Here is a 288,358-nt window from a genome sequence, read left to right on the forward strand (position 1 = left end):
AAATGAAGTAGTCTCTGTTCCTCTGCAGGGGCAGGAAGGGCACCATGTGGTACTCACTGTTATGCCCTATGGGTGCATTTGACTCTGGATACTGGGATGGTGTAGGCCTATACCTCCTGAGCCACTGCTCATAAATGCTTACGTGGAAAGACAGATACAGCTGTTTAGTGAGAAGTGAGTCAATGAACCAGCATTAAGTGTCTGTGTGTCTGTCCATGCCTTTTCTTACCAATCTACGAATGCGTGATGGAGCAGAAATATAGGGTCGTTTGCAGAGCCTTGGACAGAGGACATGGATCCGTTCATGTAGACATGGATAGCGGCGTGCATACCCATACGAGAACTGTTTCCCAACCCAGTACGAGGGTCCCCAAAACCTACAAGATAACAAGCGTCTCATCAGCACCGGAATAATAAGCACGTCAGTGAAAATGAAAGCAGACAGCAGAGGCAGCCAGCGAGTGTCTTTGTGGTTAATTTCATCTGACCTTCCAGAGTGTTCCTGAAGCTCATGTTGGCTGTGCGGTCCATGGCTCCCGTGTCATAGTTGGTTAAACCGAGGGTGAACTCCACCTCTGCGGTTGTTGGTAGTCGCTCAACCACATTGCGGTTATGGTTGCCAGGGTTACGACGCAATGGGCCTTCTTCCCTGGCATCACATAGCACTCCTCTGTTGTTGTAGTCCTCTGCTTGGGAGCACAGTACCTGACACATCATATACACAGCAATGAATACACTGCAACAACAAGCCACAGAGAGTGAAAAACAGCCATTTTTAGGAAAACGATGCAAATTCAACTGTTCTTACTTGGGTCTACTTTGTCAGAAAAAGTCAAGGGATGCACTTTACATGGTCATTGTGAAGTAAAATTGTCCCTGTCAGTGTTTTACTATCATATATGATGTTTTTGGATTAACCGTGGCAGTAATGTGTATGTTACATTTTACTGCTCTATTAAGGTTGAGCTCATTTTAACTGCTTTACACACCGTTGAATAGTTCAATCCTAAGCAATGAATCCCACTTTATTAGAGGTCCATTTATTTTAAGCATCATTGTCCTTTAAGGACATATCCCTAAAAAGTCAAGTTTCACGAGTTTAGAAATACAGCAGTGTTTTCAGCTTTATGACGATGGGTTTTCCAGCTAATCCAAGAGGGCTTTGGAGAGTTGATTTAATTTAAGAAAGAGGGATTTTATTTTTCAACTCATTAAGGATAACTTCATCCTTCAGTTTATCATACAAACATTCAAAGTAAACACATTTAGAGGTAAATTGGTGGATGTGAATAACCATAATCTGGAGTAAAAAGTACAGCATTGCATTTAAAACATAGAGTGAAAATAACTTCTCACAAATAAGGGGGATTTAGGCAGCAGAGGCAAACATGGACATAATCTAAGGATGATTGGTGTGATGTATGCACCAAGGCAGATCTTGTTACAAATTCTAATACATGGAGGGAATTCAAATGGAAAATAATTACTAGATATTTCAGAACACTAGAAATAATGTCCAAAATGGGTCCTCAACATTCCAGTTCATGCTGTAGGAACTGTGGAGCCCATATAGCTGATCACACCCACATATTTTGGCTATGTTCTAAGTTAAGTGTGTTTTGAAGGGAGGTTTTCAATGCCTTGACAGAGGTTTTTAAAATGAACATCCCACAAAACTTCACAGTGGCAATACTGGGAGTAACACCCAAAGGTCTGGATAGAAGGGCAAATAAATACCTCTTGAATATATTATTCACTGCCGCTTTAAATCCTAAAACCATCAGCTGGACAAAACCAGAACCTCCCTCATATAATACATGGATTCAAAAACTTTGGGATATTTATCAAATAAAGCACACCACATTCTCACTATAAAGCTTCAGAAAGCCACCTTTTCTAAAAGATAGGAACCTATGTTACCTTTATTGTTACAATAATATTTATTAGTGATGCAAAACCCTATGTTGTATATCAAAATATTGTCATCCTGCTTCTGATGAGGATTTATACCTATAACCTTATTTTTGGAGTGGACATTATCTATTTATTTGCTGTGATTGTTATTATTTTCTTTAATTTCCATCCTATATTGCCTGTGGAGGTTTGTAAAAATACACATACAGCTGAGAAAAAGGAAAAGAAACTTACTGAACTGTATTTAAATGTATACATTGTATTATACTGATAAAAAAAATTGAATCTGATAAAAACTAAGTAAAAAAAAAAAAAAAACATAGAGTAGTGGATGCATAAAGCTGCATAAAATGGAAAAAATAGGGGATTAGGTATTGTAGTAACACAGGGAGAGTTGCAATGCCAACAATTCCAGACAAGAGTCATATGATCACGTTTGCTCACTTCCTCCTGATCCCACATGGTGAACATCCAAGCTGTAAACAGGCACATGCAATTTCCTGACGGACTACAGAGGCCCTGAACGCTAGATTCCCATTCATAGGAGAATATGACCCCAGCACAATCCCATCATTAATCTTTAATCTTTATTGCATCATGAATCACACTACAAACCACAATACCTGTCAAAGTAATTACAATGTGATTTTTTTTTTTTTTTTTTTTTTTTTTGCACAGCAGCCTACCTATGCTAGAACATGAATCCAATGCTGAAATATCTTACCATTGTAGTACCTCTGACAGGAGACTTATATTGGACTTCTCTAAAAATAAAATAGTCTAAAATAGTCTGTATTTCTTTCTCTGGACTCATTCCTGTCTCATTATTTTATTTGGAACCTCTAATAAGTGATCTAGTTGCTCATCTTCACATTTCCCTCTGCTAATCAGATCTCAGGTCAGATAGAAGGTTTAGATGTCATATCAGCTGTGATTGACAGGTCTGTATAACAGCTCACTCACCTGCTGAGTCGGACTTTCAGCCTGTCTTTATATAATAATAATAATAATAATAATAATAATAATAATAATAATAATAGATGATATTTATATTGCACTTTTCTGTTTACGCATACTCAAAGCGTGTACATTGGACCCATCATTCTTTCACACACTGGTGGTGAACACTTTTCAAATTTCAAATGTCTGTAGCAGCAAAACTATTGGTTGAATTCATACCAAATTTGGTTTATAGATTGCTAGTGACCCAGAATGAATGGCATTACATTTTGGGAACAGTAGGTCAAAGTTCAAAATTTTTATGATTTTTTTTAAAATCTTCCCATTTACTTATAATGGGCAAAATATGTGTGAGGGGTGGGGTTTGTTGTGCCTGGCACCACTTGTTGATATCTCTGATGAAAAAGCCACTTTTTGTTCTGTTTCATCTGTTTTGATATAAAAATACAGAATTTACTCTGAGATTTCATGAATATCTAAATAAAATATAGGAAATTAAATATAAGAACATACATGATTTATAGTGAAAAATGCAAAATACAGAGGATAATATTATAATAAATGGTGATAGATAGATAGATAGATAGATAGATAGATAGATAGATAGATAGATAGATAGATAGATAGATAGATAGATAGATAGATAGATAGATAGATAGATAGATAGATAGATAGATAGATAGATAGATAGATAGATAGATAGATAGATGTGCTTTATCTATTCCAAACTGGGAAATTACAGAAATCACTTATGAGAAAGATTGACCCTTTCATGCTTAAATTATGAGAACCTTAATCAAGTTTTTTTTTTCCCCTGAGTGTTTGTGTTTCTTTTTAGGCATGAAAAAACAATGTGATTGATATTTTTTTATGAACCTATTTTTCATGGTTACAAAAACGTCCACACAGCTGGACACCATACGTTTCATTTTTGAAGCAAAGAAACATGCATTTACTGACAAACTGTGTAAAAACTATGAAATATATATATTTTTTAATGCTGCTAATCTGATTTTTTCTCACATTTTTAACATACTATAATACTAGTTATTACACACTAAGATAATAGGCAAAAAAAAAACCTTTTTGTTTAAAAAAAAACCCGGTTAATCACAGTCTAATAACAATTAGCAACTGATTTATACTCAAACATGTTACTGCAGATCAGATTTATCAAGAACAGGAAAGTTACAGTAATGGTATGAATGTCAGTGTATGGGATGATGCATAAGCGTCCACTGTGTTGGCTGATATGGAACTAAAACAACAAAGCCCATGAATGTATAGGAGAACAGTTTTTGGAGTAATTTATTCATCAACATGTAGTGTTAAGTAGGTTTAACACTGGAAAAGTTATTTCTTAACACTTAACTCTTCAGTGTTGAATGTGAATAACACTGTGGGTGCTACTTCTCACATAGTGTGAAATTTGATTGACACTAATTTGTGTAGTGTAGTGTAAAATATTAACTCTTACTAGAGTGTTGATTTCTAACTGCCTCCTACCGGTGTTACATGTGATGTACTATTGTCCCAGTGTCTGCAGGGGTGAAAAAAAGATACCATTATTTCTGTATCCAATTCATGCTAAGTAAAAATGAAAAATTGCAATTAAAAGTAAACATAAAATGACATGTAAAATGAAAGCCGCCGACCCAATATCACGTTTGAAATTTGAAATTCGGTATTTGAAAACACATACCCAACACTGACGACGACGACGTAACTATATTCTTGCACACAGAATCTGCTTGGATGAAATAACAAAAGCAATAGTTTATTTACACAAACTTACAAACGCAATTTTTCGAAGCGAGGAAGATGGCCATGCCAGAGTCCAACTTCTCACTCAGTTTGAGCACGGAGGTAGGTGGGCGGGGCTTTTCAGAGTCATTTTTTAACACTGAAAGGTATCTTGCTCTTATCAGTGTTGAATTAACTTTGAGAGAGTCAATTTACTTTAACACTGAATATATGACACTGACAGTGTAAAACCTCTATAAACTCCAATTATTTTCACCGACACTGGAAGTTATCATGTTAATTTTACTCTGTCCATTGTTGGAATAACTCTGAAAGAATTAAAATGCTTTGACACTGCATTTTTTACACTGGCAAATTTACTGTGTAGTGACCACTATGCATGAAAGGGTTAAATAGAGAGAAAAATTCATTTGTGAACTAACTCAAAAGCAGCTCTGGGTCTTTATGGGTTCAAATATGTCTTTTTCTTCATGTGTTTCATCATACCTTCCAAGAAGAGAAGACGGAGCCTGGGCTGAGGAGGCTGGGGTCCTGGGGGCTCCTGTCCCCCATCAGCTCATCCGTGCACACGTCACACCCCCGGGCATCCCTCCAGTCCCAGTATGGGATGGTGAAGCTCATGTCTCCGGTCAGTTTCCTGATCTCGTGTTCCCAGTGCAGCAGGTACAGTCGGTGCCACGGGAGAAAAGCCGGGGCCCAGTGGGCGAAGTCCACGTCGGTCCACACATTCCCGGGCCCCCCCAGGAGCGCGTTCCGGGACACGTAGTAATGAATCCACACAAACACATCATACACGGACGCGTCGGCGAACATGGGGTTGGATCCGTTCTGCATCTCCCGGTAGGTCCCGGTGGCCACTACATAGTCCTGACTGACGGTGTGTTTGGCCAGGTTCAGGTAGGACACCAGGCGGATCTTCTGCGCCCTGGACAGATGGAGGATGTTCCTGCGCACAGACTCCCTCCTCTCATTACAGTTCAGCCCAAAGTACCCAAACTTACAATCTGCACAGTTAAAGCCCATGAAGTTCCCCACGCACTCACAGGTCCGGTTGTAGAAAACCAGGGGCCACCTCTCCCTGTCATCCAAACCGGAGAAGGGGTACTGGGGCCCGTCAGGTAGATCCGACACTTCCACGTCCCTGCAGAACCCCCGGCCGGAGCTGGCACCGCAGGCCGAGCCGTCCCCATCCCAAGGCGGGCAGCACTCTTTCCTGAGCAGGGCCTCCCTGGTGGCACAGAGCCGGGGAAACTGCCCCTGTGAGGGCCGCAAACGCAACATTAAACTAATTACTACAAATAACCGCATCCCAGAGAAGTTAAACTGTCACTAAACGGCGTGAAATTAACCTCATAAGAAAAGTTTGGACACCCCATGTGATGTTTAGCCTTAAATTCCTTGGGTTTTTTTCAACGCCCCCCATCCACCCCCCTCCTCCTTTGTATGAGTCAGTCACATGCCGCGCATAACCTCGGGATAAGCTTCATGAAGGGGCAGTCAGCTTTAATACACATCTTATTACACAGAGCCAGGTCTGGGGGGGGTATGGAACCAACCCCACGTTATGAATCTCATTGTCGATCGTTTTAAAGTGATGAACCAGATAAGACCAGTCAAAACACACACATTACATCTGAAATAACCACTTAATTTAGACCGTAAATACTCAAACTGTAAAAAATTACAGCATGCAAAACGTGTGGTTTAAAGACTTGTTGTGGAATATCTTGTTTTATTTGACAAAATCTCTGTTTATTTAAATGTTCTTTCAGAAAATCCTTTTGGTCACACAATCCCACAAAATGCTCAGGGCTTCAGTTTTGCAATGTGAAACTATTACATATTTATTTCTTACAGACACAGTGGATGAGTTATGAAAATGTATACAGTTCTGATCAGAATTTTACCACCAGCAGAAAAATTGCAAAAATTTACATTTTGCACTATTGGATCTTAAGAGGGTTCTAAGTAGAGTTTCAAAATGCAAAAAGAAGAAATGGGAGAGAGACCAAAAAAAAAATGTGAGTAAGCAATTTACTGAAAACAATAATTAAACTGAAATAGGCTGTTCATCAAAAGTTTAAGGCCACAGCCTTTAAAAGCCAAAATCTGTGCAAAAATGTGGATTCAGTGTTATTTTCTGTCAGGTATTCTCACACTGTCATGACCATCTGATGGCAAAGACAAAAATATGGCATCAGCATGAGGCCAGATAACATTGTAAACATTTGGGAAGTATCATAAGTGCAAGTGAAGTTTTGTAAACCAAAAATATATATTTGTTTTTAAAAATGCACCTACAAATCTTGTTTTGCTTTTACAAAACCCTTTCTGCGTTTACAAAACTTTGTCTGCATTTACAAAATTTTGGGGGCGTGGTTAGATGAGAGGCGTGTCCAGACCTGATCTAGACAGGAAGTAATATTAGTGGTGATGGACAGACATCACTTCATTCTCTACAATGGAGCGATTGCGAAGTACCATCGTAATGTGTCTATTTCACCTTCAGGAACACAGCTGGCCACAGCCCCAGCTGTGCACCAAATGCAGAGCCTGGCTGTGCTCACAGCGGTGCCCGTTTGACTTAAACAGAACTCAGATCCAGTTCTGAGTAAGGCACTCCATCACATGCATGGTGCTGCTGGCTCACAGCCCCAGTCCCAGTTACATTAAATGTAACTGGAAGCTGATGGAGAGCCATACTCGGAACCGGCTGTGAGCTGGGGCTTGGAGCTTGGTGCCCGGCTTGGTTTCAAGTTCTGGAAATGAAACTGGTTCCATTAACTGATCTTAGAACTGGTTTCGAGAACAGAACCAGTTTCACTCTGCCAGATAATAATAAGTGGTGTTATTGAAGGTCAAATAGACATATTATGGTGGTATTTGGCAATCGCTCCATTGTAGTGAATGAGGCGATGTCTGTCCATCACCACTAATATTACCTCCTGTCTGAACCAGGTCTGGACACGCCTCTCATCTAACCACGCCCCCACATCAAAAAGAGGCCACAATGTTTTGTAACTGCATAAAAGTGTTTTGTTAATGCAGACCAAGCTTTGTAAACACAGAAAGCATTATTTAAAAGCAAAAAAACAAGTTTGTAGGAGCAAAATAAGTTGTGCGGGTGCGTTTTTAAAGAGAAATATATATTTTTGGTTTACAAAACTTCAGTTGCGCTTACAATACTTCAAGTGTATGTACAATGTTATCTGGCCTGATCTTGACACCATACAAAAGCTTTCTCTCTTTGAACGTGGTCGTTGAACTGTTTAAGCAAGGCCTCTTGCAAATTTCTTAAAAGATCCAGAAGTTTATGGATCAAAAAAGTCAAGTGGTAGTCCCAAAAAAATTTCACCGGCTCTAAGCTGGAAGATCCAATTGGCTATCTGTCAAGACACGGGACGATACTCAACCCAAATTAAGGCAGTTACTGGTGCCGACTGCAGCCCAGTAACCATCAGGGCTTTAAGAACAAAAACCGTCTTCAAAGGCCTCGTCTCCTTCGATGCCACAAAATTCCCCATTTGGACTTTACAAGAGACAGAGCACCACATATGGGACACTGAAGGTGGAAGAAAATTTTATTCTCTGATGAGAAAAAATGTAACCTTGACAGTCCTGATGGCTTCTAACATTACTGGTATGACAAGGAGATCCCACTGGAGATGGAGACTGGGTTTAAAAACAGGACAATGCTACAGTTCACAATACCCGCCTAACAGAGGACTGAGAACAGAGGAATAACTTCACTGTTTTGGACCGTCCTGCGTGCTCCCCTCTAAATCCAATTGAGAGCATTTGGGGATGGATGGCAAGGAAAGTTTACAAAATTAGACATCAGTTCAAGACAGTGCATTCAAAACAACCGTCTTACAGCGTCCAAGCTTGGTAGTGATGGCACGTTGCCAGAGGCCTTGCTCATGCAGCTCAACAAACCGACCACGGTCAAAGAGAGAAAGCTTTTGTGCCTTTACCATCAGGAGGTCACGATAGTGTGAATACCTGACAGAAAGTGACATTGAATCCACATTTTTGCACAGATTTTGGTTTTTAAAGGCTGTGATCTTAAACTTTTGATCAGCTGATGAACAGCCTATTTCACTTTAATTGTACTTTTCAATAAATTGCTTACTCATTTTTTTCCCTCACTCTCATTTCTTCTTTTTGCATTTTGAAACTCTACTTAGAACCTTCTTAAGATCTAACAGTGCAAAATATAAATTCTTGCAAATTTTCAACAGGTCTTAAGAAAGAAAGAAAGAAAGAAAGAAAGAAAGAAAGGAAGAAAGGAAGAAAGAAAGAAAGAAATGCTTGAGACTAATTGCATGGTTTCACCTGGACTTTGTTAATGGGTGTGTGCACTTTTTGCATGTGATATTCACGAGGCAACACTATTTAGTTTAAAATTGTCCCTAGGAGAAGGTGCCAAAAAATAGAAGAGCAGCTAAATGTTGGAACAGCTAAATGCAAATCAACGGAGTCCAATCAAAAATAAGAAGAATAACACATTATAAGGGAAACAGCATATAAAGACTCAAATCAGAAAACTTTTTCCAAACAGCTCAGTAAATTTTCAAGTCCAATAGCATAATTACTTCATTAATATTACATATTCATAACACAACCCCACTTGAAGCTCCAGACTACCACCTATTCTGTAAAATGACCTTTGAACAATCATTTACTCATTTACTGAATGTGAAAGTGTTTGTGCTTTGTGCTACAGTCACTGCCTGGAGAAAGAAGACGTGTTCGTACGCACAGATGGTACAATGTACGGATGATACAATGGCTTTTCAAAGAAACCTTCTGAAGGACTGTCTTGAGGTTTCTTAGTACTACTGCGTCACATGGCTCTTTATATCTGAGATTTTGGTTGTAATCTTTGCAGTGAAGGATGCTGATGGTGCACACTATCTGCATGTGACGCTCACACGGTTGGAGCATGAAGTTGGTTACAGAGGCTGTTTGTGTCCAGCAGAGGGCGCCAATAGCTCACTGTGACACTGTCTCCAACAGTCATCACACTTTCTTTTTCTTTTTTTTTTTCAGTTTTCTTTTCTTCTGTACCCCTAGGTAATTAACAAACCACCTTTTTTCAGTAATATATAGCCTTTTATGCAAGTTAGATTCCTAAAAATTAATAGTAATCTTTGATCCTGATGTGATTAGACTTAACAAAACACTCTGTGAAAGTGTTTTTATAAGTAGAATGTCCATTTCATAGTTTAACTTAAAGTGAAATATCAATCTGCAAAATTGCCTTATTGGTTAGGTAAATGAACTGAGACATTTTCTGTTCCAATTCGAGTGCAGTTTAACAGCTTGTAGAAAAAAATGGGTTCACCTACAAACTATGGAATTGTGGAAGTGTTTACAGAGAGGTATGGCTGCGTAACATTTCCTATTGCTCTCTCTGTAACAAATGGATGCCTCGTATTCCTCAGAGTCACTGCTTTTGTTCTGTTAGAGGTTAGTTTGGAACCTCTCTTTGTTGTGTTGTGTCTCCTATTCTGAAATCCCCCGATGAGACACTGTATCATATTTGGGACCATAATGAGGAGTCATTCTGACCTCAGCCAAGATGATGGGAAAGCGGCAGTCGAAATGAACGGATAATCATATCTCATTTCTGTCCTGGACTCTTTCTATTCATTGAAACCCAAGTGCTTTTCTTTGAACACAGAAAGACTGCAGTGACAAAATTAACAAAGCTTGAGATGAGTATTTTTGAAGTATTTTCAGAATTATGCTGTGAACTGGGTCTTGTTGACCCACAGCGACAGAAGGTCAACAAGAAAGCAGAACTCAACCAGTTTATGACAAGATGTTAGAGCTTAACAGAACCCATTTTGAAAATTTGGTTTCGTGTCCTCAAGTGATTATATTTGGTTGCATTCATCTATATTATAAAAGCCAAGTGCCCTCTGTGTGCACGTGTGTACGTGTGTCTTGGGATTCACACAAAATCCAGAAAGAGCTGACTGCTGCAGTTTGACATACTTATGTATTTTTGGTCAAGGAACAGTCTAGTGAAAATGGCAAGTTAATAGGACCAATATTTTGGGACATAGTAGTAATTTTGGAATACAATAGCCTTACAATCATGTTGCTATACCCAGAATGCTTTGGCGGTGACTGCTGGACAAATGTGGTACAGCATGCATGAATACACAACAGCATAAAAACTACCACATCTAGAACCCATGGATTCCATGCGCTAGTCACCCCACCCCTGAAAGGGGAGGTAAAAGGTGTTGTTTTTGGTTTGGTTTGTTTGTCTGTTTCTTTGTTTGTTAACACTCTAGCAGCAAAGCTATTTGTTAAATTCATACCAAATTGTCTTTATAGATTACCAGTGACCCAGAACAGATCTGATTACATTTTGGGAAAAGTAGCTCAAAGTTCCAATTTTTCTTTTATACATTTTTAAAATCTTTTTTTCCCCATTTACTTATAATTGGCAAAATTTTAAATGTCTGTAGCAGCAAAACCATTGGGTGAATTCATACCAACTTGGGTGTATAGATTGCCAGTGACCCAGAATAGATGTCATTACACTTTGGGAAAAGTAGGTCAAATCTTTTATGAATTTTTAACATCTTTTTCCTTCTCCTATTTACTTATAATGGGCAAGATTTCACATGTCTATAAAAACATCAATTTTGTTTCAATTTACTTCAAACTTGAGACATATATAGAGGCAACTGATATGCTGACATCAGCGATCCAGCTGATGTCATCATGACATCAGCTGGATCAATGCCAAAATAAGCTACAATATGTGTGAGGGTTAGGGTTTGTTGTGCCTGGCACCACTTGTTTTCATATTACATTCAGACTATATTGAGCTGTTAGAGCTATATCACAGATCTTGAAATTTATACCGTTTCAGATGAATAACTCTCTGTCAGTATCTGTCAGTTCACTGAAAAATCGTTCCTGTATGATGACTTTTTATAACCTTAATTTATCCTTATATATCTTTAGTAATACTGTCTGGGCTGATATTTGTCCCACTTATCTCAGTAAGAATGTGATTCATCTGCTCCACTTTTCAGAAAATGCCACCTTCCATGAGTTTTTAATGTGAGTGTTTACCAGACTTATGTTTTCATGTATAAATACATTCATTTACCTCACAACCTTCTTGCCACTTTTGAGAAATTTTTAAGTTTTTTCAGACACAGTTATCCCATAAGACACTTTCAATACTGCTTGAATTCTGTTCATCAATATTCACTAAAATATCAAGAGCCATTTCTTTGGAGTAATGCATGTCCTACACTTCAATCAACATCTACATTATCCTCATTTAAAACTAAATTATAAAAAGGACTCTTATTACTAAAAATGCATAGTGTCTTGACTATTTTTTCTTGTATTGTACTTAAACTATTGTACCATTATATAACTGTATACAAAAGTATAATTCTGTGATTTTGGGATTTGTGGAAAAAATGCAATATTACCAGCAACATTAGTGCACTGTTAGTTTTACCCCTCAGCCTAGGGGTGTTGTAATCATTTTGTCATCTGTCTGTCCATCCATATGTCCATCTGTCTGTCCATTCAACAACTTAATCGCATTATCTGAAGAATGCATTGACATATCTGCACCAAATTTATACTGTGGATGCATCTTGTCATGGAGCAGAAGCCTATTGAAAATAAGCGACCTTGACCTACTTTTTCAAGGTCCAATGGCCTTGTGCAGTTATAATATCTGAGTACTTTCAAATATAAATATGTATGTAATAAGTTTTACACAAAGACAATCTAATCTAAATTATAGGGCAGTAACTTTCAACAGAATCTTACACTGTATTTGACCTAGGGGTATTAAAAGTGTGCAGCCCGTTATGTTTACTTCATACACTGAATAGCCTATATAAGCTGCATACAAGCTGCAGTTTTCGTATGCCATGTTGATGCCTCCATAATATTCAAACTTTTTAAAAATGTGTTGTTGTTTGTGATATACAAATAAGTTCAACTATTTTTTTCTATAACTCACAAATTTATATTTGTTGTTGTTTGTTGTTGTAAGGTATCCTCATTTGTATTATACTTTAGACTGTATATATATATTTGTATGTATTTTTATTGTTTTCACAGTTCTGTGTATGTAGAATAAATGGTTTTATTTTTGCCCCTTTTCTATGTTGCTATCTTATCTTATCTTATCTTATCTTATCTTATCTTATCTTATCTTATCTTATCTTATCTTATCTTATCTTACCTTATCAGCCACAAAGTAGACATCTGACAAACACCACACAGACACAGGCTCAGTTATTACCTGCCTACACAAAAAAGAAGAAGAAGAAGAAGTTAAGAGACAATGAATTGGGGTCAGTTCCCTACATTTTGACAGCAGGTGAAAAAACATCTTTATTATCATTTTACCGTTAAACGAGGCATCCGCATGGACTAACTTCCAATCTATTCATCGATCATAATAAAGACTATCTTTTCATGATCATTCATTCACTTCTTTCTTTTATTATGTGTCTGGTTAGCTCGTCTCCCAGACTTTACCAAAGTGGTGCCCGTTTAGCCGCTCTTGCTGTTTGCTCTCTCCACTGTTTTGAAGGAGGAGGAGGAGGAGGAGGAGGTGGAGAAAGAGGGGGCCGCCATGTGCGTCAGTAAGTCAAACATGTTCCAATAACGGACCGACTATATTATCTGCTGCTATTTGCAGTTTGCCGTAACCGGGCGTCTGACTGAGCATGAGCAAAACCTTCAGCGCTTTTCGTGCTGCTGTTCTTCTGTGCTCGAAACCTTCTGAAAAGAAATGGCATCTTCATGGCAGTTGACTCAAAAGAGGTAGGCTGAAGTTATTTATTCAGTTTGGTATGCAGAGAGTGAAGTGATTTCTTGACAGAGTAATTGTAACTGTTAATACTCCAGTACCCGAGCTGTCAGGTTTGGATGACTAACATTCTTTCAGCACCATGGACAGCAACATGGTGTAATTTTTGGGGAGCCGGAGGCAAAAAAGAATCAATCACCTGTTATTTATTACCGGGATGTTTTTTTTTTCTTTTTTCATTAATTAAATAACGACTTGTAACGGACAGACTGAAATGGCATGCAACAAATGTCACTCAGACCGGGAATCGAACCAGATTCTCCTCGGAATAATAACCACATTATGAAAATAAATACTTACAACAGAATATTCCCCCCAGTTTAAACAACATTTTCTACAATAAATGTTTTGCTAATTTTGTCAATAAAATCTGAGCTCGTCTAACTGTTGAGTTAAACAGTTTCCATCTGTTCTATGTGTGAGAGCATTGTTTCTGCAGTGATTATTCCTTCGTATTGAAATGAACATGTCTTACTGAATTGTCAAACATGCAAACAAGAATTTACAAATATGCAATAATTTCACTTTCTTTCTACCTTATTTTTTCTGACTTTGTAAATTTTTGATACATTTACTCCCTAATCTGCAAAAAAAAAAAAAGCACTGTAAAAAAAAAATAAAATCTTGTTTGTACGAAAAAAACTGGCAGCTGTGGTTTCCAGAACAATACTGTAAAAAACACATCCAACTGGAGACATATTTACAGAGTAACATGTAGATTTAACATTTTAAACATGTAGATTTAACACTGGATTTAAATGGTAAATGGACTGCACTTATTTAGCACATTTTCTACACCTTCATGGTGTCCAAAGTGCTTTCCACATCCACCAGGTCATACTGGGACCAGTTTAGGATTCAGTGTCTTCCATGGACACTTTGATTTATGGACAGTTGGAGCCAGGATTTGAACCACCAACCCTTTGGTTATTGGATGAACCACTCTACCAACTCTACCAACCCATTAATTTACAAATTTAAAATGTTAAATTGTTAAATTGTTTACTTTTTTATAACTTTATATATATATATATATATATATATATATATATATATATATATATATATATATATATATATATATATATATATATATATATATATATATATATATACACACACACACACACACACACACACACACACATATATATATATAAATCAAATAGGCCATTATTTCAACATTATGGTCTTGCAATTTAAATGGCACCATATTGTTTTTCAATTTACAGTTTTATTTTCTAAAAACAATAGAAATACATCATTTCTACATACAAATCTGGTTTTGTTCACATACCCTTCCTGTAAGAACTACAGCTATGATTCAATTGTTAACACAAAAATCTTTTCAAATAAACAACTTTGCCTTGTATTGTCACTTAGTTTTTTTTATGTTGGAATTTTACAACTTTTTGGTATTAATTCTACAGTCATTTTTTTACAGTGTGGATGAATTCATTGACTTCCTATCTTGGTTGTTCTCTTCAGGATTCTTACTCTAAACCCTGGCACTAACCTGACCATGGCAAACACAACATATTCATCAGAAGGTCAGGTCTAAAGGAGAGAGGATGGCAGCAGGTGTATGGAGGAATACAGGGAATGGGAACAGACTGGGAGCATACTTGTGGCTCTTGGCAGTTAATGTATTACTGGGAGCTGGTGTGAACTGGCTGGGCCTAAAGGGCCAGATTGCGGTCAAAGCCCAGAACAATGAGAGGAGGGTATTGGCCCATATCCCTGGAGACATCATCATAGGGGCGTTGTTCTCTGTCCATCACCAACCACCTGCAGACAAGGTACATGCTTTGTGTGTGTGCACATGGAATGTATTTATATTTACTCAAGTATTACATTGAGAAGAAATTCAAGGTACTTGTACTTTAGTTGAGTATTTATACTTTACACACTACATACTTCTACTGCAGTACATCTCTGAGGCATATATGGTAGTTTCTTGCAATTACTTTAGTTGCTACTTTTCAGATTCCAATTTTTTTTATCTTCCTCCTGTCCAGTAAAGTAATAAATCATCGTCTTAAATGTGTTGATTATGACTATTTCTCATAAACTGAAGAATTTTGTTTCTGTACAAATTTGAGGTGCTAATTATATAGCTTTACTTTACAACATTTTAGAGTCAAGACTGAAACCTACTTTATACCCCCCTTAGAGTTTTTCAGATTACAGTTTCTCATACCTTTCCTGTTAAGTGAAAACCATGTATCTCCGGAGGTGCTGACTTTAGATATTTCATATAAACTGAAGAATTTAGGGATCATTTAAGACTGTGAGGAAATGTTTGGAATTCTTAAGTTGAATAAACTCTTCTTGAATGAAAATGCATCATCACAAGGCTGCTTTTCTGTCTCACAGGACAGCAATGTAACAAACATATAATAATCTTGATATGAAACTATGTGACACGATACAAATGAATGAGTTCAATCTAAATATATCCAACAATAAAATGCAATGTTATTAATATATATACATATATATATACATATATATATATATATATATATATATATATATATATATATATATATATATACACACACACACACACACACACACACACACACACACACACACACACATTTTTTTGCCCATTACAAACAGCAAAACACAGGCAGGGACTTTAATGTTTCATATTTTAAGTCCATTTTGTTGATAAGACTTGCATTCCTTTACCTAGGTATGTTTTTAATGCAGAACTCTTGAATCACATTAAGTATTCTAACAGTACATCAGTGTATTAGTTCTTCAGTACTTCAGTCCTGTATAATATTCTGTGTAGATTATGTGTATTTTCATTCATTCATTCATTTATTGATTTATTTCAAGCATTCACACAATGCATGCAAGTTCAAAATTTCAAAATCATTCATTTAGACTCAAAAAGGAGTGGGAAGAAGAAAAACTTATGCAATCCCACCCCCATTTCTCATTATCAAATAACTGAACATAATAGCATTTATATACTCACTCCTGTCTTTAGACGTCAAGCCAGAACAATGAACAAAATAGGCCCATCCCAAATTAGAATAAACCCATTCGACAGTGTTTACATTATTTAACCAAAATGTGTGTGAAAAACAGAAACAAAGTACAATCATAGTGGTGTTACCATGGGTAGCAGTTAATCGTTAACTTACATTATAATAATTACATACCAACAATGGTAAGAAAACTATAATACCACGAATGATAAAGGACAACATAAACCAACTAAATGAGGAACAACAAGCACACATTAACATTGTAAGATAGAATATTGTTGTAACATAAGTATTAGGACCCTCTATCGTTATGCTGGAACCAGACTATATGTTTAAATAACAGTTTAAATCGGTGGATATTTTGGAATTGCATGTGTTGGATATTTGTATGATATTAACTTCATTTTTGCTTTACATTCATGTTTTGTTCCACATAGGTTCATGAGCGTAAGTGTGGTGCAGTGCGTGAGCAATATGGGATCCAGAGAGTGGAGGCCATGATGCATACCCTGGATCGGATCAACGCAGACCCCACTATCCTCCCAAATATCAGCCTGGGCTGTGAGATCAGGTCAGAGAGCTGCAACAAAACGGTTTTGTTTTGTTTATACTTGTCAGTCAGGCTGTTCTTTCAAAAGTACAAGGCAAAAACTGAGTGCATCATGTAAAAGAAATCCAACTGGCTTCTCCTAGCTATCCTCAACTCTCAGCCAATGCATATTCCCATCTTTCTTGCCAAAACAATGTGAACTCAATCTTTCTACACCAGGGACTCATGCTGGCACTCTGCAGTGGCACTGGAGCAGAGTATTGAGTTCATTCGTGACACACTGGTGTCCAACGAAGAAGAGGACAACCAGGGACGATGCACTACAGAGGCAGGGAGCTTGCTGCTGCAGGGGAAGAAGCCCATTGTGGGACTTATCGGACCAGGGTCCAGCTCTGTAGCCATCCAGGTCCAAAATCTCCTCCAGCTTTTCAACATCCCACAAATTGCCTACTCGGCCACAAGTATGGATCTCAGTGACAAGGTACGACCAGAAGAGTCACAAAGAAGGTTACATCAAATGGCAAAGTAGTAAGAAATGCACATTTAACAGAAAAGCACTCAGATGTAAAGTGTTTGGTGATTATAGTGAAGTGAATATGCAACAGATTTTCATGTGCAATCATGCCAAATATACTGCAAAACTTTTGAGGGCATTTATTCTCTCCCGCAGAGCTTGTATAAATATTTCATGAGGGTAGTGCCATCAGATATGCAACAGGCTAGAGCGATGGTGGATATTGTGAAACGATACAACTGGAGCTATGTGTCTGCAATACACACAGAAGGTAAGACTGAATACTTACATTTTGTCATTTTGACATTTTGTCTGCCTTTTTTTTTCTCATCTCAGTCTGTCTTTTCACTCCATAATACACAAAATACACCATTTTTAGGACTTTATATTTTCATCAGTGATCCATTAATTTTTAGTTACACCTTAACATTATATCATATGTATATGTAAGGGTAGAGACTGCGATCTGGTAGGATCGGCGATTCTACCAGTAGAGACTCCGATTGTAGTCTCTACCAGTAGAAACTCCGATCAGAGTCTCTACTGGTAGAAACTCCGATCCTGCCAGTAGAAGGGTTAGGGTTAGGGTTAGGGTTAGGGTTCGGATCGGAGTTTCTACCAGTAGAGACTCTGATCGGAGTTTCTACTGGTAGAGACTACGATCGGAGTCTCTACTGGTAGAATCGCCGATCCTACCAGATCGCAGTCTCTACCCTGACATATACAAGGTATGCCACAGAAGGTAGATTTACTCTAACTAAGGTGAAGACAAATAAAATGAAAAGTACTGTGACGTATAGAGCCATGGTGCCGGGATGAGTTATTCGAAAAAATAACAAATACAGATTTAAAGAATCACTGAAAGAGTATTTCTTTGCAAAACAATGCTCAGTGTCTGCTATTTGACATTACATTGATATATAACTGAAATTTTTCTGACCATTTACAAATAATGCTAAAAACAACATTTTTGGGAGATACTGTTAATTGAACTAGGTCCTATATTATATGTATGTAGTTTTTGTTTTGTAATTGTGATGAATGGTTTTTAGTTGTTGTTTGTGTTGTTTTGTTTTGTGTGCATGTGTTTTTGGTAATTTGTGTACTGCAGTGTAAAGACAGTTGTGTTGGGTGTGGACTCCAGGATGAATAGTGATGGACTAAGCCAAAGCTAATGGAGATCCAAATAAATGAAATTAAATATCATAATAAAACAGCAGTATGTAATGATCATTTCTTGTGTTACTTGAAAACAGAGAGTAAAAGATGAACAGAACTATTTCACTGTTGTTTTCTGATATTTAACGTGCCATCAAAAACTTGAAGTTCATTGCTTTGTGAGCCATTATTCTGGTTTGGAGGATTAAGAAGATATAGCAATCATACTGGAGCCAAGGTATGAAGATATATGTGCATTCATTTTCATCCTTTTGCTCTGTGGCTTCTATTTTAACATGTCATAAGAGTCATCAACATGCAAATGTCACTGCCGCAAATGTAGTAGCTTCCATAAAAAATTCTTACCACGTAAAAAATAAAAAAAAATTACCACTGGCATACCAAATACATTTTACAACATAATGGGAATCTCATATTATAGAAAAGAGTATTATTTTTGAAGGCAAGTGGAAAGTGGGAGGTTATTATGACAGTATAATTATTGGGATGTAATTATTGCAAAATTTTGTAGTCTATTTCCTGTGTATGTGTGAAATATATATACACATATTTGATTAGATTTGTTTTATTTGCCTATTATTAACAGTACATGAGACAGTTTGCTAGTCTGTGTTTGGTTTCTAGCCCTTATTAGTTTAAAATATAACAAGTTTCTTGTAGCATTGCACAACATTCATAATATCCCATCAAATGTCAGTGATTCTAGCTTGCTCTTTTAAATTGTGTTTGCCTTAAATAATATCAGTAAAAATATCATGCATGAACAGAGATAACATATCACAATTATTTAGAAAATGATCAGTGTTGTGAGAACTGTACTTCTTCAAAAAACAAAAAAAAGATGCAAACTAGAAAAGCACTCGGAGAGCGCAGACCTCCGCCAAGCGCAAAAATTCCCCACATAATCGGTGATACAAATCCTACATTTATTTTTTAAAATAAAATCCGCCTTCTGGATCAGATCCGGATCAGCCTTTGAAATGTGATAGAGGACCCCATTGTCAATTCCTGAGTTAAATTTCATGAGTTTTGGTCAATAATTAAGCGAGATATTGGGAAACGAAAATTTTGGCCCCATTTACCACAATGTTAACGAAAATTTCAAAGTGATCCAGAATCCAGGATTTCTTCCGGATCTCCCCCAAAAGTTAATCATTTCTTCCTTATCCCATTTCCAACAAACCCTGAAAATTTCATCAAAATCTGTCCATAACTTTTTGAGTTATGTTACACACTAACGGACAGACAAACAAACAGACAGACAAACAAACCCTGGCAAAAACATAACCTCCTTGGCGGAGGTAATTAAGAAGTATTGTACAAAGGTTAATTTTAACAACATGACCTGTTTCTATTCATGCATGATATTATTACTGATATCAGTTAACCCATAAAGACCCAAATATCCACCAGTGACCAAAACCATCCACTGATGTAAAATGTTTAATGACTTTAGACCCGCTAATCCTATCAATCCATGTAAATATTTGGTGTAAAATACAGTTATTCATCTTTTCATGGTCATCAGATATGACCCATTTGGACGTTCAGAGGCTCCATAGTTAACATGGAAACACCGTCATCTTCTACAACATTGATTCACCAGTAAAACCCATGGAGTTGGATCAATGACAGTGGATGGACACACTGGGTTTATGTTCAGTTAATGAGAGATTGGATTGAAAAAGTTACTTTTTCTTCAGTGGTATCGGTTTCTGATTTAATAACCCTCAGCTTTAATCTGAACTTTTATGAACATCTACATGATCTGTAAATTAAATATAGGAAAATACCTGATTTATACTGATCAAATACAAAATACAGAGGAAAATATGATGAATAAATCATGATAAATCACTTAAATCAGGTTAGATATAGAGGCAATTTCATTTGGAAACTGGCACAAAAGTAATGCTGGGTCTTTATAGGTTAAAATAGGTCCGTGAATACAAACATTATCCTAATCTTATAGAATATTATGCATTATGGTACATTAAGCCACCTACAGTATATAAAGTAACTCAACTTTAAACATCAGTACAGCAGTAAAATGCAACATGTACACATTAGTGCAGGAGTAAGACAGGAGTCAACATTATCTGTATACTTTGCATTTTACTTTAGTTTTCTCTGTTTTCGGTGTAATAATCCTCAAATGTAGTTTCAGCATGATGATAAAAGTACATGATCAGTAAATTAAATACAGGAAAATACCTGATTTTCACTGAAATAATGCAAAATAGAGACTATAACATTATGATAAATAGCAATATATCACTTAAGAAAGGTTAAAGAAAGAGAAAAATTCATTTGGGAACTGCCATGAAAGCAGCACTGGGTCTTTATGGATTAAGGCAAATACAATGTAACAGAGCAAGGTTAGGTTTTTTTTTTTAGAAGGTTAGGCTTTCATAAAAGATGTGGGAGGTGAAAAAAAATACACAAATAAAATAGAAGCGGTGACAAAGAAAGTCAAGAAAAATGCTCTTTGAAATTTAAAAGACCATATACTCCATGAAACAAAGACCCACAGAAGATCATGGCTCCCTCACGTCGTAATGAAAAGGATGCCCTTTTATAATTTTAATCCAAATGCTCAGTGTGACGTCAAAAGTATTTTTACTGTAAAAGAAACCAGGTGACCTAATTTGGAGGGAAAATAGAGAAATCCAACTGCTGAAATTCCACGATCAAGGCATTTTCTAACTTCTAAAGTGTTACGTTGGCTTTGCAACACTTCATTTTAGTGAGTGTTCATTTGAGTGTATCAGCACATGTGAAATGTTTGTGCCAGAAAACTCCAAGTGTGAATAGCACTCACATTATAATTTGCATAAATGTATACAGCGTGTAGCTCTGTGAATCTACTGAAACAGCAGTTGAATACAGAATATGTAAATCTGTAAAACAAAGTGATATAAGGTCCTGCTGAGTCACATGAATTATACACGCTGTGTCTTTGTGATGCTGTCCTCAGGTAACTATGGTGAGAGCGGTATGGAGGCTTTCAAGGACATGGCAGCAAAAGAGGGAATCTGCATCGCACATTCAGATAAGATATACAGCAATGCTGGAGAACAGAACTTTGACAAGCTTTTGCAAAAACTACGAGGACACCTGCCAAAAGCTAGGGTTGTAGCCTGCTTCTGTGAGGGGATGACAGTCAGAGGAATACTGATGGCGATGAGACGACAGCGTCTGGTCGGAGAGTTTCTGCTGGTGGGGAGGTGAGTAGTAAAGAGTGAAATCATGTATGAATAGCTGCTCACACACTGTATGTAAACAGGTGTCCTCATCTTGTGTTTTGTATATTACTTGATCTTAAACTTTACTGAACAAAAGATAAAAAGTTAAGAAGTTTGAAGTGCACTGCAGTTTGTTTGTTTTTTTTTTTAATTTCAGTGTAGCCCATGATGGATGATACATGTTTCTACACTAATTGGAGCAATAAAGACATTACAACAGCTTCTGAATGTCAACAAATACAGACTAATTTAAGATTTTTTATTGTCTTAGAAGTTGTTGCTTTGGTTTCTCATATTTGTTTGCCAGTTATTTACATATTTGTGTATCCATTTTTTTGTTTTTCATTTTAATTCAGGCTTTTTTCAGGCTTCCAGCGCCATCCAAAGACGTGTTTGTTGCTACTAAGGCTGTCTTTGTCCTCTCATCATCTTCCTCATTATCATCTTCATCTCATTCAACTTTATGGTGCTATAGGTAAAGCAAACTTTTTTTTTTTTTTTTTTTGCAGGTTGGTTTAGGTTACATGGGGCCATAGACATAGAAATCTAAATGAAAATGTTGGGTGGTGGGCATATTAGTCATTGCCTTATCTACGGGCGCATTTAGACAAAGTATTAACAAACTATGCATAAGGTGCAGGAGAGAAACTAAGCAATTAAAACATGAAAATAAAATAAGCAGGAAAGCGGGGGATGATTTAGCAGGAGGATTCAGTCTCTAAGAATAACATGTTTTATTTTAAGGTTTTGCTCTCTGGCTCGCTCTCGTCCCTGGTGTTCTATAAAAGCCTTTCCTCATTAGGAGCTACATATGTAGGCTGTCGTTCAAATCTGACAGCAGGAAACACAAAATAACCTTGAACTACATATTATCAAAAAAGCCACTCTATAATCCATATTACCCTGCAAAGTAGTTTGCCCGCTCATCATTACAGGCTATATTTAATCTGTGTGATTAGAGTAATAACATTTAAAATGTATCATTATAGTGGGGCGTTTCTTCGTTCATTGTCTCTTCTGTATAAATCTTATCGTACATGATCATATACTGGAATATAGAATGTTTCTTGAGAGGTTTACATTATCCCTTCATGTTAGTTATGTACAGCTTCCTGTCTGTTTGTGACCTGGATAGTAATCTGCATAATAGTAGAGCTGAAATTCAATCTGAGGAACTGTCTGATCAGATTTGTACATTTTGTATACATGTGATGCATGTTGGCTGTAAGTATGCAGGAATTTTTGTAAGTTCTGCCTAAGCTTTAAGTCAGTGCAATTACTGTTACCCTCTAGATCGTTTCTTTACATTATCACTGAAGAATACAGTTTTATTGTTTGATTTTGTTTAGTCTTAGAAGCACCTCAGCATAAATAAACTAGAAGCACTTGGAGAGCACAGACCTCCACCAAGGCAGATCAGTGCCCCAGATTTGGATGAAAATTTCAGGAAATGTTGATACTGGCACAAGGAACAAATGATTAAACTTTGGTGGTGATCGGGGGTGAGGGGGCCACTGATCAGCCATGGCGGAGGTCTGTGCTGTCTTTTCTAGAAAAGCACTCGTAGAGCGCAGACCTCCACCAAGGCAGATCAGTGGCCCCCCTACCCCCGAACACCACCAAAATTTGATCATTTGTTCCTTGTGCCAGTATCAACATTTCCTGAAATTTTCATCCAAATCTGTCCATAACTTTTTGAGTTATCTTGCACACAGACAAACACGCAGACAAACAGACAAACCAACACCAACAAAAACATAACCTCCTTGGCGGAGGTAATGACTTTACCAAGTCTTCCATATCCCAATTTCCCCCAAGTTCAGTTCTTTTGTTGCATGGTTTGTCTGCTCTGCTACCACCCCACACAATGTCCCCCAATCCTGAAATCACATACAGTCACGGATAAAATTATCAGACCACCCTTGTTTTCTTCAGTTTCTTGTTCATTTTAATGCCTGGTACAACTAAAGGTACATTCGTTTGGACAAATATAATGATAACAACAAAAATAGCTCATAAGAGTTTAATTTCAGAGCTGAAATCTAGCCATTTTCCATGTTTTCTTGAGAATAACCAAAATCACTTAAATTCTTACACCAATATCTATGGCATTGTACGACCAAAAACAGTGCTTTTAGGCATTCCATGTTTTTTCTGCCTGTTTTAGTCACATGATACACAGAAGAATTAGTACTTGGTTGCATAAGCATTGTTTTTGATGACTTTTGATGGTCTAATAATTTTTTCCGTGACTGTATTTTGTACTTTCTCATCATTAACTTCGGTCACTGAGGTGCTGAGCAAGATATTCTTCTATTCCATCCCACAAAGTCTTTCATCATATTTGTTAGCTTCTTGTCTTTTTCATTTCAGGTCTGTCTTTGTTTTATTTTCTGATCTGCTAATCGTTGCAGACTTACATTTATACCTCTACAGTGTTGTGAAATGTCCACTCAGAAAAAGCCTAGCTGGAAAGTTGACCGGCATTGATCTGTGTAAGGTTAAATAAGTGCATATTGTGTGAGTTTGTGTGTATATGAATGTATTTAAGTGCCTGCATGTGCACACTTGTGTGTGTCTTCAGGCTTGTAGGTGGTGCAGCAACACTGTGCATGCAAAATATTGCCCTTTCAGGTCAGTGAGTGGGTTTCCAAACTACCGTTCAAGAGTGATTCAAACTATACGGAGTCAAAACCCTGCATGCTTTTCATATCCATCAGTGCTTTTTTATGCCAGCGCACCATATCTGTGCTTGCTTCTCTAAGGATGTGTTATGAAATGATCTCCTACCTCACCCAGAGAAAGAGGAATCATAAAAACACACCCACACAAACGTTGTGTAACTCCAGCTCAGTTAGCTAAGTTTTCAGAAATGACTTTTTTTTTTTTTTTTGTTGGTCAGTTAGAAAGACAAGAATTCATTTGTATGTGCGAGTGAGGTGTGTGTCTACATGAAGGCACATGTGTGGAGGTGTAATCAACCTTCTTTCTTTGTAGATTGCAGACAAACATCCAGCGGGAGACATAATAATAGATGAAGTGGAAACCTTTCACATTTCACTGACGATATGTTGAATCCAACTCCACTGTGTTTTTGATACAATACTGATGCTGCAGTCTAGTGGTGTGTGTTGAGTGTTTATTAATCATCCGCTGGTACTATGATTATTTTCATTACTCACTAAGGTCTACGGTCAAAATCTATTTTAACATCAAACAATCAATGAACAAAGACAGAAAATACATTGTCTGACACTGTCTGAACTAAAACATACATGCAGTCACTCCGGACCCTCCATCCAGCTGGTTCTGAGCAGTCAAAGTCCATCAGGGGAAGTCTCCAGAGGGCCTCCTTATCAGGTACCCACATCAACTCAACTGGCCTTTCTCAGTGTAGTCGAGCAGGGACTGGCTCTGAAAAAAAAAAAAAACCAAAAAAAACTCAATCACATTCTGTTTCTGGAATTACCCATATTCATGACCATAATGAGGTTCTGAATGTAAATTCACTGGTAAACTGTGAACACTGTCTTATGGCTGAGCTCCCTCTTCACCACTAAGGTACAGAGCACATCAAGACACAAATCCCAAAGATACTTGAACTCCTTCGCCTGGGATAAATTGTCCAAGTAGCATGCCATCCTTTTCTGGTAGAGGACCATGGTCTCAGATTAAAAAGTGCTGATCCGCATTCCAGCTGCATCACGCTCAGCCACAAACCATCCCAGTGATGGCCTGAGGCTCCACTGCGATGAAGGACATTATCAGTCACCTGGCACTGCTCCTACTACAAATCAAGGTTGCACTAGCAACAATTTCCTTAGTTCCCTTATCTACAGTGGTCCTCTGGATTGTGTTTGTCTGGATCTTCACTCCAGATCTGTTTGCCTCGGGAGACCTTGCCAGAAGCATTTAGCCTCAGACTAAAAAGGCCAAAGGATCAGTGTACCACACAGCCTGTATTTGGCCTGGATTCTACATTTCTTCACAAACACTGATAAAATGAGATTTTGAGATAGTTGTTCAATTTTCTATCATGTGTTTTAAAGGGATTTGATAATGAGCGTGATTAATTCATCACACATACTTTTTTCAAAGTTTGTGATGCAGATAATCTATAAAGCATAAAATTCATAAACACACTGGAGCCAGGGAAATAACAGTAGAAGAACAATAGAAGCTGTTTTTTTTTTTAGCATGATCAGGTATTGACAGAGGATTCTCTCTGGAGGTTTTATTTTAACATATTTCCTGTGCATATTTTTATGATTTAAATGTTAAAGACAAGGCTTCAGTTTGGACATGCATGCAAATACCTTCACTGTTTTAACCAAGTGAGTCTGAACCATATCGTAATAAATATTTAATTCTCTGCAGAGCAGTCATTTGGTTCAATTTGGGAGGCAACCTGTCGACTTCAATCTGTGCAGCACTGAGCCAAAATGTAGTACACCACCACAAGAAGTACAGGAAGACACATTAAAATTCACTGCCATGTTCTGCCTTGTGTTATTTTTCTTGATATAATCATAATTATGTAGAAATTATATAACCAGTTGCAGTGTAAACATGTATTTATGGATACATTTACTGCAAGTAAGACAAGTCTAAAGCTTAATTTTCTGAATATTACATGCATCACTTCTGAGTGTTAGTTGTATTTTTCTTCCAGGGCTGCTGAGCTGAGCAAATCACCACCTTGTTACCTATTGTTGTTCCAACCAGTTTTTGTGTACCAGTGTGGGTGTAATTGGATATGTGAACCAGGTCCAAGGCTTGAACACTCCGTTGATTAGTATTGAGTTGGGTGCTGTTCCTTGTTGCTGAACTGTCATGTTCCACTGATGTTTCCACCTATTCCGACAGACATCTACTTTATTGCCAGGTTTGCTTGTGGGTTCTAGAAAGAAAACATTGGGTCATTGCATACAAGATTCTGTAAAACTGTCTAATTACCCCGTTTATGTAACAGCTATTAAGCAAACACTGCCAAGAATTCTGAAGCAATATTTCACAAGCAAGTGCCTCACAATACCTTGGTGCGCTGTAATACTAAGAGCCGAATTCAGTTGTTTTATAAAGTACAGTGATTTATAATAATTTCTTCAACTGGCATGAAGTCATGTTACAAAGCTGTTCCTCACTGATAACAGAAGCTTATCTAATGGAGGGAGCATTGTAACTAAATCCTATTGTACAATACTGGAACATTATAAAAAGGCTGCACTGTGACTGTACAATTTCACATATTTTGTTATATGACACCATATAAGTGATAATTTGCATTTTTATAATCTCATACTGATTTACTTCCACTTCTCTCTCCTTCTGTCTTGTTTAGTGATGGTTGGGCCGACAGATATGATGTGACTGATGGCTATGAGAGGGAGGCAGCTGGTGGAATCACTATAAAGCTGAAGTCAGCATATGTGACCTGGTTTGATGATTATTACCTGAACCTGAAGCCTGATGCAAACCTGAGAAACCCCTGGTTCCCTGAATTTTGGCAGCACCGCTTCCAGTGCAGGTTGAGGGGGCACCCACAGGAGAGCAGCCTATACAACCGCACCTGTACTTGTCAGTGCAACACAAATTCTGCTCCCTATATTCTCTTTATTAGTTATTTCATGTGTAGTCACGTTGAAAATGTTCACCTTTAGTTGATAACACTGTGGTTGTTTTTAGAGTGACACTTGAAATATCTCTTTTCTCATAAGGGAGAGAATCTTTGCGTCATCAGTATGCCCAAGACACCAAGATGGGTTTTGTCATAAATGCGATCTACTCTATGGCTTATGGCCTAGATGCCATGCAAAGATCCCTCTGTCCAGGATTTAAGGTACAGTAAGATTCAGTGTGCGCGTCTATGTGGTGTTAGACTGTGCACTAAAGCACTAACAGTGTTTATCTTTTCTCTGGAGGGTTTGTGTGACGACATGCGACCTATAGACGGCCGCAAACTGCTAGATTTCCTCATGAGAACAAACTTCATCGGAGTATCTGGGGAGACCATCCACTTTGACCAGAATGGAGATTCACCTGGCAGGTAAGAAAAATCAAAAGAAAGTTAAGAAAGGAGGAGCTCAAACGGAATGAAGGAAGTAGAAAAAACAGAAGAAAGTATTAAATATAAGCATATGCGTACAGCTTTATGCATACATTATGTGTGTCTCAGGTATGAAATCATGAACTTCAAGCACATAGGAGAAGATGACTACTCCTACATCCATGTGGGAAGCTGGGATCAAGGTGGCTTAAAGATGAATGATGAGGAAATTTGGAGTAACAACAGTGATTTCATTCAGTCTGTCTGCTCGGAGCCCTGCCAGAAGGCACAGATCAAGGTAAGCATGGACAAAGCTTGTTTAGAAAGAAAAATAGGAAGCTGTATTGTTCCTCTTAGACATATATTATATCATTTATGTAAATTGTGCCTATTTTTTTTTATTCATTTATTTTATACGCAATTAAATTAAAACAGAATGTCCATTTTTACAGACTGTGGATAAGTAGAGGTAATACTGTAGTTCATGTCATGCAAAATTTACAGAAGTAGTTTTTTCAAGACTTTTTTCCCCCCATAGTTTTAATGTGAAGGCAGTCGTACATAGCAGCCCACCTTCAATCTGATCTAACAGATTTACATTCTATAAAATCCATCCAGTAAAATCTATGCGTATCCCTTCAGAGACTCACCAAAGCTCTTTGTTCTAGCTTTAATCACCTCCCATCTGGACTCAGGCATCTTCCTCCAGTCTCTCAAATTCAGGAACAACAGTACATTTAAACCATGTCACACACTAATGAGTAACTCTAATGTAGAAGATTGCAGAGATTTAAACTTGAGTCCTGCATGTAAAGTTTTAAATAAAATTTTTATCTTAGCCAAGGCCGTTCAATGAATGAACCTCTTCACTTTCCCTGTTTGTTTCACTTTGTAATGATTATTCACAGTCTAGATTGCCTTTAGCTTTGATTATAGGGTGCATTCACTGTGGCAATGTATTTACTATACGATGCTTATGCAGTGTCACAATAAAGGTCAGAACATTTATTTCCATTCAGACTTATTTAGCAAAGATCTTGGAGTGATGTTGGGAGAGACGGACCGCTGTGTTTAGTCTTCTCCAGCACATCCCATAGATTCTCAGTAGGGTTCAGGTCTAGACCAGTGGTGTAGTGGTCCCTGGAGAAGTGGGTATACTCTCATTTTTTTTTTTTTTTTTTTTAAGTCCAGAAAAACGCTGTTTGAGAAACAGTGACATGTAAGACTACTACTCTATTTAGTTTACCCAAAAATCCATCATTAGTATTTGCATACTATTATAAAATTATCATGACTTGATCAGGAGCAGTTTGTAGGTTTTACTGGTCACACAAGCAGCTGCATAAATGTAAATGTATTCAACGCGAGGCAAACATATGGTAATGTTAACCTTTCATAACATTAGCCTTTCACAATGTTAGCCTGCTCATACAGTTTAACTATTGGCGACAAAATCTCTTCTCCTCTAAATGGGCAGTCATATGGCCAGTAGTTTAAAAGAGTGACTCATTCTGAAACCACCTTAAAACTTTCCTCAGAATTATGTATCTATGAAAGTAGGTTCTCTCAATATGTGTCATTCAGTTGAAAGACGTTTATTCTGCTATTCTCATTTGCGTTTCCAATAATCAAGCATCTTTTAACGAGACACGTAGTGACCTGTCAATCAGCTGTGGTGGAACTGGCACCTGAGGTGTCCAGTCAAGTTCCAAAGGTGGCCAGCGTTAGTTACCTTCACCAAGGAGGTTATGTTTTTGCCAGCGTTGGTTTGTCTGTCTGTCTGTCCGTGTGCAAGATAACTCAAAAAGTTATGGACGGATTTGGATGAAAATTTCAGGAAATGTTGATACTGGCACAAGGATGATGATGAATGATTAAATTTTGGTGATGATCGGGGGGGCGGGGAACTGATCTGCCTTGGCGGAGGTCTGCGCTCTCTGAGTGCTTTTCTAGTTAGCAATATTTTGGCATAACCCGCCCTACTCTGCCTCTGATTGGCTCATCAGTCCTCATGCCTAAAGTTAACCAATGTAACCAGTGAAGGTACCAAGTACTAGCCAGTTAGAAGTAGAGTAGGGTGGGTCATGACTTCACCATCCTACGGGAAAAAAATGGGCAATTTAGCTCAGATACTGCTGAATGGTGCGCATCAGGGGGATTTAGAAATGGGAAATACGCAATGCTGACTGAAAAATAAATGGGTATACTCCGTATACCCCCGTATACCCTGGACCACACCTCTGGTTTGGACACTATGGTGGCCAATCTACATGTAAAAATTCCATCTCTTGCTCCCAGAAGCACTCTTTCACAAGCCTGATGACCCCATTGAATCCTAGAATACCCAAACTCCATGCTCCCTTAGCAAAGTGATGGTTATTGGAGAAATGAGAAGCTTGTCACAGCATCAGTTTGGGTTAAAGAACTTATTAGAAATATTAATTATCATCCAATGGAAGGCTCTTACTTATTTGCTTGGTTAAATTGGGACTGCTTTATAGCCAGGCAGTGTATTTCTATGCTCACTTGCTGCCATGACAGAAAACCCTGTTCATAATGAGTCTCCGTTTAAGATTCCATAAGTCTTTCCTTTTCTTTCCCTTGACGAAATACTAATTTGCCTCCTCAACAGACCCTACAGTCAGAGTGTAAGATTAGCTACAGCAAACTGCCATTAGAGCTTTGAGACTTTTCGGCACTTTACAACATATCGCTGTGTGTGTGTAGGTGATCCGTAAAGGAGAGGTGAGCTGCTGTTGGACCTGTACTCCCTGCAAGGAGAACGAGTTTGTGTTTGATGAGTACACATGTCGAGCGTGTACTCTCGGCTCCTGGCCTACAGATGACCTCACTGGTAAAAAAAAAAAAAAAAAACACTGTTTTTGATTCATTTCTATTTCTGTGTTACTTGCAGACACATATATAAGATATCCAAACAGGCCAGGAAAGCCTTGAATCTGGGTCACACACTTTTGGTGCACCCACAAATCCCCTTACACACCAGACCTACCACAAACTGGCAAACACACTGAACCACCACTGACACAAATACTTTGTTACTGAGCTCATAAGAGACTTGAGATCCTTGGAAGAATAAAGGATTTAGCTGAGGAGAAGATTTCTAAACTTCAAGTCTAACAAAAACTGTTTGAAATATTTCTGTCCTCTGCTCTTTTAAAACCCTTTATTAATCCTGTTCCTCTCTAGTTGTGTGCATGTAAAAGAGCATATCCAAGAGTACATATGCTAATGGAGCACCACACATTTTTTCACTGATAACAATGTGTGGAAACTGGCTTTGATATGGCTTTTTTTTTTTCTTCAAAAGTCTGTGATCTCTTTGCATCCTTCAGGTTGTGAGCCAATCCCTGTGCAGTATGTGCGCTGGGGGGATCCGGAGCCAATCGCTGCGGTGGTCTTCGCCTGCCTGGGTCTCATGGCCACACTTTTTGTCACTTCTGTCTTCATAAAGTAATTATTTTTTATAAGTTAGTTATTATAATGCGGATATCAACTCCTTATTTGGCAATATCAGTGTTCTGTAAATCTGAAATATTACGATTGTGAGCTGGCCTCATTGAAGGTACTGAGTTTGTTACCACTCGAGTGGTTCCGATGCCCCAGTTGTATTTTCTCACCAGGGTTTTTATGATTCTGCAGATTCTGGGACACCCCTGTGGTCAAGTCATCCAGTCGTGAATTGTGCTACATCATTCTGGCTGGGATATGCCTGGGCTACCTGTGCACCTTCAGCCTTATTGCCAAGCCCCACATAATCTACTGCTACCTCCAAAGGTTGGGAATAGGTCTGTCCCCTGCCATGAGCTACTCTGCTCTGGTCACCAAGGTACCTGCTCTTTGTTTGGTTGCCAGGCAGTAGAGAGAAAGACACTGACATTGCAGGCTGTTTAAATTAGAACAGGTACTTTTCAAATTACCAAGTAACTTTTATATTTATATATAAACCTGTGTATAATTGTTCTATTGTGTTGTGACTGAGACTTTGAATTCCTACTAAGGGGATGAATAAGTTCTATTCTATTCTATTCTATTCTATTCTATTCTATTCTATTCTATTCTATTCTATTCTATTCTAAGCCAAGTGTGTTCATCATCCTTTTTCCAACTGATTTGATGCTTGTACTGTAGGCACTAGGCATGACGAGTAATCACTTAACTCGCCTGTTTTCTCACCCTGACTCTGAAACAGGGTCAGTCTGGACTTATCAGTCCACCTGACCTTTTTCCACTGAAATAAGGTCCAATAGTTATTAGTGATGTGCGGATCGATACTGAAATATCAATATCTCTAATACTAGACCTTTAAACTCTAGAATTGATTCACAAATCAAAATAATTATACTTTTGATACTTTGGTCATTTGAGGTAATGTACATCAGGAACACAGAGGAAAGTAACTAAACTATTAGGATTATGTCCAAATGATACTTGATTGGTGGGAACTACTTCTTCCGCCGGGGTAAATGTATACTGCGTCACGCTTCTCAGTTCGTCAACACTGACTCACTCAGCCTGTACTGAGCAAAAAATGGAACAGACTAAAGGGGAAAACAGTAAATATGCTATTGTTCCTTAACAAAAACTTATGAATGAGGGAAAGTGTCAAACCTGGATGCTTTTGTTGAAGTGTTACATGTTCAGTATTTTCATGTTCCATGTTAACACGTGAATTAATATGCAAGTTTTAATTTTTATAATAATTCTTAATAATTAAATAACAATTACTCTCATGTCTTGTATTCTTTATGAAGTTATAATTTGAAATACACTATTTATTTTTATTTTTAGATTTGTCAGACATTAAGCGTATTTGTACAAAATATCAATATCACATCGATATCGGATCGGTATTGCTGATACCAGCCTGACTTTTAGTCGGTATTGAATTGGAAAGGAAGTCCGTGGTATCGAACATCACTAATAATTATGCACTCTTGCAAACTGATGCTTGTTTAAGGAATAAGAAGCTACTTACAGCATCAGTTAGGGTTAAATAAGTTGTTGCAGAAGAAACATATTAATCACTATAGCAGTGCTCCAATGGAAGGATCTGAACTATTTGCAGAGTTAAGTCCAAGTGGGGACTGTTTTATTTTTTACCAGGCTGTATGTCTGTGAGTAAGCTCACAATAATACCTTTGCAGTTTCACTTTTTGACAACCATATTCAATTCAGATCATCCCATACTTTGAAGTAGTACAGCTTAAACATAAAGTCATCCAAGGATATGGCCAGGAGTGAGAAATCTACTCGCAAAGATTGGCTGCAGGCCATTTGTAAGGAGGTATTGTACCAGCTGAGGTTTTTCCATGTGGGCTGGGGTTGATGTTTAAGATCTGGGACCTGAAAAGGGGATTATTGGTATGAATCAGTGTCAGCAGTATTATCCATAGTAGATGTAAGCAAGGCCTCCATCACCATTTGATCTATTTTTGATTCAGACCAACCGTATAGCACGGATCCTGGCAGGCAGCAAGAAGAAGATCTGCACCAAGAAACCACGCTTTATGTCCGCCTGCGCACAACTGATCATTGCCTTCCTACTCATACTGCTGCAGCTGGGGATTATTGTGGCACTCCTCATCATAGAGCCACCACAGGTATCTGAATCTTTACAGCGTGGAGGAAGATCAATTAGTCTTATTTATACATATACCTGTACAGCAACATCATCTTTTTCCTTCTCTTCTCCCAGGTGATTCATGACTACCCCAGCATCCGCGAGGTACACTTAATCTGCAACCTGACCACTCTGGGGGTGGTGGCGCCACTGGGCTACAACGGCCTGCTTATCCTCAGCTGCACCTTCTATGCCTTCAAGGTATTTCTGTAGAGCAGCAGTTAATATCTCACAACTTGTCCCACTGAACATTCCCCATGACGCTTCCTTTTTTTTTCTCACAGACTCGTAATGTTCCTGCCAACTTTAACGAGGCCAAGTATATTGCCTTTACCATGTACACGACCTGTATCATCTGGTTGGCCTTTGTTCCCATTTACTTTGGCTCCAACTATAAGATCATAACCATGTGTTTTAGTGTCAGCCTCAGCGCCACAGTGGCACTCTGCTGCATGTTTGTTCCAAAGGTAAGTAACAAATACTAATTGCATTTTCTTAATAAGTACTGATTTGACTTCTACTATTTTCAGATCTTTATGCTAATAGAAATGTGTTGTTCCTCTGTGATGCTAGGTTTACATTATGCTTGCCAAACCTGAGAAGAATGTACGCAGTGCTTTCACAACATCTACAGTGGTACGCATGCATGTTGGGGATGCTAAAAAAGCTGCCAAATCTGGTAAACCCTCCAGCAGCATGGCCAACTTGTTCCGACGTCGTGGCTCTGGACAAGAGAACATCAGGTATTTATAAAACATAATGGACAAAAATATGTAAATTACTAGATAGTGTCCAGGTAGAGTTGGGTACCAAAATTTGCTGTGATCATGGCAAGGGTAAGAAAAAAAAGGCAAACATGTGCCACTCCAAAGGGACATGCAACAATAATAATGGAAATGATGATGATGATGGGTAATTTGAGTTAATTTAGCATAAAAGTTTCCAGAGTAAAGGGGCTGAATTGGGAGAAATGGTATTCTGTTGGCAGCAACAGATAAAGCAGCAGCAGCATGGACTTTATATTTGCAAAAAATCTATGCGCTGCAATTTTAATAGGTATCTGGGGCAACTTTCTTAAGAAGCTGTTTCTGTCTGTAAGTCAACGTATATGAAAGCATTTTTTAGCTCCATCCAGGAATATAGAAGTCTCTTTGATAAATTAGAGCTGAATACACTTGATATGAAGCCAAAAAAAACTCTTTCTTGAGCTGATAAAAGATTACCTCATTTGGGTTAAATGCTCCCAGAGGAGATTTGTTGCCTTTGAGGATTTCTCTTTCCAGGGAAGACAAAAGGAAATGGAGGGAGATATAAAATTACATAGAAAGCAACAGATATTATGGGGGATGGTGCAGACATTGACAGCAAGAAACAGTGTGTTCTTTTCTTAGTACTAGTGTCTGTTACTATACAGTGTAAATGTATGCACTTTTTTTTTTAATAGTTACAATATGATTGTGTTCCTTTATGTTGCAGTTCCAATGGAAAATCTGTGACATGGGCCCAGAATGAGCACAGCTACAGGCCAAACCTATGGAAAAGAATGTCATTCCATGTCAAGAAAAAGGGCGCAGTAGAGACAAACCAGACAGCCATCATCAAACCCTTCTCTAAAGGAGGCGATGACCCTGCAGACATAAGCATCAAACAGGAGTATGAGGAGCCACAGGGGTCTCAGTCTTTTAACTGCTCCCCTTCCCAGTCACCCATAAACACAATCAGCCAGCATGCAGCAAAAGCAAGGGGTTTCCAGGGAGGAGGAGATGAGGGAGATGCCCACGTTTTAACCACGTACATACCTGAACACCCTAGTGGGGTGAGGAGGCGAGGTGGAGACAACAGTCAAACTGTGAGTGTTAACATAGCTGATGGTGGGGACATTAGTGCCATAGGTGTAGGAGACATCGGTATAGGGATGATTGGGGGCCAAACTCAGGGTACAACAATCATGGACCAAATTAGCTGTGTTGTTAACCGTTTCACCGCCAACATCAGTGAGCTCAACACCATGATGCTGCCAGGAGGAGCCGCCATCAGCCCTAACTCCACCATTGCTCGGCCTACAGCTGCAGACGCTGGCCCCGACCCCGGCCCAGGGCCCGGCCCCCACCAGTACCTCACATCAAGGAGCAAACAAGGCTCCTCCACGGTCACCACATATGCTGAGGTTGCAGCTGTCTCCAGTTTCTGTGAGAACCGGCCTGCAGGTAAGCTGTATGAGCACCTGGCTGGGACCTGTGTGAGCGGCAGACGAGCCAAGGACAGGGAGGAGCTGCTGGCTCTGACGCCCCCGTCCCCGTTTAGAGACTCATCTCTGGGGTCCAACAGCAGCTCTCCTCCCTCACTGTCTCCTGCTTCTGAGGCTGAATACGACCAGCTGCTGCTGAGACACTACAGCCAGAGCTCCTCGTCGCTCTAAACCTGCCCCCGACACTCCTGCTTCTTGATTTGCCTCTTTTTGGAATAAATTCTACCCTTCAGACTCTTATCTGATCTTTTATCTGATGCCTTTCTATATGTGGATATTATCAGTGTTTCATAATTTTCTAAGTATTTTCATTTTGACGTTTTATTGAATGCACCCCATATGCCTCTGCTGAGAGGACTTTGAGAGGAAAACAAACTGCAGGATTTTTGACTCTGGAGTTTGAAGCCAATTTATGAATATGAAATAAGCGCTGGAATGTCAAGAACCGTGGCAAACTGGACAGCACATGGGCATTTCAAAGGACTTGACATTGTGTGCTGACATGTTTCTAACTCAGTTTAAAACTTTACAATTCCAAAGAAAAATTATAAGCTGCGGAAAAATTTTTAAAATCGCAAGTGATATTACTATTTCATTGTAAAAAAATATTTATTAGTCATTAGTGCAGTAAATATTACCAAATATTTATGTTGGTGTTTCTTTGGATTATGCCAAAAATGGCTTGTATTTGAATCCAAAAAGGACATTTGGTTGTCTGAAGTAAGCACAGGTTTTAAATTGTTGAAGATAGTTGTATATCAGGTGTATATTTTACATATTCTATTATCGGAAACACAAAATGTGATTTATATTGATGCTTGTATTATGGCTGTTGACTCTTTGTACATGTGGTGTTTTGTTACTGATAATTTACTCTGAGAATGAATGAAGCCCCTTTTCTGACCTCCACTTAATTGTCAGTTCTAAAAGATATATGATGCAAAGGACTTTGCTTACTGGAACAGAAGAAGAAGATGTACAAAATCGGCTTTGTTTGAGTCAGGTTTTACTGTGGGGTGCTCTTGATGACCATTTCCTCATTTTCTCTGACGGAACTCACTTACTAAGTGAGTCTCCTCCCCTTGACAGATGGCAGCAGTTCTTTATTTTTCAGAGGAACATGCCTTCATGGACACAATATCATCAGATGTAGAATCTAAAGACCCTATGAACTATTTAGATGTTTTGATTCATTTCTCTGGATGTGATTTAGCTGAATGTAAGAACACACCTTATTGTATGAAGTGGACCAAAATGATCTTCCACCTCAGGATGTGGCCGAACCAAAATACTTTCTAACTTAAACTTCTACCGGCTGAATGAACTCTGTCAAATCTCGGCAGAAAATGTTTCCAATTTGCATGATGTCACGATTTCTTTGTACTCTTCAGGTTGTATTTGTACTCATGTTTTTTATATTGTACATATCAAATAGTATTAGCAGTAGTAGATACAGTAGCAAAGTAATGATACTGAAATGTTGTGAAGAGAGAGCAAGAAATCAATTGAATGTGTACCAGATTTCTCACGCGTCTGTTACACAACACTATATTTACAGCTCTGGCTATTTCTATGACAAAGCCTCCTGTATTTGATTATGTTTATTTATGGGTCACAGTGGCCATTAGATTTCAATCATACTCTTTTTTTCAGATTATTCATTCAATTAAAATGGTTTTTATCTGTATTTTTGGCCTGTCTGAGAAAGCTGACAAAAATGTTACAAGTTCAGTCGCACAAATAGTCAGCTTTCAACTAAAAACTAAGTCAAAATTATCATATATTCACTTACTAACTGGTCTCTCAAACTTAGCACCTATTCTTCAGTCCATAATTTTGCTTTATGTTTATGCTGGCAGGAATGTTTTAATGCTTTTTGCTATATTTTTACTAACCTTTAGGATAAAATCATATGATACCATATAATTGCCATACATGCATGCTGATTGTGCCAAATGAACTAATGCTTTATTACAATAATTCACTGATGTAATGTATGGAAGACTTTTGTCTTGTGCTTGTTTCTTGCCTTTTTATACAGACTGAGCATAGAATGTAGGCCTTTGTTGCATTAGACAAATTTTGTTGCTAAAAAAAATCCACGAAAACCACTTACATTAATATTTCCTGGCAATATCTTAGAAAGACAATTATTCAGCCAAAAATGATGCAAATGTAACAAGATAGTTTGTACTTGTTATAGTGTGAAGTTTCATTTTTCTGCCACATTTTGTAAGATTTTAATTTTCCTGTAAGTCTGGTCTACAGAAGTTAAAGTTATCCAAGCTAAACGTTTATTGTATTTCAACAGTGATGTTTCTACAAACTGGATCTTGTGCAATGTTATTTTTATACTTCCAAACTTGATGTTACTCATGGACCTTTTTTTAAATAAGTAGATAACTATGTCAAATTACTGTGCGATAATTAATAAACTTAACAGGAAATAGGGTTTCTAGGCCACTCTTTATTAAATAAGATGTAATATAATTTCCTTTGTCGTAAATTGTAGACCGAAATTGTCCAATGAAGTTAATAATCACAAGACGGCGGGCAAAGTTTATTTATATATAGCGTAATAGCCTTAATGAGCCCAGGGAGAACGTAAGGTCCCAATGGAACTCATTGTTTATTTTGGAGACTCTGTGTTTTGTTGGTGTTATTTTATGGTCTTCCCCTTATTGTACAAGTACAGTAAAAGAAGATTCCACTGCTCCGAATAACACAGTACAATAATACATTTACCATGAGGTTTTGTCAGCAGGTTAAGACGTACAACAGAATCTTACAGAGTTTATTGCAAGGCTGTTGCATTAGATTACATTCATATTCAACCTAATAGATGGAAACTGTGTAAAATCCTAATTATGGGTCACCTAATGATAATAGTCTCTACACTTTAATGGAGAACAGTTATTTTTGCAGGGAGAGGTTACTGTCCTATATGAGAAACATGAGAGATCACTTAGAATGTGTTAACTCATAACCTCATATGTGTGGCTTGAAGGCAGAGATAAAGTAGTGCAGGGAGATTTTTTTTTTTTAATCGTAACATTACTCATCTAATTTGGCATATTTGCACAAGTTTTTCCAAAACAACTGCAGGAGAGAAGTTCAACATCATTGCCTGTAACTGTACTGTATGTTCTGTCCAGCAGTACACAGGACACAAAGAATTAGTCGTAGGCGGGTAGTCGGATCGAAAAACATAAAATGTAAATGTGCATAAAGGAGAGTGGCACTCATCAGGGAGATAAGTAGAATGCATGGAAAAACTAAAGGGTAAAAATGACTTTTGCAAAAAAAAAAAAAAAAAAAAAGGAAAAAAAATCAGTAACCATTGTTCAAAAAGACAGAAACCTATCCAAAGCACTATGTTAGAAAGCCAAAGTGTTCCATTACCTACAGAGACATGAGTGCCAATGTGTTCATCAGGGCATAACGCAGAAGACATGTGCTCCATTTTAAAACCTCACTGCATCATGGGATGCTAAGCATGTTGATCATGGGATAACAAGTATCTTTAAGTATGTCTGAACAAATGTCAAATGAAAAAAAAGAGAGATATGTATATGGAAAAAAAAGAATTGAAAAAAATAATTGACTGCCTTTTTAAACCTGTAAATCAGCAAGACAAATGGGAAAACGTTCTGCACGAGGTGGCTGTGTCATCAGTGGTGCAAAGACGCAAACCTGCAACAGCTATGTTTGAGGAGAAAATGTCCTGAAGGTCTTGGTCCCACCTCAGATTACACAGTAGCTGTTATGTTTTTTTCCAACAGTGAGCAAATACACAGCAACTGTCAAAAAGGACTCTGGGACCTTTACATCAACATCTCGTGTCGGGAAACCAAATTATGTTTAAGTACTGCTACTGCACAATGAAAATTAGAATATACTGCAAAAATCTACTGAATATACTTTGATGATTTCACTATGTGATATTAGTTTATGCTCATGTTGTGGGTTCTGGTTTAAGCAGACAATAACTGAATGATGTTTTTGAACTGATCTCAGTGCAGTGTAGTTTATACATGCAAGTATTATAAGGGTTTTCTGAAAGCATTATTCTGTCACTTTGAGTGTGTTTTTGTATTTCTACTAATTTGCAGTAGTTTACAATAGAATATATGTTAAGACACATATTCCACCCCAGAAAAGGGAGACAAGGGGTATTGTTCTTGGTTCGGTTTGTGTGTTTGTTAACACTCTAGCAGCAAAACTATTGGTTCATTTCATAACCACATTGGGTTTATGGATTGTCCATGACCCAGAATAGATCTCAGTACATTTTGGGAACAGTAGGTAAAAGTTTCAATTTTTTATGAATTTTTAAAATAATTTTTTCCCATTTACTTATAATGGGCAAAATTTCACATGTCTGTAGCAGCAAAACCATAAGTTGAATTCATATCAAATTTGGTTTATAGATTGCCAGTGATCCAGAATAGATGCGATTACATTTTGGGAGAAGTAGGTCAAAGTTCTTTTTTTTTTTTTTGAATTGTTAAAATGTTTTTTTTCTTTTCTCATTTACTTATAATGGGCGAAATTTCAAATGTCTATAAAAACATCAATTTTGTTTCAATTTACTTCAAACTTGGCACATATATAGAGGCAATTGATATGCTGACATCAGCACATGCATAGACATGATGACATCAGCTGGATCGATGCCAAAATAAGCTACAATACACGCGAGGGGTGGGGTTTGTTGTGCCTGGTACCACTTGTTACTTTTCTGTTTTCCATTTTACCCCAGATCTATCATTTATTAAAATAATATGACTCTAATTTAGCCTTATGGCTCAGGTATACTTCTAAAAATGTATAACACAACATTAATCCTTTTAATACATTTAAAACTCCAGCACAAATGATCCTCTCTCCTGAAAGCATCTGTTTGGAACTTGAGGAGTTCAGGTGAATAAAGGGAACAGTAAATTAACTCACTAAAGCCTAGTAAGTTATTTTTGAAAGATTTGTATTGCCAAACATGGCCAGATCTTTACTGAATTAAGATCTTTACATACCTAAAATACAAAAATATTAAGACTCATTAATGCAAGGGTGTCAAACTCATTTTACTTCAGGGTCCACATGCAGCCTAATATGATCTAAAGTGGGCCGGACCAGTAAAATAATATAAATAATAGGATAAGAACTTATAAATAATGTCAACTCCAATGTATTTTCTCTGTTTTTGAGTGAAAAAAGTCAAATTCCGTAATGAAAATGTTTACATCTACAAACTGTACTTGAACATAACATGAACAAATATGAACCTGAAAATTCTTAAGAAAAATAAGTGCAATTTTAATTTATCTTAGTTTGTCATTTATACATGTGCATCACAACTTACAGATCACAGTGGATCTACAAATACACAAAACATTTAATAACAGGCAGAATATTGTTAAAATTCCTCATACTTCTCTTCAGAAATTTCAGGTTATTCACATTTTTTGCAAAAGGCTAGTCTGTAAATGTAAACATTTGTGTAATTTTACTTTTTTTTTTTTTTTTTACACTAAAACAAAGAGAAAAATTTATAGTTTTCATTATTTATAGTTTATTATGATTGTATATTACTGGTCTGAACACTTGAGATTGAATTGACCTAAAATGATTCCAACACCTCTGAGTGTTAATGTCATCAGTGTAATTTCTGCATTTCACAAATTCATCCAGGGGCCAGACTAGACCCTTTGGTGGGCCGGTTTTGGCCCCCGGGCTGCATGTTTGACACCTGTGCGTTAATGCATAAAATGAATCCAATTAGAGAAATCAAACGGATTGTCACAATAGTTTAGCACAGGGGTGTTAGTTCAGGGGCCACGTCCAGCCTAATATGGTATAAAGTGGGCCGGACCAGTAAAGTAATGTAAACAATAGGATAAGAACTTTTGAGTGAAAAAAAGTAAATTCCATGAAATAAAAAATTCACTTAAATATGCTTAAATATCCTATAATACACGCAAAAATACACTTAAAATTCCGTAATTAAAATGTTTACATCTATGAATTGTACTTGAACTTAATATGAACAAATATGAACAACCTGAAAATTCTTTAGTAAAATAAGTGCAATGTTAACAATATTACGCCTTAGTTTATCATTTATACGTGTGAATCACAACTTACAGATCACAGTGGATCTACAAATACTCAAAACATTAAATAACAGGGAGAATATTATTAAAATTCCACATACCTCTCTTAAAACATTTCAGATATTCACTTTTTTTTTTTTTTGTAAAAGACTAGTCTGTAAATGTGAACATTTTTGTGTCATTTTACATTTTTTACACTAAAACAAAGAGACAAATTTGCAGTTTTCATTATTTATAGTTTATTATGATAGTATTTTACTGGTCTGATCCACTTTAGAATTAATTGACCTAAAATTATTTTAACATCCTTGATTGTTAATATTTTCAGTGTAATTTTTGTATTTCACAAATTCATCCAGGGGCCGGATTGAACCCTTTGGCGGGCCGGATTTGGCCCCCGGGCAGCACGTTTGACACCCCTGGTTTAGCAATTATTGTCCAAATTACAGTGGCAACTTTTTAAACAGAGTCCTCCACTGGATAGTATCTTTTCTCAGTTGTTATCTGGAGACTGAAGCACATTGGAGTTCAACACAGCGGTGACATAATAGTTTCATGTGCTGTTTCCTAACAGGAGAACCGTGCGCACTGCGTCCTCTGGGTGGTGAAGAGAGGTCACAAGTTCCCAAGTACAACCCCTGAGCAGATCACACACTTCCCCACAGGCAGGGCGGTACCGAAACACACACCAGGGACAGGGAGAGACCGAGGAGGGGGGACCCAGGCTGAGACTTATCCAAACTTACACCGAATCAGACGTGCGTAACTGGGATATGACCAACAACCACACACCGTACTCTAACGGGATGCAAAACCTGCGGACGGAACACCTGTACAAGGTACTGGTGATCGGAGATTTAGGGGTCGGTAAGACCTCCATCATCAGGCGCTACGTGCACCAGACATATTCCACCAACTACCGGGCCACCATCGGAGTGGACTTTGCCCTGAAGGTGTTGAACTGGGACTCAGAGACCATCAGACTGCAGCTGTGGGACATTGCAGGTGGGGCAGCAGACAAACTGAATATGTCTTCAGTATCACATCATCTACAGCTGAAAGCCAATAAGTGTTGGCATGTGCAGCATCAAATGGTTTGTTGGTTGTACTGCAAACTATTTGCTTTTCTAATTCTAATATTTTCATCTTTAAAATGTGCAGAAATTAAAGAACTATGTTGGATTAAGTCAGAAACACATACTGGCTGAGATGAATTTCAGTTCCTGTTAAGTTGATTGTTGGTGAGAGATAAGACTATCTTCAGTTTGGCAGAAAGGCATGACTGTTATAAAATTATGAAAGCTTCATAACTGAAAGATGCAAAGTCACTGTGGACAAATTCTGGTCATAAACTGTGTTCTCTCCATATACAGAGATAGAGAGGACGGTAGAATTTATTTGCTCATAGGATAAACCATCACACTGTCATTCAGTCATTCAAGGTATGATGGTACATCATGTGATCAGGAACATGTGAGGGAGATTTAAAAGCCAGACACAGGAGTGTCATTGTGGCCTAAATAAAAACAAAACATCATTCCTTAGTCATCCACATGCATTTAGGCACATGCTTTAAACGCTTAATTTGGATCCGCCAAATTAAATTGAGTGATAACTGATTGAATTGGTCAGTGATGTCTTGTCTGTCCATATGGACTAACACTTTTATGGTATTTTTTATAATGTCTAATTTATTATGTGGTTAATCTTACATGTCATGCTTACAACTTATGTAAAGCAACAGTTAGCAGCTTCAGTGACTGATGAGTGTGGCCATGTGTGAGGCCACAGATGAGAGTTCCTCGTGAGTGATGAAAATCCTTCATACCCTATGTTCTCTTGCATGAAAGGAGGAAGTTCGCAGTCTAAGTCTTGTCACATTTTCCGTTTCCTCATAACTCATGAAGCAAAAAAAAAAAAAAAGTTTGTATCAGTTTGTATCTTTGTCAGAGTAGTTTCAGTAAAGCCAAAGCTGGACTCTTGCACACCATGAATCCGTTCAAGTGTAAAACCTTTCTACTCAGAGAAACTGTGTGTAAAACAAGCAGGATTTGCCTACATGCTTAATATTTGACCAACAAGTGAACAGAAAACAGAACATATAGCCTTTGGTAATGTCAGAATGAAACCTGTTCTAACCTGCTCCTAAAACAAACCATCTACAAGACATACACTGTACACACACGGTCCATTACCTGTATACACACCACCACCAAAATGCTGTCATTGCCTGGGTTTTTACATTTTTGTCATTGCAGAAAAGTGAGTGCAGGTTTAATTTAAGTAGGCCTATTATCAGCAAAAACAAGCACTTGCATTCACTATCTGGTTAAGTGCAACGTGACAGTAAGACCACAGGAATGTGCTGTTTCATGAGAATACTGGCATTGCTAACTGCAGCCTTAATGCCAGTTATTTTCTAAAACTGCTCTAAACGTCTGTGAGAGGAATGAAGATTACTCATTAAATTTCCTGGTAATGGTCAGCGGGACAACTGACATCCATATGATGCGTTTGTTCTTCACAGGTCAGGAACGTTTTGGCAACATGACACGAGTGTACTACCGGGAAGCCATGGGAGCTTTCATAGTGTTCGACGTGACACGGCCTACGACCTTTGAAGCAGTCATAAAGTGGAAGGAGGACCTGGACTCCAAACTAATGCTGGCTAACGGACAGAGCATTGCCACCGTGCTCCTGGCAAACAAGTGTGACCAGGGGAGGGAGCTGACCAACAACTGCATCAAAATGGACCAGTTCTGCAAAGACCACGGCTTTGTCGGCTGGTTTGAGACCTCAGCTAAGGTCAGACCGGAGTATCTGTGGTACTGTCATCTGCTTTGTATGTTGGGGGATAGTTTGTTTTTGCCTGTTTCCCTTGAATCTTTATGTTTAGCTCAGTGTGGGCCTGACGGTCAGTAGCAATGTGTTCCCACTCAGGTGACTTCCCACTGGAATTTCATATCCTTGTGGAAAGTGGCTCTGTAGAACCAATTTAAAAAGTAGGGTCAGAACTAGTCAGAGATGTGAAAAGTTAAAAGTAATATTAGAGTTACTGAGTTGGATCCCTCCCTGATGAGCAAAACCTCTCAAAAATCTTCCAGTTTGTGATATTCAGATCCTCCTGTTATCACCTCTCCTTCTGATTTCTGCAATTTGTCAAATTAAAACCTTATTGAATCTGAACCCAATTTTCTCATCCAGCACAAAATTATAAAATCAGTAAATATGTGTCTTCTTTCATGCATTCTTTGTTGACACAAGGGTGTTGAAGCATGGCCATACTTGTAGCATGACAATTCAACATTCTTAGAGGTCAAAGGTTAATAAGGTGGAAGGTTAAGCCACACATGAAGTTAGATTGAGCAAACATACACATCTTTTAACAGCAAAAAATACCCCTTTTCATAGATTTTTAGTGTTGTTCACGTGAAGATGCCGACATGACAAACAACCATATATTGTGTGTGTAAACATGTTCACTACATTAACCCATAAAGACCCAAACATCCACCAATGACCAAAGTCTTCGACGGATCTAAAATGTTTAATACCGGTTGATCCATTAATCCTATCTATTCACGTGAATATTTGGCGTAAAATGCAGTTTGTCATCTTTTCATGGTCTTCATTCAGTCACAGAAAGAATTATTAGACCACCCCTTGTTTTCTTCAATTTCTTGGTCATTTTAATGCCTGGTACAACTAAAGGTACACTTGTTTGGACAAATATAATGTTAACAACAAAAATAGCTCATAAGAGTTTAATTTAAGAACTGATATCTCACGATTTTCAATGTTTTTCTAGATAATAACCAAAATCACTTCAGTTCTTACATCAATATCTATGGCATTGTACTGACAAAAACAGTACTTTTAGGTATTCCATGTTTTGTTTTCTGTCTGTTTTAGTCACATGATACAAACAGGAGTTAGTACTTGATTGCATAACCATTGTTTTTGGTGACTTTTGATGGTCTAATAATTTTTTCTGCGACTTTATATGACCCATCTGGACATTCCAAGGCTCTGTGAACATGGAGACACCGTCATCTTCTACAACATTTATTCGCCAGTAGAAACCCATGGAGTCTGATAAATGACAGCTGATGGACACACTTGTTTTTATGTTCTCTCTATTCTCTATTTTTGATAAAATAACCCTCAACTTTAATCTGAGTTTTTATCTACATGCACAGTAAATTAAATAGGCTATTGGAAAACAGCTGTTTTTCACTGAACACAGCACGAAATACAGAGGATGATATAGCAATAAATGGTTATAAATCACTTAAGAAAAAGGTTCCATAGTGAGAAAAATTAATTTGGGAACTCCCACAAAAGTAGCACTGGGTCTTTATGGGTTAAACTGCACAGTGTTTGTGATCTACATCTATTCATAAACTAAATGAGAACTGAAACACAATGAAATAACTGATTTAAAAACAGACCTAATTGCATTTTTTCTTTAGGATAACCTCAACATTAATGACGCTGCAAACTTCTTGGTGAAACACATCATGGCCACAGAGAATGACATCCTGAAATCTGTGATACCAGACACCATCTCACCTCAGATCGACACCGACAGGCAGATGAACTGCTCTGGATGCTTCAAATAATTAAACAAGAGACTGATGAAAGGGTGAAACTCAGAAGGACTCAGAGGGACAGTCACACCACAGGTGGACCTGAGGTACTGTCCGACATATTTGGTCCAAACCGGTGTTGAGTATTTTAGTTTGCAGTTTTGTTTTTGCACAAATGAATGCAGATATTGCAAACTAAGGCTACATGGACATAACATCATATAACCTCTGACTCCTGCATACTTTTCTGTGCTCTTTGCATTAAGAACTAAGCAATTCTGACATTTTTAATGTAATACAACCAAAGGAGGGCATTCCAGATATAAAAAAACAAATATCTGGAAACATTTTAGCCTAATTTTAACCACTTCTGGAAAGTACTTACATTGTCATTAACACCCATTTTTCCTCCTTTTGGTGAAAAACTAATACAAATGGGGAAATAATCAGGTTTCTTTGGTGTTATGTTGGAAAAGCATAAGAATGTGCTCATCAACACTGAATACTGGATTTATTATCCTCTTGAAATGTGAATTTTGCACATACAAATGTTATTTTTGTGTATCTTTTTTAAGTTATTTACAGCAATACACTTTTAGTAGTGCTGCATTGGTTGAAATAATATATTATTTTGCTTATAATTCTTCTGGTAAATGACTACACACAAACATCTAGTAGTGCAAATTGTCCGTTGAGACCTGTCAGGCATATTTGTTGAAGGAACAGACTCCTCTTATTGTCTAGAGTTGGATTTTACTACAAAGAGGTATTTTGGCTACAACAACTGACTGCAGTACATGCATAAATGTGTCTGTATATCGTGTTTCTGTATCAGAGGAGAAAATGTGTTGGTTGTCTGGTTGTCGACTGGACATTCTCATGACTTCACTTGCCAAAGTCTAACTCTGTATCCATGGTAACTAGTCTTTTTTCGCGACTATCCTCTGACATCTGTGTGAAGCTATTTATTGCTGTTCACTCAAATGCATACACACACATTTGCACACATTTTTTATATCCTTCTGCCTTTTTTATTCCTCATTTTCTTCTTTCTCCTCCCCTCGCCCACTCCAGCCTCTGTTTTTTATTTTTTTATTTTTGTTTTCTTGCCGAATTCTCACCGTCCGCTTGACGATTGTTTCCAGAGTGATTGCTTTTTAATTCTTCTCCCTCCTTTTCTGCACCCATCTGATTCTCTGTCTCATGTGTTTACTTCATGTTCCATACCCACATCGACTTTACACACACCCACGATGCAGCATCTTTAAAAATCTTAGCACTGGGGTTGCATGTACAGATCTTTTGTTGAGCTTGCACCTCTGTAAAATTTTGCACAAAACAAAAGCTTTTGAACCCACAGTTGTCGGTGTTGTTTATTTTTTAACACAGTACTTTACTCTAAGTGAGAAAGGATGAAAACCCTTTGCATTATGGGGTTTGATTATGCGTTTAGAAATAATGGTATACTTTATTTTCATTTCATTCCTGTAGTTGTTGCATAATGTCTTTTATGTGCCTGATCACAACGATGTCATGCTTTCATATGTGAGTTGTAATTTACAACATGTACATTATTTTATAACAGACTTAAACAATGCCCCCTGCAGGATTACAGTTCAACACAGGGCTGTCAAACTCATTTTAGTTCAGGGGCCACATTCTGTCCAATTTGATCTGAAGTGGGCCAGACCAGTAAAATAATAATGGTGAAATTAGTGTGATAAAGTAAAATTGCATGATGAAAATGTTGACATTTACAAACTGTCCTGAAAAAACAACTGTGAATAACATGAACAACCATGAACAACCTGAAATTTCTTAAGAAAAATATGCAATTTTAATAATATTCTGTCTCAGTTTATCATTTACACATGTGCATTACAACTTACAGATCAAAGTGGATCTACAAATACACAAAATATTTAATAACAGGCAGAATAAATGACACGTACTTCTCTTAAGACATTTCAGGTTGTTCATATTTGTTCAGGTTATTCACACTTCTTGTGAAAGGATATCAATCAATCAAACAATCCAATTTTATTTATATAGCACCAAATCATAACAAAACTTATCTCATGACACTTTGCATGTCAAGCCGGTCGAAACCAGACTCCTAAATGTGAACTTTTTCATGTAATTTTCCTTTTTTACACTAAATCAAAGAAATAAAATTTGGAGTTGTCATTATTTATTGGATATTATGATAGTATTTTACTGGTCTGATCCACTTGAAACCAAAGTAGGGCTTTATATGGTCCCTAAGCTAATATGATTGATTGTTAAAATATTCAGTGTAATTTTTGTATTTCACAAATTCATCCCACGGGCCAGATTGGACCCTTTGGTTATCTGGTTTTGACTCCCAGGCCATATGTTTGACACCCCAGGTTCAACAGGACCATCATGTGAGTTCAGTGACACAATACAACTTTTACAGTTGATCTGCACTGAGACAAAACTGGCACAAAAATAGCAGATCGTCACAAGTCACTGTTAAGAGACAGCGAATCAACCTCTAATTTTATTAGTTTGGACTGATGTGTATGTGTGTGTGTGTATGTGTGTGTGTGTGTGTGTGTGACCTCAGGCTGATCCATAAACCAGACTGATCCAGGACTCTCAGGTTTCTCATTAGGACACCACATGACTGAGTGGATTATTCTCTGCCTGAGGGATTAGATTTGGTCGTCTGCTCTTGGATCACGTCAAGACATCACCACCAACAGTCCATCTAGTGATCCAATATAATTTTTGGAAGCGAAATATCTGAGAAACACTTTTATCTTGTGTTCTGTAATAGCTGTCATCTGCCTTGTCAGTGTTTTGTTTCTCATTAGTTCCTTGGTAACGACACACAGTTTTGTGAACTGTATTGTGGATGTTAATTAAAAATGCAACTAATTGAAACAACACTCCCGTTAACTCTTTCAGTAATGACAGCTGACAGATCTGTTTATTACTGCCCTTATGAGCCTGGCTTATTGTGCTCTCTGTATTTCACCAGCTCTGCCAGAGAACCACCTACAGAAAACACCCACAGCTCATCCTAGAGTGAGAGCGACAGGGAAGCAGGTAGTAAGAGAAGAAAATGAGCAGGGAGAGAACTCATACTTAAAGCTGTGAGGCTCAAAGTAACAACATGGTACACAGATCTGGTAGATCATGAGAAAGACACGTTTAACATTCCAGCATAACGAAAAACTGGCTCTCTTTGTATGTTTTTCAGCAGGATTCAGATAAATTATAATCACTATTCAAGATGCATTCAGCCAGCTTAATCACACGGAGACCTGCTGAGTCCCCAGGCGAGTTACATAAATCATCTACAAGAGGATACAGTATTGTGGGTCATCTCTCACTGTACAAAAATGCTGTTATGGTGCCACCTGTTGTCAGAGCAGTCAAACTGTGAGGCGGACTACATCATGAAATATTCATCTGTATCACATTTGGTGCATTTATTATCATTATCATTATCATTATTATTATTTTTGGAGTTAGATCTGAGAGAAGAAATAATTAGTAGAGAAGAAATGTCAAAATATGACTCAAATATGTTAACTTAACTGTTAACAATGACAACTTTTAAAAACGGGCTTCATCCCCACATAATGCTTCCAGGGATTATAAAGTTATGGAAATGACATAAGATTTAAGCTAAAACTTAAGTTAATTTCCCAAAATAAAAATTCAAATAAAATTAGTCAAGCAGTAAAACTAAAACTAAAGGGTAATCAAAAACTATGAAAAATGTAAAAAAAAAAAAAAAAAAAAAGAAAAGAAAATCCCTCTTATTTATTCCCTCAGTGTTGTAACCCTACAGGCTGACACATCACCATTAGTATTTTGCGTAATGTGTTTTTAATACATGTAATTTCTTGAACCTCTAAGAAAATATCCTACATATAAATGCAGCCACTTGAAGATGATGTGATGCGAAACTTGTTCATTGTGCTTACGTGGAATCCCTACACAACACACTTTCCCAGGCAAATCACCTGCTCTATTTGGGTAATTTTGACCTTTGAACCCTGGGACCTTTGAGATGCTCAGTTCCCAGTGACTACTGCCAAAACACATTAGGCCATATTAGCGAGTTTAACCTTTGCACTTCTACATCCCCTTTTAACCCTTTGACTTTATGACCAGAGCATAGTTAGCCATGAGAACAGTCAATGTCAGTCTGACTGCAAGATATCAATGTTTATTAGTGTTTGTTTGTTTTTTCGTTAAACGTATAATGAAGAAGCAGCGAAAAAGGAGAAAGAAACTCAGAAAAGTATAGTCACGGTAACGGTTGAGAGAGACTGAGATTCATAATGGGGGAGACTAAGTGAAATATTAAATAATTAATATGTCTGTTCAGGTTGAGAGATGAGTCTTCTTAACCCTTTCATGTATAGTGGTCACTACAGTGGACAGTTATTCTCCAGCTGTTCTCTTGTATATTCATGGATTTTGTTGTTTTAGTTCCATATCAGCCAACATAGTGGACTCTTATGCATCATCCCATACACTGCAATTCATACAATTACTATAACTTCGCTGCTCTTGATAAACCTGATCTGCAGTAACATGTTTTAGTGTAAATAAATTGCTAATTGTTATTAGACTGTAATTAACAGTTTTCTGATTTTATTTTTTTTTTGTGCATATCCTCCTGAGACCTAGCAATACATTTTGTCCTCTATAGGGGACAAAAGTTTGACAGTTTAACTTAAAAATACTGTCCATTGCAAAGGACATTCCATTAAAAGAAATCAATCAACAAATAAAAATGATTTTAAAAATGTACCTGAAAAAACTGTTGCATTATGCAATTTCCAATCAAGACAATTATTTAATGTAAAAAAGCTAAAATTGTCAATTTCCTGGGTCTCAGGAGGATATTATCTCCATGAAATGAGTAATAACTAGTATTGGAGTATGAGAAAATGTGAGAAAACATCAGATTAGCTGCATTAAAAATGTTTTTTGTTTCATAGTTTTCACACAGTATATCACTTTCTGATATGGGTTTTAAATATATGTTTCTTTGCTTCAAAAATTAGACACATGGTGTCCAGTTCAGTGGACATTTTTGTAACTCCATGAAAAATAGGTTCATTAAAAAAAAAAAAAAAAAAAAAACATTAAATTGCATTGTTTTTTTCATGCCTAAAGAGGAATAAAAACACTCAAGAAAAAAATATTGACTAAGGTTCTCATAATTCATGCATGAATGGGTTAAAGACCCCTCATGAGCCTGGCTGTTCATTCACACACAGCACTGACAGATTTTATGTCACATTAATGGGATTTCTAAATTCTGCATCACACCAACCACTAAAAGAAATAATGAATGCAAGCATATTTTATGTGTCGTAGCATTTATTTCAGTTTGAATGCTGATCAATTTCTTTTCCATTTTGGTTAAAGATGCAGGACTCAATTTGAACATTGACATAAAAATATATCATTGCAAAATATATGTAAAAAAAGAAAAAAGTAAAAGAGTTGTGCAACAAAAAGAGTTATATACACATTGTCACAGCTCTCAGTGGCATTTTTGTACATTTACTCCCACTAGAGGGCAGTAAGCACCGGTTTTATTATTGGTATCGTTGTTTCATTTGCAGTGTCTTAAAAAACACATTGTGGTTAAACTACAGTTTTTATTGTAAAATCTACCTTTACCTGATTTTATATTTGACATAAATAACAATGGAGACCAGTTGTATTGTACAGATTGCCAGTAGTGAAAATAAATCTCTAATTACATACATTTATTGTACAGTAAAGCTTGATAATGTTGAAGGGAGGAGTTCAGATCCTCTATATACAGATAGAAAGTAGGTGACAGGTCAAATCAGATCTGTAGGAAGCAGTAATAAATTAAAAGACTGGATCACAACATTAAAAAGTAGCATTCACGGTACAGTTTAGAGTGAATTTAAATGGAAAGAAATGCGGTTATTGCTACATTATTCACTTGACAACTTAATTTTTTTTTCATAATCCTATTAACAACCACACAGCATGAAATGCATTGATAAGGTGCAGTGTTGGAATAGCAGTACATCTTTTAAGCAAATATTTAGGCAAATGTGAAGTCTGTTAGTGAGTAAAAACAGGAATGAGAGCTGTGTGTGATATAGAAGCGCTGTGTCACCGTGGTCAGCTGAGGATAGGTGACCACAATGACAACCTGAAATACAAGAGGCAGACATTCAACCAGAAAGTAAACACAACATATAACATATACAACGACATGTCAAGGCTTTGGTTTGGTCCATAACCCTGTGGTGTATTGCACATTTAACAGAAGAACCAGCACTGTCTGAGGTATTCTGTGTTTTTAACACCTGATAACATATTTGTATCAAAATAGCACTATTAATAACAATATTCATCCTGAGGGAATCGATCAATGAATCCAGTTACAAGTCTAAAGAGCACTGTTTGATTTATGAATGAAGTTGTGATTGTCTCAGTGCTAAATGATTTTTAGCATTCTCCTTGGCTGTGATGATTAATAGATGGTTTCTTTTTGTTTCATGAATTGAAATCATATCATATCAGTCATAAAATAAGCTGTCATTAGCTCAGCCCTTTTCAGTGGAACAACCCACAGGAATGTCAAATACTTGTAATAGGTGTTAAGGTAAAACAAATGGGGATTGTGTTGTGACCTCTAACTTAAAAGTGTATCTGAGGCTTATGCTTAGTTTAAAAAAAAAAAAGTGATTATCATGGATATATCATAATAATCATTCATTTTAGATTACAAATATACCACTATATTATCTGCTTTTGATAACCTCTTTGGTAAATGTATCCCAGATAGCAAATATTTTGGCAGTATTATGGCATACATTTGGCATTTTTGGCTTTCTTTTGGCATTATGAAAACCTTTAGGCTTAACTGTGGTATGATTAAGGTTATCCATAATAGATATGGAGGCACCAGCAATATGTGGCTGAGTTATGGCATATGTCTGGTGAACCAAAAGACTGGGCAAAGAGCAGGATCAAGTATAGGGATGGTATGGCATGTTTATGGCAAGCCAGAAGATTGACTAAAGAGCGGCAACATCTTATTCCATATATGGATGTGTTTTGGTTGTGTTTTGGCATATTTCTGTAAAGCCAAAACACTGCGCAAAGAGTGGGAATTTCTACCCAGAAGAAAACCCCACTTCATTTTAAAAGCATGATCAACACAAATTTTGGGTGAATTTTGGCCTCCTTTTGGCCTCTCTTTGGGTCAGTTTTGGCTACTTTTTGGCTGGATTATGGGGATTTGAGGCTTTTCTGGGACAATTATATGGCTATATTTTGGAAGTCTGCAATTAGTTTTGTGTGAATTTTGGCATCCTTCTGGTTTGATTTTGGCTAGCCTATTTTGGACCATTTAGGGCCCATACATCTGCCCAGAACTTTGCCAAATGGCATGCCAGTTTTGGGCCAGATTTAAGCCTTAATGATTTTGCTATCTGGGATGTATTCTGTGGCTCCATCTCTGTGTGGTTCTCATATGAAGTTGTACAGATGTGTGCCTATGGTGCCTCTCCAGTGGCTGAGTGTTGAGGATCCCCTGTGACTGCGTCCCTGTCGGACGTGGATGAGGCCCTGTCATAGTCAGCGGGACCAGCGGGGTAGCCTGAAAACACAGCCTCAGGGTGAAGTGGCACTCCACAGTGAGAGAGCAGAGAGTCTATGTTAGGGAAAAAAGAGGACAAAGGGCAGTCTGGGGAGGTGTATTTGGCCAACACCTGCAGCTGCTCCGGCTGTAGGTTGGCTTCACTGCAAACCCTCTGGCATAAAGCAGAGACACTGTGACAGGTTTTCACCTTCTGCTGGTTCAGTTGGCTCTTCTCCATCATCAGCTTCTCTCTCTCTGTTTTCTGTGGCATATAAAGACAACATATACAATCTGATTAATATATTTGAAAATGAAAACCCAAACTGATGAGTAATGATGACAGACATTGTAAAAAAAAAAAAAGACCCTCACCAGCTTGTTGATTTCACACTGCAGATTGTATATACAGTCTAGTTTCCTTTTGCGACAGCGCTGAGCAGCGAGGCGGTTTTTGCTTCGCCGCCTCATGTCATGGACTAAATCCAGCTGTTCACGTGTAAAGTTCTGTTGCTTCAGCAGCTGCTGGAAATCATTTCTGCTCAGATCCACAATCCAGTCCACAGAGTATGGCAACTGCACCTGAGGACAAGGCAACAGGAAAGAAATGAAGGTTACATAAACATGACAGCAGAGAGAATCAGCGGAAGAGAGGAGCTGCAGTTAGATGATGGAAATGTATTATTAAAAATATCACTGAATCACATTACTAGTCTTTGATAATAACAAAGATAATATTCAAAATCTAAGTTTAGAGTTGCTTGTTTTATGTTTGAAAGGTTAAAGAAAAGGGATGGAGTTTTTGTTGTTGTTTTAACCCTGTGAAGCCTGAGCCATTAAATCATTGACAGAGAATTCCAGTTCTTTGAAACTGGGCCTTTTTTGGTCCTTCTGAACAACCTCTTTTTTTTTTTTTTAAATATAATTTTCCATGTGTGAGTTTCAATTTTGTATCATGTTTGATACATCGGGTCTCAATGCTCAAATATTATTTTTAAACAAACAAAAACATAATATAACACAAATATGTAACAAATTGGCAATTCCTTTTCAAAACTGTCAAAGTTCTGCCTCCTTCCTCATTAATGACAATCTTGTAGTGTCACTGGAAAGGCCTCTGGTGAACAAATCCCTCCCCCCAGGTGGATTATCTGTGTATTGCATGTATCTAATTGTATACATCAGGTTTTTCAAGAAAAAAATATCACGCTGATCATGTACAGGGCTTCAAAACTCATGTATCATATGTGATACGTTTGGTGTTATTGGGTTAAAGCATGTAACCTCTACTTAAACCCCCCCAAAATACTGGTATTATACTTAGAACAGAAAATGACAACTGAGAGCTCATAAAGAAACCAGAACAGTAAATGAATTAAAATACACTGACTGAAGTCCAAGAAGAACAGCCAAGAAGCCATGTGGAAAATAGCACACTAAAGCAATTGTCAGTTATAAATAGTTGTTGTCTAGTCCAGATATAAGTTATATTTTCACCCAGCTTACTGAGCTGTTAATTATTAATAGTGAAGGTGAGTTATGCTAGAAAGCAGAGGTCAGGTACTACGTTACGACAGCCTCTAATGTGTGCCAGGAAAAGTACGCTCACCACTTTATTGGAGCTGCTTTATAAATGTTGTAGTGTGTTTCTTGCGATAATTACAAGTGCCTTTTATTTTTTTGTCTGAATTGACCGTAGGGTTTCCTGTACACTTTTGGTTCTCACATTCATGTCCAGTTTGATAGTCGGTGCAGTGACATGACATGAGTGAATCCTCAGATGTTTTGTTTAGGCCTAGTCATCATTAACTCAACAGTCTGAGTTAGACTCTGAACTAATTAGTTGACAGAAAACTCACAGTCATGCACACAATCACACCACAACCTCCGGGTGAATTATTAACTTAACCCTATGGCAATTCAGCTCTCTGTGAAATTATAGCAAACGCTGAATTGTATGTGATACTATGTACTTTGGTCTTATCTAAAATACACAGTGTGAAGTAATCTACCTGTAGGTTGAGCTTAATGACGTTTATTGACTCAGCTAAATTTCAGCCCACTGTGAATGTCATGGAGACTGTAAGCAAAAACAGGATGGAGTAAAACACGGAAGAGCCTTGAGTCTTGTTTAACCAGGTCATTTTGACGCTCACCTGCCTGGCTCTCTCTCTTGTGTAGGATTCACTGTCTCCCTCCGGTTCCGTCTCTGAGTCTCCATCTTCTCCTGAGTTTAGAGATGACAAACCGGACTGCGATGCCCCCTCACACTCAGACAGCCCCGTTCCCTTCCATGAACTTGTCCTTTGGTCCAGATCTTGAAGAAAAGGACAGCTGGTGTTTGTTGAGCTGAGATTCACATGAATCTTGAACCAGTCGATTGGAGCGTTCTGTTTGGTTCTGCTCCCTGTATCTGAGGAACTTCCCGCATCCAGATCTTGGATGCTCATCTGAGTCGACCACATATCTGATCCTGGTTCAACCACCTCCTTCTCCACGCTGCTCCTCTCTCTGATGGTGCCCTGTCTCAGTGCTGTACTCTCCATGCTGCCTGTTTGTTTTCCTTTTACTAGATGGACTTGTTCTTCTACTTCTTGATGAACAGATACCGTTTTCTTCTCCTCTGTAAAGTCAACAGGTTTGTGTTGCCCAAGTGACCCAGTGACTGCAGGACTCTCATAAATGGCCTTCAAGGGGCAATGGTGCAAAACTAACCCTGATGACTTTTGACCCAGCGCTGTGCTTGACCCTGTGATGACTCCATTGACACAGGCTCTGCTTACATCAGTGTTATGCTGCATCTCTTCCTGCATTTTCATACTGATGTCTTTATGTTTCTCATTATATGTCTCATTTGTGCCTGTTTTACAAAAAAAACCTCCTCTCCTCATGTCTTCCTCTGTCTCTAAGCCTTGTTTTTCAGTTTTCACTGGCTTGAAAACCCCCTCTTCACCCTGTCTGGTGGGGACTGAGAAACTTTTTCCAGGGAATTCGACCTCACTTTCGTTCTTACTGGTAATAGTGCTGGAGGAGGGTGAGCTGGAGGAGTCGTTATCATTCTTTGCTACAGCTGCAGGACTGTTCTGACTTTTCTCCGTGCCACAAGCCAGCTGGAATTTGCGATACTTTGGACACTGTCTAAAATTATCGCTCATCCCGTCAGTTACAGGTGTAAGGGTGCTCGCGCTGGTCTGACTTCCCATTTTGCTGTTCACTGATTTGTTACAGACCCAAGCCACTTCCTGCTGAGATGGTGAGTCAGCAACTGGTTTTTCTTCTTTCTCTTCCAACAACGCATCTTCAGAGTCTGTGACACAATCCTCTTTTGATAGTCTCTTTTTGCATTTCTTCTTACAACAGGCCTTTCTTAAAAAAGAGCCTGAGCTCTTGCTGCTAGAGAAGAATTTAGGGAGGAGGAAATCAAAACATGCCCCGTCTAAGTCTTTAAAGCCAAGAATGGAAGCTGAGCTCTGTATTTCTAAGACATTTTCTTTTCCAAAAAGGAGTTTGGATGTGTAGGCAAACTTCAGCAAAGGTTCAAATCCAGCTACAGTCACCTGTAAAACAGTGAGACACATAGACAGCTTTAGTCATCTGGTGTGAATTTAGAAATAAAGTGGAAAAGTGTTACTTTTTATATAGACTTATAATGCAAGTCAGTTCCATTTCAAGTACAAGTTGATCAAACTTTGTCGGATTTTTCTTTTCACAGCACTCACATTGACATTGTAGCCTCTCTTTTAAATCAACACACGCATCTTAAAGAAGGTAGAAACTTTAAAATTATGTTCTTAAATTAAAAAAAAAACTGCAAAAATATATCCTGTTATTTAATATATGACTAAAATATTCCAACACATCTCCATTACTCATATATGTTTTCAAATTTTAAAAGTATTTATGGTATTTATGTTTATGTTTATGGTATTTATGTTTGTTTTAAAGTCACTGGACTGGAGTTTAGAGATAGGCCAAAAGACACAGGGAACTTCTGTACCATCTGAAATCATTGAGGAAATACACCATTAACCATTTTTCTCACTTCACCATAACACTTGTGTCACTTCTCTTTGTTTTATGAGACTTCACAGCTTTTGTGTCTGTTGTTTTTTTTGTTCACATGTGTAACATCTCACCTCAGGTGGCAGAGTGACAACCGCTCCATGGTGAGTGAGGGAGGAAATCCTGTGTGTGAAGTACTCACTACAGGAAGCGAGTACTGAGCGGTGGGCTCTGAAGGACTGACCCTCCACCAGCACCGTAACATCACACAGCATGTCCCGGAGACGCTGCTCATCTAGGCAACGCAGAACATGGGAGGAATGCACTGTAGACTCAAATGTAAACAGAGACGACTGGGGGGCTGACATGGCCATGGACATCTATATCTACTGACAAACACAAAAAGTCATGAGTATTTTTTCTGACCCACTCTTAATCCACTAAAGCTGTAAAACGCAAATAGTATCAGACTGACAGTTACCATGATCAACAACAGAAAACTACGGTACTTACCTTACACAGCAGACTTTATATACCCAGAGTGAATGTCTTAAAGAGCTCGAGGAAGTTGCAGCTGTTAAGCCCACATGGTTATTTCTAAATGGAATGCAGTCCAGCCAGGCAACGTTTCCCAGAAAGCCTTATCTCAACTCGGCTACAAACTAAAAACTGACTCAGTCATATGCCCTGTGTATGTGTGTATGTGTGTGTGCGTGTGTGTGTGTGTGTGTGTGTGAAGGAGGGCGGTAGGGAGGAGGAGGAGGAGGAGGAGGAAGAGGAGGAGGGAGGTGAGGCAAAGAGAGAGAGAAACAGAGTATATGTGTGTTGCAACAACTTTGGGTGTAACAGAGCAAGAGCTGACTCACGCACTCCTGCTGATAAAGGATGAGCAAGCAGTTTTCCTGTCGTAACCAATCCCTCCCTTGCATCTGTCTGGTAAACTAAAAGGCTTCTTCCCAGAAAATCCCTTTATAGATTTAACCGGAACACAATACAGAGACTGAAGTTCAAGGCTAGGAAGTGTTTAGACAGGATATGTGTTTTAAGAATAAGATTAGTCTGGACTTTTGCAGTTAACGTCACAAAAACGCTCATTTTTTAAAACAACCTGTTCAGAGTGTGAACTGACCCCAGTACAAGGCGGACCTTATCCAAATGCATTTGAAAATTAATTTTCCCATGTGCCTTTTTGTCTGCCTCAATTTATTTTTCTTGCTGTCTATGTGCATTAAAACACAGACTTGACAAGTGAGTAAGTACACACTGGAAAATCTAGCATTACAAGTAACATTAAATCAAATAATTTGTCCTCAGGTGAGTGCAATAATGTATTTTTCATGCCTTTGTGTGGATCAAAAATCTGTCAAAAAAAAAAAAATGTTAATGACTACATTGGCATATTCATGTTCTCTGGCGATGTATAATGGTGAGACTTCACTGATTTCATGCAGCAAAAAACACCACAGTCAAAGCCAGACTATTACAATATAATTTTCATCACTGTATTGCATTGTTGTGAATGTCACATGATTTGAGTCTGCAAGTCGACAGAAGGAAAGACAAGCAGTCTGTAAGAGTCCTAACACACCAATTCAGTGACAGTTTCATAATTCCAGAATGAACTAATCGCCTCATTAAAAAAAAAAAAAAAAAAAAAAAACACACTTCCTTTTTCCTTGTAAATCCACAATATTGCTCTAAAGCACACGTCAATCACAACATAGAGAAATGAAACTGAGGAACTGATGCTGGTGTTAAAATAAAATGCATTTTATTAATAGAAGAGGTTGATAGGTAGCTGTTTATCTTGTTTACTTCCCCTTCATCAGGTAGTTAAACACACTTCATGAAAAAATGTACAACTTTTACAGTGTTGTGTTGCAGCAGATACTTATTGAGAAATAACCCTTCTTCTTTTGCTCTTCCTCACAAGTGACTTTAATTCCTCAATCCTGACAATGTGTTTAATGCTCATCCAATTTCCTTTTTCAACATTTGAGGAACTTACAAGGCGAGTGTTGAGGTCGAAGGACACGAGGGGGTGCAGAGGCGGGATACAGAAGTTTAGGATCAACACTCCTCACAATTCAAAGTTTGGACCACATCATATAACCTTTGGTTTTCTCAGGTAAAACATCTGAGTCTCCACAGGACCTGAGACTAAAATCAGAATATCTGGTCACATTCACAGTTGCTGACTTGGTGACCTGAAATCTGCAGGTTCTGTAAAATCCCATAATAACAAAAATAGCATCCAAGTATCATGTGTCGTAGTTCAGTAGAATCAAAATAAAAGCTTTACACCGATGACAACATTATGTCTGTGGTTCTTCTGACTCATACATTAAATATCTCTGAGGCTTTCTGTGTATTTTGCTGATTCACAGACTAGTTTTGAAGCATTAGCTGAGACTTTATCACTGGTTTGGTTTCAAGGTGTCAGCTGGGCATCTGGAGGTCTCAGGTTCTGTGGAGGTCAGAGGTCACGAGGAGTCCTGCCTCGTTTGATTGGTCAGGCAGAGCCTCTGCAGCTGCTGAGCGCGCTCGTTGTGGACAGTCACCAAGGTGCGGTTCTCTTCTGTTAGACGCCGAAACTCCTCTTCTAGACGGGCAATCTCCATGGCAACCTTCTCATCTTCCACCAGTTCTGCCAGGAGCTTACGCCTACATGGATAAGTGAGATCATTACTAGATGAGCAGGTCCAAATCTACTCAATGTTATACAATAAATGTCACATTAAGATAAAGTTACATGTTAATTGACTGTGGAACTGTGTGTTAATTTGGTGTCTGCTGTTGCATAATCCTTTTTAGTTGCTGTGAAAGGTTGGAGTCCATCCCAGATTACATTTAGCTGGAGGCTGGGAAACAACCAGAAAAGATTCCCAGTTCTACAGATGTACCTTCACGTTCATACCTTAAATATGAGTAACTTAGTGTCACTCGCTTTTCTTTAGAAGTGTGGGAGGAACAACCAACACTGACGTGGAAACACTGCAAACTCTGAGAAAAGCTGAGTGTGGAAAATACCACTGATCCTGTTTGGGGTTTGGCAGCAAATCGCACAACTCTGGAATAAGTAAATACTCAGTATTTACTGTATGTTCCATTGCCAAAGACTTTATGTCTGTGGCATCCCAGAAGCAGCCATGCTGACCCTGTCTCTGCTTTAGACAGAATGACCTGACTTTGCCTGACAAACGGAGTTCACACTGTGTAGTGATCAGCCCTTGGACTTTGAAAGGTGGTGTAAGTGTACATACATGTACGTGTATGTGTACAGTGTGTGTCGCATGGCCTCATGCCTGAGATTGTGTGAATGTCCGTATTGTATTACAGCTGGGAAGTGCCAAATCACATAAGAGCAGAGTCAACAAAGAAGAAACAGAGTCTCTTTCCTACTATCAGCATTGTGTGCTGAGTTTTAATAATAATATCATGAATGATTGAGGGTTGCACTGGTGAATTAAAACCCTCAGCATTTTATTTTACAACACAATGCGCGTTTACATCTAATAAATCAAGCTTCTTCCATTTCAATCCTGAATTGTACCTTTAATGAATGTCCTGCCATATACAGTACTGTGCACCTAAGCCAACATTAGGTTTGTTGGTTTAATAAAGTTCTAATGACCACACATGTATTTCTCAGTCTGTGTATTAAGATACAGTCTGGATATATGGGATGTATGTACAGCAGGGTAAAACAGCTTCTATGAACGAAAGTGGTTGTACTTAATGGGACTTACCATTGCACTTTACTCCTTTTGTTTTGACAACATGAGATTTATTGCATTAATTTCCTGGTGTTTTATACCAGGTTTCATTCAACACATGTCACGTGTTTCTGACTATTTGTTCTGCTTCTTGTCATGGGGACAACAGTCATAATAAATGGTATTTTTAACTTTCAGATCCCATTTAGTTCTGTTTTTTTTTGTGAGTGTGTGTCTTTAAAGGCTGTGCACATATTTCCTGTATTTTCATTTTGTAAATGAAGAAAAGAGAATGAGAAATAAATATGTATATTTACTTCAACCCTGAAAAAACAACAAATCTAGAAACGGCCTAAGGTTTTTGCACAGAACTGGACATGTAAGTAAATATGTCAAATGGCATTTTTGAAAACCCTCCTCCAAAAAATGGATTTTTAATCAATCCTGACCTACAATAAACATGGTTTATTTTGAAACCTTTACTAATAGATTTAACCTAAATTATATTGAACTCTAGCTTGAAGTTAAGGTGGACTTTTGCTTATCTATGAATACAGGCTTTGACTAGTCATGTCTTTAAACACTAGATTCACAAATAGAAAAAAAAAATCTAATTATAAAGAAAAAAAAAAGTCAGTAAAATTAACAACTAAAACATTATCTTGGTGCAGACATTGCCTACAAAAATTAATGACTGGTGAACTCCATCTGAATTGAACACAACTTAGGCGTGTTTTATGACACACTCATTCATGTACTCAACAAAAGGGAAGGAGCATGGTTACTGTAATTCCAGGTTTTACTGTGCATGACTTCACTATTTTGAGAATTAACTCTTACTGATTTGTTAGCTGTTCAAACTATATGTTCCAAGTGAAAGTGAAATGTGGTTTAAATTACTGTAATACAATACATAGATGACTAGGATCCATTACTTTCATGCTTAATGTTTTTTTCCTGTTTGTGTGACATGGGTGAGTTGAAAAAGAGGAACAAATCTAAAAGAAAGCATATTCTTAACATGTTGGTATTTTTAATCTTTGTACAACGTTTGTTAAGAAAAAGAAAATAATGTGAAAGTCCATGTCTATCCTACTATTCAGACTCACCAACAAGCTTTCTTTCTTTCTTACTTTCTTTCTTTCTTTCTTTCTTTCTTTCTTTCTTTCTTTCTTTCTTTCTTTCTTTCTTTCTTTCTTAAATTTTTTTAATCAAACTTCCATTGAGGACAGTTGAATGTTCTTTTGACAATTTCTGCATAACATGGATCTGTTTTCTAAAGTGTGATTGTTTCACTTTAACCAGATTTGAATCTACCAAATCATTTTTGTGGATGGTATGTTGGTATATATTTCAGTTTGTTTTGCTTGGTGTTATGAGCTTGCTTGATTCTGACCAGCAGAGTGAGTAGACTAAGCAAATTTAGGAAAACCCCGAGTGAATGCTCTCTTCCTGTTGTCATCTTCACAAAAATCAACTGTCTTTTTTTTGTGCAATCTTCCCAATATAGGAACTAAATACCTCAGAGAGTCACTTTAGTTTCAGTCATATAAAATGTGCTTCTTAATGATGAATGTGCAATAACAGAAAGGATGGAGTGTGTAGGAAATTAATACATTTTAATTCACCACCATTGACTGCCACATGTATTTACTTGTGGCTTTAAATGTTTTGCTTACATATATATCTGTGAATTGAGTAAAAGCACTATTTACTCTAATCATACAGTTTTGATGTTTATAGTTAGGCTTTAAGAGTAGGGAATGCATTACATCAGTGAGCGTCTTCACAAAGATAGATCTATAAACGTGTGTGTATATGTGGATGTGTGGATGTAGTGGTGGGGTAACAGCAAGAGCCTTGAAAATCCCTCTGCTAAGACTACCCACAGCTGCTGAGGACACAGGGGACAGTGGACACCGTGTATGAGCGTGTGTTATACATCCCACATTATGTACAACCATATGTTTGTTACGGCCTACTACTGGGATTTCATGTGGGGTAATCGTCATTTAGCAGTCATCGTACGTTACCCTAAAATAGCCCAGGATACTATGCTATCCCATGTACACCTCTTCCCACATTCTTAATCTTGTCTGTCGTTAGAACAATAACAAGTATTTAAGCCTGCATGTCAAATTTCAGTCTGTTCTAGAACATGAAGGCCATCTAGTGGACATAATATTCCAAAAAGTCTTGCAGCCTTGATACCGACTGCAATTTTCACAAAAGCTTCAGCATAAATATAGCTCAAAAAACAAATCTGTCTGTACAGTCCAAACATTCACCTAGAATTTTCCTTTTTATAAAAACTGGGTCTCATTTATTGTTCATGAATGAATGGATTTTTAAAGGAAACCTAATAGTGCATTGTAGATACACAGGAATTAAAGTCAATTTGACATTTTTTTTATGTCAAGATGACATACAAATGACAAGGCGACATAAGACTAGATTACTTATTTATGACTCAGCCATGCAAGATGTGTGCTACCAATGCACTATAAGGCCTCATGCCCTTAAACATTCAATTTTTTTATCTAAAGAAATAAAAGGGCTGTTGCAAGTAACATAAAAGCAATTTATTTAGAGCCTCACTTGTGGTCCTCGAGCACAGCGATCTCGTGTTTGACCTGGTGGAACTCTCTTGCCATCCTGCAGTGTTCCTTGTACACCTGAACGCTCTCCCTCAGAGACACACAAGGGGGCACTGGCTGCAAATGATCACAACAAAACACATGTCACTTTTCTGAAGATATTAAGGAAAACAAACAAACAAACAAAAAAAGTTATGTCACACGAACTGAATTACATAAATAACTTCACCAATGTCAAAGATGTTTCAGCTTCAGTTACTTCAATTTTCCTCCTGCCTGATTTTTTTGAGTCAGACTCTCAGACTTCAAAATGAGACTTTTGTTTTCAGAGGGGCTTCAGTTAAGTTTCTTGGAAGGTGTCCCTGTTTGAACTGTTGAAATGTAATTCTGGAGAAGATATCATTAAAATCATTGTCAGAATCAGGAAGATATTGCTGCTGGTAAAACAATAACTTACAAATACACTACAAAGTAAAGTAAAGTAAGTAAGTAAAGTAAAGTAAATTTTATTTATAGAGCACTTTTCACAGACAGAGTCACAAAGTGCTTTATCAATTCAAATCAGAATCAAATTAAGTTTACAGAGACCCAACAGAATCCTTCAGGAGCAAACACTTGTGATTGGTGACAGACAAAGCTCAACTTTGTGTGCTGGGCATGTATCCTGAAGATTTTGCTGTAACCTTGCAGCAGTTGCTACTTTGGACTTTTACAAGTCAGACAAATAATTGGACTTTTATGCAAAAGTATGGACATACCTTCTGTTGGTTTGTGGATAAAAGAACTGGCTTCTAGTCTTGCCTTGGAAAGGCTAACATATTTTATTAAAAAGAAGGACAAGAAAATTGCCTATTTATGGCGTCTGTATAAGGCTTTCTTGAAAAACCACAGTTCTGTATGACTTGATTTCCTATTCTGTGCTACAATTGTACACTACTATGGTCTGATTTTATAATTTTATAATTATATTGTCATTTTATATTATTTTATTTCATTTATTTAGTTTTATTTTTTTATCTTTACTATTTACTATTTCTATTTATTTAGAAAACCCTCAATTTTATGGTAATTACTTTTAGGTATGTATTTTCTGTATGTGTGGATTTGTATTTTTCTGCCAGGATTGGGGCAATGTTATTTCTTTGTTCATTTGTTAAAGAAAAATAAAGGGGGGGGGGGGGCGGGGACTTACAAATACACTCCTGACCATGAAGTTGGAATAAAATATGCATACCTCTTCTCATGAAATGATTGTGACAATGTGATTTATCCTTGATGGATAAAGTATAACTGGGACTCAGTATGTAATCATTGCACCAGGTCAAAGGTGATTACTGATGTGTTCAAAAAGGAATAAAAAGAGGAATGTGTCTGAAAACAAAATGATTCCAACTTCAGAAGGTTACCTTTTCAAATCACTGCAAAGGCAGTTACAGAAAATAATCAAAAATAAAAATGTCAAGGTTGCCTTGTAGCTGAAGTGCTCTCTCTGCCCCACTAAAGGTGTGAAGTACTTAAAATTCATACTGTTAAACACACTTTTTGTATAAAATAACCCCTAATAGGTAAAGTGAGAAAGTTCAAAAGAAGCAGAATTCTGCCTGTCACTCTTTTTCATGCGATCAAACAGCAGAGTGTATGAAAGCAGCCATTCACTGGCCTGCTACTACAACTTGTATTTGATACTCTAAACCAACATGCACTTTATGTGACCCTGGCACTGGCACTTGTTGAAGGATAATTCAATGACAACACTAATAGCAGAGTGTGTGCACACTGTGAAAACACTGATTTATGTGGTAACCTGCTCCTGGTAAGCTATTGGCTCATCTTTCAAACCAAACAGAATTAACTTTGAATGCCACTTCCTCCTTCAGAATCTATATTTTATATCATCAGGTGACGTCTCTGTTAATTACAGGCTTTATTTCATAATGAAGTTTTTGTTTACCCTTGATTTAATGAAATTTCAATCAAATTGTTTTATTCCCAAAAAGATGAGATTGAGCTGAACATTATTCATTTATTAATATATTGTCCTGCTGTGTTATTGTATTCTGATTACATAGCTGAAAGCTGTGTTCAATATTGCACTTGCAAAGGATATACGACAACAAATAGAACAGGGTACAGTAGTTTAACAGCAAAACACTAGAAGGATAATTGAATTGTCAAACCAGTGTACTACATACTGGTGCAATGACAATAATACACACACACACACACACACACACACACGCACACACACACAAATAATAATAATATAGCCTTATTAAAATACTGCTTAGTTTTTTCTTCCTGTTCCTCTTAAGTACGCCACAATGTACTTACCTGCAACCGCTGTTCAAGATCCGGGAAAGTCTGAGAGCGATCCTCCACATCTTTTACATCTATCAAATAAAACACAACTCTTATTTAGCCCATAGATTGTTATAAATACGTAACAAATAAATAAATAAATAAATAGACTAGTATTTGACTGTACAAAAAAGGAAAATCAAATTTTGCTGTCTTTTGCATATGATATAAAGTTAATATCTATGTTTTAACTTCACAAATAAATAAATAAATAAATACATAAATCATCAAAATTACAATGATTTAACAGCAGCTTAAGTATACTATTCATTGTGATTATATCTGTTCTTTGAGGATCGTTCATTCTTTATTTGAATTATATGCTTAAATAAATCAATATATAGTGTCAAAGATTGAATGCCGTTAAGGTTTTATTGTCTTCTTGGGTAAAATTGTTCTTTCACTAGTATCTTTTGCTCTCTGTTTGATGTTCTGCTAAATGCTTTATGGGTCAGACAGGTGCTTTAATGCCTTTCTCCACCTCATAAAATGGCCCAAAGTGAAACAGTATAGGGGCCTCTTACATGAAACCACAACATAGCAACACAGTGCTACACTTATAAATGAGCCATGTCCTCTCAGTAATGAGCTGTCACACTGAAAGACATGTAGAGGGACGACTATGTGAGCAGACAGACAAACACAGTGGGCAGAAAGAACAGACAGGCCAGATGTATGGACAGAGAGGGGATTCAGACAGATAGGCAACTAGACAGACAGACAGACAGACAGACAGACAGATACAGACAGGTTGTCTGCACCAGCCTCTGCCTCGCCAGTAATGTCCCCCCTGGAGTTGTGGAACACATGTGGAGAATCCTGAGATGATGCAACCTTCTAAAAGCAGGAGTATTAGTGGCCCAGCCTGCAGCCATGGGGCCAATTATGATGTGGAATAAATACAGTTCTCATGCTTAGGATTGACACAGTGTGGGGCTATAACTATGTCTGGCATGAAATCACGAAGGGCCTATGGGATGATCCCCAGATGGAGCAGAGGTCTCAGTTCCCCTGCTGAGAAACATGAGTTCAAAGAGACAAAAACATGAATGTCTGGGACCTATCCAATGTTCAATTATGAAGTTTGGCACCTGATTTTTACCTCAGCAGCTTCTGAGTCTTAATACTAAAACAAACATGAAAAGAATGGAACAAAGTGGAGAAAAAGCAGATGTGGTAAACAGTAAAAGTGGGGAAGTGAATCACTTCAAATGGGTGTATGAAGTAGTTTAAGAGGGGAAAAAGGGTAACCTAATAAATAAAGTGCATCAAGAACCATAAGAAATGAAAAACCCTGTAAGAGCGTGTTTCCATTTGCACATTTCAGGCATAACGTCACTGTGTTCAGTGTGCAGGACTGTGCTCAGAGTTTTGCATTGCTGTTCTTTTAGCAACCCTTCACCTCACTTCCTAAGAGAAAGACAAGGGGAACTCAGAGATGGGAGGAGTAGCCCTGGAAGTGTTAACTGCTTATAAATATAGGCCAGTGTTCTAAAAGCTGAACAGTGAATCAGGCAGCAGGACACTGTTAGTATTAGAAGGGAAACCTGACTCTGCCATTGCATAGCTGCAGCTGCTGCCCCAGGGCCTGGCCCCACTGCAGTAAAACATCCTGACAGACAGCATCTAGCAGCATAGGTAGGATAAAACCTGAGAGTTTATGTGAGTATGTGAGGAAAGGAAAGGGTCATTCAGGGAAAGAGAAAACGCGCACTTTGGATGATGACAAAATAAAAAACATATAATGCAAGTAAATACCTGTTCAATTCTGTGCGTGTGGTAATTTACATGTGCTAGTTTGCAAGTGCACAGCTGCGCATACATGCATGTGTGGTTTGTTTTTAATATGCTGTGGTCCTACAGAAATAGAGAGAACACCTGTCTCAGCTACAGCATAGAAGAATGAACACAGTTAAAGTGATACGGTGTGAGGGGTGGGGGCTGCTCAGAGCAGATTGTGCTCTGTCTGTTTTGGTGAGAAGAATGCAGTGCATGTGTTCCACACATACTGGAAATGCAGCGAGAGTTAATGTTAAATGATCAATTAAGTAATAAGGTGTTGCTTAGATTTTGTAATACAGGATGGCTGCCATATGGAGGAATGTGTGTGCGTTTGTGCAGCTACACATGCTTGGTTATTGTTTATGTTTGTATGTTCAGTATGTGTGAGTGTTTACCTGATGTGTTGTCAAGGCTGAAGGCGATTCTAACTTCAGATTTATCCGGAGACACTCTTCTGGTTGAGGTGATCATTTATCCCTTCATGAGGCCACAGGCACAAAACAGAGCTGTTAGCACAATCAAAAGGATCCCATGAAAGAAGAGTGATGTTACAGAGCTGAGACCATTAGTTTAGGCAGAAAGATTACATTGACTGGCATCATTATATAGAAAAACTGTTAACAAATTGTACCTATGTAAGCTCTGTAACCCCTCACCCCCATCCCAGCCTTGTCTGTGTATATATGTGTATTATTTTTTTTTTTATGTCTATCAGAAATTGTTAAAAAAAAAAAAAAAGAAAGAAAGAAAAAGAAAGAAAGAAACTCTGTTAAACATTCACTGTTTCCATCTCTACAACAATCTGCAAATGCCATTAGTAATAAGGGTATTTTTGGTGTAACATGCATGAAGCATTAGTTACAGACCTAAATGGATGTCTGTGAAAGGCCAAATAAACAAGACTGTTATCCAACCAAGAACATTACTGCAATTGTAACCAGGGTAAGAGATTAAATTCTGAAGTCAGCAGGCATACAGTTCAGATGGAAAGAAAACACATGCTTTAATAAATAAACTGAAGTATGGAGCTTTTCAAGCACATGCAGACACACACAGCCACCAGTTTCACCATGCATTTAGAGCTGCAGTGGGATTAAATAATTAGGAAGGTTTGACAGACTGGCTCTGAGGTCTGGATTGAGCATGTCCCCCCCTACCAGTGAAGGTACAGGCTTTTTATATCAGGGTATTTGCCTCCTTTAACCCTGGTAAACCCTGTGCTTCACACAACACTTGTTAGACCTTTTGCTACAACAAAACAAGCTTGCTCCCTTATTCAGGTCTATTTCAGTTATTGGAAAATCAATTTTAATCATTTCTTTTATGTTTTGATGTGGCTGTATTTACTCAAAGCATGTTATATGAAAATATGAGAACATTAGTGGTTACATTTAACTGTCTGTTGCACATATTCATTGAAAAATCCATATTATGGTGGAGAATAGAGGGTTATTTTCAGTATAAAAGACATGCATGCAGTAAAGGAACCAGTCTGGGCCATTAGGTCAGTGTTACCTGAAGTAGCAGGAATCCGTGTAATATGGTAAATTCAGAATCAGTTCAAATAAATCCTCAGATTGGTTTGTTTCCTCGTAGGACCACCGCTGGACCACGTCAGAAAAACAGAAAGGTCTTCCACGATCCAATACAGATGGAACTCTATATCTATCCGAGGGTCGATTTCCACTTGCCTCGTGGGACTTAGTTGTATTATTATGTATCCACAAAACAAGACAGTGCCAGTGGGTTAGTGCCAGTCTGAGGGGGTCCAGTGGATCTCAAGTTTGCACACGGGTATGGGCATGTTATCCACAGACTGCGGCCACGCGGCGAAGGGCAACACAACAGGGCGCAGGCAGTGGAGGAATGCTGTGCGCTGTCCCGCTTTGGCAGCCCGGGCCCAATTAAATGTCTCAGATGACATGACTTTAGGCCGCAAAAATGCCCATAGCTTCAGCACTGGTTTGATTGACACGGTCATGCCGCTGGGTTGGACTTTTACGCAGCGCAATAGCTGAGCAATGAGGCAGTTGTTCAGAATGAATCACTCATGTTGTAATTACTCCTGAGGTAAAAAAGAAAGCAGCGCATCCCATCTGTGTTTCTTTTATTTTTTTCAAAGTGATTTTTTGTACTTTGAAATAGAAAAGTGTAATTATTCAGTCTAACTCTCAAGACTTCAGAATCTTACACTCAACTGAAAATAGTTTTTAAAAAGTTCAAATTATTTTAAGGTCATTTTATTGTAATCAAGTGTTTTTATTAATTTTAAATTTCAGTTTGCAAAAGTAAGCAAATTAATTCAACATTACAATTACAAACATGACACAACAGCAAGTGTACACTACACCTGTACTACAAACAAAAAACATTCCTCTGCCCCCCCCCCACCACCACCACCACCACCACACACACACACACACACACACACACACACCTACACACACACCCTTATCCCCCTCCTTGTGGGACACACAATTTTGGAATTGAACTTTTGACAAACAAAATAAAAATCAAATAACTTCCCAGATGACTTCAATTTATTAGAAAAGACCCTTTTAGATAGTCTTAATCAAAGTCACTTTGTCTCCAAATTTTATTCAAAGCTGCAGCATTTGAGTACTGATAAGTTATCATTCTTATGGAAATCATGGGAAACTAAGCTGAAAACAACAATAGATACTGAGGTATGGGAGGAAATCTTACTTTTACCCTCAAAAATATCCATGTGTAACAGATTTAGAGAAATGCAATATTGTATTTTACAAAATGTCTATATATCTCCATATATGTACAGTAAATATACAGCAGGGGCCTCTCCAAACTGCCCCAAATGTAAAACTATTTTAGGGACAAGACTGCACTGCCTCTGGGAATGTGAAAAGATTCAACAGTTTTGGCACACCATATATGTTGAGGTCAGTGTGGTCATTAAGCACCAATTACAGCCCAATCCATTATTGTGTCTATTGGGATATATCCCTAAATCATTGAGAACACATAAGTATACTGTTCAGTTTTTGTTTATGTTGGGCCGAAAGGCTGTTATGAGCAAATGGGTTGGAGAAGAACCTCCTTCAATACATCTGTGGAAGTTTTTGATATCAGATTATATTTCTCTGGAAAGACTAAGATTTACTAGTAATGATCAGAAGGACGTCTTTACAGCAAAGTTTGGAAAAGTGTTGATATCTGGGAACTCAGACTGCAACTACCTGAAATAGACTTAATACGGACTTTTGAGATCATCGCTGTGGACATATTTTGGATCTGCTATACATTTCATACAACCTGTATGCACTGCGCTGGACTGTATAATTTTGAAAATGTTCAATAAAAAGAATGTTCCAAAAAATAAAAATAAAAAAAATCAAATAACTGAATAAATAGAATATTAATCAGACTTACAAACAGGGCATAAACAGTTACCATAGATGAAAGTCTCAAAAGTCATGACAAGATTTTCTTAACATCTTTTGAGGCTTTTTTCCACATCTCCAATGCTCTAAGCTTAGCATTATTAATACGGACTGTTGACCACTCCAGACAGATCACCTCGAGTAGGGCTTGTAGCCAATGTTTTATTGATAACTGGTGTGTTGAGAGCCACCTCAAAACTATAATATTTTTTTGCTTCTGTCATGCCAGTCAACCAGAGCTTAATTTTAAGGTCATTTTAAGTTTATTTTTAGTACTTTTAAGATCAATAACAGACAGGAGAAATAAAAAAAAAATATATGGGGCCTCTTCTTAGCTGAAGTGCAGAATAGATAACGGAGTGGATCCGACTGTAGTCTTGGGTATTCCTATAATAACTGAAGGGATTGGTATTCTGATACCACTATATATTATGGTAAATGTTTTATTTTCCTGGCCTTGGTCTTTTGTCACCTGGAAAGAGTGATAATGTAACAATATATCCTGTATAATAAAAGTGACAGTATGGTTTTGCTAATTCTTTTTGTTTATTTGTCTTTTTTTTGTTGTTTTTGTGTGTGTGTGTTTCTTGTTTGTTTTTTTACGTTTGATTTTCTTATTTCATTGATATATTTTCTTATTACTATATTCTGATGTATCACTGTAAAATGTTTAATGGGTGAAAAGAAAGAAAAAACAATAAAAAACTGAATCATTAAAAAAAAAGTTAAAGTAATGGGGTATGAGATTCCAACGTGCTGTGATGTATTTGTGTAGCTTGTCTGATGGGAATGTAGTGAGAAAAGACATATACTTGATTAAGGTACTTTTAGTGGCTGGCAAAAAAGCTATTACAAGGAACTGGGGAAAGACAGAACCACCAACAAAGGACCAATGGATCACAATTACTGAAGGAATATATACACTACCAGTCAAAAGTATGGACTCACCTGGTTTTTCTTTATTTTTATGACTATTTACATTGTAGGTTCTCACTGAAGGCACCAAAATATGAATAAACACATATGGAATTATGTAGTTTAAAAAAGTGTGACATAACTCAAAGCATGTTTTATATTTTAGATTCTTCAAGAAAGCCACATTTTTGCTTTTATTACTGCTTTGCACATTCTTGGCATTCTCTCAATGAGCTTCACGAGGTAGTCTACCTGAAATGTTTTCCAACAGTCTTGAAGGAGTTCCTAGTGATGCTGAACACTTGTTGGCCATCTGTGGTCCATCTCATGTCATTTAAATGAGAAGGTGAGTCTAAATTTTTGACTGGTAGTGTACAATGGAAAAAATAACTCACAAACTGCGACTACAAGAAGCACAAATAGACAAAAAATGGAATAAATGGACTGATTACAGAACTCGGAATGGTGGAAGGACGGAATAAATCTGAATGCAATGTCATGTAATGTACCCAAGCAAGGTTTGTTTGTTCGCTTTTGTTGTTGTTGTTTTTGCTAATGATGTGTTTGTAAAATTTCAATAAAAACTTAAGTGGAAAATAAAAAAAGTTGTTAACTCTTTAAAACCTGAAATGTCATCGCTGACACACCCTGTGTATATGCAGTTTGTATGGCTGTAACTCGTTCACTGTTTGTGCAATTGGAAACATTCCAATGGTTTCTGAAATCTGAGAGTGGCACTTTATAAGTTTTATTAGGTCATTACTGTAATTTCACTCATGCCTGTAGTAGAGGCTGGAGAAGAAGCTGGTTCAGCAGGATTATAACATGCAGTAAAATATAAATGACTGATAGACTTTGAAAGATCTGGGGGAAAAAAAAGTGCTCTGGAAAAAAGGACTCACTCCCAGCATATTATCAAAGCTTTTTATAGTCAAAATAAGAAAAAACATGTCCAGGCGGAACATTTTAGGCTCAGGGTTTAAAGGGTTAACTAAGTGTAAAAGTTGGATTATTATTTTTATTTTATTTGTATTTGTGTATTTTTTTTTTTTTTTTTTATCAGGGACCATGTGCAATTTTAAACATAAATATTGCCATTTGATGCATTATACCAGAGTTAGCCTTTTCATAATGATTATTATTCATTTTACAGTTTGAGTATTGGCAATAACAATGCAAAACTGAGCCTACTGTTAACCTTTGAATAGTCAAAAAAACACATGAATTATGACTCTGTGAAAGGAATACACTGTTACCCTTTTAGCTGGAATACAATATTTTGACCTCTTCTCATGAAATTACTGTGTTGGTGATCTATTCTTAATAAATAAAGTGTAACTGGAACTCATTGCACTTTAGGTCAAAGGTAATTATTAATGTTTAATAATGCAAAACAGAGCCTATTGTTAACCTGAATATGCAAAAGAGGAAAGAACACATGAATTATGACTCTTGGTTTTCTGAAAGGAATCCACTGCTGCCCACAAAGTTGGAATAAAACATTTTTACTTCTTCTCATGAAATGATTGTGACAATTTGATTTATTCTTGACAGATAAAGTGTAACTGGAACTCATTTCACCAGGTCAAAGGTGATTACTGATGTGTAGGAATAACAAGAGGAACGTGTCTGAAATGTGCCTGAGCCTTTTTGTGGCAGGTCCCAGGTTCTGGAACGCTCTGATCCAACAAATGACATGTCTATTAAGCACTTTAAATGTCTTTTAAAGATAGGCCTGTTTGCATTGGCTTTTAATACAAGTGTGTGGATTTTATTTATTTTATCTACTGGTTGTGTTATACAATTATTTTGTTATTATTTGTTTTATTCAATTTCAGTACATTTTTACACTGCCCCTCAAAGGGGAGGCAAGGGGTATTGTTTTTGGTTTGGTTGTTTGTTTTTTTGTTTTCTTTCTTTCTTTCTTTCTTTCTTTCTTTCTTTCTTTCTTTCTTTCTTTCTTTCTTTCTTTGTTAACACTCTAGCAGCAAAACTACTGGTTGAATTCATACCAAATTGGGTTTATAGATTGCCAGTGACCCAGAATAGATCTCATTACATTTTGGGAAAAGTAGGTCAAAGTTAAATTTTTTTATGAATTTTAAAAAAATTTTCTTCTCCCTTTTACTTATAATGAGTGAAATTTCAAATGTCTATAAAAACATCAGTTTTGCTTCAATTTACCTCAACCTTGGCACATATATAGAGGCAGTTGATATGCTGACATCAGCACACGCATAGACATGATGACATCAGATGGATCAATGCCAAAATAAGCTATAATACATGTGAATAGCGGGGTTTGTTGTGCCTGGCACCACTTGTTATCTTATTTTCATTATTTTACCATATTATTTATTTTACTTCTATTTTTGTACAGCACTTTGGAAAGCTTATGTTGGTTTGAATGTGCAATACAAATAAACTTGACCTTGACCTCAAAAACATTATTATTCCAACTTTACAAACAACAGTGTACTTCATACTCTGCATTCTCTGCAGGATTCACCACATTAACCTGCAGTTTAATATGGCCAGTGCACCTACACGCCAGCAGATGACAGCATTCCCTCTGATTTATTCACAGCCGGTCATGCACTCCCTGTAATAGATTAACAGCGATACAGAGAGACAAATAAAGAAGGAGAGAGATAAATGATGCTCCACAGCCCCAAAAGCCCTCCTCCTCATTTGTCTTCATTGACAGGACGTTGACACAGACCCACCTTATCAGCCCCAGAGACTTTTCAACTCATTGTGATGGATAGGACACACTCAAATGTCTGCCCTCCCTGTTTTGGAGACATAGTTGCGGTTTGGTATTTCTGTACTTCTATATACACTTAAGAGATTTGTAAAATGTTGCCTGAATAGGACTTGACAGGTTTGACAGATTTATGTGAGATTTAAGATACACATAGAGGTAGAAATCATCAGAAAGAGTAAGCACGATTCAGCAGCGCTTGTAGTGAAATTTAGACAGCTCAGTTTAACTTTTTTTCTGCTTCACTGAGCTTCACTTTATGTAAATTCAATAATGACAATATATATTTTATATACGACCATATATGTCACCAGCTGTCTTTCCTTCTCACTTTCTCCAGGTTTGTATCTCCTTTTACTTCTACATTTCTCTAAAATGCACAACCTATGCTTCTTGAATGACAGTATAACACAAAAATACAATTAAAAACCATTAATATACTGATACTAGTTTTTATTTTATTTACCTTTCCATCCCAGTTGGCAACCCTGTGCTGTAAGATCACAGAGCAACATTGTTTTTAAGTTTTCACAGCTAGAAGGATCAGGAAAATTACACTTACTGTCCAGGTGAGGTCATTGTAGGTTATGAAGAAGGAATAAAGCTCCGCTCAGCTGTGCCAAGGTCACAGTTGTAATCCATGGCCTCATTCATGATGGATTAGATAATGATAAAAAAAAAAAAAAAAAATACTGCTTTGGTTTTGATTAAGATTTATGAGGTTAGGAGATTAGAGACAACCAAACACTATTACATTGGACTGAGACCAATCCCAGAATTAATCTGAATACCAAAAAAGAGAAAACTCATTACATGAAGAGATTAAGAAAAGCTCGGTCCAATTCTCACAGGATGCAGACCAACCAGTGCACACAACCAACCAAGAGAAATGTCACAACAAAACCTCTGACTCTTGACAGTTTCTAAAGTATTTATGCCCGTTCATGTCTTTTATTTGAAATGCCACTAGATTTGCTAGAGGTCAGAGGTCAGTTTTTAAAGTGCAGTAGGGTTGGAGGTGCTTTATTAACAGCGGAGTGGTCAGTTTAACTTTGTCAAAATGATATTTTCATGAGAAATGCGCGTACTCATACTGGATTCAATCTCTTATAGAAAGTCAGAATTACCCATTGGCTGGCTTCAATGGGGTTTTCACTAAGAACATTAGATATATAAGGCATTTGTCGCTACTGCATATTGAGTTCACTGAAAGAGTACAGAGCAGGTGCACAGCGGGACTAGAGGGGTAAAAAAAAAAAAAAAAAAAAGGACATACGCACAGAGAGTGGATACTGAAGAGCTGTAGAGATAAAAAGGCTTGTGCAAGAGGTAGGAGGGAAACTGAAACATGGATGGATTCTACAGTTCTCTTCTGTGACCCTACAGGTTCAGAGAATAAGGGAGGGACATAAAGCTATTAAACTAGAATGAGAATGAAGAGGAGGCAGGGAATTAACCCATAAAGACCCAGAGCTACTTTTGTGGCAGTTCACAAATGAAATTTTCTCTATATTTAACCTATCTTGAGTGATTTCTCACCATTTATCCTCTTTATTTTGATTTTTTCAGTGTAAATTGTGTATTTTTCTATATTTAATTCACTGATCATGCAGATGTTCATGAAAGCTCAGAGTAAATTTGAAAGTTATTATATCAAAACAGAGAAAACTGAAGAAAATGTTACTTTTTTCAGTCAAATCTATCATTAACTGAATATAAACCCAGTGTCTCCATCTATTGTCATTGGGTTTTACTGGTGAATGAATGTTGTAGAAGATGGTAGTGTTTCCACATTCACTACAAAGCCTTTGAATGTCCAAATGGGTCACATATGATGATCATGAAAAGATGAATAACTGTATTTTACACCAATTATTTAAATGTATTGATAGGATTAGTGGATCAACAGGTCTTACATATTATATATCAGTAGATGCTTTTGGTCGCCAGTGTGGTGTTTGGGTCTTTATGGGTTAATGATAATGAGACCTCAGTGGTAATATTAGAGTCATTACAACCATTATGCAATCATATATATGAGGTGTTTGTGCACACTGAAGTATCACATTGATTATTCTGCAAAGCTGTTATGGGTGATTAAAATTCCACTCAAGATATCGCTCAGGTCCGTGATGATTACCTCCGATGCAGTCTGTATTCACGTGCTCGGGTAATTTTGCAGAGGTTGCTGAGACAATTTCTAAGTGATTTATGATACCTGCAGGGCAATGTGCTATGTACACAGGTTAGGTAACTATTCTTCTTATTGAAAATGCAAAAATTAAAAACTAACACGATATATTAAAACAACACAGTGAATATGTTTTCATCAATCATTTTTGAGTTCAAGCAGCATCTACCTGGAGCAACATGGAGCTCAGTGTCTCATCCAGGGATAAAACACATAATATATTCTTTTCTCATGCTATGCTTTTGTTTGCATCTCTAACCCTAATTGTATTCATTCATTTATTAACTTTCTGTAAACACTTAATCCTTTGATCACTAATCCTAGATGGCATTAAGAAAAGCCTTAATTCCTCTTAGATTATCCTTCAGCTGCAATGCACTGTTACACCGAAGGTTAACAGTGCAACAGTTAACATATTACATTCATTACACGCTGGGGTACCTGTGTTTTAGTCTTTTGAATGAACAGATCCAGTGGGATACACGGTCACAACAGGGAAAAAGACCACCCCCCACCCCCCACCCCCCACACACACACACACGCTCTTAAATTTGACAACTGCAAACAGAAAACGCTTCACAATAAAAACAACCCTGTTATTCTCAAGGGAACAGGAAAAAAGTGGTTGTTTATGGCCTCCAGAGAATTTCACACATTAAAAGAAGTGGTGCTAGTTTTGTTCTTCTCTTTCCACCCAATCATATTCTTTATCTGGTAGACAGCAATATTTTTCTGATCACAAACATTTGAAAGGCTGAGCGCCCTTGTGTGTGGTTTGAAGTCTGTGATATCGGTGCTTGAAGGATATGAAACAGCAGGTGTGTTCCCATCTTTTCTTAGAGGTCCTCATCTCCCTTCACTGCCCAGCGTTGGCTCAGTAGTCCACTCTGAAGCTTTTCTTACCTTCTCCCTTTATACACATAAAATGCTGCCAAGCACCCACAAATCAGACAACAGTTTTAAAAAAATGCAAAAGTTATTTTACTCTGAAAACCAATGACATTGTCATTAAATTACACAATGGGAATATCTACAAAGAGTTCAGACTGGACTGTTAAACTGCTCAGAATAGTAAACTACAGCCATGAGGGAACAGCAAGGGTTAACATGAGAGAGCTTCCATTTCCATAGTCATCACCTGTTTAAACATTAGATTATTAATGTTGATACAAGGCTAAGACTTAATTGACTACAACTACAGTATAATTCTTATACTAAGTGAATTATCCACACATTTAAACATTCTGACAAAGGTAATGAGGAGACAGATTTGCATCATACGGCAGCACACAAATTAATCTGAGGAAGTGATCAAACAGCAGTCACTGATTCCAGTCCCACCAGTCTTTTAACCCAAGGCTCAAATGCTGGAGTCGCGTGTCACTTCCTCCCTCTTTGTCGTACGTTTGGGTTGACAGAACATGCACGCTGAACTCGTTGCACTGTGGGGTCGCGACCTCCTCCTGGTGTCTTTATAACACTGCAGGGAGATACCCAACTCTTCCATCATGGCGCTAAATGACATGCACTGCCAAGAGGAGCAAAAACAAAGGATCGGGTTAAGATACTGCACATCATGAGTTCCATTTAAAATGCTTTTGACACCTATGAGCTGTTATCATGAGCATAAATATCATCTGGACGTGTGAATATAAAAATCACTGTTCCATAATTGGATAACTTGATAACTAGAACTAATTTCTGTTGAAATTACAAACTGAAGCGGTGACATGTGATTCCCCGTCTGCAGGCTAACAGCAACTCCAGGAAGGTCACCTGCAGCTGAATGACTGTCAGCGCAAAAAGGCTAAATCGTAAAATTGCAAGTTTATCTTTAACACTTGTAAAAGAGTTGTTAACTGATGTCTAATCATGAAATCCAATTACACAGACAGAAGATAAAGGACAGTGTCTGCTCTGCAACACCCTAACACAGTGAGCTAAGAATTCATAAACTGGTAATTATTCAAAATTATCAAAGAGTGGGTCTTCTGAGATGAGGAGCCTCAGGCTTATTTTATTCTGCAGAATACTACGTTGCATCCAACTCATTAATCTTTAGTAATGTTTATTTGCTTTTTATTGTGTTCTCCTCCTGAGGGTGCGCTCACTAAATTCATTCATTCATCTTCTGAATCAGCTTTATCCTCACTAGGGTCGTGGGGGGTGCTGGAGCCTATCCCATCTACCTATGGGGGAAGGCAGGGTACACCCTGGACATGTCACCAGTTCATCGCAGGGCCCACATATACACTCGGAGAAAAAATTATTAGACCACCCTTGTTTTCTTCAATTTCTTGTTCATTTTAATGCCTGGTACAACTAAAGGTACATTTGTTTGCACAAATATAATGATAACAACAAAAATAGCTCATAACAGTTTATTTTCAGAGCTGATATCTAGCCATTTTCCATGTTTTCTTGATAATAACCAAAATCACTTCAGTTCTTACATCAATATCTATGGCACTGTACTGACAAAAACAGTGTTTTTAGGCACTCAATGTTTTCTTTTCTGTCTGTTTAAGTCACATGATACACACAGGAGTTAGTACTTGATTGCATAACCATTGTTTTTGATGACTTTTGATGGTCTAATATTTTTTTCCGTGACTTTGGAGACAAACAACCAATCACTGTCACATTCACACCTATGGGCAATTTTAGGTTGACCAATTAACCTATCAGTGCATGTTTTTGGATAGTGGGATGAAGCCAGAGTACATGGAGAGAACCCAAACAAACCTGGGGAGAACATGCAAACTCTACACAGAAAGGTTGGAATCTCACTAAATGTATTTATCAAATTATTATTCATGGCACAAAATCAGCCGAATTTTTCCTTCGGCTTTTGCCTCAAAAGACCAGAGAAGGTTTTCTTTTTTCATCCTCAGGCTTTGCCGTAAACTTCAGAAGCTAATATAGCTTCCTGCAGGGTTTCTCACGAATACATTTAACACTGAGTATGAGTGGAGTAACCTTCTCTTCTATAAACTATAATAAAAGATGTATGAGAATGACAAAAACAGAGACTACTACATAAAATACCATTATTGTTGAAAACCATCCATTTAGAAACAAAACCCAAACTGTTGCTTCTTCTTGGCTGATATTTACAAAAGCATTCTATTTATTTATTACAGTTTTTATCACATGTGAACTGGGGCCTTTATTTATTTGCGCTGACCATTATCGCTCTAGTTGTCTATATAAAGTGACCACCTTCATAACAGCAGTGATATTTTTTCTCTTGGTAAATTTTGTCTCACCTTAACATATATCAAATTCAGACAGATCTAGTTGTAGACAAGGTTAGTCCAGGGAATCAGTGTAGACTTTTAACCTGCATACCTTTAAATCAGCCAAGACTATCTGCAATTCCCAGTTATTGATGAAATTATAGACTGACTCTGTTTCAATCGGTTTCAGGGGACATCTTAACCCCAGACAATGTTCCATCACCATCCAAATTTTAGCCCAACCAAATCGATGTACCAGAGAACCTAATGAGGGGAAAAATATATTCAAATAACTTCCTATCATTTGATTTCCCAGTAGGCACTAAAAGTCTGCTTCTACACTGTAATGAACTGCCAGATGAGACTACAATTAATTAAGCATAACTTTTTAGATTTTTGTTAGGAAGTAGCAAAACAGCCCAAACTTAGATGTTATACTTCATCAGCTTCAGAGGTTAAAATATTTGGAGATCAAATCAAAAAGCTAACATTTTATCTAAAGGCTCCAATCTTGCCTTTATGAGTTTTTTTTTATTAGATGTCCTTGGTTTTGCCTAATATGATGGCTCCAATATTCCTTGAATATGTCTACAAGAGGAGCTGCATTTTCTCCTCACATACTGAGGTTGTTCTAATAATGAAAAGGCTGGAATCTTATTAAATCTCACTATAATTAAACTATGACTTCAGGATAATATGAATAAATAAACTGTCTGGGGATGGATATTGTGGCATTAAAATGTAATAGAAATCACAGTGTTATCAGAGGTTAATTAATTCACAAGGAAAAAAAAGGGAAAAGAGCTTACATGACGTCAAACATTAAAGGTAAATGGAATGGATTATGGGGTCTTTTCACAAGGTACAAAGGGGGGAACGGCACATGTTTGCAAGTCTTACAAACCTATTGTGTAAATGTGTTAAGTGCATTGCCATTGCTACTCTGTGTCATCCCCTAATAGCCTGCCGCTCTCCAGATCAGTTGATAAAGAGGTGCCAGAGGAGGAGGTGGAGCCACGCCGCTGGAACTGACGGGACTGAACCCCGTAAAAGAAACAAAACGCCTGACGCAAGCATGCACAGAAATAAAAGGGTGAAAGAAAAGACATGAGAGAGATCAAGATAAACATAAAAGAAATTAAACCATTTTGCTCAACAACAAAAGATGAAGAAAATAATACATGCTTTAAAATTTGCGGTTGACAAATTAGAAGAAATACAGAAAAAAAGACAATAACAGAGTAGACACTGAAGTATGAGGTGAGAGGGTACACTGATAATTCAACATTTCTGACATATTTTCACAGTGTGGACTTTATTCCTCATTTTAGAGACAAAATCACAAACCACTTCTACACTACACTGCAAAAATCTAAATCAAACGAAGTTTCATTTCTAGTCAAAATATCTCATCACAGTTAAAATAAGGCATAGTCACCTAAAGAGTAACTTTTCAGTGTGATATAAGAACTTATTTTTAGACAATAGATCTTGAAAATCTTATTTCAGGAAATCTTACCAAGATAATTTTCACTTGTTCCATTGGCAGATTTTCTCGCTTAATTCAAGATTTTTTTTTTGCTTAATTCAAGATTTTTTTTCGCTTAATTCAACCTACTTCACATCAGTTTCTGTTGAGAACTGCATGTTTTGAATGTAAAGCTTAAAAAACATATGTCCATTTCAAGTCCGCGTGTTACCGAGCAGTAATTTGACATTTTTCAGCTAAAAAGTTTATCTCCCCAAATTTTGTTATACATAATGTTAAAGTACTTATAAATACCTACTGAAATGTATAATGCATGCGTATAAGTCACTCTGCTTACATGATAGAGACTGTTGAACACAAAATGTGTCCATGTGTTACTGCTTGATCAGATCCTAACGTGGATAAAATCATACAAATACTTGCAGCATATTGTTGAAAATTTTCCACATTTTAATAGTTTAAACAGCTTATAGTTTACTAAAATAGAAATACACAGCCTGGCCAAAAGAAAAAGGAAGGAAAAGGAAAAATAAAAATTCAGCCTTAGAGTCAGGTCCTTTTTTTTTGTCTCCCAGGTGTGCACGCTGTCTTTTTTCTCCCAGGAGTGCAATCACACTCCTGTCTTTAGCTTTGAATATGGCATGCATAAACTGTCATTTCAATAAGCTTACACAATGACACAATCTTTGTTACTGTGGTTTTGTTCTCTTGTAGGCACAAGGCATGATGGGTAATCACTTTATCTGCCTTTTCTCCCATCACTGTGGAACAGGGTCAGTCTGGACTCATCAGACCACATGACCACATGACCTCATGCAAATTTATGACTGCTTAAGAAATTAGAATGAAGTTAGAACAGTGGTTCCTCATTTTAACATCACAAATTGGTGGTGACCCCAGACATTCAAAACAGAGACATTTTTTTTTGGTTAACATTAATTTTAGACAACATTTAGTCTATATAATGTATATTATTATGGACAGAGGCAGAAAAGCCAGGTGTAGATTACTGCACAAAGTGAGAATTTTATTTTCCTTGGTCAGGATATGTACAGTCAGTCCAGCTTGGATTTACAAGGCTGACAATTAATACTGAACAAACAAGAACTCAAACTATGAATTATGAAAGAGCTGCAGCATCTGAAACTGACCACAATGAACATTTGAAAGTTAAACAGTACCACAGTGCTTCAGTTTCAGCTTCACAGTTTGTCATGTCTGTTATGGATTGGGATTGTCTCTCTCAACTCACCATATATTTTAATTCTACTTTTCTTTTTAATGTAACATATTTGTAGCTATTTACATTCTGAATTTATTCTTGCTGTGGTTGTGGCTGTTTCTGTGGAGTGGTGACCACATTTTAAATTTCCCATTGGGGATTAATAAAGTCAATCAATCAATCAATCTATCTATCTATCTATCTATCTATCTATCTATCTATCTATCTATCTATCTATCTATCTATCTATCTATCTATCTATCTATCTATCTATCTATCTATCTATCTATCTATCTATCTATCTATCTGTCTATCTATCTATCTATCTATCTATCTATCTATCTATCTATCTATCTATCTATCTATCTATCTATCTATCTATCTATCTATCTATCTATCTATCTATCTATCTATCTATCTATCTATTTTATTAGTAACTTTTTTTGTTTTTGCTTTTGTTCTCTTTTTTTTGGCCAGGCTGTGTATTTTCATAACTATAATTTCTAAATGAAAATGAAGATTGCCGTTCTTCCTCCCCTTGCTCACCTCCTCTATGTCGGCATTCCTGCGGGCTTTGTAGATGAACTCGCCGATAGCCACAAAGACAGAAAGCACCAGACCAGCAGCCAGGACAATGAAGATGCCGCCAATGTTTTCCACACCTAGAGCATTGGCCTCTTTGTTGTCCTCCTCCGGACAGCCGTTACCTCTCCACCACTTCTCTTTCATCATGTGCAGCTTGCCTTCCTCCTGCAGCTGAAGGATGGCGATGGTCACTTTATCTCTGTATGGAGAACCTGGTAAAGAGTAAAGAAAGAGCACAAGGAGTAAATATAATCCCTTTGTGTACATTATGTTTGTTACCTCCACCAAGGAATGGCGGAGGACATGTTTTCATCTGGGTTTGACTGTCTGTCTATCTGTTTGTTTATTACCTCCGCCAAGGAGGTTATGTTTTTGCCAGGGTTTGTTTGTTTGTCTGTCTGTCTGTTTGTCTGTCCGTTAGTGTGCAACATAACTCAAAAAGTTATGGACAGATTTTGATGAAATTTTCAGGGTTTGTTGGAAATGGGATAAGGAAGAAATGATTAAATTTTGGTGGTGATCGGGGGTGGGGGGGCCCATGGGGGGGCCCATTTCCAACAAACCCTGAAAATTTCATCAAAATCTGTCCATAACTTTTTGAGTTATGTTGCACACTAACGGACAGACAAACAGACAGACAGACAAACAAACAAACGCTGGCAAAAACATAACCTCCTTGGCGTGGGGGGCCCACGGGGGGGGTCACTGATCAGCCTTGGCGGAGGTCTGTGCTCTCCGAGTGCTTCTAGTTACCTCCACCAAGGAGGTTATGTTTTTGTCTGCGTTGGTTTGTCTGTTTGTTTGCGTGCAAGATAACTCAAAAAGTTATGGACGGATTTGGATGAAAATTTCAGGAAATGTTGATACTGGCACAAGGAACAAATGATTAAATTTTGGTGGTGATCGGGGGGAGTGGGGTGGGGGGGCCCACTGATCTGCCTTAGCGGAATTCTGCGCTGTCTTTTCTAAAAAACCACTCATAGAGCGCAAACCTCCGCCAGGGCTGATCAGTGGGCCCCCGTGGCCCCCCCACACCCACCCCCGATCACCACCAAAATGTAATCATTTGTTCCTTGTGCCAGTATCAACATTTCCTGAAATTTTCATCCAAATCCGGGGCACCGATCTGCCTTGACGGAGGTCTGCGCTCTCCGAGTGATTCTAGTTTGTTTGTTTGTTTGTTCATCTGTTAGCAAGAGAACTCAAACAGTTATGGACGGATTTGGATGAAATTCTCAGGATATGTTGATACTGGCACAAGGAACAAATGATTACATATTGGTGGTGATTGAGGACTGATCTGCCTTGGCATAGGTCTGCGCTCTCCGAGTGCTTTTCTAGTTTCTAAATGCTTTTCTTTGTCGATAAATACACACAATGCTTCAGTATGACAAACCACAGTGTTTTGGTGAGATATAACCCTTTTGTTTTAAAGTGAAATACATGATTTTACTAAAGAACATAAGGTATTATATGTGATTGGAACCATGCGTCTACTTAAGCCTTTTAAACTCCCACTTGCATCTGTCATCTCATTTAGATATAGTTTGCATATGCATATTCCTGTCTTCTCCTATCAACATTCACAGAAGCATTACTCTACAGTCACTTTTATATACAATTTTGCACACTACACAAGCTACATTTAACTGTACTTGATGTGTAGATTGAACTCATGAGGTACCAGCTCACCATCTCAGTCAGATTTATCTCAATGATGAAGAACAAATGCCTTATATTAAAAGAAAACACTTTGTCTTCAGCAAAAACATTTGACACAAAAACACACATATGTGGTCTTCACTCTAGTAAGCTAACTTCTGCGTCCTGTATATAAGGCTATTTCTACAAAGATTGTGCACCCACAGGTTTCCCAGGTGTGGATAGGAAGGAGATGAAGCACGCAGAAAAACTTCAGACGTAAAAGAGTGCCCAGGGGAAGGACATGCATCTGAAGGAGGAAGGAAAGGAAGCTATGGTTGAGCAAAACAAGAAAAAGTGTGGAGTAGAATAAAAAAAAACATCACTGGCTATTTAGAGTAAGGTCACAGTGGACAAGAAACAACCATCGTAATTTCACAAATATAGTCTAGACACCTCCAGTGGTTAGTGAATGTAACATCTTGACCAAATCAACCAGTGAAGAGCTTCTATAGCAGCTCCAATCATTCAGTAAATGCTGCAAACGCTCTTTGACTCTGCAGTGGCCATCGATATATTCAGTACTGTAGAATTTGGAGGTAGTAGTAGGAACCAAGAACAAGAAAATCAACAAGCTCATCAGGAAGGTTGGTTTGAACTAAAATGATAGTCTGGCTTACTCCAATGGCTTATTCACCCTTTGTTACCTCCAGAAAAAGGGTTGAATATTTCCATTACACCACAGAAAAGATGTCAGAGTTTTATTACTCTCTTTCTTTCTGTTATCTGTGTATCACTGCTTTGAAAGTCCCCCTCACTGTGGGCAAAAACAATAATTTCCAAGCTCCAAATACACATTGATATTGGCAAAATTTGACAAAAGACTTCTTTTTATGTGTCATATGGACTTTTGTTGGGAATTAGTCGTTTTAACACCACAATGCATTTCATGATCTATTCATGTCCCACCATGACAATTATTTTGCAAATGTACTGTTGCAGCATCCTGACTTTAGCCCCATTCTAGAATGATAGAGGATGGAGTCACACCTCTCTACAAGTAACTAAATGTGGATAGGTTTGGATTTGCGGGTCTACTGAGATGGAACTTGAGTGTCTGGTGGATTTTTCCCAAACTGGTAAGAATCATCAGAGATATTTCAAATTTTATACATTTTTCACATTTTACGTACATTTTCAGAAAATTGGCAAAAGAACATGTGATTTGTTGCATGTTTGCATCCAGTGCTGGTGTAAATATTATGTATTTATTTCATAGTGTAGTGTTTCATGCAATAACATCCAACCTGAGCTGTTATATTGTACGGCTAATTCTATGATGAGATATTTCAACAAAAACAGGAAGTTGGCCCTATAGCTTCTGACCTCAAACTAAACCACTGGTCTTGATCATATAACATTGTTTCAAATTCTTCTTAATTTCTTCTCAGAATTTGCCAAAGTTTGTTAAACATCAGTTTGTTCAGCTCTTCATACATGATCTCATCCACATTTCACATTCACATTTACCTTTTATTTTCCAGTTTTTCCACCTGTCTCATGTAAAGATTTTTTTATTTTGTATTTTTTCCCCCCACACAATTTTCCAGTACTTTTTACTGTGAGGCAGCAGTGATAACAACTGTGTAATGGTGCCATTTGACACAAGTTAATGTATAGTCACAGGTTAAAGAGATGTGAATCTGACTAAAGTTACACCTGAAAATCATTAGATTATTTAAAGTGGTTACTTTTAGGACTGCATTCCTTTCCTTTTCTTTTCCCTTGTGTTTAAGTCCTTCACATACAAACAAATCATGCAAGTATTCACACTGTATACTTGACTTCAGAGGAAAAAGTTGCAATGAACAGTTAAGTTATGTCGTATTTCATTGACCACATTGTTACTGTTATCTTATGTGTGTGGAAACAGAGAAAAAAACTGACTTTTCTGCTTCCATTTTTATTTTTAAAGGAATTGGAAGCAAGATAACAAAACACACTTCAGAATCACGCAAGCAGTGAAAATAAAATGTTTGACAAAAGAACAATAGCACACCACAAACTTGTATTTTCTTTTTTCTTTGGTTTTCATTTTCTTCATGCAGTGTGATACGAAAAAAATATCTGTATTGCCATTGCCAAACAAAACATCTAACATGCTTTTGTGTTCATATTTAAAGCTTACATCTACACTCAGAGTAACTCCTATGTTTAGTCCGCTTATTAAAACACAGCACAATCTACATATCAGGGCATGTATTATGTTGTAACCTGTTCTGTAGTACATTTTAAAAGTAATCCTCTGAACGCTGCCTGTCAGCTTCAGTATGCTGTATTTGACAGGTGTAAGACGTGGTGTAGGAGCACCTTCAAAAGCCAACCACTGTCACCAGCTCTAAATCTTACATAAAGTACACCCACTCCACCTTCTGCTGGGAGGAGATTCCTGCAAACTTTCTGCTTTGGACTAAGTTTTTTAAACAAAGATACATGCCAGTGTAACCATATATGTCAGTCACATGGCTGTTTCATTCACCCTTAAGAAGACAGAGCACTACAACATCATTATATTGGACTTAAATCACACTTTATCTCATAGTGAGAGATATTTGTCACTGAGATGTGAATGCGAACCAATACAGCATTTGCAGTTTTCTTGTTAGCCAGAGAAAATCTTATGGTAAGTATAAAATGTGTGAGGGTACTACTGTCATTATTTCTACTGTGGTGGCCTGGAAAAAGGCACTTAACTCCAAACAGGTTCCCTGTAGCTGCTCAGTGGCTGGTAGGTTAGACGGCTCTTGTATCATAGGTAACGCTTGGCTGTTTCTAACGTGTGGGTATGTGCAGCCATAAAGGTTAAAAGCATTTTTCCAGCAGGGTTGCAAAGTGCTGGTAAACTAACTCTACATTTCAGTTGTTAAAAAACACAACCGGTTGCTTCTATGAAACTGGGTTCATTTTGGTACCTGGCACTTTGCAAGTTTTTTTAGACCCAATAATAAAACAGAAATTTAGACATATTTCCCCCCAGGATGTATCTAATGATGACCTCAGAAAAATGGTAAAAAAATTATACTCTTGCTCAGAGCCATCCCAAAATCAATGAATTTTAATAAATTTTAATATTGAGACCAAAAATAGGACCAAAATTGGGACAGGAAAAGCTGTCAGTGTCAGTGCATTTGATCTGGAAATCATGGCTTGAAATTCTAGAATTAAAAACACTGAAAATATGATGATCCTAGTGGTTATTGTAATCCAGACATGTGGGTTTTTCATTAATCGGCAGTCTCATTTCAGGTTTCATGTGTAACCCAAGTGGACATGAAGGGTTACACGCGGAACCTGCCCATTTAAAAACAAATAAATCGTGAGTGATTTTGCAACAGCAGTCATTCTTGTGAAACACTCTGCCTTGCATAATTAGTTTGATTTCCAAAGTGTACCTGTGAGAGAATAAAGAGGTATTTGAAAAAAAATAGAAGCGCGAAGTTTCGTGTCCTTTTTACTCCTACACGTGAATTTTTTGTATAAAAATAATATAAAAAAAAACAGAAAAATGTGTTTTATCTGAAAAATGTTTCTCTAAATATTCATTTTTAAAAAAAGACCCAAAGTGTTTTCAAACTTGCTTCATAATATTAGTCTATATCTGGTTTTAATTTTTAGCCCCTGTGTCCTGCTTTTAGGGACTAGCTTCATAGAGGCACCCAACGAGAAAGAGAAAAGAAAAACAGACAGGCTAGTTTAATTGTTTGAGTGTAGGTGCATGTACACATTTACATCATTAAACAGTAGTTAAGTTGTTATCAAACCAAAAGGTATGTGTCAAACTAATAGTGAGGTAGTTATGCAAGACCACACTTAAAAATGACAATGTACTCTGATTTAGAAATACTTAACTTTGATTTCTTTGGACACTATTCACATATAAACACAGTGTTGTGTACCAAAACAATATGAATAGATGTGTTTATTGAAGGTGAAATGTGTATTATTTGCATATGCCTGTGTTGGGATCTGCGTCATGATCAAAGATGGTTTTCTGCTGACGGTGGAATTCCGATCTAAGCAGAGGAGTGGTACTGAGGTAGAGAGGAGTGAACATAAATGGACACTAGTTGAGAAAAGTGGCCTGAGTTGTCAGCCTCGAAATCAGTCTGTGGGCTGTTATTATGGATGAAAGGAACAAACATGTCAATGACTGCTGATTCTGAGGGTAAATTATGATCCTTTCACACATTGGAAATAAAATACAAATTAATTTAATTTCTTCATGTAAAGGCAGTATTGTACCTTTAAGTGTTGTTGAGAGAAAATGACTTGTTGTATTACCATGTTAAAAGGTCCATAATGAACAAAGAATATTAAGATCATACCTCATGTACAACATCTTCCCAACTCATTATAAAGGAGAGTACCCAAAAACTGAGTGCAAAGCAGTGTGTGATCTATTCACAAGCATTTACAGGTTTTAAATATGTGCATCATGACTGTAGTTATTGTTGTTTTTTATGCACTAATGAATGAATGAACAAATGAATGAATGAATGTATGAATAAATGAATGAATGAATGAATGAATGAATGAATGAATGAATGAATGAACGCTGACTTCTACTATCAAATATCTGTCATGCAAAAGTGTAGAGTATATTCCTGCTGAAAGGCATTAATAAGTGGTTTATGACGACAAATAAAGAGCATTATTAAATATGTATTACTCTATGTAAAATGAGTTCCTTAAAATAAAATATTAACCCAAAATTATATGAGAGCAAATATATTTGTTGTCATTCTCACCTTATTTTTCCCATCCAATTATGTTTTTGTTGATAAGATCATGCCAAGACATGCACATCACCACTTGACATCAGTATAATGGGAGTAAGACAAAAAAGAAATCTGCACACTAGTACAGCTGCTGTGTTAGGGTTTACTTCACCCATGATGTTTCATGTCATCTTAAATACCCAAAATCCACTTGTGCTATGGGTCATGTGATCAGTCATGTGGCTTGTCTATATATTTTTCTAGAACTCTGAGCAATACGTAAGAGCAATATTGCTTGAAACGCCACAACTGAAAGAAACACTAATATGGGAGGTGTGTGTGCAGACATTTGTCTTACTGATGTTGATGAATAAACCATGCTTAGACACTGTGATCACTTTTTAGTCTTCTTACCTATAGGAGTTCCCACCCCGTAGCCTTTGGAGTCTATGAGACCTCCGATCTGTGTGAGGTTGCAGTTTCTTTGGCTGATGTACTCTATGCTCGTAGACTCCATCAGCATGGCGTAGTCTGTCGTCAGCACCCTAGTAATACCTTCCCGATTGTTCTTAACCAGCGCAGTGTTCTTCCTGCTGCTCATGAACGCCCACATTTTCTCATAGGTGGAAATCTTTGATTTCTGTCAAAGGAGCCAAACAAGAAAAAGTTATGAAGTGCTGTTCATCTGAGCTCCTCCTGTGCATGAGTGTGTTTGTGCCGGAACATACACACAAAAGACGTGAACACTGAAAACACATGAAGGTTTAACAACAGGATGTGTTGATACTCTATATCACTTTGAGTGTGTGTTACATTGTGTGTGTGTGTGTGTGTTCCTTCTTGCTCAGTCAGAGAAAATAGGACAGCTGTGTTCTAAATCTCCTCCAGCTGATTCAATTTGTTCGAGCCATCAACACAGCCTGCTTCTTCCCGTCCAGGCAGCCGTAATCACTCGCTGCAATCTGGGAGGATAAAGCCCTGCATGGATCACCCCTGCTGAGCCACCAGGATGCAAGGAGAGTGGGTGGTGGAGGGGGAAGGAAGTGACAGCCCTGCCTAAGGACATCACAACAGTGATACACTATATGGTACAAACTAAAACATAAATGTATGCTCAGCTTCAGCGCAGACACCTCAAAAAACACACAAGCCCTGACGTGGATTTTTTCCACTTCCTATCCTTTTCCTGAATCTTGCCTCATCTACATCTCTTTTCATTTAAGTGAACATAAGTTTCCCCATCTTCATAGTTTGTCTCAATCATGGGATGTTCTGCAAAGTCATGTGGCATTTGAAGTAATTTTACAGAACTGATGGTAGTTCTGATTCATACATAATGTAAGAAAGTGGTGATAGAAGCAAAACTGAGATGTTTTGCTAAATCATTTCTAAATCATTCTGTTGGGTTTCTGTAAATTGGCTTAGAGTCTGGTTTTGACCAACTCTATATATAAAGTGTCATGAGATAGCTTTTTTGTTGTGATCTGGCGCTATATAAATAAAATTTGATTGAGTGATTTGATTGGTTTCCCCTGTAAGTCGCTTTGGAAAAAAGCATCTGCCAAATGCATAAACATAAACATGAACATAAACATGATTATATTCTGACTGATTTGGTTTTTAGACACCTAAACATAGTTACGTGATACATAAACACAGCCTAATATGACTACGTACTTTGATAAATATGTTGCACCCTCAAAATGAACATCCAGAAACATGTCCATCTTTGTTTTGCAACTTTTATAAAAAAAAAAAAAAAAAAAAAAAGGTCCCAGTTCAGCACAAGCACATTTAGCTTCAGCCTGAATACATTACGTTTTCTTTTCTTTACACTTCCTTTAATATTTTTCTTATGGTGACAGTGCTCCTCTTAAAGGGGTAGGTACAACAACTTTTCTCCCTTCAAAAATAAGGTAAGTACTGTTTTTAACCATTTTAACAATAAGACATGAATTGAATTACATTCTTATTTAAAGTAAATCATTTTAACTTGGCACTATGATATCAAATCAGCAAGAAATGTGAAATTATGAACTCAATATGTTTCAGTGTGCTACAAATACAGTCTAAAAATACTATACTTTAAACTATGATAATATGAGTTACATAAATGTGATTTCTAGAAAAATAATATTCTGTTCAAATTAATATCCACACATGTTGAAAAATGTGGAATCTGTAAATATGAAAATATTGGTACTTTATTTTCTGTGAGTTTTGTGTTTCTTTGACAGTCCACTTTTAATCTCCGTGCACTTCAGTGGTCTATATCACACTTGTAAACGCTTGGCTCCAAAATTTTTTGGATGTCATAAAACTTGTTGTTAAGTCAACCCTACAAATTGTGTTTTTTGGAGAGAACACATAAACTTTCTCCTTTCAGCAGATGGACATCCAGACATCATTGCACACAGTAAAAGCCAAACACTGCACTGAACAAACACTGAAAAACATTCTACTCTTTTTTAGTGGAGGGAGGATAATTTTGAAATTCAAAGCCTGGCACATAAACATTGTAGGCTGTGTATGTTATTATTTAATAAGAAGCATGTCTTTAATGATGTTTGTGTATATAAGCTAAGTTAAAAATGACCACAGGGGCATTTGCATATATCAATATTATAGTATGTGTCTTGAAACTGTAAGGAAGAAAATATGAAATATATAACATATTAAAAAGGACCTGTATTTTCTTGACAGATTTAATTCCCAAAAGCAAACAATATTGGACATGATTTACAACTTGACATGAATGGAGGGGCTTTTTTTAATAAGCTGACACCAGACAAACACACTCTTGTAATTTTGCGCATTTCCATCTGTAGAGGAATCTTTAAATATTTACCGCTGTCTTTGGTGTAGATTATGAGACTAAACTTAAGCAGCAGCAGGAGTAGTTCTACCTTGAAGAAGGTCATAGTGGATCCGTCCCTCACTGCCCCGTATTCAATCCTCGTCTGCTTCGCTAGGTCGTCAGCCGAGTCGATGGGCGCGTCCATTCGTTCCACGGTAAGGAAAGCAGCCAAGTTGGCCGTGTACGAGGAGATGATAATTAAAGTGAAGAACCACCAGATTCCACCGACTATACGAGTGGACAGAGCCTTAGGCATCAGCTCTGATCCTGAAAGAAGAGCCAATAGTTTATAATGGTTAAAGAACAAAATTAAACATTTAGGGATGCAACTGAAAAAAATGGAAGTTGCTGGGAAAAGGGTGGTGATGCATGGTGTGAGTACTAAATGTGTGAAGTAGAAGAAAAAAATATATCTGTAGTTCATAATAGATATGTTTACTCTGGAGCAAAACACTACATTTTCACAAAAGGTTGTGAGGGAAAAATTGTGAAATGTGAAAATAAAGAGCTCAGACAACTGATGACAAACACATCACACCAGAAATATTTGAAAAGGCAGCATGAAAAACAGTCTTTTTTCCCTTTTATGCAGAGATGAGAAAGGATTAGGGCTGCACGATATTGAAAAAATCTAACAGTGCAATTTTTTAAAACTCCACGATATATATTGCGATATTAAAAAATACTCAGGATGATATAATAGCTGTGTGGTGCTGATGTAAATGATCAAAAAAATTAGTTGTTACTTCTCGTGGCAATGGATGCAAGGCACTATCAATACAGAACAAGGTTATAATAGTTTTGGATTTTTTATTATAGTTTAATTTTATTTAGTTTTGACTTTTTTTTTCTCTAATTTAGTTAGTTTTAATTAGTTTTTAGAGCAGGTTTGATAGCTTTTATTAGTTTTGTAATTTTCTAAATGCTTAGTTTTAGTTTAGTTTTAGTTTTTTTTATATCTTTTCTCTTCTTCTCCGTCGTATTGAAATAAATCCCAGACAGGACTCTGCTGCTTTCTCCCAACTTTAGTCTCCATGTTTCCAGGTAGAGTGGGGACCAGAAGACGACTGTAAACCACAAATGACCACAAGTGATGGACCGTGAAGTGTCGTATGGTGCTGCTAGCTAAAATTGCTTGAAGGAAATAAACCGATTTCATATCAAGCCGACATTGACAAAAACAAAAATGAAGGGAATTTTATCCAGAATTTTTATACGTTTCAGTTAGTTTTGTAAACACACAATACAGCTTCAGTTAGTTATCGTTTTTTTCTTTTAATTATAGTTTTTATTTATTTCAGTTAACGAAAATGTTTTTACAATTCCAGTTTTCGTCATTTCGTTAGTTTTCATTAACGATAATAACCTTGACACAGAATATATGTTTCAGTATCATCTTTCTTGTAGCTGAAATAATTCTTTTCTTTTTAGCATCAAGTCTTCGTCTTTAGTGATTTTCTCTTATTCGTTGCTCATTTTTCAATGTTGTTACCAGCGACTCACTCCATGTGCAGGGGTGTGGTCTGTGTTGGCAAACTGATTAAGAACGATTGTGATTGGTGGATCGCTGCGTGCAGTGTGTCAGGTACCCAGGTTGAAATTAGATGAGAACACGTCAAGTTCATTTGCTTCCTACATTGCAGGACTACATTGCGATGTGACTATTGTGCACACGTACATCGCGATGCCGATGCTCAAACGATATATTGTGCAGCTCTAGAGAGGATTAATACAACGGAAGATTAAGGTAATTGGATAACATGGTATTATCAGACAAAGAACCACATGGAATACTAAAGACAACTGTAAATCAGAGCTTTCTCCATTGCCGCTCCAACCCTCTGGAACTCCCTCCCACCTTCTATCCGACACTGCTCCAACCCCAACACCTTTAAATCCCTTTTAAAAACTCATTTATTTAAGATTGCTTTTAATGTTTAATCTTAATGTTTAATGTTTAACTGTTTTATATTTGTATACCTGCCTTTTGTACCTGCTTTTAATCTGTTTTTAATATGTCTGGTTTCTGTTTTTATTTGCTGCATGTAAAGTGTCTTTGAGTTCTATGAAAAGTGCTATACAAATAAAATGTATTATTATTATTATTGTTAGGGGTGTTAGAAAATATCGGTTTTGCAATTTATCGTGATATTTCATTTCACAATACTGTATCAATATTAAAAAGTACTGTATCGATGTTTTAAGGTATTTATTGAAATGCAGATATTGTGGAGGTTCATTTTTGTTTTTTTTGTTTTTCTTTATTGTTTATATTTTATTTCTTTTTATTTAACACTGTTTTATTAAATAATGTTAGTTCCTTTGTTGGGATTGCACAAAAATACTGTTCTGATGTTTAGTTCTGAACTAATAGAATATTAACACTTGAACAGGATCTTAAACTGTAATGTCTGTAAAATATAATTTAAGTTTTAACACAGGAACATTTTGTGATATAGTTTTAGATCCTGTTCTGATCTAATAAAAATGTGTTTAATATTGCATGTTAAAACTTTATTCATCCAAATGCTGCACTATAAGTTTTTTCTAGGAAATAATCTTTAAAAAAAAAAAAAAAAAAAAGAAACAAACACAAACTTGCCTTTTTAACAGTATCATGATATATCGTGATATATCGTATCGTGATCCTTGTGTTGTGATTTGTAAAGTATCATCAGATTTTTCCCAATACACACCCCTAATTATTGTTATTATTATTATTATTATTATTAAATGTCTCACATGCTAAGACAGACAGCCTGACAATGTTATGATCCTATAATATATGACGGTTCTATACACTGCAAAGCCTGTTGAGTTCATACATGTCACAAGCTGAAATGGAATCAGAAGTATTATGAAGAAAATGACAAAGGTCTTGAAGCAATGGGGTGTTTTAAGGCACAATCTATGCTTGAATTGCAAAACAGGGATCCTGCTGCAGTTCACTGGGCCACAGCATGTTAAAGATTTGTCTGGATCTTGTGATTTACAGGCAGCGCTTCTATTTTTAGCACTTGGCCCCAAGAGCTGGCCAGGGTTAAATCAATAACAGCAACACAGAAAATAACTGCCACAAATCTCAGGAAATGGAGAAAAATGGCCAAATATGGTTTTGGCAACATCGAGATGTTTCATTGCCATGTTGTTTGAAGACCATCCAATCAGATGTGTCAGATTTATCCTGCACAAATCTGTCTCCAGGGAGAGCAGGTCAAGTCCTTACAAAGTGCAGCATAAGTCCAATAAGGAATAGCTGCAAATCATAAGGCCCTGATCTGGGCTACATGTAGAAGGCAATCATGGTCAATAGGAGAGAAAAGTTTATGCCTCAATGAGAACAGCTCACTTTACGGATCAAACGATCAATAATGTGTGTGTACTGCTGTCGTAGAGTAAGGGCAGGATGTGTGTTTTATACCTTGCCGCATGAGAGCACCAACGCCAAACCAGAAACTGTTGAGTAAAGTGAAGTTGTTCTGTATTAAAGTGGAGGACGGGTTGCATGGATGTGGGTTGTACCACTCATATGGAGTAAATCTGGAAAACAATATAAGAGGACAAAGGAAAACACACAAATCAATTATCACAAGTAAACCTGCCACAATAATTACATAATTCCAGTATTGTAATTATTTTAGATAATTGTGGTCATTTCACACAATTGTATTTTTACGTTACATCACTGCAGAACAGGTGAATGAGGGCAAGTACGACAGACATAATATTTTAATAAAAATTTCCACATTATTTACCATTTCACTGGTTCTTCTGCTATAGCTTCAATGTACTACTAGTGCCATAGAAATTTATTTTGATTTTGTGTATAATATCACCCAAATTTCCTTTTTAAAATTCTGATTTGTTTTGCTACAGTACTATTTTATATTTTGATTTTGTACCTTGATACTAATGAGGCTTATATATTTATGTCATGTCTTATCTGCTATTTTCAATTTTCATGAACAAAAGGGAATCCAAAATGTTATTCATTTTGTTTCCAAATCCCTTCCAAAAACTTCTCCTTCATGAAGTCAATCAATCAATCAAACTTTATTTATATAGCACTTTTCATCCAAACAGAGTGCAACACAAAGTGCTTCACACAAGGATAACGATAAAATACACACACACACACCGAAAAACTTTGTAGTGGTAAAGACTAAAATAAGAACAGCCTTCATAAGAAAGGACGGGAGCTGAGGAAGCGCTAGAGTAAGTGAGGAAACGCCAGAGGCAGGATAAAAACTCAAGATAGAAAGCAATTTAAATCAGCCAATAAATAAGTAAATAAATAAGTTAAAATAAGATAAAATACAAGAATAAACCAGCGAAAAAGCAGATAAATAAATTAATAAAAGTGAATGAATATATAAATACACAATAATTGTAGTAACTACAAAATAAATAGAGATAAAGTTGAATTAAAAAACAGGCTAAAAAGGTATGCATAATTAAACTTTTTAGACTGTAGATGTATAAAGTTACCACAATAGATAATAACTTCACCAGTTCCAGTTATGTGAAAATTAAAGCTGCAATGTTTAGTAGTTTTTTCAGTGTGACTGGGCAAAAATTGGTAGGAGGATAGAATATGTATATAATAACTTGTTCTACCTCCCAGTACTTTTATCATTATTATTTTTTCTGATGCAGTACTCTATTTTACAAGTGTGTATTTGTGTCTGTCTGTGCAATAGCTGTTTTTATATGTTTTAGCTGTGTTTCTGTTTTTGTTCATGTCTTTTTTTAACTCCGTGACTCAGGGAAACGAACAAGAATTCCAATGTACCTATACTGCAACATGTCTGCGCAAATGGCAAATAAATTCTATTCTATTCTATTCTATTCTATTCTATTCTATTCTATTCTATTCTACATGACTGATAGTTGTAATAACTACAAGTCACTGATCAGATTTTATCAAAAGCGACCATGACAGGACTCTTCTGCTCTACACCATGTCTCAATATAGAAGCTTGACGGCTTGATGGCGTCACTTTCTCTTCACAGAAATAAACTATATCAGTCAGGTTTATCTTTAACTTTTTTTGGTCTTTAGATTTGGACAGAGAGTAGAGTATGGAGTATATATTCCAAATGGAGCATTTTTTCCACTTATTTCAGCTCCGGCAGCTTTAGTATCAGTATTGCAACAGCCCTAATCGCAAGTGTTGGAGCCATCCTTTTGTCTGTTGTGTTTATTTACTGCATTTTCAGCTATATTTAGCTTGTTTGATAAATCTATTTTATCCCCTAAACCTATTCCCTCAAGAGGCTCTACTTCTGCCAGGCAGATATTGTAAATGAAAATTTGTTTTCATCAACTTCTCTGGTTAAAAACTAACAAATAATAAAAAAAAACATACATGTTGTACTCTGTTAAGGTTTTGTAACTTGATAAAGATAATGTACAGCATTCAGCGTTGACTTGTGGTTTTAATGCACAACAAGCTTTCTGTAAATGTAGTTAATTCCGTGGATACACACCTATTTATCACCTTGTATTTCTACCAAAAGACCTCTGAGTTAAAGGTGGAAACAAACAACACAGGCTTTTCAGGGAGTTTTCATCGACGCATGTGTCCACTAACTGCTTGAACTCTATGCTACAAATTAAAGTAGATGGAGCTGCACTAATAAGAAGCTAAATGTCAAACCTCTTATCCTGAGGCAGTAGTACACACTAGTATGGCACTTTCACTTTGATGCTTCCTGTTCTTCACCAGTTGTGATTTACGAATGTTCCCTTCACTTTGATTTGCATTTTGATTTCCACAACCAATCTATTTCACTTACAAGCTGCTAAGAGCACCCCGCTGGCAGAGCTCTATATTGGACCTAGCTGAGAGAGTGGTGAAGAGGGAGCTAACAATTACTGTAGGCTACTTATCACTCACAATAAAAACCAATCAAGGAGCCGACAGGCAGCTAAAGCCATATTTTTGGTTACTTTAAAATTGCAATGCAAAGCGAGAATTTCCTGAAGCATGTCTGTTCCAATTATTCCAGGCTGCTTTTGATTTCCTCCGCACACTTGTGGGGGATTTGATGCATAAGGCCTGATTGTTTGTGTTGTTTTATAAAGCTCTGAGCTGGCCATCATCATAGTCTCATTGCTGTCTTTTCTAATAAAAGAAGGGCTTTAGGAAGAACAAATATTGAGAAGTTTTAAAATAGACAGTGCAGAACAGCATAACCTTCAAGCTGTTTCATCCATTATACTCTACATTCATGTTTTTTTTTTCCATTCCTTTGTGCATCATCCCTTTTGTCACACGTATTAATACATCCTCCTACCTGGCAATCACAAAGAGCACACAGCTGACCCCTGTGCAGGCCAGTAGCACATACATCCAGATGTCCGGAGACAGGGGATTAAGGAAGGAAAACACGCCTGGGTTGGTGCCATTAGGTTTGCGGTAGAGGATGCTGATGCCTAAAGTCATGAAGGGCTTGGAAAAGTCTATCACTTTCTCCCTGACGTAGGTGATGGTCAGTGGAGCCACAGCCAGGTCTGCTACCTTGAAAAGCCAAAAGAAAATGTAGAATAGATATGTTGTTTCCCTTGTGTAGGTAATCAGAAAATAAACAATGCAAACTGAACATTAATGCCCTGAAAGTGTGCCTATAAAAAAGTATTCATTTCCTTGGATGTTTTTTCCCTTTTAGTGCTTTTATAAATGGAAACATAGTCAATATAATGCGAATTCTTGATGAGAATTTACTAAAACACTCATAAATGTCGAAGTGAAAAAACATTTCTACAAAGTAACATCAATTAATTTAAAATACATGATGTAGAATAAATAATTGCATAAATATTCACCCCTCTTAAAAGTGACTGACCCAAAAATGGAGATCAGTGAAAGTGTCTTAAGTGATTGTATTATAAAGATACCTGTGTCTGAAATGTTCAGTCACCAGTTAATCAGTATTCCTTACACTATGAAGACAATAGAAAACACCAAGCAGCTCAGAGAATATGCTATTATATTAAGTTTTAGTCAAAAATCCCAACTCACTGAAGTTCAACTGGAGCTAAATTAGATCCATTGTTAAGAAATAGCAGAAATATGGCACCACTGAGTGACCATACAATAGTACAGTAAATCAGTTTTGCAAAGGAAAATAGAGTCAAATTGTAGTTTCCAGATGTGTAAGCCTTACTGAACCCTGTCCACAACAACACAGTGAGTGATTTTGCAGCTAAAGGTGCATCTATTAAATACTGCCTTGGAGGACAGAAGCATTTATGCAATCACTTGTTTTGCGTTATATCATTTGACTGAACTGACATTTCAGCTTGTTTTCACTTTCACATTAAAATAGGTCTTTTTGTGAATTCTTGTCAAAAAAATCAAAATGCATTGACCATGATTCTAGTCTTGAACCCGATAAGTGGGGAGAGCATCCAAGGGGGTGAATATACTTTATAGGGACTGTAATGGACTCAGAATATAAACACAAACCTACCAAAGAGTAAAATTAATTCAAAATCAATGAATCTTCTAGCTATTTATAAGGACAGTGGAAAGCTGGAGTGTGTAACAAGCCAAATATACTGTTACAACTGAAATGAAGACCATAAATTGTGAACAAATCACTCTAAAAACAACTTCTTTTTATCTGTGAGCTTTGTGAGATTCTCGTTATCCCGTTTCACAAAGAGGTGGATATTGAAGAAGACTGTTGACTTTTACTGTTAACTGTTCAAGGATCTTGAATTTAATCACTTATGTTTGCTCTATTAAATAAAGAGGACAAGATCTATAGAATAGAGACAAACTCACATGATCAATCAGCTCACGGACCATCCCGTTCCACTCTCCTTTGTCATTCTGGGCTCCATATTTCCCATCACCCACCAGTCTGACTTCATAGGTGAAACCCAAGATGTTAGAGAGCTCCTTCAGAAGATCCAGACAGTAGCCTTCGAAGCGATCATTTCCAACCAGCTCCTTGTCTGACTTTCTGTACATCACATATGGATTTTCCTGTACAGGCAAAGACAGTGTCAAAAGCAACTGAATTGTCCTGAGGCTATTTTTGCTTCAAATTTGATGAAGCCTCTAAGTTTTCTAAATAGTTGTCTAAAAACAAAATAATCATATGAGTTATAAGACATGTTGGTGGATATATTTAATCAATGCAATGTTTTCTGTTTATAGACTGTTTCATAATTAGGAGTACAAAACAAATTCACTTCCTTAATATTTAGTTCTATGGTTTATTCAGTCTCTTACAAACACAACTGGTCGTCATCATTTCCAACCTGTCTTGTTCTGATTTCCCCTGTGAGACCTCCATCTGTGTTCTACACATCCCATATGCCCCCCCTCCTTTTCCCTATGTTGTCCTCTGTTTAACCTTCCTCCTCACCAGTATCGTGGTGACAATAAGAGTCCTGTTAGCGAGCGAATCTGTCACATTGTTATTCTTGTCTCGGATGGACTTCTCCGTCAGGTTCATTCCTCTGTAAGAGTTCCAGACGGCAATCTGCAAAAAAGCAAACAGTGCTTCAGGTTTGTCAACCACATTTTGAGCTTTGATCAGAAATATGGTAAGATACAAATGCCACCAGCTTCTCAGAGACACACATGAAAAACTTTGCTGTAAATATGTGCACCGCTGCAGTGACTGTGAATACAGCTCTAACTGTAACAATCACTGAAACCTGTGGCTTTGAAAAGAAAGAACTTGATTGAATATTCGTATGTCCTCTCACACTAAAAAAACACAGAGCCTGATTTATTTTCTAAGTCCAGGAAACTAAACACTGCTCTGCATATTAGTCATATTTTCTGATTCGTTGAACAGAAAAATGAAAAAGAAGAATAAAGGTTAAAAGACTTGACTCTCCTGACAATTTGGCTGCTTGACAACCTACTGCTCCATTCGCTACTCTACAACATTTCCTTTTTGCTCAGCTTTGCTTGGATGATTTTAGGCAAAGTGCCTTAAAAAACTTTAGTTTTTTTTATGTAGAGTGAATATGAATATGAAGCAGTGGTTGTTTCAAACTAAGCCTCTGATCATTTGCGTCAGGTAAAAGTTTACTCTGCTCTCTGGTGCAGAAAAAAAAGGCATTCATACTGTGCGTGGGGATTTATCTGAGACAAAGCTGTTTTTCATAACAAACAGAGACTATTTCTTCAGCAGAAGATAATTCTTAAAATGCAAATTAAATTTTCAGATGGCCACGACATCATTTTTTTTATTTTATTTGAACTTAACTTGAGAATTTTGTTTGTTGTTGCACAGTGTAATTACATAGCATATATAGTGTAATTTAAATAAGATTCATATATTTTCAAATCCTGCGATCACTGAATGAATGAAGAAGGACAGGATCAGACAGGGTCAAAGGGAACAAAAGGACATGGTGTTTGTCGTCAACAGTGTCATAGTAACTGTGAATGAGTTTGTCTGATTCATCGGACCGGGCTGAATAATCCAGACAGTTATCAGATTAGAAGAGGCGTCTGGCAGCTGGATTTTGACCCTTTCAAATCCTCTCATCGGTGAAGAGCTGAGCAAAGGTCAAGGAGGCTCATGACAGCGATGCAATAATGTTAAGTGCATTAACTGATCAAGCTTCACTGTTAATAGAACTAAAACGAGTATTGGAAACGAGCTTGTCTTCTCTGGTAATCCAGTCTGTGAAGAAAAGAAATGAATTTGAGTATTTTTAGTCGGAAACAAAAGACTGTTCATTCATTCGCTGTGTAAGAGGATGAGTAGTAGTGAACGCATCAGTACCTCTTATTAAACTGAGCTCTACAGAATGTACAGTCTTATTTTTCACAATCTATTTTTCAGAAAAGGGCTAAGTGGGATTACCTATTGGAAAAGATAACATGCTCTTCGCTCCTCATTATGTTTCATCTTATTCTGTTCACCCAGGCAGACAGATAGAAAATGTGCTCACTTATAACCATGCTAAAAGCACTCTATATCTCCACCATGGCACCTCCGTAAGAGTCCTCTCTATACAGAGTCCATAAATCTGTCTTATCTTCAGCCACTGCAGATGAGAAACACAGTGAATGGGTTTGGATTTAATTAATTGTATTGTCCTCAATCGGAAAGATAAAACGGACAGAGTGGGTGAAATATTTTTAGAGGTTTTGTAGGGTATTTTGGTTTCATATAATCTACGTTGTACAAATACATTATTTCTGAAAATATCAACCTCATGATTACTCAGGTCGAAGGAGTTTAAGCTGTAAAATGATCTGACGAAGCAAATAAAATCAGTGGTAAAGTGCGGCCTCAGACTATCCGTCAGTAGTCATCTACTCTACGTTTCTTAACCTCTAAGTCATGGATTTACTGTATGAAGCCTTGCAAATTAATCGTGCATAGCAGGGCAGCTCTCACCAACAAAGTGTGTTATAAAAACTGACAGGAATTCTCTCTTATGTGCTGGGAGTAAAATGTTATCTATGCATCCTAAAGTGCATCTTCTCCAGAACCAAATTGGACTGGAAAACCGTTACCACAGAGCACAGACATGCTAAGCCCAGCCAGGGAAGCTGAGAGGAATAATAAAATGTTATTTCCAGAGTCAACAACTTTAAGAGAAAATGCGTTTCTCCTAGGAGACTTTCACTTTGTTTAGTCTCATCATCCTCTTCAGAGTGTATTTAACACTCCGGTGCCCAAGAACCAACACGACTGCAACCGACTGATAATTCATTTTTCATGACCATAAAGTCAAGCGTTTTATGTGATGCGCTTACCATATAGCAGTATTTTCTCTGAGGGGAGGCTTTTAAGGGCTAAACATATTGGAGAGAATTAAAATTAGAGTATAAATCATTGCTTCTGCACCTTGACAGCTGCTGCCTGCCTACATACCTGTCTGTCTAACAGCTGAGACAGACAGAATATGAAAAAAATAAACTTTGCCAACTTCTGACAGCAGAGCGTTTAAGAGAAATGAATTCAGCATTGATTCTTCTACTCATTAAAGCTGTGGTTTAGAAGGGACATAAAAAGGGATGATTTTATACCAACGTCATCACTATTTACAGCTTTTATCTCCTGCTGCTTTCCGTCCATTGATTATTATCAGGTTACTTATCAGGCAAATAACCTAAAATATTATTTCCTATAGCTTCATAATGTGACGATTTGCTGTTTTTTTGTGATTTACTGTATATAACATTTCGACTGTTTGGATAAATCAAGGACTTATGAGAAATATTAATATACACTTTTTGCTAATAAACAGTAAACACTTTTTAGCAATGTGCTGGACTGCTATTTTGTAGTCTATCTTATATTGTCATTTCTCAAGTGAACTGAAAGCATCATTGGCTTCAATTTAGGACAAATGGGTAATCATGATTTTCATGAAAGCAAAAAGACAATATAATAGGAGGGAAATAATTACAGGAAGACAAAATCTGTTTTTTGTTAGATAAAAATTACTTCCTTCCTTCATGTGAGACTGTGTTTATACTAAATGACTCAGACATCAAGTCAAACTGTAGGCTTTTTATTTGTTTTAGATGCATTGACCATATTTATCTGAGAAAAGGATGTATTTCTTTTTTTTTTCTGTATGGCTGCCGATAAAAGTTTTGACAAGTGTCAGAGTACTGCATGGACCCAAAGATGGGGAAAACGGAAATGTCAAATACATGGCATTGCGTACACAAAATCAGTGAAGAGAAACAAGGTTGACAAGGCAAGGAGCAAGGAGGTGCATGGCATACAGAGTGGGGAACCGGAGGTGGGGGCAAAAAACAAAGGCTTGGACCAAACAGGGCACAGGCACAAACCTTGATCCACCTTTTCGTGAGCCGACTTCCAGCCTCCACAATACCCTTTTGAAAATGTGAAAAGGTGACATGAAGCACAGACAGTGTGGGGAAATCATAAGTTTTTGCAGCATTGTTAATATTCATGACTGAAAAAATCTTAACCAAATAATAAATCTGTGGCAGGATTATAAAAATAAAATCACTACAGTCTCTCTTGACACACACACAAACACACACACACACACATACACACACACACACACACATATGTGTGCCTTAATGGAATAAATCAGACAGCATGAAGCAGCGTGAGAGTGGTGTAATTGGCTGTTCCAGGCCTGTGTGCTCACCCTGGCAGTGCCGTCCTCTTTGAGGCTGATGATGTCCAAATCAAAGTCTCTCCTCAGGCCATCTGTCTTATTAAGAACAATGTGGCCTGTCAGTCCATCCCACTGTGCCTATGCAGAAAAAAAATGCACAAGATGAGAGGAGTGGGAGAATGCTGCCTGAACTCCTTGAATGCTTGGTGTCGAACAGATGCTTCAGAAGAGTAGGTGAGAGGAATGGAAGCCGCCAGATGTATTTACAAACAGAAGCACAATTTGACATCAGTAACATTTCCCATTACAGTGTACTTACATAATTTTTATATAGCCCCAACTTAAAAAAAAAAAAAGTTGGGATGTTGTTTAAAATGTAAATAAAAGGAGAACTCACTCATTTGCAAATCTCATGAACACATATTATATGCAAAATAGTAAACATACAAACTTAGAAATTGTAAGACTTTAAGAAGAAAATAATATAAGTCTGAATATGTTGGCAGCAACATGTTTCCGTAAAAAAAAAGTTGGGATGGGGGAATAAAAGGCTAGAAAAGTAAGTGGTACTAAAATCATTGGGTTAACATTTTGCAAATAATTATTAGTAATAATAATATAATAATGGATTAGATTTATATAGCTCTTTTCTATGAACGCATACTCAAAGCACGTACAGTGGATCCATTAATTAGGTTCTAATTAGTAACATGATTGGGTATAAAAAAAAGCATCTTCTAGGGAAAGTCTCTCAAAATTAAAGATGGGCAGATGTTCTGGAATCTGTGAAAAATTATGTCTACAGATAGATAACTATTTGAGAATCATGTTCCTCAACCAAAAATTGCCAAGAATTTGAATATACAGTATCATCATCTACAGTAATTGTAGATAGTAATAATATAATGAAAATATTCTGGGAATTTTTTTTTTTTTTCATTAAATATTCTGGGAATTGGGTGACACGGTGGTGCAGTAGATAGCACTCGTGCCTCACAGCAAGAAGGTCCTAGGTTCGATTCCAGTCAGTAGGGGTGGGACCTTTCTGTGTGGAGTTTGCATGTTCTCCCCGTGTCTGCGTGGGTTCTCTCTGGGTACTCCGGCTTCCTCCCACCATCCAAAGACATGCACTAATAGGTTAATTGGTTAATCTAAATTGCCCATAGGTGTGAATGTGAGAGTGATTGTTTGTCTCTATATGTTCAGCCCTGTGATGAACTGGTGACATGTCCAGGGTGTACCCCACCTTCACCCATAAGTAACTGGGATAGGCTCCAGCAACCCCCGTGACCCTAGTGAGGATCAAAGCGGGTTCAGATAATGAATGAATGAATGAATGAATGAATAACTGGGATAGGCTCCAGCGACCCCCGTGACCGTAGTGAGGATCAAAGCGGGTTCAGATAATGAATGAATGAATGAATGAATGAATGAACGAATGAACAAATGAATGAATGAATTCTGGAAGTCTGGCAAAGTCACAGGAAACAAGGCAGAAAACCAGTACTGGATACATATGATCTTCAGGCCCTCAGGCAGCACTGCATTAAAACCAGCCATGAATCTGAAATGGAAATCCCTGTAGGCTCAGGAACACATGCGGAGATCATTATCTGTGAACACACTTCACCATGCCAGCCATAAAAGCAGGTTGGCCATATGTGAACATGATCCAGAAATCCATCAGTCTTCTCTGGACCAAAGCTTTAAAATAGACTGAGGCGAAGTGGGAAATCATCCTGTGATCACATGAATCGACGTTTTAAATAAATTTTTGGATAAGATGGCTAGTGCATCCTCCGGACTATAGAGAAGGACCAAATGGCTTGTTATCAGTGCTGAGTTAAAAAATCTGCAACTCTGACGGTATGGGGGTGCATCAATACCTACGGAATGGGCACTTTGTGTATCTGGAAAACACATGTGCTCCCATCCAAACCACATTCTGAAACTGTATGCGTGTATGTATGTATGTATGTATGTATGTATGTATGTATGTATGTATGTACTGTATGTATGTGTGTGTATGTATGTATGTATGTACTGTATGTATGTATGTATGTATGTATGTATGTATGTATGTATGTATGTATGTACTGTATGTATGTGTATCTATGTATGTACTGTATGTATGTGTATCTATGTATGTACTGTATGTATGTGTGTGTATGTATGTATGTATGTACTGTATGTATGTATGTACTGTATATGTATGTATGTATGTATGTATGTATGTATGTATGTATGTATGTATGTATGTATGTATGTACTGTATGTATGTATGTATGTATGTATGTATGTATGTACTGTATATATGTATGTATGTATGTATGTATCCAGTCCAGGAGCTAAACTGTCCTTTGTTATTTAGTTAGTTAGTTAGTTAGTTTTTTATTTCCTTCATTAATTCATTTTCTTATTTAATTAACATTGTCTATACATAGTAAGAGATGGTTAAAGTCACCCAGAACATACTCATTTATTAACTGACATATAGCCTACTTGCAGTTCGAGTATCACCACTTTACACAACCTGCCTCTATCTTTCATTTTTACCTTTTGTCTCTGACCATTCCAGCAATCCGTTCCAGTTTAATTTTTGCACAGGCTTTTATTTTACTTAGAGTTAAAGCTGCCAGTACATGCTGCCAGCCAGACCTCCCATTCTGAACAAAAAATTGGAAGTGGAAATTGCTAAAGTGCTCAAATTAGGGCTATTTTACCACCAGAGACATGGTGCAAAAATACTAAGAATATAATAAAAGATAGAAGTGATGAAAAAGAAGCAGACAACTTTAAAGGATTTTAAGTATATATGATTATGTACGTATATGTTTATGTTATACTGTATTCATTTTTTGTGTAAAATTTTCTTACACTAGAGAAATTATGTAATAATAGTATATCTGTCTGCAAAAATATTAGACAGCATTATCAATGTCAAGAATTACAGTCCAAGAAATCACTCTCTTTTCTTTGTCAGGACATGATGCACATTCTAAATGCAAACAGTATCCAGACTTTCAGAATAATTTAACTCCGGCCAAAAAAACAAAATCACTGGATCAACATAAGCCTCAGAAAAAGTAAAAATACTCAGGTTATAGATCACAGGAATTAATTTCAGGTATCTGAATGAAAGATGCAGCACCCATATTGTGCACTCTTGTCAAAAGTGGTTTTTAATTGAGAGCGGTGTGAGGGACATATTACTGGTTCTCTCAATCAAAAAAGCCTCTCATCGAGTGATGAATAGCACAGGAGGACAGATGCTTCAAAGGATGGGCGCTGGCAAACAAAACAGGGAGCTGAAAAGGATGGAGATAGTGAGAAGCCAAGACACAGAAACCAGAGAGGGGGGAGTCTATGAAGAGGGGGAGGAAAATATGAGTGAGGGGAGTGAATGATAATGCTCTCTCCATGGTAAGCATCGGGCCTCTGCAGGATTTAAGACTTAAGAGATCAAAACACTCATGCATCAAAGGCCTCATTTCTGTCTGTAGGCGTCCAGTCTGCCACACGGACTTACAACTTAAAGTGTATAAATAACATTTATGTTGTCTTCTATCAAAAGCCAAACATGATGCACATTAATTGTCTGAAAAGACATTTAAGGTGTTATATGACTTGAATGTGAATCCGCTTTTATCAGGTGCAAAAAGGTTCCTCTGCACATTAAACTACTGCAACACACATTGGAGCATAACATCAATGATGTTGTGGCAAAGCTGAAATCTACAGGGTTTCCTCAAGTCATCTTGGTGATGTAACAGGGTTTAAGTTTACAGTTATGGCCTTATGTAGCACCAACCTCTTTGAAAAGGTTCATGAAACGTGGGCCGAAGCGCCATGGTTTGTGGCGGTGACACTGCAGAGAGCTGACGGTCATCTGAGTAGCCCGCTGAGATGCAACAGCAACCATGAAAACCGCATCATACATTAAGGCCGCATCTGTCTGCAGCAGAGGCAGCAAAAGAAAGAGGTTGTTTTATGCTCAAAGGCCATGAGCAGTACATAATAACAACAACAGTAAACAGATGGATTGAGAAGCTCAGAATACGTGCCTTGAAGATGATAAGAGAAACGCCAGGGAATGTTATTGAAGAAATAACAAGGGTGCAGTAAAGATAACATAATAAAACTGAAGATCAAAGTTTGAACACTTTTATCATGCTGAAATACAACTCCTACAGACATTTACACGTTAGCAGATGTTTGAAGTTTACAAGTAAGGATCGATTAGCGAGTATGGCGCATACAAATGTGCATGCATGGCGCTCAGTGGAGCAGGTGATTGTACCGTTTGCGTCCTATTGTATGAAATGAAAGCACAGGGCTTACAGTCATGACCCCATCCATCAGTCCGCTCTCCTGTTTGGGACCTTGTAATCTTTCCATGGCCCATTTGTCCATAGTGGAGGCTACCCATGGGTCATCTATATTCAGCAGCCTAAAGCCCGTCATGTTGACCCCACTGTAGCGATACGGCTCCAGATCCAAGGCAAACAAATCCTGCAGGATGAAATAGAGATGTGGAATTGAGGTGTTTCTAGGTTATTAGGTAATAACCTGGGGTCTTTGTTTGTTTCACTGATTGTTAACACTCTAGCAGCAAAACTACAGGTTGAATTCTTACCAAATTGGGATTATACATTGCCAGTGACCCAGAATAGATGTCACAACATTTTGGGTGGAGTAGGTCAAAGTTAAAATTTTTGTATCAATTTTTAAAATATTTTTTTCCCCATTTACTTATAATGGGCAAAATTTCACACCTATAAAAACATCAATTTTGTTTCAATTTACTTCAAACTTGACACATACATGGAGGCAATTGATATGCTGACATCACTATATACATAGACATGATGACATCAGCTGGATTCATGCCACAATAAGCTACAATACATGCGAGGGGCGGGGTTTGTTGTGCCTGGTACCACTTGTTCGTTTATTTGTTTTTTTTAACACTTTAGCAGCAAAACTATTGGTTGAATTCATACAAAATTGGGATTATACATTGCTAGTCACCCAGAATAGATGTCATTACATTTTGGGTAGAGTAGGTCAAAGTTCAAATTTTTTTTTATCAATTTTTAAAATATTTTTTTTCCCCATTAACTTATAATGGGCAAAATTTCACACCTATAAAAACATCAATTTTGTTTCAATTTACTTCAAACTTGGCACATATATGGAAGCAATTGATATGCTGACATCACAATATACATAGACATGATGACATCAGCTGGATTCATGCCACAATAAGCTACAATACATGCGAGGGGCGGGGTTTGTTGTGCCTGGTACCACTTGTTCGTTTATTTGTTTTTTTTAACACTTTAGCAGCAAAACTATTGGTTGAATTCATACAAAATTGGGATTATACATTGCTAGTCACCCAGAATAGATGTCATTACATTTTGGGTAGAGTAGGTCAAAGTTCAAATTTTTTTTTATCAATTTTTAAAATATTTTTTTTCCCCATTAACTTATAATGGGCAAAATTTCACACCTATAAAAACATCAATTTTGTTTCAATTTACTTCAAACTTGGCACATATATGGAAGCAATTGATATGCTGACATCACAATATACATAGACATGATGACATCAGCTGGATTCATGCCACAATAAGCTACAATACATGCGAGGGGCGGGGTTTGTTGTGCCTGGTACCACTTGTTCGTTTATTTGTTTTTTTAACACTTTAGCAGCAAAACTATTGGTTGAATTCATACATAATTGGGATTATATATTGCTAGTCACCCAGAATAGATGTCACTACATTTTGGGAAGAGTAGATCAAAGTTAAATTTTTTTTATCAATTTTTAAAATATTTTTTCCCCATTTTACTTTCAATGGGCGAAATTTCAGATGTCTATAAAAACATCAATTTTGTTTCAATTTACTTCAAATTTGGCACATATATAGAAGCAGTTGATATGCTGACATCACTACACACATAGACATGATGACATCAGCTGGATCCATGCCAAAATAAGCTATAATATGTGCGAGGGGTGGGGGTGTTTTTTGTGCCTGGCAAAACCATTAGTTGAATTTATACCAAATTGGGATTATAGATTACCAGTCACCCAGAATAGATGTCATGACATTTTGGGAAAGGTAGGTTAAAGTTAAAATTTTTTATGATTTTTTTTTTTTTTTTTTTTAATCTTCCCATTTACTTAAAATGGGTGAAGTAAGTGTGAGGGGCGGGGTTTGTTGTACCTGGCACCACTTGTTTATATTTGTGAACAATTTGAAGGGGGATTAAAGGTCTAACTGAGGGCTGACACTGTGTGGGAGAGATATACCTTTTTGTTTTACATTTCAAGTACATTTTGAAAGGCAAAATATGCTTCAATGAGCGCTCAGAAAAGGAACATAGCTTTCCTTAAAAACAAATATATTGTGTGATATTTCCTGTAAGTGTACAGTTGTGACTCACCAAAGTTGTGAAGAAGAAATGGTAGTACTCTGTCATCATTCCCATTGAGGAAAGCTGTAAAATGAAAGTAATAATGAAATACTGCATGGGTGTATTTCTAAATTTAAAAGTAATGGGGGCTTCAGTGTTACAGCTGCAATGACAAACCGTCAGTGACAAAGTGATGAGATTCACTTTTCTATTACATGCTTGCTCAAGACTGTACATTTTAATAGAGAATATCTGGGATGACAGGAACATTGAGAGATGAATACTGATTCTTCTGTGAGGTTTAAATCTTGGAACAAATTTGCATGCTTCTTTTGTTACATCTTAAAACTTAGAAAATTATTATTCATGAATAAGTATTAAAAAATTTCACATAGAATGACCTTGCTGCTATGAATCAGTATGTGGTTCGATAAAATGTTAAGTGACACTTCATTTGTTGTAGTTATTACTATTATGAATAGACTAAATAATGAATAAAAACATTATAAAAGATGGGCCATTTTAAGAGGATTAGGAAATTCAACAACTTTTCTGTATTATATGCGTTTCGACCTTCATTCAAATACAATGAAAGCATAGGTAAACAAAATAAAGAGCTTTTGTATGATTTTCTAGTATTTTGTGAAGAATGAGTGCACATTTTCTCAAAATATCTAGTGAAGTCTGTGGAAAAAACAAAAAAATAATAATGACCTGCTTGAGGAGTTCAGCAGCCATGCGGTATGAGCAGTCAAAGATAATGAAAAACTCCTTGTCTTTCTTCAGTTCTTTCAGCAGTGGTCGGGCATCTTGATTACCTGGGGTCAGCTGGCGGATTTTGATTTTCAGGTTGAACTTTGCTGGAGCCTTGATCAGCTCCTGCATCCGCATCAGACCTGTAAAACCAGCATATTAGACCTCACAGCTTGACGCCCCCCACCCCCCCTCCTCCTCTGCAGGTTCATGTCAGATACAAGGGTTGGATACAAAACACTGCTGTAGAAGTTCAGTGTTTTAATGAAGGACACCAGCGGATCCAGATGATTTTCTACACTTAGACTCCTGTCCTGAAATAGCCCTAATACTAAACTTCTTAGTAAACCTCTTACATCTTCCCTGCAGAAAACACACACCATTTCTAAACAGGATGTACACTAAGTCGACCTTCCTGTATCCTGTGAATCCAAGTGTACAACAGTGTGTGACAGTGTCTGTATGACATTTCTGGAAAATAAATTTCTGATTGAGAATAAAAGATAAAAAAAAAAAATACAAAATCTATAAACCATGACATTTCAACATCGGCATTTCACATTCTCTGGGTACTTTAAACAGGACAGTGTCGGTTTTAAGGCCATCACTGTTATGGTTTGGCTCTCCACAGTGTGCAGTCAGAGGGCGGGAGTACTGGAGGCGGTTTAATATGAGGCACTCATGGCCTGTCACAGATTGGGTTCACTGTGCATCATAAAGGTGACTGGCACTGTCAATCGAAATGCAGTTAGTGTGTAATGATTTCCCCATTACATCTGATTATAGCTTAAGGTCAAGAAAACAGTTCATTGGGATTTGAATTCTATTTTGTCACCCCTCTAACATGGCTGGTATCCAGTGATGCAGACAAGGAAACTTGTAATTGGTAACACGAGTGTGTCTGAAACGCATTATTTTTTCCTTCTTCTGCATATGTGAATTTGTTAAATTTTTAGAGCTTCAGCAGGCAATTATTGTGCTCACTGGGAAGGTTTCTTAATAAGCTTTTTGCATATTACAATTCAAAGGGTTTGAGAGGAAACTAGACTTCTGTACCTCCTCTGGGCTCTGTTTTCAGTCTTCAGAAAACGTAGCCTGTAATGGGATATTTTGAGACAGTAGTCGCTTTTCCATTGGACATTTGCGCAAAACTTTACCGATATTTACTAAATGTCGAAAACACATAAGTGCGTCATGTTGGTTTTTCCATTAAATTACAAATGTGATGATTTGTTTATTTACTATCGCAAAATGACACGACAAGTCAATCCTTAAACATGGCGACAAACATAAATATCGTGTTGATTTACAGATATATTCATTATTATTATATATTACCCCTCTACCCTGTACTACATTCAAAAATGATTTGGTTTCCTCGTGTGTCCACACATACTGCGACATTTCTTTCAAAACTCTTCTTCTTCGCTCGTTGTCCATCAACATCCGTTTTTTTTTTTTTTTTTTTTTTAAATTCATGTGAAAAAAGGTCTTTCCATTGAAGTTTTATGTGATATACCGATTGTGCTACACCTGAAAAACCACCTCTTGCCAGCGTTTTAACAACTTTTAATCGAAAAATGAGAGTTTTGGCGAAATTGTCATTTTTCCATTAGGTAAATTTATTTGCGCAACTTGTCAATGGAAAAGCAACTAGTGGCAACTTCACCAGGGTCTGTAGCCCGGAAAAAAGATACTTACTGAAGAAAAATAAAGTATTATATGGTTTTGTGTTTCAGGACTTCATCATCTGAAAAACTCATCCGGTCCTATCTGGTCCTCACCAGGTGACTTAAATTATTTAAATCTAATCTTTAGAGTCTGAAGAGCTTCTACCATGCTATTATTATTTAACAAAAAAGTCAATCAAAGCAGTAAATAAACAATTTGGTACACTCTTACTGGCAACCAAGTGCTGCTATGAAAATACTCTGAATTTATCAGTCATCAGCAAGTGTGACCACCTCTATAAAGGCAGAAGTTTTATCAGTTTGCTGGTCCAGGATCAGGTGTTTTGACACAATAGCACCACCAATGAGCATAGAGAAGCAGTCATTTCTAGCCATCAATGGAAGGGTTTTAAGTCCATTTCCAAACAATATGAGTGAGTCCAACAGGGGTTGGACAAAATAATGGAAACACCTTCACCTCAAGATGATAATGCCCCAATCCATACAGCTAGAATTGTTAAAGAATGGCATGAGGAACATTCTAATGAAGTTGAGCATCTCGTATGGCCGGCACAGTCCCCAGACCTCAACATTATTAAGCATTTATGGTCAGATTTAGAGATTCAAGTAAGACGTCGATTTCCACCGCCATCGTCTCTAAAAGAGTTGGAGGGTATTCTAACTGAAGAATGGCTTAAAATTCCTTTGGAAACAATTCACAAGTTATATGAATCAATACCTCGGAGAATTGAGGCTGTAATTGCCGCAAAAGGCGGACCTACACCATATTAAATTATATTTTGTTGATTTTTTAAGGTGTTTCCATTATTTTGTCCAACCCCTGAATATGAAGTCCATTATTCTGCAGTAGCAAAGATTATTCAAAAGTCAATGACCAAGACAAAATGATCTACCACTGTAGGGTTTGAATCTCGGCAGGACTGTAAACATCAACATCATTTAGTCCATAGGCTGTTTTTTTAATGCCATGTGATCTACCCGCGCTACCATCGCGATCTACTGGTCGATCATGGTTGACTTATTGGACATCCTTCATTCAGACAGATGCTAATATTCCCGGAGTAGACCTCCTTGCAAATTCAGCCAAAACTCAGACCATCCTATGCTAAGAGAAACTGCTAAAAACCCAAGAGCATGTTAAATGTGAAAGTTCAAGACAGTACAGGTAGAGAAAGACTGAAAAAGAATTGGTTGATTAGTCTTGTTTGGAAGTCTTGTTTGCCTGGAGAAAGCCTCGTCTCTCTAAAACACAGCAGCAGAGTTAAGGTTTGCAAAGCTATATCAAAATAAACCAACACTTGTGGGAACATAGTGGACAGATGAGCTCAGACTGGAGATGTTTGGCTATAATACACAGCATCACATTTGGCAAAAAACAAACACAACACATCAGCACAAACACCTCATACTAGATGTCAGGTAAGAGTGGTGGAGGGGTGATGATTTGGGCTTGTTCTGCAGCCACAGGACCTGGGCACCTTTGCAGTCATAAACTCCTCTATATACCAGAATATTCCAGAGTGGTAAGGATCATATGACAGAAAACCCTAGAACTCAAAAAGGGTGAACTGTCTTTTTCTTGTGACTGTACAGAGCAGCAGATCCTTCCCATTATTATTCGGTTTCACTTTTCCATACCAGCATAAACAGTGCTGCCTCTGTATTTAGTCTGTGTTGAGGACAGAGAGGAGGGTAGGTATTTTGAATTCTGTTTTTTTCCTGGTAAGTGTAAAGCTCTTGACAAAGGATATCTAACACTAATAACAGAAGACCTGTACCTGTGCTGTCCTCATAGACCACTGTCAGCTTCCTCCACTTGAAAAACGTAACCACATCCAGAATGGCCCTTGCGATGGCTGTGTACTCAGGATACAGATTGATAAAGAAAGTGTCTTTGTTGTCCACCGATGGGTGTTTCCAGCGGGTTTGGATGTGAGGGACCTCCAGAGCGTTACAAATAGACTGAACAGCGCTGACGGAGGAGCTGTGTGATGGGCCGAACACAGCAACCACGCCTAGAGCCAGCTGGTCACACACTGTTGGTGGAAAAAATAAAAGGTCAGCTGGTTTGTGTGATTTAAACTTAAACTGTTCCTGTTTTATATTCTGAATAGTAACGTTCAGCTCACTTCATGATGGATGTCACCAGCAGCTCTTCTCAAAGGTGGAAAATAGGGTTTTTTCACCAGCAGAGTTTGAAACTATGTGAATAGTTATCATGCAACTGTGTCATTCATCATGGAGTGCATACATAAATACTCTGGGGAGCATCAGGGGTTTTATATGCACTTCGTCACTTCAAAGTTGAGATGCTATTGATCCCATACAGCCAGTAATTAAACTTGGCTATGCTAATTTTATCGATTCAGAATACCTACAGACTCCCTGCAGAGACATTAAAAAGGCATCAACTAATTTGTCTACTACAGATAAGAAGGAAAAAGAGTCAAAAAGAAAAAAAAAAGAAACCCTTAAACCAAGCTAATCCTTTTAAATCCAGAGCAACTACAAGTTCCCCTTTTCTCACTTCACTGTTTCACAGTTTTTGATTCCATAGGATTCATTTCCACAGTAGACAAATTAAGAAATTTAAAGTTATCATGTTCCCAAAGGCTCTGATAAAAAACATTTCCATTATGTAAGCATCACATGAAATGCAATATTGATGTTGCTTTACTGCTGTATTTTTCATGACTGTTTTATCAACATTTGATGAGATGTGGCTTATCTCAGTCATCATTCTTTACCTCTCCTGGAAGCCTCAAAGCCATCAAAGAGGTTGATCCTCTGAATGTCATAGGTGAGAGTGGTGTTGGGCATCAGGGTCTTGTTGCGGTTTATGTTGTTCACAGCAAACTTGAAAGCCAGCTCGTCCATGCTCACCAGCTCGCTCTCTCGGGTCTCAAAGATTCCACCTGCACATGGAGATAAAGGGAAAACACAGCCAATGTCAGGGGAGAGTTTTAATAAACGCTACACGCTCACAAGGACCATGCAAATTAATGACTTATCACCATTGTGAGGATTTTTTTGTTCCTGTGTGGGCTGAGAAGTCCTTTAAAAGCCTTTTATAAAACGTATTTTTAAACTCACTTATCAAGGCTCCAAAGACAAATCAATGACAGGTGCATAAAAGAACATGAGTCACACCCCTAATCTTTATAATGACGTCATAAAATGGCAGAAATATCTTTAAAAAAGGCAGGAGGAAATGAGAAACAAAGAATGGAACAGTTTTGGTGACCAGGTAAGTTAATTGCATTTGCTGCATGGAAGATGGTTTCATTTGGAAGCATTAATTGTTTCATCATTATTTAACTTCGGATTTCAATCAACAAATGCCTCCATGCCCTAGGCAGGTTCAAGTCAAGCACTTTAAACAGTTGTATCCAAGCTTTGTCCTCATCCCACAGCACATGTACTTTGAACTGAACTAAACTGAACAGTTTGTCCAAATCTGTTTGCTTTTATTCCATCGAATTTGGCCAGAGGCAAGGGAGCAAACCTAATGTCTTAGGTGAACTACTCATGTGAACTCGTACTCTGAATGTTACTCCTTTATGTGTCTTGATCCTGGAAGAGTAAATTGCAGCAGACAGACAGCTCGATCACAGAGAAAAAACATTAGCAGTCAACAACAAAGTGCCAGTGAGGTAGACTATACAGGGTGGGGAAGCAAAATTTACAATGAACATTTAGTTGTTTTTTCTCAGCAGGCACTACGTCAATTGTTTTGAAACCAAACATATACTGATGTCATCATCATACATAACACTATTATCCATACCTTTTCAGAAACTTTTGCCCATATGAGAAATCAGGAAAGCAAACATCAAAGAGTGTGTGATTTGCTGAATGCACTCGTCACACCAAAGGAGATTTCAAAAATAGTTGGAGTGTCCATAAAGACTGTTTATAATGTAAAGAAGGGAATGACTATGAGCAAAACTATTACGAGAAAGTCTGGAGATACTATTAAAGAAGAATGGGAGAAGCTGTCACCCGAATATTTGAGGAACACTTGCACAAGTTTCAGGAAGCGTGTGAAGGCAGTTATTGAGAAAGAAGGAGGACACATAGAATAAAAACCTTTTCTATTATGTAAATTTTCTTGTGGCAAATAAATTCTCATGACTTTCAATAAAGTAATTGGTCATACAGTCTTTCAATCCCTGCCTCAAAATATTGTAAATTTTGCTTCCCCACCCTGTATAACTGAACTGATCAGATAAAGGTAAAAAAAAGGACCAATGGCCCTGTAGCTTACTGGCCAAATTAAAAACTTTGGGAAATGTATCCAGATGCCATTTATTATCACCCAGTTATGTGTATTGATTATTTTACAGAAATAGCCCATGTTTTGGTCATATTCCAATCGGATCTGTAAAAAATTAAAATTCCAACTTGATATCATTGATACTTACTGATTTATTGGATCAATCCACTTCCTATCTCTTATAATGGGAAAATTTTTCAAAGTGGCACCAAATCCAGAATCAGATCTGGATCGAAATAATTTCAATACCTTGTGTTGACATCATCACAAAGAAGCTGTATACCAAGTTTGAAGTCAATCGGAATTGTAGTTTCGCAGAAGAAGACGATTGAAAGTTTTGTAATGGACGACAATGAAAGATGACAACAGATGACGACAACAGATGATGACGACGACGGACACCGCATGACAACAATAGCTTACAGCCTGTCGGCCGGTAAGCTAACAATGACTACATTTATATGCACACTAATATTCTGTTTTTTTTCCCTATTCCTTAAAAACTAGTGCTGTCAAACGATTACAATTTTTAATTAGATTGATCACAGGGTTGCTGCGTATTAATTTAGATTAATCACGATTAAATATCATTCACTTTTAATCTATATTAATCACGTGTCCTTTTGCATGAGCAAACAAACTCAAGAAAGAAGGGAATATATATGCACTTAATGTGTTTATTAAACACCTTTAACAGTTTCAACAAAACAACTTGAAACAGCTGTTCCATCTTGTTTTTTTTTTTGTCCTCATATTTCCATCTAGAGGGCCAACATGCTGTTTAGCATCTTCCATCTTTATGGGTTGGTTCTGCTGCCTGTCACTACCAGATCAACTGCCCATTTGCACATGCACAACAGTAACTCTACTTGGATGGACTTTTCAAAATGCATTGCCAGAGACGTTCAGACTCATTCTGTGCTGCAGATGGGTTAATTGCATTAAAATTTTTAATCAGATTAATCATGATGATGAATTAATCCATGTTAATGCCTTAATTTTGACAGCCCTACTAAGACAATTTTCCAAATAAGCCATTTACAAGGTCATTTGAAATTAATGTTCCTCTGATATTCCTGTTCACACAAACTGTGCCTATCCACTAAAAATAATACTTTTTCAGACATTTCTACTGATTTTAAACGTTCCACTTTGTAAACTCAGTCTCCCTCTTCCATCAAACATCTCCTAAAAAATGATGACTGTTTGATATTTGCTCATATCTATAAACCTGTTGACATTCTCTCTCATAATGTTTTACAGTAGACTGACTAAATATGCAGATTTTTCTCTTGGAGTGTCCATTTGTACCAGAGAGGATCTTTGTCTCTACCCCAGTTGATCATATACATGGGTGATTGCTGTGGGTGGTAACATGCAGTAAAACATTCCAGTTAGATATATTTTCTGAATGCGATGTAAATAAATCCGAACAATCCTCATAAAGCTAAATTAATGATAATTTATCTTAACTTATTAATTCCCTTTACATGGGAAATTCAGTTTCTGCATTTCACCCATTCTAATACACACACACCTAGCATTAGCATTATTAGCATTAGCCCAATAGGAGCAGTGTCATTGAAGGCCCCTGAAGAACATCTCCAGATCTTCATCAGAACCCTGATCAATGCTGTTGACAGGAGAATTAACCTTAATGGCTGAGGAAACAGGAGGAAACTCATGCAGCTCGGAGGGAACATTGTACATGTAAACATAGTGATATAAGCTGAATAATGAACTTACTAAATTATTTAGCAACCAAAAAATACCTCTGAACAATGTCTCTGGGGTGTTCTCAGTCTGATTAAATATCATTTAAACAACTGTCATAAACCAATGGCTCTTCTGCCCCCCCGAGGGAAAAAAACAGTACAGACGAACTTTTATTGACAGAAACATCAATATCATAACCATTCTTTTTGCTTTTCTTTGAATAATTTGTTGTACAAATTACATTCACCTTAAATTTATGCTTGAACAACACAAGTAAACTCAAGACTGCTACTTGAAAGAATAATTTTCCAAATAAAAACATGAAATTATCTTGTTATAACTATAAGAAAAAAATATTTTTTTAGTACATTAAAATTATATAGTAATATACAGTCAGAAAAAAATATTAGACCATTAAAAGTCATCAAAAACAATGGTTATGCAATCAAGTACTAACTCCTGTGTGTATCATGTGACTAAAACAGACAGAAAAGAAAACATGGAATGCCTAAAAGCACTGTTTTTGGCAGTATAATGCCATAGATATTGATGTACAGTAAGAACTTAAGTAATTCTGGTTATTATCAAGAAAACACGGTAAATGGCTAGATATCAACTCTTATAATAAACTCTTATGAGATATTTTTATTGTTGTCATTATATTTGTTCAAACAAATGTACCTTTAGTTGTACCAGGCATTAATATAAACAAGAAATTGAAGAAAATGAGGGTGGTCTAATAATTTTTTCCACGACTGTAGATAAATATTTTAACAGTATCACTTTTACATTGCACATATTTTCAGAATAATCAGGTGCAAACTGTGAAAACTGTGCAAAAATGGAAATGTCACACACCTTTTCACCTCAGTAAAATACTTCAATCCTACACTCTGTCTAGTGAAGTGAAAGTTAGTTCTAGGTGCTCTGACACCAAAACATTAGTTCTGCTTGCTAGATATTCTGACCTGAAGAAAAAAACAACCTTACATAAAGATCCAAACATCCACTGTTGGCCAAAAGCACCTATTGATTTAAACTGTTTATCCACTAATCCTATCAATACATGTAAATAATTGGTTTTAAATGCAGTTTGTCATCTTTTCATGGTCATCAGATGTGACCCATTCGGATGTTCAGACACTCTGTAGTTACCGCGGAAACACTATCATCTTCTACAACATTGATTCACCAGTAAAACCCATGGAGTTAGATCAATGAGAGTGGATGGAGACACTGGGTTTATGTTCAGTTAATGATACATTTTACTGGAAAAAGTCACTATTTATTCAGTTTTTTTCCTGTTTTGATAATAACCTTTGACTTCAATCTGAGATTTTACGAACATCTACATGATCATTCAATGAGAAAATCCACGATTTCCATTGGAAAAAATGCAAAATTCAGAGGATAATATAATAAATTTGTGATAACGTTAGTACAGGCACTGAATCCAAATGCAGAACTAGGACACAAAAAATACAGTTCAAAAGATTTATTAGTTACACACAGGTGTAATAATAATAATAATAATAATAATAATAATAATAATAATAATAATAATAATATCAGTGACAGAATCTTGAGGATAATGGTTGGAGATTTCCTCCTTAGATTCGTCCTCCGGATCGAGGGCGACAGCCCGTCTCCCCAAGCGGCCTTTGGGGTATTTTCCCCGACTAGGGAAAAGCAAAGGGAGGTCAGGGACGGAAACAGGTCATACACAGGTAGGCTATAAATCAGGCGACAGGACATATGGACAAGGCAAAACTCACGTACCAGTAGTCAGGGCGAGAAGGTCAGAACCAGGGTATCAGAAGAGGCAGACAAAACCGACAGGGAGCAGGCAGAAGACAAAAAAACTGAGGAATCCAAAAACGGGTCACAACAGGCAGACAAACAAACAGACGAGGTCAAAACGCTGGTAAGAACTACAAGAGTTACAAACTGGCATCTGACAGAGGGAAGAGACAGGGTTTAAATACACAAAAGGGAGGGAAGACAACTAGACACAGGTGGGACAAATTAGGGCGGAGACAGGTAGTCAGGTGAAAGGTGAGCACGATCAAGGAAAGGGAAGTAAAGACAACAGACAAGACACATGAGGGGAAACTTAACAAAATAAAACAGGAAGTGACAAACAAAACATAAAAGACAGACAAAACCAGACTAACGTCTGGCTGCAGGTATGACAAAATTGTGATAAATCACTTAGGAAAGGTTAAATAGAAAGAAAAATTCATTTGGGAACTGCCACAAAAGTTGGGTCCTTCTGGGTTAAGCCACAGGTGTCAAACATGTGGCCCGGGGGCCAAATCTGGCCCGCCAAGGTTCCATTCCGGCCCGCGGGATGAAAGGGCAAAAATTTACCTGAACAGTCAAGGTTGTCCAAATCCTTTTGGTTCAGGTTCCACGTACAGACCAATGTTATCTCAAGTAAAAATAACAACACAATAACCCATAAATAATGGCAACTACAATTTTTCTTTGTGAAAAATTATGTGGAAAAAATTTAAGTGAAAAAAATAAGATTACACTGTGAAAATATTTACATTTACAAAACTATTCTTTCACAATAAAATGCAAATAAATACATAAATAAAAACAAAGATGAACAACCCCAAATGTGCAATTTTAACAATATTCTGCCTGTTACTAAATGTTTTGTGCATTTATGGATCCACTGTGATCTGTAGTTGTGTTAATAATAAGAGATGTAATATTGTAGAAATTGTTCAAATTTTAGTTCCAAACTCCAAAATTTTAACAATATTCTGCCTGTTACCAAACGTTTATGTAACACTGTGTGTAATGTACATATATAGATAATAAGTTGAGGCATAATATTGTTAAAATTGCACTAATTTTTCAAATGAAATTTCTGTTTTTTCAGGTTATTCACATCTTTTTTGTATAATGTAAATATTTTCATGGGCGACACGGTGGTGCAGTGGTTAGCACTCATGCCTCACAGCAAGAAGGTCCTGGGTTCGATTCCAACACCAGTCGACAGGGGGTGGGTCCTTTCTGTGTGGAGTTTGCATGTTCTCCCCGTGTCTATGTGGGTTCTCTCCGGGTACTCCGGCTTCTTCCCACCATCCAAAGACATGCACTGATAGGTTAATTGGTTAATTTAAATTGCCCATAGGTGTGAGAGTGATTGTTTGTCTGTATATGTCAGCCCTGCGATGAACTGGTGAAATGTCCAGGGTGTACCCCACCTTTGCCCCTATGTAGCTGGGATAGGCTCCAAGCGACCCCTGTGACCCTAGTGAGGATAAAGCGGGTTCAGATAATGAATAAATATTTTCATAATTTAATCAGGGGTTTTTTGTACCAAAACAAAAGAAAAACTTGGATTTGTCGTTATTTATAGGTTATTAAGTCATTATTTTACTGGTGTGGCCCGCTTGAGATCAAATTGGGCTACATATGGCCCCTGAACCAAAATGAGTTTGATACCCCTGGGTTAAGCGATCTCACGCCCTGTCCTAGGGGTCCACACCCACAGTTTGAGAAACACTGTTATAAACAAAGGCACGAGCACATATTGTATTCAGTTCGAATAACACTGGTTTCAAGGCTTCAGTGCTCTTCAAGATAGAATTAATTCCCACAGACCGATGAAAATTAAGTACTTGGAGTGAGCCCTTGAAGCTACACATTGTGCACAGTCTACAGTTGAGGACGTCACACAGACTGAAAGGGGGCTGCTCTCTTTGGTTGCTTTCAGAGCGTAGGGACCCAAGGCCACTCATAAGGGTCAGTGCATGGACCGGCTGTCAGCACATGCCGATGAAACAATGGCATTCACATAGACTTCTGAAATTGCCCCGAAACTGCTCATCAACATCCTGTCATCCGGGAGCAGAAGATGTGAAGTGTAGACTCAAAGGAAAGACGAAATGGAAGTAGTGTAATTGCTCTTGCAGTGTGAAAGGCCAGGAAATAGAATAACTTTAAAAGCTTTTTGTGAAGGTTCAAAACACATTTTTGAGAGGGGGAGTCAAGTCATATCATTCAACAAAGCTGGGGCAAAAAAGTAGTGATGATCATCGCTCTTGTTACAATTTTCAGGGTAGTTTCCTCAGTGTGTAATGGATTTTTTTGCTCCCTAAACGACTCTGCAGATATTCTCAGACTTAAATCTAATTTTAACCTTTCCTTACATTTCTCACTCAGACACAGGTTCAAAATGTTTCCTGCTTTTACCCTGCAGCAGATGTTTGTTTTGCTTAAAGGTAGTCTAATTCTACATTTGAATTCAGTTTATAATTCCCATATTAATGCTGCACAACACATGTTCCACCTGCAGACTTTTATAAATTAGTTTAACAGATGAATAAACTTTCAGAGGATTTCATCCAAATGGAAATATAGGCCACATCCATCAGCATTCTCAGAAGACTTCCAAATAGCATTAAGCTCTGTGTTAAAATGACTTTGCTAAATGCTTACACCGCTTAAGTAAAATGATTCACATAATGGAAAACACACTGCAAAGTAATGGTACATTAATAACACCGATGCGTAAGGGTTTGCTTTTAAGATGCACACCATGGGCTAATTATTCATATACCACATTTGATTTTAACCATGCAAAAAGCTTAAGCTGGATGTGAAAAAGGAAGAGAGTTGACGTGTTGTGAATTTTAACATTTCATTTTATAACCTGACTATAAATTGTGTGAGTATTGTTATTGTGATATATTTTATATTGCAGTAATTATATTTATTTTTTTTGTCTCTTAAGGTTTATTTTGCTGGTAGTGCCAGGTGTAAAACACTTCCAATTCTTGCAACATTCTGCAGTACTACTATAAATTATCAATGTATATTTTAATGCTGAATAAACACTATATTATTAAAATAGTTTAGAAAGTTCTGTCTCTAGATTTGGGGACTGTCATGAGTTTTGTCTTTTACATCATTTTCTTATTGTCGTATCTTTATGTCATTTTTGTCTTATTGTGTTGCTTGTATTCTCATCTTTCTGTCTCTTCATCATCACACATTTCACATTTATTGTGTTTATTATCAAGAGTATATAATGGAAGGATTTATTAATACTCCGCTCTATAATGTATACCTGAGTATGTACCACCACTATAATCAAATGCAGAATGGATATTTGCTTAGAAACCCCATGTACTCAACAATGCTATAATTGAGTAAATGGCTTTATTCCATATAATGTCTGGCTACATTAACCCTTTCATGCATAGTGGTCACTCCAGTGGACAGTTATTCTCCAGCTGTTCTCTTGTATATTCATGCATTTTATTGTTTTAGTTCCATATCCGCTATGCATCATCCCATACACTGCAATTCATACCATTACTGTAACTTTGCTGTTCTTGATAAATCTGATCTGCAGTAACATGTCTGAGTGTAAATCAATTGCTTGTTATTGTTAATAGACTGTAATTAGCCATTTTTCTTAAACATTTTTTTTTTTTGCATATTATCTCCATAAAGTGAGCAATAACTAATATTAGAGTATGTTAAAATGTGACAAAACATCAGATTAGCAGCATTAAAAAAAAATAATTTCATAGTTTTCACACAGTGTATCAGTAAATACATGTTTCTTTGCTTCAAAAATTAAATGCATATGTCCACTCAGCTAGTGGATATTTTTGCAACTCCATGAAAAATAGGTTAATAAAAAAATGTTCAATTGCATTGTTTTTTTCATGCCTAAAGAGGAATAAAAACACTCAAAAATATCTTGATTAGGGTAAAAACACAGTAATCAAAATCTCTCTGACGTGACATTTTAGAGACAATTTGACCCACATTTTTTCTTTTAAATTCATTTTGGCTTTAGTTGGACCATGAGGGATTATCCAAAACAAGGAGCTACTTTATTTTGAAATAAATGTTGGAATGGCAATCAATTAAAGTTCACTCTCTGACGAGACATCACTGTGTTTTGACCCATTAAGGTTCTCATAATTCATGCATGAAAGGGTTACATTCACAATCATGAGCCACTGCTGAAATGACGTACACATAAGTTAGAATTAAAGAACATCATTTAAGCATGATCACCTTTTTATGCACGCTGAAGTGTGTTACAGGATCTCGGCACCATAGCGGTTCATGCAAATTCATTTAAAGCAATGAAGCCAAATATTAACTATATAATCAACAACGATTACATGTTAAATGCCGGAATGCTATTTCATCTGTAACTGCTTTAATTACAAGATGCGTAGTTGGGATTGGAGAGATAAAAACATGGATAAGAGGTACAGTACGAGAAAATGATGCAAGATTTATCTGCCTGCTGGGCTGGGAAGAAACATAAAACAAAAAACGTAAGGTACAGATCTGAGTACTGTGCCAAACTGTCAAAACATGAAGCTAAAGCTCAGATCTGAGGGCTGTGTCAAATATCAAACAAACCTGATCAATCCCAGAGGTGTTTGTATGTATGTGTGCATGCAGGATGGCACTACATCCCTCTCTCTCTTCTCTATTTAATTACAAATAGTGTTTTACATTAGTCATACGTCATCTCCTTTTGCAGTGCAGCTTGAACTCTGCTGTGGGTTGTGACTGCAGCGGTTATAAAAATGAACATTTTTTTTTTCCAAACAAGAGCTTTCTCCTTGCAAATGAATTAATGCACCTAGAAGCACTAAAAGCATTCATTCAGTTTCCAAATAATGAGGGATAATTTGCTCCAGGAATACATATCCATCTGGCCTACGAGACGGTATAAATGGGTGTTAAAAGTTTGAGAGGACCCATGGGACTCCTAAATGACTTTTAACATGCATTTGAGGTTTGTATATTGTATGCCGGTACACTTCTTACATTTTCAGGTGCATAAACTACAAGCATATTGAATATGCTCTGAGACTCATTCACTGTCCTTAAACCACACCACAGTTCAATACAACTACTTTGGTGCAGAGTTTGAACATACATGCTTGTGCTTTCCCTCAGTTGTATTTGATGTCTCTGGTTTATGTTATTATTAAACTAAATATTATAATATTTCTTTTTCTTTAGTAGGTGAAAATGTAAAATGGAGGTGGTAATAAAAGATAACAGGGTTTAGGATTTTAGTGAAGAGAACCATCAGAAGATTGTTCATTTCTCATTTCTGCAAAAGGGATTTTTGACTTGCAGATAACAACATGTGCTAACCTGCTATTTGCATATAAATTATGAAGCATTTTAAAAGCCAGGTTTATGTACAAGTGAAATATAGAAGGGAATATAATATGTTGTTCTGTTCAAAATTCACACAGTATTCTAGATTTATCGCTTACTGAATATGACTGACTGATTAATGACTAAGTGCCATTAAGGTATGAATATGCAGATTTTCATCCCTAATTAATGCATCAGCATGTCCCAGTGATTTCTATCTATTCACTGCCAGAAAAATGAAACTATAGTTTATTTAGAGATAAATGCTTTAATCTTTGTGTTGATTTTCTTTGTCTCAACCAACTTCAATTTATGGTTTATGTGGCACTACATGTACAGTAGTTGTTTTCCGTCACGTACATTTCTTTTCTTGTTACTTCAGTGCTATTTTGTTAAAATCTCTGTACCTTTTTATGAATTCATCATCTTCACGCTGCAGGATGCAGGTTTTCATTCCTTGTCACTGCAGTTGAGGAATTGATTTTCTATGCTACGGACATAATTATATTTAAAGACATTAATATTTTTGGTCGTATTATATTTTTATTTCAAGACTGTCATTTTCGAAAAGCACAGTTTAGTCGTGATTTATTTAACATTTTATTTCCACGGAGGACAGTTAGACACACTGCAGCTGAGATAGGAATAAAAATGTGCATCTCTATTACTTCTGTGAGGGATCACTGAACTGGACAAATAAAAGACTTCTTTGAGCTGGCAGTGACAGAAACTCCAGGCTGTAAAAGTACTGTCACACTGAAAAGAGGGATTGTCATGCACTTTGGAAGTGTGATTTGACTTCAGGCAGGAGGAAATGAATCTGGGAGTGCAAAAAGGTCTCAGGTGTCAAACTGGATGACAGACATTTCACTGGACGCCGTTGTTCCGGCTGAAAAAATACACATTTAGGCATTTAGTTTCCAACAAAAATCAAGGTTGCCCTACAAATTAAAATACAAGCTTGCAATCAAGAGGAGAAAGCTGTGAAAGAAGTGAAAAAAGTTCAGGGAGACAAAGACAGAGACTTTTCTGCAAAGAGGAAAAGGTTGTTCTCACCATGTGTGTATGTCAGTGTTCTCACTGGTCAGACACTAACTACCAAAGTTTCAATAGGTGAATAAAAGGGAAGTTACAAAGCTCTGTGAATAAAGGCCTGTAAACAACACAGTCCATTTAGCTTCTGTTTAAATGTCACACCCTGTAGATCTAAAGACTCTCAGTGTGAAAAATAGTTTTGCACTTCAGTGAATATTCAACAGACCTTGTTTTAGTGGTAAAATGTGCCCTTCAAAAGTCATTTATTAGCTTTTTAGCCTTCCAAAGAAATACTGCATGTGCTCCAAAAATCCTTAAAGACCAACTTTCAGAACAACAGACACAGTATGAAATCCAACAGAAGCTAGATTCACAAAAGAAAATATGCATGTACTACATACACCCCAGTGACATCTGGAATCATTTTTGGGAGAACAGACAAGGATAAAAACAAATAACCAAAGCATGAAACTGAGTTTTTGAGTGAGGAAAGCAGAGATCTGAACAGGTGTCCTGTGGATGAACAGCTTTAGCAAAGGCTGTGTTTACTTCTTTCACAACTACACAACATATCTATTGCATATCACACGCCACCAACACAAATGATTGTCTATCAGTTACTTACTTTTTATATTTATATCTACCCCAACAGAAGCTAATGTGTGATGCAATATATGGTGTACTTTTTTCCTGAAGTCATCTGACATCTGTGGAAAAAATCCAATGTAGTTGTTTTAGCATCACTGAGCAAAAATTCCGTAATTACTTTTCAGTATATTGTGATTCAGGTTGTCTGAGATTAAACTTCTGCAAGAGGTTCCTTTCCTATGTTTTTTTGGATGTATAAAAATAATACCATGCAGATTTTTTTCTCTAATCACAAGCATTTTCAGATAGGCAGACAGTTAGATACATCATTGATAAAACCAATTAATGATCACTGATCAGATTCCATCAGATGCAATGCTCGGTCTCAACACAGAAGCTTGGAAAAGTAGCTTCATTCATGTACACCAGCAACAGGTTCATGTATGCTAATATTTACTCTTTTGGTTTTGACTGAGAGGAGAGAATTCTAGTGTTTTGTTGTTGTTTTTTTTCCCCCTTGCATGTGTTTCGACTCCTGCAGCTTTAAGGTCATCTGAATTTTTATGTTTAGGCTTTGTGACTTTAACCCATAAAGACCCAGTGCTACTTTTGTGGCACTTCCCAAATTATTTTTAAACCTTTCTTAAGTGATTTATTGCCATTTATTGCCATTTATTGCGATACTATCATATTTTTCAGTGTAAATCATGTATTATCCTATATTTAATCCACTGATCATGTAAATGTTCATTAAAGCTCGGAGCAAATCCAAAGGTTATTATATCAGAAACAGAGAAAACTGAAGAAAATGGGATTTTTTTTTCCGCAAAAGATATCATTAACTGAACATAAAAACAAGTGTCTCCATCCACTGTCATTTGTCAAACTCCACGGGTTTTCCACATTTACTGTGGAGCCTCTGAATGTCCAAATGGATCTGATGACCATAAAAAGATGACAAACTGCATTTTATACCAATTATTTACATATATTGATAGGATCAGTGGATCAGCAGGTATTAAACTGTTTACATGAGTAAATGATTTGGTTGCCAATGGTTGTTTGGGAACATGAATTTCCTAAAACCTGTGTCACCTCAAAAACAGGCAATATGATCAAAACCTGAAGACACAATAATAGTCCTGTTAGTTCAGTTTAATTCTATCTATCTATCTATCTATCTATCTATCTATCTATCTATCTATCTATCTATCTATCTATCTATCTATCTATCTATCTATCTATCTATCTATCTATCTATCTATCTATCTATCTATCTATCTATCTATCTATCTAATTTAGTAAAAGTAACACAGTGGGAAAAACTGCAAAATGTGGTTTTATCAGCTTCACAAATCCACTATTTTAGATTTGCAGCTAATTTATAAGAAAACTAGAGGTCGACTGATAGTTTTTATAGTAAAAATAGGTCTGGCATCATCCACATAATGTCTCTGTGTTGGTTTTGTATGGGTTGGGTGGTGCTGAGGTTTGTTTGTGATATGGAGAGAGACATTTTAGTGAAATAAGTCTAGACATAAGGAAGGGTGAATTGGTATTAGAATGACTAAATCCATACAAAAGAAAATGACACAAACAGTCGTGTATTTGCTGAAACTTGCAATTTTAAGAGTGCAGATGCAGCCCAGAGGATGTCGTAGCAAAAGATGGGAAAATGACAACTCCATCTATCTGTCTGTCTGTCTGTCTGTCTGTCTGTCTATCTATCTATCTATCTATCTTATTTAGTTACAGTCACACAGTGGGAAAAACAGCAAAATGTGATTTTATCAGCTTCACAAATCCACTATTTTAGATTTGCAGCTAAATTATAACAAAACTAGAGGTCGACTGATAGATTTTATAGTAAAAATAGGTCTGGCATCATCCACATAATGTCTCTGTGTTGGTTTTGTATGGGCTGGGTGGTGCTGAGGTTTGTTTGTCATATGGACAGAGACGTTTCAGTGAAATAAGTCTAGACATAAGGAAGGGTGAATTGGTATTAGAATTACTAAATCCATACTAAAGAAGATGACACAAACAGTCATATATTTGCTGAAACTTGCAATTTTAAGAGGGCAGATGCAGCTCAGAGGATGTCGTAGCAAAAGGTGGGAAAATGACAACTCTGTCTGTCTATCTCTATCTATCTATCTATCTATCTATCTATCTATCTATCTATGTAGCTTTCTTTTATCTTTCATACTGTATACAGCCCTAGTATCTCCAGATAAATCTAGAATAGACAAACAGAGCAAGTACAAACTAAGCATTTGTAAACAGTACTTTGACATTTCTGGCAGTGGCTGTAGACTGATCCTCTGTGTGCTTCAGGTGCCATCATGCTGGCACAAGACACTGGCTTGCTCTGAAGTGTTTCCTCTCTCAGATTCCAAATTCATTTGTTCTGTGCCCACAAATGGGACAGACTCAGGTGCCCTTAAATTAGGCAATTTAAAGGAAGACGATGAATGGAAGTGGATCTGTTTCACTCAGCCTCCTGAACTCAGTCTGTACATCACTAAAGAAGCTTCAGAGACACACCGGATCAATACATACAAATGTTATTCATGCTGTTTTATGACAGGCTACAGCCTCCTGTTTGTTTTTACGGCCAAAAATCCTGAGGCTCTTCCAGTATGATAAATGATCATGCTATCGAGGCAGCCACTTCCACAGCATATCAGTGTATGTGTGTGTGTGTGTAAATATATATATATATATATATATATATATATATATATATATATATATATATATATATATATATATATATATATATATATATATATATATATATATAACAGAAGATGAGCCAAGTCTCCAAAACTCTGGCAACTTAGCAGAAAAGGGATCCATTTTCTTAATGGCTACTTACAAAGAAAGGAGTAAATTAATAGAATGAAGAAGGGACCATTCTTATTAGAGCTGCACAGTATATCGTTTGAGCATCGACATCGCAATGTACATGTGCGCAATAGTCACATCGCAGGTCCAGCAATGTAAGTGGCAAATGAACTCAATGTGTTCTCATCTATTTTCAAGGGTACCTGACACACACTGTATGCAGCAATCCACCAATCACAATCGTTCTTAATCAGTTTGGAGTGAGTTGCTGGTAACAACATTGAAAAATGAGCAATGAACAAGAGAAAATCACTGAAAATGAGGAGTTGTTGCCAAAAAGAAAAGCAACGCCAGTTTTCTGGAATTATTTCGGCTACAAGAAAGATGATATCGAAACACGTGTTCTGTGTCAACAGTGCCTTGCACCTGTCATCACACTAAGAGGAAACAACTAATTTGTTAGACCATTTACGTCACAGGTGTCAAACATGCGGCCCGGGGGCCAAATCTGGCCCGCCAAAGGTTCTATTCCGGCCTGGGGGATAAAAGTGCAAAAATTTACCTGAACAGTCCAGGTTGTCCAATCATTTGGTTCAGGTTCCACATACAGACCAATGTGATCTCAATTAAAAATGACAACACAATAACCCATAAATAATGACAACTACAAATTTTCTTTGTGAAAAATTATGTGGAAAAAAATTAAGTGAAAAAAAAATAACATTACACTGTGAAAACATTTACATTAACAAAACGATTCTTTCACAATAAAATGCAAATAAATACATAAATAAAAACAAAGATAAACAATCCGAAATGTGCAATTTTAACAATATTCTGCCTGTTACTAAATGTTTTGTGCATTTATGGATCCACTGTGATCTGTAGTTGTGTTAATAATAAGAGATGTAATATTGTAGAAATTGTTCAACTTTTAGTTTCAAACTCCAAAATTTCAACAATATTATACCTGTTACCCAATGTTTATGTAACATTGTGTGTAAATGTATATGTATAAATAATAAGTCGAGGTATAGTATTGTTAAAATTGCACTAATTTTTCAAATGAAATTTCTGTTTTTTCAGGTTATTCACATCTTTTTTGTAAAATGTAAATATTTTCATAATTTAATTGGGGTTTTTTTGTACAAAAACAAAAAGAAAAACTTGGATTTGTCATTATTTATAGGTTATTAAGACATTTTTTTACTGGCCTGGCCTGCTTGAGATCAAATTGGGCTACATACGGCCCCTGAACCAAAACGAGTTTGACACCCCTGATTTACGTCCACACCACACTGCTATTATATCCTTATGAGTGTTATTTCATATCACAATATATATTGCAGGGTTAAAAAAAAAATCACAATGTCAGTTTTATCCAATATTGTGCAGCCCTAATTCTTATGTAAATGTAGATAACAGCTTCAACACACCTGCCTTGTTTTAACATAAAGCAATACCATCAGCCAGATTTGGGTATTTTTCTGTCTGATATAAACATGCAGTCCAATGGTGTCTATGTATGCAAATCTTGAAGGGCTCAGTGAATTTCTAAACTCGTGTTGTTCAAGGGGTCTGCACTCAACCATCAAAGCTGAACTTATTGGTCTTGAATGGTCCTGAATATTAATATGTGACCCAGAGCTAAACTCCATATCATAAAACCCCTGCCTGTAGGACTGTGAACTTCAAATGAAAAAAGCCGTCCGCATCGAAATGAGATCATATACAATGCAATGAACGACGCTTCTGAAGGACGACAGGTTAAAAAGACGATCAAAGCCAGCGACAAATTAATGATGGATTTACCTTAACTTCCAGGTCCTTAAGAAATGTAGCCTATATTGACTTAAAAATCAGTGGAAAAAACAAAAAGAAATCTACGTCGAACATATGAACATTATTAAAACCTCAACACATGGTTCAAACCACTTTAAATGTCACTAATAACAGTAAAACGTTCAAGATTTAGAGCCATAGTTTCAAGTCTTAAGACGACTGTGACACTTTTACTGCCTAGAGTGGCCGATATGATCAACATCCATGACATGTCATTTTATATCACAGTAATAGTGTATGTCAGGGTAAAATAATTCAGTGCTTGCCTTGACCTACAAATCACCACTTGATGTTAAAAACAGAGGTAACATTTGTACAAAATACTTAATCTTATATGACGTTTATAAAAATTATTCACACCTCCGTACATGGTTTATGATTTATACAACATAAATATCATTTGTGTCATTATCGACTAAACTTTTGCGTTAAAACATGAAATCATCCATCCACCTGAGTACCTTCCATACATCTTACAGTATTTTCCTCTAAACGTCCTTTTAGTTAGCTCTTTAATTTATCAAGAAAGACCCCTCCCATGTAAGGTTTGACCTGCTGTCAATAGGAACACTTCTTCCTGATTAACTATGAAGAGAATTAAAATGACGGCATGTCGATTACAAAAACACTGTACGGGTTATATTATGTTTAATTAGTATAACACAGTATTTATAAAAATTAACATGATTATTTATTTAAAAGCAATAAGCTCATTTCTATCGAACATAATACAGTATGAAGTTCTATTATGATGTCTGATTAAAAGAAAAAAAACTTGAACTGCTCATGTTTTATATCGGTTCATTAATAATTCTGCACTTCTGAAAACAGTATGATCTTATTGTTGCGTTGTGATTCAATCAATAATACCGACTAAAACAAAGCTTTTTATCTCAAAATAAACCTCAAAGGCACATGTTCAGACTAAACCTACTGTAGGCTACCGCTTCAAGTCTAGGATAGATGCCGGCGACACCAATTCTCAATTTATTCAGTCAATTAGATCCACATATTAGTGTTGGACTGTGGTTTGTTTCAACGCCTGAAAGTGAGACGCTGGGATAATGAACACAGCCCACGGCATTCACCAGCCTCTCCTCATTTAATCAAGTCTAGGGTGAAGTTTTCCAGCTCCTCTTAACTTCTCTACACCGTCTATGACAGGAGGACAGAGGATGATTACATCCTCCTGTCTCTGTCTTCCTTACATCCATCTTTGTGATCGATAGGCATCAGGATCAGGAAAGATCTGCTGCTGGAGGACATATTTTAAGTGAAATTGCCCCAACAAAAGTCTCTGGTAGCACAAAGACAAGACAGGGAGGAATCAATCAATAATCTATTACTTTTACTTGTTTGTGTCTGTGGATGGGCGGCAAGAAGTCTTCTGATGGTAATTTATCAATAACTATTTGAGAACATGAGAAACTTAATCGTGTGCACATAAAAGTTCACAATATGACTCATTACAATTTTGCAGATATCATTTAAAGCATTTAACAATACTGATAATTCACTGAAGATGAATGAGTGGGTTGATGATTAACCCTTTCATGCACGAATTAGGAAAAAAAGTATCTAGATTTTTTATTCATTCATTCATTCATTTTCTGAACCCGCTTTATCCTCACTAGGGTCACGGGGGATCTAGATTTTTTAGATTGATTTTATTTCTCCAAATTAGGCTAAAGTTGAAATGCATCTAGAATTTTTATTTTTTTATTTAATTTTTTAAAAATATGGTTTTATTAAGAACACATTTAACTCCCTGAGACCCAGGAAAGTAAAAGTTTTGGCTTTTTTTTTTTTTTTTTAACCCTTTCATGCATGAATTATGAGAACCTTAGTCAATATTTTTTCTTGAGCGTTTTTATTCCTCTTTAGGCATGAAAAAAACAATGCAATTGATTTTTTTTTTTTTTTTCATAAACCTATTTTTCATGCAGTTACAAAAATGTCCACTCAACTGGACAACATGCATTTAATTTTTGAAGCAAAGAAACTCATCATCAGAAAGTGATAAACTGTGTGAAAACTATGAAATAAAAGCATTTTTAATGCCGCTAATTGCTAAATTGCTACTGTTTTCCCACATTTTATCATACTCTAATATTAGTCATTACTCATTTCATGGAGATAATATCCTCCTGAGACCCAGGAAATTGACAGTTTTAGCTTTTTTACACTAAAAAATTGTCTTGATTGGATAATGCAACAGTTATTTCAGATACATTTTTCAAATAATTTTGATTGATTGATTGATTTTTTAATGGAATGTCCTTTGCAATGCACAGCATTTTTAAAGTAAAACTGTAAAACTTTTATCCCCTACAGTGGACAAGATGCATTTGCTGGGTGTCAGGTGGATATGCAAAAAAAAACCAAAAAAAAAAAACAAAACTTTTTGTTCCAGAAAGCTGTTAATTACAGTCTAATAACAATTAGCAATTGATTTACACTAAAACATGCTACTGCAGATCAGGTTTATCAAGGGCAGCAAAGTTACAGTAATTGTACGAATTGCAGTGTATTATGGGAAGATGCATAAGCTCCACTATGGTGGCTGACAACAAAACCCATGAATAAACTATAGAACAGCTGTAGAATAACTGTCCACTGGAGTGACCACTATGCATGAAAGGGTTAACAGTTGCAAACGTTTAATTTGCATCCTGCATTTTTATGATTCTGGTGAGATATAAATCCACTTATGACTAATTTGCTGATCTTTGCTTTTCAGCATGGAAATGTAAACCAACATGATTGAATTTGTGGGCTGTGGGAGGTTGAGGTGGCAGGTACAGACGCCCTGGGCATGGCTGCAACTGACATTTGTCTGCGAAACTAAATTAACTGGCAGCAGGAGTTGTGAAAGGGTATTTTGTGCTTTGATGTAGTAGGTTATTCCTTCTGTAGTGACATGGCCCCAAGATTATTAATCATAATCCTTTTAATCACTTTGACTTGGATCAAATGCTTTAAAAATCCGACTAAAATAGACTAGAGACATTTACACTGAATATTGCATGCTGCATAAAGCGAGAAATAAAAGGAAACACAAAGAAAACTAATATTTCATGTATGTCACAAGCAGAAAAGTGTATTTAATGTTTGTCATAGACTCTATATATGATGGTGTTTTTCCTGTGTTATGACCACTCCTATTTTCTCTAGAAACACAATGTGCTGCCAAACTTAACCCTTTCATGCATGAATTAAGAGAACCTTAGTCAAGATTTTTTTCCTGAGTGTTTTTATTCCTCTTTAGGCATGAAAAAACAATGCAATTGTTTTGTTTGTTTTTTGTTTTTTTTTATGAATGTTGATTTGTTTCTTTATTGCTTTAACTAAAAAAATCAATAAAAAAATATTTGAATGAAAAAAAAATTACCCAATTGACCCAAAAAATTGCATTTGAACACTTTTTTCTTTGACTGAAGTGATTTTTTTTTTTTTTTTTTTTTTGTTAAAGCAATAAAGAAACAAATCTACCTTCATATTTTTTTATTAGCAATTGATTTACACTCAAAAATGTCACTGCAGATCAGGTTTATCCAGTAAAGTAAAGTTACAGTAATGGTATGAATGTCAGTGTATGGGATGGTGCATAAGCGTCCACTGTGTTGGCTGATATGGAACTAAAACAACAAAACCCATGAATATACCAAAGAACAGCTGGAGAATAACTGTCCACTGTAGTGACCACTATGCATGAAAGGGTTAAAATACAGTAAAACACTTGAACACCGTGCGTAAACAGCTGTTGCGCTTACCGATTCTGAGGACTTGTGATGAGCTCAGACAGAGCTGAACCATAAGGAGAAGACAACTGAAAAGTCTATTTCTTTTCTCCATAATGCTCCAGGCGAACTCACCAAGAGTGGTATCACCATGTCAGAAGGACAAAAAAAAAAAACAACAACCTTTATCCAGGCGCCGAACTACCTGAGGTGCCAACCTAGCGCGCAACCCAAGTTACTCCCAACCCGGTCCTTTTTACTCTGCATCACTCCGACGCATCAAAGAAACACGCCAGCAAGTATATAGAGCCCAACTTTTCTGCACCACATTAATCCAGTTCCATCCCTTTGCAGAAGTGTGCACAGGGAAGCAGTCACTAGGAGTTAACGCGTCCACTTCACTAGTCGGTGCGCATCCAAAACTGCAGGAGCTTTGGGGGGAGTGTGAGGTAAGGAGCAGTGTCAAGTGCGCATGGATGAAACTTCCGGTGAGCCTTATCAGAGTAAAAACAGTGTTAATGTAATCTAATGTGGTTATTTTTTGGAATATGGTAGATTAACCCTTTCATGCATGAATTATGAAAACCTCAATCAAGATTTTTTTTTTTTTTTTTCCTGAGTGTTTTTATTCCTCTTTAGGCATGAAAAAAACAAACAAACAAACAAACAAAAAAACAGTGTGATTGAATATGTTTTTAAATCAACCTGTTTTTCATGGAGTTACAAAAATGTCCACTCAGCTACACCATGAATTTTATTTCTGAAGCAAAGAAACATGTATTTAAAACCCAATATCATAAAGTGTTATGAAAACAGTGAAATGAAACCATGTTTAATGCAGCTAATCTGATGTTTTCTCACATTTTAACATATTCAAATACTAGTTATTACTTACTTCATTGAGATAATATGCAAAAAATAAATATTAACAATTGATTTCCACTCAAGAACCAACCGAGAACAGCAAAGTTACAATAATGGTATGAATTGCAGTTTATGAGATGATGCGTAAGTGTCCACTGTGTTGATTGATATGGAACTAAAACAACAAAACCCATGAATATACAAGATTAAAGCTGTAGAGTAACTGTCCACTGTAGTGACCACTATGCATGAAAGGGTTAAATGAGGAGTTACTGTTTTACTGTCATTAACCCATAAAGACCCAGCTCTACTTTTATGTCAATTCCCAAATGAATTTTCTCTTTTTGGGTGCTTCTATGAAACTGGGTTCATTTTGGTACCTGGCACATTTACTGCTTTTTTAGACCCAAAAATAAAAGAGAAATTTAGAAATATTTCCCCCCCAGGATGTACCTAATGATGACCTCAGATAAATGCAAAAAATATATATACTCTTGCTCTGAGCCATCCCAAAATTAATGATTTTCAATAAAATATTGGGGCAAAAAATAGGACCAAAATTGGGACAGGAAAAGCTACCAAAGTGTCAGTGCATTTGATCTGGTCCAAATGGCTTGAAATGGTCTTATATACTGCCGTAAATAAAGATACTGTGTTAAATTTGTCAATCCTAGTGGTTTTTCTAATCCAGACATGTGGGTTTTTCATGAATTGGCAGTCTCATTCCAGGTTTTGTATGTATCCCATCGTGTCCACCTGTGTTCCATTCAGAACCTACTCATTTAGACAGATATAAATTGCGAATAATTTTGCAACAGCGGCCATTTTTGTGAAACACTCTGCCTTGCATAATTAGTTCAATTCCCAAAATGTACCTGAGATAACAGAGATATTAAAAAAAAAAAAAAAAAAAAAGTAGCTCAAAAGTTTCGTGTCCTTCTGACCGTGTTACATGCGGATTTTTGTATTAAATATAAGGGAAAATAATATAAAAATGTGTTTTATCTGAAAAATAGTTTCTCTTTTATCTCATAAGTATTTATTTTTGAAATAAATCCAAAGTGCTTCCAAACTTGCTTCATAACATTAGTTTACATCTGGTTTGAATTTTTAGCCCCATGTCCTGTTTTTAGGGACCAGTTTCATAGAAGCACCCAAATCTAACCTTTCTTAAATGATTTATCGCCATTTATTTATAATATTCTCTATAATCTATAATCCTCTGTATTTTATCAGTATAAATCAGGTATTTTCCTATATTTAATTCACTGATCATGAAAATGTTCATAAAAGCTCATATTAAAGATGAGGGTTATTATATGCAAAACAGAGAAAACACAGGAAAAAAGTGACATTTTTGAGTGAAATCTATCATTAACTGAACGTAAACCAAGCATTTCCCTCCACTGTCATTGATCCAACTCCATGGGTTTTACTGGTGAATCAGTGTTGTAGAAGATGACAGTGTTTCCATGGTAACTGCAGAGCCTCTGAACATCCAAATGGGTCACATCTGATGACCATGAAAGGATGACAAACTGTATTTTACACTAATTATTTACATGGATTAGTGGATCAACAGGTATTAAACAGTTTATATCAGATGCTTTTGGTCGGTGATGGATATTTGGGTCTTTATGGGTTAATGAAATGATGATACGATGATAAAACTTTCTAGTAAACATGTCCAGGGTAATATATGTATGTATGGAACACCTGAAAAAGAAGACCTGCATGTAGATGAAAACTCCATCATCCATCATGATGGATTAGTGAGTTTGACTAACTAATCCATCATGCATATTAAACTTTATTCATTTGACTTTTACCCCATTTAATTAAAAGATTAAGACTATAAAGAACATAATTACGCATGGCATTCACCGTGGTGCGCTATTAAACCTCATCCAGCCATCTGAACAGACAGGGTACTTTTACACTGGAGGTACCTGCAGTCTATTTCTGGTTGTGTTTTGCTGCACTCCGGCTGTGTTTGCTTTTGGATTATAGAGCAGATGGGCTGGCAGCGGTTTTCTCCACCGGTCCTGATGAGACGGGAATAATCTTCAGGTTACAGGGCAGATGCCAGATTATCTCTCTCTGCAGACAAGTGAGGTCTTTATCTTCATCTCATGAGGTCACTGAAAGCCTTTTCCCCAAATCCCATGACTCTTTTCAAGTCCTTGAGGGACTGTTAAAATATTACACAACAGAGACATTATAAAGTTAGGTTAACAAGAACCTCATCCTTCAGATGCTCCACCAAAATACTCCCCCTGAGATGACTGATGCTTTTACTGTTGTCATATTTTTTTAATCACTGGACTGAAAGCTTTCTTCAGACTGGCGTGTGAAAACTCACTTTATGTGACATTTTAAAAAGGTGAAGATTCCCGGCACTGTCCGCCTCACAGCTTGAATATTCATTCCTTCAAGTAAAAATCCCCATTTCGGCAGAAGTGATATTTTGTTTGTCACAATGTTTGTGAGCCCTGTCAAAGCTGGAAGCCAAGTGATCTGATAAAACGTGCCAAGTCAACCTGGACCTCTGACAAACTGCCTATAGACAAACTTAATTAACTCGGAAAATGACCATCCAGGCTCTCCAGAAGGAGTCCTTGGGCAAAACTCCTGACACTAAAAAATGTCTGATTTGAATACTGAGCAGAATTTTTGCTCTGTGGAGCAACTGTTAAATGCCATGCATATCTATTAATGCTACAAAACTAGAAAGTATGGCAGATCTGTAAAATTATGGACATTGTAGTTTCAGTTTCAAAGGTTACAATGTGTGTTAAAAGATCTGTAGAGGTTTACAGATGCAGCAGGGGTGGATCTAGAGGATTTTACAAGGGGTGGCAAGACCCTATCATAGGGTGGCTGAAACCCCTGTATATACTTTAAATTAATTTATAAAGATCCACAAAAACACTTTTAAACTATAATTTTATCATGTCCTGTATTAGCATATTAACACATCTTAATGTGCAAATGGAACAGGTCAAACAGAACTATGCAGCTCTGAATAAAAAGTACAATTTTTAATTGCAAAATGAAAATATTTCACCAGTGGTGTTAATTCTTTAATAACTTTTTTTCAATTAACAGTTTGTTTTGATTCTTCCAATTGCTTGTGGCATATGTAACAATAACTTTTACACACTGTATTTAATTATCTCACATATGCACATTTTTGCACAAATTGTGGGTTTTACTGTGTATATTTTGTTCTGTTTTTATTGTTGCATGCTTTCTCTTTTGCACCGTGGGGCAGTGCTCTGATCTTCTTGTACTATGTACATAGTATCCTGATGCAATGACAAAGATTTATCTTGTCTTATCTAAGAAGACAAAAGTTAGGGGTGTACATCCACCCTTGATCTGCAAAAGGGACTGGGGTCAGCAACATTTTATTGGATGACAGTTCAACGTTTACATGTTGATTTTTTTAATGCTGTATAACAAGAAAAATAATAACATTAAATTCCAAAAGTCCAAGTCAAAGCGAATGTAAAATGAATGAATTTCACACTGAATTCAGTTTTTAAAAATGTATTTTCTTGTTGACATAAAAATGATAACACTCCACAGCTGTTGTACAAACACAGTTTTTAAAGTACAAAAGGGGGGGGGGGGTGTCAATGGGGTCTCTATGGACAGGGCGATTGTACCTCACAGTCCTTACTGAGCAACTGCCAGCAAGCTAAAACCTAAAACAGCATCAGAATTAAAAAGACAAGAACAACAACATCCGAAGTGTGATTCCTCCTCTGTCTCTGAACCAGAGCAGGGAATAAGTTGCCTAGTAAGTGCCTGTTGGTTACATCCATTAAGGTGCACATGACTGTGCCGAGCTCAGCAATCAGCGTGTTATGACACACAGTGAAACAGCACAGCCTGGTGGACACAGGGAGAAATGCAGGAAGAGCAGAGTGGAAATAAAGGGGTGATGTTAAATGTCAAGGATGTGAAGTCTTTCCTTTGTGGCTGTGATGCTGGCTGACATTACAAAGGAGATGGAGAGGGTGGGAAGGGACAAGTTTACTGCATGGTTGGTTTTGGAGCTACAGTACAGTCACTAACATGGCTCTGTTTAAAATCTTTAAAACAACACAGAAAATTCAAGTAAAACAGGATTGTAATGGGTAATATGAAGCCATTTAGCAAGAATAAAGAGCAGGTTGAGTCCAGTATATTAATAGTATCGAAGAGAAGTCATATTTTACTCTGTGTGGCTAAAATAAACACAAAAAACAGGAGACAAGACATTCATGAGAAGGGCACAAACACTGGCTTTCTTAAGCCTGGTTCTGGCACCAAATACACAAAGGGTTGTTTGTAACACTGGGTAGCTCATTGTATAATTGTAAAAATTACAGTAAAAAGCCAATAATTAAATAAAGAATAGGTAGGCTATCTGTTGTCCAAACTATATTTTAAAAGGATATTCTATAAGACAAAAAAGTGAGCTTCAGAATATTTTTGTACACAAGGTTAATGGCACTCTATTGTACTCCTGACTATACACACTTAATGTGCAGCTGATATTAAATTAACACAATTAAAGCACGATAAAGCTAGTTGGATTTCACCATCTTTTACACAGCAGTCGTTAAGCCAAAAGCCCCTGAAGAGAAATTCAGTAACACGCAGCCCTTGAGTGTTAAAATACAAACAGTTTTTTTTTTTTTTTTGAGTCAGAAAAATATAACACCCACATTCCTGTGTTGAAAAATAGACATTTTTGGCCAAAGAATCACAGCTCAGTGATGAAGTCTCTTCAGTATTATGCGTGCACAGTACAGTAGCTGCCTATGTTTCTGTGCCTGTGTTTCAGTGTACTATATGCAGTATACAAACACGCCTGTTGATTTTAAGTGAGCATGCAGTGCAGCTGTTGTTCATACGATCACATACGATTCTGCTTCGAAGTATAGCGCCTGGGTGTGTGTGTCGAGAACAAGGAGGGATGTCTTCAGTCATGTCCATTTAAGGCGGCCTAAGACAAAGCTCTGAAAAGGTCCCAACACAAACTCCAGATGAAGCTGGATGGTTCCCTTTTCCCTGCTCACTGATGTTTAGGGATTGTCAGGTCAGGGATGATGCAGGTGAAGCGGGAAGGAAAAGGTTGAGTAGAGATACAGGGAGGACTAGCAGAGGTTTAACACCATCTATACACATGTTCTCCTCCAAATCCTACTTTTTAAAGCTTGTGTCTGAACTCTTTCCCATTTTCTTGCACTCCTAATGAGTGTTAGAAACCACCATTTCTGTTCTTTCTCCATCTTCTGGTTTAGCGTTTCAGAAGACGTCACTGTTGCACCCGTTAGCAAAGTCATCCCGCCTCACCCAGATGACATTACGGTCATTGTTTGTAGCCCCTTCTGCTGCACACTGCTTCAGCGGGGCAAGCTTTAGAGTAGGGTTTGCAGAGCAGGACAAACCTACACCACAAGTACTGATGGAGTCCACTGAGTCCAAAGCCCCGCTCAGCTTCATTTGACCCACTTCCTGTTCTTGCGTCACACCCCGAACGATCTCACCTCCAGTTTCTACACCTCCATTAAGGTTGTGACGCTTCATCTGTGTGCCCTGCAGATCGAGTCCATCCATCTTATCCTCCAAGTTGGTGGGTTCTGCAGACCCAGCTCTGACAGATTTGCAATACTCGTCATCGTCGCTCAAAATGTCCGTCTCCTTGACCTGCCCCACAATTCCCTCCCCCTGCTCTTCATAGCAACCCAAGTCAAACTGTTCCTCCACCCAACGATCTGTGTCTTCGGCTTGAGGTTTGAGGGACTGAGGAACGGCATTCTGGGATATAGTTGAGTAGAGGGAAGCGTAGGACGGATCTGATTCATGACTGTTGTTGTTGCCATGGAAAACCAGGTCAGTATCAATGGTGAAGCGATTCCTCACGAGCTTCCTGCGGCCCAGAGTTCGAGATGGAGTTGACGCTAAAGAAATACAAGAAATAAGGAATAAGCCACATGTGACTGACAGACTTCCAAAAGTAAATTTACAGTTAATTATTTCAGTGTCTGTATAACTTATTAGACCATCAAAAACAATGGTTACGCAATCAAGTACTAATTCCTGTGTGTATCATATGACTAAAACAGACAGAAAAGAAAACATGGAATGCCTAAAACCACTGTTTTTGGCAGTATAGTGCCATGGCTATTGCTGTAAGAACTGAAGTGATTTTGGTTATTATCAAGAAAACATGGAAAATGGATAGATATCAACTCTTAAATTAACCCTTTCATGCATAGTGGTCTCTACGGTGGACAGTTATTCTACAGCTGTTTCCTTGTATATTCATGGTTTTGTTGTTTTAGTTTCATATCAACCAATACAGTGGATGCTTATGCAACATCCCATAAACTGCAATTCATACCATTACAGTAACTTTGCTGTTCTTGATAAACCTGATCTGCAGTAACCTGTTTCAGTGTAAATCAATTGTTATTTGTTAGAAATTTTTTTTTGCATATTATCTCCATGAAAAGAGTAATAACTAGCATTAAAATATGTTAAAATGTGAGAAAACATCAGATTTTATTTCATTGTTTTCATATCACTTTCTCATATTGGGTTTTAAACATGTTTCTTTACTTCAAAAATTAAATGCATGGACATTTTTGTAACTCCATGAAAAAAAAAAACTGATCACATTGTTTTTTTCATGCCTATGGAGGAATAAAAACACTCAAGAAAAATTCTCATAATTAATGCATGAAAGGGTTAAACTCTTATGAGCTATTTTTCTTGTCATTATATTTGCCCAAAAAATTTACCTTTAGTTGTACCAGGCATTAAAATGAACAAAAATTTGAAGAAAACAAGGGTGGTCTAATAATTTTTTCCACGATTGTATGTATATTGTGTGCATTATGACTGATGCATTTTTTATTAAGGCTTGGTCACCTGCTCTGTTCATGGCAGGCCGGGCTCCTTTGAGGGCACACAGGCGTTTACCCCCAAATGGGACGTACTGCTGGTTGGGCGGCAGAGACTCAGTTTTAAGCAACTGCCGACGCTGCTTTTCCCTGAGGATGGAGTGAACAGCTTTCAGGAAGTCCTTCTTGCTCTCTGGAGAACTGTAAGTTGAAAAAGGCACAACAGCTCTTCAGGTGGTTGTTTAAAAAAGAGGGAGTTTGTCCATTGTGTATTGACCTCAGGGACAGATTTACTGTGTGTTCCCAAAATCAGAACTGGACAAAGTGAAGCAGCATTCAGTTATTCTGCTCCTCACCTGTGGAACAAACTTCTTGAATACCTGAGGTCTTCTGAAACTGTCCACTCATTTAAAATCAGGTCTGAAAATAATATTGTTTACTGCAGCTTTCTCTTAAACTCTCAAATAATGTCTTTTAAATGAACTTTAAGATCACATTTTATCGCTGATTATTTTAATTTTAATGTTAATGTTTTTATATTTTAACTTTCTCTCATCTTAAATGTATTTTTATGCCTCTACTGTGATGCTTTTATGTTTTATATAAAGCACTTTGAATTGTCCTATACATGAAATGTTCTATACAAATAAACTTGCCTTGCTGAAGTTCACAATTACCAATAAGGGTTTCTCTAATATGCATATGTCACTACAACTCAATAACTCATCTGTCACATTACTGTTGCACCTTTATTGTTTGTTGTCTCCTCAACCCCTGCTGTTTATAGTTGTATTCTATTTTTTTTTTTTTCAATTTTTCAAATATTTTCGACTGTTCATTGTTGCATCATGGGGCCGTAGAGTTTTGTAATTTCAGTTTTCCGTATACAATGTAAATATGGCAAGGTCAAGGTTTATTTATATAGCACATTTAAAACAGACACTACTGCCCAAAAGTGCTGTGCATAATCATGAAACAGAATATAAGTAAAATACAATAGAATAAAACAATACTGACACATGGTTCATGCATTAAAATATTAAAACAATAAATATAAACACTAACAAACAATAATTTAAAACTCTAAGATAAGTCAAATGTCCAGCTCAGCTCTTATTAAAAGCCAGTGCAAAAAAAGTGAGGTTTAAGCAGCGATTTGAAACTCTCAACAAAGTTTAACTGACAATAAATTTGACTGACTAATCTAATTCAGTTTATGGAAACTGTCTGCTAGAGGTAGAATAATAATTGGCTGCAGTATTATTAAAAGAGAAAAAAAGCATAACCACCTGAAGCACAGTTGGAAGGTCCTCTCTGGTCTTCCTTCAGATTCAGACTTCGTGTGAACTATTTCACACACTGCCGTGCCCTCAGAGTCTGAGAAAACGAGAGAGAGGACATATGTGATCTACATTCACAAAAAAGCAATCTGTTCATTTCAGTCATCAATATATTTCCCCTTTAACGAGAAGCCATTAGGCAGATAAACGATCACACATGAGCAGAATCACAAGAGGCTGATTAACAGTTTACAAGGGAGAGTCAAAATGCGGTCAGACAAATGTAATAAAAAGTTTATATATCAAAATAACAAAATTATTTTTCTACATAAGCTGCATTAGAGTCAAAACACTTTTGCGAGTGTTTCCATCAGTAGAGTCCTTCTTTGTAGAATTGCTGGGGCTGTTTCTGATACAAATTTTGTCTTTGACGTTTGTCTGAGAATTTTTTGACTCTCCCTCGTTTGTACAGCAGAGACAGAATGTTCGGAATACCCATTACAAACCTTGTAATGGGTATTTATGTGATTTGTTTAGCAAGTTTTTCATTTGTTTTGTTTTGAAGACGCCAACAACAACAGTGACTAGACTCAAGAGGCTTTTTTTTGAGCCACTGACTAAATTTTCTGGGCATCGCAAACAGCCTTTGTGGTTTGGGTGACAAACAGTCGCAGAGAAAAATGACTCTGTGCCATCACCTAAACATTAAAATGCTGAGTACATTTGTATTTAAATAATAACATGGTTAGAGCTTATATCTGAAGCTGAGATAATTTATTGTAGAAAGAAAGCAAACAAGCACTAGCAAACTACTGAAAGTAAAATCTAATTTCTTTCTGGCATGAATATGTAAAATTTGGCAAACATACTTTTGTTTATGGAAGAAATTTATTCATAAATGTCCCACAAGCTGTAGTACGTGCAAAAAAACAAAATCAATTCATGTCTCCCGAATGAGCAGACTTTCATTACGCAGACATCTGCCTGACTGTCAATTCTGAATTCTCTGCTATCTGGGCAAGAAGACAAATTAAAGACTCTACATACTGCCTGAAAGAGCTTCGTCTAAACATTCCCAATCTTGTCCAATACATATTTTAAAATAACAAGCAGATGTGTTTTATGGCAGAATTTGCACACAGAGGTCATCGGTTCCAATTAAGCTTCTTACAGAACCTGAGAAATATGAGCAAAATTCATCCAAGATGTTATAGTTGAGTCTTTTTTTTACTATATCTTTAATTTAAATGATCTATATTTATGTGCAAAAGAACTAAAATGCAATAAAAAAAAAAGGGTAAACAGTTCAGTTATATGCAGACTTTAGCAAGTGTAGCTCAAAGTTCCGCACACGCAATTAACACAGGGAGGAGTGCTGATGCAAGATGTAAAATGATTCATGCTTTAGGATTCTTGATAAAACATACTTGCAAGGGCACGGATTTGCAGAGAGTCAGTAGCAATCATATGACGGAAACGAAAAGGATCTTTGTCGTCGCTCACTGATGCACGGTGAGATCCACCCTGACAAAAAAAAAAACAGTAAGAGTAAATCTTTGGTTATAAAACACTGCAATACATCAATCTGACAGCAGGGAGCACAAGAGTGTAGTAAAAATGCTTAAGACTGCCTTATTGCACTCTGTTGTACTGTACTGGAGGTAATAGTCCTACTATTGTCCCACGATAAAGGACATTAACCCACATTTCTATGGTCTCAATGTACCGTTAATAACTACTGAAGCCATTTATGAAGCACCTCAGGCAGCCAGAGCAGCAGACCACTCAATACACCCTTCATATTGTGTCTTAGACTGGATTAATAAACAGAAAACGGGAAATATTACTTACGATTTTTTTCCTATGCTTGGAGCAGTCTCTGTACACAAAGACAACTGCTGTTTTGAACACTAAATGAGGACAAGGAAGAAAGAAATCAAAGAAACCATTAAGGAAGGTCTTTTTCATTCACCAAATAGTGTTTCAAAAGACATTTCATTGCTTAATTCACTATGGCTCAGACTGTAATTTCTCACGGTTTTTGAGGAAAAAAATGCATCTTTTTGACACGCAACTCCAGCAGTGTAAAAGATGAAAATGGACCAGAGTCACGACATTGCATATACAAAACATCCACATTCACTCACTACCACCTTGTCAGGGAGGTACTTGTAGTATATGAGGATGTAATATTTAGTGGTTAAAGAGTCTGAGCCAAGAAGAAACTCAAGAGAGAATATTTATTTCTAGCAGTGCAAAGATCTCACGTGATCCCATTAATGTAAGGATGACATGTTACACTTCACATGAAAACTAAAAAAATAATGCAAGATCCTTCATGGATTTGCCTTTTGCCATGTCTATTTTTTCCACCACCTGAAATAGCACACAGAGCGTGATGGTATTATGTGGGCTACACCACCACATGCCTGCACCTGTTAAGATAGCACTGTACCCATTATATATAGTACATGTAATATTTATCTACATTAGTAGATATCCATGGTCAAATATGCAGTATTCTGTTGGGAAGAAAAGGGGAAGTGCACTGCGTCCCTCTATTGTTTTCATTTATACATCAGCAAAATATCCCATACTGCTTTTGTTTTTCATACATGAGGATTAACACTTTTCTGATCATGTGGTCCTCTGAAATCCTGCAGATCTGCCAGGATTTTCAGTGTTACATAAGTATACATCCTTGAGCTGTATTTCATCACTTTTTCAATGCGCTTTTTCTAGAGTTTGATGCAAAAAAGAAAACATAACATGCTCACAGTTGAAAGCCCTCTGCCTTCAGTCCACGCCAAAGTTTTGGTACATATGGACAGACAGACAACAACCTGATGACAATACCTTGTGGCAGGGGCCGAGGGTAAAAACAGTAACCCAAACTGTACACTGCCACATCTAACATCACAAAAGACTGGTAAATAGGATGACAGGGTAGTCTGTTATAGTAGCTACAGACTTACCAAATGCAGCCAAATCTGGATCCTTTTTGCTCTTGACCAAAGAGGCTGGTGGGTTGATCCATACCACAGTGGAATGTAGCAGAAGATCCCCCATTGACAGGTCAAGCACCTGAGATAAAGAAAACAGATCACAATATAAATGACAAAAAAAAAAATAGCAGGCTACAGCAGATTTTAAACAATGCATGATATGATATCAAATTAATATCACTGAAAAACATCAAATGTTGACCTCTTTCTTATCTGCCGTCTGTTCATTGATGAGTTGGTCAAAAACAGCCCCATATTCCTCATGAAGCTTTTGCATCTCATTGATGTGACTCGCCACTTTGTTCATGGCCTTCATTGCAACTGAATGAGACAGAGAGAACTCAGAATCATTAATGTCATCATTCATTACATTCTCATTGATGAAACTTTAATGAGTTTGAGTACGCAATTTCATTAACCTTCCACTAACACAAACAGAAACAGTGACTTACCATCCAAGTGGTAGTGTTCCTCGCTGTCAGGATCGGTCAGAGAATAAAGCTCCCTCAGCAGCAGCGGATACTTCAGGACCCTCTGGATGGGTTTGATTAAGTACGACTCAAGGGTGGAGGAATGTTGTTGTCTGGGGTTTCTCTCGGCCAGGAAAGCTTTGAAATCTGGATCTGTTTTTGCTGGAGGAGCAGAAACATTAAATTTATCCATTTATCCCTTCTCACAAGCCACTTTTACACATAGATCCCAGAAAAAAGGTGAGATGGTGATCCCACCTTTTTGCCACCATTGACTGATTTCCACAGCCAAGCCAAAGGAGTAACAAAGGTGAGACAGGCTGGACTTTTACACAGCAGACCTGCATTCTGGAATCAAAGGGGTGGTGATGCACTGCAGCGTATAATGTGACGTCTAACTTGCACGTCAAAAATACCCCGAGCATAGTGGTGTTGCTAACCTCTCCAGAGTTGGCCCGTTTTTCACCGTTCCACAAATGTTAGCATGGATAGAGTCCTCCACCCAAAGTGTCAACAGCTCGCGGATCTCAGCATCTCCTCAGTTCAACATCTTTCTGGTCACGTTGATATGTTTGTTTACTGTACATGGCCCACACTCATTCTTAAATCTCCCCGGCATGGGAGTCGCACACGCAATACTTCATCACAACATCACACCTTGGCTGCGGAACGGGAGGTGTTCCTTTTACACAGCGTTCCGGAATCATGATTCCACCTTTATCACAGCTCTGTCACTACCTCCAGAGGAGTTAGAGAGCTGTGACAGAGGTGGGACAGAATGATCCCACCATTTCGTTTACACAGATGTCATTCCAGAATAGAGGCGAAATATTCCCGGTACAGAAGTGCTGTGTAAAAGGAGCTATTGTCTACAAGGGCAGGAAAACTGTAAATACAGTGTAACAAACACAAGGCAGGAAAAGATCCTAGACAATGCATGTAGTGGAAGATACAGACAGCTGCTTTGACTGTAAAAGATGACAAAGAGACTGAGCAGATGCCATAGAAATTGTCGTACAGCAGCTGTAACAGACAACAGAACACCTACAGTAAACCTGACTTTCAGATGCTTTAAACATAATGATCAAAGTACGAGTGTTTGATTTATGATGCGCTGTGGGTGGATGCTAGTTTCATCTTGCCCTCTACAGCACTGCAGGGCATGTGATTAAAACAATATACTTCCTCTACTACACTACACCTTAAACTATTCCTTGCCCTACAACTGTCTCTGAGAGCAGATTTACATTCCTGTAATTGACAACTTTTAGAGAAACAAGAGGTGACTGTGCTTCAAAACACTACAGTTGATGGGACATTTTACAAACTCGGTATCAGCTGACCTGTGGTTAACATTCTCAAATGGAGTACGACTGACTGAGGAAAAATAATAGTTCAAAACATATACATTTAGTATAGTTAGTATATATGTTTTGCTGTTGTCTCATCCTGTCAGATCCATTGTCTGTTGTTCCGTTAAGCTGCACCTTTGATTAGAGTTATATTCTGTATATTTATATTTTAAAGGGGTCATATTTAGCTAAATCCATTTTTATTAGTCTTTGGTACATTTATGTGTGTATTTGGGGACCCTATTAGTTCATAAAGTTTGAATTTGAACCCTCCAGGTGCTGCAAAGCTATCTTTATATTCATTTTGGCAAAAATCGAGTGGATTTCTACAACCCATTTTAATTCCTGCTTAATTTGCTACGTCAATAACTAGTTACGTCATGACATTTGCACATATAAGGTCAAGACTTCCGATGGACATTTCTCCGAGTACGACATTACTGTTTATCTGCAGCAGCGGTTGTAGTCCATACTGAAAATATGTCCAAACTTCAAGCCGATTACCTAAAATGTTCAGTTGCCGGTTGTATTAATGAACACAAGTGGCTGAACGGGACAGAAAGCACGTCAACAACCTGGAGGGGCTGGGATGTGAAGTGGTTCATTTGCATTTAAAGGGCCAGTGCTCAAAACAACCTTTCTGGTGTCATTACTCAGAAAAAGGGTTGAAGATGGACCTGTGGAGTTTAATTAAGAATTCAGACCCAAGCATAGCATTTACATTTTATGCAGACCACAGGGAAATGTTTTAAAATACATAATTCCATTTAAAAAAAAGCAAAATATCACTCCTTTAAGACCCCTGTAACTATAATTTCAGTCATTATAGGCGTTGATATTATTTTTTGGGAAATAAGCCCAGTTTTGTTTCAGTTCTTATCAGTGTTCTCAATGTTGCTTGGTCCCTAACAAAGTTTTTCTCTCATGAGTTTATATTGGCCAGTTAATCAGCTATTGTTTTTTTCCTGCACTAAATAATCATCATTATATCAGTTGTTTAAACCTCACTATGAGTCGACTGCTACTGTTCATGTGTTTTACCTTTTGCAAGCACCTTTGGGACCTTGGTGTGACTGGCACAGAAGGCGCTGTAGATCTTGAAGCGATCAGCATAATATAAGAAAGATCCTCCCAAGGAAAACAACACTTTCTGTGGAAATATAAAGGAAGAGAAAATCTAACACCAAATAAAGATACATGTTTGTAAATTTGTGAGCAATATTTTTGCAAATAATGCCAATTCATTTAAATTCACCTAATTCTTTTACATTTATCAGTGTTGAGCCAAGTAAAAGAAAAATAAATTAAAAAAAAAAAAAAAAAAAGAGGATCTTCAAATTAAAGGCAGTCATGAAGAGCAACTCCTAGTGGAAGTGAGAAAGTTCAGTCTTACTCCACCTTAAATTGCTCGACCCTTTCCAGCCTGTCCAAATCTGGCACCAGTCTGATTCCATCCTCCAGCGTCTGTAGAAATTCCACTTGGAACTCCACCATCTCACCGAGGTTACCGAACAAAACATCCAGCTACAGCGCACACACAGAGCATCATTTTAACATCTTAAAAGCACTGTTGAAGTATGTGTGTTTTCATAATTTGGTTAACCAGAGTGTCACAGAAAAGTACCTCATCTTGCGTAAGGATGCTCTCTTTCTGTAAGGGTGTTAAATAGCACTCTATTAAGCAGTTCAGGTCCTGAAAGAAACAGAACATGTTAATTATTCCGAATGGTGTGCCTATTCAGAATGAATAAAATGCTCCCAAACACAAAAACCACAGAAAGTCCATTATCACACACAGATCTCAGTGAATGAATACCTTAGTAACTTGCATACATAAGCTTGGATTTAACATATCAAACACAAACATGTATATTCGACAGCGCATGTACTGACTTTGACATAAGTCTTCTCTGTTTCCACCAGTTCATTGATGACCTTGCGGAGTTTGTCTGCGTGGGAGAGCTGTCTCTGGGTAGCAGCACCTACTGTGGGCGGTAAGGCTGACACAGGGCTGGGGGATAGGGATGATGAAGACGAGGATGACGAAGACGTCACCGGGCACTCGAGGGGATTCATGTCATGGAGACAGAAAGCAGTGACCTGCTCTGTGCTCTGAAAACAGAGAGATGGGCAAGGAAACAGAAGATGATGACTGTTTTTGAAGTCATTCCTAATCATAAAAAGCTACCAATGATGCATCTCCAAGCTGTTGTCAAAAAGGACAACAGATCCTCTTGAATATTATGGATGTGGGTGCTTACACTGATGGTTGAAAAGTTTGCACACACAGACACATAAAGCATACTAGAAAATATGCACCGACAGCTCACATTCTTGCAAACGCTTGCCATAACAGCACCCACCTACAGCCCCAGTATAAAAAAATACCAAACATGAGCAGACTTGTCAGGTCAGGCTAGTAGCAAATTTACTGTGTTTTAATATAGGGCACTCACATTTGGCTATGTGGTCAGATCTTTCATTGGCTGAGAGTGATAGTACTCCAAAAATATGACAAGAATCTGAGCACTGGAAGGGTTCACTCACTTTAAGGAAAAGCTAAAATCTTGGATCACGTCCTGTGCACATGTACAGAGCATAAACAGTATGATGAAAAGGTGTGTGAATACATATACGTTTTTTTCTTTTATAAACTCAAGGCTACTGAGGAGCCAAACCAAGTGAAGGTCCAAGAGACAAATTACAGCAATATTATGTGTTGCAACACTTTTTGTTAATACAATCTATGAATTCATCTCTTTCCAGTATCAAAAACATTACTATCTTCTGGATTAATATCAAATATTGGTGTATCTGTGGTTTGATGAGGTTGTTTACATGTCAAACACACACAAGCTGTTGCTTCAAATGTAAAATCTACTGCAAAAAAGGAAGGGAAAAAAGTGAAGATGCAAATTCCTTTCAGTTTCTGTTCAGCCAGGACTAATGGATTAGAAGACAATTAGTGAAAGAATCGCCTTGAAATCTGAGGGGAGTGAATGAACTCAGCCCGCGCACTGAACACAGCTCTAATTGGATGGATTCATAACAGATTCATTAATGTTACTCCTGTTAAAAAAACCAACGCTATGTGCCTAATCCTCGCCTTGACATTATTCACTGTAATCCTGACCTTAGGTGTAATTACCATTCACTGAATTTAACCTGAAACCACACACAGTGGAGGAGACTTTCAGGGTTCTCATCCCTTGACGGTTCACTCATATCAAAACACACAGATGTACAGGCACTGTGGATGATGATGCTATAAACAGTGAGTCACTGCAGAAGCATTATTATGTTATGAACAGCTGATCAGGTGATGATCTCTGGAGAAAACCAAGTATTACATGTGAAGCTGAATAATTCCACTCCAAACCTGCTGTTATCTGTCATTTTTAATCTATTCCCCCGAGAAATACTTTGTGTAAATGAATGCACCACAAAATATCTTGGTAGAGCCGTGTAAATGTCTATCATTTGTAATCCCTGGTATCACACAGTGCCTGCTAATGTGTATGTACTGTCTGATTTAAAGGCAGCTGGACTTGTCTTTGCTGATTTCATGGCTTAGCTGCAGCGATGACAAACATGATTTTCCATTGTGGTATTCAAACCGGTTTCGCAACATTGCAAAATAAACAAGCACACGGAACATGCTGATATTGAAATTCCTTCCTTCCTTCTTTTTTTTGGAATGCAAGAAAACTGCAAAGCTGTGAAACTTACAACAAATGTGACAAGCAAATTGCTAAACAAAATAACCTAAAGATCAGACTTCTGCTCAGTTTTCATGTTATTAATCTGCACCACAGGTACAAACATTGCTTGAATGAACAACAAAACATAATATGTGCATCACATGCATTATTAGACAATGCTTTTGCCTTTCTGGTGGTTAAAATATATACTTCTGCTTGTTTAAAAAAAAAAAAAAAAAAAAAAAGAAAGAAAAGGGAGAGAGAGAGAATGACTGAAGCTTGGTGTGGATTGGTGTGTTTCTGCCTGCAGTATACACACACACACAAAACAGAGCAATGACATTGACAGCCTTGCCTCTCATAAACAAGGATGCCCTTAACAACCAGAGGAATTACTGACAGCCAGGCGACAGATGGAGCAGTGACAGAGACAAATAACAGTGGGATATGGAGATGCAGACCAAAGAGATGGGCTGAAGATGGATGGCTGCATGATTCTTCACAACCACTAATTAAGCAGAGAAGTGAGACTAGATAATTTAACAATTGTCAGCCTACTGATAAATGGATAGGCTTAATATTATGAGGCATTTTGATTTATATATAACATTTGTTTTAAATAGCAATATTCTCTTAGCATTTTAGCGAAATTCAAAAGTTGTATTATATGTTTTAAGTAAATGATCTCAAATGTCATCAGCATCTCCTACATGCAGTGGTGGACCTGACTGCAGCTGAAAGTTGACCTCTAACCTTAGCAGTACTGACATAACAGAATATCACTGACATCCCAGGACCATTTTCACACCACACCACCACTTCCAATCACACGAAAAAAAACCCTCACACAGATCAGATCAGACTGTGTGGCTCACCAGCTGTAACATATCATAGATGGATTCAGTCGAGCGCTTGGAAATCCTGGTCCTCTTAAATGCTGACATGCTGGTTTAGGTCTTGCGGGTCAAACAGAAGTCAAGTGTTCATTTCCTGTCCTGTTTCCACTCCAAGTAGCTTTTGGTCCTCCGTGTGCCGGGCAGAGGGCTTCTTTTTAGTCTCCTTTTTAAAAACTACAACTTGTCAAACCAAACTGATGACAACTGTAGAAGTAAATCCTTGCTACTGAACACTTAAGTTGCTCTGCAAAACACTACTGCTGCGTAGAACATTGCTTTAGTAGTTCAGCAAATCACTCATCAGACAAACTGAATGGAACAGATTGCAGTAAAAGTGCTCTCATGTCACCTTACACTGCAGTATCTATCCAATCAGTCTCTTCTTCTCAGTGCATCTGCATCCTCCACTGTCATCTCCTCTCTATCCAACCTGTCTTTCTTTTCTCTGACTCTGTCCCTTTAGCGCTCTCCTGTCCAGGTGTCTAGAAGCAGCACCAACAGCAGCGTGGATTACAACATTGAATAACATGATCAAACATCACATCCTCATGAGAGATGGGGGAGGAGAAAGGAGGGAGGGAAGAATGGAAGGTGAGGGAGCAGTGGGTGGTGAAACACTCCAAGAGGGAAAGATATCAAGCATCTGGCTTCTCTCTCTCTCTCTCCCTCTCTCTCTCGCTTTCTCTCTCTCTCACTCAACTTATTTCACTGCACTAGAAAGACAGCAGCTGTACAAAACAAGATAAATATTACATATTTGTGTTTACTCTCCTATTACACTTTGAGACACTGAACTGCCCTGTGCACTGCTATACATCCATGGCAGAAAAACGTTCATACCACACACAGTTTCAACTGAACACTGGACTACACACCTTCTTCTGATAATCAAAGTTTACAAATTAACTCCAAAGAATACTGCAAAATGAGCCATTTGACTGGAGTTTCAAGTTTTACTACCATCACTTCTTGATCCTGAAATTTACTATCTTATGTCACCCTTGTCAGATACCACACCTGCTGCACACTTGTCCTTCCTGATAAACAGGAGTTACACAATTCTTGCAGGTATAAGACCGTGACTTAATCCCAAAGACTTGCAGATCAGAGAAAAGATAAGGTAATAACAACAGTGCACCTACTCAATACAAAAGATGAAACAAGTGAGTGCAAGTCAGTTTTTGTGATTAGAATTATTGCAATAAAATATTATACAACTATCTGATCAGACTAGCATGGTGATACTAAACTGTTATTCAGGCTTACACTTCACTTGTCAAGATTTATCAGTGATAAAATACACATATACACACTTAAAAATCCACACACATATCACAGACAATGTTATTATGACAGCAAATTACCATCAGGGTCGGCAGCTCGTGTATAAAGAATCCCAGGAGCAATACCTGTTTTCTAATCAGTCCCACATACATTCCCTTCCCCTTAGACAACTCCCCACCCTTTTTTTTCCTGTAGACCCACCCGCCAGAACACAAACAGAGAGGAGTCCAGCTTGAACGAGGAGCACGGAGGCAGGCACAAACCTGCTCTCACAGCCGCCAGCTAGAATCATGCACTGTGAGAGCCAGGATAATCACAGATTACACATATCCACACTCTGGGCTTACAGATACACATCACACACATTAATACATAGTTTGTGCACCGCGTTTTTGACATTTGGGAACACGAGTAAATCAAAGAAAAGTAACTGATGATGTGTATATGATATTTTGGTTGCGTGAATCCACATTGTTTAGGTGGAACAGGCATGTACTTGTCAATGACAGTGAAAAGACGGGGTGAAAAACATCTTAAAGTTAAGTTTGGAATTAGGAAAACATGTAAATCCATAAATCCTTACACAGAGTGATGAGATATAAGCTATGGCAGTGAGTAAGATGAAGGGGGAGACATTTAATCTGTATGACGGAATATTGTGCTTTTGATATGGACTTTAAGGTTTTACTTTACAAATGTAAAATAAATTATATTTTAAAATTACTGGCAAAACATAAAGGTTTAATTTGACACTACAGTAATTCAATCATGAGCAATCCTTAATTTTCATCCACATCCATTCTTGGTTGGAATCTGTGTTGACAACATGTTGTGTTACAGACTCACTGAATCGGTAAAGTACTCCCTCTAGTGGATGACTGAGAAATGACAGCAAATTAAAGAAAACATCTGAGCGCTTCAACAAAGATGTGAAGGCTTATTGAGGGGGAAATGGAAAGGAAGAGTGAAAAGAAGGAAAATTGGTAAAGCAAGTATGTAATTTAATTTATGTAATAGATGCAAAGGAGTCAGTAAGAAGAACCATCAGGAATCAAAGCATCAAAACAAACCTGTCCCTCCTCTTTTCATCACAGACTAAATAATCTATTTTTCATTTCAAGCGCCCCCAAGTCAAACTGAGCTCTGTAAATTATAAGGAAGCCTTGTCAGGGAGCTTGTCTACAGCTTAGACAACACTTGCAATCACCTTCATCTCTATTATCATTGTTATCCCAGGCAATCACTGTTTTATTCTCCGGTTGGTTTATCATATTGATGAGGTGGTTCTGCGCTTTGTCTAAAATAATGAACCTCCCGTTTCCTCCGGGTAGCCAGACACTCATTTATCTCCACTAAATGATGTGGATCACTGTGGAGAATGAAGTAATTAGAATGTGGGGATAATTAAAATTGTCCCACTTTGCCTAGTTTTCTTCAGTCTTGGCACTATGTGACCGCAGGCACTGGATGAAATGAAGTAACATGCACTTCTGGGTCTTTCCAGAGTGGGGAAAGTGGAAACAATAGCTCACAAAAAATGGGCAGCGCAACATTTATTTTACAGAAAAAACGGTTTTTGGTTCCTGGGGATTAAGAGGCAAGTTTGCATTGCCTTTGCTGACAGGGGAGCCATCCAAGTGCTTGAGGCTCAGGTCAGGACTCGCAGACGGCTGGAGACCTAAGGGGGCTGAGTTGTTTGAGCGCCAATGGAGACCTCATGTTGTTTATGGAAATGAACAGTAGGGGGTTAGCAAGGAGGGGGGGTAGAGAAAGGACAGGAAGTACAAGGAGAAATTGGTAGAATAGATAAACATAGGGAAAGTGCCTGATTATTGAAGGACAACGAGAGAAAACACCTTGTTGTCTTGTCAGATACATCATTACTATGAATTATGGGAACAATATGTGACAAAGAAAACAGCCAAAGTGAGGGAAAGACAAAAAAAGATTGGAAGGGTAGGGGCTGTGAAAAGCATTTGAGACAGATGAGGTACAGAACATGCAGATGAACCAGAGGACTGGGGATTTAGACAGAGGTTTTTTTTCATTTTGTGCGACTGTCTAATGCCGTTAGTGGAATTTGAAGGACAGTTTGCATGTGTCTTCCCTTTTGGAAACTGCAGAGGTTGAACTAGTTTGGCAAAGTTTTTAACATTTTCCAATCCAGTTCACTAAAAGAGGCAGCCATCCCCATCTAGCCATTCTGGCACCCGTATCTGTCTGTATTTCTGTCATCCTGTCATGCTTTCTTTCCGACTAATAAAAGGCACACTGGAGTCACAGAACCAGGGCTGTTCAATGGGACTGTGTCTAGACTAAAACCAGCTCTGACCCTATTCATTAGTTTCCCCCCTGAGACTGAAGCTCACTGACACACATGCACTGAGAAAACAGTACTGCTGGCTCTTTCCTCTTTTTTTTTTTCCTCTGGACAATCGACAGAGGTAAAAAAAAAAAAAAAAAAAAAAAAAAAAAAAAAAAAAATTTCCCGGTGGTTACTGGTTATCAGCCATTGCCATGGTAATGGAAGTGACAACCGTATCCAAGGAAGACTGGCTGGCACACGGCGAGTCCCAGCAATCACAGCGCTGACCCTGATCAGACCAGACATAATGATAATTAGAAAGTGACGCTGTTCACTCACTTTTTCAATCACACACACATCTGTCTGTCACCATCCCTGTGCATGTGAACACACACACACCTGTTCCTGTGATGAAACTGAAAAACAGGACACTGTGGCCATAACATGACTAAAACGGTCATGTAATACTTTATGTAATTTAATTTACAATTCCCAGGTAGAAAACACTCCACATACAGTATGTAACGTGAAGAAATGTTCATGTTTTAATTGCTTTGCTATTTCCAATGTGTGAAATAATCATAATGTATCTTAAAAATGTCTACATTCTGTATATATAGTGCCTGTTTTTACTTGTTGCTGCTGACTCCTGAGACAACTGCATCAAAATTTCATTTTTTCATGTAAAATCTGGAATGCCAAATAAAGTCTGTCTGTCTATGATAACAGCCACTTGACTGATTTTGTACAGTAGCGGGCTCTGGATGAAAAACAGTGAAAATCCAAATGCTGATGTGCATCTTTCTTTGTTTCTAAAACGGCAGCAGCGAGCAACACCACCTACTTTCAGCTTAGACATGACATGAACCAACACCATTAAACAACCAGAGATTTCATCCAAAATGTCACATATGCACACAACTATGCAAGAAAGTTTCCCCATTAACAAATCTAATCAGATTTCAAGTTAATGTTAAATGTAGATGAATGTGTTTGAAATAGCCTATAAATGGATGATATAGATGTGTGAATACATTTTTCTGTTCTGTAACAGAGAGTTAAATTCCCTTCATGTAAAGGTTCCAAGAGAAAAAAACATCTGAAAATCTATGCTACACACTGCCGCACAGAAATAAAAGAAAGTTAGAAAAATAAGTAGGACTAATGTTTTTAATAAGCATCAACACCTGTCCAGTAACACGCATCCAGACTGATTCTTGGGTTGTGATCATCTTTTTCCTTTCTATCCAACATCTGTGAGAGCTGAAACCGTGAGAAATGTATCTTGCTGCCGCTGAAGCTAAACAACCCTGTAAGCAAAATGAAACACTATAATGCAACTAATCAGCTACTTCAAACACATCACGTATCCACAGATCACATATCCTGGAAAACCAATACCGTAGCTGCTGGCCTTTGTCTTTGTCCTCGTAAGACATCTGACAGGGTGTGCATGATATTCAGGTCTTTGTAGAACTACGCTGTTAATCCCCTGCTCTGTTGCATGTATGCGTCTGTATATTTGACATTGTGCGTGTATTCATATAACAGCTGTGGTGGTACTGGTACATGCTATGTCTGTGTGGAAATCTTGGTTTTGTTCCTGCAGCTGTTTTCTTACCTTCTGTCCCACCCCTGTGCAGGTTTTATCCTCTGGATCTGCAGGGCTCTGTGCTGTCAGTTGAGGTCCTTCCTCTGCAGTTTCATTTGGACTCTCTACTGTCAACCCTGACACATCATCCAGGATGTCCTCTGCAGACAGAAACAAAAAGCTGGGATTTTTGAGGAGTGCCTGTGCATACACTCTATGCTGTCCAGACTAAAAAGAATATGAACATCCACCCTGCAACTGAGCTACATCCTATCTTATAAAACAATTTCTTGGTGGGTTTACATTCAAGCAGCTGGCATGTGGGGTGTGAGGAATTTATTGTTTCCAAAAACATCTTGGCAAATAACATAATCCCATGAGGACAGAAATATAAACACTACTGACACATCTTTGATGAAAAGAAACCACAATTTATGCAATTTTAACTATTTAGGAAAAAAAAACATTTTGCTTTAGAATCTGTTGATTATGCTACATGCAAGCTCACATCCTGCTCTAAACAGACTTTTTTCATTATTATTATTATTTTTAGTTAATTTAACACATTTTAATATTTTTATCTTCTCTATCTTTCTATTGTATTTCATGCCTCTTGTCTTGTGCTGCTATACATCTGAATTTCCCCTTGGGGAATCGATAAAGTATATCTTATATTATCTTACATACAAACAAGTGGATTCATATCACAGTTGAAAAATTCCACAATTTATCACAATATGCAGATTGTGCAGCTTTAACTATACCTGCTTCTTACTGCAATATACATGTATAGTCATACTGGTTGATATTCTCCCCATATCTCTAGACATCTCTACTTAAACATGTCATCTCTGCCTCCTGTGTACAATTATTCACCCTTTAGTATGATGATATCAATAACCTCAATCTAGTTGTTAAAGTGTTTTTACTCCGTGTCTGACCCTTTGCGTATGGCATAATCCTCCGCAATGACAGCTCCACATTGCTGAAGGATTTATATTAATATTCATACAGCTCTGAGTCCCCGTATAAACAATGCCTGCTTGTCAGCCTGTGCACTGCAAGCCCCAATTTATAAGGAATACAAATGGTGCCCTTGAATAGATAAAAAGAGCAGGTCAGAGGAAAGCTGCTGGCTGCCTGTGGGTGGGTTATCAGACAGCTTCCCTGAATAATTGGGAAATAACCTTATTCAACCTCTACTTAAAAAAAAAGTCATTAATGACACAAAGTTTGGGTTTTAAGATATTTAAGACCTGGCTATGGGGGGCATTTGTGCCTATACAATGAATTCAGCCTGACTTTACCACAAACAATAAAAGATACATGAGGCAACCTGAAAGTTCCTCTTAGATTAAATGAGATTAGATGAGATTTCATTCATCCCACTACAGGGAAATTCACTGGTCAAAGGTAGCAACAGAATACAGTGCCAGAAAAAATGTGCATGCATAAAGATAATGCAAGAGACAAACAATATAATAATACTAAAAATAGTGAGTAATAGTAAGTAATACAAATCTATAGGCTATATACATATTTACTTAAGAACATATTTATATAACTCTTGTTGATATACCTTTGATACTGAGAAGGTCAATCATGATGCACCTGGAATAATGTTTTTAATATTCCTGTTCTGTTCACAGACCTGATATTTTTGGCCAATAAAAACATTCAGACTACATCAAAAGCCTCCATCCTACTTTGACTGCACGGGATGCTCTCAAGATCTGTCACTAGGGGCCACTATATGCATTGTCTAATGAAACAATGGCTACAATGGCTACATTTTTATCAGGCATTGTTCAATACACAAATAATAAGCTTCACCCATGTAAATTCAACTTATCTCATGGAGAATGGGACACCTTACCTTGGTTCTGGGAGAAAATGTCAGTGGCTGGGTCCTGTTCCCCATATGACCGGCGTGGAGGAAGGGAGCACAACACCCGGGGGTCCAGCTGAGGGAGGGTGCTGACACTCAAGGTCAATGCTTGATTTACAAATGCAGCCCTCATGTCTTCCATTTGGAGTGCTGATGCAGGTTTACTATTCACAAACAGGATCTCATCTCCTACTCTCAAACCTGTAAATTGACAAAACGGACACCGATGTAGAATTGGGCATTAGAATTCTGAACCTGTTCCTCCATAAATATGATCCAACAAAAGCTGACAAACAAATCTATCCTTCAAAGTGACATCAGTTTGAGTAAAATGCACTGCTATTTTAATCTGTAATACAATCATAAAAGAGTCACAGTAAGTAAAAAGTTGGTGTGTGTGGCCACCATCAAACAAAAGAATACCTTCCAGTCCTATAACTTTCCTATGGGCCATCAACTTCAGATTTTTAATGTGTACAAATGAGTCACACAAACTAAATGTATTTGCTATACTCCTCACAGCAGCTTTGTGGCTAATCACACATGTTGAGACTCTAATGTGTTCCAATACATTAAAAATGCATCTCTGCATCCTTGTTCACTTGAGGCAAAAACTGATCTAACAAGACCAGATAGGTCTGTAAAGGAGGGTGCAATTCTTGGCTATTCTTGTCCCTTCACTATAAACCGTGTGATCCTTCATCTAACAGAGACACAACAGAATCCACTGGAATCCAATCCTTAGTTTGGAGCACATTCTCCCTTTCCATCGCCCCTCCTCTAAACCACCTGTTCCCTGCTTCGCTAATTGAGAATTAGCACTAAATCAGTTGACCAATTAGCCGTCAACCTCACCCAATAAAGCTAACTGGCTGCGACAGCTGCTTTAGAGATCTGACAGCGGTCTCACCTGCCCTCAGTGCAAAATTAAGACAAATGGATTTAAGTCATGTTAACACCGTCACCCATGAGCACACACGCAGAAACAGGCACAGACAATCCTTCCCCTCAGTTTCTTTTCATATCGCCTCAAAGAGATTATTGTAAAAGGATTGTGATATGGCTTGTATGATGCTCTGAAATGTGCTATAAACAGATACAACCAGGCACATACACAGCTTTATGTATAGATATACACAAGGCACACATTTAGCCTTAAGTTATGACCTAGTTGTCTGGGATGTGAAATGTCAGCTGCAGCACACAGGCTTTATTGGACAGAGAGATAACCCCTCTGGCCATATACTACTGTGTGTGTGTATGAGTTTATGTCAGTTTGGCTGTGTGTGCTGCATGTATGCGTCTATGATGGCCTCTGTAAGGGGGGAGGGGGATGAGAATTACACAGAGAGAGGGAGAAAAAGATAGACGGGAGATAGCGAAAAGACCCTTTGGGGCTCCTTGTCCAGCGCTGGCCTGGTTTCTGCGTGTACCCTGCAGGAATCGAAGCGTGATCTCTTTTGCTCCCCATTCATTCTCCTCAGTGATAGTAAAACATGCACACAGGCTCATCCCTTTGTACACGCAGACATGCTAATGCAGAGACTGACACACTTTTCCTGTGATTCAGCAAAATGCAATAATATTCAAAATACATGTTGTTTATATGCCACAAGCTTTCATTTTTCTACTATTTGCCTATAGACATGGATAGTCAGCATAGTTGTATCATCTGGCTCCTGGCAGCCTGCTAAGCCAGAGCTTTAATATTACTAAAGCACTGGGGGACACAATCTCACACTTGAGTAACTTTGGTATGACCCTGGGGCATTATAGTAGGGCATGTTATTTTCTATACATTAGTGTAGTATCTACAGAGCAGCCGTGTGTTTTTTAAGCCCATTAGGTCTGTGGGTATTTTAAAGGTAATGGCCAGTGAGTGGGGGAGAACTCCTGATCTGGTGATTTAAACAGCAGTTCAGATGCAGGAAAAGGATGCTCTTTTGTCTTTTTCTGCACAAAGAGCAAAAAATATAACTCAAACAAGCCCTTTTATTTTAACTGTTAAGGATCAGTGTGGTACAGTTTCATAAAAACCCATGACTTTTCTGATTGGTGTAGATACAAACAATTCAAGACCAATTCATTTTGACTTAAAGAGTCCCATTTTTCTCCTATTTTGTATACTCTGATTAGTATTAAGTATTATTCATGTTATATGTGATGAAGGAATAAATGACCATTTTCAGGATCAATGAATCCATATAGAATCCAGTGAATGGCCACTTTACAGACTATTTCTATGTTAATGTAGCTTGCCCTGAGAATGAATAGTTTTTATGCTGAAGAAAATGATTCCTTGGTGAGACACCGATTCAAAGACTTTCAAATAATGGACTGTGTGTGCTTTCCCTTGCCACACATCACTAGAATGGGTGTTTTTTCTTATTTTTTCTGCATATTATCATCACAAGCCACCACAATAAAATAATTAAGTGTGAGAAAAGGAAAGAGTGTAGTAGAGAAAGCAGAGAATGTAGACAAAGAGGGCATTAACCTTGAGATTAATGCTATACTTTCATGAACTTGCACTCATATGACATCATGTGAGATTCTGATTGTGTGCGTGGCCAGTGTAAAATCAGATTAATATCACTGGCAAATGGCTCAGCTGTTAAAAGTCAGTTCTTATAAATACAAAAATATTAGTACCTTTAACTGAGGCCAGTCCATCTGGTTTTAATTCAGTGATATGGAGCTGCTGTGTTCCATCCTCATCAATAACAGACACAGAGAAACCTACAGACACAAATAATTAGAGAGCCAGAGTGGATCATTATGTCTTTTAGTTGTTTTATAAATATCTTGAGATGATAGTGCTGGAGCATGACTACTGAGCAATTAGATCCACTTATATTTCCTTACAACTTTAACAAAGCATGACTCTCTAAAGGCCAATAAAAAATCAATTTGATATGGAAATCAAGAGTATGAATGACACAAAGTAAAGTCTATCTCACGCAGGCTTTTGTCACAGAAAAGCATACCGTATCCAGTGGTGCAGGATTCATCTTTGTCAAACCGGATCATCTTTGTAGGCTTTGGACAAATTTCAATCTCTTTGTAGAGCTACAGATGAGAAAGAAGACATTTAATTGGCAATATGCATGTAAGGACAGCAGCGGCATTGGCTAGTGATGCCAAGGTTGTGTCATCTAACATGGAACAAAGAATGGATAGATTCATGTATTATTCAGGGTCCCTAACAAAGCAATTGCAAGTGAAGGTTGCGAGGTCAAAACCGAGGTCGAGTCTGAGAAGTGAGTGGGTGATCAGACAAGGGTTTGACCTCACAGCAGGCGAAAGCATATACACAGCTGTGTATATGAAACAACAGAAGGGAACAGAAGTCTGCAGTGTGTAATATCAGTGACTGTTAAGAAATTATAATCTAATATCATAGGATGAAAGTGGGTGAAGTGAGTCAGTGATCAAAGCACAAAGATAAAAGTACACACGAGGAAAAGAGTGAATTACACAATGACTGCACTTTGAGATAGAGATAGAGTTCAATGTGTCACCTACAAAGCACTGCCACAAAGAGAGTTGGTTCAAGGGATTTCAGAACCTGATTAATGTTAAGGGTGAGGCCTATTTTAATGAGAGGAACTGAATAATAAGATGTGCACAAACAGGTTCACAACCGCACAAATGGAAAGTTCATAGCACATAGGGTGCGGTTTTGCATAATTTTTAGCTATGTTGCTATTTTGCGTCTGGGGATTGTTATGCAAAATCATAAAACATGCACAAGCTAACATTCATATCTGCAAGAAACTGACAAACATTAATTAATAATCAGGTGAGGACCCCAAAATGTAAATGGGATGCTGAAATTGCAATAATATAGAGAATAAACATTGTGAAATCTTATTGTTTCACTGTTATATTACTTTCCTTATATCACAAGTCCTATAATTTTTGAGTCTGTGCCATCTTACCACATCAGAGATTTCCTCCTCAACTTTAGGAATGTAGATGAGTATTTGGTTGTCTACCCAAACCTTCAACTGCAGGTAATGGTAGGACGGGTCTATCTTATGGGTCTGGAAACAGGAACACAAGAAATAGAAGATGTAAAAGCTCAAAGAAGTAGAACAAAAGGACACAAAAACAATAGCAAATTCAAACAAATTCCCATTCCTATAATATTATCTCTGGTTTACTTGACCAGTAATTTAAAGTCATTCCTGCTTTTAAAACCATCTGTAATGGATTGAGTACGTAAACTGAACCCACATGCACGACCCAGAGACAGACGTAGAAGTTCACAGTGTTTATTAAACACAAAATTCACTGACAGTTCTCTGATAATGAATATGAACAAAATCTTGAGAACACAGAGTCCCGGGTTCTTCTCTGGGTTAGTAAATCGGACCGGAGACGAAAACCCACAGTCCGGATCGCTAAAGCACATCGGGAATCCGACTAGGGAAAAGCAGAGGGAGGCCAGTGGCAGAACCAGGTCATACACGGGCAGGCAGACAGAAAGGCAACAGGACATAAGGATCAGGCTAGCTCACGTACTATTTAACAGGCGATATGGTCGAACACATGTTGAGTCAGTTGGAGGCAGAAGCACAGACAGGGGTTAGGCAAACAGGCGAAAAACAGAGATGGCAGACCGGGTCAAACACAGGCAGGATCCAAGAAACGCTGGTAAGTATCTCACAAGGAAAATACGAACTGGCGACGAACAGGGGAAAACACAGGGCTTAAATACACAAAAGGGAGGGAAGACAATGAGACACAGGTGGAACAAATCAGGGCGGGGACAGGTAATCACACAGGTGGACGCAAAGACACCAGACATGACACGAGAGGAGAACTTAACAAAATAAAACAGGAAGTGACAGACAAACACACAAGACAGACAAAACCACACTAACATCTGGTGGCAGGCATGACACCATCTATCAGAACAGCATGATCTTTGCATTACAACACTCTATAGCTCATAGTATCCTCTGATGAATATGTATCCAATCATGTATGTAATCCATACTGAATCTACGAGAATGAAACATACATGTAAATTAAGCGCTCCAGTTCCTTGTGACATGTTTCTGGCATGCATACAAATGTGCCCACCTACAGACGTCAATCAGCTTTACATGCTTGTATATACCATTTGGTGGGATGTATACATGTCATTAGGCTTCATGATTTCGAGTGAGTGTCTGGGTGGGGTCGATTACCGAGAAGGAACAAAAGCTGAAAACATTTTGTGCAACTTGTGTTATTATACAGTAAGAAAATATCTGCAATACGTACACACAGTATCAGTCATCAACTCGCAAAATTGCTAATCTCCAAACTATGAAAAGTGTTGTGTTCAGTTTTACGAGTCTTTCCCAAGGTTGCGTGTTTGACAAACCTGTTTCAATGAATGGTTTGCAGGTTGTTACAAGGTGTTGTTGTCACATTTATGATGGCGTACAATGGTGAAATGTTGTTATGAGCAAGGGAAGGGAAGAAGGTTGGACAAGACTGTATATCACCTTTCACCAAAACATGAAACACATAACTTATGGCATACATTTTGAACAGTAAATTCTCATGCATACATTTTATAGGCCATTCATATTTACTAAAGCAGGATCCTTGGTTATACAGGACATAGTCTAATGCAGCATAACATCTGCAGAGCATTCATGTCCCACCTTGCAGACGGTGCTAAGAACCTCCAGTGCTGTCTCACCGGGACGTACGATAACCAGAACAGGTTGGTTGTTAGGGAGACACACCCAGGATGGAGTCAGGTAGTCAGGAACCCATATGTCACTGTCTATGTTTTGCTGAGGAACACTCTTCACTGAGCCTTCTCTCTCCCTCTAAAAAAATACAACACACAAATTGTTTATGCATCTTTGAAAAGCCTTTGTGCTAGGGGAAAAGGAAAGATCAGCATGACATGTTACAAATTTTATGTTATCATGAAAACCTTTCAGTCCTTATTGAGGTTATTATATGCAAGGAATGCTTGAAAAAATAAAACCCCATCATGAAAAACTGTCCTACTATACACCGCCTGGTCAAAATAAAACTCCTGCCCTGGATTTAACTAAGAAAATACTTCAGACCCTTCCAGTGGATAATTATTGCAGTGATTAATATGTTTCAGTGGAACAAGTTCTTTAACCATAACTGATGCTGTGAGTAGCTTCTCATTTCTCAAACAACCATCAGTTTGATAGAGAGCATAAAGACTGGAGTGTGTTTCTATGGAAAAAGGACATTTAATCTGATGAGTCCTGAACAACAATGTCCCTGACATCAGGGCAGCCACCACATATGGATTGGCCACGAGGTCTTGGCCTTAACACCACTGATAATCTTTTGGATGTGTAAGAATATGTGTAAGAATCATCAATACAAGATGTTGGTCAAAAATTAATGCAACCGTTGACAGAAGTGTTGTGACATTGCATAAGCTTCTTAAAACAAAGCAAAAGAGAATGCATGCTGTAATTAATGCTAAAGGCTCAAACGAGATCTTTTTTTTTTTTTGCTAGCCTGTGTATTGTCCCCAGTCCCACTTTATAATAAAGACACACTATGAAGCATTAGTTAAGCATTAAATACTGAATTCATCATTTATAAAGCACATTTCTGACATGAATACTCATTAGTATATGGTTTATAAGCATAGTTATAATGGTTTTACTCATCATTAATAAGCTCATCTACAATGTGCTTAATGATTGTATTTTCATACTTTATAAATTATGGATTCAACATTTAAAAATTTAGTATTCAGACATGTACTAATGGTGAGTGAATATGTTAGTGTGTATTTTATACTAACTCACACATTTATTTTCCAATAGATGTCCTATAAACAGTTCTTAATACAGGAATTCATTATTTCAGGTAGTTATAAAGTACTTACTACTCATTAATTAAGTATATGATGTGAGCTCATCTAAACTGTGGACTATCTATGCCATCTAAAGCATTTACAAATGAGATTTAAAGGTTGGAAATGCCTAAAGACTCACAAAAGTGTCAGTTATTCTAACAAAGGAAAGACGCAGCACATGGGATTATCAAACAAACTGCATGACTGAATGATGAATGATTATGAATGATTGGTAAAACATTTATAACTGTGCTGATAAACAATATACTAATGAGTATTCATGTCAGAATATGCTTTATAAGTAATGAATTCAGTATTTGTTAATGCTTAACTAATGCTTCATAGTGTGTACTTATTATAAAGTGTTACCACACTTTCTAAAATAAGAAAACTATCTTTCTAATTCATCACAATTTGTCTTGTTCTCATCATCATTCTCTTGACTTAATTTGATGGAAACTGCTAGACTCCTGAAAGCAGCAGGAGGTCTGATTACAAAATCTAATTCATTTGTGTTGATGGCAGCCTCCTGATACAAATGTATCCCTATGCGGATATGTGTTACATACCATATGTGTATGTGCTTGCATCTTTGTGCATGTGCATGCACTCAGACCTTTATGTGTGCAAACTGTAACCTTTAAGCTTGTCATTCTGACCTCTGACAATCTGGCAGCATGTCAGTCTCTCTCCTTTCATTCTGTATAAGCCGTCTCTTGTATCTGACCCAACACTGTCCGTTAGTGAAACCTTATCTCCTCCTATCAGGTAACAGCATTCAGAAGCCCCTCTTTTCCCCTCATTCCTCCAGCTCATTCCATTTCCCCCACTGATCACCTCCTTCTGGTGCCCCTTCCCCTCTATCTGTACATCACTCCATCTCCTCCCTCCTCCCAATCTTTCTTTCACTCCATTACAATCTGCTGACAGTACCCAATCTGGCCTGGTTGTCCCTGTTTAAATGACCTTAGACTTGGCTGTTTTTGTGCATGCGTGTTGGAAAGAGATAAGAGAGACTGGGATAGAGATAGTGAGTTTAAAGTATGCACAAAAGCACATTTTCATATGCATGGAAAACCCACACATTTCTAAGAAAACACATACACAAACATTGTCTCAGACAGACAACAGACTGGGGGGGCAATAACTAGAACCTCCCCCCAACTCCCTGAACTCCCCAGCCCTGTTCAGCACCATCTGGCTCCCCTCCTGGCCCATCTATGATGCCCCTGCTGGGGGGGCGGGGGTCTGCTGGGGGGGCGGGGGTCTTAGGCAGCTCACTTAGATCGCTTTCCCTGTATCCCCCAGAATAAACACTGAGTTAAAAACCTGGGACCAAATATAAACAGTTGAATGTATTGTTACTTGAGCTTCTCATTGAAAAAATTATGACACAGTGAACAATACAGCATTTCCAGATCCATCCTCCTACCAATGGAAGTGCTTTACTTCCTTTGCGTTCCTTTATTGTCATTCTGTACGCTGCCAGCTGAGGCTGTATGTGGGTGGAGGGAAATCAATCTCCCATGGTGCCACTGGGGCCTTGCGCAGTAGGAGTGGGTTAGTGCTGCAGAATTTACTTGTATCTGCTGAGTTCAGACAGAGGGCTGGCTTTTTCTCCCCCTCATTTCTGCTGGCTTCTACCATTTCTCATAAAATATGAAGGTAGCATGCTCATCCTTGCACAGCCCATGGGTAATTGGACATTTTTTTCCAGAGTATGTTTAAATTTATCATTTAGTAGGCTCTGATAATGCAATACTGGAAATGCACAATTCCACAATCTCCTCAGATAAATGTATTAATTACTTGAAATTGTCTTTAAGTTGCAGTTGATATGACGGACATGCCAGAGCACAGATGGTGTAAATCTGCCAAGTCCTTTGGTACCAAGTGTCTGCATAATTTGTTGAAACATCAGAAAGCTAATGATCTGAACATATCAGATCAAATTTGTCTCAGTGGGATTAACAGACAGAAATATCCCTTCAGTCCATGGCCCATGATCTTGATAGATTCACAGCCTGGAGCAATTAAAAAGAAAAAAAGGAAATCTGGCAACACTGATGTGAAAGTGGTGTTTAGCAAAGAAAAAGATGTTTTTGTGAGAATAATGGTAACATTTATAGCTATGATAGACTTGAATGTGGAGAAACAATATGAACCAAACTAAGTCCGACTAGATCTGTAAGGCAGAGAAAGAATCAGAATCAGAAACAGTTGCAGATAAACTCAAATAAACAAAAGTAATCTCTAGAATCATCTGAATACACTGAAGGCAGAAGGGATTCAGAAGTTTTTAAAATTTAATAATCCCAAAAATGAATTCAATCCGATTTCATCTAGGAGAGAAGTGGATGTCTGAACACATTAAAGCATGAGCTTAAAATGACCTCAAAGAAAAGCTCACTGATGCAGAAGGATGCAAGGATTTTGAGCTTCCCCCAAATAACTCCCTAAATACAGAGCTAAAGCACCGAAAGGATCCAAGTTAAGTGAAAGGAGGTGGAAAATCCAGCAATGTCGATTGGCCTCAGGGTCTTTAGAAGCCCCTAACCCATTATACAAATACAAAGGTTCATCAGATGCCTCAGTGATTTTTATGCTGCTTTATAAGAGGGCTATGAGAAAGGCAAACAATGACAAGAAATTAGCCTGGAGCAACAATTTGCTTTTTTTTTTTTTTTTTGGAGAAAGAATGCTCAGCTAAGAAGTGGTGAAGAAAGTAAGTATTTAGCCCTGGGTGGATTATTATTGTATTGGTGGGATGATTCACTAGTTGTGGTCTTTATCCTCATGCTCTGGACAATAAAGACCATAATATAAAAGTATATGCTTGGTAAATGCATCAAAAATGGTTGGTGCAAGCATGACATTTACTAATATATTGGATTATGTGAGAATGTCCCAATTATATGGTATATTGCTATCCTTGCTGTATCATTTGAAGTAAACGGAGGCTTAGATTGTGATTACAGCAAAGTTTGACTGAGCACTCACCGATTTCTCACTTGCGGAGTCCTCAAACATGCGCTCCAGTGGTTTTCGCGCAGGCTCCATCCCATCAACAAACACCTGAAACCATAAACAACACAAATTAAACTCCACCTGCATCAGTGCATCTCGTAGAGCCCAGTTGTTTCATGAAGATATATCAAACCGACTTTTATACAAAACAAACGGTCCTAATAACCTTTTTCCAACTTAATCTCAATGTGAGTGATTACGTCAAAGGTTTACCATCATTTATTGAACTTCAAATACTGCAGACTATGAATCAATAGACTTAAGTATGGTTGTGTCATTGTAGAAACCTGGTTTATGGAGGGGTGTCCTTTGGTTTTTCTCTTGGAGGTGGTGTCCAGGCCCCAGAGGGAGGAGAAACGGCTCCGGCGTTTACTGGACGTGCGGGGCATCGCTTGGTTCCGCCTCCTGATGCTGCTTTCTGTACGAGCTGACACCTGACATAAAGATTTACACAACATTAGTACAGATCTAACTGTCATAGATCTATTCAACATAGAAACATAAGCAGGTAATTTCCTACTTGTATAAACAGACAACATAACTGAAACACTGACAAAATTCTGTTTTTAGTCATTTCTGTTGTTGATATTTATGTTATAAAGACATTCCAAGTACACAGACTTTGGATTTTTTTTATTCTATTCAATGTAAATACATGATGTAAATAATGAAAATATATCAGGGGTTCCAGTATTCAAAGGCTTATCTGTTCAATACATGTATAGTCTATAGTAAAGTTAAATTATGAGGCTTTTTCATTTCAATTTCATATCCTGACATACAGTTTGACTAAACAGACACTGCAAACTGACTTAATCTGAACTGAAGTGGCTATCTATGTTTCTTTTATGATGCACTAGTACATCCATACATACAGATGCAATTGAAGTGTGCACATCAACGCAGCAAAGCACACATTTTCAGCTGCTGAAGGCATATACGCAACACTTTCAACCTCTTATCACATGCACTTTACTGTACATGCCGAGAGAAATCACACTTGGCGTTTCTGGGTTAATTCACATTGAACAACTGGGCTATTGGTCCCACTCACTCACTGTATGGTACAAGAAGGCTGTCTTTGACATAAATGCACGAACATACACACACTTGTCACACATGCGTGGGTGTGTGCTCACTTGTCTGATCAGTTGGCGCTGCTCATGAGTCACACACACGTCAAGTGTGATAGGTCAAAATGTCCTCAAGACTTTTCTTATGTAAGCTGTGATCAAGAGGCCTTTTAACTGCTGGGTTTATTGTATAAGATAAAGAGTAATTAAATTTGTCGAGTATGCCATAATACACATTGTTTATGTATGTAACATATTATTCTTTCCTCTATTCTGTTTCGTTCAGTTGAAGGTGAAAAGTTTACACTCAATATAGTACCTTTTATAGCAACTACAATACAAAAAGAAAAAAAACAAAATAAGGACAGAATAAAAACAGACTGAATAAAATAGAGTAAGAGACCAAGAGACAAAGGGAATGGGGGTGTATGTGGTACATATAAGGGGGGTCGACAGAGGGGAGTGTTAAGCCTGCTTGTGGGAAAGTGCCTCAGGGATGGCAGCTTACTAACAGAGTTAGTATTGATCCACCAATCAGAAAAAGCACTATCAACCTTTGACAGCATCTGTTTGTGTGTGTTGGTATAAATGCTGTGTAGATAGACTGATATTTTTCTCCCTCTGCTCGGGGTATCCTGTCTGGTTGTTGGTCGAGTTTACAGCTATGTGATCACAACAGCACCATGAGGCTCATTCTATCCATTCCACAATTCATTCTGAACATTCTTGAAGAGCACAAGGTGTCAATGAGAGCATAGTGCAAAGCAATGAGCTAATGACTTGACTCTTTGCCAGGGGCAAAAGAAGTCAGCGCCAGTAAAGGAGAACAAATTGGCAGAATGCTTTGTTTTCATTTTCCTCCCGGGGACTGATGGATTGATGGACAGTCTGTGAAGAGAATGATCTCAATGTTGTGAGGTAAAGGTATGTGTGGTTGTGTAACTGGAACTGGAACATCTTAAAGGGGATCCGTCTAAGGAATAGAATTTCCATTTATGAGTAAAAAGGTGCTGACTTTATTTAGCTAATGTTTAAAGGCCTAGTGTAGAAATATCCACTAGTCTATTGAGTCTTCACAATTCATGGTTTTCTGTAAAGCAGTGATGTAATTTGTTTATAAGAAAAAAATGCTCATCTGTCTGTCTGGTACATTCTTTAGCTTCAGATTTTACAGTCTTGTTGTAGATTTACTTCTCACTAAATGGCTTGCATTTGATTTCAGGGTTCAAATTGCATTTTTATACCTGCAGTTTGGTTCATTTTTTCTGGACAGGGTAACAAATAAGCCACTGTTTGCTTCTAGTTCCCATGTCGATCATTTACACACTGGCTTTTCCCAAACAAACCAACTATAATCATGTTGTCAATTAGACTGACAGGTATTGAACCAACCGGACAGTGTTTCCATCATTTGTGCTACACGGATCTAAACAGAAGAATCAATTTCTGGCAAGTGACAGAGAAAGTGAAAGTCGTGCTACACTTAACTTCAGCATTGGTGTGAAGATCCAACATGCAAAGTAGGACAAAAACTTGGAACACCTCCTGACTTCTCTTTCTGAATGATCATGGGAAATTCAAGGTCAGGTTTTCTCATGGATACCAAATCCATTACATAATGTTGACTAATCACATTGTGTATAAAAAGTCAGCAGTAGCTCACAAACAAATAACTAATTCAATATGCATCAAACAGACAGCATAAGAGTCTGCTTAAGAGACAGACTGCAACAAACACAAATATGTGATTATTTATTTTTTAACGCCCGTGGCCATATGGCAATTAACTTGTGTACTGCCCAATTGGACCTGTTTTTTTTTTTTTTTTTTTACTTGTGTTGGGAAGGGGAGTGGCTCCATTGTGTGTTGTCCTGTTTTATGTAATTTTATTGGGGTGGCATATGGGGGTGCTGTTTATGAGTATGTGTTTCTGTGTATGTGCCAATGTGTTTATGACCCCTGCTGCACACCGAATTTCCTTTTCTAAGGATAAATAAAGTTGAAAGTTGAAAGAGAGAGTACATTTAAGTACTTTTTGCTCTGGTGACCTTAGGCTACAAGCACTGGCTATTAGTTTGCACATTTGTCAGGCAAGTAAAAATTCCTGCTTTCATCGTGTGGTCCCTCTGACAACCGCTTAAACACAGTCTCTCCACAAGCAGGGCTGGTTTAGAGAGTCGAGGAAATGGAACTTGTAGGAACACGGGGTGAGGAACATGAATTTTAGATGAAAAAGCTCTTTAAAGGAGAAGATTTAAGGGTAAGGATTTGAGGAGACAAAAGGAAAATGATAATATAAATGTGTGTCCAACTACAGTGTCTGCATGTATTTATGAACATACCAGTGCATGGAAAGAGGAGACAGAGAAGATGCCCAGTCTTCCCATTGCTAGCTTAGTGGGACGCGAAGCAAAACCCAGCAGCCGTTTGGGGTTTGGGGGCTCACTACCCTGCAGGCTGGCCAGGTAGCACCGACAGCGGAAAAGATCCATGTGAAACCGTTCCAAATTCTGCTCCCACAAGAAGATCTAATGGGAAAGACACATTGAAATTGTTGTGATTGGCAACTTACAACATAGAAACAACTTTGCTATTAGATTTGTCTTTGGGGTAGTTCTACTGGCTGCTGCTGAAAACCAAAACAATGACGAAAACAAACCACATCAGATCAAATATGCAGAACAGACCATTCTGTGTTAGATTAATAATTGGTCATTCTCGGAGGAGTGAGATGTGGGAGTGCTGGAGAAGTATTACTCACAACACAACCCCCGCCACTTGCAGCCCTGCTGTGCTATGTACACTGTATCACAGGGTGTCCGTGGGAGGTGGAACACAGGAACACACACTAACTAGACTTAATTTGTCCTGGATCTTGCTCAAACAGAACTCCTTCCTTATTTGTTTTGAGACTTATTAACTCAACAGATCTTTGTTCTTGAGTCAACATAGGTCTGTGTGTTTATGTAAATTCATTTTCAGAGCCTTATCTTACAATAAGTCCGACAGTGACCACTCAGTGTGGCTTTTTCATATCATTTATATTCCTTGAGTTAAATCCATGTGGCAGCAGTGTTTTATAGGATACATTAAATGATTAGATTCACATCCTCCTGTGCTTCTGGTGTTTTTCCTGTGGTGGCTGACGATTAACCACATGCACCACCGACATTAGAGGCCTGCTCACACATGAAGATCTATTGTTGGAGAGCACATTCTTACACTCCTCCCAATGTTTACGTGCAAATGCATTTTAAAATTCAGCAACACATCCAGACACGCATGGATTAAGAATAAAGCTTTATGCTACGTCCCACTGAAAGTGAACAAACCTGATCCCACTACAACTCTCACTCAAAACAGCAATTAAATCTGGAAGAATTAAAAAAAATTTCTGGTTCACCTGCTTGCTAATGTATTCAACACATGCGTTTCAACATGTGTGATGAATATTCTACATTCACATTTGTTCAGCACTAGCTGCATATTTGAAAACATCTGCAGTGGTGAATACTCCATTAGAACATTTTGTCTACATGACGGCATGCAGTAAAGATTTAGTGCTTAGATTTTCACTGTGTTGAGTTCAAGGGAACAAAGATGTGCATCTGCAAGGCCCTTGAGGTGTTTTCACTTAACTGAAGTGGAAGCTAAAAACAGATTAAGTAGGGTGACCAGGACATGAGGTCATATGAATATAAAGAACGACTGTCTATATGATCAGATGGAATGCTGCTTTCTGAAAGGTTTTATTGTATCTAGTATGATTCCTGTTTTTAGTGTCCTGATCCTGATCATTTCATACAGGATTTCATAGACCTTGTTTCATCCAACATCTCCCATGTGTGCATCATACCTGCTCCAGTATGGCCTTCCTCTTCTTAGCATCAGTGACAGTGGACAACTGCATGTCTCCCATCTTCTTCATCTTCTCATCCATGTCAATTTTCTGCTCCAGCTTGCGGATCTCAGTTCGCAGCAGTCGAACAGTGTCTTCCCTGTGGTGCTGTCGAGCGAGAGCTGTTGCACATGCAGAGTGGATTGCAGTGATCCAGTTCTCGAGTTCAGTCTGGCCTGATGTCTAGAAAAAAAGGATGAAGGAGGACATCATATCTACAGTCTTTTAAATAAAAGGAGTCAAGAGCCAGCAGGGAATTGACAGACAAAAGAATTGATGTCGAAGTCCTATTAGCCTTTGGAAAAGAGTGGCCATTAAAATGTAATCATCATTTTATCACTTATCTTCCCATTCATTGATTGAATGTCACTGTGGACATCTGCCATGAATATAAACAGACACAATTTAATGTCCCACAATAGTCACTGTGGAGGATCACTGTCATAGTGTGACAGTGTGGCCTTTAAACATGTCAGACATAAAATAAACACATGGACACACAGCTGTCTTATCTCCCACACATAGTTAAATGTCATGTACTCATGCTCACACACACACACAAACACACATGGTCCCCAGGGGAAATTAGGGTTCTTCCTATTTCTATCCATGCCTGTCCCTCTGGGGAATCACAGTTTAATTTACTCACAAGACTAATGACAGGCTTATTAATAAAGGCATTATGTTTTAAATACTTTCCATTGTTTTGGTTGTCACAGTATTTTGAAAAAAAAAAGTAATTCGTAATTAAGTAATTAAAAGTATTTCCTTTGTGTTTTTATTAAAACACACGGTTATGTAAAACAGAAGTGTATTTCTCACCTGAAAGAGGAAAGCATCTCCGATTGAGTTACTGAGACAGAAAACAAAATCCTTCTTTGGATGTTCAGGCACAGCCTGGACAATGCTGTTCTCCACCCACAGCGCATGTTTAGGAGTGCTGTTATGGTCAATCCCTGAACGCCCATCTGTCTCATACAGGAAAAGCGTGCAGCCTGGAAAGATGGAGAAAAACAGATGAAGAAGCAGACACAAAAACTGAAGGTCACACAGTCTTCTGATGTTTTATGTGTTTGTTTGTCTGTCACAGGAATTATACAAAGACTACATCTCCTGCATGAGACCTGGTGGAGGAGCAGAGTTTGGTCCCAGGATGAACCAACTCATTTTTGGTGCAGATCCAGAATAAAGTGATTTATATTGAAAAACATAAAAAACTCGGAATAGTAGAGGGTAGAAATCCATCAGTAGAGCATCATGTCTGTTTAACTCAGGAAGAAAAAAAGGCAAAAGGTGGATTCTGGAATTTCTTAAGATTTCCTAATATTAAAAAAATATAATATAATATAATATTGAAAGGTGTTTAATTAAATTAGAGGACTGCGGAGCCTTGTCTACTGCTCTACTCTGCATACCTATAGCCTCCTTTGCAGATATAATATTTACTTTTATTTATTTACTGAGGATCCACACAGAAAACAAAACAAAGCAAACATTCAACTGCTATAATAAACTAAATAACATAAGAAGTGGGATATATTAGTTGATACGTCCATAATACTACACTAAACCTGTTGCACTATTCTGTAATGATACACTGCAGACTGTATAAAATAAAACAACACACACCAGAAATTATAGTAAAGGGTCCTTTCTATACTAACTGCATGTGGTACCTCAATGATATTAGGGTACAGAAACATAAAAAAAAAAAAATCAATAACATAAACATGGTAATGTATAGCATAAGGTGAGAGGCATTCTGGATTATTTATTTTCAGGACAGGAAAGGTGGCAGGCAGGAATGTGACTGTAGATGCTGTGTCTTATGCATTTCAAGAGGACAAGATTGGATTACACATGAGTGTGGCTGTAAAATTAAATTGTGGTGAGGCAGAGGAGAGAAAATGTTAGGCCACACAGAAGAGGGTGAGAAAGGACAGCAGAGGTGAGAACCAAGGGCACAGACTGTGGTAAGAATGATGTGATTACAAATAGAGTGTAGCAGAAAAGAGATAGAGGGAGAAAGATGAACCAGGGAGGGCCAAGGTAAAGATATGAATCTGAACAAAATATAATGGCAGCAACATATTGTTTGTTTTTTGAGCAGTTTTTGTGCAAATATTGTCAGTTACTAAAGTAAATAAATATAGGTTCTGTTTTTGTTTGGTAAAAGTGAATGATTGTTGATGATTTTCCTGAGGTCCACAGCGCATGCCATTAATATTGTATAGTGATATTATATTATATTATATTATATTATATTATATTATATTATATTATATTATATTATTATTTTTTACTTTTATTTTCTCAGACCTATTTGGTTGTATAAACGTTTTCTGTAAAGTTTTTTGAAAGTTTTTTGGACTGAACTGAATTGAATTGATCTACATCCTCCATCTGTATAATTCAACATTATCTTTCGTACAACCATCAGACACATAAAGTAACACCTCACCTTTCAGAGAGACCCAGTAGTGTTTCCACTTGCGCCTCGTGGCAGGCTCCACCTTTTTATTTTTCTTATGAACCAAGAAGTTTTTCACAGCCAGTGCACCTGCTTTCCTCACTGTGCCTTGAGCAGAGCCAATCAGAGCGTCCGATGGATAGGCGCTAGTCAGCGTTCCACTGCTCTGCTCATCACTCACAGCTGAACCAGCCTCCTCTATGAAGTCCCTTCCCTGATGTGTCTAAGAAAAGAGCAAAAAAGAAGTGATAAGGCACATGATGCAGCTTCCATTTACACCTTTTAATGCACTTTTAATTTGCTTACCCAGGCTTGATTGTCCAGTTCTTTACGGAAATTTTCATATACCCCACCCCGTCCTCCTTCAGTGCCTCTTCCTTCTCCCCCTCCTGCGCTGCTGCTTCCACTGTCACTACCGTTGAAAACACTGCTCTCAGTGGCTGAGTACACGGAGAAGGAGGCTGACATGGCCTTGCAGCGACGTGACACCAACTCTCCATCTCCATCTATCTCTGCTGTTACGCCATCAATACCACTGTCCCCGTATTCACTTCCTTCTCCCAAAACACCTGAGATGTCCTGTCAGACAGAAAAATAATTGGACAAACTGGATAGGAACAGGATAGCTAATGTATTGGCCAAAATAAGCATATACACCCAACCAACAAACCAGGTGAAACAAGATACACACTGAAAAGTTCTGTAGTTTATGTTTGAATTTTTACAATCAAGGTAGCTGCAGCTTGACCAGACTCTTGTTTCCAGACTCCCCACTAAACGGCTTTCCTGTTGTCTTAAAATCCTATAAAGTGCTAAATGGTCTTGGGCCTAAACACATCTCTGATTTACTAGTATATTACAAAGAACACAGACCACCTCAGGTCATTTGGGACAAATATAGTCAGTATTCCCAGGATAAAAGCCAAGCATGGTGAAGCAGTTTCTAGTTTCTATGCCCTTCACCTGCAGAACAAACGTCCCAAATACCCAGAGGGCTGCAAACACAGTGAGCTTACTTCTACATCAGAGCTTAAAACATTGTTGTTCACCATGGTTTGCCAATAAATTACATTTATAATGTATTTTTAATCCATAGTCTGCTTGTTTTTAGCATAATATTTCTTTTTTAGTTTTTATTTTCTGTTTTTGTTCATTCATTTATATCATTTTATTTTTTATGTTTTTCATAATCTCTTATTTTTAAACTATTTCACACCCCAGTAAAGCTCTTGTGTCTAATTAAACTTGTCCTGCCTTTTATATGCATGTGTTTGTGTTGAATGTACTATATGTGGGTGGTTTATTTTGCAACAATCAGTGTTTGTGCATCTGTTTTTGCCTCTGATTTTCACTTTCAGCGAGCAGCTCTTTGTGCTTTTATACTTCTACCTCTCTTTGTTTTGCTGGGTGTGTTGTGTGGGTTTATTTATATCCGGTCTAACAACCCCCTCAGCCTGGCTAGATGAATTTATAATAAGCACTTAGGGTGCTCTGCTATCCAAGGGTGCTGGGGGGGGGGGGGGGGGGGGGGGTGGTTCTGGGAATGAACTGAAAGAAAAGCTTGGATGTTATTTTTGTACTTTTTCATTATTAGGATATTTTTTGTCTGTGACACATGAATATTACAGGCAACATTTGTGCATTCTTCATTTTCCTGAGCATTGTTTTTGTTAACCAAAGGTCTTAAAAACTGCATTCACTGTGTTACATGAATGCTTTCCTTATATATTAATGTCTATTGTTTTATGTTACTGAAATACACTACATTCAGAACATGTATGTTTTTAAATGCACATAGCTGGAAAGTGAATATAAGCATGAGAAACCTTAAGGGAGATCACATCAATGTGAGACAAAGAGCCCCCTAGCAACTTTCTCCTTGTGAACCCCTTTCCATTAAACTACTACACACACATACATACATGCACACACTCAATTTACATGTGCAACCATCACTGCAGAGCATTAACACACAGGAAATGTCTCTGGGTGTCATCAAAATGTCAATTACTGGACTGACTGGTGTCCGGTTGTGTCTATGAACTCTCTGAACTTCCTGGGCTTTACTGGCAAACAAGGTCATCTATCATTCCTCTTTTCAGAGCCTCATACAGAGAAAGACAAGACCAAGTACTACAGAGAAGTACATAAGGAGTACTTCCTTATTGTTCCCAGAGGTCCTACTACAGAACTACAACCTAACTTCTACATAAATTGCTCAACTTGCAGTGAGTTTGTGCAGCATGTCTTGTCAAATTGATGATGATTTATTAACTTGTTTGTGCTGTGTCTCTCCAGTTGCCTCTTTGCATGTGTTTTTTCAAGTTCTGCGGATGACATAGATGTAAGCACTAACTTGTGTGGTTTGCGCACGGCGTCCTTGAAAAGCTGGGCATGGTGTTGCTGGGATGCCGAGTCCTGCTAAGCCTTCAGACAGGCAGTGGGAGCGTCGGCAGGGGAGTGTGAACGCTCCGTACCCGCCACCCTCTTCCTCTGTAGGAGACATCAACCCCCCCTCTCCTTCCTCATCACCATCACACTCAGGTTCTCTCCGGTTTTTAGCGTAGCGGTTCCGCTGCCCCCTGAGGCCTGAACTCTGTTGGCTGCACAGATGGTCCAGAGATGATGCCCTTTCAGCTGAGCCTGGAACAGACACAGGTGGTTATTGCACAGCAGTGTGTGTGCATATTTGTCTGTGGTGTGCAAGGTCAGGAAGGTTGAAGTACATATTCTGATTACTGTAGTTACCGTTCAGGTTACTTTGCCACACTTGATGTGTAAATCAACCTTGTCTGCCCTTGAGTTCAACTACACTTCTGTGAATCTACTGTCATGTGTGTTAAGAGTAACTATGAGTCTATGTGTAGCAGGAGTGTCAATCTACCTAACTAGTGGACCACCTGGGGATACCACATAATAGGTATAGACCTTCTACAGTTAAGGCAGCAGCTACCACCTGCTGTCCTGCTAGATTCCAGCTGTTCCTGTCCAGCATCACAACCTCTGTGATCAACTAAACTGCTTCAAGCGATGGACTCCAGGAAACCTTCAATCAGGAGGCTTTGTCTAATCATCTACTAGTGTCTGCAATTTCTGCCACCATTTCTCCTTCATCCTCTGTTAAGTAGATCAAATCAAGCTAACGCTTAACAGTGTGTGAAGGTATTCATATAAAGCAGCATTTTTTGCACCAGTTACCATCTCAGAGTGCCTGTATGGTGTTTTGAAAAGAAAAAGCAAAAAGAAATGCAGAAACTTTTACTGTACTGTATTGGAGTTGAAATCAAATTGTGTGTGTGTGTGTGGGTGTGTGTGGGTGTGTGTGTGGGTGTGTGTGCGTGTGTGTGAGTGTGTTGTATAAGAAAAGTGACCAAACATCGTGGTGGGGATGTTACAGCATGTTACTGAAGCAGTTATATCACTATTAGTCACACTGAAAGTTCAGAATAAAGAGCAGAGGCTGTCTGCGGGCCCATGTTTGCTGCCAGTGATTGGAAATAAATCCTCAATGTGTGAAAGCAATTCTCCAGCTCTTCACTGCAAAACTGGATCAGACTGACATGAAGTCAAGAGTCACAGTAATATGAAGGTAAAACTAGCTAAAGACCCAGAGGAAAACTCAGGTATTTTGTCTTATTGACTTTATTCATTACAGACAATGGGGCAGCCTGTTTGTCTGTCATACCAGACATTGCACAGTACAATATGTGTTTGTCCTAAATTTTTGTGTGTTACCATCCTCACCGGAACTACCTCTGGGGTGTGGGAACTGCTCATCCTCCTCTTCTTCCCCTCCATCTATCATCTCTTCTGTGCTGGTCAGATGCTCCTGGCTCAAGTCTGACAGAGAAAACTCCAAGCTGTCGTCTCTCCACATGTCTGCTGACTTCGACCTCTTCTTTTTAAAACTGCTCCCGTCCTGAGGGCCTTCAGTCATCCGCAGCAGGTACCTTTCCTCCCCAACAATATCTCCCTCCCCTTCCCCCATAGAGTCCTCTCCTCCATCTGGGGCGACGGTGTCTGCTTCTGAGGTTTCAGGAGTTGGTGTGGCCAAAGGGTCGTCATCATGCTGATAGGACTCTGGCCTCATTGTCATAGCAACGCGTTGTGTCCAATGAGGATTGATTCCAAACTCTCCAAATGCATCAGTTGCATCAAAAGGCTCAAGTCCGTTTTCTGCCAAGGATTGTGGGATACTAGGAGTGCTTGAGGAGCGAGTTGAGGCTTCAGAGTTCCTGTGTTCCTGTTTCACAGAGGACGAGTGCCTGGAACGACGGGTGATCGGCTGTTTGGTAGAGAGGCGAAGTGAGCGGGATGTGTGTTTACGGGAAAGATGTCCCGTCACATCACCGTAGAAACCACTGTCCCCATTTTGACTCTCCACGTTTCCCATGATTTAACTGTGAATTAAAAAGTGTCTATGAAACACACATGTATTTGATATCTCCATCTTCACATCAGAATAACATTATCATTTTAGTATTATTTACTGGTCTGTGCTCCATCTGCAGTGTAGATCTAACATCTGTGTTCATGAACTCACATGCACCACCAAACAGTTGAGCTCATACATTGCCAAAATAACATTTATTAGATCGTCAAGTCTGCATCATGGCACTGACATCACTCAAATAAAAGGAACGAGAGTTGCCTGCAACTGGGGAAATATCAAATTGACTTCATTTCATTCACTCAGGATTAGATATCTGCTAGCTGTTCATAACACACTGATAAATTGATTGCATTTTGTTTGATCTTTTTATTAAGCCATAAGAACATTTGAGGTCATGCCAACAAGCAGAAAAACACAACACAGTTTCTAAGTGTGAAATGCAACACCATAAGAACAGACAATTCTACATTTACTGTGGCTCACTTAATACAAAGTTATTAACCATGTAATGATACTGCAGTTTCTTGCTATGAAAATTTCCATTATCTATGTTCCCAGAGCATGTAAACAATTAAATTAGTCTGTTGTTAGCTGCATCTTGCTAATCAAACAGTTATCTCAGCATCCCACTTCACCTCATGCACTGTGTTATATAAGAACATGGAGCTGCTGAGTCAACTGCTGTCAGTCGGTCCTCTGTGAATCACACAACATCAAACCCACACCATCATCCTCAGTGTGGGCTTAAACTGCAGAGAAAGACTTCTACTTTCCTAAGTATTTTAATGCTATTGATAATGATGCAATCTTAGGCATACAGTACATGTTATGTTGCCACATAAAGTAAAATCCTTTCACAGGCAGAGATGCATTGAAAACAAGTGCAAGTGTTTAGCGTGATTAGCAAAAAATAACACTTGTTAAGTGATTCAAAATCATATAAATCGTAATTAACAGAAACACAGCTACAGCTAGGTGAATATGAGAGCAATAGTTACCTGTAGTTCCACAGCTGCATCCTCACATCAGCGCAGTGTCATCTTTCACAGACCACATGGTGCTCTGCAAATCCTCAAACAGTGGTGTCAGCTGGCTCTGAGAGGAACAAGAAGAGAGAGGGAAGTGTTATTGGAGCTCTCACAACTTCAAAGTGACCTGATGTGTCAAGCGCTCACAGAGGAGAAGAGCAAAGTCGAGAGGAGGAAAGTACTTCTGAAACTACTGCAGAGGATCTGCCTGGTACACACATAAAGTGGGCAAGGTAAGTTTGAATGGAAATCTGTGAAAAACACTGGAGATAGAGCCCATAGGATAAAAGACATTATATATGATGAAAGAGAATAAAGTACATTGTGGTCAGTGTGCCTGGAGTTAAAATAATGCAGAAAGGCAAGTGAGAGCAGCAGTCAAACAAGACACACACATTTACATACACACATATACAAACTCACAGATCATCAGAAACAAAGTGTGGAGGTACTGTTGGAGCCTGAGGGGGAAAAAAATCACAAACAACCACAATTTCTTTGAACTGCACCCTGAAACTCATTGCCAATCTGAAACCGTACAGGCATGTACAAGCATGTGCACAAAACATTTTGGGAAAACACCCCTTGTCTCCCTGCAGACAAAGAAGCGTGCATGCACGCACACATGCAGACTGTTGGTGAAATGACAGAAGATGAAAGCAGCTATGGAGTATGATTTTCTGCTTAAGACTGAATTAAATGATTCTTGCCAACACGACCTAATTTCCTCTAATACCAGCCCTGAGCCTCTTAGAGGAGACCATGATTTCCATAATGTGCTATGTATAGTGTGGAGGTATGCAGGAGAAAGCAAGCTTGCATGTGCAGTGACTGACTGCTGTTACTAATTTTGCAAACTCTATTATTTGGCTTAACAAATTATGAGGCAGGAAAATAACAGAAGAAAAGACACATAATCCATTGCATATGGCGAGTAATTTTAAACAACCACTGCCTTTTGTTTTGTCACATTGAAAAGTGCTATAATCAGACCTCAGTGCCTTATTACAACACTGTTTTTACTTAACTTGGACTCCAGCTGTTGTTTTTACTGAGAATCAGATAACTATTAATTTGTTTATTCTCAAGGGCAGAAATATGACAAATGAACTGTGTGAAAGTTCTGGGAAAATACATAGAAATGAGAGCTCAAAAAAGGAGAAGTCAACTGAAGGCTCCTTCAGAAAACATACATTAAGTTGGTTTTATTTATGAATGTGTGTGTTCATTTCACTTTACCCACTGCAGCATTTTTTGCCCCAGCTGTGGGATGCGGTTACATAAATTAGACCCTTGACCCTGATATTCTCCTCCGCTTCTCATTCCACCCTTTATTTCTCATCCCTCCTCCATCTCATCCGGCCTGATGAATCTTATCCCAACCCACATTCCGGCAACCCACCCCCACAAAATAAATATTGTAATATGCATAATGCTTGACTGGGGCTTCACATTTAGTTTGGAACCGTTCTCGTCTTCATTTCTTAGCTTATGTTCAAGTAGAAACATAAGACTTACTGCCTACATGGATACATGGATAGACAGATCACATACACTTTCCCATTCACATAGTCCTATATGTCTGTCTGCAGTGGAGGTGGAAAACAACACAGGCCAAAAAAACAAAACAATTCTGTCTGACATAACACAAGGGAAATCAAACTGCTGCCTCTCCTCTGGCAGTGTACAGTCTAAAATGTTTAGTCTCTTCGTTTTCCTCTCCCCGTACCCTGCAGCAAGGCACAGGGAGCGAGGAAAGGGGGGAGAGAGCTTGGCAAAAACCCACGTGGAGCTGAGAGGTGAGGCGAGGCTAGGGGCGAAACACATGAGGAGGGAGGATGCTGAGGTCGGTACAGACGCACAACAGGGAGAGAAATAGAACATATTGGGGTACTGAGCTATGAATAGAAGTTTGATACAGACAAGTGGGAAAACAAAGGTAGGCAGAGACAAGGACTGTGAATGACGGAGAGGAGAGATAAAGGGAGAAAGAAATTGGGGGGTCCTATTGTTGCTTGGTTTTAAGTGGATAAGTAGGCATGAGCTCTGGCTGCCTCTATTCGGGTTTAATTGAGGGAGCAGAGACAAAAGGGGAAACATAATTATTCGCTCTCTTTCGCTCAGTCTTTCCTTCTCAGTCTCATTCTCGGGGTGTATTAACACACTGCAGAGAGCATATTAACACAATGGCTCATGCCACAGCAGCCAAAGCATCATTACCATGCAGATATGCCCACTCACAATGAACTGATGAAAATACAGTTCCAGTTCATTTCTGTAAAACTCCATTCCTGATAAAAAAATTTTAAAAAATCAACACTATGAATCACTGTATACACACTGCTGCCCACAAAGTTGGAATATTTTTATTTTCTGATACATTTTTCTTTTATTTCTTATTTGTATACATAGGTAAGCGCCTTTGAAAAGAAGTAATGATTATATACTGAGTAGGGATGTAACGATATGAAAATTTCATATCATAGTTATTGTGACCAAAATTATCACGGTTATCGTTATTAATGCGATATTATTGAAATTGTGCTCAAAATGTTCAAAAAAGTACTTATACACACACTGAAATAATTTAACCAAGGTGTATTTTGAAAACAAACGAAACAAAACAAAAGCAAATAAAATAATAGGCTCAATGTACCTTCTGTTGGCAGAAACATTTAAGTATTAACCCTTAGTGGTCTGAGCCTATTTTGTCCATTTTTCAGTCCTTTTGATTTTGCCTTTATATACTATATAAACAAATGTTTACTATACCCATGTTTGGTATCTTTTTTTTTCAGCACAACTTCATCTATATCATCTGCCTATTATTTTTTCACTTTAATCTGCTATATCAACATAAAAGGCCAGAAAACACAAAAAATATGTATATATAAAAATCCAGTTTGAAAAATGTATATAATTTATTGCATAAATAACACAAATATGCTTAACGAACCTTTTCAAAGACTTTAAAAGTGAATATTAATTCCAAATATTAGGTATAGAAAATTAAAATTGTAATAAATTAAAACTATACTCAAATATTTAACATAAAAGCAGATCCTTACATAGGCATTTTCTCTAGAAAAGTGTGGTAATCACACACGGTTATCTTGATACTTAGAATTTAAACGGTAATACTAACTGTCTGCAATTTTACCGTGGTTTATCGTTATACTGGTAATCGTTACATCCCTAATACTGAGTCCCAGTTTACACACTTTATCTGTCAGGAATAAATTACATTGTCACAATAATTGCACAAGAAGAAGTAAAAAATAATTAATTCCAACCTTATGGGCAATGATGTACATTTACTGTATAATAAAAAAATAATAATAAAAAGTTTAAACTATAAATTCATTGTTTTGAGTGAATGGAAAGCTCTTCTGGACTCAAACTCAGGAATATAAATTGTTGTATAAAACTACCAAACTGAGCAGTGAACACAGGTGGAGCCTTTAACTTTGCTAACAGAAAAAAAAATTACTGGAGCTGTCAAACAATCCGATGTTACTTTGTCGGGAAGTCTGTGTCAGAGAGATGCTCCTAATACACACACCAGCAAGTAGATTTTTATGTGGAGTACAATGGTATGAAGTCAAACATGATTTCAGTCACACACACCTGCCCAATCCCGTGAGAAAAACGAGCAGGTTTCCCCGACACACACACACACACACACACTCTCACATGCACTCATGTTCTTTGGAAAAATACCAAAGGCCTGTCAGAACAGCCACGGTTCTGGCACACCCTACTTCCCCCCGCCTATCTTTTCATCTCTGCACCTGTCTCACAGCTCCACCCTACATGATACACAGCTCAGCTCTCCAGATGCAAACCGCGCATGACGTGGATGAGCACTACTGTACGGCTTTGTGCATTAAATGAAGCCAAACAAAACCTGTCTCATTGCTTTTTTAAGCCTGTCATCGTCTAGACGGTGCTGGAGTGGCTGCTAAAATCATCAAGAAAAAGTGTTTCATCTTGTCCCATAGGAACAACAAACTGTCAAACATGCATTTATTATTACAATATTAATTGATTTTTTTCTTTTTTTTTTTTTTTTTTTTACACCCCAAACTCCTTTACTAATTATACTCACAAATATTGCCCAAGAACTCAGAAACAAAGCTGCAAAATTACTACAGAACTTTATTTCAGAATGGCTCACCATACAAATCTGATCATTAAAGTGTAGTTGTGTGAAGACTTTTTCAGTATCTGGTTGGTTAACTTCCTTCTTTAAACTGTGTGGTGGAAAGTCTTCATCTAATGACTAAGTAATCATGACTAATTAGATTACTAAGATCATTATTACTTTGTTTTACCACATTTTTCCCAGTGCAACTTAAAACATACACTGAAAGTACAAACAATAGACTCAACACTGCAGTAACCAGAGGGATTCTTAGCTTTACTGACCTTTTCACTGCAACATCGGACATTGACAACCTCCTGTGAAGACCCTAAACACATGACACAATTATAGGGCTCACCCTTCCCTCAGGCCTTTTCCCACACCTTTCACATTCTCCAAATGGTTACCATACTTCCTCCTGAAGCCAAGGAGCAACATCCCTTGAGGTTAAGGGTCTCTCTGGGGGGTAAACAATGGAATTTGTGGATGAGGCAAACTTCATTCCACACAAGTCAAAATAGACTACAGAGGGAACCTGGGAAAAGGGTTTATCGGAGTGTCTCCACACTCCTTTAGTTTGGAAACACACCTGCACATGAACACACCATGCATGTACACTGGGGCTTTTTTTTTACTGCTGTCTATGCTGAGCAACCTGCTTTGAACGATAACAAACACACTATTAAAAAAAAACCCACATGGAGCAGGATTGGGTGATGGTAGGTTCAATGGTCCAAACAAATATGGATCTGGGGACTGATCCTTGTGTATTTGCGTGTGCACATCAAGGTGTGTTTGAGCATTGTTCTCATTTGAGGGGATGCAGATAACAGTCAGATACGCTCTGAAAAACATCCTATTGTCAAGACGGGAGCACACACTCCAGTGCACTCCCACAGTCCCTCTGAGACGGGACTGTCTGAGACATCACTGGCAGAATTCCCTGGAAGAGGGAGATTAGCTTCTTATTCATCCTTTCGGGATCGGACAGGACACGCGCCACCTCCCCTCTCTTTCAGCTTAGACACTCATACACATACACAAACAGTGCGCCTGCAAACATGAGTCGCAACTGCTGCTTAAATCAGACATTCATTTCCTTTAACTAGTGAGAGAAAAATTACAGTTCCTGCCTAAACAGTTTCTTCTGTGTGCCATTATTATCTCTTAACACCAAAGTAAATTAAACAGGGCCTGGATTAAAGGTTACTGATTGCTGATTGCAGCTGCAAACCAATTTAAAAAGCAATAAAAAAAATGAAAGAAAGAGGCGTAAAACACAGCTGATTTAACAGTTACATACTAGAAAGTATCATGTGCAAAATTGTAGGTCAGTGTCTCTGTGTGGCATCTGAGGATCAAGTGAAAGAGATAAAGGGCAGTGGAATTTAGTATCATCCAATTCACTGTACTTTACTCCTCAAGTGTCACTAACCTCATTAAATACGCTCCCCGTCTTTCTAGGAGCTTATGCCGTACGCTCCTTAACTCAGATTTCAGCTGACTGTCTCTGCAGCACGACATAGCCAGGGATTACCATATTTTAAAGAAAATCCTGCTACCACAAGTCTTCCATTGAGTGAGAGGCCCAGGCAAGTCAGTGAGTGAGTGTAGCTTTTGATACTCCACTCTGAGTGTAACCTCAGTGATGAGTGAGCTACTGTATGAATTAAAAGACAGGAAACCCCGTAGATTTAAACCACCCATTATGATAATCTCGCTTCCTCAATCGAGATGGATATTTTAAGTCCTTTTTCCTTGCATGATCTGAGTCCTCTTTTCTCCCAGTTCCTGTGATAAAGGAGATCAAGGCGTGTCAGGCTTAATTAAATTCCACTTGTGATGTAGGTTACTATGCATGTTTTAAACCTCTTGTTGATACAGTACAAGCGAGTACAAGTAGCGGTGCAGCAGGTTGGAGTAAAAATGACAAAATTATAATTTGCTTTGCGTTAAATGTTCCTGTATCATCTCCCTCGCTCAATCAACGCTCCCTCGTTCTCCCTAATGAAATAGTGACTGTGCAGACAATCACCTCCGAGCCATCAAGACCAATCAGCTGAATATTCATGCGGTGATGTGCAGTTCCAAATATGTTGAGAGGGAGCAAAAGAAGTGTTCTTTAATTATCCAGAAGGAATGGGACAATACGTTGACTGTGCTCCAAATTCTGCTGGTAACCGTAGAAACCCCGCAGGGCAAAAACAGCCTGGGGGAGGAGCGGCTGAGAGGGTAGAGCAAAGACATAGAGAGACTTTAAAGGAGTCAAAAAGGACCATGTGGACAAGGCAAAGTGTTTGAATTTCATGGGAAATTAAATGTACCAACATTGGTGCACGTGGAATTCACTGAGAACAATAACATGCATTTTTATACTGGAACTTTTAATGCTGAGACGAATACATTTTTATTAAACAGTACACATCAGCTAAACAGTGTTGTTTATGTCCAATATCCCTCCTCATTTCTTTATTTAAAAGACAGAAATGCATCATAGTGACAGAAGAACTACTGAAGTAACCAAAAGGGAAAAAACAACAAAGAATCTCTCATTTGAAAAAACTATTTTTTTCACTTTGCTACCAAAAGCAGGACATACAAAGATAAGAAATTGCCATTTTATAGACAATAATTAGATGGTGCCTTAATCAGAATTCATGGATTCATCTACCAATTTGTAGTCTGTAGTGTTACTCAGCTGTAACACTGCTAAAACTCCAACAAACACTGCAATAATAGAAACTTGCACTGTTATAAATATAAAGACAAATTCATGTCCAGGTCCACAAATCAAAACACATGTATTTTCAAATCTAGTAACATATACTTAAATGCACTAACATATTAATGAGATAGATAAGATGTTCCACCTACCCTTCATTTGGAAGCAATATTTAGATATTTTAACTGTAGCAGGAGAAGGTGACTTAAAATGTATAGATTTTTTAGTGATAGTTGTGTTTTAGTGATAGTTCAAGGATCTCATTTCTCATACCTGAGCATGAGAACATGTCTGCATTAACCCTTTAAGCCTTTTTTGTGGCAACGTCCCTGGGAGGTGTTTCGGGCGTGTCCATCCGGGAGGAGACCTCAGGGCCGACCCAGGACACGCTGAAGAGATTTTATCTCTCGGCTGGCCTGGGAATGCCTCGGGATTCCCCCCAAAAAGCTGGTGGAAGTGGTTGGGGAGGAGGCTGTCTGGGCTCCTCTGTTGAGGCTGCTGCCCTCACGACCCAGACTCGGATAATTGGAAGACGACGAGTATGTCCAAATGAATTTTCTATTTCATCAGTACTTATTAAAATATTACTATCTGTGATCTACAATTTTCAGTGATAAGCAGGTATTTTCCTACATCACATAGGTCAGGGGTGGCCCACCCTGGTCCTGAAGAGCCACTATCCTGCATGTTTTAGATGTATCCCTCTTCCAACACACCTGATTCAAATGATAAGCCTATTGTCAAGCTCTGCAGAAGCCTGATAACGATCGTCAGGTGTGCTGGAAGAGTGAAACATCGAAAACATGCAGGATCGTGGCTCTCCAGGACCAGGGTTGGCCACCCCTGACAGGTGTTTGTAAAAGTTCAGAGTAAATTCAAGGTTACTATATCAAAATAGAGAAAACTGAAGAAAATCAGACTTTTTTAGTAAAATATGTCATTGGCTGAATATAACAAGCATCTACAACCACTGTCTTACAACTACTATTTTGTGAATCAATGCAGAATGTATGTTTCCATTTTCACTATGAAGCCTCTGAACATCCAAATAATATATGTCTAATGTTGCTGAGAAGCAGAGAAACAGTATTTTACCTGAATTACTTGAATGTTTTTGTGGTTATAATTGCCAGTGTGTTATTTTTAAATAAGTGGTTCAAAAGTTGCTAAAAATGTTTGATCAGTAGATGACTTGGTTGCCACCGGCTATTTAGATCTTTGAAGGCTAAAAATTGTAAGAAATACAAAAATGTGACATAGAAATCATCATATCACTAGGATCTACAGCCAACAAACAACCTCCTTTGACATTTGAAACCTAACTGTAACTCATTTAATTAAATAGTCAACTTTCTCTGCTGTCTAGCTAAGAACTAAATTCAGGTAAAATTTGCAAATGGGTTAATTTTGGAGCCAAAAGGTAAAAACACAACATGTTTGTCCAATTATCTTTGGAAATCACAGTCACACTGACTCAGAGAAGGACCCTGACAAGCACAGCACCCACAGACGGATGCGAATGAAGCAAAATTGGCAGGTTAATACCTTCTATTCCGCTCTGTACAGGCTGAAGGTAGAGCAAAATAACAGGGTGGATGAGTGGGTGAGTGAGGGATAAGAGGGTTTTAGGCAGAGGTAGACTGACTGAGGTGGGAGGTTGAGGTGGGGGGATGGGATGAGAGCAGCGAGAGGGTCTGGAAAGAGAAAAAAAAAGCAGATGATAGTGGTGAAAGGGGGATGAGAGGCTGTTAGAGCTGTGGGGAGCAGGTAGATTTGAGTGTTAGGCTACAGGTACACAGATGAATGATGTGTGGTGTGGTGGAAAGAGACATGAGAGGTAAAGAGGTGGACTGGTGCTGATAAATACTGTGCACTGACTGAGGAAGACATTGTGTCGGTTCAAAGCTCACCCAATTTGTTGTTAGCAATGACACAAGTGGAGTAAGACTAAGAGTGAGGATGTCTTTGTGCGTCAAGGTGAACTACTGTCTTTAAGAGGACACAATATTTATGACTATTTTGAGAATGAAACCTGTGATCATGACAGTTTTAAACATTGCAAAAATACAAGTATACTATGTTTTGCAACAGATACAAACACTGTTATCGAGAAAACAATTTGGACTCCAATCGATTGGTTGATTTATGAAATGGGGAGAAGAGGTTAGTGACAGACGAGGTAGAGAGCAGAAGAGGGCTGGGACGCTCAAGGGGGGTGCAGGACAGCAGGAGCTAGAAGGGGAAGTTGTCTTAGTACATCCCTGCACCTGAGTCAACAGCAGTGCTTGCAAACAAAGCGTCTCCTTAAAGAAGAGACAAGAGACGATGTGCTGCAGTGGGGGCTGAGAATGGTTCAGCAAGAATGTGGCAGACAAACAGCAGCTCAGTGTACTGTCTGCCTTTTCTGCTCACTGGTTACTGAAACAATGGAATGTGTTGCTGTGGTATACAGTGTTAGGATGAGATTAAATAAGATTAGAAAAGATTTATAGCAACAGTAGATTTGCCACAGTCATAAATGCAAAAGGTAAAGATTTGTATACTCTGCTTTTCACAGCTGATCGCATTTGTCCACTTTTTATCAAGAAGAAACTCCCTTCTGTCTTACTACATACTTCTTCTTTTGTCCGTAATACACACACACTGAAACACATATCCCCGCATAATGAGGTGTGACAGATTCTGAGAACAAGAGTGGACCTCCGCCCAAAGTATTGCATCAAAGTTTTGCAAATTCAAATGACAGTAACCCATTTTACAAAATGCAATTTTCCACAAAGATGCTCAAATAAAGAGCAGACTAAAATAATGATTATGGATTGATTTGGGATTAATGTTTTATTATTAATGAAAATACCAATTCTAGTAAATAATTATTTTGTCAACAAATGTTAGAAACTAGAAAACATAAAAATACAAATTTGACAGACTAAAATCTTCAAATTTCATATTTTGTCAAATTATGGTCATCACGACTTTTGAATGAAATCTGACCTAAAAAACATTTGAAAAGAGGAGTACACTACCATTAAATCAAACAGAGTCACCATCACCATGCTAAATTACATAAGGTTGACTGAACTGACAATTACTGAATGTCTTGACATGAAAACAGCAGTATCGCTGAGACATGGATGTCAACAACATGACAGAGATGTGCAGCCTCAGTGGATGGGGTTGGATCTAGGTCAATGGGTCCATTTCCTGTGATCTGAGCTCTTGTGTAGACTCAAGTCGGGGTTATTGTTTGGGATCAGAGTGGCTACGGTGAATAGAGTTCCCCCTCTCAGTGCATTAGTGACCTGTATAGCTCCACACGACTCATTGACATCTGAGTGCAGGCCTGAGGGGAAAGGACAAAGGCAATCTGACCACACACAAACGTGCATTCACGTGTCTGAGAGTCTCCACAGGACAATAATAAAAACACACAGTCTGATAGAAACCGCAGAGCGCACTCACCAAGGGATCTTAACCCAAAGAAACCCGATCCATAATGAAACTATTCCACTCAGTTCTACATATAAGCCCTTATACTGGCTTTTGTCTCACTCTAATAATTAGACATATTCAGATGTGTAATGTAGCACATGCACACAAGTGTAAATGCACTCCCAGCCTTTTGAGACAGCCTTGTACAATCCAACTGAATAACTTCCAGGTCAATAAGCAGGAATGTGAAGTGTGACTATGTGATGAGCACTGAGTCGGCCAGGTCGGCAGAGGAGGAGGGGAGGAGGAGAGGAGAGGAGAGGAGAGGAGAGGAGAGGAGAGGAGAGGAGAGAGAGGAGAGGAGAGGAGAGGAGAGGAGAGGAGAGGAGAGGAGAGGAGAGGAGAGGAGAGGAGAGGCTGAACAAATACAAAACATCAAAGCACCCAAACAAAGTAGTGGAATAAAGATTTCCAAGCAGAGATAAAAAAACAAAAAAGGAAAATCTCAGGAAAGCCAAATTTCCCCAGTGCAAACAAGGCATAAACACAATCTTTGAAGACACTCTTTACACTCCCTCAGTAATTCCTCTGTTAAATCTCTACTCAGCACTTCACACACGTGTGTTTCCACTCACTTTTTTACACTCGTTTCCTGTCCAGGTATCACATCTTATTTCATGTGCCATCTTCAAGAGTGCTTCCTTTTTCCATTACACCGCACTTACTTCCTTCACTTTTCAAGTCAGACTTATATGGAATTACATGTATCAGCTTGCTTTAACTGCATGACCTTTCTTCATAAAAGCAACAAAAGTAAATGAATTTATATTCTTTATTTTCTTCATTAAATTCTTCATTCTTCATAAATATCTGAGTATCTTGAAAAGCACTACATAAATAACCTGTATTATTATTATTATTAGTAGTAGTAGTAGTAGTAGCATTAGTATTAGTATTAGTATTAGTATTAGTATTATTATTATTATGAATCTGAAGGCACCAGGGAAAAAAATGTAAGCTAAATAGTACGAAATAAGATGTAGATTCATGCACACAAGCATGAACCACACACACAGAGACGTGTATTTACACATCATCAGTTGGCAGTCGATGTGTGGGCTGGAACACAACACTGATCAGAGATAATGGGCAGACATGACAGGGATGGTGATGCTGTCACACCAAGAGAGGAAGGAAAGGAGGGATGATGGAGCAAAAGACAGAAGGAAAGGGAGACAAAGAAAAAGGAGGGAGGGAGGAAGTAAAGGAAAGAAGGAAGGAAGGAAGAAACTCCCAATTCATCAGCAGACACAGCAGAGACAAAAGGGAGGAAATGAATGAGGGCACATGCTCTCACACATGTCAGCGCTGAGACACCCCTCCCCCGTCTGCACCCTCTCTCAAATTAGAGGCATCCCCTCCTGCGTCTCCCTCTTTTCTTACACATCTTTATCTTCACCTTCTTCTAATCATCGGGCTGATGTTGAGGGGACTGACAGCAAAAAAATATATTCCACACCTGATGTTGTACTCCTGCACTGTTAACAGTCTTGTTCAACCAGACAAGTGACATTACAAATGGACGCAGTTAAGTAAACGCGTCACTGTGACATAATGTTCTCACTGACTCATTCGACCGCTTTTGTCTTGCACAATTTCTCGTATTCCTTTCAAAAGGCCAAAACCAAAAAACGGCAACCACTGTGGCACTGTGTAGTTATCCTATAAGTTACGCTGCGTAGGGATTCCCCCTACTATTACATGCAACCATGCACTTTAATTAGCTACGCACAGTGAAACCAGTGAAGAGGAAAAGGATTTAAATCTCCACCCTCATCTGTCACTTTTGTCTTGGTTTTCCCAAAACACCATCTTCAACTGGCTGCGTTTGACTAAAGCAAAGAACTGGAAGAGTGACAGACAGACAGGAGGACATACACACACACAGAGAAACAGACAGAGAGAGAACCCACAGGCACACAGTGAAACACAAACATTTAAACAGCTTGATTGCATGAGGGGAGATGGGCACTGGGGGGCTGCGTAAGCCCTGTATTTGCTTAACAGCAGAAATAAGTGGACCACTGAGGAAGGATGAAGCATTAGAAAAGCAACGGGTAGAAAACAAGATAGGCCGACACATAAAGATGAGGACGAGGGAACGAGAGAGAGAGAGAGAGAGAGAGAGAGAGAGAGAGAGAGAGAGAGGGAGAGAGATCATCCCTTTCATGTTAATTGCATCATCCCTTTATCATGCCTGCCACATGCTCATCAAACTGCGTCTTATTTACTATATCTGTGATCATAAAGAGATGGCGCTCGGTGCTCTGCCACAAGGTCAGAAGAGCTTTTAATCATCACTTTGAAAAACATGCAAGAGGATCTGGAGTAGGCTTGAGGTACATGCAAATAATGATGATGAAGATGCTTCTTATTCCTATTTGTTTAGTGTATTATTTGATGTTTGGAGTGCTCAATGGACTTGATATAAACAGATGAAAAGATGACTTAGTGGTTTGATTATTATAGTATAGTGCATACCAATCCTGTAGACTTTCTAAACTGTGGCTCTGTGCATCGATGTGTCAAGTTATGTCAAATTATATCCAATTACAGGAATCACATCTGGCTCACACAAGGCAAAACATTCAATTTGACTTTTCTGGCATTAGAATAATAACTGTATTTGTGTTGTAGTAACGGTTAAAGTAGATGAAGTCTCCAGAGAATAAATGTGAGTGGATCTGTTGTCCTACTTGACAAACAAGGCCGGGAGTGTTTGTCTTTGATGGATGTTTGTAAAAGTGGTCTGCATCTGCTCCATAGGTAAGCTGACTTAGCACCAAAGCAGAGTATCAATCTGGGTCAGTATATACACATGCACACACACTGAGACGCACACAATACAAACACACCCATAGGGCTCACTTAGCAGAGCCCCATCCCCCCCTTCACGCTCACACATTATATTAGCTTACTCTATACAGACAGAGCACATGGTTGTGTATTTCCACACATACACACACATATTTGTCCCGAATGCACACAGTGTAAATGGACACACATAGACCTGGTTGAGTACTGTGTAACAGTGGATGAGATAATGGCTTTCCTCCTTTTTCATAGCCTCGGGGTTTCGCAAAGTCTTTGTCAATTCTGAAAAAAGTGATTGTATGAACACATACACATATACACACACACACCAATTTTTATCTGCCACTATAAATCCTTTCACGGATCACTTCCTCAAAACCCCCTGCCAATATTCAACTTCCTCATGACAGCAACTGAAGCAGTGAATTGCAACAAGAAAGATAAAACAAGGAAAAGATAGTAACACAAAGAAAGAACTACTACATAAATATCATTCTCAGAATCTATACAAACAGAAGTAGCAGGATAATGGTAGAATAAACCAAGATTTCTTCTATGTAATAATGATAAGTACATTTCCCCATTTCTTCTTAAAGTTGTGCAATTCAGGGAGTTTTTTTCACCTCTCTCTCTCTCTCTCTAGACAAAAACACAAAAGTGAGGAGAACGTGCCCTTTGACCCCTTGTAATTCTTAGCCAGTCTGGATGCCTGAAGATGACCCTCACCACAGCTGAGACCTTACACCTCCACACACACACACACACACACACACACACACATGCACACACACACTTGAGTGACAGATGCTACATGAAGACTACAGAAGAAAGCCCACACTTTGTTTTTGTACTTCCCTTGTCCTCTGTCTCTCTCCTTTTGCTGTGTACTGTCATTTTCAACCCAGACACCATGCTGCCTTTAACTGGTGACTTTAAAGAGCTCCAAGTTTCCCTCTTTGTCTGTACAGTCATTCTACAGATGTCATAGTTTAAATATTAAGCTATATTCAGAACACACAAAGACAGATTCCCATCTATTTCGTCTTTTTCTTGGTTGATCATCTTTCAAAGTTTGCAGCCTAACAAACTCCATAATAAAGCTCTACTTGAGTTTTTTGATTTGGCCCCTAATCTCACTTTATCTTCAGATACATTTCCTCTGTACTTCTGACGTAAAACGTACAGTCAAATATGAACGCTGTTACAACATGAAATGCTATGTTTGCCCTTTGAGCTTTACAAGTTTTTTTAATGATAGGTAAATGCCAGGTGCTGCAAGTCCAGAGAGCTGTTAAGGGATTTTGTTATCATCAAATTACCCTGAGTAGAAAACTAGGCAATGCCCCAGTGTGAGCATTAATGATTGATAAACTCTACTCATCAGCTCACATACTGACCCACACTGCATGGCACAAGTGTGCACAAAGCTGTCTTCTTATTCTTTTGTGCGTTTATGTACAGTAAATGCACGTGTCTATGTGAGAAACACAAAGAAATACAAAGAAGCAGGGGAGAAAAGAGCCACCACCAAACAGTAAAATACTGTACTACAAAAGAGAGGCCACACTTACAGATAAATATATGAAAATATGCTGCCTTTCAATATAGGTATTCTTGATAGAAACACAAATGCATCCCAACACTAGAACACATAGTCAATGACAAAAACTGTACTGTAGAGCACACATTTGGGTTCACACAGGCTTAAAATTAACCAATAAGGTTAAAAAAGAATATATATATCTATATATACACACAAAATAACTTCAATACTCTTTCAAATCATTGCAACTCTCTGTTCTCTCTTTCTGTTTAGACTCACAAGCCTTCACCAAACACACCTTCACAACAAGAAGTCTGTTACTTTACCTGCAACTGTTTGTTTACTTGAACGTATTCCCGGTGTTTCCTGAGTGTGTGGTAGTTAATAGTTAATTCCGTGCGGTGATTAAAAGACAGTCAGCATGTGTCCTCTGTGAGAGTGAACAGGGGAATCCTTGCATCAGTCAGATATCTCCCAGACTCCAGTACAACTCAACACTCACACATATACACACACACACATACACACTACAGCGCATACTGACACATGCTGCCTCCTGCATGCCTCAACCAGACTGAAGGCTGAGAAGAGGGTGTGTGTGTGCTGCCTGAGTATGAGCCCGCCCTCTCTTCTCTGGTTCTCCCCTTCTCCCACATACACTCACCCTGCCCTCCCCCTCCCCCTCCTCCTCTCTCTCATCTCTGCTCTCTCTCTCTCTCTTTCTCACTCCCTCTCTCTCCTATTTCACCTCCCCCGGTTTGCCAATTGACTGCCAGCGTGTGTGCTGGGTCTGTGCCTCTAAGCCTTTAGTTATCCCAGTCCTCTTTTTAATTGCTGGCTCTCTGGCCTCGAGTCCTACACAAAAACAAAGACATTCAGATAAAGTGGACAAGCAAAAGCACAAACACACTCCCCTACAGTAAATGTACCAATGGGTCCACTTGCTTGTTTATCAGGGAAAATTAGATTACTCATCAGTTTGAGAAGCGTATTTTTCCCCAACTGAAACATACACACTTGTAAGTACAACTAAAAAGTCAAACAAAAACTGCCTTGTTGTGTCACATTCATCATTAAAACAAGCATGATTTGGTGGAGAGATGTAAGCCATGAAACACTGTATTTGAAAATGAATTAGAAATGCACAAATTCTGCTGTTTGAAATGACTACTGTAAATACACATGTAGGGGCAGAAAACATGAGCTTGTTCTTCTTTCTGCTCCTTATCATTTATAATGTGGTCAATTTGCATGCAAAGGTAGATTTACTGTCTCTGTATCTTTGTTTTATTTTATTTTGTGAATTAAATGAACAAATAAATGAAATTTTAAAAAATGAGTTCACCTAGAGTGTCATAGAGGGATATTATAAAGTCAAATTTCCATACATTTGCCATCATTTGGCATTATTGATTGTATATTACACAGAGGGGAAATTATCATACAAATCCAATGAACATCATATGTCTGGGACCATTGTTCTCTACATATAAACAACAGATTGTAAGGTATTTGAAAATGCTTTTCAGCCCATTATACATTCATTAAATATTTATTATGAATATTGCATTCCATTACTGCACTTAGATCACCTGCAGACCTCCTAAATCTTATACAGTGGACCTTTAAATTGCAGCATTTTTTTATTTTACAACTGCACAGGCTGTGATTCCATAAATTGTACTGCTCTAAAATAGAATGACTGCGAAAAATTAGGTACTTATAGAGATGTTTAACAAGATTTTAAATATATTAAGCTTAATAAACCTTTTGTAAATTTTATCTAAAAAATGTAACCTTCACAATTTTACAACCCTGCTGTAGAGTCATTACTTGTCTAAAAGGTACACATTAAGAAGCAGTGTACTATAAGTGAAAACTATCGCTCTACTTGGAAAGCTTCCATAAAAGTTACTGTAGCGCATGTTGTGCTACTTCACTCATTTCTTCTCTCGAGCCATATTCCTTTTACTATCTTACAATACATAATGCTTCCCACAGAGGCTTAAAAAAAGTATGAACTCTCCTGCAGTGCTGTTTGCTATTTTTTTGTTATTTTCTGGCACTTGAAGACTACTCCACTGTTGAAAGTATAAAAAAGATTCACCACCTGTAGGCTTGAAATGAAACACTGAAAGATGTGTAGCTTACTCCTGGATGACAACTGCGTGGAACTCAGGTTCAGTTGGAACAGCTACAAAAAGAGTGAACTAGTTTGGGGGAAAAAATAAAACACATGAATCATTCTTTCTACTACTTACTTGCATTTCTCATGTCTGTTTAAAATATGTACTAGCTACTTGTGTCAAATGTGAACAGAATCACAAAATGTCTTAAAACATTAGGTAGATAAGAGATAAATAATATATTAGCAATATTAGTGACTTCTAGTACTCATTAATCTGCCAGTTATTAGGTACGATTCAATAGGGTCAAGCAAGAAGAGCCACAGTCTTTTTGAGCATGATTCAGCATGAAAAATGATAATATTAAGGCAAGGCAAGGCAAGGCAAGGCAAGGCAAGGCAAGGCAAGGCAAGGCAAGGCAAGGCAAGGCAAGGCAAGACAAGACAAGACAAGATAAGATAAGATAAGATAAGATAAGATAAGATAAGATAAGATAAGATAAGATAAGATAAGATAAGATAAGATAAGATAAGATAAGATAAGATAAGGCTTTATTTATTCCATCGTGGGGTAATTTCATAGTTTATTAGTAGCAACATTCAACACAAGTGCAGAGAAAAGACAGGTAGAAAAACAACAAACAAGTAAAGAATTTAATAGCTATAAAGAGAAAAATAACAAATTCGGCACCCATAAATATTTATATACATTTAGAATTATAATTAAATATCACTTATATATTTACATTGTGGTTGCACATGCATATGGTGTGAAGGGGGGGGGGTTACTGGGAACTGTTGCAGAGTGTGAAGGCTGTGTTCACTTGTATAATAAACTCTTGACAGAACCTTTGCTCTTGACTGAAATAAGTTTATACTTCTTTCTACTCCTTTTCAACCATGCAAAATTCAGACTTGCATGTACTTGAAGATAGATTCTGTTCATTTAAATATTATTTTGTTTTTGTCTTAATTTGCTCCATTTTGTTTTATTTTGTTTTTTTGCATGTTCGAAATAAATAAATAAATAAATAAATAAATAAATAAAGATAAATTGCATCTCCATTATTCTCGATCTTTTGGCAAAATGATTCTCCAAATCATTTACCAAAGGGTTTGGCTTAGAGATACAGGAATTTCTGAGAAAAACAGGGGCGATTACATAATGGTCTGATGAAACCCCATCGTCTCTGTCCTCTGTGCTGTTAAGCTCCTGAAATAACTGATGTTTGAGAGTATTTGACATTTATGGAGGTAAACATGTCAGGACAAAGGGCAAGAAAGGTAACAGATCTACCGACAAAGGACGTGACATGGTCTCCACGGGGGAGAGTGAGAGAGAGGAGACAGTCCCCGGCACAGAGACACTCATATATGTGCACGGACAATACACACATATTCACAGCTTTTCACCCTCAGGCACATGGTGACATTTCAGCACCTCATTCAGACAATGCCACTGCGGTGCTGCTTCCCTTTTACAATTCTTTGGGCAAAGTGTGTATGTACACACGCGCATGCATCATGCTGTCTGTCTGACAGTCTTCCTCAGCTTGTCTACTCATCAGACTTCATTCTCGTCTCAGTCCATCCCCTTCCTTTTTGTCTCCGTTTGTTTTTCTCTGTGTTATCTAACAATATGGCTGGAAAAGGTCGTGCCCTGCTGGGACCCAGCTGAAACAGGAAATAACCAATTCAGGAGGATGAAAAGCGCCTTAGACAACCAGTTCCCACACTGCTCCCCAAACATAATGTTATTGGCCTGTAATGTAATTATCCAGGCAATGAGTGGAGGAGAACTGGTTAGTACTTTAACAAGTCAGGGATGAGGCTGCCATACTATGCTGGCAAGAAGACTACAGAGGAGGTAATAATAACAACAGCAGGTGGAGGATGTTATGTAAGCAGAGAAGAGAATGAGAGAAAAATCCGGATGTCTGGGCTTTCTGTTTGTTTGCTTGTTTTGTACTGTCTGCAGTCATCATTTGGCATGTTGCTTTTGTAATGTGAACACGCTCATTGTTTGCTGTCAACCGTGCAGTCTGCAGTTATGATAGTGAGAAAATGACTATCAAAAGCCCCATTCAGCAGTCGCGTTTTCTGGTGAATAAACATGGATCTGGTGGCAGTGGTGTGAATGGACCGGGGTTTTGTTCTCCTGTCCTGCTGCACACCTGAGCTGGTCTTTCGACTCCATTCAGACTCCACCTTTCAGTCCTTATCAGACGTTATCGCAGTGTATATGTGTGGGTGGGGGAGACGGTATCAGAAGAAGGAGGAAGGGATGAGACACAGATTGGTTTTCCATTTCATGCTTCATCCTGTTATCACTGTTGCTAAACATATCATATTGAAATTCATGAACATACTGTATTGGAAAAGGGACAAAAAAGATATGCACATATGTAGACTGTGAATGCCTGTTCTCCCCCACACATACCCACCTTGCCAGATTTGATAAAATCATTACCACCAACCATGCGAACTAGAGCTTATGAATAATGTATCTACTGCTGGGCCACAATAGTATCCCTTCTGGCCAGTTACCTTTCTCTTAGCATCACATTAGCTCTTAGTTGCTAGTTTTACCGCTTAAGGTCAAATAAGCAAATCCCTGTCTGGCAGTATTACATTTTCCATTAGCATGGGACATATTAGTATCTATGCACATGCACAGAGGTATGCACACAAAAGCATGTGTTGAATGTACAGACAGCGACATAGGCATAGTCCTGGCAGAAAAATAAATGGGATGGGTATACACAACTGTGCTCATTAATTGTGAAGACAGATGTGACTGACAGTCCGTCAAACTGGAGTACAAGCAGGCATCAGGTGTTAGACTGCATCCCGTCAGGATCGACACAGAAACTATGACATGCATCAGGTAAAAGACTATGACGGACAGCTTAGCATTGATTCGATAAGAGAGGAGTGGATCTCTCAGTTATTTTAACTGCCATAAGGAGCAGATCATACGTGAACCTATTCTCTTCTATGTCCGCTCACCTTTATTTACACATTTACATAAAAAAAGACAAACAAGTGCACCAAGGCTGCAGAGAATAAGTTCTGTTCTAACTTTCAAGTGTTTTTAATGGATTTTTTTCATCAGTTTCTTGTCATTTCTTTGCTTACCAACATTAGATAAAGAATGCAATGGATAAAAGCACCTAAATTCATAATGTTGTGTCATTTCATAAGGTACTACAATTAACTGATGAAACACCTCCACATTAATCTAACTGATGTTTTTATAAGAAAAAAAAGGCCTGTTAAGGTGCTGGAAATTTATCATCACCATTAACAAATACATAAACTGAAAAAGTCAACAGCCAAGTTAATGTTTGCTAATGGACCAGCTGATTCGTGTCCTTAGACTATACAAGGTCATATAGCACGCATCTGTGCAATGTTGCCCAAAGCCATTGGCGTTGTTAGGACTAGAAACTTAAAACATACATTTGATTTGCGAACATGTGTGTGTGTGTGTGTGTGTGTGTGTAGGTGTGTGTGTGTGTGTGTGTGTGTGTGTGTGTGCGTGTGTGAATAGTTCATAAGAACGGGTGGGAAGGGCCTGAATGCCCAGGTGTAACGATGCCCATGCCCAAAGCCATGAGTCCAGTGAATATTCATGTGGAAGAGGATAGTTCATCACCTGAAATTGTTAAAGAGAAACATACTGCTCTATAGGAAGCTGTTTATTATTACTCAAAAAGCAATGTTCCTTCAGCACTACTACCTTCTGTTAATTTATAATATGCACTTCCTGTAGAAAAAAGTGGCTTAAAGCTTATCGTTTAAGGTCTTAGATAAAAAAAAGTTTTAAATGTTGTGCATTTTATAAAATAAAATATAGACCATTGTAATATAATGTGTGTGTAAACAACATAAGATAAAATCTTCTACTGCAGATGCTTTAAAAACATAAACAAATGTGAAATGTGCCAACTTGGCATGAGAGAACAAACCAGTATGCAAATCTGTCACTCCCAAAGCGTTATACGTATGGCTACACCTGATACTCTGACGTTCACTTGCCTCCTTACATCCATATTAATAAGACACTCAAAACACTATAAACATGAGTATGCAAATACTTTGGAATTCAACCTCAGACAATCATCAGATAACAGAGATACAGTTGCAAATGCCTCCATGCATGCAACACAAACACTGTAGATCCCCTGGATATAGCACAGTTATGGTACAAATAACATGTAGATCTTTGTTGAGTATCTGCTGAGATAAAAATAAGATGGATAAAATGAGAAACAGAGCGGCAGCCTACACAACCTTTTGTGAGATAAATTGGGTTTAATTCCTGATGGACAGATGATAGAAACTGAGATTAAAAACTAAACAAATGCATTTCAAAATCCAAAAATAACGCTGAAGCAGTAGATGTAGATTTATAGGAAGGCGCTTTTCAATAACCCCTCACTGACCCAATAGTCAAGGATTTAGATATCTGTTGTATCTGTTGTATTGATGCTTCCTAAAGAATGTAGCTTTCTTTACTTTTATTTAATTTATTTTTTATTATCCCAGACTACAGGCAAGGGATTACAGGGTGGATAGAAAAGAAAGACCGAGAAAGGGCGAGAGAATAAAAATTAACAATAACACAGTTATTCTCAAAATGGCAGTCAAGACCTACTGCACAACCAAGAGGAATATCTATAAATATTTTTACAGAAAGAAATGCAGTAATGAGCTGAGAGTCATCACTTGGCACCAAGAATTTTTGGCAGCTCTAACCAGCATCACAATCCATTAGATGTATCCATCTTCAATATGCATACGTATATTAGACTTTATTAATCCTACAATTAGGTAATTCACTGGTCAAGGCAGCATCAGATTAAAGTGTAAGAAAATAATGTGCATGCATAAAGGTAAACAAACAATATAAAAAATACTAATAATAATAGTAGTAAGTAATAAAACTCAATAGGCAATAAGGGTGTAAGAAAATATCGGTTCTGCAATATATCGTGATATTTAATTTCACAATACTGTATCGATATTAAAATTACTGTATCAATATTTTTTAGGTATTTATTCAAATGCAGATATGGCAGAGGTTCATTTTTGGTTTTTTGGTTTTCTTTTTTGTTTATATTGTATTTATTATTGTTTAACACTACTTTATTAAATCATCGTTATTTGAAGCACCTAAAAGCACTTTTTACTGTCTGAGAGAGGCAGATATTAGTTCCTTTGTTGGGATTGTACAAAAATAATGTTAAGATGTTAGTTATGAACTAATAGAATATGAACATTTGAGCAGGATCTTAAACTTTAATGTCTGTTTTAAGTTTTTATAGAGGAAAATTTTGTGATATAGCATTAGATCCTGTTGTGATCAAATAAAAATGTGTTAACATTTTTTGTGCATATTTCTGGTGTAATTCAATTCTTCCAGGAATTTTTTAAAGAAACCATAAAAGCTAACAAAAAAACAAACAAACAAAAAAAAGCCTTGTTAACAGTATCGTGATATATCGTGATATATTGTATCAGGATCCTAGTATTGTGATTTGTATCGTATTGCCTGATTTTTGCCAATACACACCCCTAATAGGCAATATATATATATATTTACATAAGAGTAGAAGTGTAGTATGTCAGACAAGTATTTATTGGATAAAAGATGTAAATGGAATGTATGATGTTCAACTATATTCCCTATTGTTAATGTAAACAGAGTGCAATTAATGTGGTGCATTTAAAGAAGACACTCAAAGATGTAGGAACTGTAGTAAAGGCGTGTATGTTTCTCTTTTGTTTTCATGGTGGATTAAAATCATCTCTAAGTGCTCTTTTCTCCCATCTCTAAAGAAATTAACAGGAGGTGGCAGCACAGAAATAACAAGTGTGGAAACCAGACTAGTATGCCATCTGAGGGAAGATGAGTGAGAGACAGATAAGGCTGTGGCAGGGCTTAGATGGCTGCACACACAGGACCTCCTGACCTTGTCACAAACTCATGAGCACAGACTGCACAGCCCATTTCATTACTCACACAGCCCAGTAACTCTGCCTCTCCAGAGAGACACACACACACATTCAGAGCTATTTTGTTATTAAAGCACACTCCAGGCACATCCGACATGTTTTCTCAAACCCTTAAGTGGCTGCAGCTACGCACATCAAAAGATCTCACTGCTCATCAGAGATTCCTGAACTGCGATGCAAATGGATTCTGACAAGACATCCTGGAAAACTGCTGGCCTTAAGCCGTGATATAACATAAAGCAGTGACAGGCAAACAAACAGGCACAATCGTTACACACAAAGAAACCAAGTCTTGGATCAGCAGCTGTGATTGAAGCGTAGAACTAGATATCTGCATCAATATCATCGTAAATAAATCACTCCTATGTTACTCTTGAAAGAAATTCTACAACTGAAAGAGGACCTTACTTTAATTCAGTTAAATCAATCCAACGCGTTCTCTTTTTTTTTTAATCATCTTGCTTCCTCTACTTCACACACATACATTATCATGCACTACTTCCGTCTCATTTATGAAACCTTCCTATCTGGGTGATTTTCAGGTCAAGTGGCAGAGACAGAATTAGACCTTTTCTTGTATGCCAGTTGTGCTTGTCTCATTACATCATTCACTGTATGTAACATACAGCCATTTCAACTTCACTTCATTGAAACCTACTGAGCATCTCATGTCGACACAGTGAAGGATACTCTACTACAACTCGTATTTCACCACAATAAATAAACATAAGTCGTAATACAACTGCTGTTAATTTAATCAAGACAAACCCTAATATTCAGCTTTAAAAAATATATGTTTCAAATATTATTGAACCAGTTCCTTTTTCTTCTTCATCCTCCTTAGTTGATTTAGAATATGTGGAAACCAAAGTGACAGTTGCAGTTCACAAAAATATATAAAATGCAGCATGTTGGAATTGAATGCGTCAGGCGGTGTTGGAGGATCACAGCTTTTAACACAACTGCCGCTGCATCTACTAAGTTTTAGCTACTTCAGCTGAAAGTTGACAGCGCCAGCAAAAAGCAATGGGAGGGAGAAGAAAACTGGAGATGAGGTTAAGAGGTTGAGTGTGGGAAAGGGAGGGGAGGTAGGGAAGAGGGGATTAAAGCATCTGAAGGTATACTGTTCCTCTGAAAGATGACGGGCTGATGGCTGCTCCCACAGGACTGAGTGGAGGAGTAATCCTACCAAATGGATGAGTTTAACAGTTACCACCCACCGAGAGAGAAACACTGAAGACAGAAATGAGAGATGCTCACAGGCACGAAGACACACTGTGCAGATGTGTATTTTACGTGCACAAACATGCAGGTACACACTGTTTCCTATTTGTAAAATAATCCTACATATGCCATTATGACAAGAAAGATGCTACATAATATTGCATACATACATTATTTATTTTATTTTACCTTTATTTAACCAGGAAGTCCCATTGAGATTAGGAATCTCTTTTGCAAGGGAGACCTGGCCAAGGTAGCAGCCACACAAAGTCCAAACAACACAAAACACATACATGATACACAATGAACAATAAAACACAAAAACTAATGGCATCTAGAAAAACAGTGACATTCTTCCTTCACTGCATTCTCCATGACACTTTTAAAATCATTAATAGAAATGAATATATGTAGTTTTACAGTTTTTTTGAAGATTATACCACGACCATAGTGCATGGTAGGAAAATGCTGTTTTTCCAAAGTCTGTCTCGGGGAACAGTCAAAAGCAACCACTTGGAGGAAGGTGGATGGAAACTACTAGAGCTAACAGAAAGAAGATTAACCCCATTGTATGCACACACATTTTAAAACACAAACATAGATGCTAAAGTCTTTTGAAACAGCAGAAGTGGAAGATATTGTGCAGTCAGGTGTTGGTTGTCCTTACCTGACTGCTCAAACTCATGAGTTTAGTCCGTACATCAGCAAAACTCTACCATTAAAAAACAAAAAAAACAAAGGCTTTTTGCTTTTCTCTGTTCGCAGCAGATTTGGACTGATGTGACCCTCCTAACACATCAGTGCTTCGGTGGGTTTATGCTGCGTTAGCCACCGAGCACGAATAACACAACACACATACACAACGAGACAGGCAACAAAGAGAAACAGGGAGAAGAGGAAGGTTTTCAGGGAATCCAACACTGCCTGAGGACAATTTCTCATTTAAAATTAAAATTGAAACTAGAACCTGATGAGAATTGGCCTAATTAGACAATAAATATAATTTAGTCGCCACACAATGTACATTAAAAAGTATGCAAATGTTTGCTTTTACAAAATTAGTTATTAATTACATTCCATTGTCTAACATTTTCCAACTCAGTGATTCATTTATTATTATCTTGGATTGCTTCACATAATAATTTTATGATTCATTGTATGCTGCTATCATTATTGACCGACATTATTGATTTCTGAGACGTAAACAACTAGTACTATTTGCACGTCAAATTAGTCCTCTCAATAATTACTGTGGCATTTAAACAACCTATTTAATATTGATTTAGCGGATTAGTGGATGGATTTTCAGTTAGTGCACAAACATAGAAAACACTAGCCATGTATTTCAATTTTGCAGCATAAATTGGAAAAATGTTTATGCTTCTTCCCATATATTGAGGTATACGTTGCTGTTGGTGATATAACAATTGATGCTGATCTTTTTATGTGAGAGGTGAAGCAAAGAAAAGCTTCCCTATTCCATTAAACCCAACAGAAACTGGGGAGCTGTTTTACTGATCAGCTGAGCAAAGATCTCAGCCGTTAATGAAGCATGAAACTAGATTCATGGCCGCAGTTAATGAGCAGTTATTGATCCTGGTAATAGCACCAATAGGCTTAGATTCAAAACTCAATAAAAACCATGTGCAAGTATTAGTAAACCCTCTAACTCAGAGTGTCAAACTCTTTTTAGTTCAGGGGCCACATTCAGCCCAATTTGATCGCAAGTGGGCCAGACCAGTAAAATAAAAACATAATAGTCTATAGATAAAATACTAATAAAAATCTTTACATTTACAAACTATCCAAACAAAAAAGATGTGAACCTGAAAAAAAAAGAAACTTCTGAAGACAAATAAGTGCAATTTTAACAATATTATGCTTCAATTTATCACATACATGTGCATGACACAAACATGACATTTAGTAACAGGCAGAATATTGTTAAATTTGCTTGACTTTCTTTAGACATTTTAGATGGTTCAGGTTATTCATTCATTCATTCATTGATTTTCTGAACCCGCTTTATCCTCACTAGGGTCACTTGAAGCCTATCCCAGCTACATAGGGGCGAAGGCGGGGTACACCCTGGACAAGTCGCCAGTTCATCGCAGGCTGAACATATAGAGACAAACAATCACTCTCACATTCACACCTATGGGCAATTTAGATTAACCAGTTAACCTATCAGTGCATGTCTTTGGATGGTGGGAGGAAGCCGGAGTACCCGGAGAGAACCCACGCAGGCACGGGGAGAACATGCAAACTCCACACAGAAATTGTTAAGGTTAATGACATTTTATTGTTAAAGGATAGTTTGTTAATGTAAATATTTTCATATTTTAATGTTATTTTTTGCACTAAAACAAAGAGAAACATTTTTTATAGGTATAATGTTTGTTTTTCTCACATTAAACCCAGAAAAAAAATTGGAGTCATTATTTAAAGGTTATTATGCTATTATTTTACTTTAGATTACACTGGTCTGTATGTGATCCCTGAACTAAAACAAGTTCGACACCACTGACGGTTAATATCTTCAGTGTAATTTTTACACTATGCACTTTGAATTGGAACCTTTGGCGGGCCAGTTTTGGCCTGTGTGCCTTATGTTTGACACCCTTGTTCTAACTCTCACCAGAAACTAAAACTATCCTTTACTCAAAGTCATTGTCTGCTGATAAACTATGTCTTTAAGAATAGGGAGAATTTAATAGTAGTAGTCACACACAATTTAGAGCTTCACTATTATTTTTTTCATCATTTTCAGTCTCACCTTCTCTCTGTAATTGCAGATGTTAAAGTCTCGCCTCCTCTGGCTACACCAGTCTAATTAAAACAGGTTAATTGCTGTCCAAGACTGTGGGGCATTGCAGGTAATTAATGGGACAAAATTTAAAAACCTGAAAGAGTGCATTCCCATACACACAGGTCACTGACATCTGAGCGAACACAAAGTAGGAATGCTCAGGAGGAAACATAAAGAATCCATTAGCTGTTCACACAGCTTACAGTTGTAGTTTTACAGTAGACCTAATAGAATAATTACACTTTAATAGAGAGCCAAAGTCCTATCCCTTCTGGTTGTGCCCCATGGGATGTCATTTGGGAAAAAAATGTATTACAGTCAATGGCAAGTGACATTTATTTTTTCATAATAAGACAATTTTACAAGTCAACAAAGTGGCAGCTTTTGGTAAAACTGTTAAACTATCGGTGCAATGTTGGAAATACATAAATAGACTAGACACCTGAAAGTAGCAGAGGTGACGTGATTGTAACTGTCTCGCTCCACATTCTGTCACTGAAGATGTCTCTGCAGCTTCATCATAAACAGATTATAGTGATTTTTATTTCTTTAACTTCTTCCCCTTGCTCTCAAGGGCTGGAGAAAAATGTGCCAAGTCAGCGATTGTTTCAGTGTTGGTGATGGGCATCATATGTGACAAGAGATACAGTCCAATCAGCTGTTTAACATAAAACTTGATTTTTCTATAATATATATAATAAACCATGATAATCTCAACTTTAAATTCTCTTTTAAATTGACAATCGTCATATGTGTCAATGCCGGCACATTCAAGCAGGACCAGAAAAATATTTGCCTCATTTTCATTCATACAGCAGAAGAGGCAGGACTTCGGCTCTATTGACCCTTTTATAAGCCCAGCCCACCTGAGTTACAGCTGTCACTTGGGCACTCAGCATGTCAGTATATGGTGTTTTCAAGGTTGTTAGAAAGATATTCCACAGGAAATTTTTTGCAAATTTTTGCGGTAACAGATAGATCCAATCAAGCGAAAGTGAACATCAACATGAAAAAGTAAATCTGCACACATCATTTATGAAGTGGGCTCATTTTTTAGCTAAAGATCTCTATTTTATGGAGCTGTTATCCTTTTTAAAAATACCACTTACAAAATACGGGAGAAGTTCCAAACCTTCTGCTAGGCTGCATTAAATGAACAAAAAGACATGCAAAAACTGTATATTACTTTGAGAAATTAAAATTCTGAATAATGAAATTTGTGATTTCATAAACTGATCACATTTAAAAAGACTATCTGTGAACTGTTACTGAGAAATGACTCTTTATTTGTAATTTACCTATATCAGTATGGGCCACCACAAGTTGTACATAACACTGTGTTAGTGTTAAATACATTAAATAAATCAGTGTTTATATCTGGCTTGTTGTTTTAAAAAATAAGTCAACATTTTGGGTGATGCATACAATGGTAAAGAGTCGTCCATGTGTTACTATGGCAGCCTGACCACGTGTTACCACATTCTCATGTCAATAAAACAGAGACTTTTCAATATTTTACTCCAAAATTTATTTTCAGCATAGTTGAACATAATATGTAAAAGGTTTTGTCCTACTTGGTATCATTTTCTGTCGAGAACCACGTTTTGAATGTTTGCGTAAAGTTTAAAAAATGTATTTCCGTTTCAAGTCCACGTTACCGAGCATTTGACATTTTTCACCTAAAAATTTTATCTCCCCAAATTTTGTTATACATAATGTTAAAATGCTTATAAATAGCTACTCAGATATGTATAATACATGCATATAAGTTACTCTGCTCACATGACAGAGACTGTTGAATATGAGATGTGTCCTCGTGTTACCGCTTTAAAGGACCCAGATATGAAATGGCAGAGAGGTTCACATAGGACCTGTCTTCACAATATCATGTTCATTTGACTAACAGAAATGCTAAGATAAAACGATAAAATGCATTTAACGTTGCCATTTTTTTAATACGCAGTTGTTAGCAAACAAAGACAACTGAACATTTTTAAAGAAGCTATTCAGGTCAATTTTAAGTTAGGAGGTTCATTTGTGTCATTGTGTATCAAAGACAGATTATGAAAGTAGCTCTAAAATACATATTGCAGTCCTTTTTGTCTAAGTCTCTCCAATATTTCAGAACCATCATTTCAGAGATTGGATGTTATCTCCTTCAGAATACCTCATCTATATCTGATTGATCATTTCATTAGTATAAAGTCATAACACAATGGAAACATTTCCTCACAGGTTCAGACATTCTTAACCTATACGCATATTACTTTTAGTCTGGTTATGCGTATCCAGGGTCAGTAGTGAACCTCCAAAATGCTCAGTCAGTTTGTATATGATAAATAATGTGGTCAGTAACATAGCCGTGAGTAGAAAAGAAGACACCCCTCTAAAACTGAAGTATATCTTATATAGTAGCGGTCAGACTTAGAGGTTCCATTATAGATGACATTAACATCCATACAAATAGAACTGAATATATAACTGTGTACAACGTCAGTGTGTCCTTGTGTATGTTATGGCCATTCCGGTAGGATTATTGATAAAAATAGTGTAATGTTCACAGCTTACACTTATAATTGGCACACTTTGAGTGACTAAATATATAAACGTTTATGTTTATGAGCTCTATTCATACACCACTTTAGCTTTTATGTATTGTGCAAGATAAATAAATGTAAAGTAAAAGTGAGTAAAATGCAAAGTGTTCTGAACCAAAATCAAGGCACCTTAGTTGATACAAACCTATCTGTTTCCCTTCGTTGAAGCCTATGGTGGTGCTCTTGCATAATGCGAACTTAGCAGGGCTCAAGCCTAAGCTCTCTAAATGTTAGTCTTTACTGTTTGGCCATGAAGCTGAGCCTCGTTTCCTCTTCTTGAGAACATTTTACTTTCCAAATTCTTTTCACAAGTAGATGAATAATTAAGCAAAATGTGGGGTGAAGAGTATAATTTCGTGCCCAGTAATTCAAAAGAATTCAAAATATGCGCATATTAGCACAGTAATTTCCTCCTTCATCTCAAAGAGTACGGGGGTCAAAGCCCAGACTCTCTTCATTATCTGCAATGGACAGAAAGGAGAAAGGAAGCAAGGAAGAAAGGAAGGAGAGCAGAAGAAAGACAAAAAAAAAAGCCAAAAGTGAATTAAAAGACTCAAAGGGAGGACAGCAGAAAAGACCGTCCCTGGATAATGTATAATTTCAGATCTTTTGATGATAAATGAAAGCGGCAATGACCCTCTAATTCCCTCCCTTCGTCTCTCTGTTCATGTGTTTCGTTTCTTCACCCAGTCTTCCCCCTCTCTTCTTCATAAGAGCAGAGTTTGTTGCAGTCTACACTGTGTTGGGAACCGCAAAGCACTTCACACCTGAACATCACATCTCACACACACATATGAAAATCTTAAATGGAAAACTCAAACATATGCCAACACAGTCACCTCTAAAAAAAGAAAATAATCACAGAATCTGCATGGTGCGCCTGTTCGGAAAGGTCACACTGCAGACACAATTCTATTTAATGCAGGAGAAGGATAAGTGCTTTAAAGTTAAAGACGGTTTCATCCTGTACAGTCTGATAAAACCTTTGAACAAAATGTACAGCATCTCTTGTGCTCTGACACACCCTTTCCTAGCCACTACCCTTCCTATATGTTAAGCTGACAGGCTAAGCAAACTGGTTTCCGCCCTTTATCTTGTTCATTACTTCCTCCTCCACCACGCTAAATATTTGCTTTGATAACATTTGAATTGGGAATGAATTTACATAACGGAATCCAGACACCGTCCGCAGGGAAAAATCTGCATGAATAGGCTCCGGGGAACAAAGAGGTGGGGGTGTACATGAAACAGGCATTTCTGAAATGATAATTCCTGGTAATAAAAACTGTCTGTAGGAATGTGTTGTAAAAAGTAGAATTTATAAACTGGCATAAAGACGTCACTGTCATGTCAACCAACAATTTCTTGTATGTTTTAAGTAATAATTATTCAGGGCACATGATGGGAAACTGAACTTCACAAAGTGCAGAATATTCAAAAGGCTGTAAAATGTAACACAATGAGCACAAATAAACCACTGGTACCAATAAATGTGTTTTTAAATCACAAATAAAAGTGACTTAGTATTCTTAATATGACATTTTTACTGTTTTCTTTCTGTTTGTCACAACAGGAATCATTCATCATGTTCATGTGGATCATTTATGCAGTTGTCCATTGAAACAAGAATTTGATAAATCTAAAATTGCACACTAGTACTGAGCGCATTGTAATAAAAAACATAACGAAAACATCAGCTATGAATACAATAACGTTGCATGAAGTGCTAGTGTTTTATCGCATTATTCTGATATACACATTAACGATTTATACAAATACACTTGTAATAATTACTAGCAAAGGGGAGCAAAATGCAAATTTAGCAATGCACTTCATGATAAATAAGATACTTTATTTGGTTACTGAATATCTGATCATCTCCATTTCTGAGCCTTCTTTGACAGTGTTAGTCATCCTTTTTGTAAATAATAATGAAAAACTTCCCTAATAGAAGTGAGTTATGGTCATGCAGGCACAGCAGGTCACTTAGTTCAAAGGTCAGATCCCTAGACTGCTGTTTGACCATGGATGAGAGGAGGTTTGTAATGTGTTAAATAGGTCTTTGACTGCCGCGGGAATCATCTATGAACATCTTGCATACAGTGTGATTACTGAGGTCTTTAACCCAAATACTGTGCAAATAATGCAAATGACAAACACCTCGCCTCACTGTTGTTTTCTCTTTTCTGTCCAGAGCATGGAGCGCAAAAAAAAAAAAGAAGCTAGCTATCAAAATGAATAGCAGTGGAATGGACTCTAAGGCTCTGCTAACATGATCACATGACACAGTGTTTAAAGGTTAAAGGTTAGGTCACAGGGGCCTTGTAATTAGTCTGTCTACCAACCAACCATGTCTCATAGGATGGGCACCATTTATGGCATCTCACCCCTGACCTATGGCTCCTGGTCTCTAAAATAGTCTCTCCCCACAATGTCAGTGGTAGGCGGTGCACCGGAAAGTGAACTTTCACCTTAGGGAATAGAGGAGGGTCACAGGGGATTGAGCACCAGCGGTTCAATAGGAGCATTCAGATTAGCAGAAAAGGGTCCTGTGTTTACCTCAGAGTGTAGGCCTATATTTGTATGGATGCAGTTAGAAATCTCAGGAGAACAACAATCGTACTTTACATGAACGTCCACTAATGCAATTTTCCAAAGACCAACCAGTCAGTGTAGGTAATTGAGCAGTTTTTCCTCAGTTATAGGAAAAACTGTTCTTCAGTTAACTCAATGTTTCAATGTGAAGTTTACAAACTGTTCCATCTCAAATAAATCCCTTGTACAGCTTGAAAACAGGCAGGACGCGGTGTGTCCAGTATGCGGCTGTTACACAAGTAAAAGCCTGTCTAGGGTGTTTAGTTTGAGTGCTGGGCCATAGATCTTCTACTGCAGCCCCGAGGGAGACCGATAGGCAGCAACCTCCAGAAATGTGACCACACTAGTTCATGTCAGCGAAGCTTTAGTGCACAAAGCTGGAAACTTGAAAAAAGAAAAGCAGCACAAATAAAGCCACACACATACACACACATGCCAGTAAAGTGCACATTTCCGCACTTATGTAACTTTGTTGAAAACAGCAACCTCCACCCCTGAGTCATCTTTGTCTGAACTCCTGAAGGACAACTTTGCCACCTCCATGTGTAAAATGTGGATGTTGGATGAAATCTCCTTTTCTTTTTAATAGATGAAGTGAGTGCACACAGAGAACATGCACAGCACACAAACATGCACTGACGTCAACCGAGTGAATAAAAGGTTTGAACCCTGTGAAGGAACACGACAGCTACTATTCCACATAAAGCCCTACAGCAACGGCTATTAAAGTGAGGATACACCTTCAGCGTTCCTTTCACCTGAACATTTGTAAACACTAAGTGACAGTTAAAATCCAAGGTCTTATATAACTGAAGCTTGTCTGCTTTGATTTTACTGATTCTGAGGTTTTATTTAAGTTGAATGCCTTTGCTCTGAAGGTGAAGGATGATGCTGATGTTAACAATGGTATACTTTTCAGGTTATTACCATAATGTACATTTTACTATTTCCATCCTGTAAAAACACCACATGAGAAACACATTAAAATCTGTAATTCAACCAACTATCAGCAATGAGGTCCATAAGTATTTGGACACTGACAGTTTTTGTAATGTTGCCTCTGTAAATCACTGCAGTTGAACATAGTCCCTCCATTTTCAGAGGCCCAGGACAAATTAAGATTGTTAGAAATAAGAGGATGGTTTTTGATCCTTTCCTGAAGTCTGGATCCCATGGACAAGGCCTTTATTACAACTGCCTTCAATTGCTGCTTGTTTGTGGGTCTTTATGCCCTCAGTTTTGACTCCAGTAACTGAGAAGCATGCTCAATTGGGTTTAGATCCGGTTATTGACTTGACAAACATCTGTTTTCTGTAACTTCAAAAGCTCTTTTGCAGTTTGTTTTAGGTTATTATTAATGTGTAATGTAAAGCACCCATAAGCACCAGAATATTTTTATAATTACAGTTGCTGAAAGTCCACTTTTCATTTGCATTGTGATTGCTTGATTTCAGATCCACTGTGATGGTGTATAAAGGCTAAATTACAAACAGTGTCTCTGTCCAAATACATACAAACCTGACTGTACACTTAGTGGAGGTAGAAAATAAGGACAGCTGCTGTTCTATTTCAAAGGGAATATTAATATATTGGCATGTGACTTATAAAACGCTTCCTCCATCAATGGATAGATTTTATTCTGTTTCTCATTCTATCCTGTTTAATTCTATTCCTCTTTATTATTTCATACTGAGCTCTGTTGGCCTCTCCATCTGTCACAGCCTCTCTCCCCCTCTGTCAGCAGCATTGGTAGTCTCTATTATTCATCACCTCCACTCCCAGGCTATTTATACCAGCTTTTACAGTCAGTCTGTCTTTTTGCTCAACTGGCTGCATCTGTCTACACTAATACAGCTGTTTCAATTCCTATATGCACCTTAGGGTCGCTCACAGGTTCTTGGCTTGAAATGATGATGTTACAGGTACCCAAGTGCACATGGTTCACATTGTGTATGATTAACTAATTACATACCATTCTGTCTCAAAAGCAGAAAATGCAGTGGATTAACACTATGAAACGATAAAAAAAAACAGTAGGATTTTACCTCAGGACACTCATTTTTATTTAGTTCTTCACTTCAATTTAATTACCTAGTGACTTCAACGCTGATATTTTTTTAAAGCATACATAATCTACAGGCTAGTAAGCAGAAATGAGAAATATACCAACAGTTTTCCACATCTAGCTAAATGACGATTCCCTACCCAGGCACTAAACATTTCATGAATTGAAACTACACACACTGCAGGTTTCCAATGGATTGCTCCCTGAGGTATTAACTCTACTGAAGAGCCCGGTTTCTCATTTTCTCCCAGTCACAACATGGGAGCACCTGCCACCATTCCCATGAAAAGGAAAAAGCTTTTAGAGCATGTCATTCCAGAAATCGTGCAGTGGCTATCTTAGGGATAGCACAGGGATGTGTGTGACAGTGTATGCATGTCTGTTTGCCTCTACAGGCCACAGCTGTTCAATTTAATAAGATATATATTGAGCAGAGGCCACTATTTCAATTTCAAGACCAAATGTTCCAATCCTAAACTGTTATTCATATTTTATATTATATTAATATGAATACAAAATATAACCATTTCCTATAAACCCAGTGAATAATTTAAGAACCTGAGGGTGTTAACGTTGAGTTTGAATACATATATCACAGCCTACTGCACACTTTATACATGAAAAAAATATTAACACAATTTTTTTGTTTAATTTAGGCTAAGCTTTGAGGTGAACAACATGTGATCCATGCAGTGATAATGGACTACAGTATCAACCATGTGTTTGATACAACCTGGGTTATGAAGTTTGACAGTGCCCTCTAGTGGACAACACCATTAAATACAGAGTATAAACTGACGACATGAGATTTTGATATTCTGTTTTTGGCTTTTGGCTATTGTTTACAGATGCATGGGACTTGTTACGGAGAAAACTGTTTTTGTTATTTAATTCAGGCAATTTCTTAATTTTTGCCATATACACAAAGTCACGTTAATGACAAATGTTGACTTTTCTCTACATAGTCACTGTGGTCTAATACTATTTTCCAAAACTGTACATCACCTGTCTCTTACCTTTAGCCTTGCTGTGCAGGTATGTGCTCCGACACCTATGACAACAAAAAATGTTTAGATTAAGCAGTTGTAACACTCTGATTTTCAGTGTAATGTAAATACTGCATTACCTCAGTTATTTTCCCTCAATTTCTGCTTCAGCAGTGCAGCCTGATTGAGATTTGTGATAGATAACAGTGAATCCTCTCTTTAAGTGGTCAGCAATTTAGCCTCTTTGTCATAAAGGTTTTTTTTAAGTTATTAATTTACCTTCTATCATAAAAACTGCTTAACAAAACAATGTAATGTCATAACTCCATCTACTAGCCCTGGTATATGTCGGTACTAGTAATCAGAGGTGGGAAAAGTACTGGAATATTACATTTACTTTTATCAAATTATTCTTTAGTACAAGCTACCCATCTGAAAAACTACTTAAGTGAATGTAAAAAGCTGTAGATTTAAAATGTACTTTAAGTAAAAGCTACTTTTAGCAACTTAATGAAGGTCATTCCTACATAATGTAAAAAATGAGTATTTTTTTGATTATCCTCTTATAAAAACCAATTTGTAAATGTGGGTTAGTTGATTCATGCTGTCTGTTTGCCCAGCTAGGAGGGAACATTCCCACAACTTTGGCAAACATTCCTTATAAGTTCTGTTCAGGGTTTCAAGAAAACATTGTCACTTAATGTTAAAAGAACATTTTAAAAATGTTTATCATTTAATATAAAGTTCCTATAATGTTAACTGTTAACAAAGGAAGAACATTTCTGGTCCAACATTCTGTGGATGTTTTGGGGATATTTTTTAGGAAACTGATTATAAAATGTTCTACTATAAAATGTTCCTGCAATGTTAACAGGTAACAAATGAAGAACACTCTCCGAGCAACATTCAAAAAATGTTTTAAGGATGTAATTTAGGTTTCAGATTACAGAACATTTTTATGACAAGTTCCCACAATGTTACATGATATCAAAGAGAGAACATTCTGAAAGCAATATTTTGAAAATGATTTTGGGATGTTGTTAAAGCCTCAGATTGTACAATGTTTTTTCCAGAATGTTCCTATGATGTGATATGTGAACAAAGGTAAAACATTTTGTCTGTAAGATTCTGAGGATGTCTTGGGGACATTGTTTACATAATAGATTATAGAATGTTCTTTTAAAAAATGTTCCCTCAATGTAACATGATAACATAGTTAGAACATTCTCAAAGCAACATTTGGAATATGTTTTCAGGATGTTATTAAGGCCTCAGAATACAAAGCGTTTTTTGTTTTTGTTTTTTTTATAAAACATTTCTACAAAGTTACATGGCAGCAGAAGAAGAACATTCTGAAAGCAACATTTGGAAAATGATTTTGGAATGTTAGACAGCAGAACCAACCCATAAATTTGGAGGACACTAAATAGCGTCAGCTCTCTGGTTGGGAAATATGAGTATAAAAACCCCCCAAGGTGGAACAGTTGTTTACAGTTGTTTTGTTCAAAGTGCTGAAGATGTTAAATGAACACATTAAGTGCATTCTATTTCCTTCTTTATTGAGTCTCTTTGCTCATGCAAAATGAAACGCGATTAATATAGATTAAAAATGAATGATATTTAATCATGATCAATCAAAATTAATCCGCAGCAACCCTGTGATTAATCTGATAAAAAGCTATAATAGTTTGCCTGCACTAACTAAAATACAAATCAGCGGAAAAGAATATGTACAATATAACATAGCGCAATTATTAGATGCAATGTAAAAGCAATGTCCACAGTCATGCCATTATTTCAGTCCACTCTCAATATATATTGAGATGTCATTTCAGTCACTCCCTAATATAACAGAGAAGGCCTTTTACCTGCTCTTTTGTAATATAATATTTAAGAAAAAGAGTCAGGTCTTTTACCTGCTCTTGTGTAAAGTGTCTTGAAGTACCTCATGAAATTGGTATATTTGGTATTAGTACTTCATAAACTATTAGCACAAGTACCTTAAGTTTTCTGTGCTCTCTGATAGGTGGCGTAAGATAATGCATACCAATTTAAAGTAAAGACAATCTTTTTTTTTTAAATTTTAGTTAAATGTCACAAAGGAAAAAAGTGCATATTAATCAGGGGATTGTACCAAAATTCTTATCACATTTTCATAACATTTATTCATAACATAAAAAGAATGACCATTAAATTACTTTGAAAATTTACCTAGTTAACTATACATAAAGGTTTACTAATAAATTATTTAATTGGATTGTGTAACAGTTTATGTAATAGTCATATCGTATATACTGTTTAATCATTCAGTTAATCAATCTATGCTTGCATAGTACTTCTTATACAAAGATTTATGTCACAGAGTAACAGCTACTGAAGTGCTTCATTGTACATGCATCGCAAATGCAAATTCATTAACATTAGCATATGAAGTACTAATACCAAAAATAATAAATTCATGAGGTACTTATTGAGAAAACAAATTTTATTCATCATTGAATTTAGTCTTTTACACGATTTCAGACGAAAAAACAAAGACTTTCGTAGCTTGGAATGGATTTTTGAGTATGATTACTCCAAAAGGAAACAGTAAAAGTAGTTCATAGTATTTGTGCTAATAGTTTATGAAGTACTAATGCCAAATATACCAAATTCATAAGGTACTTATTAGAAAAATTAATTTTATTCATCATTCAATTTACTCTTTAACGCTTTTTGAGATATAGATGTCATCTGTCGTCCGTTACAAAAACTTCAATCATCTTCTTTTCCGAAACTACAATTCCGATTGACTTCAAAGTTGGTAAACAGCTTCTTTATGATGTCAGCACAAGGTATTGAAATTATTTCGATCCGGATCTGATTCTGGATTTGGTGAGACTTTGAAAAATTTTCCCATTGTAAGAGATAGGAAGTGGATTGATCCAATAAATCAGTAAGTATCAATGATATCAAGTTGGAATTTTAATTTTTTACAGATCTGATTGGAATATGACCAAAACATGGGCTATTTCTGTAATATCATAAATACACGTAACTGGGTGATAATAAATGGCATCTGGATACATTTCCCAAAGCTTTTAATTTGGCCGGTAGGCTACAGGGCCATTGGTCCTATTTTTCTAGTCAATCCATCAATGGATTTATTTTCAACCGGAGACGCCGAGAGTAGTTCAAGTAAGTTTCACAACACATAAGTATAACCTTGTCATCTTTTAATATCCATCTGGAGCCGAAGCATACATGGGTATCGAGCCCCATCCTTAATCAGTCCTTCCAAGATTTTGTTGGCTTTGTTTATGATTGTTGTGGCTTAAAATACCTGATTTTGCATCAGTTTTTAAAAATAATTGCGGTGGGAGTTGCGGTATTTTGAGGCTTCATTTTTTTCAATGACATTGCAGGAGCAAGTGAATTTGCAAAAATAGTTTTTATAGCACATGAGGCATGGAAAGTTGTTACTTTATCATCCATGTAGTGGTAAATGCAGGCACCCAACTTACAGTTTGTACATTTTGTTTAGAGACTGATTTCCAGTGGCTGCTTTGTATTGTAGTCCTTGGAAGTATTTGTCAGGGCAAAGCTTTACCACTCAAGATTGCCACCTGGAACTCCGATAGCTACCTGTCAACAACATTTTATTTAAAAACTTAGAGCAGCTTATGCGCAGCCGAAAAAAAAAATCATTTTCCAAAAGCAAAAGGGACCACACCGAAAGTGTGATCAGTCTTAGCTTTTTCATGTTTTTAGAGCCAGTGAAGAACCTGATTGTGTATTCTTGGAAAATGCTTAGAAACAGCACTTGTACAGAATGTAAGAATGTTTTACAACAAAATTTACTGTAAAACAAATAGAATTCATCACAATTATTGATATAAGTGCATTGAAAATGTTACTACTTTTTTGACTACTTGTTTTAACAAAACAAAATATTTAGAGACTGAAACGGTACCTTTGGGTGTGTCCAAGCATGAAAAGGTTTGGGAACCCCTGTTCTAGAAGAAGCCATCTCAAATGCTTGCAGTTCAGAATCCTTATAACACTGGTTTTCGCCTGTAATTAATTTTTTGATATATTTTTTTGTATATTGTTTGTTTTTTAAGCTTTTCCCACAGGAACCAGCAGTTTGGATGCGTTGCAGAGCAGTGGCCAAGGTATACCTTTAGTTAATAAGCAACTAGCATATGGTGCCATAATCCACTTGTACACAACTCGTAACTTGTTTATTTTATTATTATTTATATTATATTTATTTATTATTTATATATTATTTTATTATTGGGTCTGCTCGAGGTTTCTGCCTGTTAAAGGGAAGTTTTTCCTCGCCACTGTCACCAGTCATAAGTGTTTGCTCCTGGAGGATTCTGTTGGGTTTGTGTAAATTGGCTTAAAATTTGATTTGATTTATCTCCCCTTTATGTGAAGCACTTTGTAACATGTTGTTTTAAAAAGTGCTATATAAATAAAGCTTTACTTACTTACTTACGTACTTATTTTGCACATATGTAGGTCCCTCCCTCACCAGCACTCCAAATGTAGGTCCCTCCCCCATCACCACTTCAAAAACAACTCCAAGCACTCAAAATAAGTTGGCACCTTCACCATGACCATGCAAGTATCAAAGTGAGAAATGAAATTCTGGTCTTTTGAAAAGGGCATGAACCTGGAAGTACGCATAATTCATGCTAAAAGAATTATACAAAATTACAACTGTGAAAATGAAATAAGTATTTAATTTTGTAAGTATTTAATTTTGTAAATCTGGTGTTTTTTGAGTTGTGAACATTTCAGAGTTCTAAAGAGTTCTCTGAGGTTCTACTGTAATTCGCCAACTATTTTTTTCCTTGCTTTTTAATATGAAAAAATAAATTAACACAAATTTTCCATGTGCCATGTTGCTAGCAAGGCTTGGCGATGCATCAATATCGTGGTACTAGATTTCCTCCTAGATTTTGAATGTTGCTATATCCTAAAATCCTAAAATCTTTTCCTGGTTTTAAAGGCTGCATTTTCTGAACTTCTTCCACTTACTCATTTATATCCACATAATTGATGATTATTTATCAAAAATCGCTTTGTAAATATTGTGTAAAAATATCTATTTAGTGTTTGTTTACATCACCAACCCAAGTTGCCAAAGAAGGGAAAACTATATAGTTTTCCTGTCTTTGTAATAAGTCATTCTTTTATATATAAAAGAATGACTTATTACAAATTAATTGTGTATTCTTATGTTTTAGATGATTCCTGCATACCATTGTATATGAGGTCCATCTTTATGAGGCTGGGCAACATGGAAGATTCTCTCTCTACCATAAAGGCCATTTTAATGAAAGATGCAAGGTCTATTGACCCTGAGATTGAAGAGCTCACCAGTCCACTAAAGACTGTAGCCGAACTTGTAGCAGCTTGTAAAAAGCTAAGTGATGCAGCACACAGAAAGAAAGTGGTATGCAAATAGATGTTGCTGTATGTGCATAACAGCCACTTAGACAGATTTGATCACTTGATTGAATCACAGCCAAAGATTTATGTACTTAAGTCATCTCGCAGCAATTTTCTTTTCAAGGAATAATAATCACTTGCAATTATTTCATTCATTCATTCTTCTCTTCTCAGGTTGCTTACCTGTCTCTGCTTGGAGGTACAACACCCGGTGACTCGGTCAGACGAATTATGCGAAAGATCGGAACCAGTGCCCTGTGAGCAAATTACAGTTTGAAGGGTCAGAAGGGGGGAAAAAAAATCCAGGACATGGCGATCAGTGGCGGCTGCTCGTCTTTCAGACAGGGGAAGCTCACTGTCGGCTTATATCAAAACAAAACAAAACAAAACAAAAAGTCAAGTTATTTAAACATACATTCGGCCCTCCGTTTCTTTTTAAGAAAATGCTCAGTAACCTTATCGTACCAAGTAGGCGTCTTTTCCAGGGACTGGACCAGTGTCCTCTCTGCTTAGATTGCCTTGGCCCAGTGTGTTGTGGGTGTAAGACTTCAGCCTTTTTAAACTACAGATGCTCCTTTCACTCCGACCTAGCTGACAGTTTGATTGATTTAACTATCTACAAAAACGATATTAAACTCGACGAAGAAATGATTAAGTAGAGCCCAGAAAGTTAGCATCAGAATTTTGAAATGAAAACGATATAAAATAGGGAGCCAGTGGAGTGAATCTAGTGATGTATCAGAAACTTCCTCTTCCACGCACTCCTCGTCCTGGCAATCAGAAAAAGAATCATGCAATGGTGGTGATGCTAATTTAGTTGTTTTCACAATACTTGGTATCGTTGTTCTTTTGTTACGCTCTACTGCACTCTTTTATGTTTACCTTTTAGACTCTTCTATGTTATTTGCACTTTATGTTTACTTGCACTGTGGGGCCTTAGAGTTCAGTAATTTCAGTTCTCTCTGTATACAATGTACATGGCAGAACTGACAATAAAGATGACTTTGACTTGACTTTGACTAAAATCACTTAGGGTGTGAGGTGTATGTTTGCGACTCTTATGAGACTTAAACATTCCATAAACATTGGTTTGAAAACTACAGCCAACAAACATGCAAGAAATATTTTCATTTCTCCTCAGATGTGTGTTGATATGAACAAAGTACTACCTTTCGTTAGCTAAATTCTTGCATGCACATAAGTGACAGCTGAAAGAAGTCAATTCTTTTTGAAAGTGACTAACCTGTGTGGAATGCATTCTACTTTGATGTACAATTAAAGCATTCCATGTCTTAAATGCGCATGGACAGTTGGAATATGTACATGGGTGGTGTGTCCAAAATGTGGATGTTTGAGTTTTCACCAACAGAGCCCTCCATCCCCCAGACAGCAACCAACCCCAAAAATCCCAGCCTGTTGTACTATATGCAGTGTTTTCCTCATGTAGGACTCGTCTAAGATGATGAAGTTGGTTGTGGACATCTGACATGTTGGCAGTAATATCAGGTACATAAGTACAGCACTGGTCTCCAATTAGGTGACAGACACCTCCGTTTTTGGCCAACAGGAGATCTAAGGCTGCCCTATTCTGTAAAGAGATTGTGCGGAAGGCCTTCATCTCACTCGTAAGAGTATCAAACCCTTGTTCAACTGAAGCAGTGAGATTTTCCAACTCAACAGAAAGTTCTTCTATTTACCAAGCTAAACGGGCAGGGCCGTACAGGGGAATGATACTGATCGCAAACTTATGGCCTCCTGAAATCTGGTCCCGTTTAACATGGGTGTGAGGTGGTGACATTAATGGACTGATGGTCAATTTGGAAACAGCAGGAATTAGATAAGAGAGATGACACGTACCTGCCCACTGTGCCGGGAGGTACAGATATGAGTGTTGACCACACGTCCACACCATATCTGTGGGACAGCCATACCCATAATCAGAAGGCGTGAGAGCTACGGTGGCATTATATGTGGTAGTAACATTAGTTTTAGCATCAAAGTGTGTCAGTGGGGATGGTGTACCTAGCAATGCAGTGATGTTATAGAGGACCAAAAATGGAGAAGGGGAGAATGTCCCTGTCGTAGGAAAGGTAAATTTATCAGTCCTATTTTCGCAATTTGCTAACCCGCAGGCTACCTTAAGAGTAATGTTACACCCTGATGTGTGTCCCAGATGATACCATGTGTGTTCTGTGACTGGGGAATGGAAGCACAGCTGTGGAATGAAAAAAGGATTAGAGAGATTTCTGAGCCTAAAAACAACATTTTTCTGTACCACAGAAGTATTAGTGTCTCTGGAAAAATTTCTTGGGTCTCTGAAGATCATGTTGGGTTTCCACCCCAGCCAGGGGTATATTGATGTGATGTTCGGCCAATCTCCCACTGTCCACTTTATCAGTGTCAATAAAGTGTGATTGATCGGGAGCGGATAAGGAACAAACAGAGTACCTTCGTGTGAGCTGTGTGGCATCAAACTGCACACATAGCAAGACTGGTTAGTGACACGCCGTGTCAGATCACGTGTCACCCGCCACCACGTATTATCATTATATTCGTGGTGATCAATGATGTGGAGGTCACGTCTCCGAGGTTCTTCTGTCCCTTGCTGTCTTCTGACAGACAAGGGCGCAACTGGAGTGTGATGCATTGAAGAAGGATCAGATACCTGACAGAATGTGCCATGGTACCATATGTACAGACACATGAAGATGACCGCTGACCCTTTGATCACCTCCATCGTCGTCGAATCAGTGTATGTGTGGGGCAGGGGTCTTCAGTCACTCGCCAGCGACCAGGCAAAGGATAGTGTGTATGAGACGTCACTGGGGTCGTTATCACCGCTAGGTTTCAACCAGCGAGTCTTGTGAGTGTGGGTGTGTGATGCAGGGTCTCCAGCTCCGGGGTCTACGCTGTCGATCGATGGTCCGGCCCGTCCTCGGCTGCAGCCGTCGGCGGTTCTCCCAGAAACTGCTTACAGTGGGTTGTGTGGAGCCACGTGGCACGTTCGGCAACCTTGTCCGCTGTGTGTGTCGTCAGGAGCACCTGGAAGGGGTCTCGCCGCCTGCGCTGCTTCCAGTGCTTCCGTCTGAAGTCCCGGACCAAGATCCAATCCCCCGGCTGTAATGGGTGAAGCGGCCCCTCTGCAGGAACCGGTAACGCTGATCTCACCAATACCTACACTTGAGATAGTTCAGAGGAGAGTTTTTTGCAATAAGACATCATGTCATGCTCCAACAACGATATCAAGTTGGTGCTCGGTTGACGGGCCTGGAGACCTGTATATGGGGGTCTCCCAAACATAATCTCAAACGGACTCAGCCCACTTCGACTCCTACGTCTCATTCTCATTTGCATGAGAACCAGAGGTAGGGCCTTGACCCAGTTAAGCCCTGTTTCCTCGCAGCACTTAGCCAGTTTTGATTTTAGGGTGCTATTTTCTCTTTCAACAGCCCCTCTGATTGTGGATGGTATGCACAGTGTGTTTTGAGGTCAAAACCTAGCATATTGCCTAACTCAGTTAGTGCTGCGTTCACAAAGTGGGACCCATTGTCTGATGAGATCCTTTTTGGGATCCCCCAACGAGGCAAGATTTCAGTTACCAAAGCCGTAGCCACTCTGGAGCTGTCTGCATGTTTAGCTGGAAAACATTCAACCCATTTTGACCACATATCTACCATCACCAGACAATACTTTTTAACCCTCGGCTGGAGACAGTTACACAAAGTCCATCATTAGATGGTCAAACAGGAGTTTTGGTTGGTCATGACCTGCTGAGCGACAAGGGAAAGACTTTGCCGTGTTATGAGCGGCACAGATAAGACATTTCTTGCAAAATTTCTCTGCAACCACTGTAAACCCCTTTGTAAACCAGTGTTGTGCAATAGCCTCTAACATTCCTCCCTTAGACACATGATCTACGCCATGTGTCAGCTTAGCAAACCAGGGGAAGAAATGTTTGGGCAGACAAGGTCGTCCATCAGCTGCCCGCCACGCAGAAGAAGAATCCACTGTATAGCCACAAGAAGCCCAGACGCGCCTTTCATCAGGAGTGGCAAATGACTGCGTGTTGGGAAGGGAGGTGGGAGGAGCCCCAGACAACGGCTGAGACAAAAAGGAGGAGGCAGGCTCCATAGAAGCAGTAGCCCTGGCAGCTGCGTCCGCTCAGGAGCTCCCCTGTGTGACCTCAGAGTTATCCTTCTGATGTGCCTGACATTTCACAACTGCAATAGCAGAGGGAAGAAGAACAGCATCCAACAAATTTGCCACAAGAGATGCATTAAGGATCAGCTTACCATCTGACTTCAAGAATTTGCGGTGTTTCCACAGGGCCCCAAAGTCATGAACCACGCCAAAGGCATACCTGGAATCAGTATAGAATAGTGACAGAACAGCCCTCAGCCAGCTTACAGGCCTCAGTCAAAGCGACGAGCTCAGCTGCCTGTGCTGAATAATGTGAGGGCAGGGAGCCAGAGGAGACCGTGTCAACGGACGTGCACACCGCAAAACCAACCCTATTTGTTCCCGAAGTGTCCTTAAAAGAGGAACCATCTGTGAAGAAAACAAAGTCAGGGTTTGAAAAAGGCACATCAGTGGTATCAGGGCGGGGGGAACATGTCTGTTCCAAAGCGGTCTCACAACAATGAGGGTGTCCATCCTCAGCAGTGGGAAGAAGTGTGGCGAGGTTGAGCGTGGTACAGCGCTTCACGGTGACGTTTGGCATGTCTAGAAGAACGGTGGTGTACCTACACCACCGGGCCGCGGACAGGTGCAAGGTCTTTTGCTCTAAAAGAATAATAGAGACAGAATGTGGAACCAACACAGTCAAAGGGTTATACCTGACAATGTCACATGACGCAGCCACAGCCTTTTCACATGCAGCAATGGCACAGAGACAAGAAGGAAGACCAGCAGCCACGGAGTCAAGTTTAGTGGAGAAATATGCCACCAGACGCAAGCGGTCACCGTGAGCCTGCAACAGAACAGAAGACATGAAACCTCGCTTTTCATCCACAGTCTGAGTGGAAGGTTTGGTTGGATCAGGGAGGGCCAAGACAGGGGCAGAACACAAGGCAAAAAATAAAATGCATGGTGTCCAGCTGAGTGGACATTTTTGTAACTCCATGAAAAGTAGGTTCATTAAAAAAAAAAAAAAATTCAATCACATTGTTTTTTTTTTAATTCATGCCTAAAGAAGAATAAAAACACTCTGGAAAAAAAAAATCTTGATTAAAATTCTCATAATTCATGCATGAAAGGGTTAAAAATCCAGAGGGCCCAGTGTTCCTCCTCCATGCTAACAGTCAGCTGGTCCATCCTCTCACTGTCAGTAAACAGTCTATGTCAGGGATCAGCAACCCTGGTCCTGCAGAGCCACTATCCTGCATGTTTTAGATGGTTCCCTCTTCCAGCACACCTGACGGTCATTATTAGGCTTCTGCAGAGCTTGATGATAGGCTTATCATTTGAATCAGCTGTGTTGGAAGAGGGACACAGCTAAAACATGCAGGATAGTGGCTCTCTAGGACCAGGGTTGCTGACCCCTGGTCTGTCATGGCACAGCGACCTAACCTCCGGAAAAACGGAGAACTGACCCGCCAGCTTAACAGTAAACGGCTAAAATTTGCTTGGAGGTCTTATTTCTGTCTTTGTGCATAAGAAATCAATATAAGTGAATCCCCAAAGGAACTTTGTGTTGGTAAATGCAAGTTCTGCAAATGTACAGGATTTCAGTTCTGTTCAACATGTTGATGGTCATATGAACTATGTTTTCAGCTCAAAAATGTCCAGTTCCATCACAATTAATGCTATATTTTCATGTCACAAATGGCCAAGTTATATTTTGACTGAATTTACCTGAAAAACAAATATTCTATTCTTTTAGACACATTTAGTGTGTTTGTATCAGCTGTTATTGTTTTAGATCCACAATACTAACATGTATGAATAAGAGGAGAATTAGCAATAGTAAGTCCGTAAGTTTATTACTAATGAAGTACTGGTACTGACCAGATCATCATGGGTAATGTCACGTCCGTCCACCAGCAAAAGTTTTCACATACACCTGCTATTACAATCCAATATTTATGAAAAAATATAGGTTCCACTGTCAAATAATATCAGTAGTCTGTGCATAAATGGATTAGCATTATTTCAACACAGTTCTATGCATTTCTTACAACTTTCTTTTGACAAAAATGGCCACTCATTTGACCCCCTAAGGAAATTTCAGCCGTAATGTAAATTTAAAGAATGATGTTTACCGAGAACCATCATGTTAGCTCTCCTCTGCCAGGCCAAGCCACTGCACCGCTTCCAACTGCCTCTGCCCCACTAAACTAAGCTCAGTTGTCAACAGCCCTCTTGAAAGCACACACTTTAGACTGAAGTCGACACAAAACATACGCTGTGTGTACATTTCAATAAATATGACCACATATAAAACACTACTCGCCAACAGTCGTGTAGCTAACGTAAGTGGTAACTTAAGCTAACCTTAGCATTGACACTGACAGATTCATGTTGCTCGGTGCTAATAGCATATAACAGCTTGGCTCTGTGAAAACAGTGCATAAAGTAATTCTGAATAACGTAACATAAGATTGAATTCATCCTTACCTTGTAAAGAGTGGTCCAAAGCAGCATTATTCTAAGAGTCCCAGCGAAAAAATGTCCGAGTGCAGATGAGGTTTTCCTCCTAAAGCAGGAGCCCAGGAGTGTTTCTAAGAAGTCAACATGACTGACATGTTAGGAAGAAGAATAGAATTAAATTGTGTTGTATATGTTATGAATTCAATTGTGCTGTATATGCCAAGTACATATTCGAAAAGTGAACAACCCTCTCTTTCCCCTTTTTTCAGTGTGTTTAAATTTGTTTCTGTTTCCTTCCTTCTGGAGGTTCAACTGACGTGGAAAACCCGTCCGTCAGATCAGACCAAATCACTCTATTCTAATACTAATTCACTGGAACTGAATACTAAGTTCCTAATAGAAGTTAAAAAACTCACACTTGGAGTCAAAAAAGAAGAGTTGAGTCAGCCCGTCTTCAGCAGCCTTTTCCATGGGTTTCTTCATGAAGTAAACACACGGGTCGGTTCTCCGGAGAAGAGCCGACAAGCTTTTCTACCCTTTTTCCCATCCTTCTAGAAGGTTCGGGCTGTTTTTCCACTGGCAGAAATTATCTTATGATTTCTATCACCTTCAGAAGCTCTTGTTTTCTTATTCAAATTATCTTTGATCAGGCACATTGTGTTGTTTACCCTACTTGCTCCATACACACACACTAGGTCATTTTCGGTCTTCTTATCACTTATTTTGTTTCTTCTCAACTAGGTAGTGCAGCTAACCAGCGGCTAACAGCGGACCAGCGGCTAACAGCGGACCAGGGGCTAACAGCTGTGCGGACACCTGCCGGGCAGACTGTCTGTGACCTTGGGCACACTGCCAACGGTTCCATAAGCTGGCACCTGCAGGGCCCACTCCATGAAGAAAACAAACAGAAGATCCCTCTACAAAACAGTGTAAAAATGACTGAATATGTGAATCCCTGTGGTGGTGCATCCATGAAATAAAGGTATCCCTCTGTTTTGCAAATGTTTCCCAGTTTAATAGAGTACTTTGGATTGAGCTAAAACTAGAGCTGCACAATTAATCAAACTTAAACTTACAAGAAATATTGCTTTGATATTTACCCTAAAAATTATTGACAACTTGGCATTTATGTCAGTCACAATATGTCAAATAACATGAAATGTCAAGTTCTACAAGATGTGTTATGATATTGTTATATGTCTATAAAAAAAAAGGAAAAAGATAGAAAATAATTATTTAAAATAATTATAAATTTAATATAATATAAATATAATTATAAATTTAATATGATATAATTTATTTGGTTTAAACATACAAAAAAGGAGTGTGGGCCCTCCCCCTCTCATGCATTCATCCATTCACCCCTATTAAGGCGTCTGCACAGCATAAAAAAAAGAAAAAGCATTCTCACCCCCTATTAAAATATAGAATATTTAACATTCTATAGATGACGTAATTTTGACGTCAGCCAAGCCACACCCAAAAGGACAGCACGCCAGCTCAGCGACCCTCACCCATGCTCACCCACCCTTACTCACACACCCTCCCTCCACACTCCCTACTGGAGTCGACACGCTTCCAGGGGCGGGTGAACCTTGTCACCCTACCAACCAACCTCAGCAAGGCCCATTGGCCCCACCCCCTTCGACGTGTGCCCCTGGCAACGCACTAGCACCGCATCCCACACACCAGCCACGCTACGCCAGCCCAGCCTACACAGCACTATACAAGGGGTGATTACGTTCTTCCAGATGTGGGCGGAACCTATCACCCTACCAGCCGCCTCAATAGGACCGTTGACCCCACGCCCTTCCACTCGCACCCTGAGTACCATGCCGACCAGGTGACGCAGCCCAGCTTTCCACCACTACAGTGTCAGTACGTTTGCCGTAGGGATTCCCATACACACATCTCCTCGCCCTGGGCGCGAACCCACTCATAGTCAGCTCGGTACTGTATTTAACTCTTATGAAATTTACGTCATTACGTCAACTACATTAAATTACGTCCCCCACCCCTCCCACCCCCAAAGTTCTAACTGAACATTCTAAAAAAAAAAAACACTATTGACAGCCTGCCTTGGAAATGAGTAAACGCCCCAGATCAAGTCAAATAAAGATAATAATAAATAAAAATAAACAAAATATATAAAAATAAATAAAATAAATAAAGATTGAAGTAGCCAATCACGGAAGAGCCTTTCTAGCCAATCAGAGGCAAGAAAGGCAGTACGTGCAAATTCATGCCTTTGCAGAACGGGAGGAAATACCAGATTTAGACAAAAGAAACTTTCTCATTTTCATCAACACTTACTTTTATGTTGGTCCTTAGCATATAAGCAGAACTTTTCCCCTCACAATTGTTATATATGGAATAACTGGAATATATGTTTCAAACGTAAGTCATTGTTTTTAAAGAATTGGGTTGATTACGGAACACTGCTTGTCTGTCAGTTGTTTAACAAGGAAGGTCAGTTATTTACTTATAGTCAGTTTTTGTTAGAATATAAAATTCCGGTACTCCCTTGACAATATGCAATTGTGTTTGATGCTATCTTCTACTATTAGTCCTTCAACAACCATTACCCCTCAAATTGCGCACTCAGAATTATACACAGGAAATTTACATCCATTCTTGAGCAAAAAAATAAATAAATACATTAGAGAAGTGATTCAAAGGGATACAATTTGTAAGCCAGCTTCCATCTTTTTTTGGAGTAATTTATATTCTGATGTGGAATGGGAAAAGGTATTGTTATTACCGAGGAAGTTTTTTATTTCCAATAAAGTGAGAGAGGTATCTTTAAAACGTACATAGGTGTTATCCAACTAATTCAGCTCTGATTAAGTAGATCAGTGTCGACCCTTTTAGCTCATTTTGTCATAATTCGGATGAAACATTAACTCATTTGTTTTGGGAATGTGCCTTTTGTCAAATTTTTTGGTGTGATATCAATCTTTTTTTTTTTTTTTTTTTAAATAGAAAGCTGGATATTTCTTTTAACTTCAAAATTGAGGATATTTTATTTGGTTTCTTTATTACTGATTTGCCTGTTCGAAAATTGTTTATTCTTAATCTCATTTCCTTATTAGCTAAATTTCATTTACATACAAGCAAATTTGCCAATCAGAAACCCAGCTTTGTGGTGTTTAAATCTTATTTGAAATCCTATCTAGACACTTAACTTTTGCACTAACCCTAAAGCTGTGAAGACTAAAGCCTTATGTGAAGAACTGAAGTTGTAATTTATTTACTTTCATTTTATTATTAATTTTTTTCTCTTCTTGTTGATTCCTTTACTTTTATTTTATTTAATTTACTTACCTATTTATGTAATTGTATTTAATTTCTTCCTGCCTCACCTCGAGCATTGTTTTTTTTTCTCCATGCCATGTTCTGGTCTATGTGTATACGGTATTTTGTAAGTAAAGTATGAAAAAAAGGAGAAAAAATAAATAAATAATACAAATCATACCAAAGTGTCTTTCATTTTGAAGTCAACAATTAACTAATAAACCTACATCAAACCTAATGCCACTGGAATAAACCTACCTTTTACATGACTGTAACCAAATATTTCATATTAGTTTGGGCTTTGATCCAAGTTCATGACCGGTGCGGTGCTTCTGTTTGGCTACAATAACAGTTTACGAGGGCCTTAAGCTCTGCCTGCTGGCTCAAAGGGATTAACAACATCAACTCAACATTTTCAGTATAAAAAAAAATAATGATAATGGAAAAACAAATTTACAGCAGCCTTGAACTAAATAATTCAGGCTTTTATGTACATTACAATAAACAGCATTACATTTTAGTCCAAATTAGAAATATCATTGCATCTTTTTTAAAAAAAAACAAACATCTGATTGGGTTTGAATTCATGTTTTGACACTTAAATCTAATGGTATGATTGTTCATTTCCATATTTTGAAATTTAACATGAGACTGAACTCCAACATAATAATTAGTTTACTATTTCAACAAAAACTTCCCAAGGCTTAAGGCAGGCATGTCCAAAGTCCGGCCCGGGGTCCAATCACGGCCCGCGGTCAGATTTTATACGGCCCACAGCTTGGGTTTTATATTATATTATTTATGGCCCACTTGGACTGTTCAACCGAGTACATGAATCATAAAAGGTTCAAAATGCAGTTTCTCCTTTCACCTCATGGTGGCAGCACCACTCTAACTCTATCTGGCTCTGTGACCTCGCCGTGAACCTTTTTCGCTAATTTCTAACCACGGTGCCTGTAAATAAAAAAATGAAAGTTGACAGTGAGGGCCGCCGCTTCCAGAAGAGATGGGAATTACAGGGTTTTTTTACTGAAAATTGAGGCAATTATGTTTGCCTAATTTGTCAAGAGACTGTTGCCTTGTTTAAGGAATTCAATGTAAAGAGACATGAGCAGACAAAACATGCTAACGCATACGACAAGCTAGCAGGGAGTGAGCGCTCCGAAAAAGTGAAGCAAATTCAAGCTGCTTTAAACTCACAACAGTGACTCTTCATGTGAACCTCGGAGTTCAATGAATTCACCACCAGGGCAGGCTACCAAGTTGCCAGGTTAGTTGCCTCTAACTGCTGGTGTTATGTACCTGTAGATGTGACACAAAATATTACTTTCTGAATGATTTTGTGAAAGACAAGTAAGAGTCATATGTTTTCATCTTAAACGTTAACAGACTTTACATTACTGAGTAATATATGAGTAATGATTACTCATATAAGTCATGTTTAAAATGAATGTGGGGTTAAGATTTTTATCAACTTGGATGTTTAAGATACTCTATACAGTTTGTTCTATGTTATCTGTCTCCAGATATGAAAGGAAGGCAGAATTGTTTTTTTTGTTGTTTTTTTTTTTTTAATTAGTTCACACCTGAGTGACTTAGATTTGGTTACATTGCCATTTAAAAAAATGATATTGTGACAATGAAAATAAAATTGTTGTAGAACAGCGCATTTAGATGTAATTTTTACTGTTTAAAAAATGTCTGAAGGGACCACTGGCCCCTGGCAATGTCCACATTATCAGATCTGGCCCTCGTTAAAAAAAGTTTGGACACCCCTGGCTTAAGGCAATAATTAAATCAGTGGTATCTGGTGGCAAATATTTGATCCACAAGCACCAGGCTCATTGATTCCAAAATAATTAACTATACAATAAATATAGAATAGATGTAAACAATGTGAAAAACCAAAAGAATAGGGCATACCTCTGCAGAAAGTCATTTAATTCAATCAAAATCTTGCAATGAGAAAAAAAAAAAGTAGGATCCAATTTGTACGTCTGCTCCATAAACTACTGGGTTCATCCATGGCCGACGCTCTACGCTTCATCCAGGTTTCACAAATATATGTGCAGTGGATATTCAGAGAAATAAATTAACAAGCAAATGGAGGAGAGAAAATAACATCTTCAGAGGACTTAACAAAAATATGGCAGACAAAAACAGATCTAACATGAACAAAACATTATGATGAGCGACACGGTGCTGCAGTGGTTAGCACTCGTGCCTCACAGCAAGAAGGTCCTGGGTTCCATTCCAACACCGTCGATGGGGGGTGGGACCTTTCTGTGTGGAGTTTACCTGTTCTCCCCGTGTCTGCGTGGGTTCTCTCCAGGTACTCCGGCTTCCTCCCACCATCCAAAGACATGCACCGATAGGTTAATTGGTTCATCTAAATTGCCCATAGGTGTGAATGTGACAGTGATTGTTGGTCTCTATATGTTCAGCCCTGCGATGAACTGGAGACTTGTCCAGGGTGTACCCCGCCTTCGCCCCTATGTAGCTGAGATAGGCTCCAGCGACCCTAGTGAGGATAAAGCAGGTTCAGAAAATGAATGAATGAAAACATTATGATGGGCATGAAGGCCACAATTTCATCTCATTTATATTCAGGAATGAATATAAGCAAAATTTAGCAAAATTGTGTAAAAGTTATTCTTAAAGCAGCAAGCTAATAATTAAAAACCATTTCACGATACAGTCTGAAACCACAGACATCAACAGGGTAACTGCTGATCCAACTAAATAATCTGCTACAGTGCTGTGTAAAAAGTTGGATATTAAATTGTATCACCAAAAGATATGACACAATTAAAGAAAAGCAGTTTCTGTGAATTACAGGCTTGTTATTTTGACCAGAATAAAAGCCAGGGATTGTAGTTTTGTCCTCCGTGAAGCTGTGGCAGCAGTTCAGTCAATGTGAAACCGCAGAGAAGTTGTTCATCTGTTTGAATTTCCTTCAGTTCATCAGCATGAGCTTCTCCTCGCAGACAGATGGGAAAGCACCACATTCTTCTTTATACACCTTCGAGGGACTCTTAAAAACTCACTTTTATAAACAAGCGTTTCATTAAATCAGGACAGTGTAGTGTGTGTGTGCGTGTGCATATATTTGCGTATGGAGATTTGTTTCCATCTATATTGTGTCTGTGTATTGATGTATTAAGTGTTGGTTATGGGTCTGTCTTAGGGGTTGTTTGTGACATATGTGGCCATGGTGTTCGTTCAGTGTGTGTTGCTTGTGCCAGAAAGTTAGTATCTGCATGTTGAAACTGTTATCTTATTCTTGTCTTTCCTATTTGTTCTTATCTATGTCTCCTTTATGTGAAGCACTTTGTAACATGTTGTTTTAAAAAGTGCTATATAAATAAAGCTTTACTTACTTACTTACTTACTACAGTGTTGACCATTCAAAAAAAAAAACAGACACTATTGTGGTTGCATGTCATGTCAGTTTAGCCAGTCCAGATCATCGTCTTCGTTGTTGTCACTCAGCAGAGGGGCAGGTGGAGAATGCCTCTTCAAGCTTTGAACACAAACAAGAGAGAAAAAAGAAATCAAATATGAGTGATGTATGAGGAAAGATCTGGTACAACACTGTCTGACTGAACACATAAGACGGAACACAAGGCAGGGGTCGGGGTTTGAAGCAGTGTTTCCCACCAAATCTGAGAGCTCAGTCTGGATTCTACAGATGGTTTCTGACCAATTCCTCCTTCTCTTCCTACTCACTGGCCGGCACAGGGGGTTTGGCAGGAGTTGTGGTCTGGAAAAATGGCCCCTCTCCATTTTCCTCACCCATTCCCCCAGTCAGACTGAGAGAACAGTAAAAGAAGAAGGGACGACAGAGACAGAAACATGAAGCGAAGGAGGGGGGGTTAGAAAGGCAGTTCGTTACACATGCAGAGAACAGAGCGGAGGGAGAAGATTCAACATTCCTTTTATTGTCACTGTATACACAGAGTATACACAATGAAATTCTGATGTGCTTGTTAAAAACAAGTCAGTGTATCTTTTGGTAATTGGATTAACTTTTCAGAAACAAAAGAAAAACTAGTGGGTAATTGATTTTCATTTTAAAATAGACAAATTAAAATTGAATTTCAAGGTGTTTTTCTTTTTCAGTGTCAAAACAGATAAACCAAATTTTAAAAAACATTGATTTTAATTTTTTTCTAGTAACAAAAAAGAAAGTCCATAAGTGTCTAACGATATTAATTTTCCTAATTTCATTGTACACACAATGACAACAAAGGCTATTCTATTCTATTCTATTCTATTCTATTCATTCATCGAGCTGTTTCTAATCTGTCTGTACATTTCAAAACCAGCAAAACATCAGTTTCACATCAGTTGTTCTACTGTACTGTATCTTGGTTGCTTCCCAGACAAACTGGATTCAGACAATGTTTATCTCCTAAAGATTCTGTTGACATCAGCTAAAAGAGTCACAACAAAATGTTGGTTACAGAAAGAGCCACCCGCAACAGGCTTTTTTATTTCTATCGCAGAAAACATTTGACTGATGGAACACCTGACTTTTACCCTGCAGCTCCAGGAGGAGCCCTGAAAAAGGCACTGGAGAAAATGGACAGATTTTACAAACAGCGGCAGTACTAGTTAATAAAAGCATTTGATGTTGTATGCATGTTTGATGTTATAATCGCCATATCTAGACCTCAATTTCATGTTCTTGTTTTGTAAAACTAAAATGTTTATAAATAAAGTGTCAAAAAAAAAAAAAAAAACACCAAAAAAAACCATTTTGGGTTTGTGCTCACCGTTAACATAAAGCCTGGGTGGATCTTGGCAGCGGTCACTTGCTTCTGATGGCTCAGATACAGAAGCAGTTTGTACTGAAGAAAAGAAGAGATGCATTATTCATATAAATCAAAAGTTAATGTCAAACAAGTGACGGTGTAGCAAAGCTCCCACCTCACCTCTTTTGTTGTGTGGCTTCCCAGTCCGGCTGCTCCCAGCTTCCCTTGGTTCACATACTGTTGGTTAATGCTGCACCAGACACAACAATCTTTTAACTGGACTTCATTATGAGATGATTTGGTGGATTGTGACTTGATTGAAGTTAAAAAAAAGTGACATCAAAGCTCCTGACTGAAATGTAAAGTGGAGTACTCACTACCTGAAGGCTTGAACTTATGTGGCAAACAATAGAGGGTCTGCGCATGACGTCACTGCTAGCGGAAGTCACCGCGGTTCCGCTCACTGAGTGGCAGAAAGAGGGAGATGAGTGACAGTGTTGGCTTCAATACTGTCTAAACTGAAGAACAATATTTAATAAAAAATGGGGAAAGAGCTGTTGTGAGATTGATTGTATGAACAGGTTTGAAAAGCAGTCGGAGCTATTGTTTTACAGATGCCGAAAGACAAAGAAAAGAGAAGTAGATGGATCCACAAATCCAGGAAACCAAACCTAGATCTGTGGATCCTGTTTGGTGTCAGCTAACATTAATTTATGCTGGATTTTTGGGTAAAATTATACCTTAAATGACGTATTGTTTTGGTTAATATTCCTTCTTAGTAAAGCTCTTGGTTTCATGATCAGATCTTTCATGGTTTTTGTCTTCATTTTGTGATTCTGAACCTTGTGCTCCTACATGATTAGTAAACTAACTGAAACTGAGGCTAACCTAGTTTTTCAAATACGGGGGTAGTGGAGCATAAAGCTATAATGGAGTATTAGGACCACATAAGAAAATAAAAACACTTGTGACTACGAGTATAAAGTCATAAAGCATCGATATAAAACCCGTAATTTTATGATAATAAAGTTGAATACAGAAAAAAAATCACAATGTTATGACAATAAAGTTATAGTTACAAAAAGAACTCATAAAAATGTCATTCGTTTATGAGATTAAAGTCGTCATATTCCAACAATAAAACTATATTATTACAAGAATAATATCGCAATTTAAAAACAGGTGGTTTAAATCTGCTAATTTCCCAGAATCCAGTGGTGCCCTGCTGGTCCACAATAGTATCTGTGTTGGATAAAGTACTTGATCTGAACTAGACTCAGTAAATCTCCTCAGTCCCAGTGATCATGCATATATTCACTGGGGTCAGTCCACGGTCTACTGGAAATGCACTTTGGATCAGCTGGTTCAGGGCCCTAGTTTTGGAGCCTGGTTGTCAGTAACGATGAAACCATGTATATTTGCTTCATGTAAAAATAGCGCTGATCCCCTCCACCCTGGATGTCCGGATCCACCATTTGTGTCCACATGTCAGTGTTCATGGACCACTTGTTCTTTGGTGGCTCGTACAGATCCATGTCAAGTCCAACTGTCCTTCATTTAATTTCAGATTTCACATTTTCCCTTTTCTCTGGCTGTGTTTACTGCTATACTCCGTCATGTTGAGCAGGTTGGTTTAAGGCACTCAGTCTGACTTAGAGGGGCGTGGCCCGGGGGAGAAGTGATGTATGTGCATCCCCTCTATACTGTAGGAGCTCCAGGTGGTGGCGCTGGTGTCGGTGCTACAAAGAACCATTATGCTGTTCATTTATTGTTACTTCTTTGATGTTCGTTTTCTCTTTCTAGTAACAAAAAAGAAAGTTATTACCTGACAGAAATGGGAAAATGGACCAAAAATGCCTGTCTTTTTCATTTTCTGAGACCGGATGTTGTCATTTTCAAGGAAAGAACGCTAATACCTAGGTCACAAAGATTCTTAAAAACGATGGGTTTGTACAAAATCTGGACATCGTAGACATGCCCCCTCCACGAATGTCATCAAACTCCATATTTCATATGACCTGGAAAATTTGTACATTGTGTAGCTGTGTTTACTCTCATTTTTGTACAGTGGAATGACTTTTGCTATTTTCATTTTATTTGGGAAATGGCCTGAATAGAATGATAAGTTACAGATATGGGTTAGAGGTTTTGCAAAGTTATTTGACTTATTTTTAACAATCATGTCAATATCATGACAGTCAGTGGATAGCTTTCTTTTGCACTTTAGAACTGTGTTTATCACCTCCTGCTCATTTGTTGCACACAGAAAAATTGAATATGGATTCCTTTTAATGGTTTCATTACATTGGTCATCACCTTGGTTGGGAATATCTGCAGCCAACTCCAGGCACACATTTACAAAAAAACTATTAAAACAGTTGACTATGTTATTCATGCTGTGATTTACACTATTTTTATCAATAAAGTAGTCAGAATATGCTGCTTTAGTAGGTCCTTGTTTAATTAAGTTGTTCAATATATCCCAAGTTCCTTTTATATTATTCTTACGTTCATATAATAATTTATTATAATATTGCTTTTTGGTAGTTCTGATTATGTTTGTTAATTTATTTCAGTAAGTCTTATATCTTTGTTCTGCTTCTTTAGTTTTTAACTTAATGAACGATTTATGGAGATTATTTTTCTTTTTACAAGCATTTATTATTTCTTTAATAAGCCATGAGTGTTTTTATTTTCTTTTTCTTTATGCAGAGTTCTTTGGCAGGGCAGTGTGTGTTATACAGAGAAATAAATACATCTAAGAAATTACCATATGCACTCTTCACGTCTGATTCCCTGTAGACTGTACTCCAATCCTGGAGCATTAGCCTGTTGTTAAAGGCATTGATCGTTTCTTCAGTTCTTATTGGTTTACAGATCATTTTCATGTCTTCTTTACTTTTCTTTATGTCACAGTCAAACAGAGTGATATTGAGAGTAGATATTGTCTAGAATTGTGGCAATGTGTGATGTTATTCTGTTTGGTTTAGTTATTGATGGATAAGGGGACATACTGTACATTATGTCCAAGAAGTCATCTATAGTTTTTAGTTTAGTTTCTTTTACAGGAGAAAATTGTTTCTCCATCCATTCACTGTAAAGTTCAATACTTGAACCAGGTGATCGATATACACAGCTTAGAATTACATTTTTCTTCTTTTCATTGTGGATGTCTACAGTCACACATTCCATCGTTTCATCTATTTCTAATGTCATCTCTGTTAAGACCATACATTTTACTGATTTATGAATATATAGCGCGGCCCCACCCCCATTTTCTTTTTTCTGTTCATATATCTTAATTCATAACCATCTAGACAAAAGTCAATACCTTTATCAGTGTTAAACCAGGTTTCTGAAATGACAATGAAACTGAATGGATGAGTGTTGTTGTAAATATTCTTTGATGGAATTAAAAATGTTATACATACTTCTGCTGTTAAAATATATTACTGAATACTTATCTACTGATTTGATATCATTTTCATACAGCTCTTGGGTGAAATAATTGCAATCCGTTGCTATGGTAGAAAGAAAGTTATTATCAGGATCCATCTCTGGATGTGAATCCATTGTAGTTTCAATGTAGTCCAGTGTTTTTTTGGCTTTGGCATTAGTTCTCTTCTTTTTACCTAAACAGCATCTGTGTGGTCCTCGTTAATATAGATTTTCGTACCTCGGAGGCATTTGGCTCTCTGTAGTATCTCGGATTTATCCTTGAACTTCTGAAGCCGGACTACAATGGGCCTTGGTCTGTCTCCTTTAGGTTTTCCAGCATGGTGAGCCCTCTCCATCTCAACATCCTTCTGGAACTGGAACTTCTCACTTCAAAGCTTTTTCACTTTTAGTTCTGTGTCCGTCCAGCTTTCTCCAGGTGACTCTGTAACGCCATCTATCATCAGGTTGTTTCTCCTGGACTGAGACTCCAGATACTCTATTTTATCAGACACGACCAGCATACTGTCACATACCTTGAACAAGTCTGTCTGGATGGTGTTATTCTGTTGTTTTGGATTGCCCAACTGCGTCTTTGTATCATCCACATCCTTCTGTGTAAATTGCAGACTGATTCTTAGCTTACCAGCCGACAGGCCGTCAGCTATTGTCGTCATGGGGTGTCCGTCGTCGTCTGTCATCAGTTACAAAAATTTCAATCATCTTCTTCTCCAAAACTACAATTCTGATTGACTTCAAACTTGATATACAGCTTCTTTATGATGATGTCAACAAAAGTTAGTGAAATTATTTGGATCCGGATCTGATTCTGGATTTGGTACGACTTTGAAAAATTTCCCCATTATAAGTGATAGGAAGTGGATTGATATAATAACTTAGTAAATATAAATGATATCCAGTGTAAATTTCTACAGTCCAGCCGTGATGGGGAGATGACCAAAACATAATGGCCACATGCTGATCAGGATCTTCTTCTGGATCCGGGAACTTACGGAAAATTTAACATGGGCTCTTATGGGGAAACAGTTCAATCGTCTTTTTCTCCCAAATTCCAGTTCTGATTGACTTCAAACTTGGTATACAGCTTCTGTATGATGATGTCAGCACAAGGTATTGAAATTATTTCGATCCAGATCTGATTCTGGATTTGGTGCGACTTTGAACAATTTTCCCATTATAACAGATAGGAAGTGGATTAATAAAATAAATCAGTAAGTTTCAATGATATCAAATTGGAATTTGAATTTTTTACAGATCTGATTGGAATATGAGCAAAACATGGGCTATTTCTGTCATATAATAAATACACAGAACTGGGTGATACTAAATGGCATCTGGATACATTTCCCAAAGTTTTTAATTTGGCCGATAAGCTACAGGGCCATTGGTCCTATTTTTAACTTTTGCAGCTCCCTTGTAAGTTATCCGTTGTAGTGTTTGCTTTACCCATAACTGTATTGATAAATCCCTGAAAAATGTCTTTCTTTTGTGTTAGCAGTTGATCAAACATTTCCTTTTACTTTTGAAGCAGTCCACTTACCTGTGCGAGTGATACAGACTCATCCTCCTATTAGCTTCTGCTCTGTTCTTCGGGGGTATTTTAGCTGACACTAGCTGTGGTTGTAGCCCGGCTGGCGGTGATGTTGTCCCGGCTAGCAATGGTTCAGTCCCGGCTAATGGCGATGTATTCCCGGCTTGCGGTGTTTATAACCCGGCTGGCGGTGGTGTTATCCCGGTTAGCTGTGATTACCGCCCGGCTAGGTGCGATGCTGTCACGGCTAGCTGTGGTTGTAGCTCGGCTACCGGTAGTGTTATCCCAGCTAGCGGAGGATGTAGTCCGGTGTGACATAATTTTTTTTACCCTGTAAGAATTGTGCGCATGCTCCCATCCGACTGCGGTCAAGCCAGCGGACGTTCGTTTTTCCGTGGTCAAAACAGCGGACACGAAAATTAGCGCACCCGCGCATCCTAAGCATTACAGGAAATGCATTCAAACGGTCCCGAACCGGCGAACAGGCAGTCTGACTTCCGGTTTTCAAAATAAGATGTTAGAAGCAGTAAATGAAGAATATGTGCTGTCCAGTGGCGGCTGCTCGTCTTTCAGACAGGGTAAGCTCATTGTCGGCTTACATAAAAAAAAAAAAAAAAGTCAAGTTATTTAAACATACATTCATCCCTCCGTTCCTTTTTAAGAAAATGCTCAGTGATCTTATCGTACACAGTAGGCGTGTTTTCCAGGAACTGGACCAGTGTCCTCTCTGCTTAGACTGCCTTGGCCCAGTGTGTTGTGGGTGTGAGACTTTTTAAACTACAGATGCTCCTTTCACTGCGACCTAGCCGACAGTATGATTGATTTAACTATCTACAAAACGATATTAAACTCGAACAAGAAATGATTAAATAATGTGACTGAAACAAGAAAACAGTGAAATTATGTTAAATTGAAACAAAAAAAAGTACAATGAGTGTGTTTTATTTACAGTGCAAGAAATGAACAAGTAATTTCGTAGTGGTTTCTCCCTCTCTTTCACAGCAGAATGTGTGACGGGCGTCCAGCCCGACCGAGCTCCGCCCACAGCTCCATTCACCCCCAGAGACGGCCGGCTTCCGGGGGCGGGACAACATCGTGGCATTTATCCAATTACCGTCCAGTTTAGAGGCTATGACAAAAACTGTTCCACTCAGTCCCATTGAAGCCCAGCGACGCCCGCAGTCTACGGACAAATGCACTGAGCACAGATGGATGAGAAAACAGAGACACGGGAATGGAGGAGAAGTGAACAACATCGCGTCCGTTGATTTGTGATAAAGCTGATTTGAACAAACTCATCTTTAAGATGAACGTGTTCTAACACATTTGTAGTCAATAAAATGTCAACACAACAGTACATATTTAACCATTTAATTTTCGTAATTTTAGAGGAAGCCGGGCCTCCCTTGCAGTCTATGAGAAATCGCCACTGCTGGCGATATATCCAGTCATATTCAGTATTTTTTTTAAATTATATTATCATATATATATATATATATATATATATATATATATATATATATATATATATATATATATATATACTTCAATTGTTTTGCCTACTGCTTATAATTCTTCACTTAGTGGCTCTGGTACTTCAAGTACTGTTCTGTCATCAGCTACAGATAAAGCCATCTTGAATTGCCTGTTTTCAAGATGGCTGTTCCTTGATAGATCCTTGGCATAACACTTAAAGCCAAAATCAACCTCTGTCAGTCTTTATCTTTAGAGGCCTGCCAGAAGAACCACTCCAAGACCCTGCAGAAGGCAACTGAAAGCTGTGTATCAGATACCCTCAGATATGCTCCCCACAGAAGGACTGAGGTCAGTGTAATGCATTTGTTTCATTGGGGGGAAAAAATTACATGTCTTTAATTACACAGTAAATACTGGAAATAACTAATAATTGTAATAGCATTACAATGACTGTACTATATAACATTCAAGTAAACAAGACAGTCGAATAATGGCATGGCCTCTTCGTGCTGGCTTTAGCTATGGATATAGTAAGTTGCTAGGTGTGTTGTATGTGAACAAAGTGAGCCTGCATGGGGAGTCGCGCAGTTATTTGACACTGCTTTGTTTACTTGAATATAATATTATCCAGTATTTACCAGTACCAGTCATTGTAATAGTATCACTAGATATAAAATCTGTTTTACTTTGAAATTACTTAATTATATCCAGTAACTGCTTGTTATTAGTGGCCTATAATTTAAAGGTTTACCCAAAAGACTTGATAATTTTCAAATTATTGTGATTTTAAATACTGTTTTTATTACAGTGGAGGTGGATGATGCCAGTGGACCATCAATGACTAAGGACAATGATGCAGGTGGACTGAATACTGAAAATACAGCAGCACTTGATGGGAGCAGAATCCCCACACTTTATTCAGACTCAGACTAAATTAAGATTAAGTTTTTCTTCATTATCACGTTATTATTAGACATTTCAAGGTGGGTGACATGAAAATGCATATCTTTTTTTTGTGGTAGAATGTTAATTTAATTAATTTTTAAATACAAGCTACAAGCTTTTGTGTTTACAAATAAAGAGCTTACGACATCTGTTTGAACTTTTGTTTCTCTTGCTTCCATTTGCATTTTCAGATGTCTGCTTTCAGGAGTTGCGTGAAGTTGCTTCTAAAAAGAAGTTGCATGCAAACACTTTTAGAATGTTTTTTACAGAACATCCTAAATCTTTTTGGGAACAAACAAAACAGATGAAAATATTTTAAGTACATTAGGGCATGATATTTTAGCAATGTTTTAACTTAACATTTTCTGAAGGTGAACCCAAAATATTTTTATGTTTGCAGAGAACATTATCCAGGATAATTCTGGGAATGTAAAGAAAACTTCCCGCTCAGATCGTTTTAAGAACTTTAGGGCATAATGTTGTCACCAAACATTTTAAGAAGGACACCACCACACATTTTAGAATGTTTTGAGAGAACATGATCTTGGATCATTTTGGGAACGTGACAAAAACTTCCTGATGAGAACATTACAAGAATATTTTTGGCCACATTCTCAGAATGTTTTGAGAACAAAAAATTGCCAGCTGGGTATTTGCTGAAGACGTTAGCAATCAGGGCAGTTGCTAGTAGGCCACTAGCCAAAATGATCAAATCAAATTTTATTTATATAGCACCAAATCATAAAAGTTATCTCATGACACGTTACATACAGAGTTGGTCAGAACCAGACTCTAAGCCAATTTACAGAAACCCAACAGAATCCTCCAGGAGCAAACACTTGTGACTGGTGACAGTGGCGAGGGAAAAACTTCCCTTTAACAGGCAGAAACCTCGAGCAGACCCAGACTCCTGGGATGATATCACTACAGACACATTTTGCTTAATGGAGGACATCTTTAATTAGACTACATCATTTGAGGTGCACATGCAAAGACTACTTACAGTCACATGCTTTCAGGTTTGATGCAGTTTAAAAGCAGAAAGTTCTGTCTGACCTGGCAGGTAGAGTTTACACTGCATTAAAAAGCTGCTGCCTCTTTTATATTCAAAAGCAAAAAGTTTAATATGTGGCCAAGGGTATTCTTCATTTTGGACTTGAGAGGTCTATCTGCTTGCATATCATCATCATCACCGACACAGAGCTCGTGCTCCTCCATCTGTCTTGCAGCCTGCCTGAAGTCCGTCATCCATTGTGGCAATGGGAATTCTAGCCGCGCACACAATGTCCTTTCATTAATTTAATTTTTTACTCAGTAACGGAAGGGATTTCCACTGTAGTTAAGTACAATTCTTATTTGAAAATATTGAGTAAAAGTAAAATTACCGCTTTCAAAAATTACAAAGCACACAAAAGCTATTAAATTACAGTAATGCAAGTAGATGTAACTCCTTACTTTCCACCTCTGCTAGTAATAGGGTCAGCTATAACAATTTTGAATTTCACCTCCTTATCTGGGATTCTTTCAACCCATAAATCACAATGCACATGTGCAGTTTTTTTTTTTCAGTTTGAGTTAGAAAATGTAAAAATGTTACCAGTTAAGGTTTATTGTGGCTCTATTTTTTGCTGTTTAAATACAGCATTTACATTGTCACACTATGCAAGACATGTCTCCCACCATTCTAGCACTGAACTGAATGCAAAGCAGTTACATTTTATTCATGCTTTTTCTGCTATTGACATAAGCCACATGTGTCATGAGCCCTGATGGTGATTGTGGAAAAAAAAGAAAAAAATCCTAACTTTGAGAGGAACGGACAATTTATTGATTGACTTTGCAAACTGTATACATGTGTTCTACTTGTGCGTTACCGGTTCTTTGGGACCAAACCAGACATATAAACCCAAACATACAATAGTGAGAAGACAGACAGGTGAAAGCATGGTTCATCTACTCTCAACTAGTCAAAAAAGCCACAAGAGAATTACAAAGAAACAAACTTGTCATATAAGTAGCTATGTTGGTCTTCTAAGTGCATTGGGAAAAGGCTATTTCCAGTGCTCGTCCTTCTGGCAGGTTATTTACTGGGTAATGCCAATGACACCACAGGCCAGTCGTCCACCCGCATTACCAGTCTTTAGACTCTCTTCATTGCCTCCTTTCCCCAGGTCATCAGCCTTCTCATGGATCTATGTACAAGACAAATCATAAAGGTAGCACGGTTTTTGTTATCAACAGTGTACATCCGATACATCTACCACTGGTCAAATCAGAGACAATTGTTACCATTTTGGTAACTCCCTCCCATGTTGAACCATGGTCATAAAACAAGATGAACAAGTATATTTCTGGCTTACAGTTCTCAAAAAAAAAAAATCTACTTTAAAATGAAATTGTAAAAATGCCACGTTTCCCTTACCACCATAGTTCTGCCAATGATGGAGAGGGGGCCGGTGAGGGTGAGCATCTTATCTGTGATGTCAATCTTGGCAATATTATCAGCTCCTGCAGTCACGTTGCCCAGATCTCCAACATGCCTTTTTTTTAACATCAACAGGTGGAAAATGAATTGCATAAGTCCAATGGATGATTGACATACTTGTGTATTGTGTTGTTAGTTGCTGCAAGAAATACGTTAAAATGACTAGGAGACAATGTCATTTATTTGTACAAAAGGTGAAAACCACAGATTAACTTTTACAGAGAGAAACATGATGCCATTTCAGCCTATGTCACATAATTCTTTGTGGCGTGTGAACTTGTGTCATGAGATAACACACAGCATGAAAATCCACATGGGCAATATGCAAAACTATGCAAACTCAATTGTTGATAAGGCAAATTTAAAGTGTCAAATCTCATCTTTACAGTTATCTCAGCTGAGAATGAGCGTCAACAAAGCTGTTTTTGTCCCTTTCCTGCTAAAATATATTCATCAGAAGTCTGGAATATTTCTCAATTTTCAGATATCTCACTTAAATAGATAAAAAAGATGGATTTACCTGTCTGCGTCAGTAGGACCGGCATGATTCTTGTTGTGGGGATTGAAGTGAGGACCTGCACTGATGCACCCTGAGAGAGAAAAACAAACAGTTTGAATTTGAGCGTAGACCAGTTTGCAAGATTCTGCAGTTTTAGGAATTCGCCAAGACAACTAACTACACAACTACTGTCAAATGCTTACCATTAGTGTTGTCTCCAAAAGCATGGACATGGAAACCATGCTCACCAGGAGTAAGGCCTTTGATTTCTCCTGACAACTTCACGGGAGACGAGTCACTCTAACAGATCACAAGAACAGAATTTAACAGGAGAACACAAAGAAAGCACAAAAGAGCTGTCAAAACCATGTGGTAGCAAGGAAAGCAAAACCTGCTCAGTCCTGTGTCACAAAGCATGAATCAGGGAAACGACTTGCAGATGTTATGTACACCTGTGCTTTAGATTACACTCTTAGAAAATTGTCAGATTACTCATTTTGAAAGGTGGATTTTTCTATTCCAACTTGCAATCTCAAAAAAAAAAAAAGCTTTCATTTTGAATGTAGGAAACACTACCTTTCTCTGATCACTACAACTAAAACGTGGCATACGACAGAAGGCTCTTTTTGCATTTTTCCAATGACATCTCCGCAAATCCTACTAAATCTGGACTTTTAAATTGCTCTATTTAATGATTATATAATGGGCTCTATGCACAGCCCCACTACTTCCTGAACTTAAGGCAGCTCCTTTATTTCCTGCTTTTCATTAATGGACACACTGATTAATCCAGGTGTGTCTGACCACAGTAGTCCCAACAAGAAGCAGCAGACACACCTGGATTAATCAGTGTGTTCAATAATGAAAAACAGGAAATAAAGGAGCTGCCTTAAGTTCAGGAAGTAGTTGGGCTGTGCATAAAGCCCACTGAAGAGGCAAACGTTCCAATTTTTGCTGCAATTGGATAAATTGGGAAATCCTATTTTGCAGTATTATGTATCCCAGTTGTTACCAGTTATAAAATATAACTGGTAGAGTTAGTTGCCAATTAGAAATTGAAAGCAAAACTATCTTTAACCATTTTAAGTGGACAAATTCCAAAGCCCCATGGTTGGAAAGGGAGACGTTTGCAAGATTATATTTCAGCATGGCATTAACTAGCTGAAGGTGCAACAGTCAAAGAAATCGACTACAGGCATCTTCAGTTAGTCACATACTAGTATAAATATAACATCTTCCAGAGTGGCCCATCCTTCCATGGGCCTGATCAGATATACGAGGTTTAGGCAATGAAACCAAGGACAGACAGTGACTCAGCAAAAAAAAAAAAAAAAAAAAAAATCTAATTACTGGGCCACTGGTTTTCTCTTGTTTGCAAAGCTACCACTGTTTGACTAGCACATTTTGACATATTCGACAGATGAGCAGAACATTTCAACAAGAGGTGTGTCCTGACTTTGTGGTTTCGGAAACCCATGTTAGGTTAAATAATCAGGTTGAGCCAACACTGCAAACGGTGAACTTGTGCAACAGGAGTCTGAAATGCTCACGTTGATCATTAACCAATAATAGGCCGTCAATGTCCAAAGGCTGTGACTTAAATTACAGAGCACAGATTTTAGCCGCCACATTAACTAGGTAAACAAATACTTAGCTACACGAGCTGCCCGTTTTCAATACAAAAGTGACATTTACTATTCAGTTAACAGGCAGCGTCATATCTGATAGTCCCAACTGGTGTTTTGTAACGTGCAAAGCTAACGACTTGCATTGCATTGTGCACTCTCTCAAATAGCAACCTTGATGGCTAATTTCTAAAATCTGACCACTTTCCTTGCCTGCTCACGCAAATATAACGCATAGAGGACAGGTCTGAAGTTCTTTGAAACCAGAGTAAACTTGACTAGCTACTTCTCTGACTGAATGGGGAACTTGGCTAGCTTAGCATACAGTGCAGGCGCTAATGCCTACAGCAGGGTGCAAAACTAACTGGTTGGTATTTTTTATAACAATTATATATCAGCAAAACAAAGTGCCTCACCTCCTGCTCAAAATGAACTACCCCGGTGGTCTCCCCAGCTCCCTTCAACACACAAACAGCTTTAAGCACCATGTTTGCAGCTTAATTTCACAAGACGTCAAGTCCCCGTCGTGTGCGCCTGCTAGAGACAACCAACTTATCTTGCTGCGTAGTGGGCGGGCATGTAATACAGACAGCCAATCAGAGATAAGGATAGTAAGTTAGACGGTTTTTGATTGGCCGTTCAAATGCAGGTGGCAAGCCCAATCGATCTTAAACCTTCAACTCTCACCTCTATAAATTAAAAAAAAAAAAAAAAAAACTTAGCTTACTCGAGAAATGCTATTAATTATGCCGTGTTTCTGGTCACATTACAACTGAGATCTTGAGCTGTATAAGGTGTATAGCAAGGAATTTTTTTTTTTTTTTACAATTTTCAGGAAGAAAGCGTTAGACCACTGTAAATTACAATATTTCCAATGCTTTTATTTTGTAGACGTGATTGAGGTGGTTCAAATAATTACTTAAAAAGGTAAAATAGGGTGCAGTTATTCTTCATCAAGAGACAAACTTAAATTCCAGTGACTGGGGTGTTTTTACACTCAAACTGACAAATTGCACAAATTAATAAGTACAGCACATCAACCTGCAAATGAAATAATTGAATCATTTTCAAATACAGTACGTGAGACTAGTGCAAATTAAACAGACCTTTACAATACATTTTTAATCACATTACTTGCAGTGTCTGCCTGACAATTCCTCAATATCTGGCAGTTTGATACCTGTTTACTTGGACATGATATATATGCATATATATATTTATATATTTAAAAAAAACAAAGCAGTTTGGTACAAAAATAGTTTATTAAAAACAGTTTGCTATGGCTGAAATATCGAAGACTTTATGTCCATGTCTTTTGTGTTTTTAACAAATTATAGAAACATCAGTCAACTTTCAAACCACTGGGAGTTAAAAACATTAAAGCAAAGGGCCTGTGTTGTTGCTTCCAGGTTAATTTGTTTGTCTTAAATTCAAGACGAGTTATGAACAATAATTACTACACCTTGGAATCGTCAGTGATAGAGGCATATTTACAGCAGTGCTTCCCAAGCGACGCTCTTCGTTTCATCACAACTGAGCATTGCCCTTGGTTGTTTTGTGTTTAAATTATTCAAGCACAGGAGTTGGGATTGCAGAATCGGAGCATCAGACATTAACAACTTATTAGTCAGATACAGTGTGTCTGCAGACAAATAGACACTCAGTTTATAGCATGTGTTTATCAAAGCAGACATTTTTATCGTAGCTACAGGGTTTAATTTTGTATTGTCATGTCACAAAAGTAATTCACATTTGTGTTTGACTGACACACAAGATGACAATGGAACAAATATTCAAACATTTCATTAGTTTGACCCAAACGTTACTGGCTCCTTCCATTCATATACACAGAAAAAAAGGCAAAAAAAAGTCCATCTGCTAATTTGTTTCCATATAAATGCTCACAAAACATGGGATTAACTTCATGTTTTTGTTTTTTTTTTTTTTTTTCATACGATCTATAAAGTGGTTTGTGGAATAATTTTAACAGAAAAAGATCTGTACATAACCCAACCTGTTTAAAAAAAAAATCAGTCAGTTGAAATATTTTAGTGAATAGACATCTGAGTGTTTTAGATATTTTACTTTCTTAAAATGTATTATGTAAATGTTTAAAACAGAACAGTAGAGAAGTTCAATGCCACCACAGAGAAATACACCTTTCCATTGCTCCACCTCCAAATTTGGCTGCATGTTTAATGTTACCAAAAACTGGGACTACAAAACAAAACTAAACCAAGTAGTCAAATCTGTCCAGTGTAGGATGGGTGAATTTAATTTAACAGCACTTCACTGTTTTATTTGAAATAAATTCCATAATATCCTCACATTTCTCACTTCCTACTTGCGTCAATGTAGGTACAACGTGCTAAAAACAACTTTTCTGCAACTACTGTATGTTGTTGTATAATGTCACATGCATCTTGCCTTTCATAAAGGTTTTATCATAAAAGCATAAACAGCTAATCTGTTTTCATATTAATATTTTTGCTTCTGACCAAAAGTTAGAAAAGAAATGTGTATTCAAGAATCTGAAGAACTTGTATTTGTCATTATTAGAATTACGGGAGCGTGTTTTTCACCAAAAGTGGTAGCCTGATTGCCCTTTTCAGGAAAATATGACTTCCAAATAAATGTAGACTCCATCTTAAGTGAGTTTTAGTATTCCTAAAATATATAGGATGTTTGACAATGTTTTCAGCGTGCAAATATCCATGCTACTGTCACCAATTCGTTATTTACTGCATTGCATGTAATGAAATTACTACGTTAGGTTTTTGTTCTGTGTGAGCTAGACCATGTTTCAAAATGATAAAAACGGAGAGCTGAGTTCAGACACTGTAAGGCATTATTCTCTATCATATAACGGTAACTCAGGAAGGTTAACTCTCTATGTTGTACTTTAAAAGACAAATAATGTCTGTTAGATTCTAAGGGCACATTGGTCCTTTCGCAGCTATGCCTTTGTGTCTGTGTTATGGGAGTAAGGGGCCGACAAAAAACACAAGACATAATGAAAACGCTGAACAAAAGTAAGTGGATCTTATAAACTATTCAGTGTGTGACATTTTGGCAATGTTTAAAAGACATTTCAAACTGACCATCTTCATCTTGTTGGTATACTGAGGAGTGCCTGCTACACCACATATGAGGTTGTGTGCCAAAATACACTTCTGAAAACAAATCAGTTTTAGCAAACCAACTTAAAACATAAAAACATTAATCTTAGCTCAAAATAACCTCAACTTGCAGAATTAAGTTAACATGCAGGCACTCCATTCATACTTACAATGTACATGAAGTAAAACTAGAACAGCTAACGATCCAAACTGATTTTCGTGTGTTGTTGAAAATGGACACAAAGCCAAATTTGACCGTAAGCTGTTAAGTCTGAGAAACAACACAACACATTTTCTTCTGCTTAACATGTCCATTTTCCAGACATAACTGCCCAGACACTGTCAATTAGCAACTAAAAAAGTGAAACTGTCCATTTTATCTTTTAGCTATGGTTTAAAAACAATCCCAGTCTGAACAAGTAGTGAGTCGGTCTATGATGCAGTCTCCTGTTTAGCCTCTGTGGCATCACTCTGAGTTAAAGGTGAGGGCCCAGAAGGAACTGGCTCTGCAGCAGCATTAGTAACTTCTACGGTCGGAGCTAAAGGTTCTGATTCTGCCTGGTTTTGAGAACTTTCCACACTTGGGTCTTTACCGGTTTCCTTGGTAACTGCCGGAGTCAAACGAGGTTGCCCTGAGGTGTCAGAGGTCCGCAACCTGTCCATGTTTTCCAGTTCAGCCAGTCGGTCATCCCTGTCCCATCGCGTGGTCCTCTCTCGCCGCTCTGATCGTCGTGGCCTATCGCTGTCTTTGCCTTCGGCTCCTCTCCCTCTGTCTCGGCTGCCTCCTTCTCCCCTTCCTCGTTCTCCTCGCTCCCGCTCCCCGTCTTCACCCCTCCCTCGTTCTCTGTCGCTATCCAGGCTGCTTCGCCTCTCTCTCCAGTCTCGTCTATCTCTATCTCGGTCACGGTCACGCTCGCGGTCTCTATCCCGATCTCTGTCTCTGTCTCGCTCCCAGCCTCCTCCCCGATGGTCTCCTCCATCTTCCTGCCAGCCTACGAGCCTGTCCCGTCCATCCATTCTATCACTACCTCCTCCTCTGCCTCCATCACCAAATGGACGCCTTCCTCCACCAAACCCTCGGTCTCTGTCTCTATCCCTGTCTCGATCCCAGTCTCTGTCCCTCTCTGACTCTCGGTCCCTGAATCCAGGCCTTTCCCCCCTGAATTGCCTGTTGTCCATTTCCTCTGGCCCTTCCATGCCCCGAGGACCACCAGGTCTGATAAAAGGAGGAGGAAGGCCTTGAGGAGGTGGCCCATGCCCCTGTGGAGGGAACGGACCTCTTATGTTGTGTGGAGGGGGCATTCCAAAGCCAGGTCTGGGTGGAGGTGGTTCGTGGTGTATCATCGGAGGATGCGGTCCTCTGGGAATCATCTGTGGAGGTATAGGAGGCATATTGGGATGAGGGGGTCGAGGGCCATGTGGAGGAGGGAAACGCGGCAAATGTGGTGGTGGACCCGGAGGACGCTGGAGTGGGATTATGCCGGGCCGGGCCCCAAGCAGACCACCTGAGGGGGCCTGAATGTTTCCTGGAGGACCACCTGGAAGTCCAACTACCTGGTTACCTGAGGACAAGACAAAAAAAAGACAAAGGTTTAATCCTACCTGCTTCTCTTCCATACATTTTAATACATATTACACATGTCAACATTTTAGTTAAGCTAATGATAATTATTAAAAATAAATTTAAGCCTTTTCTGTACCTTTGATTTTCATATTTGCATTATCAATTAAATTACATACAGTAAATAACATATAAGAAATGCCAATCTCTAGATCAGGGGTCACCAACCCTGGTCCTTGAGAGCTACTATCCTGCATGTTTTAGATGTATCCCTCTTCCAACACACTTAATTCAAATGATAAGCCTATCATCAAGCTCTACAGAAGCCTGATAACGACCCTTCAGGTGTGCTGAAAGAGGGAAACACCCAAAACATGCAGGATAGTAGGTCTCAAGGACCAGGGTTGGTGACCCCTGCCTCTAGATGATTCTTTTATCTTAGTACACTAATTTCAACAATCAAACTACACAAAAGCGGCCCACTTACAGCATGAACCAGCTGATATTTGGTGTGACAGGAAATGATAAAGAGGCATGAGACACAACAGTTAATTGTTACATCTCATGCAGTGTGGCATGGTGGACAACAGCCAGTCACGTTTCCCATATCAAGACACTGACCAACAAACACAAAATGCTTTACAGTCACAGCCGTAAACGCTTCTCTTAGCAGCCCATGAGGTTGTCTTCATCAACCCCTGCTGCAGTTTTTGTCTTTTTTTAAACTTTTCCCAAAATAGCAGCATCAATCTAAGTTCTTTGTCTATATAATAGATACTGCTTGGGATTCCAGTGTTAATACAGCCATTGGTGAATATTAAAAACTGCTTCTTTAACTTTATGTTCCAATGGTTCACACCTTTAAAGTGCATTTCACACCCACTACTTCCATTTACACCAGTCACATAAAATCTTTAGGCATACACTTCATGACTGAACTAAAACCACTGGAATCACTTGCCTATGATATATATATATATATATATAGATATAGATAGATAGATAGATAGATAGATAGATAGATAGATAGATAGATAGATAGATAGATAGATAGATAGATAGATAGATAGATAGATAGATAGATACAGTACAGGCCAAAAGTTTGGACACACCTTCTCATTCTTCGCATTTTCTTTATTTTCATGACTATTTACATTGTAGATTCTCACTGAAGGCATCAAAACTATGAATGAACACATGTGGAATTATGTACTTAACAAAAAAGTGTGAAATAACTGAAAACATCTCTTATATTCTAGTTTCTTCAAAGTAGCCACCCTTAGCTCTGATGACTGCCTTGCACACCCTTGGCATTCTCTTGATGAGCATCAAGAGGTAGTCACCTGAAATGGTTTTCACTTCATAGCTGTGCCTTGTCAGGGTTACTTAGTGGAATTTCTTGCCTTATTGATGGGGTTGGGACCATCAGTTGTGTTGTGCAGAAGTCAGGTTGATGCACAGCTGACAGCCCTATTGGACAACTGTTAGAATGCATATTATGTTAGAATGCATATTATTACTTTAAGAAATGAAGGTCAGTCAGTCTAGAAAATTTCAAAAACTTTGAATGTGTCCCCAAGTGCAGTCGCAAAAACCATCAAGCGCTCCAACGAAACTGGCTCACATGAGGACCGCCCCAGGAAAGGAAGACCAAGAGTCACCTCTGATGCTGAAGATAAGTTCATCTGAGTCACCAGCCTCAGAAATCGCAAATTAACAGCAGCTCAGATTAGAGACCAGATGAATACCACACAGAGCTCTAGCAGCAGACACATCTCTACAACAACTGTTAAGAGGAGACTGCGTGAATCAGGCCTTCATGGTCAAATAGCTGCTAGGAAACCACTGCTCAGGAGAGGCAACAAACAGAAGAGATTTATTTGGGCCAAGAAACCCAAGGAATGGACATTAGACCAGTGGAAATCTGTGCTTTGGTCTGATGAGTCCAAATTTGAGATCTTTGGATCCAACCGCCGTGTCTTTGTGCGACACAGAAAAGGTGAACAGATGGATGCTACATGCCTGGTTTCCACCATGAAGCATGGAGGGGGAGGTGTGATGGTGTGGGGGTGCTTTGCTGGTGACGCTGTTGGGGATTTATTCTAGATTGAAGGCAACCTGAATCAGCATGGCTACCACAGCATCCTGAAGTGACATGCCATTCCATCCAGTTTGCGTTTAGTTGGACCATCATTTATGTTTCAACAGGACAATGACCCCAAACACACCTCCAGGCTGTGTGAGGGATATTTGACCAAGAAGGAGAGTGATGGAGTGCTGCGCCAGATGACCTGGCCTCCACAGTCACCGGACCTGAACCCAATCGAGATGGTTTGGGGTGAGCTGGACCTCAGAGTGAAGGCAAAAGGGCCAACAAGTGCTAAGCATCTCTGGGAACTTCTTCAAGACTGTTAGGAAACCATTTCAGGTGACTACCTCTTGAAGCTCATCAAGAGAATGCCAAGAGTGTGCAAAGCAGTCATCTGAGCTAAGGGTGGCTACTTTGAAGAAACTAGAATATAAGATATGTTTTCAGTTATTTCACACTTTTTTGTTAAGTACATCATTCCACATGTGTTCATTCATAGTTTTGATGCCTTCAGTGAGAATCTACAATGTAAATAGTCATGAAAATAAAGAAAATGCAAAGAATGAGGTGTGTCCAAACTTTTGGCCTGTACTGTATGTGTGTATATATATATATATATATATATATATATATATATATATATATACACACACACACACATACTTTATCCAACAGTTAATCTCTGGCAATCCTTCTGAATTATCATTATGCATGTAGTGGTAGAATGACAACATTTGCTGGGGAGCAAACTACTTGACTAACATATTAAAAAGCCACAGCATGGCGCGTGTTTGTGACTCCACAGTTGCCTAATCAACCCTATTGCGATAATTTTTGACCAAACACACATCGTAAAACCATACCCATTCACTGTTTCTCTACATTACTGTTGTTAAAGGCTGATAAACTGATTAGTGTAACTCAGTTTGTTTCTGATAATTACAATGATGTTTATGGTGAATATAAAATAAAGCAGAATTCCGTGGTGAATTTTTGCAACAACTGCCCTAAACAGTCTTTTGGAAACCACAGACAAACAACAGTATGTGTTAGAAAACAAAGCAGCCTGTCGAGTGACAAGTCCAGAGAGAAAAACAGACTGACCCATAGGTCCCATCTGGTTGTTGAAAAGGCCGGGACCATCAGGGCCTTCATCATTTTTTCTGCTGCCCAGACCTGCTGGGTCCAAAGGTGTGTCCTCAGGTTTTGAGGAAGGAGGGAGCCCTAAAGGCATAGCACCTGGAGGAGGGAAACCTACAGGAAAGGAAACGATAGGAGTTAATCTGTCTGTTCAAAAATGAAGATGTATATCTAAAGTAGACATGATGTATGAGTCATAGAATGAATAGTGGTGAAGGGACGTTTGATCGCAGCTGTAGGAGGCGCTACCTGGTGGCATCTGCATGGGGTTGAAGCCAGGTCTCATGAAAGGAGGAGGAGGGACGCCTGGGGGAAAGGAAGGCGGGGGCATGCCTATAGGACCAGGAAAGACAGGAGGCTGGAGAACACCAACACCAACCACTTGCGGCTGCACCGGAGGAACCTGAGAACAATTACAGAATTTATACATGTGAATTGTGAACAGCATTTGTTACACTATATAGCGACACACAGGTAGCCTATGAATATTAAGTTACCCATTTGTCATTAATATTGGGAAGTTTATGCTTTAATAGCTTGTTAAAGATTGAAACATACACCACTTGGAATGAATGAAACAATTCACAACTCAAAAAACTATTTCTTGTTTGTGTTTTATGTAAACTGAGTAAATAAAATTATCTTAAATGATCAACTCTAAGAGCAAAAGGTAAGAGAAGCTGAACTGGACTGAGGCAGGCCTTGGCACAAGTTTGCCAAAATAAGTAGTAAAACCACTTGTTCAAAAATAGCAAGTGAGTGTGAAGATGTATCAGCTTAACAGACTTGTTGCAGTATTGTATACCTGTGCAGGAGGAATGGCTGGAGTGATGACAGGTAACACTTGTGGTTCCTCGGGCTGTGAAGGCTCAGTACGGCCATTGTGGGTGAGTTCTTCTGAATTCTCCAGATTCTTCCTCACTCCAGTCCAATCTGAAAATGGCAGCAGGTTTCACATTATCAAAAACCAGATACTAGCAATGGAATAATGACAATTATTAAACCTCTTCTCTTTTCGCTTTCTGTAACTATAAGTGTTTTCCCAGCTGTGGTCAACACAATAGGACCTTTTTGCTATCAAGTATGTGACTCTAAATGGTGATGATGATAGGTCTGACTGCTTTTTTTTTTTTTTTTTTTTTCCATTTTTTGTTTCTTATTAACATTTATAGGATGATTTTTAGTCTGGACATGTATTTTTACCTGGCGATAAGGAGTCTACATCCAGGATTCCTCCCTCTTTTAGTTCATCCAACTGGTCCTCTCTAACCTTAGACCAAGGTACGTATGTGACACCAAGCTCAACATCCCAGTACTGTTTGAACTCAGGCTTTATGCCCTTGTTCAAAGCCCACGCAATCTGTCAAAAATAAATAAATCAGAAAAATCATAACTTTATTATCTCAGAAGTACATTTTTAGCAGTTATAATTTGCATCACTTTCTCACCTTGATGGTTTTCTGATTAACTTTATAAGACCCTCTGCTGAGCTTCTGGAGTGCCCTGAATGCATCTTGCCTGTGCACCATTACAATATAAGCACAGCCTCGAGGAGGAATCATCTGAAGAAACCAAAAAAGGTAAGGACAAAAAGTAATGAACCATGTTTTTTTCATAGAAAGGTATAACATAATATTTGAAAATAGAAGAAAATGACACCATGATTGTTAGACACTACAGAGAGTGGCCAGACTTAAATCCGTGTAACAAACATACATATCTACTTACATTGATGGACTCAATTTGCCCAAACTCCTCCAATAAACAGGCAACGTCCTGCTGGTGTGTTCTCTTATCCAACTGACCAACCCATAGAGTTGTACTGCAAACTGACAACAAGGAAGAAAAATAAAGATAAATGCAATATCTAAAATGGGAGGTAGGTAAAGGAAAGAAAGAAACTAAAAAAACAAAAGACAAATAACGAAAAAAAATAAGGCAAGTGACATAAATAGATTCTGACTCACTGCTTAGTGTCTCTGTCTTGAGTGGTGGAAGGCCTTTCTGACGTCGCTCGCGTTCTTTCTCTCTGTCCCTGCGCTCTTGGGAACGAGAACGTGGGGAATGATGACGACGTTCTCTGGAGCGTGAGCGCGATCGCCTGTGCCTGGAACGCCGCGTACGCGAATTAGACCGTGACCTTCTCCGCTTTGGTGACCTGGAGAGAAACAATTTATGATAGGCTCATCAAGACAGTCGCTGAGATAACTGTATATGCATATTGAAAAGAAAACATGACAATGCAAGGACAAACAAATAACTTAACAAAACTTTAACTCAAAATCATTTTAGACGATTACCTGGAGCCTGAGTGTGATCTACGACCATGTCTGCCATCCCTCACAGATGAATGATCCACATCCATTGAAAAATCCTAATGTTGTATCAAGAACACATGAAATATGATGGCTTGTGCTTAACCAACCCTAAAAAAGGTACCATATGAATCACATAATATAATAAATAATATACTTCTTGATAGTAAAGTATAGTGTGGAGGAAGTCTTTACAAAGTTTAAAGTGTTTTATAGTTAATGTAAAGATAATTTAAAGCAGATCAATCATTACAGCAAAATACATCGCAAAAGGATTTTAAAAGTACCTCCCAAGAACATCAACCATAAAAATGGTCTGTCATACAGAAGTAACATACAGTAGAATGACATCACTGACTGAACAAATTCAAGTATTCAGCAAAGTAATATAATGAACATTAATATTTTGTGTGACTCTGAGGGAAGCTGGCAAAAAGTTTGCAAATAAAAAGATAGAAAAACAATTAAATGTAAAATATAATGTAAAATGTTATGTGACATGTTATGTGTAACAGTCTTTCCATGTGGTCATGTTATATATAGTATTTATTCATTGAATAGACAGAAAAATGTTGCATATGTTATAAGATATTCTGGTCATACGGCCCAGCCCTATAGAAGGGTACATTTATTTAACTGACCCATAAAATGTCAGATTCAGTGTATTTTTGTACTGTTGGCAGTATCACTACCTGCTGTTGCTGGGCTGCAGTAAGCAGAGGGAATACCCCCTGGAAGCCAGGAGGCCCAGTAGAACCAGGGAGGGGCTGGCCTGGCTGAGGATGCCCCATAGGAGGAACCATCCCTGGGAAGCCTTGCACAGGTGGCAAACCATACGCTTGCAGCTGGCCATTAGGAGGAGGAGGAATCTAAGACGAACAAGAGAAAGAGTAAGCAGATCTTACCATTACCCACGGTTCACAACACTTTGTGAATTTTAGATTAAAGAAAATTGTAAACTACATTGAACTAATTTATAGTCCTTTTTGGGTAGTTCAGTCAAACCAAGACAAACATTCTGCCCAAATCTTAACTTTCAATCTGATCAGACTTTGCCGAATTGGGAGAACGGTCTTCAAATAACTGGTTGGACAAAAATCTCGGATGGACCTTATTCCTGGTATTACTATATACACCCGGTCTATGGGAGGGCAGGGGTATAATAACTGGTCAATATTGTAAAGCATCATACTGTTATACAAGTTATTTTGGGTCGAATTGTAATATGATTACATCTCAGAACCTGGTTAGAAAGTCTGCTAAAACAATTTACTAATATGTAATGAAACATTTTTTCCTCAGGTTGATGAAACATGAGTTCAATTCTTAGTATACAACAAACAATATCTTACCTGTTGTGAGAGGTCCTGTGACATATTCATCATATGTGGTTTAAAGTGCTCCATGTGCTGTGGAAAGGCTGGAGGCTGCTGCATACTGTGATGATAAAAACACACCATAAACTTCATAGCTTCTGGTTCACTGCTAAAAATCAATTAGAGCTTCCTATTTCTTGGGATTTTAGGCAAAAATTAATACAAGTAATAAGAGAACTTACAAGGTGGGCTGTGATGAGATTTCATCCTTTTTAATTTCCTCTCCAACTTCTGGTTCATCATCATAGTCAAAACGGTCCAACAATTTCTATAAAAGAAATATGTTGAGAAGTGTAACAAATGTAAATGATAAACAGATGACATGTAAAGATAGAAGTGCTTTACAGCATTACATTTCACCTCCCACACACAATCCATTTCTAATCTCTCATTCACTGAAGCCTCTGTACATTCATTGCCATTTATAATTAGACCTGGTCTATAAAATATCTGAACAGTATGAGGCTTTTCTTGTAGCTACAGGTACATCCACACTGCATGTAGTGTGTAAAACACAAATACAAAATTGTCACCTTGTCAAATGCTGTCTTCTGCTGAACAGGTTGGGTGGGTAGGGGAGGATGTGGAGTGACTACACCAAGGCCAGGGGTGACATTCTGTGACTGGATTTGAATGGTTTGGAGAGGAGGGTGAATGGTGGTCTCTGGTTTCACTGGCTGCTGTTGAAAGTTCTGGAGCATCTGTTGAAGCTAAAATTACAAGAAAATGCTGAACAGTGGGAATTTACCAAAGATTTGAGTAAAAACTTATGTGAGCCTACAGTGCACACACACACCTGTTGACCCTGTGAGGACTGGAAGAGCTGTGCCACTGCAGCAAAGGCATCAGAGTTGTGCAGCTGTGCAGATGATGTCAGGGTGGAGTTTGCTGTTACAGCAGCAACTGGCTCTTTGGCTGGAGGTGGAGAACCTGAAAGTAGAGACGTGATTGGATCATGAGTCATGAAAATCCTATGAATGTTAAACACAAGATGCTCTCAAATTTACACAAAACACATTACCTGGGTCATCTGTCCCTGTGAAAGGTGCAGCAGCACTGCTACTTCCAGCAGCCATGTCCAAGAGGGGCTGAATAACTTCAATTTTGAACACCCCATTCTTCTGCCACAAGTTCAATACCCGCACTATTTTACTCTATAAAAGAAAATGGCAAATATGGGAAATAAGTAAAAGTCAGGGAATATCCATCACACCATTACCATTTACAATTGCAACACAAGACCCTCCAACTTTCTGTGTTCTTACCCTGTCCTCAACTGGGCAAAGGCAGAGGTTCTCAAACGTTCCGGTGATGTTTTTGGTAAACCTGGGACCAAACACATCCTTGTCTGGTCCAAACTGGTGCCTAGACTGCCTAACAATGGAATCCACAACATATAGTCCTGCCACCTTGTACTCCGGCTTACACTGCAGCAGAAGGATAGACATATGAGGTTATTAAACCTTTAATGAAGGAAAAAAAATTATGATGAGTGAACATTTGCCTCACCTTTTTGATGAACTTTTCCACAATTTGAACAACATGCTTGTAGAGCTGAAGGGAAAAGTAACATGGTGAGTGTATAATTAAGATACACTTAAGGGCCTTTAAGTTAAACAAGGCAGAAAAAACATATTATGGATCAATCTCGTCCTTACTTTCATAGCTTTGATGGCTGATTTGGTGATGGAGATCATCTTAGCCCGAGATATTGGCGGCTTGGAGTCCATCAATGAGAATAACTGTAGAGGAAGTAAATCAAAGTAGGGGTGAGATCAGAGGAATCCTACTAAAGAAGGGCCATATCAAATTAGATACCAAAACAACATATGAAATACTTTAACATATATTTTGAATGTGTTGTCTGTTTTTATCTGGACCCTGAGTGTGTAAATAAAGACTGATTGATTTCATATCAACAAACATACTATATGTAAAAGTCACATGTTAAGAATTGTAAGTGGCAAGAAATCCACTTATCACAAAGAGTATATGATAGCAATTGGCTTTTAGATTGCCCAATAAATAAAGTCACTACAAAGACACAATAGTGCAATTTCCCTACTTAATGTATAAAACTACATTATGATTGGAATTTGAGTATTATTACACAAGCAACGCAATGAGGCTGGTTTTAAGTGGATTCCACACTAGTACAACCATCATTCAACAGGCTTTTCAGTGACTCTTAATGTCCTTTAAATACAGTAGGTGAATGTCACGAAAGAGGTAAAAATCGTTTTCTCTGGAAGTAATGCAGAGTGCAATAGGACTACAACAGTATACTTTCTTCAATGTGCTGCTGGTAGCCGTGTTACCAGCACCAGTACTGGGAAGCACTCACTCCCACTAACAAACATTTACATTAGTCCATGCAAAACTTTGTGCAATATAATGGGAACCAGGTTTGACTGTCAGCCGTTAACGTTAGCTAGCTTGCTAGTTATTAGGAAATCGTTTCATTAACACGAGCAGCTACATTGCATGCTCTGAGTATGAACACAAACGCTAATTCGGCTAGCTAAGAGCCAGGTAAAATGGACATATCAAGCTAGCTCGGCCAGTGCTGTGTCCTGCACGGCCTGTTCGGCTAACCCCAGTGGAACACAGCTTCATGGCCAGCACAGCAAACTCGGCGAGTGGAGGCTCTCAGAAAGTCAAGAAGGAAATTACCTCATGGTTAAAGGCGTTGACGGCATCCATGACTGCCGACAGCTACGAGCTTTCCCCCCAAAACCCAAAGCCCAGTTTAAAAGCGCTGTTTATTGATGGAAGGGTCGGTACAACATGTCCGCCCCCGGTAGCTAACGACAGCTAGCCTAGCATCAGTATCTCTCGGGTCGGCGGGCACGGCAAAGCATGCTGGGATTCAAAGTTGTTGTTCCCAGTGTTGACCACTGGGTGGAGTAGTAATGCAGTGAATGTCATTTTTTTACACACCTGCTGTGAAATAACCCTTCCTTTGTTTCCAAATTGCATACCTATACTATTCAGATGTATTTATGTAGATTAATTATTTCAAAACATATTTATTAAAATTATGTTAAACACACTCAATTAAACACATATTTGGTGTTTACACTTGATAAAATGCTTGAAAATCAGTGTTTATGTTGATGGATTTGTTTGTTTAAATTTTCCCATTTATGAGACACCATTAGAAATGTTATCACATTTTTATCATATAGTCTGGCTTAGCAAAATTCAAAATATGTGATGATAATCAACTTTACTTCGAAGACATGAAAGAACAAGCTGATTAAAGGTAAACGAAAGGGGGAAAAAAGATTTAAACAGAATAGAGAGCAAATAAAGACTCTTAAAAAATGGAGTTAAAAATGTACAATTATTTCAATGTAGCTTTATTGATATAGATGTCATTTAAAGTATTTGTTTGTTTGTTTGTTTGTTTGTTTGTTTGTTTGCTGAAAGTATTTCTTAATATTATCTATTAATAATGAATTTAAAATGTTGTTTAATTAATTTATTCATGTATTTGACTCCAAATACTGAATCCCTAGTGTTAATTCTTATTATCTAATTAGTGGGCAATTAATGTAGTATAATATAAATCCAATAGATGGTGGTGTGCAGGTGTTTTTGGCTCCATGTCTGAGTGTCTGCTTTAATGTCTAAGCTTCATGGTACATGATATGAAATGCTTGAAAATTTGTGTCTCTGTCGATGAATCTTGTTGTTTTAATTTTCCTATTTATTATAGCCATTAAAATGTTGTCACATTTTTATCATACACCATGGCTAAGCAAGACTGGCTAATGTACAGGCTACGTTATTTAAAGCAGTGATTTTATTTATTTTCATAAAGTTTTTTTTTTTTTATATATAATATCTATTAATAATTAGTTTTAAATGTAATTTAATTAATTTATTTATATATTTGACTCCAAGCACCAGATTCTGAGTGTTCATTCTTAATTGAACACACCCTCTCAATACACCTGTTATTTAGTCGGAAATTCATGTAGTACAACATAATTCCAATAGATGGTGATGTGCTGGTACTTTTGGCCCCATGTATGAGTGTCTGGTTTAATGTCTAAACTCCATGGTCCATCAGTCAGGACGGATTGTATTCCCTCGAGACTTTCTAGCAATCTGGAATCTGAAACACCTGACAATGTAGAGCTATAAAGGGGGAAAAAGTCTATAAAAATGGTTGAGTCTATAGACATAGAAATGCTCCTTATGTACATCACAATACACAGTACTGTATATTGTTTGTTTATTTGGTTATTTACTGTTTTTTCTTCTGTTTTCAGGTGTATAAATCCAGCCACCTGCAGGTGAACCCTATAGGAACACATGTAGCCAAACCAAATGGTTAGGTTCACCTCACCCGAAACCACAGCCAAGAAGAAAAATGGCCCAGACTGTTCCCCTCCCTGCAGGTGTCCTCTTTAGATTGATGAACACTGTTAATTAGGTCAGTGAACACCTCATCGAGCCATGGTTGGAAAACGCTTCCTTTGTCTGCTTCTGGTGTATTGGTGAACAACTTTCCAACTGTTGGCAGCACTCCAAGTTCAGCATCAGCCAAAATACTAACACCAACAAACCTGGCAACTAAGAATAACCACACGCTGAAATACAGTTTGTGTGATTCAAGGATCTCAACAATGATTTAGGGACATTAATTTGTTTATTTTCACAAGAAAAGGTAGTCAGAGGAGTGTTGGACCGACGTGCGTAAAGAGCGCAGTACGAACTTGCATAATCTATGCATTCACCTGTAATTACATTACTCATAATTCTTGAAACCTTCCAGTGTATTTGTACTGACAGTGTAAGAGTCTCTCTCCGTTTCGACATGAAATGTATTCTTTGTTCATGGCATGTAAAATTTGAGCGCACGGAGCAAAACACCGGGTGGAGTTGTCTCCCTTGTTCACACATGCGCTCCACCCGCCTGCGCTGATTGGGCGAACAATTACCTCAGCTGCCACCGCCGTGCTCGGGGCTGTGTGTTTTTTTTTTTCCACTCTCTAGTTTAGGAACGCCCACTCAGATGACCGGGAAAGTCGCTTCAAACTGAGAAACACGCTGGCTGCTCACAGTTTATTCAGGAGCTGTGCATGTGTACAGAGAGGGGACGCACTGCGCTCACATCACAGACACAGCCATTCAGGGTTTTTTTTTTTTTACAAACATAGAAGTACTGAGATAGATTGCGTCACTTTGTAACTTTTCATGATTGAATGTGACACTTTTTTGTGAGTCATTATTTAAACCCAAGCTGGTAAACTAATCAAGACTTGTGTCGGAAAGTGCTGAGTGCGCTCCCTGGATGCTTTGGGTGAACAGGTGGCGCAACCTCCGGTTCCATTAGTTTGTTATTAGGGTCGGACGCAGGCAGACAGGAGTTAACGCACCTCAGCCTGCTGGACCCTGAGCATTCTAGAGCTGCCTGTGGGTGAGAGCAGAGCGGCTCAGCTTCCCCCTTGTTAAAGAGGAGACATTTAACAAGGAGCTGTGATGCCAGTGGCTGACAGCGACATGGTAGTGGAAAACAGCCACGGGTTATACGAGGGTAAAACCCCAAACAATGCCGGGAGTGAGGGCATCCTCCCGGCCTCCCTATGCAGTCCTGCAGCGGACATCCTGAAGAACTTTTACCACACCAAGCGGGTCGGGAACTATCTTATTGGGAGGAAGCTGGGGGAAGGATCGTTCGCCAAAGTTAGAGAGGGTCTCCATGCCTTGACAGGGGAAAAGGTAAGATGACTTCTGAAGCCCAAAAGATCAAATCCAACTGTTTTTGTTAGAATTATTGTGTTACTAAAATGGTATTTTTTGGTATATTTTAATGTCTGTTTCTTATCACTTTGCATCTTGAATGGATACGCCTAATTTAGTCTACTTCTGATAGAGTTTCATGTAAAAGGTAACTTTTAAAGTGCACTTTAAAGAAAGTTAAATGAGTATCTGGACTTTTAAGCCTGTATTCTAACATGCAGCCTTAATGTCAATGTAGCATTCATAAATGATGTGGTTTTATATTCCATTTTACTAACGGTCAGCAACGGTCACGCCTGTTTGAGGCTACATTTTTTTACTACTGCATGCCAAGCACAAAGAAAGGAAAAGACCTCTAAAGCACATTAATAACAGGTCTCACTGATTAACCATTGCTTTCTAATTATTCAGAGAAACTGATGCACCTTGTTTGTCTTGAGAACCTTTAATAAGCTCATGCGGCATCACCAGCTGTTGAATGCGCAGCAGGGCTCGCTTTCTTGCCAAGCTCCAGTGACAATATTTACTTTCAGTGTATTAGAGAGAGCCAGAGAATGCTGCATGGCTTTGCCCAACATGTGCTGGTTGGATGGATGGCTGTGCGCAATGTGGCTTTGTCTGCTTCTGCTGCTGCTACTGCTGGTGATCTCACCACTGTGGGCGCACAACCCCTGTGATAGGGACAGAGAAGAAAATTGTTCGGCCTATGGGGGAGCAGAGCTGCTACTTGCATATGAAATCATGTCTTTGATAAATGGGCTCCAGCCTCATTATGATTCTGCGAGCACAGGGGCTTTGAAGTGGACCACCATTGGCCACTGGTTTTCTTTGTCTCCCCAAGCTTTTTGAGGAGCAGCTAAACCATTTGCATATTGGAAAAACAATCCCTTTTCATATGTATCCATACATGTAAACCTATTTGTGATTATGTGTCTCATGGAATCACTGAGATTCACATGCATGTTAATGAGTTGCTGGTCTTGCCTCCCTCCCACACTGTTGCCGTGAGGAGAAAAGAAAAGCACCTCTCCTTTCTCTTACTCTGCTTCCCCTTACTCTCTTTGTTGAGGATGATGCAAACCCTGGCAATCACATAACCAAACACAGCATAGACTCAGCCGCTCTTTACACTCTCTCTCTCTTCCTTTTAATGGGATGCAAGGTCCAACAAGCAGTGGGAGGGAGAGGGGGGCATTGGGTTTATTTAAGTAAAAGGGTAGTCATGAGGAAAAGAAATGCAGGAGGACTCCCAGGGCCTTTTTTTAGCATCACTCGAAAGTCAGTGTGGAGGTGAGGATAAGGAAGAGTGTGTACGCAGGGGGTATGAAAGTAAAGGGAGGCAAGGCAAGAGTGGTGCTGTCTTGGTCAGAGGGCTTGGGAGGTCATATACACGTGTTTTGATGTCTGTAACCCACTTTCCCCACTGTCCTCCCCCACCACCCCCCTTTTTCTGTCTGAGGGGTGCCTGAAAAACAACCCCATAAGCCCCCTGGCAGGGTGCACCCCTCCCCCCTTAAGAGCACCCCCCACCCACCCCTCCTCATATAGGCAGGCCTACTGTAAATACAGTGGCCCATCCCCCCCACATATACCCCACACCCCATCTCTTATCCACTCTGCCTGGCATAAACACGGGCCATTTATTATTGTGCCATAACGGCTCAGCAAACACGCAAACACACACACACACACACACGCACATATGGCCAGTATTAATTAGCAGCTGTAAAAAGGTTTTCAGAGGTGAATCAATTATCAAAGATGAAAGCATGAAAGTAAAAAAAGCAAGACAAGCTGAAGGACAGAAGAAAGAGAAGACACACACATCCACTGTGGCCCATCACCATTTCATTAATGGATATGGTGATTAGTTTTATTGGTCATGCCTTTCCATGTCTGTGCACTCTCCTTGAGATGATTTGCTATGTATGATAGCCATGCTCTTGAACCCAGTCTAGACAGAATTATAAGGAGACATGGGGACGAAAGGACAGAATAAGGTAGATGGGTATGTTATTGAATGTAATTAGCCACAGAGGAAAGCAGAGTGTTTATCATTGAGAAGGACACAATCTGTGGCTGTTACGAGGAGATTTTATAGCTTCTCCAATGACATGGCAAAGGCACAGACAGAACATGGGATGGGTAATAAAAAAAGCATGTCTGCTCAGAAATGTTCTCTTCACAGTGTTGGAACTGTTGAGAAAATGAGGAGGGCCTTTATTTATCCTACTGCATTTGCCACTCTTCCTTGTGTGTTTAGCTGTGACCCTGTAGCAAATGGATGAATAGTAACTGCCCATATGGCCTCAGTCACTTTTCAACAGGGGAGTAACATTTGTGTTTTCCCTACTTTATAAGGGTTCAGTAACCCTTCTAAGTCACACATGGTGTATGTACACACACCTCCCCCTACTGCAGCCTCAGGGACATATAGAGCCACTTTTGCCCCACACTGGGAGCAGCTGCAAGGGAGAGGTCAGTGTCGAGTGTCGAATGTATCTTGCAATGCAGACTGGCTGACCCATCACCTGTTACACTACAACACTGAAATCCTCCCTGGGTACTATACTGCTCATTTCCCCACGGATATTATTCACATAAAAGTTTCAAGCAAAACTGTAGATCCCAATGCAGTGATCTGTGCAAAAATATAATCATCAAATATGTTTTAATATTCCCAGGTGGCAGTGAAAGTCATTGATAAGAGGAAGGCCAAGAAAGACTCATATGTGACCAAGAACTTGCGGAGGGAAGGCCACATCCAGCAGATGATCCGCCATCCCAACATCACTCAGCTGCTGGACATCCTGGAGACGGAGAACAGCTACTACCTGGTAATGGAGCTCTGTCCCGGTGGGAATCTTATGAACCGCATCTACGATAAGAAACGGCTGGATGAGAGGGAGACTCAGAAATACATCCGGCAGCTGGTGCTGGCTGTGGAGCACCTGCACAGGGCAGGTGTGGTACACAGGTAAGCAGAGGAAGTTAAAGTAATTTTGAAACTCCTTACGAGTAGAATTTGTAAAAATGTTATTGAAAATATTGACAGTGTGCCATCCATAGCACTAAGAGCTTTACTGTGTTTATGGGTTAAAGCTGACTTTAAGATCTGTGAGTCAGACATGATCCTCTTTCTCAAGTATGGGTTAAGTCCGTATTGTGCACATAACTGTTAATCCACAAATAACCAGCTTGTCTTTCGAGTAACTGCTGCGTGAACCTGCGAAGAAAGTTGTAAAACATAAAAAATAAACACATTTAATATTAAAAATGCAACAGTTCACTTTTCATGCACCATACACATCCCAGTGTTTATTTTACAAACACTATTGCATGTAATGAAGTGTTTTTGATTTCATTTAGCGGAATACAATACATAAACTGTATCTTTATGTATACAATAAGTAATTTTCACAAAGCTCTTCCTGGGAATATCTAATTTATTGTTGCTCAGAGCCTGGGAACTGAATTTCTATCATGGTGAGATGGCCTATGTAGATAACTGTATAACAGGATTTCTAAGACTGAGGAGGGGATTTGAAGACACACAATAGACCCTGAAAATCAGCCAGCGTGACCCACATTGGCGTCAGGGGGGCATGTGTTGGTGTCGGCGGGGGGATTTAATGTCTGTTGACCTCTTGTACATTGTTTGATGAGGACGGCATGTATTTGCTGCCTGATATAAATGCTGACACTTTGCAGGCATTGATGTCTCATGTTTCACCTTATCTTGCAGGGATCTGAAGATAGAAAACCTCCTACTGGATGAACAGGACAACATAAAGCTCATAGGTGAGCCTCAGAAGCACTGGCATTTGTCTTTACTACTTGGCTGAAACTTGATGAATTTCATAGATATCTGCAAGTAATAAATATTTAAGCCATTAGTGCAAATTAAAGAGCTATAAATTCAGAATAATATCCTCAGCTGGCACATGTGGTGAGGAGCCGTTAAACATCCCGTTAACCCTCACAGGCTCTCACCACAGTGCTAATGTGCTTCTGTTTTTGTGTGGGACATGTGATGAGGCCACTTGTTTAATGGGTGGGCAGAAAAGCTAGCAATAAACCCAAAAACAACACTCACCCCACTTATTCTGATCCTTAGATTTTGGCCTCAGTAACTGCGCTGGTATCTTGGGATACTCGGACCCTTTCAGCACCCAGTGTGGAAGTCCAGCATACGCCGCCCCAGAGTTGCTGTCCAGGAAGAAGTATGGGCCAAAAGTGGACGTCTGGTCAATGTGAGTTTACCATTCTCATTAGAAATCAGTCAAATCAAATATTACAAACAAAGTTATACTTGGTTATTTAGGGTGATATATATATATATGTACTGGGCACTAATGTTCCTGTGTGTCTTTTCTACACTTTAGTGGAGTGAACATGTACGCTATGTTGACTGGGACTCTCCCATTCACCGTGGAGCCCTTCAGTCTTCGAGCATTGCACCAGAAGATGGTAGACAAGGAAATGAACCCTTTACCTCCTTCACTCTCTACAGGTTAATACTCGCACAGATCACATGACTCACCTTGCAGTACAATATGCAAATACAGAGTCAATCCTTCCTGACAATAAAATGTCAAACTATCATCTCTTATACCCTTGAGATAGTAAACACTATGGCCCGCTGAGTAGACAACATGTTCTAATACCCCTGTACAAACACTCCTTAAAGAATAAGTGATATGATTAGATGAGCTGAATGTACAGACGGCATGTAATTGCAAGTCATAATTCATTTGTGAGAGGGAGAGAATGTCGACATAAAGAACAAGCTGTCAAAAGAATAATGCAAAAACTGTGGTTACATTAATATACAGATACTGCAGCGAGAGATTGAAAAGCTGTGGTTGTTTTTTGCCAGTGGAAATAAATAGCCGATTCCTTGATAGTGAGAAACAAAAAGATCCATGCTGTTTTGTTACTGTTTCTTGGCTTTTGTCTGGTCACCCATTCGCCAAGCTGTCCCTTTTGTTAAGTATCATACAACTTTAAAAAAAAAAAAAAAAAAAAAAAAGAGAGACAAAGAAGAAATGCTTTTGAAATAAAAAAAAAAAAACGATGACCTCCTTACAGTTCTATAATTCTGAATTCAAAACACTGCTCTAGGGCTGTTAACTCGTAAGTGATCAAACAGGATTGTCTAGCAACCAATCTGTCATCTGAATGGAAATACTTCTGTATGCAAATATAAATACTTGTGTTGTGTGTGTTGGCACATAAAAGTGTTATGAAACATACTTTGTCATTTGCATACAGAAGTGTTACACAACAAATATTTCTGTATTTGCATATAAAAGTGTTACAAAACAAATACCTTTTCATTTGCATACAGAAGTGATACAAAATACTGAATTTAGATTCAACAAATATGAAACAGAAAATTCTTTATTGTACATCTCTGGTATGGGTATGCCTTTATTATATAAAGTAATCTTAACAGAACAATTTCTTTATATATGTTTATTATATTTGTTTTTGTGTTATGATGATCAACAATTAGGTAAAAATAAAAATGAAATTTACAGATATACTTAAAACATATGGTAAATAGAAAAAGATTCCAGGCTTAAATGAAGAGGTGTGTTTTGAAAATGGTGTTTGTTCAAAAGTAATAACAGGCTTTATCTAACCTTTCTGGCTAATCACGAGTTTGAAAAAAAAAGTTCAACGTGCAGAGATTTATTCAGAATTTCACGCACGGAAAACTACTGACTTCATAGTGGTTTGACTTTAAAGATCCTAGCGTCACTGGAAAGGCTCATTCAAGTTAAGTTACCATGCTCAACCGTAAATAATAAGAAAAATACTGTGTGACAAGGACTGTTTTCAATCCAAGAAAGGGGGAGAGTGAAAACCACAAGAGCAGGAAGACAGGTGTATAAATTACTTCAATGGAAGTGTTGCTCATACTGAAACATGTTACAACAATGTCAATTGCTAATATGCAAAGTAGGAACCTGCTTAACCTACTTAGAGTCTGCATGCCCATGTTAATCAAACTCATGACACAAATGTCACCTCTTGTTGATCTGTAACTGCAGAGGATGACTATGAAGTTTGTGGTTCATGGGTATGTGAACTATGTCAACTGAAATAATTTTTTTACACAGACCATAGGATTTTCAAGGTTATAAGATGACAGACTACTGAATATTATCAGAGATTTAGCTATAAACTGAATAAAGCGTGCTTCTTTTTTTTTCTCTCTCCAGTCATCTGTTGGTGTCAAGCTTTTAAAAATGGTATTTTTTTCCTCTTAGCTGCCATTTGTCTTCTGAAGAAACTTCTCGAACCAGATCCAAACAAGCGCCCAAATATTCACCAGGTGATGGCAGACTCCTGGCTACAACTGGCCAACAAAAACACAGGGGCACCATACCTCAACAGGTGAAAACAAAACTCTACATATTTAACAATACATTTTGGTAGCAAGAAAATTAATGATTACATTAAGTTATTTTATTTTTTGTATTTACAAATGAAATCTAAAAATTAAATTTAAACAAGTAAATGTTTTTGTAGTCAATTTTAAGCATTAACGATTAAATTACCTCTCTCTCTTTAGAATCCACATAGAGGAAATAAACCATACAGTGTTGCTACACATGACAGAGAAGATGGGTTACAAACACAGTGAAGTGCTCAGCGCCGTCCTCACCAACCGCGCTTGCCACACTTTGGCTGTCTACTTCCTCCTCAACAAAAAAATGAAGAGACTCTCCAAAGAATACAGGGTAAGAGGATCAGTTTACACCTGTTACATGTATTTGGACAGTCTGTGAAGAATGTACAGAATGTATCCATGTCACTTAATACAGGACAAATCGCATGTCCTTGCAAACTATACATTCACACCTCTATACAAATTATTAGACCAGAAAGATTTAAAGCGTTGGATGAATTATGAGGCAATTAAATTAGATGCACTGAGAGCTGCTATAATGTGCTGTTTACTGTGACTGTGACAGGAAATGCAGTTCCAGGAGAAAAAGAAAGGAGAGAAGGAGAAAAATGAATATTTCCAGACCCAGTGGAGGAAACACGTCGACAAGCTCACCATCCCACCGAAACAGACGCCCGTCTATCTGGCTGTCAGCAAGGGGCCCAGCAAGGAGAAAAAGCACAGAACAGGTGAGGAATCATATGGCAGTGATTAAAACAATGAATAGAATTGTACAAAATTATTTAAAGTATATAAATATACTGTTTTATTTATGTTATTTTATTTACCTTTATTCACACAGGGTAGGTTGACTGAGCATGCATGTTCTTGTACTGCAACGACCTGTATCACACATACGTAGTTACCCAGCCATCCATCCATCCATCCATCCATCCATCCCTTCTACCATCCACCCATTGTCTGTCTGTCTGTCCATCCATCCAACTGAGAGGAGACATCCTGGACAATAAGCCAGTCAATCAAAGGACATACACACAAACATTTCTGTTCTATAACTAATGGAGAAAATTTAATAACTAAATATAGGCTTTCTGGAAAAGATTACAAATATATTCTAAATTGGTGATAAAGAGAAAAAAGTTGATTTTTTTTTTTTTCTATTTAAACGATGAAAAGTGATAGAGTTTTATGTGTAATAAAATTGAGTTTATTATGAATTACTTTTAAGTGATGACAAATATCTGTGTATTAACATTGGTATGCAAGGTTAAAAATGAGAGAGGTTTCTTAAGGTAAATGATTGCATAACAATTTGACTTAAATGTTGTAGAAGAATCCTATAGGGTAGAATAGTTCTAGTACACTACGTTCTGTACATAATGTCTCTATACTTTGACACCTGTATGTAATATGCTCTCACATTATGAAATCTGACAGACTCATGTCTTTGCTGCAAGGCTTTATATGTCAGCGGCACTGAACCAAAAGTGCGATGTTCACATAATTATTCTGTTAGAATACAAAGCAGAGGATTAACACAAATATTACGCCTGATAAAATCTGTACAGACTAGTTACAAGACTCTTATTTTCTCCTCAGGTCTATTACGTGCCATAACTGGTGGCCATCGTAATTCACCCCTGGCTCCACCAGGCACAGTCGCTTCTTCCTCCATGGAATATCTAGAGATCCATCCTCTCTTTCCCAACACACCGCAGCAAAGGAGGCGCTTGGCTACACTCCCACAAGTTAATACAAGCCCTGAACACAACATCCCTGCTCCACCAGCACCATCGCCAATCGGCATGCATTCCTTTGGGTCCCTCTCCAAAGCAGAGCAAATTGAAGACACCCCGGCTTCACCCTGGTACAAGCTAACCAACGGGACGCTATCCCCGCCTCGTCACGTCTCAGCCTTCCAACCGGACTCCTCTTATTTGAAGAAGGCCACAATCCCCAGTCCTCCAGTTCTCATTGTCAACCCACAGCCCAAAAAGAGCAACTCGTCTGACTGGTGCGGTGGTTCCGATACAAGTGGCAGTCCCCCAAGTACTATAGGGAGCCCCCCAGGAGGCTCTGCTTTCAGCCCTCCAAAGTCAGCCTTCAGCCCGCTTAACCCCACCTCAGCTTTCAGCCCTCCCTCCAACAGCGGCAGCAGCGACCCCGACAGCCCCACGCACCGCAGCAAGTTCCCTTCCATGGGGATCGGACAGATTTTAAAGAAGAAGGTCCAGCTGCAGCCGTTCACATTCCGGCCAGAACAAGTCATTGAGGAGGTGGTGTCCCCGCCTCCCTACCCCATGCAGACTCTCCTCTGTGCTTCAGGTGCACTAAAAACCCTCTGCTGAGGGATATGAGGCAAAAGAACAGAAAAAGAAAGACAGACAGACTGAACTCGAGACCTCTCTCAACAATTAACATACGTGAGTTGGAGAGGTCTTCCAGAGCGGCCTTTTGAACTGTGAAATGTCCTTTTATTGTGACTGAGCCACTTTTCATGACAGATTAACCATTTAAAAGTCATTAAAGTCCTTAAAAATGGAACAAAAGGGGTTTGAGTAAGAGTAAGTCATAATTAATCTCTTGTCACCGCTCTCATTATGTAATAAGAGGTGGTGACACTGAGAAAATGAGATTTAAAAATGATCCCTTAGCAATGACTAAACCTCACTGTGTCCTAGATACACAGTGGACTTAGAACATCACGTAATGCAAGGTGCGCACATAATCGCATATACGTACATACACACAGAACACTGTATTATAGAGTTAAGAGATACTCTCTTATGTAATTATGCTGTAACTGGTTACTAATTGAACCGAAAACTGATTCACACCAGCTAACGGACCCCAACTCGTACCCTAACCCTGATTTAACGTGTAAATGTTTTGTCTCTGTGAAAACTCTCATAAGATACCCACAAACTTCCAGTCAGCTGGCACTGTATCCTCAAAGCTGACTGGTTAGAGAAGCTCACTGCACTATTCTTGAAACCAAAACCTATAGTAACAAGAGTGTTTGCCATCCTTTACCTCACTGCATTATTCATACATTAATGTAACAGCGGTCGATTGTGACATGCTTGTGTGGATTTTGCCACCGTGTTGCAGTGTCTGAGCATTAGTGCCATTAGAGTGAACACGAGAAAATAGACATAGGTAGCAAGAGTAGATCCATACTCCCACTTTTTTACCGTTCTAATAAAAGCATACTTCAACACTGATAACTCACAGTTCTAACTTTTTATAGTCAAGTGTTACATCACCTCTATGATCCACAGGGAAACTAAAACTGTGAAAGTTGTAGTTATGACTTTCTCACAATGGGATGTGTCTGTTCATAGTCAGTTTTGAAGAATAAAAAAAGAAAAGATAAAAAAAATAGAGCATCAAAGCCTTATGAAACTGATCAACCTCGCCATAGGCTGAAGGTATGAAGAACTGCTTGGTTCAAGTAACATCCATGAAAATAACTCACTTCCTTTTGTCTTAATGATGTAGTTTGTGCAATAGTCTTAAATGTTAACTGCAATGCCGAGTATTTGCCAACAGCTCTAATGAGAGCAATGTGAAAATTGTGCTTGTAAATAAGATTACGACTCCTGTGTTCCTGTCACTGGCACCGTTCTGTACAAAGGGATTTCTACAAAATCTATTGAGCCAAATCTTTCACATCATTGTTACTTCTGGAAACTATTCTGACCCTAGAAAAAGGCTTCCACCGGCGCAAGAGGCTACTCACTGTTAGGATAGAATCTCTTCCTGTCAAGATGAAAAGTTGCATGCAATGTTTCACAAGTCAAACTGTTTTGTCACCTTTTTGAAATGATGTCTTTGTACCTTTTTTCTTGTTGATACTGAGATTGATACAGACTCTGGGGGTCTTTTGTAAGATTTTGTAATGGATGGTTTTGTTTGAGTGTCAAGAGATTTCTATGCTGTATAAAGTATTTTAAATATTTATACTGAATCCATTATGTGTCTGTCTGGTCCTTTAACCACACCTGTTTGCTGTCTGGCTCCGTTCATGCACACCATGGACTCTGCACACATGTCAATATGTAACTTTTAATTAGTTGAAGGTATTTAGACTCTTACTTTATTAATTCCACCATAATCCACTGAAACCTTGTTCATTTATGCATAATTTACATAAAGCCTGAAGCGTGTATATTATTCCTAAAACTCCCAGTTCCTCTGGAACTTCTTTAAAATTGGTCTTCCTGCTATAGAAGGGCTTGTGCTGATTTATGACCACACCTCTGTGTGCCAATTGTCTCACATACCAAGTGCATTTCCCATGGGACACCTGTGGTGGGTGAAAAAAAGAAACACCCATGCAACAGCTGAGGAACCCTTAGTGCTGACACTCCGACATATATCACTATGCCTTGTGTCACACACAAACACACTGTAGACACTAATCTACTCAGCTGTGGCCCCCCTACCCGGTCCCCATCATAAACCTCTTTGGGTGACACTGACGAGACAAAGAAGGGGGATCACCAAGCTCTGAGACAAACACATCAATGCACAGGACAACATAAACAGGGCTGTCTGATTAAACCAGCGTGGCTAAGCTGATAAAAGCCAAAGGGCAAGAGTGGCTCTAAAATGCATTAGAGTCAGAGCCTTTTGTTTATCAAAGACATGCAGACAGTTACTCAAAATCCCCAGGCGGTCTGTTTGAGACAAATAGGCTGTGGCAAAAAAAGATGTACCTTAACCACGTTGGTGAGCGAAAGGGTTGAGCAATCCACAGCCCAAGTAGTGGTGACTTTACCTCAGGTATGAAGAACAAATGTGACAGAGAAGATCTGCTAAGCGATAACAAATTGAGGAACAAATTATTCTCAGTGACTGAAAAGACAACATTAGAGGTTATTTAGATGAATCATGGATGTGTTTACAGAGGATTAATTTATTATAATTCAGATTTTAATCACTCTACAAAATTGGCAAATAATGTAAATCAAATATAACACTTCTTAAAACACTTCTTAAAGATTGCTCTAACTTCCCCTTTTTCAGGAATTCTTAATTATTATTTGACTAAATTTATAATCTTAAGAATCAATTGAAGAAATCCATACTGACAAGATAAAATCTGAATGCACATGAATTTCCTGGACACACAGATTATATTAAAGTTAATCTGTGCGTAAAGAGGTCAAGTATGTAACAAACAAAAATGCAGCCCACATCGCAAGTAATGATATACCAGCATTTGTCTACATCATAATCATACTGGGGGATTTAATATCATTTGAAGGCTGAGAAAACAATGCAAATGATTTAGTAAAGCTAAATTATCCCACAGATTTTGGTGAAAATCCATGATGATTATTTTCCATTCCTGAATCATTATGCAAAAATATCAACAATGGCAAATGAGTGGTTGAGCGTACTCCCAAACCAATAATAATAATAATAATAATAATAATAATAATAATAATAATAATAATAATAATAATAATAATAATAACAATAACAATAATAATATTAATAATAATATTAATAATAATAATTATAATAATAAAACTAAAAACAGCAAGAGAAAATCTGACAAGTCCAAAAATACTAGTGTGTTAAGGAAAATTTAGACTCAAAATTCACCTCAAGACCTGTGGGATGATGTTTCTCAGTGTTAACTACTATACTGTTCACTACCTGTTACACAACACAAAATGCGTTCATTCATATTCAGATGACTGGTATTTAAGTTTCATAAGAGGCGACTACACACTGTACAGAAGGACTTTATTTCCTGTCAATCTGTTCTGGCTTAGATCCTGATGACACTAATCCTGTTTTCGGCCCCCTGCTCGTCACATAGACACACATATTCACACCATGGTGTCACTGGCAGCAGAGTGAGCCTTTGTGTCTGAGGAAAACAGACGATTAACTCTCTACACCCTTGCCGACTGGAGGGATGCACGGCCACACACACAAACCCAGACAACCTCAGGGTCCTGGTTCGACCTCAGAGACCACCACGGCTTCCTCCTCAGAAGCTTTTACACATGTAGAGGACGAGCCACAGAGAGTGAGAGACTGCTAGACTACCTGTCAGACACAGGCATACACAAAGACGTAGGGGGAAATAAACAAGCAGATGTTTCTAATGAAGTAGGAGGCTTTGAGCACTCAGAGGGGATTTGGGTTATGCTGTTAGACGAGTGGCTGACCGGCCGGCTCCACTGCCCGATCACAGATGCACATGAAGGTGATTAATGAAACGAGAAGCCTGTCAGATATTTTACACCTTCATCCTGGAGGTGCCATCAATACTACAATTTCCTGACTGCTCATGCATCTAAAATCATGCTATTGACGCCTGAGATTAATTTGCAAGATTTAAGAGTTGTACTCACTGACCTCATGTCTTGACATGAAGACAGAGATGAGCCAAGAGTTTAACAACTTTAGATCTCAAAAGGAGATTCTGGTGAAGCACGTGTCAAGCAGGAAATCATGTAAGAAAAAACACACAGATGCTATCTTTAATTAACTGTGGCTGGAATCAGATTTGAGCAACACAGAAAAACCTAACAGTACCACATAGATATGGAAAGAGTTGGTTTTTTTTTTTTTTTTTTTTTTTTTTTTTACAGTATTTTGGAAAATAAAGAGTTAAATCACGAATGGGTAATAAACCAGTGATGCGCAACTGGTGGGGTGTGGTTCTTTTGTCAGGGAAAAACCAAATACTATGATTGGATAGCAGATATTTGGGATGAAAAAAAATGGAAAAAAATAGATTATTAAAGATATTTTAATGCATTGGTGGGAAAAAACAAACAAACAAACAAAAACAAATACCCCCCAATTGTATGTATTTGCACACATTTTTTCTTCAGTGATAATCTAATTAAAAGAAACAAAAATGAGCTTTAATGATTTTACTCAAAAGCCCTAAACAGCAACATTTTCCTCCTCTCAAATGACTCCTTTTCCTTTCCATGAAAAAAACAAACAGATTTTAAAGTTGGCACACAGGTGGCACTCCTTGAGATATTTTTTCTCTCTCAAAAACAAGATCAGAAATTCAATCAAAGAGCAGAGCTCAGCCAATGAGAACTCAGTGTCTGTGGCAACAGCAGCATCAGTCCAAGCAGCCATTGGTCAGATGTATCACACAGGAAAGGCTCTAATTGGCTGTTTGCGTGCCGGGGCTTCATTGCCTCCATGGCAACATTGCTTCCTTATTGCTTAGGGAAGGTGAAAAGGAGGGAAAGAGGGGAGGCGACTCTCTCTCAGACACTACCTCTGCATTATTCATCCTTTGTCCCCGAGTGCTTGTAGAATGTGTGCAGATGTACTGACTGATGTGTGTGTTTGTGTGTGTTACTCTGTTGGTCTAAGATTGGGGAAATGATTGGTTGAGACTTGAGGGGTGAATGGGGTGAAACCGGTGCAATAATTGCACTCAGCAGTGCAATGCATCCAGTAACACTGTGTCTATATATAACAGCTAAATGAGTTCAGGAGCCATTCACAGAGATGCTGACTTCAAATACAGCGATCAGCCTTTAAGCTGTACTGCTACTCTTAATGGACCGACAAACAATTTGGGACAAGTCTGTTACAGGTTGTAACAGTTCACATCTGGACAGTCGTCTGGCTGGCGGTCTTGCATCATCCACTCTGCACAGGATGCATCCAGGCACTTCATCCTCAAGCAGGAACTGGGTGAAAACAACACCACCCACCAACACCAGAAACAACAAAACCACGCGGCTTGTTTGTTGTTGTTTTCATTTTTTTCCCGGCAGATGAGGGCAGAATGAACGGGAGGAGGGGAAAAGAGGGGCAAGGGTGGGGTTAGCAGAGAAAAACATCACACAGAGATTAGGGTTGGGGGGGCTCATTCAGGACTCCTCCCCCATGTGTGTGTCTGAGCATGAGCGGGGGATAACGTCGACTGACAGGCGTACCGGCCAGCGAGCTGGATGGCTGTTCCTCTGGCTGCTAACGTGATGACGAGATGGCAACAGGCACTCAGCATAGCACGTGCTCTCAGTTGCCATCGCAACCTGCCCTTGGATACAGCATGCTGGTTGGCCGTTTCTAACTGTTGTTGTTCTGTGCGGCTGATGAAACCTCGTGGGTGAGGGAGGGCAAGCGGTACAGCATGTTGCAGCTTTCCCGCCTTAGTAGAAAGTGTTGCTAGGCACATTAGAGGTCAGTTGGTAAACAAACACTCAGCCTTTAATATGTAATCAACCCCCCGATCAGCCCCAAAGACCCCAAACTTGCTGTTTAACTCTTAAATCCAGGAGATACATGTAATTAGAGACAAAGAGGGATGAACTGCTGATCCCCAACAGTCTGAGTAAAGTCAAAGAAAAAGAGACATTTAAAAAGATTATCCTGGTTGTTTAGAGCCGTCTTATTTTGTTCAATCCATTATTTAAAACTGACAAACCGCATCACGACTTCCTCCATTTTGGAAACAGTTAAACACTTTATTACATACCAACATTAAAAGACAATATGTTTGTACAACTGAAACACACAAAAACAAATTATCTAAAACATACATATATATATAAGTTGAGAACAATTAGTGGGAAATGACAGGTTTTAAGACAAAATTCTACCAATATTTGAACAAGAACAAGAAAATCCTGGCAATATTTGAACAAGAGCTCCATTATAAACAGATGTCTTAAGATAATCCTTAAATCAATAACTAGCCTTTTTTTAAATGATCGAAAAGCATTTATCTTTTTAAATGCTGAACAGTCGTGAGTCCGGGAAACAGCGCGGTGAAAAAAGCAAATACCCTGCAACACAGTGTGGCTTCAGGGTTCCACGCTTGAGGAAGGGAACAAAGAAAATGTGTATGTGTGTGTGGCCTTGCATGGCCAGATCAATACAGCATTGTGCTGAGTGCGCAGAACGCCTGATGAAATCCAGCACAAATAAACATTCTGCTCATAGCGTACATTCACTGTGCTCCAAGACATACAGAGGAGATGTTGCCATGCACCTCAGGAGGCAGGCTGACAACATGATTGATTACAAGTGCAGGCGGTCTTTGTTTCGCCATCGGTAATAGGGACAAAGCGCAGTAAAAGCTATCGTGTGCATTTGTAGGTGTTTGTGCACAAGGTGAGGCTAGGACAAAATGTGTAACTGAGGGAATGCGTGTTGAGGGTGAAGGTAAGGGTGAAGATTAGATTGAACCTTCATGTCCAGTGCCTTGATAAAACATCCACCAAGGCAATCTGACGTTCATCACTGTCAGGGCTCATGACATCCGTCTTAAATGCTGACTTCAATCTCCTCCAACCTCTGAGCCATGGACACAACCAGCATTTTCATCTGAGTCGAGAAGGAGAGAAGAGGGGAAATATTAGAGGGCGCAGGGTTCGAGGTGGAAGAAAGAAGAGGAAGGGAAGGGTAGGATGGGAGAAAAAAATTATTTCAAAAGTTGAAATGGAAAGGACAAAAAGAGAGGAAAGAAATGGACAGGTGGGAAATAAAGGGATCAGCAGGAAGCAGTGGAGGAGAAAGAAGGGAGGAGGAAAGATAATTGTAAAGGGGGAAAAAATGAGGGAGTGTTCCAGAGGGATGGTGGTCAGGGATGGATGGGTGTGTAGAGGTGGGGGGGAGAGAGAGGGAGGGGTCGGGGAGACAGGTCAGAGAGTGTATGAGATAAAAACCCAAACAAGTGTCTACAAGTCAGACAGACAGACAGAATACATTAACTATGGCAGCAGGAGGCATGAACACCACACATCATCAGATACAATATAAATGAGGACAAAGACAAGGACTGGGTGACAGAAAAATAAACTTAAACAGATCTAGAAAGTACAAACTAATTATTTAAGAACTGAACACAAGTAAGAAAACAAGTAAAATAGATTCTGAAGGTTTATGTTTAAATTAGATTAAAACATAAGCAAAAAAAAGTTCACATTTGATGCACATTTTATGTTCAATTTACAGTTTAGGAGGGAACATATTCATAGAAATACATACTTTATCTAAACTTAAGATTTCACTAAAGCACAAAAAACAAACATAAAGATGCCACATTGTGTCTGTAGTAATAGCTGGAATAGTTTGTCCCAGAAGATGTGATGACAGAAAACAGCTATTTGATTCCCAACCTAGTCAAACGCATACAATCTCATTACGAGGCACCACTGGGTAAAGAAAAACGATGTCTGTGGAATCACCTAAATTTAATACAATCAGTGCATAACCACAATCAGATTAATCTATAGCCTGCTTCCACTGGGACTAAACACAGTCAATGACGGGTTAAGGAAAAGGATGGCTTTGAAATTATCACCTAAAATTAATGCCATCAGTGCGTAACTGCAATCAGATTAATCTATAGCCTAGTTCCACTGGGACTAAACCTGGTCAATGACGAGGTGGATATACGTTCTAACCTACATATTCATCAAATAAAATATGGGATAAGCCTGGCCATTTAATCGTGCCCTTGTCTATCCTTTTGTTTCAGGGATAATGGGGTAATAAAACACGGGGACATTGTCACGTGAGATGAACAGACGAGTTTTGTAAAGTATTGTCTTCCAAAGTAATCAAACTGAAGATAAGATAACTATATATTTAACAATACCAGTTAGAGACAGAAAGAAGACAGGGTGGGTAAAAATGCAGACATCAACAAACACTTCATCAAATGGTTGATACCTTACGTGCAATAATTTCCTCTTCTTGCCTTAAAGGCAGCATAACCAGTTTTAATTCAAAGCCTTGCACAATGGTTCAACTTCTGTCATGTGCACAATGTTCAGACACCCAGAAAACCAGACAACCACAAAAAGATAAATGCTATGCATACATTCAACAATATTGGCAAAGCCACTCCATGATCAAAACATGTTTTTCTCTAACAAAGATTCCTCAACATGCCCCCCTTACATCCATTGTCCCTGGTGCGAGAATGAGGAGGATCTGGCTGCTATTCTGACTCACTATCACCACCTACAGGAAAATCTGTGCTTGTGTTTTACAAACAAAAGAGGAAATCAATTAACTCGAGGATCATGACACTTCTTATATA

The 288,358-nt window shown here is 38.1% G+C and overlaps 11 protein-coding genes and 1 long non-coding RNA gene across 20 annotated transcripts in view; 4 read left to right on the top strand and 8 right to left on the bottom strand.

The window, feature by feature from the left end:
• The window catches only part of LOC115432423 (tyrosinase-like), a 6,716-nt gene extending 690 nt beyond the window's left edge, over positions 1 to 6,026 (bottom strand). The window contains exons 1-4 of the mRNA XM_030153252.1: positions 5,125 to 6,026; positions 489 to 705; positions 230 to 377; positions 1 to 137 (exon numbers count right to left, since the gene is read on the bottom strand). The exon at positions 1 to 137 is cut by the window's left edge and continues 45 nt beyond it. Coding sequence (XP_030009112.1) covers positions 1 to 137; positions 230 to 377; positions 489 to 705; positions 5,125 to 5,946 — 1,324 coding nt within the window. The 5' untranslated portion in view covers positions 5,947 to 6,026. The remainder of the gene's footprint in view (positions 138 to 229; positions 378 to 488; positions 706 to 5,124) is intronic.
• Positions 6,027 to 15,084: 9,058 nt separating this feature from the next.
• On the top strand, positions 15,085 to 36,511 carry grm5a (glutamate receptor, metabotropic 5a). Its single transcript, XM_030153489.1, has 17 exons — positions 15,085 to 15,312; positions 16,956 to 17,089; positions 17,288 to 17,549; positions 17,739 to 17,853; positions 21,739 to 21,988; positions 27,348 to 27,583; positions 27,724 to 27,845; positions 27,928 to 28,052; positions 28,182 to 28,350; positions 30,780 to 30,906; positions 31,406 to 31,523; positions 31,713 to 31,899; positions 33,515 to 33,673; positions 33,769 to 33,894; positions 33,978 to 34,160; positions 34,267 to 34,436; positions 35,170 to 36,511. The coding sequence occupies exons 1-17, from the start codon at positions 15,085 to 15,087 to the stop codon at positions 36,110 to 36,112; spliced, it is 3,654 nt and encodes a 1,217-aa protein (XP_030009349.1). The 3' UTR covers positions 36,113 to 36,511.
• A 6,213-nt stretch (positions 36,512 to 42,724) lies between these two features.
• rab38b (RAB38b, member of RAS oncogene family) lies at positions 42,725 to 48,002 on the top strand. Its single transcript, XM_030154945.1, has 3 exons — positions 42,725 to 43,059; positions 44,582 to 44,859; positions 46,527 to 48,002. Exons 1-3 carry the CDS (start codon positions 42,828 to 42,830, stop codon positions 46,674 to 46,676), a joined length of 660 nt encoding a protein of 219 aa, XP_030010805.1. The 5' UTR covers positions 42,725 to 42,827; the 3' UTR covers positions 46,677 to 48,002.
• A 4,007-nt stretch (positions 48,003 to 52,009) lies between these two features.
• On the bottom strand, positions 52,010 to 58,971 carry bach1b (BTB and CNC homology 1, basic leucine zipper transcription factor 1 b). 4 transcript variants are annotated; one of them, XR_003937391.1, is made up of 6 exons: positions 58,783 to 58,971; positions 58,404 to 58,655; positions 56,424 to 57,824; positions 54,643 to 54,849; positions 54,129 to 54,532; positions 52,010 to 53,463 (listed from the first exon to the last, which is right to left on the bottom strand). XR_003937391.1 is itself a non-coding variant. In XM_030155109.1 (6 exons), exons 2-6 carry the CDS (start codon positions 58,647 to 58,649, stop codon positions 54,185 to 54,187), a joined length of 2,166 nt encoding a protein of 721 aa, XP_030010969.1. In that variant the 5' UTR covers positions 58,650 to 58,655; positions 58,783 to 58,971; the 3' UTR covers positions 54,003 to 54,184. The 4 variants fall into 4 exon arrangements, 3 of the variants coding, with proteins under 3 accessions (XP_030010969.1, XP_030010967.1, XP_030010968.1); XM_030155109.1 differs by lacking the exon at positions 52,010 to 53,463 and having other exon boundaries at positions 54,003 to 54,532; positions 56,424 to 56,546; positions 56,583 to 57,824; XM_030155107.1 differs by lacking the exon at positions 52,010 to 53,463 and having other exon boundaries at positions 54,003 to 54,532.
• Positions 58,972 to 60,024: 1,053 nt separating this feature from the next.
• Positions 60,025 to 77,336, bottom strand: map3k7cl (map3k7 C-terminal like). 3 transcript variants are annotated; one of them, XM_030153772.1, is made up of 5 exons: positions 76,287 to 77,336; positions 69,118 to 69,199; positions 66,914 to 66,972; positions 64,584 to 64,699; positions 60,025 to 60,933 (listed from the first exon to the last, which is right to left on the bottom strand). In XM_030153772.1, exons 2-5 carry the CDS (start codon positions 69,191 to 69,193, stop codon positions 60,753 to 60,755), a joined length of 432 nt encoding a protein of 143 aa, XP_030009632.1. In that variant the 5' UTR covers positions 69,194 to 69,199; positions 76,287 to 77,336; the 3' UTR covers positions 60,025 to 60,752. The 3 variants fall into 3 exon arrangements, with proteins under 3 accessions (XP_030009632.1, XP_030009630.1, XP_030009631.1); XM_030153770.1 differs by lacking the exon at positions 76,287 to 77,336 and adding an exon at positions 70,238 to 70,451; XM_030153771.1 differs by lacking the exon at positions 76,287 to 77,336 and adding an exon at positions 70,238 to 70,451 and having other exon boundaries at positions 69,118 to 69,228.
• Positions 61,769 to 77,548, top strand: LOC115432772 (uncharacterized). The gene is made up of 4 exons (XR_003937249.1): positions 61,769 to 61,970; positions 70,868 to 70,873; positions 75,931 to 75,940; positions 77,514 to 77,548. It is a non-coding gene; the product is annotated as an uncharacterized LOC115432772 (long non-coding RNA).
• A 1,420-nt stretch (positions 77,549 to 78,968) lies between these two features.
• Positions 78,969 to 138,435, bottom strand: grik1a (glutamate receptor, ionotropic, kainate 1a). Of its 2 annotated transcripts, XM_030153769.1 has the most exons (18): positions 138,034 to 138,435; positions 117,534 to 117,701; positions 116,565 to 116,822; positions 113,057 to 113,238; positions 112,373 to 112,426; positions 110,258 to 110,428; positions 109,728 to 109,871; positions 105,947 to 106,054; positions 105,615 to 105,659; positions 102,205 to 102,321; positions 101,616 to 101,819; positions 100,123 to 100,346; positions 97,244 to 97,362; positions 93,872 to 94,089; positions 91,380 to 91,605; positions 84,508 to 84,758; positions 82,155 to 82,314; positions 79,425 to 79,539 (listed from the first exon to the last, which is right to left on the bottom strand). In XM_030153769.1, exons 1-17 carry the CDS (start codon positions 138,113 to 138,115, stop codon positions 82,189 to 82,191), a joined length of 2,697 nt encoding a protein of 898 aa, XP_030009629.1. In that variant the 5' UTR covers positions 138,116 to 138,435; the 3' UTR covers positions 79,425 to 79,539; positions 82,155 to 82,188. The 2 variants fall into 2 exon arrangements, with proteins under 2 accessions (XP_030009628.1, XP_030009629.1); XM_030153768.1 differs by lacking the exon at positions 82,155 to 82,314 and having other exon boundaries at positions 78,969 to 79,539.
• Positions 138,436 to 142,891: 4,456 nt separating this feature from the next.
• On the bottom strand, positions 142,892 to 201,603 carry LOC115432907 (T-lymphoma invasion and metastasis-inducing protein 1-like). 2 transcript variants are annotated; one of them, XM_030154003.1, is made up of 29 exons: positions 201,331 to 201,603; positions 186,260 to 186,356; positions 184,622 to 185,268; positions 183,225 to 183,511; positions 181,175 to 181,447; positions 180,860 to 181,091; positions 179,221 to 179,393; positions 178,357 to 178,581; positions 176,843 to 177,028; positions 173,715 to 173,861; positions 173,401 to 173,475; positions 169,202 to 169,372; positions 167,480 to 167,584; positions 166,526 to 166,607; positions 166,191 to 166,277; positions 163,527 to 163,739; positions 161,681 to 161,811; positions 153,767 to 153,985; positions 153,498 to 153,566; positions 153,272 to 153,397; positions 152,915 to 153,023; positions 150,504 to 150,683; positions 150,254 to 150,372; positions 150,022 to 150,130; positions 148,898 to 148,956; positions 148,474 to 148,570; positions 147,056 to 147,143; positions 145,795 to 145,967; positions 142,892 to 144,821 (listed from the first exon to the last, which is right to left on the bottom strand). In XM_030154003.1, the coding sequence occupies exons 3-29, from the start codon at positions 185,259 to 185,261 to the stop codon at positions 144,166 to 144,168; spliced, it is 5,031 nt and encodes a 1,676-aa protein (XP_030009863.1). In that variant the 5' UTR covers positions 185,262 to 185,268; positions 186,260 to 186,356; positions 201,331 to 201,603; the 3' UTR covers positions 142,892 to 144,165. The 2 variants fall into 2 exon arrangements, with proteins under 2 accessions (XP_030009863.1, XP_030009862.1); XM_030154002.1 differs by having other exon boundaries at positions 184,613 to 185,268.
• Positions 201,604 to 250,723: 49,120 nt separating this feature from the next.
• sod1 (superoxide dismutase 1, soluble) lies at positions 250,724 to 254,091 on the bottom strand. Its single transcript, XM_030154796.1, has 5 exons — positions 253,944 to 254,091; positions 252,106 to 252,202; positions 251,924 to 251,993; positions 251,341 to 251,458; positions 250,724 to 251,110 (listed from the first exon to the last, which is right to left on the bottom strand). The coding sequence occupies exons 1-5, from the start codon at positions 254,013 to 254,015 to the stop codon at positions 251,003 to 251,005; spliced, it is 465 nt and encodes a 154-aa protein (XP_030010656.1). The 5' UTR covers positions 254,016 to 254,091; the 3' UTR covers positions 250,724 to 251,002.
• A 679-nt stretch (positions 254,092 to 254,770) lies between these two features.
• On the bottom strand, positions 254,771 to 267,944 carry scaf4a (SR-related CTD-associated factor 4a). The gene is made up of 19 exons (XM_030154678.1): positions 267,801 to 267,944; positions 266,786 to 266,869; positions 266,637 to 266,681; positions 266,393 to 266,554; positions 266,149 to 266,281; positions 265,924 to 266,057; positions 265,661 to 265,837; positions 265,310 to 265,395; positions 265,104 to 265,188; positions 264,444 to 264,620; positions 263,737 to 263,810; positions 263,404 to 263,594; positions 263,165 to 263,265; positions 262,885 to 262,998; positions 262,640 to 262,796; positions 262,242 to 262,369; positions 261,686 to 261,839; positions 261,401 to 261,550; positions 254,771 to 258,208 (listed from the first exon to the last, which is right to left on the bottom strand). Exons 1-19 carry the CDS (start codon positions 267,828 to 267,830, stop codon positions 257,079 to 257,081), a joined length of 3,312 nt encoding a protein of 1,103 aa, XP_030010538.1. The 5' UTR covers positions 267,831 to 267,944; the 3' UTR covers positions 254,771 to 257,078.
• A 2,222-nt stretch (positions 267,945 to 270,166) lies between these two features.
• Positions 270,167 to 281,272, top strand: hunk (hormonally up-regulated Neu-associated kinase). 2 transcript variants are annotated; one of them, XM_030154679.1, is made up of 9 exons: positions 270,167 to 270,860; positions 273,566 to 273,858; positions 274,627 to 274,682; positions 274,999 to 275,134; positions 275,267 to 275,394; positions 277,160 to 277,286; positions 277,465 to 277,633; positions 277,868 to 278,030; positions 278,902 to 281,272. In XM_030154679.1, the coding sequence occupies exons 1-9, from the start codon at positions 270,621 to 270,623 to the stop codon at positions 279,648 to 279,650; spliced, it is 2,061 nt and encodes a 686-aa protein (XP_030010539.1). In that variant the 5' UTR covers positions 270,167 to 270,620; the 3' UTR covers positions 279,651 to 281,272. The 2 variants fall into 2 exon arrangements, with proteins under 2 accessions (XP_030010539.1, XP_030010540.1); XM_030154680.1 differs by lacking the exon at positions 270,167 to 270,860 and adding an exon at positions 271,005 to 271,029.
• Positions 281,273 to 285,695: 4,423 nt separating this feature from the next.
• mis18a (MIS18 kinetochore protein A) overlaps positions 285,696 to 288,358 on the bottom strand; it is a 7,267-nt gene continuing 4,604 nt past the window's right edge. Inside the window, exon 5 of the mRNA XM_030153312.1 lies at positions 285,696 to 286,635. Coding sequence (XP_030009172.1) covers positions 286,576 to 286,635 — 60 coding nt within the window. The 3' untranslated portion in view covers positions 285,696 to 286,575. The remainder of the gene's footprint in view (positions 286,636 to 288,358) is intronic.

The sequence above is a fragment of the Sphaeramia orbicularis genome, chromosome 14 (genome assembly GCF_902148855.1).
Source record: "Sphaeramia orbicularis chromosome 14, fSphaOr1.1, whole genome shotgun sequence".
NCBI lineage: Eukaryota > Metazoa > Chordata > Actinopteri > Kurtiformes > Apogonidae > Sphaeramia > Sphaeramia orbicularis.

Bases quoted from the DNA above. Each gene is read 5' to 3' on its own strand.
- hunk (XM_030154679.1), top strand. From the start codon at position 270,621: ATGCCAGTGGCTGACAGCGACATGGTAGTGGAAAACAGCCACGGGTTA. The intron at 270,861-273,565 runs GTAAGATGACTT...TAATATTCCCAG, and splicing joins ATGCCTTGACAGGGGAAAAG to GTGGCAGTGAAAGTCATTGA. The intron at 275,395-277,159 runs GTTAATACTCGC...TTTTCCTCTTAG, and splicing joins ACCTCCTTCACTCTCTACAG to CTGCCATTTGTCTTCTGAAG.
- rab38b (XM_030154945.1), top strand. From the start codon at position 42,828: ATGACCAACAACCACACACCGTACTCTAACGGGATGCAAAACCTGCGG. The intron at 43,060-44,581 runs GTGGGGCAGCAG...TGTTCTTCACAG, and splicing joins GCAGCTGTGGGACATTGCAG to GTCAGGAACGTTTTGGCAAC. The intron at 44,860-46,526 runs GTCAGACCGGAG...TTTTTTCTTTAG, and splicing joins GGTTTGAGACCTCAGCTAAG to GATAACCTCAACATTAATGA.
- LOC115432907 (XM_030154002.1), bottom strand. From the start codon at position 185,261: ATGGGAAACGTGGAGAGTCAAAATGGGGACAGTGGTTTCTACGGTGAT. The intron at 150,684-152,914 runs GTAAAACACATG...CTGCTCCTCCAG, and splicing joins CCCAAAGGTGCTTGCAAAAG to CAAAAACAGATCCAGATTTC. The intron at 148,957-150,021 runs GTAAGTCTGTAG...GTCCTCATTTAG, and splicing joins TCCAGATTTGGCTGCATTTG to TGTTCAAAACAGCAGTTGTC.
- scaf4a (XM_030154678.1), bottom strand. From the start codon at position 267,830: ATGGATGCCGTCAACGCCTTTAACCATGAG. The intron at 266,555-266,636 runs GTGAGGCAAATG...CTTCTGCTGCAG, and splicing joins TGGAAAAGTTCATCAAAAAG to TGTAAGCCGGAGTACAAGGT. The intron at 261,551-261,685 runs GTAGCGCCTCCT...CCTTTCCTGTAG, and splicing joins CCCCATGCAGATGCCACCAG to GTTTCCCTCCTCCAGGTGCT.
- grik1a (XM_030153768.1), bottom strand. From the start codon at position 138,115: ATGGAGAAAAGAAATAGACTTTTCAGTTGTCTTCTCCTTATGGTTCAG. The intron at 84,759-91,379 runs GTAAGAAGACTA...ACTCTTTACCAG, and splicing joins CGGGGTGGGAACTCCTATAG to GTTCTCCATACAGAGATAAA. The intron at 79,540-84,507 runs GTGAGCAAGGGG...TCCTCTTGGCAG, and splicing joins GGAATGCCGACATAGAGGAG to TGCATGTCATTTAGCGCCAT.
- bach1b (XM_030155107.1), bottom strand. From the start codon at position 58,649: ATGTCCATGGCCATGTCAGCCCCCCAGTCGTCTCTGTTTACATTTGAG. The intron at 57,825-58,403 runs GTGAGATGTTAC...ACTGTTTTACAG, and splicing joins TTGTCACTCTGCCACCTGAG to GTGACTGTAGCTGGATTTGA. The intron at 54,850-56,423 runs GTGAGCGTCAAA...CCTTGTCCTCAG, and splicing joins CAAGAGAGAGAGCCAGGCAG to GTGCAGTTGCCATACTCTGT.
- sod1 (XM_030154796.1), bottom strand. From the start codon at position 254,015: ATGGTGCTTAAAGCTGTTTGTGTGTTGAAGGGAGCTGGGGAGACCACC. The intron at 252,203-253,943 runs GTGAGGCACTTT...GTGATCTGTTAG, and splicing joins TAGTTCATTTTGAGCAGGAG to AGTGACTCGTCTCCCGTGAA. The intron at 251,459-251,923 runs GTAAATCCATCT...GTTAAAAAAAAG, and splicing joins GGTCCTACTGACGCAGACAG to GCATGTTGGAGATCTGGGCA.
- map3k7cl (XM_030153772.1), bottom strand. From the start codon at position 69,193: ATGATCACCTCAACCAGAAGAGTGTCTCCGGATAAATCTGAAGTTAGA. The intron at 66,973-69,117 runs GTAAACACTCAC...TTTATTTGATAG, and splicing joins CAGCCTTGACAACACATCAG to ATGTAAAAGATGTGGAGGAT. The intron at 60,934-64,583 runs GTGAGGCTCTAA...TTATCCATGTAG, and splicing joins GCTGTGCTCGAGGACCACAA to GCGTAAGCTCCTGGCAGAAC.
- grm5a (XM_030153489.1), top strand. From the start codon at position 15,085: ATGGCAGCAGGTGTATGGAGGAATACAGGGAATGGGAACAGACTGGGA. The intron at 15,313-16,955 runs GTACATGCTTTG...TGTTCCACATAG, and splicing joins ACCAACCACCTGCAGACAAG to GTTCATGAGCGTAAGTGTGG. The intron at 17,854-21,738 runs GTAAGACTGAAT...TGCTGTCCTCAG, and splicing joins GTCTGCAATACACACAGAAG to GTAACTATGGTGAGAGCGGT.